This window comes from Schistocerca gregaria, chromosome 8 (assembly GCF_023897955.1).
Source record: "Schistocerca gregaria isolate iqSchGreg1 chromosome 8, iqSchGreg1.2, whole genome shotgun sequence".
Taxonomy (NCBI): Eukaryota; Metazoa; Arthropoda; class Insecta; order Orthoptera; family Acrididae; genus Schistocerca; species Schistocerca gregaria.
The window spans coordinates 330,400,094-330,688,451 of NC_064927.1; the positions used below are offsets into that span (position 1 = coordinate 330,400,094).

General features: G+C 40.0%; 1 protein-coding gene and 1 pseudogene across 2 annotated transcripts; both read left to right on the forward strand.

Annotated features, from left to right (window-relative positions):
• Positions 1–25,110: 25,110 nt before the first annotated feature.
• LOC126285604 (5S ribosomal RNA) lies at positions 25,111–25,228 on the forward strand (annotated as a pseudogene).
• Positions 25,229–60,333: 35,105 nt separating this feature from the next.
• Positions 60,334–219,059, forward strand: LOC126284181 (uncharacterized). Of its 2 annotated transcripts, none has more exons than XM_049982924.1 (12): positions 60,334–62,868; positions 92,289–92,603; positions 111,881–112,061; positions 122,362–122,594; positions 139,796–140,026; positions 153,436–153,568; positions 169,103–169,274; positions 169,538–169,715; positions 169,852–170,091; positions 174,813–174,936; positions 189,084–189,188; positions 215,236–219,059. In XM_049982924.1, exons 1-12 carry the CDS (start codon positions 61,144–61,146, stop codon positions 215,391–215,393), a joined length of 3,795 nt encoding a protein of 1,264 aa, XP_049838881.1. In that variant the 5' UTR covers positions 60,334–61,143; the 3' UTR covers positions 215,394–219,059. The 2 variants fall into 2 exon arrangements, with proteins under 2 accessions (XP_049838881.1, XP_049838882.1); XM_049982925.1 differs by having other exon boundaries at positions 60,350–62,868; positions 211,713–219,059.
• Positions 219,060–288,358: the final 69,299 nt, after the last annotated feature.

A 288,358-nucleotide genomic window follows, 5' to 3' on the forward strand; every position in this document is an offset into this window, starting at 1 on the left:
CTAGGTTTCTCGGTTGAGAATTCATGGCGCGAACAGCCCGATCGATGTGGTTCCACGAATTATCGATGGATTTTAATCTGGGGATATTGGTGGCCAGGGGAGTACGAATGGTTCAAATGGCTCTGAGCACTGTGGGACTTAACTTCTAAGGTCATCAGTCCCCTAGAACGTAGAACTACCTAAACCTAACTAAACTAAGGACATCACACACATCCATGCCCGAGGCAGGATTCGAAACTGCGACCGTAGCGGTCGCGCGGTTCCGGCAGGTGAGTACGGTAAAATCATCCTACAACTCTTCGAACCACGGGCTTACACTGCGAGCTGCGTGTCATGTTGCGTTATCCTACTGGTAGATGCAACAGTACCGAAGCAAACAAGCTGCATGTAGGAATGAACATAGTTACGAAGTATAAATACATACTCGTGTTGATATATTGTGCGTTCGAGACTAGTAAGATCACCCAGAGAATGCCACGAAAACATTCCCCAGAACATAGCGCTCGCTCATTCGGTCTCTATTCTTCCGGCTGGATTCTTACATCATGTTTGCATTCGGTCGTTTCAAGCGGTAGACACCAACGGCCGTCTATCATCTGAAAAGGCCACGTGTCGCCACTCAGTGGACGTCGGGTTGTGATACCGGCGCGCAGATTTCAGCCTTCGTCACCGATGAACAGCAGTCAGCTTCTGTGCAATGAACCAGGCGTCTACTGTGGAGGCCCGTAAGCCGAATGATCGTTGAGGAGATACCGTTGGTACCCCTTGGTTCACCTGGCCGGTCAGTCACTAAACGTTGCACGTCTGCTCGCTGGTACAAATCTCCGACTTCGTTGTTCATGCCTATCATCTATGACCCATGGTGCACCACAGTTGCGACGGTGCCGGCTTTAGGTATTGCAATTTTGCATGCACGGTGTACTCAAACCACGACTGCATGTGAATAGTTTAGAAACTTAGCAGTTTCGGAAATGTCTCCATCCTTCAATGATCACTCCTTTTTGACGTCAGACAGATCGCTCGTTTCCGCCTTACGACAACGACTGCACTGTTTCCCGCCTCCTGCCCCCCCCCCCCCCCCCCCCCCGCTCCCCCCACCACACCCTTCATATACCCTCCATCGCTAGTGCTGCCACCAGCGGTCTTTGGGTGGTTATTGCACGTTGACGTCATACGTAGGCGGTGGCCACGCTAATGTGACTGGATCATGTAATATCTTAATATTAACTTGGAACAGTCTGTTAAGGCAGATTCCCAGTGCTGCGCCGAATGTAAGTGGCACATCATGTACAGAAATACTTTGTGTTCTGTCTTACGGCAAGTCTGATAATGGAGGAAGCCTCGTCAGAGAGGTCCACCCGATGAGCGTCTAGGGAAGTGAGTCCAGTGATGGTTTCCCGTTGCCTTCCACTGATGATGATGAAATGATAATGAGGACAACACAACACCCATTCCCTGAGCGGAGAAAACCTCCGACCCAGCCGGGAATCGAACCTGGGCCCCTTGGTGTGACAGACCGCATCGCTGACCACTCGGCTATCGGGGCGGACATCAAGTACAGAAATCCAGAAAAATTTGCTGTTGTCAAACACAGCTTTACGAACAGACACACGATTTTGTTTCAGTAGAGAGAGATTTCAACCCACACTTCAAACTACTGGAGCTCATTAACTTTAGAGGCTGTGGAAATTTGGATATGTTGGACAGAGATGCGGGCTAATCACTAAGCAACGCGTGGAAGCGAGAACTTGACAAAGAAAGACTGCGTAGGAGTATATTCCGTCCTATTCATTGCGATGTAAGAAAAGACGCTGAGAGTGATGTTTCGTGGTTGGCACCAATGTGGTCTCTGGTCGCAGTGGGGAGTGGTACATCGGTACAAAAGCCTACGCAACTGCCTAGCAGCTGCGCTTTGTTCTCCCACTAACGGCCTCCTTATGGAAGCAACGTTAATGACTCTACACATTCACAAAATCATGCGTTGTGATCCTTCTATTTTACAAAGAATGGCAGATATTACCCATCCACTGATAAAAAACGCACAAAACACTCTCTCACACCAGGAATTACAGAGACGCGGAGAAACCGCGGTTTAATGTGTAGAGCCGGTTCTAACTCTGGAAATACCTTCAAAATAAAATACGCCGAACTGAAGTCCTTCCAATGTTCCTAAATGACTACCACAGCTTTTATCACAGTATTCCTGTAACGTATGACGATTTTTCCATCAAGGAAAATGGATACGGAATGTTTTCACCTACATCTTATTTGGAACGCATTCAGATATATCCAGATTGCTCAAAAATGGATACGGAAAATGGTACAGGATACGCTTCTTTCTGTCCACAAGCTGCAGAAGAAACGAAATTTCTACGACCGTGTTATGTTTCCCTATTTCTAGCTGAAACATCTGACCGATGCAGGCAATAAAATACGCAAGATCTCTCAAAATACCTAAGGCAGTAATAATAAAGGATTCTAAAAAAAATCACATGTGTGTGAAATCTTATGGGACTTAACTGCTAAGGTCATCAGTCCCTAAGCTTACACACTACTTAACCTAAATTATCCTAAGGACAAACACACACACCCATGCCCGAGGGGGGACTCGAACCTCCGCCGGGACCAGCCGCACAGTCAATGACTGCAGCGTCTGAGACCGCTTGGCTAATCCCGCGTGGCGACTGATTCTAACTTAGTTACAGCAACTGTAACAAAATAACTAGTAAATGTACTCTCGATCTAATCTCTATCGTCAACCAAAGAAGACTGGTCAAACTATAGAATCTGAATGAATTAAATGTCAGTCCGTCATCAAATACAGTGACAATTCAGATCGATTAGCGAGAGATACAGTTTGTAGTGAAAGAATTAGGCATAAAACTCCTGTACACGGATTACCTCCTGAACTTAACACAACAAGCAATTCTTTCGTGGCAGGAAAAATGGAACAAAAATAAAAAAAAATATGCAAGTATACAGCCATTCGTACAAGAACAGTCGTGCTTTATAAATTCCAGACATTCAAGGAAAATAATAGCACCCATTGTGAGAACGTATCTTATTTATTAATCCTTCCCAGCCAACTTACACACAGTCGGCGTGTTGAAGACATCCTACTGTTAATATGATGAAGCAACAATTTCTGATGTAAACTACGTCCTAATTCAAAGCAAGGGAAAGGCAGAGTCAATTTTTTGAAGAAGCTCTCGAGACTCAGCCACTACCAACCACTTTCCATCACCCCAATTCTTGGAGATCCAACCAGGAGTGCATATTAAGGCAAGTTCATAGCACAAGAAGACAAAAAAATCTAAAAGGAATGATGGTCATTTAACTTAATTCCCCAACAAGTGAATACATATAACATTTTGAAATCGAAGACAAATTTACGAATATATGTTCTAAAACGTATCTAAGATGAAGACGTAGTGTTATCTTGCTGTATTTGTCAATACTTTCAATTCTTGATGGCTAAAAAGTATGTGCTAGAAGCTAATATGAGATGTGTTCTGAAAGTAAGGTCCGCTCGGTCGCGAAATGGAAACCACAGTGAAAATCCGACTAAGCTTTGCATAGATGCGTTCGACAGTGTCTCTAGTACGCCCGTTGATCGCGTCACGTTCGTCGTTTCAGTTCTGAGCACATAGTAAGCACGTAAAGATGCCTAGAAAGCAGTGTCTCCCGCCACGCATGAGTGCCTGTAAGAGATTTCGCCTGATTTGATGCAGCTCGCATGACATAACTGTCAAGTATTTCCTTCTTCATGACAGTTCTAGGCCGCATTCTCCAGGGGCAATGAGAACACCCCTGCAGCGTTTTCGATGGGAAGTGTTTGATCGCTCTCCATACAGCCCGGACTATGCTTTCTCGGATTTTCATCCCTGCTGACACGAACCGCTGGCTATGAAGTCAACGTTTTGACACAGACAACGAACCGCAGATCAGCGTATAGAATCGGCAAAAAGTTACCTTCTATGACGAAGGTATCGGAAAGTTGGTACAACGCTAAGACAAATGTCTCAGATGAAGCGGCGACTATGTGGAGATGTTGCTGGAAGCTGTGGCGAACTACAGCAAATAAAACACTTCCGATTTTCACTGTTGTTTCCATTTAGCTACCAATCGGACCTTACTTTCGGAATACGCCTCGTAATAAATAAATATAATCAGTTACATTTGTGTGAGTCCTTTACCTTCTCGACAGCCAGTCGTTTTCCTGGCGAAGAGAATAGTGAATATTGTCGAAACCACGGATTTTTATAAAGATTTTCTCGTCAAGAGCACCGAGGACAACTAGCATATAAATGAAATTTGTCAACTCATGACTTGGGCTACACAAAACGTGCCACCTAGTAAAGTATCTGGTCCTTTTTCTCATCTCCCATGTACATTTCCTATGAGATGAGACGTGACTTCCAATGTCGCCCACCTGTGTGGACAATGAGGTATCTACACGAAAAATATCAGAAAGAGCACTGGAGTGTGCCTTAGCATTTAATTCTTAAAGTGTACGAAGTAAAGCCTTTCTTTACTCCTCCCTATGTTGCTGGTGAAAGTTTTGTTGTATTCTTTCTACAGTGATTAGAAACGTTATCAGGTTGAGAATCGAATCATCCTGTTCTGCAAGACGATCTCTCAGACTGTACTCAATTACTAACCTCTTACGGCCAAAAGTGGATTCAGCGATTTCCATGTCAGTGTTAACGTGCAGCTGCAACAGCGGCATCTTTTCTAAATCTACAGTCTCCATCGCAGGGGGTAATATTGTTACGAATAACGAATTTGCATTGAGCCTCCTTAATTGAAGAGCGCTGCTGTTGTCTTCCATGATGCATCAACAGCTTTTCGTAGGCAGACACAGTACTTCTACAACATAAAAATAGTACATCAGTGATATATTTGAATAGTAGATTCAAGAAAGTTTTGCAGTTAGTGTGGAGATATTTGAGGGGACTATTAGCGAGTTTTGCACACTATCACTTTCGTTAAAGAGTTTCGCCGTGGGGCATCAAATATTCGCGAGAATTTTCGCGCATGCGATCACGCCTAGTGTCGCACCAACTCCATAATACAACTTCATTCCTTCTTGGTATCCTGAAGTTTATCTGAATTTTGCGTGAAAAATTGAAAGAAAAAGACACAATATTATGGCATTATGATAAACATGAAAAACGACGGACGTTCAATAAGTAATACAAAACATTTTCTTTCTGAAAGCAAGTTGGTTTTATTCGTGATTCCTATACATTATATTATTCCCCACTCTTTCGGCTACAAAATTCTATTTTGCAACATTTGTATTGTATTGTAAGGTATGTTAAGCGGGGTCTAGAAACGACGGAGAGGCTCTGTCCCCGCCGCAGCCGCTGTGGTCCACAACACCAGAACGACTACCGCTGTCCACTTCACCCCTCCGCCGCCCCACACCGAACCCAGGGTTATTGTGCGGTTCGGACCCCAGTGGACCCCCAGGGAACGTCTCACACCAGACGAGTGTAACCCCTATGTTTGCTTGGTAGAGTAATGGTGATGTACGCGTACGTGGAGAACTTGTTTTGCACAGCAATCGTCGACATAATGTAGCTGAGGCGGAATAAGGGGAACCAGCCCGCATTCGCCGAGGCAGATGGAAAACCGCCTAAAAACCATCCACAGACTGGCCGGCTTCCTAAGACACAGACCACCCTCTGAAAATAGAAGACAACCTCGAAATTTTACACAAAATAGGAAAAAGTAAAAGAATGGATATCATGGAAGAAATGGAAATTTTCATACATAACACAAAGCATGGAGATAACATTCTTAATGAAATAACCGTATTCAAAAAATCAAAATTCTTCAACAGTCTTAAGCCAGTTCTAACTCAATATATTCATGAAATGTCGATGTAAATAATCTACCAGAACCAAGAATATCTATACAAACCCTTGATAATCGATACAGACTCACATGCTACAGTCCGCCATCTTGTGTTGTGCGTACAACATCGAAGCAATTTGTGCAGTGACATTCAGTGACAAAATAATGTGCAATAGTGTGATGTCTATCAACAGCTCCGCCATTACACCAGTGATACAAGTGAAGCAGCAAGAGGATGTAACTGTAAGTGATCAACTGCCATATAAAACCCTTTCACACTATTTTCGTAACACATAACTGATGTAAATCTATCTGCATCCGATAGAGGCTGTGAGATACATAACCAACAACAGAGAAGAAAACCAGCAGAAGACATCACTGACTTCGATCTCTATATATACATTGCCCCCCTACTTCGCCCCAAATGCCACACCAGCAGCTACAGTAAAAAACAAAGTGTTCTACATTAATCTAATTTGAAATTGTTTATTTTAAGTAACATTTCTCAATGTATATATGTATGTACAAACGCTTGAAAATGAACAAAATATGTTCGAAACGCGTCGCGTTATGTTAGATTAAACATAAAATAAAAAGTGACTGGTAGCAGAAACTTGAAATAAATAATTTTACCTATGAATATCTGCGATGCTCTGGTTTTAATCCAAAATCAACTGAATGACAGCTCTCTGCTTGAAATACAGTTCCGTTACAGGTGCTATTTGGTAGGCTACGTGTAGTGCGCCACATATCGGAACTTCGTGAAACTATAGGGACTGAAGCAGGAATGTTCCATGATGTCCCACAACAAACTAAGCATTTTTTCAATCGAAATCAACCAAGAAAAAATGTGTTGCATTACTTATTGAACGCCCTCATAGAAGAAACAGAAGCTTTGAGAAGTAACTGAAGCTTCAGCCAATTTTGTCTGCCTGTAGCTTGCAGAATGACGGTTAAAATACGACGTAACCTGCAGTACATAGGAGAACGCTCCGTCGCTCTTGAGTTTTTAAACTAAGACGTTTCTCACAGCAAAGAAGAGGAACTCACGGACTTGTTCTAGCAAATGTCTTAAGCGGAGAAAAGCAATTACGCTGCGGAGGGACGTTTTTAAAATATTCACAGCGCAGGCGACTTTCTTTCCTGTTCCGCCAACTGGAGAACTTCTTCCCTGTACTTCGGAAGAATATTAACCGAAGCGGCAGAAAAGTTAACAACTTAATATTTAGTTAGCGTCCGTGCCCTGCAGTCAACTTTTGGAGCTACTTTATGAAGAAAAAATCACAGGTAGGTCAATTTTATTTGAAAAAAATTTAATAATGGCTGAAAAATATTATAAACTGAAATATCAAATATCGACAAAAATGGCAGTAAATGTTCACCGTGAGTGAAACAGATTGGATAGCTGTCTGCGAATTCAAATATTCATTGCGTATTTTACTTCTAAGTCCGCCTCCATAGTTCAGTGGTCAGAATGTTTGGCTACTAAGCAGTGGGCCGTTGTTCGATCCCCAGGGGTTCCCCTGTTCCTGGGAGGATCGGAACAGGCTGCATTCGGCCTCATGATGCCAATCAGGGAAGTACATGAGAGAGAAGTAGCGGTTCCAAGGTCGATAAAACAGACAACGTCCGGAAGAACGGTGTGCTGACCCTCTGACCCATCATACCGCATCTAACGACGCCATTGGCAGAGGTTGACACGGCAGTCGGTCGGTCATGAGAGCCAGAAAGCGAAGCTTTGCGTAGTTTTATTTTCTTTCTAAGGAAAAAATAGGGTTAAGGGACAGTATGGCCTTGGAACAAGGAGTGATAGAGGAGAAAGGCTAATTTAGTTCTGTAATAAATTTCAGCTAGTAACAGCGAATACTCTATTCAAGAATCACAAGAGGAAGAAGTAAACTTGGAAAAGGCCGGGTGATACAGGAAGGTTGCAGTTAGATTACATCATGGTGAGACAGAGATTCCGAAATCAGATACTGTATTGTAATATGTACCCAGGAGCAGATATAGATACATACCACAATGTAATAATGATGAAGAGTAGGCTAAAGTTTAAGGCGTTAGTCAGGAAGAATGAATACGCAAATAAGTGAGATACAGAAGTACAAAGGAATGAGGAGATTCGCTTGAAGTTCTCTGAGGCAATACGGCAATACAGCAATGAGGAATAGCTCAGTAGGCAGTACAGTTGAAGAGGAATGGACAACTCCAAATAGGGCAATCACAGAAGTTGGAAAGAAAAACATAGATACAAAGAAGGTAACTGCGAAGAAAGCACGGGTAACAGAAGAAATATTGCAGTTGATCGATGAAAGAAGGAAGTACAAAAATGTTCAGTTAAGTTACGGCCTACAGAAACACAAGTCACTGAGGAATGAAATATATAGGAAGTGCATGGAAGTTAAGACGAAAAGACTGCATGAAAAATGTGAAGAAAACGAAAAGGAAATGATTGCCGGAAGAACTGACTGAGCATATAGCTAAATCAAAACTACCTTCGTTGAAATTGAAAGCAATGGTGGTAACATTAAAAGTGCAATTGGAATTCCACTGTTAAATGCTGAAGAGAGAGCGGCTAGATGGAATGAGTACATTGAAGGCTTCTATAAGGGGGAATATTTGTCTGATGTGATAGAAGAAGAAACAGGAGTCGATTTAGAAGGGAGAGGCGATCCAGTATTAGAATCAGAATTTAAAAGCAGGAGGATAGATAACATTCCATCAGAATTTCTAAAATCATGGAGGAAGTGGCAACAAGACGACTATTCACGTTGTTCTGTAGAATGTATAAATATGGCGACTTGCCATCTGACTTACGGAAAAATTTCATCCACACAATTCCGAAGACTACAAGAGAGGTGCGAGAATTATGGCACAATCAACTTAACAGCTCATGCAACCAAGCTGCTGACAAGGTAAAATACAGAAGATCTGAAAAGAAAACTGAGGATGTGTTAGATGAGGATGTTTCGCTTTAGGAAAGATAAAGGCACCAGAGAGGCAATTCTGACGTTGCGGTTGATAATTGAAGCAAGACTAAAGAAAAATCAAGGCACGATCACAGGACATGTCGACCTAGAAAAAGCGTTCGATAATGTAAAATGGTGCAAGATGTTCGAAATTCTGAGAAAAATAGGGATACGCTATAGGAAGAGACGAGTAATATACAATATGTACAAGAGCCAAGAGGGAATAATAAGACTGGACAACCAAGAAGGAAGTGCTTGGATTAAAAAGCGTGTGAGACAAGGATCTAGATTTTCGCCCTTACTGTTCCATCTGTACATCGAGGAAGCCATGGTGGAAATAAAAGAAGGGTTCAGTAATGGAATTAAAAATTAAGGTGAAAAGGTATCAACGATACGATTCCCTGATGACATTGCTATCCTGAGTGGAAGAGGAGAACAATTAGATGATCTGCTGAATGGAATGAACAATCTAATGAGTACAGAATATAGATTGAGGGTAAATCGAAGAAAGACCAAAGTAATGAGAAGTAGCAGAAATGAGAACAGCGAGAAATTTAACATCGGTACTGTTGGTCACAAAATAGATGAAGTTAAGGAATTCTCCTACCTAGGCAGTAAAATAACTAATGACTGACGGAGCAAGGAGGACATCAAAAGCAGACTAGCAATGGCAAAAAGGGCATTCCTGGCCAAGAGTACTATAACAGTATAAAATATCGGCTTTAATTTGAAAACGAAAGTTCTCAGAATGTACGTCTGGTGTACAGCATTGTGTGGTAGTGAAATATGGACTGTGGGAAAACCGGAACAGAAGAGAATCGAAGAATTTGACATGTGATGTTACCGACGAATGTTGATAATTAGGTGAACTGATAAGGTAAGGAATGAGGAGGTTCTGCGCATAATTGGAGAGGAAAGGAATATGTGAAGAACACTGATAAGGAGAAGGGACAGGATGATAGGACTTCTGCTAAGACATGAGGGAATGACTTCCGTGGTACTAGAGGGAGCTGTAGAGGGCATACACTTGAGAGGAGTTTGCAACACATCCAGCAAATAATCGAGGACGTAGGTTGCAAGTGCTACTCTGAGATGAAGAGGTTGGTACAGGAGAGGAATTCGTGGAGGGCCGCATCAAACCAGTCAGAAGATTGATGACCCCCCCCCCCCCCCCTTCAAAAAAAAAAAAAAAAAGAATCAACGTGACTTTCAGCTTCGTCAGTCAGTGCTGTGCTTTTGTGAAGGACGCCAAATTGCGTTGTGGTTCTCGTTCCACGTTAAACTTTTAAGTTTACTCATAACTGAATTAACTGGTTATCGGATGAGTAATGACAACAATGTGTTGTTGTGGTATTCAAACCAACCACCTATTTAATGCATATTTTACTTTAACAACAATGTCAAATTAGCTATACGTAGGTGCTGGTGACAGCTAACAAAACAGTGTGTGAAAATTTCCAAAGCTTACAAATTACAGTGCAAAATAGTTTCAGATATGCATGACGAATTTTTGCTGAAGAAAAAAAAAGTTATTTCATTTTCATAGAGAGAAACACAACACACAGTGAATCCGTCATGTGTATCATATACGTATTTCTACTACATTTTTTTTTAATTTGGAACCAGTTGGTTGTACCCGTGTGAGTTGCTGAGTTATCTCTAAGTTCGACGTGCCACCCAGTAAAATGTATCGCTATTGTCGTAAATGGGAGAATGAGTTTATGAATACGAGTTATCTTGTCCGATGTTAAAATCAAAATACAAGAGCCATATTCATCAAATCACCTGGACAATAAATAAATTAAGTTTCAAATGGCTCGCAGGTTGGTGCAAGTCTTTCGGTTGGATCCTACGTCAGCTGCCCGAGTGCCGATTTTGATGCCTATTTGTTAAATTAGCTCTTCATTTGTCCTCACGAAGCCCCGTGTATCCTACTCGAGGCCATTTCTCGACGGAAATATCCTTTGCTGTTACCAGAAATCGAACCCAGGATATGCACGTTGGTAGCCAGCAGCGCTAGTCACTAGATCACCGAGATGGAATACTTGGACTAATTCGCATCATTCAGTGAAAGCAACATCTTTTTTAATGCAACCATCCTCTGTCTATCCTCATACTTTCCGTTCGTCTGTAAGTGTGCATACTTCGTGTTATGTACGAGTATGTGCTGAGGCCCTTCTCTTGCTTTTTTTCACAGTATTTCTTTCTTAGATGAACATTACGTATTTCTTATCCTGGGTTAAGGATTATGAGTAATGGCAGAGGCACAGAAATCTCAGTGCATCTTTTGCACAACAACGAACCAATTGAGAAGACATAGTGAAGTGAATTGCCGCGTGAAGCCAAACAGCTGATAATTCATGTGATCAGTGTTGTCCTGCAGGAGAGTTCATTTGTAAAAAGAAAGCGCCTTATCAGAGTTCTGGATATGTTGGCAGGAATTTGAATTCTCCTTTCGAAATGAATTCCGTGCCGTAATAACTGTGCCAGCTCGCTGCCTAGTGTGGTAACGGTTATTCGCTCTTTATCTACATACACACATACCCTTGATAAGCTGCCTCCCAATATCAGAGGTAATCTTACATTGCATTGCCAACGAAATTCGGCGGAAATTAGTCCTACTGGTAACCATGTCACCATACCCAAATTCTTGTCAAGGATAAGTGGAACTACGTACAACATCTGCTCAATGTAGAACAGTGTGCAGACTCCGAAACATCAAGAGCAGTTCACATATTAATCATATGACCAGTGAAGCCACACATATTCTGAAATATTCGCTTCTTTCTTAAGGAAGTCCACTCTGTAAATGAATCGCAAAGTGCATTAGCGCTATTCCGTTCACTACCTTTAAGGTCAACGATCATTAATTGTCAATGCTTTCTTCACGACAACTCAGCCACGTTGTAACATACTTGAATAATCTTCCATTCATCACTCTTGTATGCAATACAATTTCGCACTTCTTTAGAGTCTATACAGATAAGTGCGTTTCGAGGTATACATCCCCAAAAGTTTTCTAAAATAGTGTCGAAAATAATAATCTTAACAATACTCATTTTTAAATAATTTTACATGCAGAAACAGATTCGGCGCCGTCGTGAATCCGCAAACTAACAATAAACACTGTGAAGAGAGGCGATTTGCATCACGATGTGGTTTACCCAGGTATTGTTAAAATTCCAAGAGCGCACGCCGTAGAAGAGTCACTCAGTACATTGCTACTTTATATATATATATATATATATATATATATATATATATATATATATATATATATATATATATAGAGAGAGAGAGAGAGAGAGAGAGAGAGAGAGAGAGAGAGAGAGAGAGAGTATGAGTGTGTCTCGAAACATGCTCACAAAATGGTTCAAATGGTTCTGAGCACTATGGGACTTAGCTTCTGAGGTCATCAGTCCCCTAGAACTTAGAACTACTTAAACCTAACTAACCTAAGGACATCACACACATCCATGCCCGAGGCAGGATTCGAACCTGCAACGGTAGCAGCAGCGCGGTTCCGGACTGAAGCGCCTAGAACCGCTCGGCCAGTCCGGCCGGCCATGCTCACATGCGCCTTTGCAGTTTACTAATATTGTAGTGCTTGTGGCGTAAAGTGGAACTATTTTTCAATGAAATGCGTAGTAGATTAATGAAAACCTGCAGAAATATTCAGTGGGATCTTGATAAGATTTCAAAGTCATACAAAGATTGGCAATTTGCTTTAAATGTTCACAAACGTAAATCTGTACGCTTCACACAGCGAAGGACATAGTATTCTATGACTACAGTAATAATGTAGCTGTAACCGTTTGTAGAGATATGAAATGAAACGATGACGTACGCTCAGTTGTGGCTAAAGCAAGTTTCAGACTTGGGTTTATTGGTAAAGCACTAGAAGAAAGCAATCAGTCTGAAAAGGATATTGCTAACAGGATATCCTGAACGTATACGCAGAAGAACCGCACTAATAGTCACAGGTTTGTCTGACCCGTGGAAGAGTCTCACAGAGATTCCGAACAAACTTAACTGGCAGGCAGCTGACGGTAGATGCAAGCTACGCAGAGAAAGCCTACTCATAAAGTTTCAACAACCAACTTCAAATGATGAATCCAGGCATATACTACAACCGCTTTTGTATCGCCTGCGTAGGGAGCGTGAAATGAAAGTTAGATTAATTACTGCATGCACGGAGACATTTAAACAATCATTCATCCCGCGTACCATACGTAAATAGAACGGGAAGAAACCCTAATAACCGGTACAATTGGACGTACCCTTTGCCATGCTCTTCACAGTGATTTGCAGAGTATGGATGGGTGAAGCTAACAAAAAGTAATAAAAAATATAGCCAAACGCTTTGAGGATATTGAAATACCCATCTCATCTCTATAGGGAGTAGACAGGATAGTTCACAAAATTTTATAAGTGCTACACTTGTCCTATTGCCATCTAAAACAGAAGACAGGTTCGCAGAAAAACTGCGCTATCCAATGTTTTAAGGTGCGTCTCCTCAGTTATTATGTTGCGAATTTTGTGATTTAATTTGCTGTAGTGAAACGAACTATGTTCTTTCTTTATTCCTATCACTGGCGCTAAAGAGGGTCGAATGTGACCACGCGGTTGAATTACCGCGTTCCACTTTAGCGGCAAAGTTACAGATTCGAAATTGGACATTCATTTGGGAAAGGATTATTGCCGGGCTAAAAGATTCAAACCTTTTTCTAAAGGTGTAAACGAATCGAGAACGTATTTGCACTAAAGATGCACACAAATAATTCTTAACGAGATTTCAGCAAAATACTCAAAACCTAATGCAGGTGTGGACATACGCCTTAGATTTTCCCTGCCAGATCGGAGGAAGCAGGTTCTGCAGAAGACTGACTTTGTTAATTCCAATAATTCTTCCTCACTCTCGCAACTCTTTCGCACCAATATTTAGCCGGAAGTGTCATTCATAACTCTAGCGAAAGCCGCCAGCCGCACTTGGCATTCCCGCAGCTACAGAGTTCTGGGCAGTGTTCCCACAGCGAGAGAGGAAACAGAAGGAGCGACCGTGAATGGGCGCTCGAGAGCTCGATTATAACAGATTGTGAGGCGGGGGTCCGGGTAATGGACCGTCACGCGGGCATTTATTGCCGCTGTAGAACGCGGAATGCAAATTAATTCTGACGGAGCGCCGTTCATAATAGGAGAGACACGAGGCAATATCAAGCAATATATCTCGCATCAAACGCGTGAGGGGAGACGCCGACCCTAGCCTTTGTCCGTGTGTGGCTGAGTCTGGGTGTATGTGTGTGTGTCCTACAGGGAACGAAGCACGCGCGCAGTACCCGTGCTGCCATCTAAGCGCCGGCGGCCAAAACTCTAGAAAGAGAGCCGCCTGCCAGCATTCCCAAGCGTCTTCTGTATTTGCGTACTAGTGTTTCAGCAAGTACTTCGCGGCATTAAAAACAAGTCAAACGCATACGGAGTCGTTTTAAATAAAAACAAAGTACGTTTCGCCGTTACAGCTGACTTGTTCCAACATCTCTGCTCACTGCGCTTTGGAGGTAAGGACCAAACGCACCCTGTTTGTTGTGAGGATGTTCGAAAAGAAAAATAATGGTCGAATGCAAATGCACCCCATCTCACTTTCCATATCCTTTTACCCTCCCACTCCTGTACCCTACACAAAAGCGCCAGCAGGATATGTCAGTAGGGGCAAAACCTTGAGGGCACTGTTGTCTTCTCTTCATTTTGTCTGATTAGTTTCTACAGTGCACTTTTATTTCGTGGACAGTGTAATAAACATAAACAAGCTAACATGTAATTATAATTAACCTATTTTTACATTCTCAGTTTTTATGTTTGCCCGTCATTTACGCTTTTTTTAGATTGGTGCAGTCGTAATCTCTATTCTCTCAATTAATTGTTTTATTGCCATTAAAATTTTCGGGTGGATAATATTTTCCGTATTTTTGCGCTTTTGAAGCGCCTCCACATTCTTTAACATCGATTTTAAAATCTACGTATTTATGTGGAAGCTACATGTGTTCCTCCCCTTACTCGACCTGTGAGACGATACATAGCGCGGCAAGACGTACAGTTTGTGAAAGAAAGGAATTTTACAGCCATCAGCTATACGCTATTAACTTTATTCTTTATTGGTTTCGATTTTTACAATCACCATCATGGGTAAACTAAACAGCAAAAACTAAAAAACATATGCAGTATACGCAGACGAAAAGAACGAAATATTAACTGTTCTCAACTACATCAAAATCATTGGCAGTAGTTACAAAGCAGTAGATCAGATGGATCAAAAGTGCACACTACTCATACATGACTCTTTAACATACCAAATGCAAAGATGTATCGTAGTGTTATGTAAAATACACGTAATGCAGCCAGTGACACAAACCATACAAATGCGTAAAGATTACTGACACTGAGAGTTAACAGGGGAATATCGTCAAAGGCGCATGTAATGTAAGATCATCAAAGAATGTCGTAAAAGGCGCATGTAATGTAAGATCATCAAACAGTATAATATCAAACAGTAAAAACATATGAAGATCTGTAAAGATGCGTCCACACGATGCCATTTTTCTGTTCGACTTTGCGCATGCGCTTACATTTTCAACAGTGCAATTACGCATGCGAATTTGTGCATGCGTAACTTCCGCGAAATGGAGGCTGTACGTAATTGCGCGTTGTTTCCCTAGTTAGGTGTAGCAGAGGACAGGCAACTGGGGCCCTTGTGTGTTTTGTTATGTAGTATGTTGAGGTTATTGCTTTATGGTGGTTTATGTGCAATAATGTTTGTTGGCTCCAAAGAAAGTAGGCTGAAATTTTTGGATGATTACAGCCAAAGAGAAGTCACAAAAAACGCCGCTCCTGATTATTTGAATAAAAATTTGGTATGTGATACTCTAGCATCAAGTGTTAAATAAAAAATCTCCGATCATAGTACTGTAAAGAATAAGATAATGTCGAAGAAGGAAAACAGAGCAGAAGAAGTCAACCAAATTATGTAAAGTATATATGAAGACTGGACGAATATTCGTGCTTGTTGTTGTGGTCTTCAGTTCAAAGACTGGTTTGATGCAGCTCCTCATGCTACTCCATCCTGTGCAAACCTCTTCATCTGCGAGTAATTACTGCGACCTAGATCCTTCTGAATCTGCTCAGCGAATTCATCTCTTGGTCCTCCTCTACGATTTTTACCCTCCACTCGTCACTCTAATACTAAATTCATGATCCCTTGATGCCTCAGAACTTGTCCTACCAACAGATTCCTTGTTCTAGTCAAGTTGTGCTACAGATTTCTCTTCTTCCCAATTCTACTGAGTATCTCCTCATTAGTTACGTGAACTATCCATCTAATCTTCAGCATTCTTCTGTAGCATCACATTTCAAATGCTTCTATTCTTTATATTCATGCTAAGGTGACTTAATTGATTGACTGATTGCTTTTATTTGGTCCCATATGGTTACATTATGTACAGAGTGTGTATGTGTAATATAAGTCAGGTAAACTAACGTAATATCTTAAAATATTTAACCGGCATATTACAACATAAAACAATTTACTTACTTCAAACTACAGTATTTTCATCTACGCTATAAAATTCTTTCTCCATTACGTAATCCTCTAGAAGTTTCTGGAATGTCTTTTTACTTCTGCTGTCCTGTAGACTTTTGGGAGAATGGTTTACCATTTATACACCTGAGCATCGATAACATTTTCCAGCAGCTCTCAGTCTGTGTGGAATACTTTTCAGATGATATTTATTTCTTGTGTCATATGAATGAACGTCTATATTTTTTTCTATTTGTGTATGGATGGAAAAGTCAAGTCATGGGCTGTGTGACTGGTCCCGATGGAGGTTCGAGCCGTCCCTCGGGCATGGGTGTGTGTGTGTTTGTGCTAAGGATAATTAAGTTAAGTAGTGTGTAAGCTTAGGGACTGATGACCTTAGCAGTTAAGTCCCATAAGATTTCACACACATTTGAACATGGAAAAGTAAATATTTTTAGATTACGGAAAGGTTCTAGGCGCGCAGTCCGAAACCGTGGGACTGCTACGGTCGCAGGTTCGAATCCTGCCTCGGGCATAGATGTGTGTGATGTCCTTAGGTTAGTTAGGTTTAAGTAGTTCTAAGTTCCAGGGGACTAATGACCCCAGCAGTGGAGTCCCATAATGCTCAGAGCCATTTTTTAGATTACGGAAAGCACGTCAACGGAAGTGCAGGACATCTGAACAAAGAAGAGATGGTTAAGTAGAACTGCTCAACAAACTATTAGTAACTGAAATGGATAACACTGACGATGCAAAAAAATTACAAAACTGCTAAATACAACTTCCGTTCTAGAGCATTTTTGGCTATGTAATATTCCTGATTTTGCCGAGACCGAGGATGTTAATCTGTAATGTAATCATTTACGGTTAAACCTGGTTAAAAATCTTTTTTATAAAATAAATTACAAATAACGCCAATTAACTTTCGCATAACAAGTAAGAAACTCCGTTAAGTGTTTTCCAGTTTGAGGAATACTGTAAAACGGGGTGAAATGATATAGTTTGCAAATAAAAAAACTTGTTAACAGGTATAAATTTTTAATACGTTTATACCAATGGTCGATTAGATTTGTCTTATGAGTACCTATCCACATAATCATTTTTCATTTTTTATTTTCTTCACCTATTATTTTTTTTAAAACCCCTTGTGTCATTTGTGTAAGTGTATGAAGTGATACAACATATAAAATGGCTGCTGTATAATGATTTAACAACGTAGCGTTGAACTGAAACACAAATTTAGAAAACATGTTTTAGAAATTGAAGGAAATCGTTGCGAAGAGTCGTTGGCTGCAGAAGACATGTGATGACCTCATGAGAGTATACAATGCCTAACTCCTTGATTTCCAGCCGTAAAAAAGTGTCTCTGTGGCATCTGAACTGTTTTAGAAAACTTCCCTAAAAAATAAAAAAAGTGTGTGAATTTATAAGGGACCAAACTGCTCAGGCCATCGGTCCCTAGACTTACACACTACTTAATCTAACTTACGCTAAGAACAACACACACACTCATGCCCGAGGGAGGACTCGAACCTCCGGCGGGAGTGGCTGTGGTGTCATCGCCAGACACCACACTTGCTAGGTGGTAGCCTTTAAATCGGCCGCGGTCCGTTAGTATACGTCGGACCCGCGTGTGGCCACTATCAATGATTGCAGACCGAGCGCCGCCACACGGCAGGTCTAGAGAGACTTCCTAGCACTCGCCCCAGTTGTTCAGCCGACTTTGCTAGCTATGGTTCACTGACTTCTACGCTCTCATTTGCCGAGACGATAGTTAGCATAGCCTTCAGCTACGTTATTTGCTACGACCTAGCAATGCGCCATTATCAGTACTATTTATATTGTAAACCATGTATCGTCAAGAGCGACATTCGTCATTAATGGATTAAAGTTAAGTATTCCACCAGCTACGTCCGTTGTTCTCAATTCTAATTCCCTTGTCATGTTCGAGACCTCACGCCAGCCTGCGTGAGCTAAAACGCGTGCATTTCGGCCTCCTTTAGTAACCCTGTGTTGGCTCTCCTGCCAACCACAACAGTGGCCGTGCAATTAATGACAAGGCGCCTCTAACCGCCCGGCCACTCCGCGCGGCAAAACTTCCTTCCATGATCCTATTACAAGCACTGCTAGTTTCTAACACGCGAACCAAACTACTTGTTCTTTTTTGTTATTTGCTCTTTTAGTTTTACAGCCAAAAAGTTTCCTACATTAAGGGTCACATAATCAACTTCTGGTGTTGGCTCAACTAGTACTTTCTCACTTCTGAGGCATCCATTTAGTATTCTTGAGCTTCTTCATTGCTGCCATGAGACACTTCCAAATCTTCTACAGATTCTCGTTCCAGGAAAGACATAATGTAGACATTCCTTCAATTTAGTCCGTAGAAGAAGTCAGAGAGTTAGTGTGTTCAAATGTGTGTGAAATCTTATGGGACTTAACTGCTAAGGTCATCAGTCCCTCAGCTTACACACTACTTAACCTAAATTATCCTAAAGACAAACACACACACCCATGCCCGAGGGAGGACTCGAACCTCCGCCGGGACCAGCCGCGCAGCCCATGACTGCAGCGCCGTAGACCGCGCGGCTAATCCTGCGCGGCAGAGAGTTTGTGATAAGAGACTAATTCAGTATTACCAACATGCTGTGGTTAATATAAACAAACGGCATACATTGGGTATAGCATAAGGAGAATAAGCGTAGATGATGCTCCGTGGTAAAACATGGCAACCAAATTAAACGTAAATCGTAAAAATGATGTCTTGCAAGAGACAAATTTTTTGGCATAGCAATAACAGTATGTAAAAGACATTCGTTGATAGTAGTTACAATGAAAGAGCTTGTCTTCCAAGTAAGGCAATGACATAATCCCGTATTTATAAAGAATGACGTTGAATGTGTACAGCTGATGGCTATAAAAATCCTTTTCTTCAAATGTTTAATAACTGTAGCATGTTGCCTACGCAAAGTAATAATGTACAGTTTGTTTCAGAATATAAATCATTTTGGCTTCTATGAGAAATACACTGACGGAAAAAAATCGTAACTCCAAGAAGGTGTTGTGCGATGTAAACGAAAGTTGACAGGCGTGTTTCTACATCTGAATAATGATGTCTGTTCAAATTTTGAATCAGTAGCATAAGAGTGACGCTAGTAGCGCCGCTACGAGGATTCAAATCTGGTTTGTTTTGAATACGTCTTGTAACGGTCGTGAGCGTTAACTAGCTTTGGGAGTAGTGAGTTCATTTCGTCCAGGGTCCCTTTAAGGAGACAAAGACGCTATCATCAGCACCTTACTGAGTTTGAATGAGGCCGTGTAACAGGGCTACGAGATGGCGGGTGTTCCTTCTGCGATACTGCAGAAAGACTTGGCAGGAATGTTGCCATTGTACTAGACTGCCGGCAGCGGTAGCCACGAGACTGTGCGATAGCAAGAAGACAAGGCCCCGAACGCTCACTTGGTACTACCGAGAGGGAGGGCCATCGCGTTCGGCGTGTGGCTCAGACGCATCGTACTGCATCTGCAGCAGCAATTTGAGCAGCAGTTTGCACCACAGTGACGTAGCGAACTATTGCAAATCGGTTACTTCAAGGACAGCTCCGAGCCAGACGCCCTGTAGAGTTAATTCCACATACACCAAGCCACCGCCATTTGACACTTTGCTACACCAAGAAGAAATGCAGATGATAAACGGATATTCATTGGACAAATATATTATACTAGAACTGACATTTGATTATATTTTCAGGCAAAAAAATGGTTCAAATGGCTCTGAGCACTATGGGACTTAGCTACTGTGGTCATCAGTCCCCTAGAACTTAGAATTACTTAAACCTAACTAACCTAAGGACATGACACACATCCATGCCCGAGGCAGGATTCGAACCTGCGACCGTAGCAGTCGCGCGGTTCCGGACTGAAGCGCCTAGAACCGCGAGACCACCGCGGCCGGCCATTTTCACGCAATTTGGGTGCATAGATCCTGAGAAATCAGTACCCAGAACAACCACCTCTGGCCATAATAACGGACTTGATACGCCTGGGCATTGAGTCAAACAGAGCTTGGATGGCGTGTACAGGTACAGCTGCCCATGCAGTTCCAACACGATACCACAGTTCATCAAGAGTAGTGACTGGCGTATTGTGACGAGCCAGTTGTTCGGCCACCATTGACCAGACGTTTTCAGTTGGTGAGAGATCTGGAGAATATGCTGGCCAGGGCAGCAGTCGAACATTTTCTGTATCCAGAAAGGCCAGTACAGAACCTGCAACATGCGGTCGTGGATCATCCTGTTGAAATGTAGGGTTTCGCAGGGACTGAATGAAGGTTAGAGCCACGGGTCGTAACACATCTGAAATGTAACGTCCACTGTTCAAAGTGCCGTCAATGCGAACAAGGGGTGACCGAGACGTGTAACCAATGCTACTCCATACCATCACGCAGGGTGATACGCCAGTATTGCGATGACGAATACACGCTTCCAATGTGCGTTCACTGCGATGTCTATAAAAACGGATGCGACCATCATGATGCTGTAAACAGAACCTGGATACATCCGAAGAAATGACGTTTTGCCATTCGTTCACCCAGGTTCGTGGTTGAGTACACAATCGCAGGCGCAAATGGCTGTGATGCAGCGTCAAGGGTAACCGCAGCCATGGTCTCCGAACTGATAGTCCATGCTGCTGCAAACGTCGTCGAACTGTTCGTGCAGATGGTTGTTATCTTGCAAACGTCCCCATCTGTTGACTCAGGGATCGAGAAGTGGCTGCACGATCCGTTATAGCCATGCGGATAAGATGCCTGTCATCTCGACTCCTAGTGATACGAGGCCGTTGGGATCCAGCACGGCGTTCCGTATTACCCTCCTGAACCCACCGATTCCATATTCTGCTAACAGTCATTAGATATCGACCAACGCGAGGAGCAATGTCGCGATACGATAAACCGCAATCGCGATAGGCTACAATCCGACCTTTATCAAAGTCGGAAACGTGATGGTACGCATTTCTCCTCCTTACACGAGGCATCACAACAACGTTTCACCAGGCAACGCCCGAACGCCGGTCAACTACTGTTTGGATATGAGAAATCGGTTGGAAAATTTCCTCATTTCAGCAGCATCTTCTTCCTGTCGGTTAAATTTCGCGTCTGTAGCACGTCATCTTCGTGGTGTAGCAATTTTAATGGCCAGTAGTGTAACTTTTTCAAACGTGAATTTGAAAGCAGATCTCCTACTGTTGACGTTTGAAGACACAAGAACGGACTCCAGAATCACATGGTGTTGTCAAGAGAACTGTAAACAGAATCATAAAGGAAAGTGCATGGATGGTTTTAACAAAGATGTTGTAAAGTGCTCCATATGAATTATGAATACCCGACATCACAAAAACGTGTTACAGCTATGCAAGAGAAAAGATGCTTCAATGGTAAGCACTTCATCAATGTAAAAAGTTTAAAAGACGTTGTTTCCAGATATGTTAACAAGAGTTTTTAGTTCAAAGAAGTGACATAGGTGCAGTATTAACTACATCCCATATAAAAATTCACGATACAAGAGAAGGAGGTAGTTCAACAGTGTATTACCATGATGAAACATGGATCAATTAGAATCATTCCAGGAAGATCTGCTGGTAAATGAGTGACGATATTGGCGGTTTTAAAGTTTCCTAGGAATAGGTGGTGGTGGGTGGTAGTGGGTAGTGTTTAACGTCCCGTCGACAACAAGGTCATTAGAGACGGAGCGCAAGCTCGGGTTAGGGAAGGATTGGGAAGGAAATCGGCCTTGCCATTTCAAAGTAACCATCCCGGCATTTGCCTGAAACGATTTAGGGAAATCACGGAAAACCTAAATCAGGATGGCCGGAGACGGGATTGAACCGTCGTCATCCCGAATGCGAGTCCAGTGTGCTAACCACTGCGCCACCTCGCTCGGTTTTCCTAGGAATAGGTTCTCGGATAATTATTCTGCATGCGAACTCTTGGTCTAGTTTTGTTTCTGAGAATAAACTTGTGTTTACGTGTAAGGAAAACAGCAGTGATTACCATTCGGAAATGAACGCTGTCAGTTTTGTGACGTGATTCACAGTTCTTGTCATACCTAGCTTAAAAGTCATTAGCCGTTATAATTCAACTGTTACACCAAGTTTAAACATCAGAAAACCGGATATTTTTCCCTGGCTTAAAAGTAAAAATATTAAGCACGGTATAAACCAGGCTCGTGCAGATCTCCTCGTTAATTTATGCAAGTCACTTGACAGAACGTACAAACTTGACTTCCTTGCACGTAATGGGGTCACACAGTTTCGCGTTTATCCACGTGTCTCTGTCAATGCAGCCCTATGGCGTTAATTTGGGCAAAGGATAAGGCAATGTGAGAGAAAAAAAATCATTCAAGATAACATTCACTGAATCGCTTGTGCATGAGGCAAGACAACATCCCACCAGTAGCGTGGACACAGGCTGTTCGGCATGCTAAAAAGCTTCAGAAACAATAATTTGATAGGGAAGTGCATATAAGCCTTGAACCTGTCATCTTGACTGCTAGTATACGAGGCCGTTGGGATCCAGCACGGCGTTCCGTATTACCCTCCTGAATCCACCGATTTCATATTCTGCCAACAGTCATTGGATTTCGACCAACGCGAGCAGCAATGTCGCGATACGATAAATCGCAATCGCCATAGGTTACAAGCCGACCTTTATCAAAGTCGGAAACGTGATGGTACGCATTTCTCCTCCTTACACGAGGCATCACAACAACGTTTCATCATGCAACGCCGGTCAACTGCTGTTTGTATAAGAGAAATCGGTTGGAAACTTTCCTCATGTCAGCACGTTGTAGGTGTCGCCACCGGCACCAACCTTGTGTGAATGTTCTGAAAAGCTAATCGTTTGCATACCACAGCATCTTCTTCCTGTCCGTTAAATTTCGCATCTGTAGCACGTCATCTTCGTGGTGTAGCAATTGTAATGGCCAGTAGTGTAATAGAGTCAAGCGAAAGCTCACTGTAGGGCAGGGTGGGGGTCTGTTGTGTTTTCTGATGAGAGCTGGCTCTGCCTCGGTACCAGTAATGGCGGTGTGTTAGTTAGGAGCTTGTGGGCTTGAAACCAAACTGTCTGCATGCTAGACGCTCTGAACCTAAACATGGAGTTTTTGTCTCGGGTACGATTTCGTGTGACAGCAGGAGCACTCTCGTGGTTATCCCACGCAACCTGACTGTAAATATGTACGTTAATCTGTTGATTGGACCTGTTGTGTTGCCATTCATGAACAGCATTCCGGGGGGTCCAAATGGTTCAAATGGCTCTGAGCACTATGGGACTTAACTCCTGAGGTCATCAGTCCCCTAGAACTTAAAAATACTTAAACCTAGCTAACCTAAGGACATCACACAAACCATGACTGAGGCAGCATTCGAACCTGCGAAGGTAGTGGTCGCGCGGATCCAGACTGTAGCGCCTAGAACCTCTCGGCCACCCCGGCCGGCTTCCGGGGAGTGTTTTCCAAAAGGATAACGCTCTCCTATTTACCGCTCTTGTAACTCAGCATGCTCTACAGATTGTCGACATATTGCCTTGTCCTGCCCGATCACCAGATCTGTTTCTAATCTTGCACACACGGAACATTATCGGACAACGCCAGCATCATTAACAACCTCCATTAACCGACCCTGCATTTACCGAGCAAGTGCAACACGCGTGAAACTCCATCCCACACATTGACATGGGGCACCTGTCCAACACAGTTCCTGCACGTCTGCAAGCCTGCTTTCAACATTCTGATGGTTACACCGGTTATTAATGTACCAGCATTTCATGTTTTGCGATGTCTTATTTCGCGCTTACAGTAACCTGTGACCTTGCAATGTTAATCAGTTAAATATGTTACCTAGACAAATGTATTGCCGGAATTTCATTAATCTACATTAATTATTTTTGGATGTTGCCATTTTTTTTCGTCAGTGTATAAGTAGCATTTTAGAGGCACTTTCAAAATGTTTCCGCAACGCTTCATCAGCTGGGTATTGTCAAAGTCGAAAAATTTCCAAATATTTAAGAGTTGTAGCAAGCTATCTACACAGAGTAATTACGTACAGTTTGTTTCAGCATCTAAATCACTTTGGGTTCTATGAGAAATATAAGGGGAATTGTAGGGGCACTTTCAAAATGTTCTGGCAATATTTCTGCACCTGACCACTCTGAACTGCAATAAATAATCAAAAACAGCAGTTGAATTTGTTTCTCCTCTTAAAGGAAGTCATGCAATGCACAAAACAATACAGCAGAAACAAACCCTGTTAGACGCGCGACTTAATGCTCTCGCTTCCTGGACGGGGAGGTATGATTACCCGAGATCGAATCCGCCCGCCGATTTAACGACGAGGCCGGCCTGCTGTGTGTGTCTTTTAGGCAGTTTTGCGCATCCCATCAGGTGAATTCCGGGCTGGTTCCCATGTTCCTCCTTAGATACATGCTACACAAACGTTTAGAACACTTTCTCGCACTTGCACACAGAATTTACTGTGTACGCAGACAGAATGGGTATACTGTTTCAGTCCGACAGGAGGAGGTGATCTTAGTTTTTTTCTCTCCTTGAACACTTACTCAGGAGCACCAAGAAGAAGTCTGCTCTCTTAGCTGAGTAGTGCAGTCTGTCTTTGGCATGGCAACAGAGCGGATCTGCCATTTTCCTCCGTCATTGCTTACGTGCCAACGGCCTCGCCGCAGTGGTAACAACGGTTCCCGTCAGATCACCGATGTTAAGCGCTGTCGGGCTGGGCTAGCATTTGGATGGGTGACCATCCGGTCTGCCAAGCGCTGTTGACGAGCAGGGTGAACTCACCTCTTGTGAGGCAAACCGAGGAGCTACTTGACTGAGAAGTAGCGGCTATGGTCTCGGAAACTGGCAAACGGCTGGGGGAGCGGTGTGCTGACCACATGCCCCTCCTTATCCGCATCCAGTGACGCCTGTGGGGTGAGGGTGACACGGCGGTCGGTCGGTACCGTTGGGCCTTCATGGCCTGTTCGGGAGGAGAGAGCTGCTTACGTGCTGGCTTACTAGGATACTTGGCGGAACGTTACCGTAAATGTACACTCTGATTTACTTTCTGCAGCGGCTATGCCCGACCCAGAGCACTCGAGGTGGAGCGTTTTTTTTTTTTTTTTTTTTTCGAGAGGAAGTGAAGATCCGGGCGACAGGCATTTTAGGAATACATTTGCCGATGGTGAGCAGCACGGTCTATCTGTGTGCGAACGCATCCTACGCGAGGCTAAACAGGGTCTCCGCTTCTGTCATGCTGACGGCAATGTCGAAGCGGTAACTGTCGATCACACAGGCTTAGATATGCTTACGACACACATTTTCGAATTGCCATTCGAAATTCTTGCAGAAGAACTCGCTACACTCCGACCATACGGCACAATCCACGGGCCACTGCGGAGAAGTGGATGCAGTTTCGCACATATTCTGACGTAAACGGCGTCCAACAGGTCGCCATTGATCTCTGAAGCTATGTCCTGTCCTACTTACAGATTGGCAGATACCGTGCAATAATTACGTATGGTGGCCAGCCTTTAATCTGTTCCGGGTCCATCACTCATCACACATGCGGCGCTAGTGCCAGGGTGGGGCGACTTCCTGCCGGCGTCGGACACGCTTGGTCGGGTAAGGAAACAACCTTCTCCAAAACGTCGAAAGAGAAGACACCGAACCGTCTCCGGCTAAGAAGAGACGGTGCAGGTCGGGGACGAGGCCGCCGTCGACCGGGACGATGCACACGAATCCACCATTGCCACCGCCGAAGGAAACGATATGTGCCACCACACCATGAGGACATCTGAAACGGTACAGTAGTTTTCTCTCTATAAGCAGCAAGTTTCGCTGCTCGCTCGCACCGCGAAATAGAAACAGAGGCAGCTTCGCAGCCAATTTTATTACACGACGCGGCCGGCCGCGGGTGCAACAGAACCCATGGGGACGGGTGGAAAGAAATGTGTCAGGCTTCATAATACGTATTTATATGTGTCGTGTATTATGTATTTCTTGTGCGTGAATGTGAATCTGCACATGAACTTTCCTAATCATCTTCAACCCTTCCGTAAAGCATGGCCAAATCTTTGTTGGGAAGTAGTTCTGTAGTATAGTAGTGCCAACCTTACTCCTGGGTAGTGGATCAGAGAGACAGCACAGGCAGATAAAAGCCAAAGACTTTCCAGTGTCACAAGATTTGGGGTGGAGAGGTTGGTCATAGCCAAGTGGTTCGACCACCCCCTCCACCGGGGCCCAGGAAGACCTCCAGGTGCCAGACATATTCGAGGAGTGTTACAGAAGACGGGTAAGCGAGCAGACGTGCCCTCAGTGCGACTGGCTCAATGTTCAAGCATGGAAGAGAGGTATTTGAATATTTGTACTAATTCTTTTATTTCCAGCTTCGGATTGTGTAAGGAAATGAATGATCTCGTTAATTTAGGAAATTTGATCCCCTGTGTTAATGTATCTGGTCCTTAGTTTGCCCGTTATCCTCCTCACATAGTGGATGTCCTATGTAAAATATTGGGAGACTTTGGTGGTACACATTTGGCCAACGCGATTCCGTCTTGCCCGTAGAAATGTGCGTGTAGATTAGTATATAATACACCCGAGCTTTAAGTTGTAAAATTGTAATATCTGTAAACTAGAACAATTGCTGCAATCGCTGTAAAATCGAGTGATAATATTTAAAATAAATACTTAATAAATTGTCGTAAATCTTTAACATACCTTAAAAATCACAAAGAAGTCAAGTTAAAGGAATTCACTTAAAATAAAAGATATAGAATGCAGGGACCCACACATCAGCGTGTGAGCCCTCCAGCCCCTTGCCTAGCATCGTACAGAAAGGGCACGCTCTCTAGTTATCGCTCTCAAGCTCCCCTCCCCAGTTATCCGTTGCGCAATTTTGATTCAGGGCTTGACGACATCAACTTTCATCTGGCGTCCCTAGGCAAGGAGGTTAGACAGTAAACTTTCACATCTTCTGAGGTCAAAATGGAAGATAGGCCAGTGCCTGCTTCCATGGCGTGGCACGAAGAGGAGTGCGAGGAACAGGACCCATTACAAACCCTGAGTGGACGGCGCCGTTCCACTAATCATACTCTCCCCAGAACCACCACTGAGGCGAGCGGAGTGACGTTCCACCGCGACACCCACGCCCTTCCGCTGACGCCAGAATGGACCAGCCTCCGAGGATCCGCCACCAGGCCTGTCGGACAGCAACCATCAACACCAGCAAACATCTGATCAAAGCTGAAAATCCACCTTATGCAGGAGATGTTCTAGGCTTCTGATATTTATTTTGCCCCCCTGCAGGACATTCACTTGGCCAGTCTCCCAGATATCAAAGGATACACCGCCCACATCTCCACGAGTGATTCCGTGATCCATCGTCTGGCCATCTATGTCCGCGAAGAGATTCCTGTCACCGATGTCACCTTCCTTCCATCAGCTTGGGGCATCCACTCACTGCCATGGTACACAATCCATTAATGTCTGCACTCCTTCGTTTATTGACCAACGATATGAATGGGCCCAGTTTTAATATGAGAACATTGCCTCTGTTTTTCGAGCGGTATGTACACTGCCTGCTACGAAGCGATTTTAACTCCGTTGTGCACCCAAAAGATCAGGTTCCACACTATACTACATGCCAGGAACTATGTGTCATGGTGTGAAACCTCCTACTCCATGAAACCTGGGAAGTCCAACAAGGCGACTGTTCTGGCCATACCTTGCTTACCAGTCATTCTGTAAGCAGTCTAGACAGGATATACGTCTCAAGGGATCTTAGATCTGCAACATGGGACGTCGAACACTGACCACTGGCCTTTCCCGACCATTGCACTTACATCTGCATCTGCATCGCCCTCCTTCTGTCCCAATCTGGACGGCGCAGCCGTGTGCTGTGGAAACTGAATACTTCCCATCTGCATGACCTGCCTTGCTTCCAGCAAGTCAATAAGACTTGGGCAACTTGTGAGCGACGCTCGACATTGATGTAGTGGATGGACTGCACCAAACCGGCAATCCGATGGACACTGATGAGATATGGGAAGGACTTGGCTAAATGGCATCGCAACACCGTCAGTTTCTACTACGCGATCCTCAGGTCTGAACGCTCAGCCACCAATCCCTACCACCAGTTGGACTGGCAAAGAACTAGGCTTGGATAACTGTGTTGGCACACCGCAAAATGCAGGGAATGGTGATATGGACGCAGCGCAACGATCAGGCGGGATTGGAAATTCCATCCATGCATCATACAGTGTTCGACGAATGACGGCGTCGTCGGCATCTCATCGCCACTCTGGTCAAGCCTCATGGCCTGCAGGTGACGAGTCAGAATGACATTGCTGACGCGTTTATCGAACACTACTGACGTACTTACAGGGAAGAAGATGCCACTGCTGAAGCAGACGACTGCACTTTGCATTACGTCACACGCAACCTCCCCCAGACAGAGGTGGATACTTTAACAGTGGCGGTCACACAAGATGAAGTCGACGATTGATGGCGGACCGATTGAGTTTTACCGAACCTTCTGGGGTTCATGACAACGTAGCCGACGACTATGTTTTAAGAACTGATGACATCTTCAAGCGATCCCACACGCCTTTCCTGAGGACATCATCATTTCAGTTCACAGTGCACCCCGTGGTTCGACGATCACGAACTATAGGCTACTCACCCTACTCAATACTAAGTACAAGATCTTCGCGCACGTACTGGCGATGCGTCTCCGGACAATACCCTGCCATGTCCTCTTAGTGCAAACGACGCCTGAGGGACAGGTTAACATACAGACTCCAACGAGGAAATACTGTGACCTCATTGCCTGCAGACACCGTGCAGCAATCACCGCTATAGAATTTGATAGTACATTCGATAAATTGCGGCACCGTTTCTAGCCTCCCAGATACCCTTATCTGTGAGGCTGGGATGTGCGTTACTGTAGACGACGAAAAAGGTCGAAATGTGAGACAAATAGTTCACGATGTGGCCGAATGACACCGGCGGTGAGGTGGTCACAGGCAGAAGGAACCCCAGAAAGCTGCGTGTTAGGGACGTGCCCATCCAGTCCATTGTGTGCACATAGCACTCACATACAAGGCAGCAGATCGCATACGAACGTTGACGAGTCCGAGGACGCCATCTCGTGGGAGCAATGCAAGTGTCTCATAACGGCGTTTAAACACAGAACCAGCCATAAGATTGTAGTTGAGGGCCGCCTGAAGGTTGCACCCAATCGCCGTCGGCAGAGGGAGCATCTGCATGAAGTGTACCAGTTTTGATGCCACATAAATGTTAAGGGGAGTAGGTATGGCGGAATTGGTCAAAAAGTGACATTTTCGGATTATTGTCTCTTATTAATATTTTATCTATCCTGAATAATTTTATGCATTATTTGTCGAAAAATTCCAATTGAAAGTGTAGTTTTTATCGTTTCAAAGTTAATAGTGCGTGTGTAAAATTATCCGGTCGTTCTGCACTGACTTGCCTAAATATCTCTATCTCTTGAACTATTCAATCTAGAAGGCTGTGGTTTTCAGCTATTTATTCCTTGAAATCATGTTAATGTTCTTGTTAAGAGGTTGGATGCACTGTGTAAACAGAAATGGCGGTATAGCACATGCATACTCGATACTGGATACTGAAAATTGATGTTCCGGAGGCTTTTTGGTATGTTCTGCCTCCGATCTCGGAGGGAGTCAGAGCATGACTTCTACGGAGGTCTGATAGACGCCGATTTAGTTGGAAAACCTGAGAGGATGAGCTCCGAGCGTTGGCGGCTGCGCTCAGACGCGGACGAGTTGGTGCTGCTGGCAGCGAAGGTGGAGAAGTCCCAGCCGCAACCTGCTGCAGTTGAGGGGGTCTGCGGCAAAGTCGCCGAGAAGGTGAATGATGGCTAGATGATTGTGACGACTGCCGAGGTCCATCAGCCATCAGTGACGGAGTGACGAGGACATCCCACAGACCCCTCGCCGCTGGGCGGGAAAAGTCGGGGCGGAGACTGTTGTGCGCCCACACGGTGGCCGGACGCACCACCTCACCGGCCACTGAACTTGTTCGTGACCAGGACATCGTGTCAGTGCCTCTTAGTGGGTGATGGTGTTGGGGCGCTGCGTGAAGAAAATCAATGCTGAGACTGTTGTGCTCACTACCCAATAAGCCTGATAATAAATACTGGGGACAGTTGATAAGAAGAACATCCCATGAATGCCTCAACTTTGGAGGGGGTGTCAGAGGTGCTGACCAGAGAAACTCACGGCTAAGACTCGTGTGTCTGCAAAGTGGGAGGGGCCACCAGCTAACTAGTCAATAAATATAATCGCATGGATCCAAGAACAGGGGACGAGGAGGACATTCCGCCAATGCCTCGTGGTTGTAGAGGGAGCTGCTACCTGAGAAAGTCAGGGCTAAGACAGTTGTGTGTGTGTGTGTGTGTGTGTGTGTGTGTGTGTGTGTGTGTGTGTGTGTGTGTGTGTCTGTGCAGATTGGACCAGGACACTGACTCAATAAACAATAAACACATTCATGAGGAGCTAAGACTGTTGATTGTCTTCTAAGTTGATATGGACGACGGTTTACTAGCCAATATACATATTCATGATAAACTGAATAAAGTGGATGAGGAGTACGTACTATCGATGCCTCATTGTTGGAGAGGGTTTTGGATGTGGCGGTGGAGAAATTCAGTGCTGGGACTGCTTTGTCCCTCCGCCACACACCGTTTGGTGGCTTGCGGAGTATAAATGTAGATGTTGATACATTTTGTTTGTTTACTTTGTGGTTGTCGTGTTTCATAAGTTTTGAACTGGAAACATAGTGGTTTGGTGTGTTATTATACGCTCTTATACCTCTTTTCAACATGACGAAAAGAAAGGGTTGTTTTAAGAAGCGACGTTTCGATGGAAATCAGCATATCACAAAATCTGAATCCAGTGTTGATCCTGAAATAGATTTTTCACAGACCCGTGATAAGGACACACCTACTAGCGCTTCGAAGAGGAAACTTGGAGACCATGAGGATTTATGGCTCTGAGCACTATGGGACTTAACTGCTGATTCATGGCAAAGATGAGAGTAGTGTGGGTTATGTTCTTTTAGATTTGAGTGTGTTAGGACAAGTTTTGCAAGATGCTGTGTCATGTAAGGTTTGTGGTGGGCAAATTAGCATATCTGAGGACTCATCTGCAAGGACTGTACTGGCTAACAAACTTGATATTCAGTGCGAAGTTTTCAGGCTCTCGATATCATTTTGGTCTTCTGAAAAGTGCAAGAATGACTTGTTTGAGAGCAATGTTACATTATTGTAGGGAATGAGGTTCACTGGGAAAGGATTGACTGCAGCTGAAGTATTATGTGCAACGCTGAACTTGCCAAACCCACCAATCAGATCAAGTAAGTACACAGAAGTAATTGGTGAATGTGTCAAATCTGTTGCTGTTGCTTCTATGAAAGCTGCTTCTAAAGAAGCAGTAGAATTAAATAACACAACAGACTTATCTGTGGAAGTTGATGGCACATGGCAGAAGAGAAGTCACACATCAAAAAATGCAGTTGCAACTGTCACTGGTGTTGAAACAGGTAAAGTTTAGACATTGAAGTGCTAACTAAATACTGTCATCAGTGTAAATCAGGTGATGAAAGAAGTGAAAGCCATAAAACAAATCGTGCTAAGAATTACATGTTTGTACTTCCTCCTTTCATCAAACAACTGAAGTATTTCTTCTGTTACCCATGGTTTCTTCGCAGCTACCTTCTTTGTACCTATGTTTTCCTTCCCAACTTCTGTGATGGCCCTTTTTAGAGACGTCCATCCCTCTTCAACTGTGTTGCCTGCTGCGCTATACCTTATTGCTGTATCTATAGCGTTAGAGAACTTCAAACATATCTCGTCATTTCTTAGAACTTCCGTATCCCACTTCTTAGCGTATTGATTCTTCCTCACTAATGTCTTGAACTTCAGCCTACTCTTCATCACTACTATATTGTGATCTGAATCTATATCTGCTCCTGGGTACGCCTTACAATCCAGTATCTGATTTCGGAATCTCTGTCTGACCATGATGTAATCTAATTGAAACCTTCCCGTATCTCCCGGACTTTTCCAAGTATACCTCCTCCTCTTGTGATTCTTGAACAGGGTATTCGCTATTACTAGCTGAAACTTGTTACAGAACTCAATTAGTCTTTCTCCTCTTTCATTCCTTGTCCCAAGCCCATATTCTCCTGTAACCTTTTCTTCTACTCCTTCCCCTACAACTGCATTACCCTTTCAATATCCTCATACACTTTCTCTATCTGTTCATCTTCAGCTCGCAACGTCGGCATGTATACCTGAACTATCGTTGTCGTTGTTGGTCTGCTGTCGATTCTGATTAGAACAACCCGGTCACTGAACTGTTCACAGTAACAGACCCTCTGCCCGACCTTCCTATTCATAACGAATCCTACACCTGTTATACCATTTTCTGCTGCTGTTGATATTACCCGATACTCATCTGACCAGAAATCCTTGTCTTCCTTTCACTTCACTTCACTGACCCCTACTATATCTAGATTGAGCCTTTGCATTTCCCTTTCCAGATTTTCAAGTTTCCCTACCACGTTCAAGCTTCTGACATTCCACGCCCCGACTCGTAGAACATTATCCTTTCGTTGATTATTCAATCTTTTTCTCATGACCTGCAAGGGATGAAAGGAGCAGTGTGAGCTACATTATTCCACAAATCTTCCATTGATGATACACCTATACATGGTCTTTGTCCACCTGGTGCTGATTCATGGTGCAAGTACCGCAAAACTCAGGCAGCAGGCAGCGAGGAACAATTTAGGCACAAAAATAGCATAAATAGCATACCATCTGCAGTGATGGGAGCTATTAAACCAATATATAGAGAATTAGTTCATCCTGACCTTGTTTCCAAATGTCTCCATGGTCGAACACAAAACCCTTGGACCCGCAAACCAAAAAATGTCTTTGTAGGAATAAAAACTCTATGCTTGGGTGTTTGTGATGCTGCGATAACGTTTAATGATGGTATAATGGGAAGAATTGGGGTACTGGAGGAATTTGGTATCACTCCAGGTGCCAACACACTGCAAGACTTTCAGCGAATGGATCGACTTCGGATCATGAAAGCCCAGCGTGCAGCAGAGGAAATGACTAAAGAAGCAAGAGGCAGGTAAAGAAGGAAGCTTCTAGGTTTGCAGGATAGTCAAGAACAGGATCAAGATAATGCTGATTGTGGGCCTGGCTGTTTCTAGAAGCTAGCATGCCTCCATGTGTGAGTTAATATCAAATAAAATGTTTGAAGTTGATTTGCCGGAAATGACATTTTTAAAATTATTTGACTCATTATATCAGGAATTATTACAGATACATATCTATAATTTTACACTATGTTACCACTTAGTATACTGCAGCTACTGAACCTCCCAAAACACCTATACCTCTAACGGTTTTTACTTGCGGAAAAAAGTGGACTTTTAAAAGAAAATATTGAACAACATTTTAAAAAATCATAACTAGCTAATTATTTCTCTGTACATTTTGATTCTGGTTCAGTAATCAGAAAAGGAATGATACTATACATCCCAAAAATTTCATATCTCTATCTGTCGCAGGTTCTGAGATAATGGGTTATCAATATTGAAAATTTAACACTGTGGGTATAGGACGTACGTACTCACCTTAAGGAATTCAATACGTTGAAGTGTGTCCTGGCATCGCAGGAGGTTCTGGCGGACGTCGTTACGGATGAAGTGCGACAGGCGACGGAAATTCGTTGCGGCTGTGCGTGTGACGTTTGGGGTACAGGTAAAGCTCAGGTACCGTAGCGTCTGCACTAATGGCAGGGGTCTCTCTTCCCCTTCCTTGAGGCCTTGTCCAATGTATTTCACAGAAGATTTGGCCACGTTCGTGGCACTGTCTGAGACAGCCCCATAACGAGCTACTAATTCGAGGACTTCTCAAATCTCGGGGCCGGCCCCCATAACGAGCTATTAATTCGAGGACTTCTCAAATCTCGGAGCCGGAGTGGAAGAGGATGAGGTCATCACCATATATATGACAGCGAAAAGTGTGTCGGCGTAGGGTGAGGCTGTAACGACACTAGTATACGTCACACACTGTAGGAATTGTTCCATTACATTTCGTAGAAGTTATTTCGTTATTCTCTGTAATAACTGAAAAATAAGAACAGTAGCAGGACGGTTGTAAAAACCTGTATAAAGCTTGCGGTGAGATGATAGAGCACTGAGGGCGCACGTGCTATCTAACGGCAGCAGGGTAAAGTAAGGCAGCTCGCTTATCTAAGCTGCTGCCACCAGCCAGCGAAATACGCAATCAATTATCTGTAGCCGGCCGGGGTGGCCGAGCGGTTCTAGGCCCTACAGTCTGGAACCGCGCGACCACTACGGTGGCAGGTTCGAATCCTGCCTCGGGCATGGATGTGTGTAATGTCCTTAGGTTAGTTAGGTTTACGTAGTTCAAGGGGATTCATGACCTCAGCAGTTAAGTCCCATAGTGCTCAGAGCCATAAATCCTCATGGTCTCATGGCTTTAATCTTAAGTTAAAATCTAAAGAGACATCCCCGCGGAAGGGCAAGGCCGGAGAAACGTTGCGACTCTTTGTGAGTCCGAAGGGTTGTAAATTAGCGTGTGGTGCGATGCCCATGTAGTGTATTGTGTAGTGATTACAATGAGCATTACCATTGTTAAATGGCCTCCATCAAACGCCACCTGAATCTCCTGGTCAAGTAGTACAGTATGTGAAAACTTCAAGTAAATCCATGGGAAAGGCAAGCCACCATCCTTGGCCCACCATTCGGCGTTTCCGTCGTCCAAATTTCCATCTCTCCATCTTCAACTAACTCTTCCCTCAAATTAACATAGTAAAGTATTTAGAACTAACTCTAAATGGAAAAGTAACATGGAATGCACATCTCATTACCAGCCAACACAGAGCCCGAAATCGACTAAAACTATTAAAACTACTTAGAGGCCACACCTGAGCCTCTGAGCCGTTATCCTCACCTATAAATCCCTCATCCGCCCCATTATCACCTAAGCAAACGTCTGGATCTCACATCCCTTAAATTCTATTTCCCCTGAAATTCTGCAAAGACACGCACTCCACCTCGCCTTCTGCATCCTCCTACCCTCCCCAAATCACGCCCTATACCAACTCATCCGCTTCCCAACTCTTGTTCTCTTCCTAGAGCATCTTCGGATCCAATACTTTAATCAAAAACCCAGTCCTGGCACACAATTTCCGACCTACTAATCACCAATCCATGTACCTGGCTGTGCCATTACTTCTATACTCCACCTTCCATGCACCCTCATGCATCATTCATTCTCTTCCACCTGAATTTCAACCAACTCCCACTCCCCAAGGATGAAATCTATTCCGAAATATACCCCTTTTTCCAATCCTAGTTTTCTTTTTTTCTCCCTCTCACTTCTTCCACTTTGCGGATTTTCAGTCGCTTCGTATGATGCCACAGGGCACCATAGTCTTACTCATCATTCTACCTTCCTCACAACTGCGCCCATTTTCATACATCACCAGCATAACAAGTACACCTGATCATCATTCACATTATCACTAGTGATTTTATTTTAAATGTAATAAGAAATCATCTACAAATATTTTTAAAAATTTTATGTATTGCCCAGCAGTGTGGTTTTTTTAATCTTAATTCTGTCACCTGCTTTCCTGTTAAAAAAACGTAAATATTATCCACTACTGAGTTTTAAAAAAATCATCATTATTGTCCTCCATTTTTGTGTATTTTACAGAACTTTTAGTATGTATATGAATGGTTTTTATTCGCTACCAACCCGTCCCATTTGTGGGGAATTGAAATAACAAAAAAGAGAAACAAAACAATTTTCACGACGGACAGAGAAAATCCCTGATAACTATCACAGAGGTAGTCATCAAAAGCTCGGGATTTTAACCAAATTTGACACGGCAAGTTTACCGATAACTTTTTAATCCAAGGACTCTATCGCTAAAGACTTCGTATCCAGAATAAAGGTTTGACTGGATATGAGTATAAATTGTTTTTACCGTAATACGAGAAGAAGCTTCTCATGTGCTGGAATACAAGGTCAGATAAAAGTGCCGGTACTTGTTCCCTGCGTAGTAGACTGAACCATGGACAAAAGTACACTGAAGGGCCTCCGCGACTTTCGGAAATATTGAAAAAATTCCTCATTCTCCTACTGGAGAGCTTCATTTAACGTACAAAATGGTTCAAATGGCTCTCAGAACTATGAGACTTAACTTCTGAGGTCATCAGTCCCCTAGAACTTAGAACTACTTAAACCTAACTAACCTAAGGACATCACACACACCCATGCCCGAGGCAGGATTTGAACCTGCGACCGTAGCGGTCGCGCGGTTTCAGACTGTAGCGCCTAGAACCGCACGGCCACTCCGACCGGCTAACGTACAAAAGAATCAGTTAATTATTCTTCATTCTGAAAATGGATGTGACCAGAATTGAGGAGTTAAGAGTACAAGTGATTTAAGCTTTATTTCAGAAGCAAATGACCTAAATGCACCTTTGGATATTTAAAGTGTGAGCTAATTCCTGCAGAGTGCCGCACTGTATGACGATAAAGTTTAAGCTCTAAGCCAGTGCCTGGACTACATTTAGAATACAACTAGTATAACTGAAATGACGGGCGGAAGGAGAATTGCTGCTATCTTTAATGAAGATTCAGGTATGCATTTTTTTGTAAGTACAGCAGTAGCATAGTTGTACACTTTTAAGAGTATTTATAGTAATATTTCGTGCATGTTTAATTACTCTACATTTTAAAATACCGATTTTACATATTGAGGTAAATCAGCGTTTTAGGGCAATAGATCATTTGGTCCTTGAACCTGGCCGTACATACATGGAATGCAATAACGATTTTGGTCCCGCTAAAAAGGCAAAGTAACGCTTCAAACGGGGTGGTTTGGTAAGTCTGGTAAACTTCCACGAAAGAACATAATATTTTTGTTGCGCCTTCATGGTTAGTAAGCCTGATTATTCCAAGGATCGTGCAAAGAATTTCAACAGACCAGAACGTACAGTTCGTTGTTAACAGACGTCTGAATTGGTCAGTGCGTCGACTGTAGCTGAAAATGGAGACAACCAAGTTTCGTGCCATTATTAAACATTTTCATTTAGAGGGTTGGACTGAATCGCAAATTAAAACAGAATAAGCTGAAGTTCATGTGTCCTCTCTTCTATCATTGAAGACCATGTACTATTAGATTACTGAAGTTAAACGTGGTCGAACGAACACCAAACACGAAGCGCACTTAAGCCATCCAGTTGAGATCACCACAAAGAAAACCATTGTCAAAATCCGTGATATGGCAATACAAGACCATACAAATATATTTTCGTTTTGGTCCTATGCTCCACAAATTTACGCCGCGTGACACTGGGAGGTGAGAGCAGCTGACACAGCGTTGTGACGGCGTGAAGTACAATTTTTCTCAACATGACAATTGTCTAACGACAAGAGCATTGAAACTGCTTGAAATAATTATTATTTATTGCGATTTGAACTGTATTATAAGTAAAAATTTAATACATAACTAAATTAACTTCAAGCACAAACCGAAATCATTATATCTGCTTGATAACTGCTTCTACACAATAGATTCTTTAAAAATGTGTACAAGGTGTGTGCGTTAATGTGTTTAACATAGTCACGTGTAATCTATGTGCATAAAAATGAATTAGTGGAAGAAAAGACTAAAGATAAGACTGTCGTAAAAATGGTCGGTAAGTTTCAAATTTTTGCAATTAACGATCATTATGAATGTAAACTAACTCGTTCGACATAACAATGAGAGTCCGCATTTATAATCCATTGAACAAGCAAACAATTGACCATCATCTGATGGAATGATGACCGATAACATCGAAAACGACCGATATCTCGACAAGTAACACTTACTGTTGTTAAAGGGTCTTGCCCAATTCGTGCCTTTAAAATTACAGGGAAATATCGGACTTTTGACGATTTTATCCAGCTTCGTTCTCGCGTATTGTTAGGGCGTGTTATTAGAACACGGTGGAGAAGCTTAACTTCTCCTTGGGCAATATGCAGAACATTATAGTCTGCATAATTCAAATGATACAAAGTCCTAACAAAAAGTCTAAGAACACATTTTTTAAGCCACAAGTCTAAAACTAAGAAACATTATTACTTTGTTCCAAAGTCTATATCGCAATACCACCGTCGCTTGTATTTGAATCTGTCTTCGAACAATCTGATCGTAAATTTACGATGATAGGTTCTAGCCTAATATCCATCATCACTTCACTGTCAAATTACTGTTTCTGAAGCTTTTCAGCGTGCCGCACAGCCTGCGTCCACGCTACTGGTGGGATGTTGTCTTACCTCATGCACAAGCGATTCAGTGAATGTTTTCTTGAATGCTTTTTTTTCTCCCACATTGCCTTATCCTTTGACCAAATTTACGCCTTAGGGCTACATTGACAGTGACACGTGGATTAAGGCGAAACTGTGTGACCCTATTCACGTGCAAGGAAGTCAAGTTCGTACGATCTGTCAAGTGACTTGTATAAATTAAAGAACTGCAGGAGATCGACACAAGTCTGGTTTATACCGTGCTTAATATTTTTACTTTTAAGCCAGAGAAAAAATCCGCTTTTCTGATATTTAAACTTGGTGTTTTCTCTGTAACATTTTATAAACTGCTAATGACTTCGAAGCTTGGTATGACAAGAATTGTGAATCACGTCACGAAACTGGCAGCGTTCATTTCCGAATGGCAATCACTGCTGTTTTCCTTACACGTAAACACAAGTTTATTCTCAGAAACAAAACTAGACGAAGAGTCCGCATGCAGAATAATTATCCGAGAACCTATTCCTAGGAAACTTTAAAACCGCCAGTACCATCACTCATTTAGCAGCAGATCTTCCTGGAATTATTCTAATTGATCCATGTTTCATCATGGTAATACACTGTTGAACTACCTCCTTCTCTTGTATCGTGAATCTTTATATGGGATGTAGTTAATGCTGGACCTATGTCACTTCTTTGAACTAAAAACTATTGTTAACTCATCTGGAACCAACGTCTTTTAAAATTCTTTACATTGATGAAGTGCTTACCATTGAAGCCTATTTTCTCCTGCATAGCTGTAACACGTTTTTCTGATGTCGGGTATTCATCATTCACAAGGAGCACTTTACAACATCGTTGTTAAAACCATCCATTTGTTTTACATGTTCCTTGCGATTTCGATGCTTTCCAGGCGACACGAAACCAATTTTTTCTATGACTCCTACAGCTCTGACACTTTCGTTCATAATTCTGTTTACAGTTCTCTTGACGACACCTTATGATTTTGGAGTCCGTTCTTGTGTATTCAGACGTCAACAGTAGGAGATCTGCTTTCAAATTCACGTTTGAAAAAGCTGTAAATTCTGTAAATAATCCCCCTCGCCTGCTTGTGAAACACTTCACGTTTATGGCCGTCACCTGACTTTTTTTTAGTCACACTTAAACTTCTACGCGGTACACATTGACAGTTATACTGCTACAAGAAAGAAAATGAAAACAAAAATAGCTGACAGTTGAATGAATTATTCGGTTGTCGCGAAATACGGCAACAGAGCAGCATGTAGGAGTGAGATTCTCGCTGTCTAGCTGTAACTCGCTTCTAGCCGCTGGGCAATAGAATGAAAATTATTGGTTACCAGTGACTAGTGGAGGGGGATGCGCAGAACGGCTGAAAGTTGGACCGCCTTCCAACATGATGCAGGCTTTAGTACAATTCATTTTTCGTTTATTAGTCCTCAATTCTTGTTTCATTCGTGAGTTTTACAGTTTAACTACAAGTATTTACACAGTTTTTTGGACGACCGATGCGTCTATAGAGATGTTGGGAAGAGCGGCACTGCTAATAGCCATATTTCTTATTATAAGTTCTGTAAGGGTCAGTTAGATTATGAAAGTTGGACGTTAATACTTCTTTGCAAAGTAGACCAATAATCTGCTGTGGTGTGCACATACAAACTCCGAGTCTGACATGTTATTACCACAAGTAGTAAAGAGCCAATAGTTGTTGAGAGGAGTCTGAAGTGGTCGGACGCAACCAATGGTGGAGAGAAGCCGTGCGACATGAGAGATCGTAGCCGGCCGGCCCTGATCGTACTAATAGCGCCATAGGACACTTCGGTATTAACTGAGAATTTTTGGTACTTTGCCTTTTTGCTGCACGTAGTTGTTAGTTATTCGCGCACTGGAGGGATTTCGTCAGATTTGTGAATGCTTACATTGAGAGTAATATACGTATCTTTGTTGTGGCTAGAAATGTGACATTGTGGAATAATTAAAAGGCTGTGTAAAGTTCGACAGTGATTAATAATATATATTGCAAATATAGTAGATTATAGTCTAAAATGATTTCCTTCATTTTCTTACACCGTTTAAGACTAGTTGACTATGAACAGCTGGGAACTACATGCAATTCAAGAGATGATACTATCGTGACACAATCCGATTTTCTTGCGAGAGATTCAGGTGTTGCCTCTACTTCCACAGAGCAAAATAATTTTGGCTTTCTCTCTTTCAGCAGTAACGTTACACAATTAATATTGGCTCAACTGGATGAGATTAGAAAATCCAATAATCAAATTAGAGAATTTAATAGCGCGATTAAAAAATCTAATGACGATCGTCGTGGAGAGATCAAAGAAGCTAGGTATGAGTTTAATGACAATTTAAGTCGTAAATTCGTGAAAATGTCAGAACTTTTGCAAATTTAGGCACGTGAGAAACTCAAGTCAGATATTAATAACCTCGAGTCCAGAGTTGACCACGTAGAGTTTGTTGATATTCTTGAGACAACAGACGTCTCAACAAGAATTGCAAATAGGGGCATTAGCACAAAGTTCGAGCCGTTATAGCTGCAAACTATCTGAAGTTTCAAAGACGTAAAATCAGTTGATGACTGATGCAAAACGCGTCGAAGAATTATCCCAGAGAGTGACGAAAAACAATCGATGATTCAAATAAAAGGTAAGACTACACACAGTCGGTTCTGCTCACCGATACCGAAGAATTTCAGTCTCAGCAATGTTTTGAAGAAGGGCAGATGACGATTCATTAGCAAAATAAACCTGACGTGAGAAAGATATAGGAACAGCTTGCCAAACTGGAAGAAAGGATCGGTCGCGATAACGATACCAGTAGTTCCAACAATTATCACACTGGAAATCACAATGAAAGCACTAATTTTGGAAATGCTAATCACTTCACTCGTGAACATGTTATCTTTGCAGGACACAATGAATGGAATGTGAGTTGCGGTATAAGAGAAAATTCATTAGTTCACGATAGTTTCGATTACAAACATTTTCTCATAAGAAGGAAATTTATAATTTTTCGCAATGCCAGCAATGAAATTCACTCAAGGGAGTGTACAACAATTTGACTATCCTTTACCACCCAAATGGTCAATTGGCCACAAACTGGAATTCATTTGTAGTTATCTCTAAGGAGAACATGCGAAAAGAATGAGATCGATTGCTTGTGAATGTCACACGTACGGTGATTTTTATCACTCATTCTTGTCCGCTTACTGGTCCGAAACAAGATCGCTTGAAACGTCACATTATCGGGATTCAAAGTTGTGAACCATCGAATTTTTCAGCTTTGTAGGTTTTGACGATATTAGCGACACATTGTTACAAGAAAATGACGACTGTGAAAATACATTTGTGCATCCAGCTGTAAAAATTTCCATAGAAAACGTTTCACTTTCTGTTGTACTTGATTCTGGTACTGCAGTTAATATGATTAGTGAGACAGTGTTTAGTAAATGTGTTCAATCACCTGTTCGCCCAACTTTGCCTCTATTAAGAACCAAATTGAAGGGAGTGATTCAAGGAAAGAGTGTAGATGTATATAATCAAACTTTGTTAGTTTTCATGTTTCTGGGACACAAGTTTTCTGCGAATTTTCTGGTAGTTGCTCTTTTGTTGACGAAGTAATTTTTGGTGTAGACTGTAGAGTTTCTACTTCAATATAAAGCGATGTTAAACTTTTCCGATGCTGAGGTAATGTTACAAGTAAATCAGGTACTATAACGCTTGCATTTCAAGGTTGGTTGACAAAGGAGATGAAGAGACGAGCTGTTTGCATTTTCTCTTTCCGCTTGAGGCACAACGCTCACTGACTATATCTGACAATTGTACGAAAGACATAACAACATTTCATTGTGAAGAACAGTTAATTAAAAAGAAATTACTTAGATTGAAATAGACTCTGATGACATAAATTATTAGAAATTTTACTGTCATATTCCGAAGTTTTTTCTCACAATACAGAAACTACACGAAAGTTTTTTTACGAATTTAGTGTTGAAGAATATAATAAATCTTTTGTACCATCTTATGATTCTCTGTTGACATACACAGAAACGGTTAAGCAGGAACTACAATTGATGCTAGATCAGGGAATTATTGAGCAGGATGTGAGTTCATACAAAGGCCTCTTACACATTTTTAAAAAGAAAGACTGTTCTGTTAGACTTATTTTTCATTCCAGACAGATCAACACTATAATACAACCAGAAAGAGATCGACCACAAACACTCAATGACTTATTACAGAAATTACATGGTTTAAGGGTAATGTCTTCTTTAGATTTACGATATATTTTTTGGCAAATATGCAACCTTGCTCTGTTTTCGAAACTGCTACCAATTTCGAAAATTACCATTTGGTCTCAATGTTTCATCTGCTGTATTTATCCAAGCTCTGAATACTACCATTCCTAAGCATTTGAAAGTTAGGATCACAACGTTTTAGTTGCGGAAAATTCGTGGACAGAACACAACCAGGTACTGAGCGAACTATTACAGACATTCCAGAATGTGAATTTCACTCTGCAGCGGAGTGTGCGCTGATATGAATCTTCTGGAAAATTAAACCTGTGTGCCAGACCGAGACTCGAAATGCAAAAAGTAGCCTTTGAAAACTTCTTTTCATCCTCGTTATGTGGTATTGCTCATGAATAGGAGAAAGATCCAGACTGGAAAGAGATAAAAGAGAAATAGCAAAACTAATCAAAAACTGCGATAAGACAGTTTTACCTTGTATGTAACAACATTTTATTCGGACGTAGATGTCCTGAGAGTCCTATTTTGACATTGTGCATCCCAGAAAAAGTCGTCAACAAACTCTTTTGGTACAAGCATCCCAGTTACGCACACTTTGGTGCTAAGAAATGTTTTCAGAAATTACGGGATACATGTTACTTCAACAATACGGAAAAGCGAATTCGTAATGTCTTAGCAAAAAGCAAACTCCGCCAAAAGGTATAAACACCTGCCGTTAGCATAGAACACCACTGTTTCCGTTCATTCCTGTGAAACTGAGAGATTAGCCGCCGTTGACATTTTCGGTCCTGTTACGAGATTTAAATATCGTCATTCGTTTCTTTTTGTAGCTTTTGAGCATACCTCTAAATTTGTGTCATTCACACATTTACGGGAATCTACTGCAAAATCCGTTTCTATAGCATTCGTAAAGAATTTTCTGGAAGAAGTAGGGCATGTTGACAAAGTAGTTTCTAATAATGGCCAACAATTTCGTTGTAATATACGGCTAAAAACTCTGAGATGTAGAAGAATTAGACCAACATTCGTATCTCGTTTTATGCCATCTTGTAACCCCTCAGAACGCATTATGAAAGAATTAGGAAAACTTTGCAAATTGTATTCGTATCGTCAACACAGAAATTTGGATTCACTCATATTTGATTTTGAAAATATCAGTAGCGGATTACTGTGAAATAACTAATTTAGCATTGGTATATATCAAGAAAGCCACAGCGAAAAGGAAGAAGCTACAAAATCCATGAGTGAGCATCAAGAGCTTACAGGTAGGTCAGAAAGTGTTGCTCAAATCGCATCGTTGATCTCATAAAGGTAAGTCTTCAAGCAGCACGTTTTTCTTGGTGTGTGAAGGCCCTTTTCGCATACAGTGAATCGCATATCCAAATACTTTGGAACTTGAATCCATATGCACACATAAATCACGAGGTCTTCGTCAGGTAACGAACATCCCAGTGTACAAAGAATAGTACTTTAGAGGCTTTACTGTACTTTGGTAAACGAATGGAGTGGCGAGCATAGGTGTCCCAGCTGTTACAGTGATTTTTTTTAACTGTCAGCACTGCTTCATACTCTTCAAATAATCTGTATATCTGTTGATGTATCTCTTATTGCCAATCCAGTTATTAAGGAATTTTAATGAATAGTGATTATCTATGATTTGTGTTGTATGAAAGAAAGTGCTTTGAAACAGTGGAAACAGACAACCTTCTTTTTACACCTATATTTGCACTGTGACAATATGGAATGGTAAACCATCGGTGAACAATTTTAATTCATCTGGTATTATTCTGAGTTCACTGGTGAAATATCTGATTGAAATGTGATACTGTTTTCTTATTTCATGAGTTTAGAATTTTTCTTTTGAGCTCTTAGTATAGCAGAGTAGGCTTGGTTTTTAGGTTCTAAGATACTCATTTTTTTTCTTCAGGAGGATAGTTTGCACATATAATGAAGTGTCTTGCGTCTTGTGGTACCTCGTGACCTACATTTTGCTTTACCTTTATCGGACAGAATATTATGTTATTTTTTGAGAAAATTTCATGAGATATCTTTTTCTGTAAGTACATATTTTGTGATGTAGGTCATGAATTGCAGAGGTATAGCTGCTGACTTTATTTTGAATGAGAGACTGTGTATGAGCGGTTCTGAATTGAGAAAGGTATTTCTGACAAGCATTACTTTAACTAGGAACATTTCTGACTGGTGCTTGTTCTGCTACTTATGAAGTATTTTAAAGAGTGATAATTTCAGAGTTGTATGCATACATCTGATGAATCTAGGGAATACAGTGCGATAGATATGGAATATAAGGAACTTTATGTTAGGATTACTCATGTGAGGATTATGATGTTATTATGGTCCAACTATTAAGTTATTATGGTGCAACTATTGTATATTATGGTGCCATTATGGTATATTATGTGAAGTGGATTATGATTTACAGGATATTTTACTGAAGGTTAATGAAATACGTTGTTCTGAGGAACACAGTCAAGGCTTTATATACAATTTAGTGAGGAAGCATTTTTGGAGGTATTTATGAAACAAAACAAGGTTAGGAATGTACACTCTTTAAACAAAGCAGCCCACAGCTGTACTAGATACATAGAGGGTCTGTTTGAGCACACTATATTGGAAGGTAGTGTCACAATGATACCTTCAAAGGAGATTTATTTTTTCATGAAGGGATTTCTGAGAGGACATTACTATTGAACTTTTGTTGCTACTGACAAGATGTATTATGACGCTAAGAGTTGTCGATTATGGAAAGAAAATGAATTGCAGTTTGAGATACCAATCAGACCTGCTTTAAACATTTGTATACTCATGAAAACATGAAACTTTTACCTATAGTAAGCACCAGCGCTTGCATCTACATCTACATGACTACTCTGCAATTCACATTTAAGTGCTTGGCAGAGGGTTCATCGAACCACAATCATACTATCTCTCTACTATTCCACTCCCCAACAGCGAGCGGGAAAAACGAACACCTAAACCTTTCTGTTCGAGCTCTGATTTCTCTTATTTTATTTTGATGATCATTCCTACCTATGTAGGTTGGGCTCAACAAAATATTTTCGCATTCGGAAGAGAAAGTTGGTGACTGAAATTTCGTAAAAAGGTCTCGCCGCGACGAAAAACGTCTATGCTGTAATGACTTCCATCCCAACTCGTGTATCATATCTGCCACACTCTCTCCCCTATAACGCGATAATACAAAACGAGCTGCCCTTTTTTGCACCCTTTCGATGTCCTCCGTCAATCCCACCTGGTAAGGATCCCACACCGCGCGGCAATATTCTAACAGAGGACGAACGAGTGTAGTGTAAGCTGTCTCTTTAGTGGACTTGTTGCATCTTCTAAGTGTCCTTCCAATGAAACGCAACCTTTGGCTCGCCTTCCCGACAATATTATCTATGTGGTCCTTCCAACTGAAGTTGTTCGTAATTTTAACACCCAGGTACTTAGTTGAATTGACAGCCTTGAGAATTGTACTATTTATCGAGTAATCGAATTCCAACGGATTTCTTTTGGAACTCATGTGGATCATCTCACACTTTTCGTTATATAGCGTCAACTGCCATCTGCCACACCACACAGCAATCTTTTCTAAATCGATTTGCAACTGATACTGGTCTTCAGATTACCTTACTAGACGGTAAATTACAGCATCATCTGCGAACAGTCTAAGAGAACTGCTCAGATTGTCACCCAGGCCATTTATATAGATCAGGAACAGTAGAGATCCCAGGACGCTTCCCTGGGGAACACCTGATATCACTTCAGTTTTACTCGATGATTTGCCGTCTATTACTACGAACTGCGACCTTCCTGACAGGAAATCACGAATCCAGTCGCACAACTGAGACGATACCCCATAGCTCTGCAGCTTGATTAGAAGTCGCTTGTGAGGAACGGTGTCAAAAGCTTTCCGGAAATCTAGAAATACGGAATCAACTTGAGATCCCCTGTCGATAGCGGCCATTACTTCGTGCGAATAAAGAGCTAGCTGCGTTGCACAAGAGCGAATTTTCTGAAGCCATGCTGATTACGTGTCAATAGATCGTTCCCTTCGAGGTGATTCATAATGTTTGAATACAGTATATGCTCCAAAACCCTACTGCAAACCGACGTCAATGATATAGGTCTGTAGTTAAATGGATTACTCCTACTACCCTTCTTGAACACTGGTGCGACCTGCGCAATTTTCCAATCTGTAGGTACAGATCTATCGGTGAGCGAACGGTTGTATATGAGTGCTAAGTAGGGAGCTATTGTATCAGCCTAATCTGAAAGGAACCTAATCGGTATACAATCTGGACCTGAAGACTTGCCCGTATCAAGCGATTTGAGTTGCTTCGCAACCCCTAAGGTATCTACTTCTAAGAAACTCATGCTAGCAGATGTTCGTGTTTCAAATTCTGGAATATTCCATTCGTCTTCCCTTGTGAAGGAATTTCGGAAAACTGCGTTCAATAACTCCGCTTTAGCGGCACAGTCGTCGATAACAGTACCATCGGCACTGCGCAGCGAAGGTATTGACTGCGTCTTGCCGCTTGTGTACTTTACATACGACCAGAATTTCTTCGGATTTTCTACCAAATTTCGAGACAATGTTTCGTTGTGGAACCTATTAAAGGCATCTCGCATCGAAGTACGTGCCAAATTTTGCGCGTCTGTAAATTTTAGCCCATCTTCGGGATTTCGCGTTCTTCTGAACTTCGCATGCTTTTTCCGTTGCCTCTGCAACAGCGTTCGGACCTTTTTAGTGTACCACAGGGGATCCGTTCCATCTCTTACCAATTTATGAGGTAGGAATATCTCAATTGCTGTTGCTACTATATCTTTGAATTTGAGCCACATCTCGTCTACATTCGCATAGTCAGTTCGGAAGGAATGGAAATTGTCTTTTAGGAAGGCTTCTAGTGGCACTTTATCCGCTTTTTTAAATAAAATTATTTTGCGTTTGTTTTTGATGGATTTGGAAGAAATGGTATTGAGCCTAGCTACAATGACCTTGTGATCACTAATCCCTGTATCAGTCATGATGCTCTCTATCAGCTCTGGATTGTTTGTGGCCAAGAGGTCAAGTGTGTTTTCGCAACCATTTACAATTCGCGTGGGTTCGTGGACTAACTGCTCGAAATAATTTTCGGAGAATGCATTTAGGACAATCTCGGAAGACGTTTTCTGCCTACCACCGGTTTTGAACAAGTATTTTTGCCAACATACCGAGGGTAGGTTGAAGTCCCCACCAACTATAACCGTATGAGTGGGGTATTTATTTGTTACGAGACTCAAAATTTCTCTGAACTGTTCCGCAACTATATCATCGGAGTCTGGGGGTCGGTAGAAGGAGCCAATTATTAACTTAGTTCGGCTGTTAAGTATAACCTCCACCCATACCAATTCACACGGAGTATCTACTTCGACTCGTTACAAGATAAACCACTACTGACAGACACAAACACTCCACCACCAATTCTGCCTAATCTATCTTTCCTGAACACCGTCTGAGACTTCGTAAAAATTTCTGCAGAACTTATTTCAGGCTTTAGCCAGCTTTCTGTACCTATAACGATATCAGCTTCTGTGCTTTCTATTAGCGCTTGAAGCTCAGGGACTTTTCCAGCGCAACTACAACAATTTACAACTATAATTCCGATTGTTCCTTGATCCAAGCACGTCCTGTAATTGCCAAGCACCCTTTGACATTGCAGCCCATCCCGCACTTTCCCGATGCCTTGTAACCTAAAAAACCGCCCAGTCCACGCCACACAGCCTCCGCTACCCGTGTAGCCGCCAGCTGAGTGTAGTGAACTCCTGACCTATTCAGCGGAACCCGAAACCCCACCACCCTATGGCGCAAGTCAAGGAATCTGCAGCCAAATACGGTCGCAAAACCGTCTGAGCCTCTGATTCAGACCCTCCACCCGGCTCTGCACCAAAGGTCCCCAGTCGGTTCTGTCAACGATTCTGCAGATGGTGAGCTCTGCCTTCATCTCGTAAGCAAGACCGGCAGCCTTCACCAAATCAGATAGCCGCTGGAATCCAGAGAGAATTTCCTCAGATCCAAAGCGACACACGTCATTAGTGCCGACATGTGCCACCACCTGCAGCTGGCTGCACCCTGTGCTCTTCATGGCATCCGGAAGGACCCTTTCCACATCAGGAATGACTCCTCCCGCAATGCACACGGAGTGCACACTGGATTTCTTCCCCTCCTTAGCCGCCGTATCCCTAAGGGGCCCCATTACGCGCCTAACATTGGAGCTCCCAACTACCAGTAAGCCCACCCTCTGCGATTGCCCGGACCTTGAAGGCTGAGAATGATCCTCTGAAAGATGCATGTGATACATTTTCTTTTCAACTATTTGGAGTTAAGAGTGCATATGTGGATTGTCTGTCAAGTAACAAACAAGGATAGTTTTACAAAGATTGTTTCTCTACTGCTGAGTTGAGTTTATTTGTTTTGAGAAGTTGTGGAATGAAATTGTCTCATAAAAAAGTAATGTTTTTTTTCTACTTATCACTGTTTGTACTCATTAAGCTTTATTTTTTGTGTTTGACATGATCATAACTGATATTTCCTCCATGGCAGAAGTAATAAAAAGAACACAGAATCTATGGATTTGTAGAAACTAAACAATATTTTTTTCAGATCATAGTATAACTTATATAGCGAGCCAGCTTCATTCCAACAATATGAATGTTTCAGTGGTCTGTTATGGAGAATTAGACATTCCAGAAGTATCCAGTCCTGCTAAAAATATTGCTCGATGACCGTATATAAAAATGCTAGGCATTTTGACAACCTTTTGTTTTCAGTGTGTAGCATTTATACACTTTGATCAGCTACATTTTTATGCATGTTGTAAATAATTACGTAAAATAAGTTACTTTAATACTTTAGTGTCTTTCTATTAAAACATTTTTATTTCCAACTTTCTCTTCTGCCACAGCAGTGATGTAGTGCCAATTCTATCACGCTAAGTTAATGGTTCTAAGATGATGATTCTTTTCTCTTGTCATGAAACATTACTGAAGCTCAAGAGAAGTTATTTGCTTCATTTTCGATGAATAAACCATTTCTGTCAGCTGCTACTGAACAGTTCGATGATAAATCTTTCTTGTGTAGCATCTTCGAATAAGGTACCTCATTATTAGTTGCTTTATAAGATATGTCTTTTGAATGATGTATTTATATTTCTGTTGTCCTTAACGATGTATGGCCATACGATTCTGACTCCACATACAGAAAAGTTGACATTTAACATCTGACGATGTTGACCTTGTGGTGCTACATACTATTTTGTATCTGACGATCATGCAAACATTACTGCAATTTGGTACATGAATAATTTTGTTGTAATAATAAGGAAGCACTTGTGACAATCACAGACCCATTACTCACTGATTTAATATGTAATAAGTTACGAGAACAAAATTGAATAAGCAGCTATAATAAACGACATTCCTTATTAACGTAAGTTGACTGGAGCTCAAGTCACTTACACTGTTTATGAAGGAATTGCATGCATGTATTTTTTCTTAATTATCTACCACAGAAATTTGATTATATAAATTTCATATTGTGATTTTTACCTGTAATTTTATCGTGTATGTAAATGTATCTTCGAGTAATGGCTATTTTCTATTGTAGGATAATTTGAATGACATGTAACTACCATGCATACATATCAACTCTGGGATCTACGATTAATTATAACATTTTTTAAACATGTCACTATTAATGTCTTGTGTATGTTCAGGGTCAAAACATGTACCTTATGGTATGCTCTGTATTGTACCATTAGAAAATGAATTTATATAGTAAACGTTTGCCATTATGTGATTGGCCTAAACTTCATATTTACAGCTGTACTTCCAGGAACTTGTCACACTTAGCTGTACACATTTGAGTCATTTACTGGTCACTGGACTTACGTGCCTATTCACATATATGACCTGTCCCTGTATTGTGTCATATGTGAGACTTTTGATCTCCTATGTCAGTTATGAGAACCTGCTCTCTCAAAGGGATACAACATCAATGCTTTTATGATCTTCATGAATTCCTTGCTCCCAACAAGGTATAGTTGTGCCTTGTACTATTACTACTGTTTCTGTACTATATCTTCATCCACATATGAAAAGTAGTGACACACAAAAACATTTTTGGTGTGGTTGTCAGTGCACATAGTGTATATAATGAGTCCATGAGTCTACTTACACCTCAAACTTGTGTGTTATCAAACGAATGTATTAACATTTTGGTGTGATTGTCAGTGGACATGGTGGGATTCGTTCCTGGGTATGCTGAATCTAAAACATGTGTTTCCTTACCTGGTTTTGTATTGTCAGATGATTTTTACTCACTTGAAAAACTGTAAATAACATTTTTTGGTCTTGTCAAATGAACTACCGCCAATGTCATGTAGAATAGGTGCTCACCTGCAATATGATGCTTGTATATTTATTTTCTCTCTTTTTGTGCTATTTGCAATTCTATGTAATATTTGTATCTACACACCTGAAAGACATTTTTACATTCTTGGAGACCTATGAAAACTATTTTGCTATCCTTTAAAATTAAGCACTATCAATGTCAGCTGGAACTGAGTGCTTACGTGCACAAGATGATACTTGTATGTTATTTTTTCTTGACTATATTGTACAGTTTATCAATTTCCTATTATGTAGATAACTGACGTAATCTTATGCTTATATTTATGTATTCCACCACTTTTGTAAAATATCTTATGCTATTTTTCTCAATTTCGTTATGTCAGAATTTTGCGTTTGCTTCTTGCCAACATGTTATGCAAGAATCGCCTATCAAAATGCTTAAAAGTGAGGGTGGGGGTTATGAAATTTCGACGCTAATACTTCTTTGCAAAGCTGACAAATGATTCTGCAGCAGTGTGAATACATACAGGGCCTATGCAGGTAACATTAAATTAGCCTGCTTTATGTACCATATCGCTGGAACCAATGCACATAACACTAGAAATTTTTTACAAGTGTCTTATCTGTGTTATTTATGTCTACTGAATCTGAATTAAGAGACGAGCTACAAAAGAATTCAATTCTGCTATTTCTGATTACAAATAATTGTACATATAATGCCCTAGATGTCAATCTATTAAAGTTATTGCTATGGTTATGCTTCAGTAGGTGCAGTATGTTATAATGAAATAGATGCCAAAGTTTCGTATAGCTATCACAAGTAGTTTTTGATATAAAGGAACATAAAGCATAAGAAATGTAATTTTGTAAAAACCACATTTAAAGTTCAAAATGATAAAAATTGTTCTGTACTTTTAAATTAAGTCTCAAAACACCCAGCAGCATAATCAGCATCATCATCTTCGCCAGCGTCCTTCTCTGAAAGCTTCTTTCTTCTGATTGACCTTGCCTCTTTGGTGGTGAATTCAGCTGCACTCTGTGTCTTGGCAAGTCTCAACTTGTCCAATAACTTCAAGCCATTTACAGTATGGTAGCCTGGAGCGATGTTAAGATGTTTTAGAACACGTATTCTTCCCATGTTTCCATCGTTAAATGTTAATATAGCATCACTAACTCCACATTTTAGTGCATTGAGATGTTTAAAAACATTTTTTGGAACTCATGTCCAGATAATGTTATTGAATCACTCATTAGAATTCCGTGTTCGCCCATGTAAGCACTTTCAGAGGGGTCTGGGTGAGCTAGGTCCCTATAAATTGATTTGATTGCTTCTATAATAACTTCTGGAATAGAGTTCTTGTGTTCAAAAGACACTCCTGAAACTTCACACTTCTGGAATTTACACCATGATGCAGGTCCAGTTGGGCAGAGTGAATGTGTCAGTTTTCTGTCAGTTGAAAGTTGTGGAAGTATGAGGCCCAGGCTGCTTTCCTTATACTTTCTAAATCATTTTCCTTATATCTGATGACCATTCCATAATACTGCTGAAGCTGAATTATTGTTTTATCAGTCAGTTGACTATAAGTGGCTAGCCATCAGACAGTGCCATGGTGCTAAGAGTCCATAGATGAAAATCACAGCCTTCTATAAAGTGTAGCTTCTGAGAAATTCACATGTAAACCGATGTACGTCCGAAATTTGGTGATTTCAGAGATACACAAGTAAGACCAGAAAATTAAAAATAAAACACTTCTAAATGTCACATGTAGATAATTTATACACTATTTTGAGCAGGAAAGAGTAAAGAATATTTTATGGCATGTTTTGTAAAATGTCAAAATTTTCGAATTTTTGCTTGTAAACTCCCCTTAAATTACAATCTGCTTTTAACATTATGGAACATATGTCACATTGTTCAGAAGTTAAAAACTTTAATAATCCGAGTAACTACATCATAAATAACTGAAATCATCAGATGGAACCCACTGTATTTTGACTATTACTGTGAAGCTCCTATCAGTTCCACTACTACAGCACAAGTTTCAAAATGCTAATCACTGAAAAACTGGAGGGTGTAATTTGTATGAGGGGCTTTCAGTAAGTATCGCAACATTTTTTTCGAGCAGTTTTGGCTGAAAACATGCGGAATTTGTTGTGGGACATCGTGGAATATTCCTGCTACTGCTCTATAGCTTCATGAAGTTCATGGGAGGTGGCAGGGAGCTGTTATTGATTTTCTTTTGTTGAGGGGGGGGGGGGTTGAGGGGACCGGAGCATCACAGATATTCAAAGGCGCTTGCAGAATGTCTATGATGACCTGGCAGTGAATAAAAGCAAGATCAGTTGTTGGGAGATGCGTCGTCATCTTCGTAAGAATGTCACACTTACCCACCTAGTCACCCACATGCCAACCTGCCGCACGTAACTACGACCGCTGCAAAGTTAAACAATGCGGGCAGTTTTATTCGCCGTTATCGACTGATTACAAGCTGTTGCTTTTTAAAGATTTTCTGTTAAAACTGACTACGAGAAACAAAGCAAACATCACATTTCATAATTTTCTGATTATCACTTTAAACAATTTTATTTTTCAAAATCACCATATCATACAGACCCTATGTAATACCGAGTGTTTTTGAGTACACAAAACAATTTAGTTTCTCTATAATTATTTCTGAATTATATAATATAATGAAATAACCACCATGGCCGAAGACGGGCACAGAATGGAAATATTCATGGGACGCTATTGCCAATCAAGGGACAATATCTAATGCCTTAATCTTAAGATGCGATTGGAGTCTCTTACAATCCGTACTGTCTCCTGACGTTCAAGAATATTGAAATAGGTGACAGAATGTTACCTGAAGGAAAATCATCTAGAATCAACCCCCCCCCCCCCCCTGAAGGTTGAGTATCGAAATTCTACACGTATTAAATCTCTTGATGAACTGTATTTAGGAGTAGAAGCTTCGTTGAACATTGATAAAAATACAGGACTGACTAGTGACCAATTAAAGAACTTTAAATATTGGTGCTTCGACGTTTTGATTGAGAGTACTCAACAGATATTCGAATGGTTCCCCTTCAGTGATAAGGTTCTAAAGAGTTTAAATAAAAATAACGTTCAGGAAATAGATACTGGATGGAGGCAGGGGGGCATAGCCCCCCCCCCCTGTCCCAATGGATTATCATATTACACTGGATAAAATGACTTCAGAAATCAGCGAACATATTACTCCAACAGATTCAGTCATTTTTAATAATTATGTAGCAATATAGATTGCAATGTATTTCAAACACATTTTAACAAAAAAAAATACGAGTGGCAAATATCATTTAACTTAAAATGGGCGACTTATTATTTATTAATACACATTTTTTACCACCGGACGCCAAAACAGTTACCAAAAACTATTTTAAGCAAAACCGATTTTTACCAATTTGTCCGCAGAGGACCCCAACTCTCCTTTTGTTGAGAGATATTTCAATCCCCCGAACCCTTCCGCCACCATTAGCGCCCCCCCCCCCCTTTCACCGAGTGAAAATTACTGATTATATAACTTTCTTATAAAAACCTGGCATCACCCCCAAAAACATACGTTTTTCATATTAGGCACATTGTGCTGCCACCTACTGCCTGATACTCCACACCAGCGACCTCAGTAGTCTTTAGACACCGTGAGAGAGCAGAATGGGGCACTCCGCGGAATTCATGGACTTCGAACGTGGCCAAGTGATTGAGTGTCACTTGTGTCATACGTCTGTACGCGAGATTTCCACACTCCTAAACATCCCTAGACCCACTGTTTCCGATGTGATACTGAAGTGGAAACGTCAAGGGACAGCACAAAAGTGACTGCTCATGAGCCAGACATCACGCTGGTAAATGCCAAACAACGCCTCTCTAAGGAGCGTAAACATTGGACGATTGAACAGTGAAAAAACGTTGTGTGGAGTGACGAATCACAGTACACAATGTGGCGATCTGATGGCAGAGTGTGGTTATGGCGAATGCCCGGTGAATGCCATCTGCCAGCGTGTATAGTGCCAACGCTAAAATTTGGAAGTGTTATGGTGTGGTCGTGTTTTTCATGGAGGGGGCTTGCACCCCTAGTTGTTTTGCGTGGCAATTACCACAGCACAGGCCTACATTGTTGCTTCCCAATGTTGAAGAGCAATTCAGGGTGGGTATTGCGTCTTTCAACACGATCGAGTGACTGTTCATAATGCACGGCCTGTGGGTGAGTGGTTACACGACCGTAACATCCCTGTAATTGACTGGCCTGAATCCTATAGAACATCTTTCGGATGATTTGGAACGCCGACTTCGTGTCAGTTCTCACCGACTGACATCGATACCTGTCCTGAGTGCAGCACTCCAAGAAAACTGGGCTGCCATTCCCCAAGAAACCTTCCAGCACCTGATTGAACGTATGCCTGTGAGAGTGGAACCTCTATCATCAAGGCTAAGGGTGGACCATATTGAATTCCACCATTACCGATGAAGGGTACCACGAGCTTGTAAGTCATTTTCAGCCAGGTGTGCGGATGCTTTTGATCACATACTGTACAGCTGTGCCTGTTCTCACGGGGGGAGGACTTGGCTCGAACAGGAATTCGGTGTTCCAGTTGTATTTAGAAGCTTTATTCATAACTGTCATATAGGTGGTGAAAGCATTCACTTGTGTTACTCTTAGTTTGCCTGTTCTCAAACTTTAAAAATGTACATGCAGTTCCTCAACAAAATGTATGAAACAATATGCAGAATCGCAATAGGCACATTTGGTGAAAGCAATTTCTAGACATTCCTCAGAATCACATTCTCGAGCTGCAAAATCAGTTGCCACTGGAATCATTCTTACATTCAGCAACATGTGCAGGAATATTGTATCCAATCGCTTGCCAGGCGTATTGGCTGATACACTGGAGCAGACAACTGGTTATGAAGAATATAATGCATTTTCATCATAATTCTATTTCCTATTTTACTGTCGAAGTCGCCGCAGACATTCCTTATAAAGTCTGTTATCCTTCTCTTATATGCTTTATATTACCGGAAGAAATACACACCCAAAGGCTGTATGTATTTTATTGTTTTGGCGGAATGATCATGGATTCAGTGTCTTTACACGCAAATGAATCATTTACTACTGTGATGTTCTTGTGAGCACTCGAAGAATCACAAAGTGGTAAACACCTCTACATAGTTACCCCGACATAGGCACTAGCACGTTCACGTAAAAGGATTTAAAAATGGTCTTTTGACATTTACCCACTAGTGTTAGCCTCTAAATATATGCATAGTGGAAGATAGTCTTCGATAGCCTTTTTAACTTTCGGGCCAAAAGTTTTTTCCTGGATGCAAATGTACAGTTTTTTGTTAAGTGTCCACTCATTGAAAGTCCAACATCTATTGTATAACTGCGGGTTGTACTGTGTGCTGTGCAGACTGAACGAAGGCAATTGCTGATTTTTCCCTTTTTAGAGTGTCGCACCAGAAGTTAGTTCAGAATTAAATCCACTTTGGTCAGTTTTCCAAATGCAGTGTGACTGTATCAGAAATTGGTTTACGTCTTCGACAAAAACGGACCCAGACGCGAATTCTTGGTCTTCCTGTACATCTCTGGCTGTCATGGGAGCAACGATGTGTCTACGGCACATTCTGCAGTCTTTCTTGAGACGTGCTATGTAAGCTACGGAACATTTAAACTTCGTGTGCCCAATTTCTCTTTGTTTGTACATTGCTCAAAATTTCAGGTACCAGTAATGACACAGTTTCCTTCATACCTTGCTCTGTCAAAATTGAGATGGAATGTATTGTTTTTTCCTCGAGTTCTTCGACTGCCTCGTTTCTGTTAAGTGGATGTTGACTAAGTCTTTTTTTTCTCCACATAATTAAATGTTACTATGACGTTAGATGCTCTTTTTATCGATTGATGTTCCTTCATTAACGAGCTAGAGGGTGTAAGATAATCATCATAAATATGTTCAAGACGTTCTTTTCTGGTAGAAGTTCATAAAACCAGAACTCTTACCTTCTCCTAGAGGAGTACCGTTTACGACACGGCCACTAGCGCTACAATCGTGACCATTATTCCTTGCATTTCTTCTATAAACTCGTTTTCTTCATCCACTATTCTATCCAGTGTAGCTTCAGTTGAGCAGTCAAATGAATATTCATGTTTTTGAATAATCAGCTCCACCAAAAACATTGCGAAAGTGCCGTCATCTGTCCTACACCGCCTCTCGTTGGAAAACGCCTTCGTAACTTGGATGCCACAATATTTAAAACGTTCCAAACATTAATGGTTTCGTTCATTTTTGCTGTATGTGTATGACAATACTGATACAAGTACACTGAACACGTCAGCTACTTGCCGAGGTCACTGATTGACTGGCGTGTTATGTTATAACCCCCGTTCCTCCAAGACTGCAAGCGCCGTTGTGTACTAACCAAGAGAAACACAGTCACATTCCGTCACAGGTGTGATGAGAAATGTAAGATGGATCTGCGTGCAAATGTTTTAATAGCAATTCATGTTCGAGCTGAGAGACGTCGCAGGCGCCGTGCACTGCCGCGCTGTGTGAAGCATGCGTTCGTTGCTGAGATGCACTTCGCGATGGGAGTTGTGTGAAGCCAGCCTAACTGCGCGCGGCAGGTTGCGAGACAGAACTCGCAGGCTACATCTTACGGTGACAGGACTCTAATGGCATTGATTTGTTTAAAATGACCAAGATTATAACAGTAAGAAGAAAAGCCTTGCAATAAAAACTGGATAGTTCTCCTTGCTTTCGAAAAACAAGATGATCGGTGTAAATTCTTCTTTCTGTAGGTTAGTCCTACCCTATTAAATAAATAATAGGGCGCCACGTGTAACGTAAAATTAATACGTACACCTCACGAAATTGTTAAATAATAGTTACGTTAAATATTGCCCATGCCTTATATACAGGTCCTGATTCCATGTCCCAACATTAAGGCTCGATGCACAAGAGCGATTTATTATTGCGAGCAGTCACAGTGTCATTTTTCGCGCGTTTTAGCCGTGCATGCCGCGCACACTACAGCGGTGGTGGCGTTGCGAAATCGCCGCGAGATAAACGTGTTCGCGACGAAGCAGCAATCATTGTAGGTAGGTGGGGCAGTGCGCACGTGTTCGCAACTCCGGCAAAGCTGCCGTTAGCCTAACATGGATGCAGCCGGTTTGAATTTGCATTTGTTAACTCAACGCACGACAAAAATACCTGAAATAAGGGGCACATGCCGCAAAGACTATCGTGATGGGATTAAGAACAGAGCCCGTTGTTCAGTTAGTTTTACGCGGGTTTCGCAGCGAAACCGAATCGGGAGAGAGGAGATATAGGTAAACATTACTGTTAAACTGTTCTGTGTTTGTGTTCTAGAGGTGGCGTTTTCGCTCGGCTGCGGCCATTTATAACTTGGCATAGCGCTAAGAAGCAAATGCTTTGCTCCCTGGCGACAGCCCATTCATCTGACTGAACAAATCTTCAGTTATAAATAACATTTTAAATAAATTCTGTTGCTGCAGCTGGTTCAACGTAATCTGTGCTTTATTGTATTGGATCCACAAAATACATAACTGCACACATTTCAATATTGATATAAATTCAATAATATTTCATGTTCGGTGATAAATTGATTCACTGTTCACTACGATTGTTATCGACCTGAGACAGATACGTTTATTTCGCGGTGGTACTTTGCCAGCGATGTCTATAATCAGCGAAGACATTTCTTCTACTGTTAACTGAACTTCCTCCCCGAGTTCATCAGATTTCATTGTCCGGATCAGATAGCACGCTTTCCAGATCCCTTGGAATTTTTCAGCCAGGTTCCTTCTATTAATTTCGGTACGTGCAATGCTTCCCAAACAGATTTACAAAGACATCTGCAAAAGATCAACCGTTGACGATATAACTGTTATTGTACTTATAATTCTTCAAACGGCTGTACATTCATTAGAAAATAAACAACTTAATTTCATCTCCACTTAAACCCATAAACAGTGTCAAGAGAGCTCCATTCAGCAGTCGTGAAATAATCATTGGGTTAGTCTAAACCTCTTGTTGTGTTTCTTAATGTTTTCGTAAATTAAATAAGCAAACACTGCCTGTCTTTCTTGTATCTCCAAGAGTATACTGGATGGTTCCTAACCTATTACTGCTGGCGCGATCATCGCTACGATGCCGCTGTGTGTGTGGACTAAAAACATTTGCTGACGCCACGAAGTCGCTGCGAGCACGGGCTGCTGATATTATCTGGTGTGCATTGAGCATAACAGGTTCTGTTTGTGGTGCATAACGAACTACAAAACACTTCAAATAAGTATTTAAAGCATTAAACTGGTACTTCAGAACAATAATGGCAACTCGTTCGCTTGCCATTGTCGTGCTGCAGCAGCATTGCCACTCCAGTTTTAGAAATTTTCACATCTCTCTGATTTTTCATTTATTTTCACAATAGATAGCGTATAAAGCGAAAATATCATACTGTTATTGTTTTTTACGTTTCAAACTGGAGCAAGAAAATAATAAGCATACATGTCGACTACAGGAACGCTGCCCTCGACTGTTTCATCCTCCTCCATTTAGTTGAGACGTTAATTAGTCCCTGGGAGTTGACAAGTTATTTGCGCATTTAAAGGCACTCTGTACGTACCTAAGGATTTCTCTTACTTCAAGTTCTTTTTAGTGAATAAGCAAATGTGAGAAAACTCCGAACATAAAGTTGAATCGAGCGCGTTATGCCGCCAAAGTTCTTTAACCCACTGCAAAGAGTGCCGTTTTCAGGTAGTCAACTTTTTCATTCACTTGTAAAATGCCATTGTATTGATTGTCTTTGTCTGTTGCGTATGTACATTGTATTTTTATTTTATTGTAGCAAGGTTTTTTCCATATTTTTGCACTTTATTTACATATGTAAAAAAAATAGTTACCGTTAGAGAGGTTACATTCCAGCCATCAGCTGTCAGCAGTCTGAACTGTAAATCAGGGTGTGTTCTCTTCTGTATAATAACAAACAATAGTTTTAGCAGTTTATGTTGCTGATCGTCCAACGTCATCGTTGAATGTGTGTTTTAATCGTGCAACGTAAACAAAATAACTCGTTAACGTGTTTCGTGAGTGCGTCGTTATTACGTCATGGCAGTGACAGTAAACAGTGCTAACAAGAATGTTTCGAAATACATTAAATAGTGATTGATGTAAGTTTTCATATGACGATTGCCCTTATGTAATAAAAATAGTAGCCAAATATTGAGGCATGTCGTAAATCAGTTCTTTAGGCAATGCGTCGCGTAAAAAGTAAAAGCAGGTTAAAGACCTGTTGTTACCGTCAGCAGTAGATAATATGCCTCTTAAATATCCTGAGACATAATCGTAGAAACAGATGTAGCTGAGTAGAAATTGTGCATCCCACCATCAGCACCTTCAGGATGCTATTTAGTTTACACCGGGAACAGACAATGTAGGAGCCAAGTTGCATTTTAACCGTTTTGGACTTTAGCTTTATAATGTAAATAACATTTTTTACATTTGTGAGCACTTTGGGTGTAAATGATGACAGAAATGATCCCAGTGATTCAAATCTGATGATGGCATATAGGCCACCTCGTGAACTTAGAGGCAGAATTGAAAATATCAGAAAAAAATTTGAAGGTGGAACTGAAATTTCTCTGCCTCCGGTGAAACCTCTTAATCGGCCTGATACCTGCGCCAAGAAACAGCAGAAAACTGCTGGGAAAGAAGCAATTTCAGATCTGCACATAAAAGACAGCGCATTGCGTGTGGGGGTTGCATCTCCTCAAGGTGGTGGAAAAATTAGAGAGAAGTGGGATCAGAGTAATTCGTCCACGAAATCACACATCAGACGAACGCCAGCATTTCGTTGTGACAAGAATATAGTAGCAAAAGACTTCTCAGGTGGCAGTGGTAAGGTAGACAATGCTTTATTCAATACAAAAGTTAAAATATTCGAAGCAGAGCAGAAAGAAAACTTAAATACAAACAAATCAAAGGAAATATCAGTTCCCACTAGAAATACATGTTTTAACCCACCAAGAAATACTTTTCGTAGTAGGGCTAATGCTGTACAATGTGTCATTAAAACAATAGCAGAACTGGAGAACAAAAAGAATGGAGACGTCCTACTCCCAACTTCTAATGGTAGGAATCCAGTGACACAGAGTTCATCACATGCTGTTAAAAATCAGCAGAGAGATCAAAAAAGTGGGACAGTGTCTGTAGCAGAGCTTAAAAGACATGACCCTGATGACAGCATAAAGCAGCAAAAGGTAGACACATGCACACCTAAGCCCAAGCCAAAATCAATTGATATACAGTCAAATTGTAATTTACAGGGTATCAGTAACACTAAGGATACTATTGAGCCTCTATTTAGCCAATATGAGTGTGATGAAGTTACAAAGCAGGTTGGTGATACTGCAAGCGAGACTAGCTGCAAAATAGTGGAAGATAATACTATTAATAACAAATGTTTTAAAGGTGGTGTTCACAAAAGAAATGCGTCAGACTTGAGCAATAATTGTGCACTTGAATTAACAGACAGTTTGAGAGTTGCCTTGAAATCACCACTTCCCCAAGGCCCTCCTCCAAAGAAGCCACCAAGAACTTTTGCCCATTCTCCAGCAACAAAAAGTAAAGTTCAGGAGAAAGTCATTCAGTTTAGTGCAACGAAGGAAAACAATGCATCTCGACCAGTCCCAAGCAAGCCACAGCGTTCTAGGACTGAGCCCCTTCTGATGCTGAAGAAATTAGAAGATGCCCTTATAACACACCAGCAGAAAGGTATTGCTGTAATTACCCCACGTGTGCCATTAGCTAATTTTACAGATCAGGATAGAGGGACCTCAGGTAGCCGTGCATCTGTTGCCCAATCACCAGCTGTCGTCCAACCGCCACCAGTAGTGGCAGAGACATCATCTGTGCTAAGTAACTGTCTCAGTTCCCTAAATTGTGCAACAAACACCAATCTCTTGTACTGTCAGACTCACTTCTATGAGAAACCAGCTGAAAGACTGAGCAAATTCTTTGTTGATGTTGCTACAAACCGAAGAAAATTGGACAGTGAACATGGGTTATATGGTACAATTCAGAAGTCATACAGTGAGGAGCATATTTATGCAGAACCATTTTCATGTAGTGAAGATCAGACCAGGAATGTTCAACAGGTTCAGATGAACAAATGTGCAACCCTTGGAAGGAAGCAGGCAAAACCAGTTAAAACCTTGTCAGCTTCTGCAGAACATCTGAATTCTAGTGACTCCCCAGCTTCCCATGACACTCTACATTACATGGTAAGAACTTCAGCGTAAACATTAGTTTCATAAGCTGAATGTGGAATAATAGTATTTCATCTTTGAAGGCCTTAAGAGGACCAAACATAGCCTGTGGTTAGGTAGCAATTGCTTGTTGAATAGTGCCAGATGTGGTGTTTCTTTGTTGTATTTTGCATGGCAAAGTTTAGTGATTCCTTATTTAACAAAGCATGCGATGTGTGTCTTCATGCTTTTTCTCTTGATCTATGTAGTGTAATATTGCGCACTGATTATATTGACAGTGCTTCATTGGTTCACAGACATTGGCTTGGATAATGTTGTGGAAGCTGCACAATATTTCAATCTGACAGCTGCTTGTCATCTTCAGGTGCTTACTGACTGAAGTGCCTGAAGATGATGTGAAGCTTCCACAACATTATCCGACTTGACTCCTGTGAACCAATAAAGTAGTTTTTACACAAGGAAAGTCTCAAACAGCATATTAACAGTATTAAAAGTAAATCTGCCCTCTTAACCTTGATACTACTTTGATTTAATGAAGAAGAAAAAATTGCATGGTTACTAAATTTTGTTTCTTTTTTCTTTTTATCCATTTCTATAAAAGTTTCGTATGACAACACACTTGCAGCAATAGTTCATTTTTTATATTTTTTAGTGTTTACGTGGTACAATCATTGTCCACATTGGTACTTTCTCTTTGTTGGGCTTCTTTTTCAAAAAAGAAATATGAGGTTTTTGAGTTACGTTGAAGTGGAAATTTTGTTTGTTGCCCCCAAATTAGTTACAGTGCAATTTTTTTGTCACTGGTTTTTTATCCTGAAGATTTTATGTGCCTTTAGAACATGTCACTGAAACTAGTTTGAAGATAACATTTTTGTACCAAGGAAAACATATAAATCCCAGATTTTTTTCTGTAGTAGATAACTTATATAGTTTCTATAAATGAAACTGATGCAGTTTTGATGAGTGTGCCCACAGCTCACATGTAGCTATTTAATTGCACAGTTTCATGGTTCGCACTAGTGAATATTCTTCAGAATATTCCTTGCAGCATGTTCTTTAGCATGTTCCTTGTAGGTAATTGCTATGCCCCAGTGAATAATGTGAATATGTAAACAAGCTGATGCAGTTTGATGAGTGTGCCCACAGCTCACATGTAGCTTTTTTGACGGAGTCCCACCGCTAACTGACAAACAAGGGACTCCTAAGATACGACTTGGCAAACAAATGGTAATGAGATGGGGAGCTATTAATATCAATGGGGGCTACTCTGGGAAGACGGTAGAGCTGGCAGAGGCTGCAACTAAGGTGGGGCTGGACGTTTTAGCTGTTAGTGACATTCGGGTAAGGGGTGAGAACGAAGAGGAAGTGGGAGAATACAAGGTCTACCTGGTAGGAGTCAAAGCAGGAATAGCACAATGGGGTGTAGGGCTTTACATTAGGAAAGAAATGGAACCCAGGGTAATTGCAATAAGGTATGTGAACAAACGACTGATGTAGATAGGTTTGACAGTGTCTAGCAAGAAAATCAGGATTGTGTCAGTATATTCACATTGTGAAGGGACAGATCAAGATAATATGGATAGTTTTTATGAGGCACTCAGTGATGTAGTTGTTAGAGTAAAGGACAAGGACAGTGTTCTGCTCATGGGTGATTTTAACGCCAGGATTGGAAATCGATCAGAAGGGTATGAAAAGGTTATGGGTAAATTTGGAGAGGATATGGAGGCCAACAGGAATGGGAAACAACTCTTGGATTTCTGTGCCAGTATGGGCTTAGTAATCACAAACTCCTTTTTTAAACATGAGAACATTCACCAGTATACTTGGGAAGGCAGGGGAACCCGATCTGTCATTGACTATATAATAACAGATCAGAAATTCAGGAAGGCTGTGAGGGATACACATGTATTCAGGGGATTCTGTGATGACACTGATCATTATTTAATCTGCAGTGAAATTGGGATTGTGAGGCCGAAAGTGCAGGAGGTCAGGTCCATATGTAGGAGTATAAGAGTGGAGAAACTTCAGGATAAGGAAATCAGGCACAAGTACATAACAGCGATCTCAGAAAGGTACCAGTTAGTTGAATGTAGTCAATTACAGTCATTGGAAAAGGAGTGGACAAGGTACAGGGACACAGTACTAGAAGTGGCTAAAGAATGTCTTGGAACAGTAGTGTGTAAAAGTAGGATGAAGCAAACAGCTTGGTGGAATGATACAGTCAAGGCAGACTGTAAAAGGAAAAAGAAGGCGTATCAAAAATGGCTACATACTAGAACTCAGGTAGACAGAGAAAGTTATGTTGAAGAAAGAAACAAAGCCAAACAGATAATTGCAGCATCCAAGAAGAAATCTTGGGAAGACTTTGGAAACAGGTTGTAGACTATGGGTCAAGCTGCTGGAAAACCATTCTGGAGTCTAATTAGCAGTCTTTGAAAGGGTGGTAAGAAGGAAATGACAAGTATTTTGGACAGGTCAGGAAAACTGCTGGTGAATCCTGTGGATGCCTTGGGCAGACGGAGGAATATTTTGAAGAGTTGCTCAATGTAGGTGAAAATACGATCAGCAATGTTTCAGATTTTGAGGTAGAATGGGATAGGAATGATGATGGAAATAGGATCACATTTGAGGAAGTGGAGAAAATGGTCAATAGATTGCAGTGCAATAAAGCAGCTGGGGTGGATGAAATTAAGTCGGAACTCATCAAATACAGTGGAATGTCAGGTCTTAAATGGCTACACAGGATAATTGAAATGGCCTGGGAGTCGGGACAGGTTCCATCAGACTGGACAAAAGCAGTAATTACGCCAATCTTTAAACATGGAAACAGAAAAGATTGTAACAACTACAGAGGTATTGTTGAAAGGAAAGTGTGAGTATTAGTTGAGGACCAATTGGATGAAAATCAGTGTGGGGTTAGGCCTCTTAGAGGTTGTCAGGACCAGATCTTCAGCTTACGGCAAATAATGGAGAAGTGATAGGAGTGGGACCGGAAATTGTAACTATGCTTTATAGATCTTGAAAAGGCATATGACCGGGTTCCTAGGAGGAAGTTATTGCCTGTTCTACGAGATTATGGAATAGGAGGCAAACTTTTCCAAGCAATTAAAGGTCTTTACATGGATAGTCAGGCAGCAGTTAGTTTTGACGGTAAATTGAGTTCATGGTTCAGAGTAGTTTCAGGGGTAAGACAAGGCTGCAACCTGTCTCCGCTGTTGTTCATATTATTTATGGATCATATGTTGAAAACAATAGACTGGCTGGGTCAGATTTAGATATGTGAACACTAAATAAGCAGTCTTGCATATGCGGATGACTTAGTTGTGATGGCAGATTCGATTGAAAGTTTGCAAAGTAATATTTCAGAGCTAGATCAAAAATGTAAGGACTATGGTATGAAGATTAGCATCTCCAAAACGAAAGTAATGTCAGTGGTAAAGAGATATAAACGGATTGAGTGCCAAATAGGAGGAACAAAGTTGGAACAGGTGGACAGTTTCAAGTAGTTAGGATGCATATTCTCACAGGATGGCAACATAGTGAAAGAACTGGAAGCGAGGTGTAGCAAAGCTAATGCAGTGAGTGCTCAGCTACGATCTACTCTCTTCTGCAAGAAGGCAGTCAGTACCAAGACTAACTTATCTGTGCACCGTTCAATCTTTCGACCAACTTTGTTGTATGGGAGCGAAAGCTGGGTGGATTCAGGTTACCTTATCAACAAGGTTGAGGTTATGGATATGAAAGTAGCTAGGATGATTGCAGGTACTAGTAGATGGGAATAATGGCAGGAGGGTGTCCACAATGAGGAAATCAAAGAAAAACTGGGAATGAACTCTATAGATGTAGCAGTCAGGGTGAACAGGCTTAGATGGTGGGGTCATGTTACACGCATGGGAGAAGCAAGGTTACCCAAGAGACTCATGGGTTCAGCAGTAGAGGGTAGGAGGAGTCGGGGCAGACCAAGGAGAAGGTACCTGGATCCGGTTATGAATGATTTTGAAGTAATAGGTTTAACATCACAAGAGGCACCAATGTCGGCACTGAGTAGGGGATCATGGAGGAATTTTATAAGGGGGGGCTATGCTCCAGACTGAACGCTGAAAGGCATAATCAGTCTTAAATGATGATGATGAGGATGATGAAGTAAACAAATGATTTATATACACTTTCATGTCCCACAGATACCATCTTAAATGATAATCAGTGATCCAGAATGAGTCAAGGTATACTTTAAAAAAAAGTGAAGCAACTGTTTGGACTTCATAAGTTTTTTGCTACTATAAAGTAAGTTGCTGCTTCACCAGTACATAGTTGCTGATAATGTCTTATTGATTTTTGTAAGATACTAGTTTTGGATAAAGAGTTATATTTTATACGGGTCCTCAGCAATAATCAGTGACATAGGAAACATGTGACAAACACCATAAACAACATTGTGTCTATAACTTGATATCAGTGGCAATTTTTTCAAGCAACATACAGTACAGATGAGTGTGTCATCACAACAAGGTTTCTTACTTTCACATTTGTTGACTTCGCCAGCTTACAACCGAAATGTTACCATCCAACGCAGTCCAGATCTTGGGATATGCTGCAGATGAGTCTGTCACCACCATCTTTCTTTTCCTCACATTGAATGGCTTCCCCAATTAGCAAAAAAACTGTGAACCTATACACCAAAAGGTGATGTCAGAGTAGCCATTAACTTTGCCATTGGTCAAAAGCCATATGGAATATTTGTCTTGACCCCTAGTATTTAGTATAAAATGGTAAGTATGTATGTTTTTAACTGTCATTTGAATTTATGGGGATTCTCAGTTTCCTGCTTTATACATGATTGGGACTTCTAAAAGACCTGTTGATCCAAAGTGCAGACTCTAACTTTGAATGCTCTATAGGCCCTAAAGAAACATAGTCTGTATGGGGATTATTTTTACTTCTTTTATTAGTTTTGTGTATATCACAATTCAGTTGAAACAGTTTTGTTTATAATTTTAAAAAGTCAACTAGATTGGGTGGGTATGAGAGTACCAAAATCTTTGAGTTCTCTACAGAATGTGTGGTTGAGTACTTTATATTGCACACATCTGGTATCGGTAGGTTCAATTGACCCATTATCTGCCTGAAGTAGGCCTCTGAAGTTGCACGTGATTCAGAGCTATCTAGTTCGAATTCTGGTGGCGAAGCCTCTGTCCCCTCCGTTTATATTAGATTACCTCATACTCCTGTTCATCTCTTCATTAAATGTTAATTTTATTCTTGTCAACATTGCTAATGAGTTTTATTCTTCTGTGAAGCAGACACATTATTTTATCCCCTTTGCAGAATTTTTTTGAAATTTTTGCATTTAAACGTTCATTGATCCCAAAAGGCCTGAGCTGCTGGAGTTGGCAGTCATTTGTGCATGAAGTATGCCTGTGTGTGTGATTGAATGTTGCGTATTTCTCTTTTTCCGATGAAGGCTGTGACTGAAAGCTTTTGTGTCTTTTTAATTGTGCTTGTCTACAACTTAGATTGTTATCCGTACGTTAAGTAGTAATCTATCTTTTCCTACATTGCAGGTAGTTAATGTAGAATACCCAAGCTTCATTTTTTTGTTCAGTGAAATTTCATTGACAAGATGAGATCATTTTTAATTCCTGCTTCTGTTATCAAGTAATCAAATGTTTACAGAGCATAAACCCTGGTACTTTAGCCATTGAATGGTATCATTTTTGCATTGAGTTTGGAACTCTACTACACCACCTGGTGCCTGCAAAGTACATTTTAAAGATAAACAGTTCATTCCAATAGAGTGTTTTTTTACAGCCGTAGAAAGAGTGGGTTCAGTTCTTTATGTCACCATGCTATTTTATGACATCAAAGCCTTACTTAAATATGTTGCATATAAAATATTCTGCGGTGTTATTTATAAGTGCAAACATAATGTTGTCGAACATTACATACATGTTTAATAAACAGTTACTTGCATTCTGGGCACTACATGACAGCAGTGATGTTACTGCTGTGTGACTGCAGCTGTTAATTCCAATGAGGCACACCTGTTCATTAGTGGTATGAATCTATAATGTTAGGAAGTGTGTGTTGTAATATTTTGTTTAGTGGGTGCTAGCTAGATACTGTGCGTTTAGGTAAATTAGTCTTCTGTTGCTTTGCTTTCTTTCTTCTTATTGTTATTAGTAAAAACGTAAAATCAGTATTTCAAATTTCATCCATATTTTCATTTTGAAATGGTGTTGAATGGATCAGCATGAACATAAAACAACCACAGGTCAATGCTTCATCTGATGCTCAGGCATAAGAAATTTATTTCACAGCCACTTCTGCTTAATATTCATGTTTTATTTAATTGTGTCTGTAAATGAAAATGCAAGACAAGTAAAGACGTAATACCTGTAATTAAATTGCCCTATGTGCAGCAGAGCATATTCCATCAGTAATGTAGGCGTGAAAACTCTTCTATCAACTTCATTGTATTACATAACATTAATAAAGAGGTGATGTCGCTTTGTTACAGTGTTTAGCTCTTATCCCATGTACTTGCTGATAGTTCTTTAGCTCAGCTTGTTCTCAGTTTCTCATTTATTACTCTCATGCTATCACAAGTTCAATTTTGACCATTACCTTTTTAAATTTAACTGCAACTGCGATAACCTGCAGTTATTATTTTTGCAGCATAATACTTTTTGTGTGCATGTGTTTAGAGGTGGGGTGTATAGGATATATCACTTCTCACCTTGGAGCAAGCGTGGAGCAATGGTAAGCAAGACTTTGATTGTGAGTGAGGGTTTTATTTTATTGACATTTATCTGACAATTATAAATCAAATGCTTTCATAAGTCTTACAGTTATTGTACCTACACCCCTACGTGCAATCTGTCAGTCCTGTAATTTTTTTTGTATTCTGTTGTGGGATGGTAGCTACCAAACCATTGTATTATGGAAGAGGGCAATTAGCAGTTCTGGAAAAGCAAAGCTAAGAGCATTGTGCAAAAGCAACCTGTGGCACTGACATGAAATTATCTTAGAATTGTGGTAGAACTTTCCCTCTTTTTTGATTTATGGATTCTAAACGTTTGTGAGCAAGTACTGCATATATAAATGTCCTGACATTGTCCATAAACACAATGATTCATATTACAAACAGACAATTTTTCATTTTTTGTCATGAATGTTGCCAGCAGACATACACTGTGTTTATTTTTTATATATTTGTTTAAGTTTTGTTTGGTCTGAAACTTGTATCAGTGTTACATTATGGAATATTGTAGGTTAAATAGAACTTAATAAAAGAAAGCAAAACAGGAAAAAAAATTGAACACCAGAATGATAATAACAACAGCTACTACTACTTCAATAATAATAACAGTACTACAAAATTTTCTTGTTATTACAAATCTTGAAGTGATGGGCAAGGAAAGGATAACATGTGTGCCTATTTGTAGGAGCTATCCTGGCGTTTGCTGGGACACTTTTTCTTACTTACAATATGGTGTATTACTTGACAGTTGTTATAAATATTCAGGCAAATGTGAGGTAATCATACTGAACAGAATTGTTTACTGTTTGGTTTCATTGGATTACATCCCAATAATACAATTACATGGATCATAATTATTCCCTCAGGGATTAGGTATTTCCCTGGAGAGAAACAAATTAACTTGGTGTAGAACACCAGTAGTTTGTCACTGATAGCTTTTGAGTTCTTGTGAAAACTTATTGAAAAGTATATGGCAGAATGCCATGCAATTTTTTGTACAGTTGTTACAGATGTGAGCCTTTTTCCAACACATGTATATCGTTCCTCTCTTTTGGATTCAGTTAATAAATGCTACTCTTACTGTTAAACAAGTTCATGACATTGTCAACAAATGCCATAAATGTACTGTGCTATCAATTGAAGAATTCCCAGCTCATTGAAAACATGTTTATATAAGTCCCATAAGTTAATGCTTCTTATAATGAACCACTTTTTGGCTAAAAAAAACATTCTGCTTTGCTGGGTTTAGTGGCACAAAAATATTATCAAATGTGACAGAAAGTGGAAGTATATCAAATAAACATGTTTAATTGTATTGCTGCTGTCTTGGACAATACTCAGATAGTAAAGATAGGTTGGTTAGATACTTATTTACATTTTCACTGGGTCATTATTATGTTCCCCTACAGAATTTGCTGTTGCAGTGCAATATAAATATGTATGTCACAGAAAAGCTTACTATAAACCCAATATCTGAGAATTATTGTGTGTCACCATTGTGAAGAGTTTAATGACAATGTAAACATAATTGTGTGTAAGAAAGAGCATTTACTGAATTTTGTTGTGATGAAGAATCAACCACTAAATGCTTCTCTCCAAAATCTGGTTTTCTGCATTATACAGCTCCTGAATAGGCTAAATCTGTGAAAATAGCTTTAGAATGTTTATATTTGTTTGCATTTCCATCTTCCACAGCAACTGTTAATATTAGTTATTATTGATTTTTCTGTCTTAAACGTACCCAATTTTACACTTGGCATGTTTCCCTTTTATTTATGCAAATAAGAGGCAGAAACACCGTAAGTGACTTGCACTCCAATTTTATAAACAGAACCCTGTTTTTTATCTGAAACAACCAAAAGTTCAAACATATTCATCCAATTTGCAGAAATCACAGAAGTTGCTTTATAAATGAAAGGGAAATGTGCTGGTGTAAAATTCTCTTTAATTAAGTTGCAACAAGCTGAAGATGGAGAAACCAATAATAACAGCATTAGAATTACCTGCTACTGTTGAAAGCAAGTCATTAAAATACACTGTGTGATCAAAAGTACCCAGACACCCCCAAAAACATACGTTTTCCATATTAGGTGCATTGTGCTGCTACGTTCTGCCAGGATCTACATCATCGACTTCGGTAGTCATTAGACATCGTAAGAGAGCAAAATGGGGCGCTGTGGGGAACTCACGGACATCGAACGTGGACAGGTGATTGGGTGTCACTTGTGTCATGTCTGTACATGAGATTTCCAGGCTACTAAACATCCCTGGGTCCACTGTTACTGATGTGACAGTGAAGTGGAAACAGGAAGGGGACACGTGCAGCACAAAAGCATGCAGGCCGACCTCGTCTGTTGATTGACAGAGATCACCGACAGTTGAAGAGGGTTGTAATATGTAATAGGCAGACATCTATCCAGACCATCACACAGGAAATCCAAACTGCAGCAGGATCCGCTTCACATACTATGACAGTTAGGCATGAGGTGAGAAAACCTGGATTTCATGTTTGAGCGGCCGCTCGTAAGCCACACATCACACCGGTAAATGGCAAATGATGCCTTGCTTGGTGTGAGGGGCGTAAATTGGACGATTGAACAGTGGAATAAAGTTGTGTGGAGTGACGACTCATACTACATAGTGTGGTGATCCGATGGCAGCGTACGAGTATGGTGGATACCCGGTGAATGTCATCTGCGAGTGTTCTGTGGTGCCAGCAGTAAAATTCTGAAGCGGAGGAGTTATGGTGCGGTCGTGTTTTGCATGGAGGGGACTTGTGCCCCTTGTTGTTGTGCGTGGAATTATCACAGCACAAACCTACATTGATGTTTTAAGCACCTTCTTGCTTCCCACTGTTCAAGAGCAATTCAGAGATGGCAAATGCATCTTTCAACACGATCAAGCAACTGTAAATAATGCACAGTCTGTTGCAGAGTGGTTACATGACAGTAACATCACTGTAATGGACTGGCCTGCACAGAGTCCTGACCTGAATTCTATAGAACACCTTTGTAATGTTTTGGAACGCTGACTTTGTGCCAGGCCTCACCGACCAACATTGACAGTTCTCCACAGTGCAGCACTCTGTGCAGAATGGGCTGCCATTCCCCAAGAAACCTTCCAGCTCCTCATTGAATGTATGCCTGGGACAGTGGAAGCTGTCATCAAGGCTAAGGGTGGACCAAAACCATATTGAATTCCAGCACTATTGATGGAGGATGCTACGAACTTGTAAATCATTTTCAGCCAGGTGTCCGAATACTTTTGATCACATAATGTATGTCAGTAAAGGAAGAGGCTGTAGTATACCTAGCATTAAATTAAAAAAAAAATTCTAGTTCGAGGTGAGAAGAAATAAAATAATCCCATAACAAGTTGCTTTCATGCTTTTTGATGGAATAGTGCCTTGATTAATCGAAAAGTGAAAAGCTACGGAATGTATTTTTGCACTTATGCGTGTTCCTCAGTAAATGTTAGGATTCGTCTCTGTCAGAACATAGAATTTTATTTACATTCTTTTGTTTATTGACGAAGCTTTGTGATTGGTATTGGTGTATTTTTTAACTCTTATTTGTTGCTTTATTTGATTTGCTGCAACGAGAGGTGGGCCAGTTTCTGATATATGGGACTCAGATTCAGGGTAAGGGGCTCAAATATCTGTTTGACAATCCAGAATAAGGGTTTCTATTATTTTCTTAACCACTGAAAGCCAGGATGGTTCCTTCAAAAAGGACATAATCTGTTTTCGGTGCTGTCTTTGCCAGTGCAAGCTTGTGGTGTACATCTAATTGTTCCAGTCAAGAAAGGAAAATTAGTGAGGAAAATAATGTGTAAATGCAGATATATAGTGTGTGGTGGGGGAAATGTGACAAAATTTTAAAAATCCTGACTGGTGGGGTGTGAGCAAGAAAATGGTGATAGAGGGTCAAGTAAAGGTTACATTTTTAAGTTTTTTTGATTGTGTTGAAAACTGTAGCTTCTAGCAAAAGTTTCCCAATACAAAATTAAACTACATTAAATTTCCTACAAAAAAAAAGACCCATTTGTTTTTTCTAGGAGTAACTGTTTCACATTGTAGAGGATGGAAAAATCACAAATTACTGAACAGAGTTTTAATGGTTTAAAAGTAATGTACATTGTTAGATGACATGGGTTAAGAACAAATATTAAATGTTTATACCACATCTAAGTGCAGTAGAACCTTATTAAAGGATAAATTGCATTCTGGGTGTCTACCAGGGTGGAGAAGTGGGTTTGGAGATTTGAAGTGTGAGGGAAGATTGGTCACCAGATTGAGGTCATGGAGCTCTATCCTTCATAGGTCTGCAAAAATAAAGAGAGCACAGGTAATTCCCTATTTTCTCTACAACACAAAAAAGCATCTACACATTTACACCAACTCTTCCACAGCTTGCCTTGCCTTACAAATCCCTGGTGACCAGTGTGCAGACATGCCCACAGACGTTTATTTTCCATAAAGTATAGTAATGATATATGCAGTACATACATGAATTAGTATTAGTACTAATGCAGCAAATCCATGTGGACAGAATCTATGTAAATCTCTGCATACTGTTCTACAATGCTAGACGGAAATTTATCTTAGTCATCCCTTACAGCAACTGTAATGTTTTTCTGGAAGGCAACTTTTTCACCATGAGTGCGGCTCGTTTTTTAGTTTAAAGACTATACCTCCCCAGCATTTTGTGTCCACTTCTCTCAGGCAAGTAGACAAAATAACTTCAATAAGCTAGTGAGAGTTAGTTTAAGCTTACAGTGTGATTATGTATTTGTAGTTGTTAAATGAACTATTGTGTAAGCTCAGCAGCTGGAGCTGTAATCTGTCTACACACTGAGCTTGCCCCAAGTGTAATATGCTGTTAGTATATACTCGACAACGTTAATTTCGTTGTCTCCGCTATCGACGACTGGAATATTTCTCGCAGCTTGGAGTGCATGACCCGATCCTCAGCTCTGCCAAAATCTGAAGACACGCAGAGGCTTAAGTTGGCTCCCTGTGTAACAGAAGTAGTTTACTTGGGTGTTGTGCTACTTCAGATATTTCATCAAGTCAGGTAATGCATTACAGCAGATTACTATTCTAGATTAAAACATGATCAGTCGTATTCCATCAGACTTATTGATACCCACCTTTCAAGACAGTCTGTGGATGTGTAGTATGTGGTTTCCCTCAGTGCAGCACACACTACAGCTATTCCTGAGTGGAAGAAGTTTGGGTCATCCCATGTCAAATCATCCATAAATTTTAGGAAGTGACATCCATCACGCAAATCCTTGGAATTTTGGGTAGTGGAAGTTTACAAAGATATATTCACGTTTTCAAAATGTAAATGTTGCAGGTCAATTACTTTTTTACTTATGATAAAAAGAAATTGTATAGATTCAGGCTTTCATAGATAATTTAAAAATGCAATAGTTCCTAGAGTTTTTGCAGTGGAAGGGTTTCTTTTTAATTAAAGTGTAGGTTCTTGTTTTTATAGTCATGCTTCTTGCAGTGAGTATCCATCATCTACATCTCAGAAAGAAATTGCAAATGATTTCTTTTAAAGAAAATTCATGCATGGGCAGTATAATTTTTTTTAAGGTGTTGTCCCTCATAGATATCTTTGAAAAATTTACTATAGTATTATAAATATTCCGTTATGTCACACAAAAGAATCAGTTTGTAGAACTAATGGGAAGTTTGCAAACAATGTTATTGTAAAAGAAATATTAAAGTTGAAAACAAAGATTCCAAGACTTACCAAGCGGGAAAGTGCCGGCAGACAGGCACATGAACAAAACACTCAAACACACACACAGAATTGCTAGCTTTCGCAACCAATGGTTGCTTCTTCAGGAAGGAGAGCAAAAGACGAAAGGATGTGGGTTTTAAGGGAGAGGGTAAGGAGTCATTCCAATCCCGGGAGCGGAAGGACTTCCCTTAGGGGAAAAAAAGGACAGATGTACACTCGCACACACACACACACATATCCATCCGCACATACACCTATGTGCGGATGGATATGTGTGTGTGTGTGTGCGAGTGTACATCTGTCCTTTTTTTCCCCTAAGGGAAGTCCTTCCGCTCCCGGGATTGGAATGACTCCTTACCCTCTCCCTTAAAACCCACATCCTTTCGTCTTTTGCTCTCCTTCCTGAAGAAGCAACCATCGGTTGCGAAAGCTAGCAATTCTGTGTGTGTGTTTGTGTGTTTTGTTCATGTGCCTGTCTGCCGGCGCTTTCCCGCTTGGTAAGTCTTGGAATCTTTGTTTTTAATATATTTTTCCCATGTGGAAGTTTCTTTCTATTTTATTTAAATATTAAAGTTGCTAATTCATGACTACCATGTCACCACTAAATTGCTGAAGTTGGCTACACTGGATTTCCCTGGGAACAAATCATATCTGAGAACACTGTTCTATTGCCACCACATGTATTGCATCATCCAGTTCCGTTATTTTGAGTCGTGTTCACTGAGCATGCAGTTCTAGCTCTTGTACGAAGTTGTACCCAAAGTCAGATATTGGTTAAAAATTCAGTTGTTGCAGTTTTTAACTATTCATTCCAAAACAAAGTAAGTCCCCAAATGTTACAATAATAATGTGAAATACTTTTGTAATGAAACAATGAGATAGAATGATTTTTCATTATTTACTTACTTTTTAGGTTACACCAAACATCTTTTGAATTATTTGCGACAAATATTGGTTTTATGACTGAAGTAGTATGGAAAGTACAAGTGGCCAGTCTTCTTGGGCAGTATACCGCAAAATATATCTGAAAATGCCCTGACTTGTGTGAATGAACTGACTACTGAAGAACAAAAACTTTTATTATGGCGAAGCAACAGTCATTCTTACTGTGATTTAAGTGTTTCATGTGTGTGTGTTAAACACAAAGACAGGTACTTGTGCAAATTCTCTCTACATTAGAAACTTTGGTGTGATCCCTTCAGATGCCATAAACAATCTGTTTCGTCGGGATTGCATGAAATTAGTTTAGAAAAGGTAAAGACCTTCAAAATGAGAGGCTGTAGCATTATTAGGGAGAAAATGTGCTCAGCCTATATCAGACTTATTCATGAAAAACAAGCAAGTGACAACTCATCACCAGCTATATAAATGACAATAATGTGAAGGTGCAGACTCCTGAAAAATCTGTGCCTAACACTAGCTTAACTAGCTTAGGAGTATCTCCTGCAAAGCTGCATTCAGTTGCTCAGCGTAGTCGGTATGCAGCAGCCAAACGAAAATTGGAATCAGTAGCTGGAGCTCTGAAAACTAAAATTTCACATACATATCAAGTTGAAAACATCAAGAACTGATTCAAGAACTTGAACACCATAATATCCTAATTCTGGCATTACAAGAAACTCATTATACTGATGAAAATTCGTTTGAAACGGGCAATTACAAAATTTATAAAGAAAAACCAGCAGAGTATATCTTTGGAAAATGCCCTCTATTAGGTACAGCCTTTATTGTTAGAAGAAATATAATGGAGTCCATAACAAATTTCAGCTCTACATCCAATAGGCCGTCAACACTGAGGATCAAATGTGAAAACAAAATGTATACGCTAGTGAATGCTCATGCTGCAACAAATGTTGAAAATAAGAAACATTCGAACATAGTACAGATTTTCTGGGAAGAACTAGAAGACACGATTCAGAAGATTCCAAATGAAGAAGTAATCATTCTGCTCAGGCCTAAGGAGAAGAAATACAAAATCATCATTGGCGGATACCCAACACGTAAGAGGACAAACAACAACGGAATAAGACTTGTGGAACTCTTCCAAATCTTCAACCTCAAAATTATGACTATACACTTCAAGAAACATCTCAAGAAGACGAAGACTTGGAAAGCACTAAATCAACTCCTTGGAGAGTTCCAAATAGACCACATAGCCATTTATAGAAGGGAATGTACTACAATTCAAAATATTAAGGTACAGAAACGAGCCAAAAGAGATATGGATCATTATCTTGTTAAGTCTAAAATTAAATTCGTCCCAAATTCAGGAGGAAATAATAATAAATCTATGAGGGAGCATTTTGAACCAGGAATATTGAGGCAGATATTCAAAATTATTTCAAATCAAAATTGCAAGGTGAGACATGGGATGAAATGAAATCTCAAACAATGAAAGCTGCAGAAGTATCTCTTCCAACCAAAAATAAACACGAGAATATCTATCTGATGGAATGAAAAGTGTAATGAAGCTTTGGAAAACAGACAAAAGCTATGGCAAAAATTTAAATTGAATCTAACACAAAACGACCTGGAAAAGTTCAGAAAAGGTAGAAAAATAGTCCCTACATAATCAGAAACAAAAAGAGACTGTATGAAAGCCTATCCCTTCAACAAAAACAGGTGTAGTTCACTCAAAACAAATCCAGAGACTATTGACAATATTTCAAAAGACACCTGAAAGGTTACGAACCACCCAGTTTAAATTTTTGTAACAAAACAGGGAAATTAGGTACAAATGACCAAGAAAACTGCAACATTTTATCAGACTATTTCGAAGACCTTCTCAACTGTAAAACGCCTCCAGAGAAACTGGAATTCAAAAGTCCAGAAGAAGTCCTTCCAGAATCATATCTACCAACTCTAAATGAGGTCAGGCAAGCTATAAAATCCCTCAAGAACAACGAATCTTCTGGTGAAGGTGGAATCACAGCTGAACTTTTGAAACTAGTGGGGAAAAAGTAGCACTACACCTCAGTACAATTATTAAGGAAATTTGGAGATCCGAGAAGATCCCAGAAGACTGGAGGACGGCACTTATACATCCACTTCACAAAAAGGGTGACAGATCAGATGTGAACAATTACAAGGGGATTTCCCTTCTATCCATTCCATTCAAGGTCCTTTCCAAGATATTACTATATAGGATTGAACCAGTTCTCGATGTACAGATAGGAGATTACCAAGGTGGATTTAGAAAAGGGAGGAGCTGTTCGGAGCAACTAATTAACCTTAAAAACACAATTAAAACTTGTGCTGGTCAACCATATGTTACAACGTTTCTTGGTATTAGAAAAGCATATGACTCCATAGACAGAGAGAGCCTCATTAGGACTCTGGAGGAATTTGGAATTGACAGAAAAACTAGAGAGATGTAAAGCCAACACTGACAGATACCAAGTGCAAAGTAAAATTTTGAGTCAGGATTTCTGAACTTTTTAAAATCCAAACCGGTTTGAGATAAGGGTATGGACTCTCCCCAGCATCACTTTGGAAAAGATTATGAGGGAGACATTGGAGGAATACACACAACAAAAAGTAAGGGGAATTTCTTTTGGAGGATCAGTTAAAGGCTTTACAATACATGTGCTAACTTTTACAGTTGATATTGCTCTCCTATCCACAAATACAGCAGATGCAATTAATCAAATAGAAATCTTAGCAATGCATGCAGATAAATTTGATTTACAGATATCACAAGGGGGGGAAAACTAACAAATATATAGGGAAATCAAAGAATTGCACACAGTTATTGGATGTATGGAAAGGATCATACACTTTAAATATTTGGGAGAAACAATAACAGATACTGGCATAGAAAAGAAGCTATCAAACTTCGAGTAGCTAAACTTGGGAGGACACACATTTTAACACAGAAACTGTACAACAAAAAAATTACTGTCTCGAAATGTGAAGTCATTATACTACAATACAGGGACGAGAACAGAAGTTGCATATGCAGCAGAAACACTCTCCTTCAAAAACAAAGGATTAACAGATGAGCTTGAGAAGAAGGAAAGAGTAATTCTGAGGAGGGTTCTTAATGGACACAAAAAATTGGTAAAGATGAGCAATGAGAAGATCTACCAATTTATTAAACCAATCACAACAGAAATGAGAAAGAGAAGGCTGATGTTCTTTGGTCATCTGGTGTGAATGGATGAGGGCAGATTAACGAAGAAAATCTACAGTATAATTCAACAGAGGAAAACACCCAACTCTTGGTTGTAAGCAATAAAGAAAGACCTCGCAAACTTGGACTTACAGAAATGGAAGCAACGAATAGAGACAAGTACACCAAGGCAATAAATGAATTTGACGTTTTTTAGGAGGCTCCTAAACCGAAGTCCAACAGGAAAGTAACAGCTGAACATCTGGAAAAAATCGCAGCAGGCAGAAGAGCAGACCCAGTGAAGAGAAACAAAAAAGTGAACATGAAATAGAATTTGTAATGCAGTCTTTAGTTGGCTAATTCATATAAATTAATAATCAAGTTGAGTTGGCTGCTCATGCAAGCACTATCTCTGATAGTGATTTAACAGAACTGGAAGAAAAGGCAAAAATCATGATGAACACATGGAAAAAACCAGTCAGAAAATTGAATATGCAAATAATTGTGAAAAAATTCAGTTACTTACTCTTGTGCCGCCAACTTGAACTCTGCAGAAAGTCAGTTCCAGAGTTCAGGTGTCTGCATATTTGGTATGTCAAGCAAGAGCTCTTGTTAATTTAGAAGGGCATTTTATCAGTGGCTGAGCAGAGAAGTGGAAAGACATTGCAACGTGATACTGTGCACAAAGTAAAGAGTTTTTATTTGGATGACAAAAACACAAGAATAACACCTGGGAAAAAAGACAAGTGAGCACCAGCAAAAATACATATGAACAAAAGCGTCTGGTTTTCAGTAATTTAAGTGAACTGTATTCTCTCATAAAAAAGTATCCTGAAGACAAAGTAGGATTCTCAAAATTTGCTTATCTTTGACCAAAAAAGTGTGTACTTGCAGGATCGTCAGAAACCACATACCTTAGGTGTGTGCATTTACCACTAAAATATTAAATTGCTTCTAAATTCCATTTCTGTTAAAGAAACATACCAAGACCTAATTAAAATAAGAACATGTTATATAAATAACAAAGCCTGTATGCTTTGTCTTTGTGAAAAATGCGTCACCAGTCCATTGCTTCAAATCCTCCTAGAAAATGAAATAAAAGAGAATGATCCTAATGGAGATGGTTCAGTACAGTCAGTGGGTACCAACTGATAGAATTACTTTAAGTGTTCAAATCACTTCAATATCAGAATTCTGTGACACACTAATTAAGACAATTGCAAAACTTACTCCACATTCTTTTGTTTCTCAGTCACAATCTGATTATCTGAAAATGAAGTAGGAAACACTTCATGAAGGGTCAGTGTTAATTTTAATGGATTTCAGTGAAAATCTCAATTTTGTTGTTCAAGATGAAGTACAGGAATACCATTGGAACAACGGCAGCTGCACCCTTCACACTGTCCATATATATTACGAAAAGGACAAACAGTTGCATGCAAAAAGTATTTTTATTGTTTCTAATGATCTAGAACTTGATGTTGCCTTGGTGTACCAGACTCAGAAGACTGTATTGAATTTTTTTAACCATGAATTTCCAGAAATTCATCTTGTGTATATTGAATATTTCACTGGTGGCTGTAATGCACAATATAAAAATTGTAATAATTTCAAAAAAATCTGCTACCATGAACACAACTTCAACGTAAAGTGCAGCTGTTCCCTTTTTTTTGCTACCATTCATGGCAAATCTCCCTGTGATGGTATTGGTGGTACGATTAAAAGGCTTGGCACAAAAACAAGTTTGCAAAGACTTTATAAAGATCAAGTACATACAGCTTCACAGGTATTTGAATTCTGTCACGAGAACTTGCAAGGCATTTCAGTTCTTTGTTTCAAAAGATGAAATGCTACAAGTGAGACGTTATCTTTCTCAGCACTTCATAAGTGCAAAAACAATTTCTGGAACACAATTTATGCATCACATTGTACCAATATCACCAACCAAGATTGGAGCAAAAAGGCTGAGCTGTGATACAGATTATAGTATCGTGCATGATTTCTCAGTTGCACTTCCGCCACTAGTGCCAGAATTCACTGAGCAGTCCAACGGCATGTGCATGTGACTCTTCTTAGTATTTGGGAATTGCTGAGAAGGTGAATTGTGAAGAAGGAGATGTTACAGTAAGGTTCATGCATCCTCATGGAACCTCCCAATCCTTATATTGGCCTTATAAGATGTTTGTGATGTTTCTTTCTCTTATATTCTGTGTGAAGTTGATATCACCACAGCAACAGGCCGTACTTATTCTCTGAGCAAAGGGTCCTCAAAGTTGGTGCAAGAAAGTGGTTCTCATACAAAAAAATATTGTCTAAGCATCAGAGAGTCTTGTCACATGTGTAATTCCAAGTCAACTTGAATGCAAATTGTAGCACCAGCATTTTGTGCAGTGTCGATAATATAGGTTTTTGACAAAATGCTTTGTAGGCCTATTTCTATGTTGGGTTTATTTGGTTATGGCAGAGGTAAGAAAGTGTTCATATGCCATGTAATGTACAAGTTGCCTTGTATTTTATAATGTGAAATTTTGTTTCATCTATTGCAATTTTTGTTCAATTTGGATATTTGGATATTGATCTGTCATTGACTATATAATAACAGATCAGGAATTCAGGAAGGCTGTGAGGGACACACATGTATTCAGGGGATTCTGTGATGACACTGATCATTATTTAATCTGCAGTGAAATTGGGATTGTGAGGCCGAAAGTGCAGGAGGTCAGGTCCATATGTAGGAGTATAAGAGTGGAGAAACTTCAGGATAAGGAAATCAGGCACAAGTACATAACAGCGATCTCAGAAAGGTACCAGTTAGTTGAATGTAGTCAATTACAGTCATTGGAAAAGGAGTGGACAAGGTACAGGGACACAGTACTAGAAGTGGCTAAAGAATGTCTTGGAACAGTAGTGTGTAAAAGTAGGATGAAGCAAACAGCTTGGTGGAATGATACAGTCAAGGCAGACTGTAAAAGGAAAAAGAAGGCGTATCAAAAATGGCTACATACTAGAACTCAGGTAGACAGAGAAAGTTATGTTGAGGAAACAAACAAAGCAAAACAGATAATTGCAGCATCCAAGAAGAAATCTTGGGAAGACTTTGGAAACAGGTTGTAGACTATGGGTCAAGCTGCTGGAAAACCATTCTGGAGTCTAATTAGCAGTCTTCGAAAGGGGGGTAAGAAGGAAATGACAAGTATTTTGGACAGGTCAGGAAAACTGCTGGTGAATCCTGTGGATGCCTTGGGCAGATGGAGGGAATATTTTGAAGAGTTGCTCAATGTAGGTGAAAATACGATCAGCAATGTTTCAGATTTTGAGGTAGAATGGGATAGGAATGATGATGGAAATAGGATCACATTTGAGGAAGTGGAGAAAATGGTCAATAGATTGCAGTGCAATAAAGCAGCTGGGGTGGATGAAATTAAGTCGGAACTCATCAAATACAGTGGAATGTCAGGTCTTAAATGGCTACACAGGATAATTGAAATGGCCTGGGAGTCGGGACAGGTTCCATCAGACTGGACAAAAGCAGTAATTACGCCAATCTTTAAACATGGAAACAGAAAAGATTGTAACAACTACAGAGGTATTGTTGAAAGGAAAGTGTGAGTATTAGTTGAGGACCAATTGGATGAAAATCAGTGTGGGGTTAGGCCTCTTAGAGGTTGTCAGGACCAGATCTTCAGCTTACGGCAAATAATGGAGAAGTGATAGGAGTGGGACCGGAAATTGTAACTATGCTTTATAGATCTTGAAAAGGCATATGACCGGGTTCCTAGGAGGAAGTTATTGCCTGTTCTACGAGATTATGGAATAGGAGGCAAACTTTTCCAAGCAATTAAAGGTCTTTACATGGATAGTCAGGCAGCAGTTAGTTTTGACGGTAAATTGAGTTCATGGTTCAGAGTAGTTTCAGGGGTAAGACAAGGCTGCAACCTGTCTCCGCTGTTGTTCATATTATTTATGGATCATATGTTGAAAACAATAGACTGGCTGGGTCAGATTTAGATATGTGAACACTAAATAAGCAGTCTTGCATATGCGGATGACTTAGTTGTGATGGCAGATTCGATTGAAAGTTTGCAAAGTAATATTTCAGAGCTAGATCAAAAATGTAAGGACTATGGTATGAAGATTAGCATCTCCAAAACGAAAGTAATGTCAGTGGTAAAGAGATATAAACGGATTGAGTGCCAAATAGGAGGAACAAAGTTGGAACAGGTGGACAGTTTCAAGTAGTTAGGATGCATATTCTCACAGGATGGCAACATAGTGAAAGAACTGGAAGCGAGGTGTAGCAAAGCTAATGCAGTGAGTGCTCAGCTACGATCTACTCTCTTCTGCAAGAAGGCAGTCAGTACCAAGACTAACTTATCTGTGCACCGTTCAATCTTTCGACCAACTTTGTTGTATGGGAGCGAAAGCTGGGTGGATTCAGGTTACCTTATCAACAAGGTTGAGGTTATGGATATGAAAGTAGCTAGGATGATTGCAGGTACTAGTAGATGGGAATAATGGCAGGAGGGTGTCCACAATGAGGAAATCAAAGAAAAACTGGGAATGAACTCTATAGATGTAGCAGTCAGGGTGAACAGGCTTAGATGGTGGGGTCATGTTACACGCATGGGAGAAGCAAGGTTACCCAAGAGACTCATGGGTTCAGCAGTAGAGGGTAGGAGGAGTCGGGGCAGACCAAGGAGAAGGTACCTGGATCCGGTTATGAATGATTTTGAAGTAATAGGTTTAACATCACAAGAGGCACCAATGTCGGCACTGAGTAGGGGATCATGGAGGAATTTTATAAGGGGGGGCTATGCTCCAGACTGAACGCTGAAAGGCATAATCAGTCTTAAATGATGATGATGAGGATGATGAAGTAAACAAATGATTTATATACACTTTCATGTCCCACAGATACCATCTTAAATGATAATCAGTGATCCAGAATGAGTCAAGGTATACTTTAAAAAAAAGTGAAGCAACTGTTTGGACTTCATAAGTTTTTTGCTACTATAAAGTAAGTTGCTGCTTCACCAGTACATAGTTGCTGATAATGTCTTATTGATTTTTGTAAGATACTAGTTTTGGATAAAGAGTTATATTTTATACGGGTCCTCAGCAATAATCAGTGACATAGGAAACATGTGACAAACACCATAAACAACATTGTGTCTATAACTTGATATCAGTGGCAATTTTTTCAAGCAACATACAGTACAGATGAGTGTGTCATTACAACAAGGTTTCTTACTTTCACATTTGTTGACTTCGCCAGCTTACAGCCGAAATGTTACCATCCAACGCAGTCAGATCTTGGGATATGCTGCAGATGAGTCTGTCACCACCATCTTTCTTTTCCTCACATTGAATGGCTCCCCCAATTAGCAAAAAACTGAACCTATACACCAAAAGGTGATGTCAGAGTAGCCATTAACATTGACAGTCAGGGCAAACTGGCTTAGGTGGTGGGATCATGTTACACGCATGGGAGAAGCAATGTTACCCAAGAGACTCATGGGTTCAGCAGTAGAGGGTAGGATTCGGGGCAGACCAAGGAGAAGGTACCTGGATTCGTTTAAGAATGATTTTGAAGTAATAGGTTTAACATCAGAAGAGGCACCAATGTTAGCACTGAATAGGGGATCGTGGAGGAATTTTGTAAGGGGGCTATGCTCCAGACTGAACGCTGAAAGGCATAATCAGTCTTAATTGATGATGACGATGATGATGATGATGATGATGGATATTGTGTGTACTTATGTTGTTAATGTCTCTTGGGTAGTAATTGTATTTCTCTCCAGGATATAACGTGTTAGAATCATCCAATTAATCATTTTTTAAAAATTAATGGCACTAATGCCACTTTTTGTTTATAAACTGCAGCCAATTTTCAAATTTTTACTGTTTGCTTTGAAATAATACATTGCATCAAACTTTCAGCAATTGCTACCAGCAGAATGTATATAAAGCAATAAAAAATTGCCAAAAGTTCATGATATTAGATACAAAAGCAATACACAAAATCTCAGTTCACAACTAGATTATTGGTGTCATGGCCTAGATGACTTGACATGGAATGACACATTTGTGCAGTCTACCAGTAACCATTTAATGGTGAGAGAAACGCAGTAACTTTCTGGTCATTCTTTGATTCACCACCAAGTGACAATAACACACTTAAACGGCTTAACAACATGGTCCCCCCACCAAGAACCATGGACCTTGCCGTTGGTGGGGAGGCTTGCATGACTCAGCGATACAGATAGCCATACCGTAGGTGCAACAACAACGGAGGGGTATCTGTGGAGAAGCCACACAAACGTGTGGTTCCTGAAGAGGGGCAGCAGCCTTTTCAGTAGTTGCAGGGGCAACAGTCTGGATGATTGACTGATCTGGCCTTGTAACACTAACCAAAACGGCCTTCTGTGCTGGTACTGTGAACGGCTGAAAGCAAGGGGAAACTACAGCCGTAATTTTTTCCGAGGGCATGCAGCTTTACTGTATGGTTAAATGATGACGGCGTTCTCTTGGGTAAAATATTTTGGAGGTAAATTAGTCCCCCATTCGGATCTCCGGGCTGGAACTACTCAGGAGGACGTCGTTATCAGGAGAATGAAAACTGGTGTTCTACGGATCGGAGCATGAAATGTCAGATCCCTTAATCGAGTGGGTAGGTTAGAAAATTTAAAAAGGGAAGTGGATAGGTTAAAGTTAGATATAGCAGGAATTAGTGAAGTTCAGTGGCAGGAGGAACAAGACTTTTGGTCAGGCAAATACAGGATTATAAATACAAAATCAAATAGGGGTAATGCAGGAGTCGGTTTAATAATTAATAAAAAAATAGGAGTGCAGGTAAGCTATTACAAACAGCACAGTGAACGCATTATTGTGGCCAAGATAGACATGAAGCCCAAGCCTACTACAGTAGTACAAGCCAATTAGCTCTGCAGATGATGAAGAAATTGAAGAAATGTATGATGAAATAAAAGAAATTATTCAGATAGTGAAGGGAAACGAAAATTTAATAGTCATGGGTGACTGGAATTTGATAGTAGGAAAAGGGAGAGAATTGAATGTAGTAAGTGAATATGGATTGGGGCTAAGAAATGAAAGAGGAAGCCGTCTGGTAGAATTTTGCACAGAGCACAACTTAATCATAGCTAACACTTGGTTTAAGAATCATAAAAGAAGGTTGTATACATGGAAGAAGCCTGGAGATACTGACAGGTTTCAGATAGATTATATAATGGTAAGACAGAGATTTAGGAATCAGGTTTTAAATTGTAAGACATTTCCAGGGCCAGATGTGGACTCTGACCACAATCTGTTGGTTATGAACTGTAGATGAAAACTGAAGAAACAGCAGAAAGGTGGGAATTTAAGGAGATGGTACCTTGATAAACTGACTAAACTAGAGGTTGTACAGAGTTTCAGGGAGAGTATAAGGGAACAATTGACAGGAATGGGGGAAAGAAATACAGTAGAAGAAGAATGGGTAGCTTTGAGAGATGTAGTAGTGAAGGCAGCAGAGGATCAAGTAGGTATAAAGACGAGGGCTAATAGAAATCCTTGGGTAACAGAAGAAATATTGAATTTAATAGACGAAAGGAGAAAATATAAAAATTCAGTAAATGAAGCAGGCAAAAAGGAATACAAACGTTTCAAAAATGAGATCGACAGGGAGTGCAAAGTGGCCAAGCAGGCATGGCTAGAGGACAAATGTAAGGATGTAGTGGTTTATCTCACTAGGGGTAAGATAGATATTGCCTACAGAAAAATTAAAGAGACCTTCTGAGAAAAGAGAGCCACTTGTATGAATATCAAGAGCTCAGATGGAAACCCAGTTCTAAGCAAAGAAGGGAAAGCAGAAAGGTGGAAGGAGTATATCGAGGGTCTATACAGGGGCGATGTACTTGAGTACAATATTATGGAAATGGAAGAGGATGTAGATGAAGATGAAATGGGAGATACGATACTGCGTGAAGAGATTGACAAAGCACTGAAAGACCTGAGTTGAAACAAGGCCCTGGGAGTAGACAACATTCCATTAGAACCACTGACTGCCTTGGGAAAGCCAGTCCTGACAAAACTCTGTCATCTGGTGAGCAAGATGTATGAGACAGGTAAAATACCCTCAGACTTCAAGAAGAATTTAATAATTCCAATCCTAAAGAAAGCAGGTGCTGAAAGATCTGAAAATTACCGAACAATCAGTTTAATAAGTCACGGATGCAAAATACTGACACGAATTCTTTACAGACGAATGGAAAAACTGGTAGAAGCCGACCTCGGGGAAGATCAGTTTCGATCCCTACGACTTATCTTAGAAGCTATATTAAGGAAAGGCAAACCTATGTTTCTAGCATTTGTAGACTTAGAGAAAGCTTTTGACAATGTTGACTGGAATACTATCTTTCAAATTCTGAGGGTGACAGGGGTAAAATACAGGGAGTGAAGGGCTATTTACAATTTGTACAGAAACAAGATGGCAGTTATAAGAGTTGAGGGGCATGAAAGGGAAGCAGTGGTTGGGAAGGGAATGAGACAGGGTTGTAGCCTCTCCCTGATGTTATTCAATCTGTATATTGAGCAAGCAGTGAAAGAAACAAAAGAAAAATTCGGAGTAGGTATTAAAATCCAAGGAGAAGAAATAAAAACTTTGAGGTTTGCCGATGACATTGTTATTCTGTCAGAGACAGCAAAGGACTTGGAAGAGCAGTTGAACGGAATGGATAGTGTCTTGAAAGAAAAATATAACATCAAGACAAGCAAAACGAGGATAATGGAATGTAGTCGAATTGAGTCAGGTGATGCTGAGGGAATTAGATTAGGAAATGAGACACTTAAAGTAGTAAAGGAATTTTGCTATTTGGGGAGCAATGTAACTGATGATGGTCGAAGTAGAGAGGATATAAAATGTATATTGGCAATGGCAAGGAAAGCGTTTCTGAAGAAGAGAAATTTGTTAACAACGAATGTAGATTTAAGTGTCAGGAAGTTGTTGCTGAAAGTATTTGTATGGATCATAACCATGTATGGAAGTGAAACATGGACAATAACTAGTTTGATCAAGAAGCGAATAGAAGCTTTCGAAATGTGGTGCTACAGAAGAATGTTGAAGATTAGATGGGTAGATCATTTAACTAATGAGGAGATATTGAATACGGATTGGGGAGAAGTTTGTGCAGAACTTGACTAGAAGAAGGGATCGGTTGGTAGGACATGTTCTAAGGCATCAAGGGATCATCAATTTAGTATTGGAGGGCAGCGTGGAGGGTAAAAATCGTAGAGGGAGACCAAGAGATGAATACATTAAGCAGATTCAGAAGGATGTAGGTTGCAGTAGGTACTGGGAGATGAAGAAGCTTGCACAGGATAGAGTAGCATGGAGAGCTGCATCAAACCAGTCTCAGGACTGAAGACCACAATAACAACTACATGGTGTCCAACATTACATAGGATACTGACAACATCACACTTTTTACAAGTTACGCAAATGTCAGCCACTGTTTATGTTACATAAAAGCTCACTTAACAGCAACAAATAATTACTCACTTAACAAACTGAAGGAAAAAAAGTGAGTGCAGCGATGTTATTTTGTCTTCTTACACAAGAGAAGTGGACAAGAAATGTTAGTTAAATACAGGGTGTACATAAAGTCCAGGTACACTTTCAGTTGTTTATTCCACAAGAACCAAACATTGTACAGATATCAGACATGTCATTTTGAAGAGAAACCTTGAGGTTTTTTTTCCTCCAGGCATTACCACCACAGCGTAGTTTGGTAATTTGCCAATAGTCAGCACTAGTCACAAACATGCCTAGTTTAGGTGCGAGCTTTCTGTGTGTTGGAGTTCAACAAAAACAAGTGTGCTACAGCTGTCCAACGAATGTTTAGAACGAAGTACGGTAAGAAGCCACCAACAAGGAAGGCCATTTACCACTGGCACAACAAATTTGTTACAAAGGGTTGCTTGTGCCTGGCAAAGAGAAGCAAACATACCAGTGTGACTGAAGTGAATGTGGAGCGCATACGAGAGACATTCATGCATAAGGAGTGCAAAGAACTCGAATGTTATTAAAAAAAAAAAAAAAAAAACTTTCAGGAGTTTCTCTATAAAATGCAATATGTATGACATCTGTACAGTGTTTAGTTCTTGTGCAATAAATAATTGAAAGTGTTCCCAGACTTAACGTACACCCTGTATCGTCTGTCTTAAACTGAAAAATGAACAGTACTTGTGAAGGATGTCACCTCTCCCAGAAGAATGCTACAACCATCATATGGGATGACCAGGAATCAATTTTCCCTGTAGCAGCTTAGAGCAGTGTGCAGAGATTTACATAGAAGCTGTCCATATACTTTTCTTGTGTGTTATTAGTAACTCACATCTGTATTCAGTGTAGTGTTAACATGTCTTGTGGAAAATAAACACCCTTTCAGGGAGTTTCTGCTCACTGCATCACCAGTGATCCATGAGGCAAGCTGCAAAAGAGTTGATGTAACTTTGTGAAATATCTGTAGCTCTTTTTTTTTTTTTTTTTTTTTTTTTTTTTTTTTTTTTTTTTTTTTTAGTGCAGTTGAGAGAATGAGGAATTGGCTGGGTGATTTCTATTTTGAAGACGTAAGGACGAGGCAAGTGCATGACCACTGTCCAGTGACCTACCTTCCCTCACACTTCTAACCTCCACCCCCACCTTTCCATCCTGTTACACCCCAAAAATAGTATTTACCCTTAATACAGCTCTACTGCACTTAGGTGTGGTACACACATTTGGTATTGTTTTTAACCCACATCATTTAACAATAAACATCAGTTTTATGTGATTGAAACACTGATCGTAATACTCTGTGATTCCCCCCCTGCCCCCCTTTCAGTGGGGAAAGTAGAAAAAATGAACCAATTTTTGTAGGAAATTTAATGTAGCTTAATTTTTTGCTGGGAAACATTTTTCCTGGATGCCATAGTTTTCAAGATGTTTAAGAAATACCTAAAAAGTGACCTTTATACACTGCTACCAACCACCCCCCCTCCCCCTCCCCCTTCCACACACAACACCGAGTAAGATGGCTCAGTGGTTAGCACACGGCATTTGCATTCTGGAGGATGGTTCAAACTCATGTCCAGCCATCGTGATTTAGGTTTTCCGTTATTTCCCTAAATCAGTTCAGGCAAATGCTGTGATGATTCGTTTGAGAGGGCATGGCCGATTTCTTTCCCTCATCTAATGGGACTGATGACTTTTCTGTTTGGTCCCCACCCCCCAAATCAAACAACCAACTGACCCCTAGGGTTTGGATGAGCATCTCCACGATACTCCCACACTTATACAAGTACATGATGCACTGCAGTACTCTTCTTTGGATTTTTTGTATGAATCCTACTAGGAAGGATTCCCAAGCAGATCAGAATTCAAGAATTGGTCAAGCAGTAGATTTGCAGATAAATTTTCTCCCATAATTCTCCAATAGCTGTCAGTCTGGAATCTGCCTTTCCTCCAAATAGTTTTATCTGGCAGTTTAATTTGCTTTCCTTTGCTATGCTATCTCATTCCATTCACTCGTGATTATCTTATTGTCATCTACTTGTGTATGATACCAACTATTCAGTTTCCCTATATATTATCTCTGTCATCATGCAGCCTGTGAAGCTACAATTTTATCATTTAAGTTGTTCATGTTGATTTTTGGGCATGTTTACCCTGTCACTGTACCATTCATTAGTAATTTGTTCTGTGCCTCTCTTTCCTATTCATAACAATTTCAAAATATGTTGCACTCACTAGTGTTCACTGTTGACAACTCATCAGCTAGATCAAAATTATATCCTTGACTGGAACTTGTGTTGATTTTTGAGCTTCAAAAACAAAGGTATGTTCATATCCTGACAGCTACAAATTCTGCACTGATTGTTCCAAAATTTCAGTTGTCTAACACCTTTGGTGTAAAGTACAGATTATCTTAGGATAAATTGTAGGGAACCATAGATCTAGACCAAACTTGATTTCATCTTATTCTTTCTCCCCAGACAGGATCATCATTGGAAGTTACAGCACACAGCGCATGAGATTTATTTAAAGTTTTAGCATTGGCTAAGAATAAACATAGGATCTTTGGATTAATAATTGTTTATGCCGTCTTATAAACAATAGTGATTCTGCATTGTTCTAGTGTGGAAGGGGGCAGAGGCAAAGCAATCGTCATTAAGATATCAGTTGGAAAATGAGTTTTGAATGTAAGTGCCATCTAAATAAACAAACAAAAAATGAAATATCAATGCAACATGTTTTATCTGTTGATTCTGGTCATTGTTAGATCAGGCATCCAAGCTCAAATGATTCCTAAATGTCAAAAATCTACAGACTGGTAGTTACATGTTTGCTTTCATCTTGGTTTAGAATTCCCTACATCACTTCAATGAATGTTTGGCCAGTAGATTCAGCAATACATGTAAGATTTCCTACCCTGCTCTTGCCCAGTTGATATAGTGCTGCATCACTGAATTACCTGATGTCAGAATAAACTATTCCAGCCATCCCTTAGTCTTTCGTTCTTTTTCTTACCTACTGCACCAGAATTACTGAAATTTGTATGTAATACAATCATTATAAGTTTTCATTGCAATCTATGTTGGTTTGGTGGACAGCAAAGTCTGCACTTTTTTGGTGTCTGCAACAAATTTCAAGTATAGAGCACTCTGTATTTGTATAACTAATGGATGTTAAAATATCAGACACACCTAGTGTTTGACGAAATTACTTGCTAAGTATAATGAAGTAATGGAGACTTGGATTTTTCTGTTCCAGTGTACACCTATTGCCACAGATGTGCCACCTCCAGCAGTATTTGAAGCCATTAACAAAGACTTGCTGTCCCAGACCATTAAGACTGGTGCTGGATCACTATCAAAACGGAACCGTGTTCTTATTCAAGAGCATAACACTGAAGACCTTCTTGTTAAATTGGAGGATACAGAGAGGGATACAGTAGCGGGGAAAGGAGAAGCTGGTACTTTCAGCCGAAAGCAACCCCTGCTTCGCCTAGCAACTATTGTCAGAAACACTGCTAGTCCGACGCCTGCCAGCGTCAGCAACATCCTACGGCCACCTGACAGATTTAAGGTGTGTTGATGACATTATTTAAGAACCAGGATATGTTTGTGTAAATACAACTGTAGAGTGTGTACAACAGGGAGAGGAATCTGTAAAATAACAGTTTACAATTTTCAATAAAAGTTTAACAGTGCAATGTGTGTTCTGAGCTAGCAGTAAACAATATTATATTGCTTCAAATTTTTGTGAGCTCATTAGACACAGGGCACAAGCTAAAATTAAGTTCAGAAGTGGGAATAATTCAGCTACCTCCTTTTCAGTGAAATGTTTCTGACATTTACCTTAAGCAGTTTATGGAAACAACACAAAACTGAATGAGGAATTGATTACTAGTCCTGAATGAGTGTCCAGTGCCTTACCACTGACGCCTCTTGTTCAATTTGGACATTGAAACAGCTGTTGAAATCGTTGCTGTTGTGATGTGCACTATTTTCTTAAATATAGTTCGCAGTTTATCACGCTTGTTGGTTGCAGTCTATGTTAGCAAACAGATGGTTAGTTGATATACTCACATGGAACACTGCACAGTAATTGCAATATAACACAAATGTGGCTGCTGAGATAAGATTAGGGAATGCCTGTGACTGAATTGTAATAGTAGGAAGTGATGGAGAGCAGTGTGGAGAGCAATGGACAAGTGGTCATCCATAGAGGAGGGCCCCATGGGTTGGATGGTTTGGAGCAGGGGTGGCATCCAAAGAAGTCATATGGTGTTTAGCTTGGATATGTGATAGAATACTACTATGTTAGTCAGAGTCAGATTTTAAGTTTGTTGTTCCTCTAGTTGGCCTCAATAAACTAGATAGATACAAAATGATAAAATTCAAGTATCCATGGCAGTTCTATCAATTTATTTGTATCTTTGACCTTCAAAAGAGAAATTATTATGGATCAGAATGTTGTTGGTCAAATGTATTGAAAAGAGATGCTGTTTTGATGTTACAATGACAATTGGTTCCTTGACAGCATGGTCATAGTTTTGGGGGAAGGTGTGCTGATACAGTAACCACAGTGATAAGCAGCGAGTCTGTTGGTAATTGGACAAGTCTGAGGAAAGATGGTAGAGGGAATAATTAGTATCGTTAATATAGGGAGGTGGACTACTGACAGTCTACTTTTAAAAAAGCAGCTAAAAATTCCCTTGACATCTTCCTAATACACAATCTCCACTCTTCCCAAACTAACTACGTAAGTGTACACCAGATTCAGCTTAAATTCAAAGAAATAATTTTGAACCAATTGAGGTATTTATACTAGGTAAATTAATGAGATGGAACTGATCCCCCCATGGTACACAAAACAGATCAGAACACTGGTGCAGATGCAACGAAAAAGTGTCCAAAGTTTAAAAGAAAACAAAGTCTCCAAGATTGGCAATATTTTACGGAAGCTCAAAATTTAGTGCAGGCTTTGATGTGACATACTTTAACAGTGAAATTGTATCTTGAAATGTGACAGAAAACTCAAAAAGACCAGTGGCAAGACACGATGAATACCTTCATTGCATTATAGCAATGACATTACCATCCCTGTGGTAATGTTCGTTCATGCTTAGCAATCATATCCAACCACTATCTTGATAAAAGATCCTTACCCAAAGACTGGAAAGTTGCACATGTCATGCCAATATTCAAGGGAGGAAATAGGAGTAAGGAGTACTCTGATGAATTACAGGCTCCCATCATTGTCTTCAGTTTGCAGCAGGATTTTGAAACATGTACTGTGTTTGATACAGGACAGAATTTAACAATATTATGAATAGGAAAGTTGCTACTCACGATATAGTGGAGATGCTGAGTCACAGATAGACACAACAGAAAGACTGTCACAATATAAGCTTTTGGCCGACAAGGCCTTTGTTGAAATTAGACGACAGATGCTCACATGTGCGTGTACACACACACACACACACACACACAGACACAGACACAGACACAGACACAGACTGCAGCCTCTGGCAACTGAAGCCACACTTTGCTCTTCATAGATTAGGAATAATGCGTAAATAATTCATTAGAAGTAGCAGAAAAGGGCTATAATTGACTATTGAGAAAATATCTCTTTCCATAATTGTGTTTGTTTTGATTATAATTTTACTTTGCACATCCATGCCCTGAACAAAGCAGACTTTCTTATTTCATCAGTGTAGTCACATTTAACAGTTGTCATACTTCACCATCAAAATAGTAAATGAACACCGGAAATACTGTGATTTGGAACAGTGAATGATAAAGTAAGAAAAAATTATTTGCTTTAGTCTGTGGATGCAATTTTTATTGTGCCTACTGGTCCCAAGTTCCACCAAGAGGCCATCCTTTGGTAAGTAATAATAATAATAATAATAATAATAATAATAATAATAATAATAATAATGCAATACATAGTTAAAAATACTTCAGTAATAATAAACTCACACTAAATATTTTTCCCAAATGTTTGATATAGTGTGCTACTTTAAATTACAGGGTGATTGTTATTAAAATTTAAAAAAAAGAAACAAGTGATGTAGATGATGCTAGGCAAGTAATTTAATATGAGGCACGTGGAGCTGCAAATGTCTGTAAATGTTCCAGAAGGTGATAACAAATGTCGAAAGTATGATTTCACCAGATGATGTACCTCGCCACACGTGCAGTGATCGGGCTTGATGATCTAATCCTCGCTAGTAGGGGACAGTTCTAAACATCGTTCTGATAGGCTATTCTGTTTTTGAACAGCTTTTGTAAATATGATCTGTTGTAAATATAGAAGTTACAGTTATTCTCCTCTCTGTAAACTAACAAAACCTGTTCTTATTTTGTGTTTCTTTGCTTCTTTTTGTGTCTATGGGCATTATTTAATAAAGAACACGTAGATCATTTATTGGTAACGATGCAGTTGGGAAGCTTGTACTTATTTGCCTGTGATGCAGTACGGCAGATTTTTGTTGTACTATACTTTTCAGTCAACCAGTAGAGACTGTGAGACTGGTAAATAAAATAATAAATCTTAGTTCACTGTAAACACACAACTGTTTAAGACAATCAAATAAAGCACTGCCTGCCAGATGAAGAATCAAACCCACATGCTAAAGACATGCACTGAGGCCCAGAGCCACACTGATGTGAATACTTGACTTGAGACCGGTCAGGTGCGACAGACAGATGGCTCCAATGTTGCATGTGTGGCGAGATACCTCATCTGGAGACATCACATGTTTAAAATTTGTTATTCACTTGTGGGGTATTTCCTCACATTGATGGTTCCACGTCTCCTACATTAAATTACTTGTCTCGGTATCGTCTATGTCACTTCGAGGGTTTTTAAACATCAATACGTATCAACCCGTATAGGCAGTTCGTTACCCTTGCTGTGCAATCATGTTTTCCTCCCAAGTGTTTCATATACTAAAAGTAAATGTCAGTACTATTCTTTCAATGGATGCTTGTCGTGGCCAGCAGCAATAGATGATACCCCTATGACCAGAATTTTTGTTTCTTCTTAAATAAGAGCCACAATGTAAAAAATCTAAAAAATAAAACAGCACACAATATTAAATGTAAGAAAATACAGAATAAAATAGTCCCCAGTGCAATAAAATATTAAAAGCAAAATAACACTAATTTATACCACAATGTCATGATATGGATGTTACCCTGTTGTGAAATTTAAATCCAGTACTTATGTCCTAATCTTGCTGGTGCTGTATGACTATAATTGATGAGAACAGTTCACATCCATAGTTTCCTGTGGATAAGTGGATGTGGTTCCCAAGAGCAGATGAACATTTGTATTGATCCATTGTGCCTTCCAGTAAGAAGAGATCACCCATGGAATGCCTCCGGCCTGGACTCTTCCAACAATATTTGCAGAGTGTTTGCTTTCAGATGTTTCACATTGCTTGTGCCAACGGCCATCTGGCCGATGGAGCATAAAACACGATTCATCTGAAAAGGCCACCTGTCACCACTCAGTGGACGTCCAGTTGCAGTATTGGTGTGCAAATTCCAGCCTTTGTTGCTGATGAACAACATCAGCATGGATCCATGAACCAGGTGCCTGCTGCATAGGCCCATGTGAAGCAACTTTCGCAGAACAGTCATTGAGAAGACACTGTTGGTAGCCCTGTGGCTCATGTGGAAAGTCAGCTGCTCAGCATTTGCACGTCTATTCACTTGTACACATATCTGCAGCTGTCTTTGACTGCTGTCATCTATGGCCTGTGGTGTACCGCAGTTGCCCCTGTGCCGTGTTTGGATAGTGTCATTTCACCATGCAGGCATACTTTAACCATGGCGGCACACAAATAGTTTACATACTTAGCCATTTCAGAAAGGCCTTGACCCTTGGCCTGAAAGCCAATGGTCGTACCCTCTGGGACATCAGATAACTCCCTCTGTTTCCACATTACAGTGAAGACTGGCTGGTTTCCCACACCCCCTTACACACTTTATATACCTTCCACTGACAGTGCTGCTACCTGCTACCACATTTACTTGAATCGAAGCTGCACTTTTTTTCCGGTTTTTGTAATCCAAAAAACTGCCGTTGTAATCCAAAAAACTGCCTGCGGCTTAGAATCAAGTGCAAAGTAAGCGGAAGTTCTGAAAAATGTTGGTAGGTGTCGCCACAACGAACTTCTGCCATCAATTATATGTAGCCCTACACAGGTATGCGTTGCAGGCACAAAGATAAATACTGGCACCAAAACTTATGCGTCAGTATATAAATTAAAAGAAAAGGTAGAAGAATGTAAACATTATGCCATGTATTCTTTCGTGTTTGCTGCTATCTCATTTAAATCCTGTCTGCACAAAAAACTATGAAACTACAGTGAGACAACAGCAAACGAGGAAGAATATACATATCATGTCATGTTTATATTCGTTTTATTCTTATGCTGAATAGTGATACAGTCAGAAATGAAGCACAGCAACTGACTAGATTTTTAAATCTAAGATGCCTCTAATGTCTGTGCAGAATGTAATATACTAAAGAGGTGTCTGCAAAGATTTTCAAATGGAGAAAATTTTTCGCTAAACTCTCATTCAGAACATCATCTATCATACACAGTCTATTATTTGGTTCTTGTTGATCATTATCAAAGAAAGCAGCAGTGTAAGTAACAACAAATAGCAGTCTCTTGCCATTGTTTCGCTTATGAGACAATTCCTCTTTTAAAAAAAAAAAAAAAAAAAAAAAAAAAAAAAAAAAAAAAAAAAAAAAAAAAAAAAAAAAGAAAGAAATTGCGAGCCGCGGTAGCCTGCACAAAATCAAGCCATGCTGCGAGCAGTGACAGGTCGTAAACACTCATTATCAGAATGGGACAAACAATGCATGACACAGTACAATAATGCATTTTCAGCTTAGAGTGACGTAAACCCCTATGACAAAGAGAACGGCACTTATCAGATCAAAGCAAAATAAGCAATCGATTCAAACCAGGTTTGGAGGGGTGTTCTAAAACTTTTCTCTCACCTGGAATTTCGAGTCTCCAATTTCAGGAGCGGCTTAGATTCGGGAAAATTTTTCTCCCTTGATTTCGAGTGTCATTTTTCAGGTGTGGCTTAGATTCGAGTGTGGCTTTGATTCGAGTAAGTACGGTATATGAGAGTGGCTATGTGCATTGACATTGAACTTATGCAGTGGCCACATTAATGTGACTGGACCATGTATTGGTTGGACATATTCAAATCACTGTTCCCTCGAACAGATTTTAACCTCTGCATCTCCATCTAGTAGCATGGAGGTTATTTCCTGATTTCTTAACACATGTCCTATCATTCTGTCCTTTCTTTTTGTCAGTGTTTTCAATATGTTCCTTACTTCGCATACGTTCCTTATTTTGCCAATTCTGTTAAGAACTTTCTCATTTTTTATCTTGTAAGTCCACTTAATTTTCAACATTCGTTTATAGCACCTCATCTCAATTGCTTTGATTCTCTTCTGTTTCAGTTTTCCCACTGTCCGTGATTCACTACCATACAATTCTGTGCTACAAATATATGTTCTCAGAAATTTCTTCTTCAAGTTAAGGCATATGTTTGAAACTAGTAGACTTATCTTGGCCAGGACTGCCTTCTTTGCCAATGCTAGTCTGCTTTCTATGACCTCCTTGCTTCGTCCGTTGTGTAACTGTGCTTCCAAGGTAGCAGAATTCCTTCACTTTGTCTGCTTCATGACCACCAATTTTAATGTTAAGTTTCTCACTGTTCTCATTTCTGCTACTTCTCATCACTTTCGTCTTTCTGCGATTTACTCTCAGTCCATATTCATTAGACTTCATTCCATACTGTAGCTCATGTAGTTCTTCACTTTCACTGAGGATAGCAATGTCATTATTGAATTGTATCATTGATATCCTTTCACTCTGAATTTTAATTCCACTCTTGAATCTTTCTTTTATTTCCATCATTGCTTCTTCAATTAATAGATTGAGCAATAGGGGCGAAAGACTGTGTCCCTACCATACACCCTTTTTAATCCAAGCTCTTTGTTCCGCATCTTCCAACTGTTTTGTTCCCTCTTGGTTGTGGTACATATTGCATAGAATCCATCTTTCATTATAACTTTTTCCTATTTTTCTCAGAATTTCAAACAACTTGCATCATTTTACATTGTGGAACACGTTTTTTGGGTTGACGAATCGTGTAAGTGTTCTTAATTTTTCTTCAGCCTTGCTACCTTTATCAAACACAATTTGAGAACTGCCTTTCTGGTGCCTTTACCTTTCTTAAAGCCAAACTGATCATATAACTGATGCTTAATTTTCTCTTCCATTCTTTTCTGTGTTATTCTCTTCAGCAGCTGGGATGCATGAGCTGTGAAACTGATTGTGCAATAGTTTTCGCACTTATTTCCCCTTGATATCTTTGGAATTGTGTGGATGGTATTTTTCAGAAAGTATTTTTTTTTAAATTGAAAATTGCCAATTTTGTTGCTCATCAGATGGCTTAATATATGCAAATTCCTACAGGAGCTGTAGTAGACTGTACCTGCGCGGCAAGTGCATATCCTTGGTGAACAATGCATCGGTGAACAGATAACATCACTAGGCATGATGGTAATTTGTAAAGCAGATCTGTAGTTTTCAGTTGTAGATTTTCTGAAGCAATGGTCTGCAGTTACCATTAACTCAAATTTACAACTCATTTAATATCCAAAATAATTATCAGTTACTTTTGCGGTAGCGTAAATGTTAACAATGTAGGTGAAACTGAATTAATATTTATCATTTTCTACATTTGCTGTGAAGCTGTGTGCAAATCCACTTCCCCTTCATAAAATCTGATCATAAAGTACATAAATGGAAGAAAGATGTAAATGAAGTAATAAATACATGCCAAAATGAAACTTGGAAAATTGTGAAAGAAAAACTATTCAGAGGAGTTTTATTGAGATATTAATCACATAGAGCTGCTTGCTATATAATCATATATATCGCGAAAGAAAAATCACACAGTACCTGTAAAACAAAGGCTATAACACAGTGGGTGATTACTAACAATAACAAATGTAGTAGAACCAACATTTTTATTGGTGGTTATCTGCAGTGTTGGTTTACACAATTCTTTCTCACCTTTCAAGAGGCCTACTTTTTTTGAGGTTATTTCTGAAATCAGTGAAGGTATTTTTAATCTGTCTTGCGACTCCAAGGAAATGCATACATTTATCACAAAATGTGTTTCGTTTTATTGAAATAAAATAACATCAGTGGTCTTAATGAAACACATATACCACTTTGCTTGCTTTCTCCATATAAAAACAGCTCATTACAAAAGATGTTGATGTTTGTACTTAAGATTTTTGTTCACCTCAGGAAATGTCATCTGATTGCAAGCTTTTTAAATATTTCCTCATTTGCACTATTGTTTCTTGTACTGTAGATGCAAAGACAGATTGTCAACTTATGTCTTAATGTACCCTTGAAATCTCAAAATTTGTCAGGGTTAACTGTTAAAATTGGTCTCGAAATCAGGGAATTTCACTTGGGGAAACTTGGGGTACGATGCACTGCTACAAATGGAGATCTACAAGACTAGGCCCCCTGAAATTCAGGTAAAATGAACATTGCTGATTTTGAGTCTTCTTCGACATGTTTGAGCAGATTAAAAAAATCATATAGTATGGGGAGTCCCAAAACAACAAAGTTTACTTCAAGTAAAAGTGTAGAGGAGATACCATTAAGTCATAGCTGATGTGAAGATGAAGTTTGCTGTGGTCACCATATCTGCTGTGTCTAATGCCGATCAGTCAGGTTTTGTGAAAGAACTGCGAGCAAACAGCAGTTTATCATTTCTAGTCAAAAAAAGGTGGAGTCTGTGTGCAATCTGTTAATGCTATGAAACATTCATGTACAACAATGAAGTGATAAGTGTGAGGGGAATACTGTTTCTGCAGCTTTGTATCTGCCTTCAGGGACCTCGAAACATATTAAGACAAAAAATAAAAAAGGTAATTGTTTAGTAGGAAAAATCTTATAATTGACCTATCAATATCTCAAAAGCAAGGAAAGAATAATTTTTTAACATTTCATTTGAAACTGTTTGCAGCCAGTTGCAGAAATTAATTCATTATTTTTGTTGGACTCTTGGTCTGTAACAAAACCTCCGTCTTTTCAGGAGGACAATGAAAGGACTGTTAATATAATTCAGATTCAACCAAGAACAACCAAAGTGACTGTCTATAAAGAATTTTTTCGACTGTGAAAAATATTTCAAAGGAAATTGTCAGACAGTGTAATATCCTATAGCTCTTTGCCATTTGAGGTTTATCAGGAGAACATTATTCTTAAATTGCAGTCATTTGTGCAAAATCACTGTGCATTGGTATGTTTTAAGAGTTTCTTTAAATTTTCCCGGTATGCAGTATAATAATCAGAGTTACGGCCAATATCATTACATATCTGTCTAAGTAAAACCAGTAATTATTCTGAGGTGCCTGAAAACATTATATTTTCGTTTGTCAGGTGTGCATGGTGCAAGGAAAATGTTTATTTTCGACAATCAAATGACACTCTTCCTTCATTGTGACGACTATGAGGAATAAACAAAGTACCTATTGTCACTGAAATGTATGACATTAAAAATTATTATAAGAATTATGCTGCAGGAATAGTGTAAGAAATATTTCATTTCAATACATGAAAGTAATGATTGATGGAAGTCTTGTGTAATGTAATACCAAACACTGTCTTGATTTTATTTTCCTCTACAAGTCACCTTTGTAAGAATAACATATGAAATAGTTTAGCTATCTGTATTAACTGCTGCTTACTTGAAACATTAATGATACGTGACATTTTTTTTTTGTTCAGGTGCTTCAGTTTCACAGGTGTCACTCCAGATATTTCCACTATACAACGCTCTGCTCTCTTGTCACAGCCAGTTGTGTGCTAGCCAGGAAGGGCTGTACAAACTGCTGTGATAAACTTAGCATTGTGTGACAAAAATGAGTAACTTCAACAATTTTTATAAAATGCTGTGATGCGTCTTAGCATTTCTTTCGTTGTATTCCCCCTGCACAAAAAATTTCAGTGTTGGTTTCAATAAGTCGGATTGGAACATTCCCATGTCAGTCAGTCCTCCAAATGATCATATCTGTTTCAATTTCTTCTGATCTTTCCTGCAGCCATTTGACCTTGGCTGCCCTGCACTTCCTACCTATTTCATTTCTAAGGGATTTATATTTGTGTCTTCCTGTCTCTTTTCCCCGAACAGTTTTGTACTTCCTTCTTTCGTCTTCAGTTGAAATATGTCATCTCTTACACAAGGTTTCTTCATAGTTACTTTCCTTCTACCTAAGTCTACTGTCCAGCATCTCTTAGAGATTTCCACTACTCTTTGACTGAACTATCTACATTGGTGTTACTTATTGCAGTATCTACATCTTTAACAAACTTCAAATGCTTCTCATAATTCCACAGTACTTCAGTAACTGATTCTTTTGGAAGATTCTCTTGAACTTCAATTTACTCTTCTTCATTATTAAATTTTTGCTTGAGTCTATATCTGCACCTGGACCGGGACTGTGATTGCTGTGTTCGGATGAGGGCTATGTTGGCATCCCTTCGCTCACAGCTGCAAGCGGCACCGACTTCGGTCGCACAGCTTGAGGCTGTTGCCAATGGGCACCACTGTGGGGAGCCAGGCTTGGGTATCACGGGGATGTCAACCTCGTCTCGTCTGTCCCCAGATCATTCTGCCACTGTGGTTGCCCCAGTTGCTGCCCGCAGTGGGGCTGAGCCCTGTGGTTGATTGGGAGGTCGCTCCAAGGAATGGCAGGCAGCGAAAGATGTCCCCGGAGGCTGATCAGAAAGCCTCCCCGGTGTGTCTGACAAACAGGTTTCAGGCACTGTCTCTGGCTGAGCCAGATGCAGCTGCCTACCCTGTTTCAGAGGATGATTCTCAGTCTTCAAGGTCCGGGCAATCACAGAGGGTGGGCTTATTGGTAGTTGGGAGCTCCAATGTTAGGCGAGTAATGGTGCCCCTTAGGGATATGGCGGCTAAGGAGGGGAAAAAATCCAGTGTGTGATGTGGAAAGGGTCCTTCCGGATGCCATGAAGAGCACAGGGTGCAGCCAGCTGCAGGTGGTGGCACATGTCGGCAGTAATGACATGTGTCGTTTTGGATCTGAGGGTATTCTCTCTGGATTCCAGCGGCTATCTTATTTGGTGAAGGCTGCCGGTCTTGCTTACAAGATGAAGGCAGAGCTCACCATCTGCAGCATCGTTGACAGAACCGACTGCGGACCTTTGGCGCAGAGCTGGGTGGAGGGTCTGATTCAGAGGCTCAGTCAGTTTTGTGATCGTGTTGGCTGCAGATTCCTTGACTTGCGCCATAGGGTGGTGGGGTTTCAGGTTCCGCTGAATAGGTCAGGAGTTCACTACACTCAGCTGGCGGCTACACGGGTAGCGGGGGCTGTGTGGCATGGACTGGGCGGTTTTTTAGGTTAGAAGGCTTCGGGAAAATATGGGGTGGGCTGCAATTTCAAAGGGTGCATGGCAAATACAGGACGTGCTTGGATCAAGGAACAGTCGGAATGTAGTTGTAAATTGTTGTAGTTGTGCTGGGAAAGTCCCTGAGCTTCAAGCGCTAATAGAAAGCACAGAAGCTGAAATTGTTATAGGTACAGAAAGCTGGCTAAAGCCTGAAATAAGTTCTGCAGAAATTTTTACGAAGTCTCAGACGGTGTTCAGGAAAGATAGATTAGGCAGAATTGGTGGTGGAGTGTTTGTGTCTGTCAGTAGTGGTTTATCTTGTAATGAGTCGAAGTAGATACTCCGTGTGAATTGGTATGGGTGGAGGTCATACTTAACAGCCGAACTAAGTTAATAATTGGCTCCTTCTACCGACCCCCAGACTCCGATGATATAGTTGCGGAACAGTTCAGAGAAAGTTTGAGTATCGTAACAAATAAATACCCCACTCATACTGTTATAGTTGGTGGGGCCGTCAACCTTCCCTCTATATGTTGGCAAAAATACTTGTTCAAAACCGGTGGTAGGCAGAAAACATCTTCCGAGATTGTCCTAAATGCTTTCTCCGGAAATTATTTCGAGTAGTTAGTCCATGAACCCGCATGAATTGTAAGTGGTTGCGAAAACACACTTGACCTCTTAGCCACAAACAATCCAGAGCTGATAGACAGCATCATGACTGATACAGGGATTAGTGATCACAGGGTCGTTGTAGCTAGGCTCAATACCGTTTCTTCCAAATCCACCAGAAACAAACGCAAAATAATTTTATTTAAAAAAGCGGATAAAGTGTCACTAGAAGCCTTCCTAAGAGACAACCTCCATTCCTTCCGAACTGACTATACAAATGTAGACGAGATGTGGCTCAAATTCAAAGATATAGTAGCAACAGCAATTGAGAGATTCATACCTCGTAAATTGGTAAGAGATGGAACTGATCCCCCGTGGTACACAAAACAGGTCCGAACGCTGTTGCAGAGGCAACGGAAAAAGCATGCAAAGTTCAGAAGAACGCGAAATCCCGAAGATTGGCTAAAATTTACAGACGCGCGAAATTTGGCATGGACTTCAATGCGAGATGCTTTCAATAGGTTCCACAACGAAACATTGTCTCGAAATTTGGTAGAAAATCCGAAGAAATTCTGGTCGTATGTAAAGTACACAAGGGGCAAGACACAGTCAATACCTTCGCTGCGCAGTGCCGATGGTACTGTTACTGACGACTGTGCCGCTGAAGCAGAGTTATTGAACGCAGTTTTCTGAAATTTTTTCACCGGGGAAGATGAATGGAATATTCCAGAATTTGAAACACGAACAGCTGCTAGCATGAGTTTCTTAGAAGGAGATACCTTAGGGGTTGCGAAGCAGCTCAAATTGCTTGATACGGGCAAGTCTTCAGGTCCAGATTGTATACCGATTAGGTTCCTTTCAGATTAGGCTGATACAATAGCTCCCTACTTAGCACTCATATACAACCTGTCGCTCATCGATAGATCTGTACCTACAGTTTGGAAAATTGCGCAGGTCGCACCAGTGTTCAAGAAGGGTAGTAGGAGTAATCCATATAACTACAGACCTATATCATTGACGTCGGTTTGCAGTAGGGTTTTGGAGCATATACTGTATTCAAACATTATGAATCACCTCGAAGGGAATGATCTATTGATACGTAATCAGCATGGTTTCAGGAAACATCGTTCTTGTGCAACGCACGAAGTAATGGCCGCTATCGACAGGGGACCTCAAGTTGATTCCGTATTTCTAGATTTCCGGACAGCTTTTGACACCGTTCCTCACAAGCGACTTCTAATCAAGCTGCGGGTCTATGGGGTATCGTCTCAGTTGTGCGACTGGATTTGTGATTTCCTGTCAGGAAGGTCGCAGTTCGTAGTAATAGACGGCAAATCATCGAGTAAAACTGAAGTGATATCAGGTGTTCCCCAGGGAAGCGTCCTGGGACCTCTGCAGTTCCTGATCTATATAAATGACCTGGGTGACAATCTGAGCAGTTCTCTTAGGTTGTTCGCAGATGATGCTGTAATTTACCGTCTAGTAAGGTCATCTGAAGACCAGTATCAGTTGCAAAGCGATTTAGAAAAGATTGCTGTATGGTGTGTCAGGTGGCAGTTGACGCTAAATAACGAAAAGTGTGAGGTGATCCACATGAGTTCCAAAAGAAATCTGTTGGAATTCAATTACTCGATAAATAGTACAATTCTCAAGGTTGTCTATTCAACTAAGTACCTGGGTGTCAAAACTACGAACAACTTCAGTTGGAAAGACCACATAGATAATATTGTGGGGAAGGTGAGCCAAAGGTTGCGTTTCACTGGCAGGACACTTAGAAGATGCAACAAGTCCACTAAAGAGACAGCTTACACTACACTCGTTCGTCCGCTGTTAGAATATTGTTGCGCGGTGTGGGATCCTTACCAGGTGGGATTGACGGACGACCCCGAAAGGGTGCAAAAAAGGGCAGCTCGTTTTGTATTATCACGTAGTAGGGGAGAGAGTGTAGCAGATATGATATGCGAATTGGGATGGAAGCCATTACAGCAAAGATGTTTTTCATCGCGGCGAGATCTATTTACGAAATTTCATTCACCAACTTTCTCTTCCGAATGTGAAAATATTTTGTTGAGCCCAACCTACATAGGTAGGAATGATCATCAAAATAAAGTTAGAGAAATCGGAGCTCGAACAGAAAGGTTTAGGTGTTTGTTTTTCCCGCACGCTGTTCGGGAGGGGAATGGTAGAGAGATAGTATGATTGTGGTTCGATGAACCCTCTGCGAAGCGCTTAAATGTGAATTACAGAGTAGTCATGTAGATGTAGATGTAGATGGGTCGGCCTTACAACCTAATATCTGATTTCAGAATCAGTGTGCAACCATTATGTAATCCAGCTGGAACTTTCCCTTGTCTCTGAGTTTTTTTTCATCCACCCCTCCTTCTCTTGTGATTCTTGAACAAGAGTATTTGCTATTACCATCTGAAATTTATTGTAGAACTCAATTAGTCTTTCTCCTCTTTCATTCCTACTGCCAAGCCCATATTATTCCATAACCCTTTCTTCTGTTCCTTGCCCTACAACCACATTCCAGTCTCGCATGATTATTAGATTTTCATGTACCTTTACATACTGAATTACCCATTCGATATCCTCGTATACTTTATCTCTTCATCTGCTGCTTGCTACATTTGCAGTATACCTGGACTGTTGCTGTTTGCATTGGTTTGCTGTTGAATCTGATGACGAGAAACCTATCACAGAACTGTTCACAGTAATTCATTCTGTACCCTCCTTACCTATTCATAAAAAGTTGTACTCCTGTTATATCATTTTATGCTGCTATTGATACAACCATATATTTGTCTGACCAGAAATCCTTATCTTCTTTCTGTTTCACTCCACTGATCCCTACAACATCTGGATTGAATGTATGCAGTTTCATTTTCAGATTTTCTGGCTTCCCTACTACTTTCAGAATTGTGACATTTCATACTGTGTAACCTGTAAAAAGTTATTCAGTTGTTGGTTATTCCATCATTTTTCTCATGGTCACCTCCCCCTTGGCAGTCCCCTCCCAGAGATCCAAATGTGGGACTAATCCAGAATCTTTTGCCAATGGAGAAATCATCCTGACACTTTTCTGCTACAGGCCACATACCTGATATATAAGTCTTTAGGCATTTATTTAAGGCATGCTTCATACGGTGTCTACCATTTGCACTGACTTCACCATTAGTTTGGTTTCATACTCCATGATTAAGCAAGCTGTGCTCAATTTTTGGTTTTGTATATATCCATCCTATTGTGATAGAGCACATTATCTTCAGCCTCATAGTTATTCATTTATGGGATTGTTCTTTTCTGTGTAATATATCCTGTACCAATGTATAATTATTATTTCCTGACAATTGCATTTATTGTATTGCACTTCACGTGTCTTATCTTAGGTGTGTGCCTTTCTTTTAGTGATGTTGATTTAGCATTATCTGTATCCAATTGCTGTGTGAGATACTGTGGGGATGAGATGTGGATGTTAGCAACTGAATTTACTTGGTTTTCCTCACCTTCCTTTGGCACTGCTTCTTGCTGTGGTCACTCTATGGTTTTGTGTGTGTGTACTGGTGCATCTCCTTGTACTCCGTGCAGCAGTTAGTTTTGTACGTCATACTGTACGTACTAGACATGCTGCTACCTGAGCGCTTTTATTGTAAGTTACCTTTTGCAGTTCAGCAATTGGCATTGTGGTTATTTGTAATGATACTTATGCCCTGATGTTGTCGCTTTCTCAAGTCTATGCCACATCTCTGGCTGTACACTGTAGATCATCAGGTTATTATTTTTCTGTCTCTGAGCACATATTTACGGATACAGCCACACTTTTTGGTCAGGTCCTGTTTGCCTCAATTCTTCTGCTTGACCCAACGTTTTTCATGCCTCACCCACCCAGGCTCACTCATAATACTGGATAAAAAAATTGTTAATTTTTCTATGTGACTTGTACAGTTTTGTTGTATGCAATTAAGGTATGTTCTGCTGATGGTTTACAGTTTTAATGACCCTCCTAATGTTAATTAATTTGTATAGTATTCTACTTAGTTGTCATTAATTATTACAGTAGCTGTTGAGGAGGAGATTAGTATCCTTAAGTCCTGGTAGTGTACATGCCTTTATCCAAACACAGGAACTTTGAAATTACAAATGCAGTGGATTTTATTAAACTTGAACAATAAACACATTGCCTACATACTTTATCAGTGTAGATGCACTTGTTGGGAAGATGTCCTTCCTCTAAGAACTTGTCCCAAAATATTGTGTTATGTAGAAAGACAGTTATTAAGTAACTATTTGTTTGATTTCTAAATGATTCCGTCTTTTCTCTGCTTATTGTTCTCTTTGGTAATTTGTTCTACAAGAATTAACCCAGCATTTCTGGATTCCTCCCAAGTTATTTTAAGCTATTTCATTTAAATGTGGTAATGACATCAATTTTGTCTATAGTCATTATGTATGCTTCATTTTAACAAAGCTAATTAAAAAAGTTACACAGTGGATTTAGGATAATATGATTTGGTGTAAAGGGCTCTAACGAACGTATCCTTAGTAGGAGCTCAAAATCTTCTCTACCTCGTTACTTTGACTTGCGATTTAATAGCTTTCAAATTAAAGCTATCAGTTGCAATACCTAGAATTTATTCCACAAATAATGCTGTAGCTTGCAAAGATTAGTAATTATGGTTCACAATCTCATCTTGATGAATAATCAACAGTTCACATTAACAGTCATAATTGTATGTTGGCAAGATTTTGAAGTGAGTCGAGATCTCAAGCAGTATTGGCTATGATTTTATTTATTTTGAGGCATAGAAAGTTGTACGGTTAGTAAGCAGCGATTGCACAGCAACGAATTGACTTTGTATGAAGATTATACTGCTACTGGGGCAGAACACCTATTCTGGAGGGTATCTCTTCTAGTGAAACGAACAAATCGTCGAGAGCTTGCTACTGCTGCTGTGTATTCTTACAATGAGCTGTGTTGACTTAGTACGTGAGGTGGCCCTCCATCACTGCCCGCCGTGTGTGTGTGTGTGTGTGTGTGTGTGTGTGTGTGTGTGTGTGTGTGTGTGTGTGTGATACTATAAATATGTAAGACTGTTGTCATTTCCTACCCATTACCACTGTTTACTGTTGCACAGCCTCAACAGATTTCTTCTTAATGTAAACACAACATTAACTGCAGATGCTCCAAGTAAGCTGACGTGCATACAAGCACTTGTTACATTAAATTGAGTGAGTAGTGATGCGCACTCACACATCGAGAAAACAATGCCCTGACCTCTAACGTTGAGGTGATAAAACAAAACTTCAGTAGGATATTCTGCATAACCCACTGACCAATTTTAAACTATTTCTCAGAAAAAGTCACATATACCTATGGATCCACCTTTAAGAAAATTCCTCAATCATCATTTAGTTCATGGTGTTGTGTAGCATTGTATTGCTTTTGCTTTCTACGGATCTGGTGAAGTCCCGTTACCTTCTATTATTGGCGTAAGAACTTAACTCTGTGTAACCTGTGTGCCTATACAATGGTATCCAGGGAGAAGCAAGAATTTGGTTTTAAATATTTAGCATAGTTATTGACTAAATTTAAAAATTTTAAATGCTGTCAAAATTGCTCATCTCTAAGAGCCATTTTTTTACGCTAAAAGTTTAACACAATAACATGAGAATTACAGTTAAAAACTGTGTGTTTGTCTTGATGCAGCACAAATGACAGCACCCTAATACCTGGGCTTTAATCACTCAGTATTTGAGAATCCGTTGACTTAGTGATTTCTTCCAACAAACTTAACACCTAATTTCAAACCTTTACAAAACTTTTTCTCACTGACTGATCACCACCACTGCCACCATCACGACGACGACAACAACAACAAAACACACACACACACACACACACACACACACACACACACACACACACACACACAATGAAAGGAAAAATGTTTATCACTTATTAAATTTCCGCTGTTCATATAGCAAAATCTCGCCATCAGACATAAGGTTTTAATTTACAATTTCTTTATGGCCAACTTGTAATGGACCTTCACTTCCGGTTAATATTTTTAAATGATACCTGCTCGCTGTTGTATGGAAAGGCAAGTATTCCAAAGAATAATGAATGTGCAGATAAGAGTCACTACTTTTGCACGATAATGGTCGAAATAAATTTTGACATAAAAAGTAAAATTAAGTAATTTTGAAATTTGGAGTAAGTAAACTGAATTTGATATAATTTTAGATTTCAAATTACTTCAGAACAGTCACCAGTTCACTGTGTGAGCAAAAATTGCTGTAATGATTATTAATTGTTTATAGGCTGTAATTACAAGCTAATCACTGAATTGTAATCATCAAGAAAGTAATTACAAACTTATCACTAAATTGTAATCAGGCAAGAACGGAAACAAAAGCACTGACTCAAGCTCAGATGTAAAAACACAGTGATATCATGACTTCATCAGAAAATCAATTTGTACTGAACACATGCATGTAGTTGTTTGAAAAACTGTTCACTTAACAAATAGCTTTGCGTCACTCACTGTAATGGCTAACTCCTACTGATATTAGAAATGGAAATGTTCATAAACACTTGTTTCCTATTATAGTAAGTTACTTCTGGAAAGTTCATAATGTTTCATTTAGCTAAGAATAAGTGATTTTACATTACAGTATTACATAATTTGCAAATATGGGCAGAGTTTGCAATTCATACGAAAAACATGAAATGTATTATTCTGAAGTAATACTTTGTCAACTTCCTAACCAGGACAGCATTTTTACTACATCCTAATTAATTAATTCATTTGAATTAATTCTTTGACATTTAATTATATGATAACATTAATAAAATAATAAAATGTACATATGACAGAAATTAAATTAGAACTTCATTACGATTACAGAACTAATTACGTGAAAAATTCATTAGACACTGTATTGTTGTGTCAGACTATTCACAGCACAGTGTGCAGACAGTATCTACATATATCACTGAATGTTTCATAAGATTATATCATTGTGTGACTCATAGTTCAGGAGGTATGATATCATGATCATTGAGCTGCTTGAAAAACTGGCTTGTGCTTAAAATGTAGTATAAATTAACCAGACTATGTTCATCCAGTGTTTGATAATGAGAACCTTTAAGCGTAATTTAAAGCCTTTCCAAAACATTTTTTCGGTTACATGAAAAGCAGTTAGGTGTTTGAAGCTGATTTGTACGTGGGAGTTCAGTTTGTTGAAGGTTCAGGAGTTTACTGTACAGCATTCTTTTTTAAATTTGTTAAAGAACAATTCATCTCAGAATTTGATATAGAAAAGCCGTTTGTTCACAGTGTCCTGAACTGGGGTCCCTATTTCTGGACCAGCACAGAAGGCTGTTGAAGTGTGCTGACTTCGGCTCACTAATGTTTTGTGTCCTGCCTTTGCCATCATTGCCGATCTAATAATACAGTACCCTTGTGTACTGCAGCCATTACAATTTTGTTCCTGTAACATGCTGTGCCAAACCAGTAAGAATGTGTGTAGTGCCAGCCGTGCATGATGAAAACAGCTTATTCTCCCTGCACTGCCGCCCTCCTTTTCCCTCAGCTGCCCATGCACTGGGAGTTGGTGGGCTGAGCTTGCTTCCTCTGATCTCCACACCTCCCTGAGAATTCATTTAGGACATTGTGAATAAACGATATTAAACATCATGTTAGTAACTAACATAAATAAATTTATACTGCTATCTTTGTATTCTTCTCTCTGGCAGATACAACTAGTTATGAACCAAGCCTTTGGTTCTCCACTGCAAGGAGTTCCAACAACACCTGTTGAAGATGATGATGGTGACCTATTTGAAAAAGAGATGCCATCCCTTGGCACAGTAAGCAGCAGCTCTGCTGATAATAATGATGAGAAAGGAGAACATAGATTAAAAATTCCAACAGAAGGTAAATTAAATTAAAGACTACTCATATTTGAATCTGAAATTTATTCAGACATTGGAATTAAGCTGCTAGATCTATTTCTATCCTGTCTTAGATGCCTAAAATTTTGTACAGTCTAACAGGTTGTTAGTATCAGTCAACAGATTCAGTTTTTTACAAGGCTGAAGCGTAAAATAATCAAGAAACTGTAGTTGTATATTAGGCTTAATTGGAATGTGAGCAGAAGTAGTACATTACAGAGCCTTAAGTTCAGTTCACTGCAATAATTAAAATTCTGAACCCATCAATTATTATGTCCCTCTATGACTTCCCACCCAGAATAACCTGCTGCACCCTTGCTACCAACTGATCTTCTCCCCAATTCTATTCAATACCTCCTCATTAATTATGTGATCTACCCATTTAATCTTCAGCATTCTTCTGTAACACCACATTTCAAAAGCTTCTATTCTCTTCTTGGCCAAACTGTTTATCGTCCATGCTTCACTTCCATACATGTCTACACTCCATACAAATACTTTCAGAAACGACTTCCTGACACTTAAATGTATACTCGATGTTAACAAATTTCTCTTCTTCAGAAATGCTTTCCTTGCCATTGCCAGTCTACATTTTATATCCTCTCTACTTCGACCATCATCAGTTATTTTGCTCCCCAAATAGCAAAACTCCTTTACTACTTTAAGGGTCTCGTTTCCTAATGTAATTCCTTCAGCATCACCCAACTTAATTAGACTACATCCCATTATCCTCATTTTGCTTTTGTTGATGTTCATCTTTTATCCTTCAAGACACTGTCCATTCCATTCAGCTGCTCTTCCAGGTCCTTTGCTGTCTCTGATTGAATTACAATGTCATCAGTGAAACTCAAAGTTTTCATTTCTTCTCTGTTTCTGACTTCTCTCTTAAATTATTATTAAATGGTGTGTGGCGTCCCCTAGTTTCTTCTACAGCTGGATGGAGCCCCTCCCATTGAACAGGTAACAAGAGGATATATCTGTACTTTAGCTCAGTGGTAATAGAACTGTTTCCCACTCCCACCACCCCCCTCTTAATCTTGGAAATTGAAACAAATAAATCAGAATTAAGTTTATTTTGTGTTTATCGTAAATAAATTTAAACTTGAGCATGGATTTGCCCTTCTTATGCATTACACGTACCTGCAATAAAAACTACATCTTACAAATGGAGTTCCACTCATATTGGTTTACAAATACTATCTTATTAATAAAAAAGTAAAGCTAAACTTGAAATAAATGGAATAATAATTTCAAATACCACTGTCTAGTACAATCAGCCACGGCACAGTTCACGACACTATCTGCTGCAAAAGCTGTTACCGTGTGATAGCTGGAGCAACACTTACACTCCAAGCAGTAATAAGGACAGTATCTGTTTTTCATCCCTTTTCTATGTGATTTAAGAAATAGTTGTTATATTTTTGCATTCCAAGCATTAGTAAATTATCAAAAGACATAATAAGACATAATGTTGTCAAACTAGAAGAAAAATAGCCGAATCTCCCTGATTCAGTGACATAAGCTACAATTTATTCATGAAGAAATACTTTTGAATACGTATAAAATTGCAGCTTACTCTGCTGAAAACAAAAGAATATGAACACACATGATGTATGCATGAGAAGCATCCATCCTGTTGTTATCCTTATACAAATAGAAAGAATCAATTTTTGAAAATGTAATGTAATTGGATAGACAAGAAAAATCTATTCACCAACCGAAAACAGGAGAACATGCACGCAAAAGGTATTAGGCATGCAAGCTTTTAGAGCCAGTGGCTCCTTCTTCTGGCAAAAGGGCTGAAGGGGAAGGAAGTGGGATGAGGGAGAACAACTGGTGAAGTTTAGGAAATGGGGAGTGTTTGGAAAAGTCAGCCAGAAGCCCTGATCAGGCGAGACTTAACAGAGAGGATGAGAAGGAAAGGCTCCTTCTCATTCCATCTGTTAAGTTACCCCTGACCCAGGGTTCTGAGCACTTGGTGAGTAGATTTTTTTTATTATCCAGTTACGTTATGTTGTTGTCCTTATTATGACAGGCATGTCCGTAACATGTAGCAATTTTGATGGAGTCTAACAATGGGCACATTCTTACACTTCATTCAACTTTCTCTTACTACATAAAAAGTTGGGTAATTGTAATGGATCTGGGAGATGTTTTATTTTCAACTGAAGTTATCGATACCGAATTTAGTGGGCGAAGTGGTGAATGTTTTTCTCTTATATTTTTGTTGGAATTTTATAAATTATAATCTACTTATTTTTTATGTTAATTTACTATAATGTTTAAAAATTGCAATATATTGATTGATATTGGTGGATATGACGAACAATATCAAAGAGACTTATTACAAGCGGAAGTTTAGGTGTCGTGTGGAATATCTTTGAAGCTAGAGTCATTCTTTGTCACTTGTAGAGTCGGCTGTGGTTGGTTGAGACGCAGTTGAGGAACAAAGTTGTACTTCCCTGTGAAATAAATCGTAAGTGAATGATGAACTTATGAGTTTTTTTGTATTACTTTTTGAAACAGTTTATTGCTTTGAAATACACTCCTGGAAATGGAAAAAAGAACACATTGACACCGGTGTGTCAGACCCACCATACTTGCTCCGGACACTGCGAGAGGGCTGTACAAGCAATGATCACACGCACGGCACAGCGGATACACCAGGAACCGCGGTGTTGGCCGTCGAATGGCGCTAGCTGCGCAGCATTTGTGCACCGCCGCCGTCAGTGTCAGCCAGTTTGTCGTGGCATACGGAGCTCCATCGCAGTCTTTAACACTGGTAGCATGCCGCGAAAGCGTGGACGTGAACCGTATGTGCAGTTGACGGACTTTGAGCGAGGGCGTATAGTGGGCATGCGGGAGGCCGGGTGGACGTACCACCGAATTGCTCAATACGTGGGGCGTGAGGTCTCCACAGTACATCGATGTTGTCGCCAGTGGTCGGCGGAAGGTGCACGTGCCCATCGACCTGGGACCGGACCGCAGCGACGCACGGATGCACGCCAAGACCGCAGGATCCTACGCAGTGCTGTAGGGGACCGCACCGCCACTTCCCAGCAAATTAGGGACACTGTTGCTCCTGAGGTATCGGCGAGGACCATTCGCAACCGTCTCCATGAAGCTGGGCTACGGTCCCGCACACCATTAGGCCGTCTTCCGCTCACGCCCCAACATCGTGCAGCCCGCCTCCAGTGGTGTCGCGACAGGCGTGAATGGAGGGACGAATGAAGATATGTCATCTTCAGCGATGAGAGTCGCTTCTGCCTTGGTGCCAATGATGGTCGTATGCGTGTTTGGCGCCGTGCAGGTGAGCGCCACAATCAGGACTGCATACGATCGAGGCACACAGGGCCAACACCCGGCATCATGGTGTGGGGAGCGATCTCCTACACTGGCCGTACACCTCTGGTGATCGTCGAGGGGACACTGAATAGTGCACGGCACATCCAAACCGTCATCGAACCCATCGTTCTACCATTCCTAGACCGGCAAGGGAACTTGCTGTTCCAACAGGACAATGCACGTCCGCATGTATCCCGTGCCACCCAACGTGCTCTAGAAGGTGTAAGTCAACTACCCTGGCCAGCAAGATCTCCGGATCTGTCCCCCATTGAGCATGTTTGGGACTGGATGAAGCGTCGTCTCACGCGGTCTGCACGTCCAGCACGAACGTTGGTCCAACTGAGGTGCCAGGTGGAAATGGCATGGCAAGCTGTTCCACAGGACTACATCCAGCATCTCTACGATCGTCTCCATGGGAGAATAGCAGCCTGCATTGCTGCGAAAGGTGGATATACACTGTACTAGTGCCGTCATTGTGCATGCTCTGTTGCCTGTGTCTATGTGCCTGTGGTTCTGTCAGTGTGATCATGTGATGTATCTGACCCCAGGAATGTGTCAATAAAGTTTCCCCTTCCTGGGACAATGAATTCACGGTGTTCTTATTTCAATTTCCAGGAGTGTAGTACAATCACTTCTGCATGGTTTTCTTTCAGCTGCAGTTGTAGTGGTTATTTATTATGTTAAATAATGTAAGTATTGCATTTTATACAAGTTTCCTACATTTCATGTTCACAGATTTGAATGGAAGTGTAGTGAACAAAACTTCACGTTGTTGGGCAGATATACAATGTCTTTCTGCTAAAAGTATTCTGCTGTTTAGTAGCCTTTTTTTGTCCTTAAAAGAAAACAACATTTTTCGGTAGATGTTTATAATAATCAATTCCAGAGGATAATAAATAAACTGCCGTGTAATGTAATGTTTCATACCTGTCATTATGCTTAGGAAACTAAAGAAAGACAAATGTGGTGTTTCCTAGTTGTTGCTGCAGTTTTTGCATTAAAGATGCTTGTGTTTGTAAAAGTCATTCTACAAACCAACATAAGCAATTACAATCCAATTTTGCTTTCACAAGATCCCACTGAACTCAACAGTATCAATTGCTGGCCACTTGGCACAATGCTATCGCAGTGGTTAACAGAAATGAATCAGACTGTCATGATTCTTATGTTAGCCTGTGTCCAATACTATGACTGTATATTTATGTTTGTATTTGAGGAAAGTTAGGAAAATAGTATGAAAAATAAAATAAGAAATAAAAATTAATATAATAGTATATAGCAGATTAGCAGATTAAGATTAAATTTTAAATTTCATTTTATTATATAGATGATTTTTGATTGGTCATTAGCAGAATGTGACTGAAGTTACTGAGGAATTTTTTGTTTTTAAGACATGTTTCCTTAATAAGAAGTGTGTCTCTTAAGTGACAGAAAATTTTGATTTCTTTTAAGATATCCATTTGGTTCCTTTTCTTAACATTATGAAAAAATTTGGAACTTTTTGGTAATGTTTTTAAATGTGTGTTTGTTTTTTAGGAGATGTAGTGCAAAGGCACTTACTGTTATCGTTAGATTTTATGTCCTCTTTAAAATGTGAAAGAGCACATAAAATCTAATTATTTTTGATTTGAAATTATTTACTCTGGCTACATTTTCTGGTATTGCTAATTGTTTGTTGATTTCATTTTCATTTAATTGAAAATTTATTAATCTCCATGCTCTTTAGTGGAAATGTGCCTTTTTATGGGTTTCGGGGTGGCATTATCTGTCACTGATTAATGTCTTTTAGTAATTGCTTTCCAAAAAAATCCAGATTTGGATACTAAATTTTCTTTTGTTATTATTACATTAGACTAGAAAATGCCATCTCCTTTTTATATCTCTAATGTTTATGTGTGCCCAATGGCTCTTGTGTAACTACCACATAACACTTAGGCAGCATAAGAACCACTGAAGATGCCTAAAACTGCTAGATGAAACATGTTTGGTTAGAAGTAATAATCAAAGTTCAGTTGCAAAAGATAAGTAATAGTTAAAGATGTTCTCGTTTATAAATCATCAGGAGTTTATTGTGTTACACATGCTCTCATTTATAAAAATCATTCTACAGACTAATATAACCAACTATGATTCAGTTTTGCTTTCACAAGACCCCCCCCCCCCCACCTCAACAGTATCACTTGCTGGCAAGTAATAGCTACAGCTACAGCCACAGCTGAGGAATCATGACTGCAGATACAGTATTAATTTTATAAAGAAAATGCAGTGCTAGTCTATAATATTCATTACTTAAGAAATATAAACAGTAATTATTTGAATTAGCAATAGTTTGTTTGTGAATAAAACTTTTTGAATTTTTTATTTATTTGAATAATCATCTGGACAGAAACTTATTTGAATAAGCTCCATCTGTACCCTCAAACATGACTGCTGTGAGTCAGAGGATCTCCGATATTAAAGTTAACAAACATATTAAAATGTTACTGCTGTTTACTATCAGATTATGCCATAAAAAATATATGTAAATTATCCTCAGTGAATGTTACACACCATATGTACTGGAGGATAAGATGACCCTGACTATGAGATGACCCCCATTTTCTTCAAGAGGCTCCTTAAGAAAAATTTATTTTAACATACTCTGACTTAATCAGAATTACAAACTGTTTTACCGACATAAAGTACCTGCCTAAAAAGTAAACATTATACCTATTTTTAATTTATGGCATTTATTGATTGTCTACATTTTGATAATACAGGGGGAAATAAAATAAATGAGAGGAATTAGTTTGTATTAATTTGTGGACCATTTCATTTTCTACATTTTCACTTACTAACCCTTTCGTCTGTGGCATCATTATTTTTAATCATTATCATCCTAATAACACAGCTGTGAAATTAATATCTTTGTTGACACAAACATATGGGTAGTTATTCAAAATATGTTGCAATTTTGTGGTTGTGGTTACCATGGGACCAGGAAACACAGCTGATTTTATCCAAATACATATCAGATTCTATATTGATGTAAGAATGTTACACTGATTTTTGCTTCCAAACATGTTGTCTACTCATTACTCTCTGATTTTCTGCATAGAACCAGCGGCTGACACAACCCCTTTTGTTCCTGCCATAGATCATAGTGAATATCGACAACATTGCAGCACAAAACACACAAATACGCCACAAGCCCTATCTAGATTTTTACCATATCCTGCAGAAATGAATACTATTGTTGAGTATATGTCCAATTTTAAAGTCAATTCAGAATTCTGACTACAAATGGATTCAGGCAAATTGAAGTTTAAATGTGGTAGATGTTCCTAAAAAGCCAAAGTACACAGTATAGATTCCCATGGCCGCCAGCGTGACATAATTGGCTGCCTGCTCACTACTTCCCTCCCTGCACTCATCTAGTTCTCAGCCAAGCTGTCATCACTGTCCCCCTCCAACTCTTTGGTAGTGCTGCGATAGAGCAAATCTGAAACACAGACTGCAATATCTTCTAGGATACAGGTCATATGTATCAACAGCAATTAATACATAAATAAAAGATTGCATTCACAATTCATTCCAATTCTCAAAATTTCATTCTTCCTGCGATTTACTGAGTTCTGTTGGTAATCTCTCCACAAACATCTTGCCACTGTAATTCATTCTCTCTGCAACAATTACAGTAACAGTTACCTTCTTTGATGAGAGTGTTCTGCCACTGATTGGTGAGTAGATTTTATCCATCCAGTTAAATTATTTTGTAATCAGTTACTTCAGTTTAATATGATTTATTTCATGTGTTAGACATTTTGCTCTGGATTAATTGTCCTTGTTTCATGTTCTAAAACTGCTTAAAAGCCAGTACCAGTTACACCTTTACCCAGTATCCTAATGCGGGAACAGCAACTGAATCTGTCATTTGCAATCCACTTGGTAAATCATTACAGCCTCTCATAATCAAATAAAGTATTGAGCTTGGTTGAGAAGCAAGTAATGTTTTCTAAAGGACAAAATTTCTGCATTTTAATGTTATCTTTACTTAAGAAACAGCATCAATGTTTGTACAAGAAATTGTATTGCAGACCTGTTAAAATACAACAGGAATTCTTAAGATAATAGAATGTAGTGCTGTTTCCATATGTGCTTAAAAAATTGTCAAATTTTAAGCAGAGCAATAGATTGTTGTAGTGGGTAGTTCATAGTTTCTCTAGTGTGCATGATTAAAAGTCACGTGATTGTCTGAGCAACATCAATACTGCATCAAGCGCTTCAGCGTATCGGGAAATCTCTAGCCTGTGTGAGTGCAAGTATTATTTGCTCAACCCAACTCTTCTGATGAAATCTTCAAAATTTATCTGCATGTGACCTCAGTACCCATAGCTTCATCTGTAAACGTAAGAGGTGTGTTCAAAAAGTAAGGTGATTTTATATTTTTATCAAAAATATTTATTTATTCATCATCATTCATGTCATCCCCTTCAAAGTACTCCCTCTCAGATACAATACACTTGAGCCAATGCTTCTTCCGATCCTTGAAGCTCTCATAAGTACTTTTTGCTACAGCTTTGAGTACTTCCAGCGATGCAGTTTTTATTTCCTTAATCATTGAAAATCTTCATCCTTACACAGGTCTCTTCAGTTTTGGCACCAGGAAAAAGTTGCAGAGGACCAAATCTGGTGGCTTAGGCATGATTGTCATGTTGTTTTTGGCCATAAAATATCTCACAAGCAACGATGAATAAGGAGGTGCATTGTCGTGATGCAAAAGTCATGAATTGTTTTTCCACAATTACAGCTGTTTTTCACATATTGCTTCTCACAAATGGTGTGTAACATCAAGGTAATAATCCTTATTGAGCGTATGACCTTGAGGCAAAAATTCTTGATTCAGTGCGCCACAGTAATTGGAAAAAAAAAAAACAGTGAGGAAAACTTTGAAGTTTGATTGATCTTGACGTACTTTTTTCAGTCTTGGCTCTCCAGGATGCTTCCATTGGAACAATGGGACTTTGGTTTAGACGTCATAACTGTGAACCCATGTTTGATCACCAATTATGACCCTTTTGAGCAAATCAGGATCGCCATTGATGCCATTCAAGAACTCCTGAGTGATGCTCATGGGGCAGTTCTTCCGATCAAAATTGAGAAGTTTTGGAACAAACTTCACTGACACATGCCTCATGCTGAAAACACCTGAAAAAATTTCGTGACATGAACCGACCAATATGCCAACATCCTCAGCAACTTCTTGTACTGTAATTCGACAATTTCCCAAAACAGTTTTCTTCATAGCTTCATCGTTATCATCTGTTGTTGTGCTGGGATGTCCAGAGCGATGTTTGTCATTAGCAACTTCTCGGCCATCTTGAAAGTGCTTATACCACTTGTAAACAATTTTTTTACTTACTCACCATATGCCACTGTCAACATTTCAAGTGTTTTAGAGCATTTGATTCCATTTTTCACATAATATTTGATGCAAATTCCTTGCCCCATTTTTTTATAATAATCAAAAATAGCCGAGTGCACAAATACATGTCTAACCTTTCTATCTGTCACATACAAATGAAGTTTTCTGTGTACTTGAAACCATGAACATATGTTTGGGACATGTGTACAAAAAAAAAAAAAAGAAGAAGAAGAAGAAGACTGATAATCGAATGTACGTGCCCACACAATTTGAAAAGTCACTTTTTGAACAGTCCTTGTATACTCTATTAAACAACCTAAAAATGTTAATTGCAGCAGCAATAGTTTAATCTGTGCCTACAAGGTGACCCTGTATTTTTCGAATGACAAATTTGAAGAGATAACTTTTGTCTTAAAATCAGGTAAACAAGATATTGCTGAAGTCAAGGCCATTATAATCAAATGTTAACTCAGCTGGACAAGGATTGGGAAAGTAATCAACTATGTTATCAAAAGAACTGTCCAGAAAATCATGTGAATTGATTGATTGAAACTGCAGAAAACTTAAACAGGAAAGCAGTTAATCTATTGGAGGAAACTGAGAGCTAACATATCCACTGTGGATCCATACAGTAAAACAGTCAACAGTGACTATGAACCAAACTAAGATTTTGTAATCATAGGACCCCAAGAAAGCAGTTGCTGAGCATCCATATATAGATTAGTGTGACAAGGAGTAGATGCTTAAAGTCCTGTGGATGTATCAGTTGTCCATTTGTAATTTTTACTGTCTAAAGTAATTAATTTTGTTGTGCTTACAAGTGGTGAGATCATTGGGTTGCAGCTAAAATTTCTGAAGTTATCCCATGGCAAACACTCTTAACACCTCCATATTGAATATACACTTTCACTTGTGCGACACTTTATTTTATGGAGAACATATTTTTACCTGTAGGAAAACAAGTGTAAACATTCCTTAGGTTGACACTCTTCACTCCGTTATCACATTTCTGTTTACATGATCAAGCTGTAAGGCAAAAAGAGAGCATTGAGACCATTAGAGTATATTCAAGCAATGAAAGCATACATGTACTATTGTTATACATCTCACAGATGAGTTGTAACTGACTCACACCTTCCCACCCCTTCCACCCTTTCTAGCTCTGCTTCCATACAATAGATTTGCAAGCATTTGATAGGGAACAACTGATGTATTGTTGTGATATCTGCTGTATCAGTGATGTCACTCGTATCCAATAGTTTGAGTGTTGTGATCTTCAGGTAATAATAAATCTTTCATCCCATGGTAACTTTTGTTACTCATTGTCAATAGGGAAATTAGGAATGTTCCTTCTCTTTTCTTCTTTTAACACTGCTAACTAGTCTGAATAATCAAACCCAGGTCTTGGAAAAAAGCACAGGTCACACCCGTCTACAAGAAGGGGTTTAGAAACATTCTTTATTTGTCTGGCCATTAGTAGTAATATTGTTTCATGATAACAGTTTAATTTGTGTGATCCATTTTTATTTTGCAGATTCGGAAGAAACCCCATTGCCAAATACGGATTTATCAAGACTGACAGAGGAACGAAAAGTATATGTGCGGCGAGTATCAAGTCATGTGTCACAATTGACTCGGAGAGCTGCAAATCGCTACAGAGAAAGTCACTACACACATCTCTTTGACTGTGCTCTGCTTATTGGTCTCAACCTTGATTGTGAGAAGAGGGTAAAGGTTCCTTATATCAAGTCCAAATATCCCCCTCAGGTAAGGTTCAAAATGACCTTAATTATATTTATAACACTGGGGAACATTATTAACACAATTTCTGTTGAATTCTATTTTTGATCCGTTTTAGAGTTAAATAGGCTTGTTTATTTCAAAACTGTGGTCAGTTTTCTTCTACCACGTCAAGTTTTTTCTGTACTTCGTATGTGAATGTGACTACCGTGGAACACAACAAGCACTGTTGCTCTCCTATTGACTGATATAAACCTTCTCCAACAGTCGAGGAGAGGGACGAATAGTGCCATAGCAAACTAGCAACAGGTTCATATTATTTATATCAGTTCAGTTATGCTTGCAATACTGTAGTGAGACATTCTGTGTCACTCTGATATAGTGAAACGCATTTTGATGTGGAGTCCGAGCTCTTGTTTATATACCTGGATTAGCAGTGTTTAGTTTTTATTTATGTATGAATAAAAACCTTTCCTTAAATCTGCCTTTAGTGGTTCATATTGTAAGTGCTTAAACAGCTATGATTCATTTTGTTTGTAAGTGGCAGTTTTACCATTCCCAGTCAGAGAACAAACATTGTTACATTTGTGAGGCAAGCCTATTGTGCCTATTTTAAAATGGAATTTGGGCTTAAGATAAATCATGGGTCTCTTACAAAGTTTGCAAGCATAATGTTGGGAGTTTACATATGTCATCCAAAGAAATGTGATAAACTTCCATTTTTGTACACCTATAATTAGGTGAAAGCCTTTAGATCACTCAATTAATTGTTACTTCCCTATAGTGGAAACTCCAGGATACAAAAAGAAGAACAAATGTAAAATAATCCTAGTTTCCCCATCAGCTTTATGCCTGCTGTGTCCATTAACTGAAATCCCAGTGCCAATTTTCAAAGAATTACCCTCTTTGGAAATATAGGAGTATTAGTCTGGTAAAGATCAACATGACCCCAATATTGAAGATTTTGCCTTTGAAGACGATACTGTTTGTGTGAGATTTCAGCAGAACGAGTTGAATTATTCGAAACAGTGTGTGGGACTAGCCAAAAATACTTCATGGAAAAAAAAACCCTTGCTTCAAAAAGAAGCTGAGGTATCCTACATTCAATTAGCAGAAAGTGCATTTCTGCACTATTTTTGAATTGATGATGGATTAGTGTATTGCCATAATGTACGTGGTTCAGTGTAGGAGTTGGGAGTTCCAGCCTATAACACTACTGAATGGTGATAATTAATCGATAGCTCAAAGTGAAGCCTGAAGTGTATTTTCTTCCACACTAGAAATTTAATTGATGCAATCCCAACAGGCCATTCAGTTTGACTGGGTGAAGAATATGAAGACAGAGAGAGATTTCAGTGTGTTGCAGAGGTTGGCAACTTGTTTTAAATTTTCAGAAATGTAAAATTTTGCACTTCACAAAACAAAAAAACGTAATATGCTATGACTATAATATCAATGAGTCACTGTTGGAATCTGCCACCTCATACAAGTACCTGGGTGTAACACTTTGTATGGTTATGAAATGGAATTATCACGTAGGTTCATTTGTGGGTAAAGCTAGTGGTAGACTTTGGTTTATTGGTAGAATCCTGGGGAGGTGCAATCTGTCTACAAAGCAGATTGCTTGCAAATAACTCGTGTGTCCGGTTCTAGAATATTGCTCAAGTGTGTGGGATCCATACCAGATAGGACTAACAGGGGATATTGAATGTGTACAGAGAAGGGCAGCACGAATGGTCACAGGTTTGTTTAATCCGTGGCAGTGTGTCCTAGAGATATTGAAAAGGAACTGAACTGGAAGACTCTTGAATATAGATATAAACCATCCCAAGAAAGTCTATTAACAATGTTTCAAGAACTGGCTGTAAATGATTACTCTAGGAATATACCACAACCCCCTATATATTGCTCACACAGGGATCATGAAGATAAGATTAGAATAATTACTGCATACACAGAGACATTCAAACAGTCATTTTTCCCGTGGTCCATATGTGAATGGAACAGGAAGAAATGCTCATGACTGGTCCAAAGGGTCGTACTCTCTGCCATGTACCTCATGGTTTTTTTAGATGTAGATATACAGTCATTGATTTGTTGCTATATCACATGAACCAGTGGATCATTTGTGTTGACCTTAAAATGGTCTGCATCATCCTTGTACAGCAACATGATATACCTTGTATCCTTGTTATTTATGTATGTGGGACAGCAGGTCTCGTGAGAAGCATTGGGTGAAATCGAATTGAATGCCGAAATCTGACCTGAAACCTGGTGATCCAAACATACAGAAAGAACATTATATTTCCCCCTCTGCTTATAAAACTGGGCCTCATGAAGCAATTTGTTAAAGCTTTTTCAATTGAAGATGACTTTCTAGTATTTCATTTCAGCATTTCCTGGCCTGTCATCGGAAAAGATAAAGGCCGGAGTGTTTGATGGTCTACAGATTCGGCAGCTTGCTAAAGATAAACATTTCATTGGAACAGTTACGGAACATAAGAAGAATGCTTGGTTGGCAGTCAAAAACATTGTCAAAGGCTTTCTTGGAAATACATGAGCACAGTATTACACCAAAATTGTCCAGCAACTCTGGGAGAGCTTCAAAATGCTTGATTGCAAAATGAGCATGAAATTGCATTTTTTTATACAGCCTCCTCACTTACTTCCTGGAAAATCTTAGTGCATTCAGTGATGAGCAATTTCATGGAGGTTTGGTCATGGAGGTGCTATTCAAGGTAGATGGGTGTTCATATGATGGCTGACAACAGTTGGAGCCTAAGTGAGAATGCTGACAGATTAAAAACTATAGAAGCTATAAGTGAGAGTTTTTATCATCATTTGGTAAAAAAAAAAAAAAAAAAAAAAAAAAAAAACTTTACTCTGTGTATGAACACAATTTCACTTGGAATAACTGTATATATCTTTTGTATGAATCAAACTATTCTTTGCTGTTTCAGTTAGATGTTTATCACTGAGGGAAAAAGTCTTATGTGACTTTTAAAATCCAAAATAGGCGGTATCTCTATCTTCTCCTAACACTGTGAGCAGCAACTTGGTCAATTTCTGATTACATCACCTAACAGCTTTGCTTATCCGTGGTTGATAGTGCATCATGCCACTGTAGATACTCAGAAAAGCCACACTGATTACCTCACCTAACACCTTTGCTCATCCATGGTTGATAGTGCATCATGCCACTGTATATCCTCAGAAAAGCCACACTTGTGTTAGAAGTCCTGCACCTAGCTTCTCAGATCACTTCTGATACTGTATTCTCTATTCTTGGTCAGCCTGTTGACTGCTCTTCCAACTATCTATACCTAATATTCTTCAGTTAAATTGTTGGTGCCTTAGTACCCTCTATTATATGGCCAAGGCTGTCTCTAGATATGACAGATCTGGTGACCAGGTACCCAGATCCTAGTTTTTCTGCTTGTGCTGGCTTCCACCATTGCCATGACTGCTATCTTGCATCAAGCCATTTCTTTTTCTTGTCAGCTTAGTTTCTAACCTACCTCTTTAAGTTTTTATTAATGGTTTGTGGTTTTCTCCTTTCTTCTGCTGCTGAATGAGGCTCATCTTGAACAGTTAACAAGCTATATCTGTTCTTTAGCGCAACGGTAACAGAACTATCTGAACTATACCCTCTTTGCCCATTTCCTGTTATCTTTTCCCACATCCCATTTCCTTATTTCCTTCTCAGCTGCTCTAATACAATTTTGTGCTCTCAGTCTCCCCTGGAGGGCACAGATTTTAACCTCTGGTTCGTGATCTTCTGTCTTTCACACGTAACCTGTGTTCCATGGGAGAGGCTCTCTAGGAATCCGTCTTTTGCCCCACTGTATTTGCACCAGTGAAGCCACACTTCACAATCCCCACACACCGATCCTAAACTTTTAACTAACCTGCAGCAGCATGCAGATTTATCACAGACAGCTGTGGTGTTATTAATAACTACACCTGTATATGTATTCATACATATTAGTGACTAGTTACAGTTTTGTTTACACTCCCAAATACGCATAGACAAATTAGGTCTACCAGTTGTGACTTCTAACACTGAATAATTTATGTAATCTATCGTAGATCCTTTGAACAAAGAGCCATGCCCAGGTCTTGGAAAAAAGCACAGGTCACACCCGTCTACAAGAAGGTTATTAGAAGTGATCCACAAAACTATCATCCAATATCCTTGACGTCTATTTGTCGTAGAATCTTAAAACATATTCTGAGCTTAAACATAATAAGGTATCTTAAACAGAAATGCAGTCCGAAAACAAAGAAAGTAGGTTACAGTACACTTGCTCGCCCACTGCTTGAATACTGCTCACCAGTGTGGGATCCTTAACAGGTGGGGTTGATAGAAGAGATAGACAAGATCCAACGGAGAGTAGCGCGCTTTGTTACAGAATCGTTTAGTAATCGCGAAAGCGTTACAGAGATGATAGACAGACTCCACTGGAAGACTCTGCAAGAGAGACGCTTTAGCTCGGTACGGGCTTGTGTTGAAGTTTCGAGAACATACCTTCACCGAGGAGTCTAGCAGTATATTGCTCCCTCCTACGTATATCTCGCAAAGAGACCATGAGGATAAAGTCAGAGAGATTAGAGCTCACACAGAGGCATACCGACAATCCTTCTTTCCACGATCAATATGAGACTGGAATAGAAGGCAGAACCGATAGAGGTACTCAAGGTACCCTACGCCACACACTGTCAGGTGGCTTGCGGAGTGTAGATGTAGATGACCTCCCCAATTCCAACCAGCATGGATTTTGAAAACATTGATAATGTGAAACCCATCTCGCACTTTTTTCACATGACATACTGAAAGCTTTGGATCAGGGCAGTCAGCTAGACGGAGTATTTCTTGATTTTCACAAAAGCATTTGACTCAGTACCATACCTATGTTTACTGTAAAATGTACGATCATATCAAGTGAAATTTCTGATTGGGTTTGAGACTTTTTGGTAGGAAGAATGTATGTTACCTTGAATGGACAGTCATTGTCAGATGTAGTCAGATATTGTCAGTATTTAGTCAGATATTGATAAGATTTCAAGGTGATGCAAAGATTGGCAACATGCTTTAAATGTCCAGACATGTGTAAAATTGTGCACTTCACAAAACTGTGAAGTAGTATCCTGTGACTTTAGTATTAATGAGTCGCTGCCGGAATCGGCCAACTCATACAAATACCTGGGTGTGACACTTTGTAAGGATGTGAAATGGAATGATCCCATAGGCTCAGCCATGCGTAAAGCTGGTGGTGATAGACTTTGGTTTGTTGGTAGAACGCTGGGAAAGGGCAGTCAGTCTACAAAGAAGATGGGTTACAAATAACTCTTGCAACCGGATCTAGAATATTGCTCAAGTGTGTGGGACCTGTATCAGGTAGGACTAACACGGGATATGGAACATATACAGAGAAGGGCAGCACAAATGTTTAGAGGCTTGTTTGATCCATGGGAGAGTGTCACAGGGGTAATGAAGGAACTGAACTGGAAGACTCTTGAAGAGAGGAATCTTGAGGATAAGATTAGCATAATTAATTCGCTCACGGAGGCATTCAAAATATCATTTTTCTGACGCTCCATACGTGAATAGAATGGGAGGAAACACTAATAACTAGTAGAGTGGGACGTACCCTCTGCCTTGCAGCTCACGTGTTTTGTTTAGTGTAGCTGTAGATGTGTATGTAGATATAAACTTCAGCAAAATCCAACCTCTGTTATGTTACATATTTACACAAAAAGTACTCTAGTACTTAACCTTTAACATGAAATAAAAATACAAACAAATAAATTTAGGTGAGGTTTATTTTGTGTTTGTTGTAAGCAGATTTGAAGCTGAGTGCACAATTACCCTTTTACAAACTTTTCACTTCGTAATGTGTAATATAAGAGGAAATGTGAAACTTTAGTCTTATGAACTCGAACAAATGCTAACACACCTTTTTTGCCTAATATAGACAATATTAACTGTTAAAACCCAATCAGTAAAATAACTTTACAACAGTACGAAATGACTGTTTCATTTGCGACCAAAGGTGGCACAAGTCCATAACTTTCCAACCACCATGTTCCATTTGTAATTTACATTCAGGATCAAAGGTAACTGAAATTAAAGAAAGAACTGGTACACCTGCCTAATATCGTGTAGCGTCCCTGCGAGCACACAGAAGTGCCACAACACTATGTGGCATGGACTCTATTAATGTCTGAAGTAGTGCTGGAGGGAACTGACACCATGAATCCTGCAGGGCTGCACTAATTCCATAGGAGTATGAGGGGGTGAAGGTCTCTTCTGAACAGCACATTGCTAGGCATCCCAGATATGCCCATTAATGTTCATGTCTGAGGAGTTTGTTGGCCAGCGGAAGTCATAAAGGGTACACAAGTGGGCCTTTGGCTCTAAAAGCACATATCAATGATGTTTTGTTGAATGGTTCACATGCTGGCACTTGTTGATGGCCCAGCATCGATACTGGCAGCAATTTGCGAAAGGGTTGCACTTCCATCACATTGAACAATTCTCTTCAGTCATTGTTGGTCCCAATCTTCTCCAGCCACAACGATTTCAGAGATTTGATATTCTACCAGATTCCTAATATTCATGGCACACTCGTGAAATGGTCATATGGGAAAACCCACAATTCATCACTACCTCGGTGATGCTATGTCCCATTGCTCGTTCACTGACTATAACACCATGTTGGGCAAACTCACTTAAATCTTGATAACCTGCCATTGTAGCCACAGTAACCGATCTAATAACTGCGCCACATACTTCTTGTCTTATACAGGCGTTGTCGACCGCAGCGCCATATTCTGCCTATTTACGTATCTCTGTATTTGAATATGTGTGCCTATATGAGTTTCTTTGGCGCATCAGTGTATAGAAGGCTATGTTCTGACTGACTGACTCATTTATCATCGCCCAGCCCGAACCTATAAGGATAGAAACTTGAAATTTGAAGAAGGGATGAAATGGGGGATGGAAGTTTTTCTGGAAATATTTAGTTGTGCAATATTTCTTTAAGCTAAATCTTTGAAAATTTGTATTTGGCTTCTCTGTTAGAAATAAAATATGCACAAGTCACTGTTTTTGGAAATTCAATCCCTATGGGGGTGAAATAGAGGTTTTATGAAAATATTTCTTTGTGAAAGCATTTTTAAAGCTAAATCTCTGAAAATTGGTGTTTGCCTTCTCGGTTAGAAATGAAAAAAAATACGTGTTTCACTGTTTTTAGTTCAACCCTAAAGGAGGTGAAATTGGGTCAGATTGATTCACTGACTCATCATTGTCGAACCTAAACCACCTAGGAAAGAAGCATGAGGTTTGTAGATGGTGTGGATCTTCTACTGTTGGCATCATTTAAGGAGTTATCCGAAACTTCACTCCCAAGAGGGTGAAATAGCAGATGAAAGGCTTTTTGAAAGCAAGTCACTATTAAAGGAATTTTGAAATGTTAAAAAGGAAGGCTAGGTCACTCACACCTCAGGGTGAGAGGAAGAGGGAGACAGAAATGAGATATGGAACAATAATTGATACCTCTAATGGCAATAATGAATGAAAGAGAGAGATTGTGTATTTATTTCTACAGGTACCATTTTCTAATCTCTTAACATAAAAAACTCAAGAGTCCCTTCCTGTCTGAACAGAACACAGAAACTGATCCATCATATGTCCACAGTTACACTCGCAAATATTTATTTTTGTTTCTTTCTCTCTTTCTCTCTCTATCTTTTCCCGTGGGGATAAAGGACAGGAGGAGCCAACCAGTTGCAAAAAAAGTGGTTTTCAAATAACTTTGATCATGTTTTCAATGGATCCATACATGTCTTCTTCAGAAGTACAGGCAGCATCACATTAGCAATTAACTCAGTAAAAGCTGCCTCCACATGACATTTATTGGTGGTTGTCTGTATCTCAATATGTAAAAATTACAGTCCATAGAATCAAGGGTTGTCACATCAGTAGTAACAATCACTTGAATAACAGACCATGTTAGTAGTAACTAAATACCTACTCATGAGATGGCATGTGGCTACTAACATGTTCTGTTATTCTAAGTGATTGTTTTTCCTGATGTGACAAGCCCTTGATTCTAGTGGCCTTTGTTTTTACATATGGACATACAGACCATTGCTGATAAATGTATATGGAGACAGCGTTTACTGAATGAATTGCTAATGTGAAACTGTTTGTCCTTCTGAAGAAGACAGGTATAGATCTGCCAAAAACTTGGTCAAGGTCATTTGAAAACCACCATCTTTTGCAACTGGTTGGCAGACCTTTATTCCAGCTATTCTGTAACCATTGCTGTTGTACAGTAGTGTTCAAAATATTGTTCCTCTTTCTCAGCAACGCAAACTCCTGTAACTGATCTCACTACTAGCCTAAATTCATAGAATCAGTTGGTGGTTGCTAGACTTATTGTGTATTTCATGAAAATGAAAATCCCGTGTGAATATCAGCACCATTTCAAAATCTTAAACATGGCTGAGAAACAGCAACTGTGTAATTCAGAATAGATTTAAAAAATCAGCCAACCAGTTGCAAATAAATGTTTATCATCATTTGACCATGGTTTCCATATTTGTAAAAATATCTTCTTCAGAAGTATTGGCCCTAAAAATGTATACACCAGTTACAAATTAATTTTTTTAAACATAATAAAATATCAGTAGAATAAAGTCACTTATTACATCACATGATGCAATAGGTGTCACAAGATAAAATATTTGTGACAGTTACATGTACATTATATCAGAGACTAAGGCCAACTGTTACAAATATACAGACTCAGGAAAAACTGGGCTACAGAGGTCACTAAAATACATGCGCGTAAGAACTGCTCCTTGGTTGTGTTGAACAACAGCATTTTATTGTAATGTAAGTACGGAAATTCCTCTACAAGTCTATTAAAAATATAAAAATTTACAGATGTACATTCCGAATGAAATTATTAATACATTTCCTGACAGAGTTATATTCAGCATGCAGAAGGTAGAGTTCTGTTTACAAAAGATCAATGTTACAAATGCACTGGAGAAAGAACAACAAACATAAGTTAAAACAACCTCACTATAGGAAAAAATGTAATATGTTTATATTTATACATTATGTAATACATTTATATTTTAATATAAACCTCTAAATTGTAGCATTTGTTAGTGGCCTTGTATAAGAAATTGTCATATTGCTTGAATGTAAAATTATGCTACTTAACAGCAGCAAGATGCAGTGCTTACACACATGTATATAGCGCCTACTGTGTCCCATTCTTCTCATAAGTTAAGCTTCTGCAGTGTTAAGCGGAAGTTTTTCTTCCTATAGTGAGGTGGTTTTAGCTTATATTTGCTCTTTCCCCATTGCATTTGTGACAGTGACCTTTTGTAAACAGAACTCTCTGTTCATCAGGCTGAATTTTTGTACAATATTACTCTGTCAGCAAATGTTGTGATAATTTTATATGGAATGTATATCTGTAAATTTTTATATTTTTAATAGCCTTGCAATTTTTTTAATTTTTAATAGCCTTGTAAATTTTTATATTTTTAATAGCCTTGTAGAGGAATTTTCATACTTACTTTATTATAAAATACTGTTGTTCAATACAACCAAGGCATGGTTCTTATTTGCATGTATTTAGCGCCCTCTGCACCCCAATTTTTACATGTCGCCTGAGTTTGTATATTTGTAGCAATTGGCCTTAGTCTCTGACATAAGGTACATGTAACTTACACAAATATTTTACCTTGTGATGCTTGTTGCATTATGTGTTGTAATATGTGAGTACAATAACTGCACAAATATTTTTCTGTTGATATTTTATTATGTTTTTAAAAAAATAATTTGTAACTGGTGTATACATTTTTAGGGCCAATACTTCTGAAGAAGATATTTTTACAAATATCGAAACCGTGGTCAAGGGATAATAAACCTTTATTTGCAACTGGTTGGCCGATTTTTCAATCTACTATTATCAGCACCATGTTCCCAACATTGAAGTGCAAACTAAAATTATAAAATTTATAATTTCAATTACCATTTTTCTTGTGTGATGAATACCTCTACATTGAACACTGTAAAATACAAGGAAGGGAAAAAATAGAAGGTAATCTCAAGTAACTCACTTTATGCGTTGAAGAAAAATGCTGTTGCATATGCTGAGGGTTTTGACATATGAAATCACAGTGGAAACTAATTTTCTGTGCAGAATATGAATTCATGGTTAATTTTTTCCTAACTGGAGATGAGGTGACACTACAATTCCAATGTTCAAGAAAATAATTCCCTAGCAGGCTACAGATTTAAGAGAATTTCAAGTCTACTGAATCTGTCCAATGGGAAAGTATGTGGAGTAATTTAAATAATGTCACTTCCAACCAATATAAAATGGACAGTTGGCCTCTGGAGATCATGGTTAGTTACCTGAAATCACATGAAGTACTGCCATTCAATGAATGTAAAAGTCCCTGTTCTTGTTGATTGAAGGGAATGCAGGCAGGAACAAATTGATTTTCCTCTTGCTACTTGTGCTGTTGTCCGCCTTGGTAGCTGAGTGGTCAGCGCGCCGGAATGTTAATCCTGAGGGCCCGGGTTCGATTCCCAACTGGGTCGGAGATTTTCTCCTCTCGGGGACTGGGTGTTGTGTTGTCCTAATCATCATCCTTTCATCCCCATCGATGCACAAGTTGCCGAAGTGGCGTCAAATCGAAAAAGACTTGCACCCAGTGAACGATCTACCTGATGGGAGGCCCTAGTCACACAGCATTTACATTTACTTTTGCTGTTCTATTATTATGTTAATTGGGTCATCATCTGTAGCTGCCATTTGTTGAGTGTTTCCCAGTTGTTCGTGAACTTCAGCCAATCAGATACATGTTTTATAATATCTCACACACTCAGAAGTCATTATTCTCTTGTTGCCACCCTCCTTTAGAAAATACCAAAAGAAGTCTGTGGGTGAGTACTAGGTCATCACCAACTATGTAGATGTAAAGGTCAAATATGCTTAATGGCAATTTATTCTGGCAGAGACAGAAATCAGCAGAAAAGTGGCCGAGAATCACTATTAGACCCCAGCCTTGGGATTTACCCAGCCAATGCAACTGTCAAGTCACTGTTGATGAGGGAGTGCATTTAGATATGAGAATGTTTCCATCAGTTCTGAGCCACCCTCAGTCTCAGAAGTGTCCGTCCATGACATGCATAGAACTCTGAAAACTAGCTTATATAATTGAAAATATGGGCTCCATTTCCGAAATTCATCATTTGTAGTCTCTCTTGGGTCATTTCATGTCAAATTAACACAGAAAAAGACCATTTTTATAGCTCACTGTCTCGGATTTTCTTGAAAATTTGCACAGGTGTACTGTCGGTATAAACTTAGAAATTGTACTGAGATAAGTCAACTCGTTTCTGAATTATAGAGCTGAAAAGTTACCATAAATGGGCCCAAAGACAGGGAATGGCAGTTTTAGAATTGCTGGAGAAGCTTTCCTAATTGAGTTGCAGACCTGGGATGTGCACCATTTTACAATATTTTTCTCCCCCTTTCCTATGGTATACAATAATATATAGGTTAATGTAAGAAAATCAACAATTTGGAAAAGATAGATTGCTACTTACCTTAAAGAAGACTCGTCAAGTTGCAGACAGGCATGATTAAAAGACACTCTCATATAGTTTTTGGCTACAGCCTTTGTCAGTAAAGAGGACACACACACACACACACACACACACACACACACACACACACACACACACACGACTGCCAACTCCAGCATCTCAGGCCGGAATGTAACATCACGTGAGATGCAAGCAGCAATCTGGAAGGGGAAGGGATATTAGTGGGCAGGTGGAGAGAGATAGAGATAGAGAGAGAGAGAGAGAGAGAGAGAGAGAGAGAGACGAACACTGTCTGGTGGAGTGTACAGGGGCTGGAATGCTGACAGGCGCAGTGTCGGGAGATTGTGGAACAGAGAGGTGGGAAAAAATAACAAAAAAAGGAGAGGAGAAGGGAAAGACGGGCAGATAGTTTGGCAAATGGCTGCAAATAAACATGGCGGGAGACAAGAACGGGTAGGCGATGACAGGGCAGAAGGGGTGGAAACTGTTGGATGGAGTGTGTAGGGACAGTATGTTACTGTAGGTTGAGGCCGGGATAATTATGGGCTGTGGCAAAAAAATGCTTCTCTGCCTATACTTTAAAATCTTCCTCGAGGAATCAGAGTTGTGTTATTTTTGCTTTTGTATTGGGTGGCAGACCCATCTGAAAAATATAACAACCTTTTTGGAAGGGTTTTGAAATTCGGGTTTCAGAAAAGTTTTGAGTTTTTTTTTTCTAGTATATACAGTGCTGTAGTGAATAAGAAACTTAACTAAAATGTTCACCTATGTTCTCCTCTTTGAAATATATAACAAAGGGATGGAGTGTGACCTGTTGGCTTGTCCAGTGGTAACTCTTGAGCTTCATCTTGGAGAACTATGCTGTAATTTTCAGAAAAATCACATGTGACAATGAATTCTGATTCTTTCAGATTTTCTTTTGTGCAATTAAGAAAATATCCTTGCTTCTTGTCAGTGAAGTGATGCTGAACACAGAGGACAACTTGCAGCAGAATAAATCAATAAACTTATGTGAACTTTCTCCAAAGTCTGTAGATTACAGTGGTCAACTGAAACCCACTGGTGAAAGTGTACTTTTTCAGCTAAATTTTCAGCGAAGGATTCTTCCAAAAACACATTTCCCAATGTTGAAATCGATAGACAACGTGTTACCAAACACTTTTGTGAGGCATTGCTTGTAATTTTGAATTTTACTTTTTGTTACAGGTCTTAATTTAGTGTTGTCTAGCTTAGTTTTATGCTTTGGTGATTTGTGCACACAAACAGCATTTGTACCACTTCAACTAACATACAATGTTTAGGTCTCAGTTCAGCAAATTTAGAGACAGCTATTTTTATGCTGGAACTCTTGTCTTTAAAATTTTTTATGCTTCTTTAAGATTACACAAAATGAGTCTTCAAAATCTTTGATTTACTTCCATCTGATTAAGTAACTATCACACAGTGTTTAATACCTTGCATTGCCCTACTAACTATACCATCTTCATAAATGAACATATAATTCCCACTGTGTCTATTGGCAAGCTTTTCCATGGTTTTAAATGTATATTGTCCAAAAAGCATTTTTTTCTTCAAGAACTCTTTTTGACTGTCCAGTCATGTAGTTCAGCACATTAACTTCACACATTATCTTTACAATGCTCCAATTACCTGGTAAACATGCTAGAATATAACTTCACATTTCCAACATCACTGTCGCTATTTGATGACAAACTTTCAGCAGACGCAGAAAAAAGTTTTGTGTTTCATAGTTGTGGAAACTTTTCTTACTTTTAATGTGCAATACTTTTGTATTTCATTTATCTCTTAGCAACGGGAGATTTGCCCATTCAAGCAATGTATTAAGTGACTGAACAACCTCTGAATTAGTAATAAATTCTGTGTCACTGTGCAATAATGTTTCTGGGTGAACATTTTTGTCTCATAGGGACTGTGCATTTTTTAATATAATAATTTCCTCCCTACATTTATCATAGATTTTAAGATACAGTTCAGGTATCCATGGTGTGACATTTCTGACCTTTCTGCTGTTTCTTCACTACATTTTCTGTAACAGATTGCAACAGTGTATTCTTAATGTTTCTGTTTCCATCTTGCGGGACAATGTGTCAGTTTGCACAAAAAAAAAAAAAAAAAAAAAAAAAAAAAAAAAAAAAAAACACTTAAATGCAATGTTAAAGTAGGAAATCACATGTTAAAAATTAGCCAGTAAGTTTTACATTTTTATGATTGATTTTGAGTCAGTTTATAGCTTCCAATAACATCTTGTTTTATTAAAGCAATAAGTATTTGGTCTTAACAGTAAGTAATCTTTAATACCAGTTCACAAGTATTTAAATTACACTGATCAGACAGAACATTATTGATATAAACCCAATCAGGTGATAGCAGCATCACCTGGTGTGGAAAGACTGTTAGACACACACACGGTGCATCTAGTACAGGGTGCGGCATGGGAACTTCCCTATTTAAATAAATCATAAATCAGCAAGTATTAGAGACATCAATTTTATTCTTTTTTCTTTATAAAGAATAACACCTAAATTTTTATTCCATTAAGTTTTGAAAATGTTATCTTAAACGTGGCCTCCGTTCTGGTCAGCACATTTGGAGAGTCGAAATCAAAAGCTTCGGTCCACTTTTTCCTATATGTCTCTGCTGACGTTTGCAATAGCAACACAAGTATTGTTCCATAGCTCAGCCTGGGTCTGCAGATGATTGGTATACACGAAGGATTTGAGATAGTCTCGTCAGAAAAAGTCACATTGTGCTAAATCTGGCGAGTGTACTGGCCACTGGAGACAGCTCCTCAAACAGCTGAGACAATCTCGCGCTACCTGGCCATCGATGTTCGTACCGTGTGAGTTGTGGCAACATCTTGTTTGGACCAGACATCATCCACATCCATTTCTTGAAGTCATGGAAGAAAAAGCTGTTCAGTCATCTGAACATAACACTCAGAAGTGAGCATGACTGCCTTACCGTTCTCTTCGAAAAACAAGGGCCAATAATGCCGACTTAAGTTAGTGCACACCATACAGTCACACATTCTGTATGCAGGGGCTACTCATGAAGTTCTCAGGGATTCGTGCCACCCCAATACCATATATTTTGTTTATTCACGCAGCCAGACAAATGAAAATGTGCCTCGTCACTGAAGAACACCAACGTGTCATGAGGCAGTTCATCGATCAAGACTTCACACACATTTTTTTCGTGAAACACAATCACATGGATGAATTGTGTGCACCACTGACAGTTTATACGGATGAAATTTCAACTCTTCATGAAGAATTCGTCTCACTGTGCGTTCAGAAATTGCAAGGGCAGCTGCATGTTTGCATGCAGATCGCTTGGAGGAATTCAAAATCTACATCCTTACCCTCTCGATGCTTTCAGGCGTTCTGGTGTTTCTTGAAGGTCCTGGTTTCTTTTTCTGCATACTTCCAGTATCCATAAAGGTGTCTAGACACATAAAAATTGATTTCCCATCATGAACACGACCTGCAGGTGCGATGTTGAACTGTTTCCTGAGTGCACGCTGAGTTCTGATGACCTAATGTCCATTCGAAAAGCAGATCGAAGCGGCAAATGTGCACTCCCCTCTTGTTTACTGCTTGATCGCTACTAAATTAACCTTTAAAAAAAGGTTAAGTCTCGCTCTTTTGATTGCACTGAAACCCGCGCAACAATAAGTAACAGCCGCCGTGTGCTGTGCATTTCAAATAAGGAAGTTCCTGTGCCGCCACTGTATCAGTGAGCACGCTGTCTGTGTGTAGAATTGGAAAGAGACACGATCTATCTTAGTTTGACTGAGGGCAGATTGTGATGGCTCCGAGGCTTGGAATGAGCATTTCACAAACTACACGACTTGTCAGATGTTTGAGGAGTGCTGTGATGAGTGTCTTCAATACGTGGTGAAATCAGGGTGAAACCACATCCAGACATCGTGGGGGTAGGGTGGCCACCCTTTATTACAGATGTTTGACATTGTTGGCTGTGCAGACTGGTAAAACAGTACAGGCAGCAAACTCTGGTGGAACTGACATCAGACGTTAATGCTGGGCAGAGTACAAGTGTGTGAACACACAATGCACTGAACCCTCATAGCAGTGGGCCCCCGCAGCCAACAACCCCTCCATGTGCCAGTGTTAACACCACGACATCAGCAACTGTGACTGAAATGGTCACGTGACCATTGGTACTGGACATTGATGCAGTGACAGAGCATTGCGTGGTCTGATGAATCCTGACATCTTTTTCATCATGCCAATGGGATGTCGCTAATCCACTGACTTGACACCTATACTGTGGGAGGGAGACAGCTGGCACTGGCTCCTTTATGCTCAGACAGCTGGTGTCAGCTCCTTTATGCTCTGGGGAACTTTCACTTGAGCGTCCATGGGTCCAGTAGAGTTCATGTAAGGCACCAAGATGGCTAAGGAGTATCAAACACTGGTTGCAGACCTCGTACACCCCTTCATCACAATTCTGATTCCCAATGGCAGCGGCATTTTTCAACAAGATACTGCGCCATATTACAAGGCCAGGAGTATTATTGTGGTTCAAGGAACACAGTGGTGATTCCCAATTGATGTGATGCCTCCCCACCCCCACCCCCCACCCCCCCACCCCCCACTCGCCAGATCTGAACCTGTTTGAACATATCTGGGATGTGATTGAACATGGCGTCAGTGCTCATCGCCCCCTTCCCTGGAATTTATGGGAACTAGGCAAATTGTGTGTGAAGGATGGTGCCAACTTCCTCCAGTGACCTACCAAGGCCTCATTGCTTCCATGCCATGACGCATCACTGCTATTACCCATGCCAAAGGTGGACATTCTGGCTGTTAGATAGATGGTCATAATATTCTGGCTGATCAGTGTGTTACATGCATCCAACTCAGAATACATACACTCAGGAACATGGGTACACAGATGAATTGTTGGAAGTAGAGCTTCACTCTTCTTCTTCCTTCCTCTTTTTTTTATGAAGAAATTGTCATCCTATATATATGTATTTTGGCCTGAGATTTACAACAATATTAGCTACACATAGAATAAATTTTGTAATTTTAAAATAAGTATTTTTTGAAATTAACCTATGTATCATTGTGTACCATAGGAAAGGCTGAGAGACATAATGTTAAATGGTATTTGTTCAAGGTCTGTAGCTCAACTAGGAAAGCTTCTACAGCAATTCTAAAAACTGCTGTTCCCTGTTTTTAGGCCCATTTATGATAACTTTACAGCTCTGTAATTCAGAAACAAATTTGACATATCTCGGTAAAATTTCATATTTTCTAAGCCTATATCAATAGTACAACTGTGCCAAGTTTCAGGAAAATCTGAGATCGTGAGGTTTAGACCCTGTGTTGATTTGACAGGAAACAATCCTCTTACAGATTACAGCAATTACGTTTGTGTTTACATTGGTAGTTGTTACAAAATCCCAACAATAAGTGTTTTTTGTTTTGTATCAGATTGCTCTTTGTTTCCTTGTAATCCTGTACGTGCTCTCCTAGACCTATTTTACAGTATAAGAAGTCATGAATATAATGGCAAATCAACTTTTTCTGTGCAGGTTGAAGTACCACCTATGCTGGAGCATTTATGTTTCCCTGATGCTCTTGAGTGGCCCCCAGCACCAGCCTCTCAGAATGAGGATCAGATGTACTCTTTGGTTATTACAGCAGAGGATGGATCAAGAACTTTTGGCTACTGTCGACGTGTCATGCCAGAGGGAGCACCAATCTGTCTTCCACTTGCATACTGCCTCCTCAGCACACACAGAGCACGTGGCTTCTTCTCTAAGGTGATTAATACGATAGTAAATTATTACGAATTTTACTGTAGCACTATGTGGTATCTTTGTCACTGTTTCTGTCTTTAACATTTTTACTATGTAACAGATATTATTTATTACTAACAAAGAGAGGTCCCAAGGAGTGGGATCACATTTGTGAAACCACCTATGTGATGATGTGGGTTAAGATCTCAGGTATCACAACCTGTGGCAAATTTAACTTGGTGGGCCCCTGTAACTGACGAAAAAAAAAAATTCGGAATTTCATGTGATATTCTAGTGCCCTACAACGATGAAAGTACACAGAGCAGTGTTGTGGCATAGTGATTTAAGTTAGGTACCAGCTGTACAGAATGTTTTGAGTTCGAATTTTGTCAGGTGCTTTAAAATTTATTGTCCTCCAAGCTTTATTGAAATGCCTTTGATCATTATTTTTATTCAGTTAACTGGTTAAAATGTAATTTTGACTGTGAAATTGTGTTAGAAATGTATTTATCATTACAAGATGTATATTTTTTTGGATGTTAAACATTGTACAAACATTTATAGACAAAGACTTAATCATTATACTAACATTTAAAACATGAATTCTTGTTACGCTATGGACAAAATAACACAGATGAAGATTTAAATGAAAGGAGGGATTATAAATAAATAGAAAATCAAGCGACAGGAGGAATAGAAATAATGAATCCTGTGACATGGATTGTCAGACAATTGGCAGAGGCCTTCCGCCAGATAGTCGCTGCAATTCATAACGACACCGGTGAAACCTTTGTCTGCAGGTTGGTTGATTTCATGGAGGATCTGTTTTGAGGCAGTGTATAGTTGTCCTTTCTTAAGACGTAATGACGAAAAAATTTTTAATCTCTTGAGTGTCAAACTGCTAAGAAAAGGAGTTCCCTGGAAAAATTCCATTTCATGTGCACGTGATAATGCAGATACAACAGTGGGACATAAAAAAGGAGTTTCTGCTTTTTTGAAGAAAGTTCAACCACACATAAGAATTCAGTCTTGTTCCTGCTACCTGCTTCATTTAGCTGCACAAAAAGTGGAAAAATCCTACAATATTTTGATGTTGAAGAATTTGTAATGGACTTTCTCCAAAGGAGTTTGAAAAGAGAGTCTACTTTTAAACATTGTCAATATATATATGAAACTAAACCCCATAAAGTACCAAAGTGTATTTGTACAAGATGGCTCTCTCTGCTTCTATCAATAGAAATGATAATTGAACAGTGGCTCTTGTAAAATTTTTCAACAGGAAGCTTCAAAAAGTGTGAACAATTCCCACTTATCTAGAGTGCTTCATATTATAGATGATCCTGTAACTAAGCTGCATCTTCTTTTCTAGAGTAAATCCTTTTGGTTGTTTATCAAAGCAAATTTATTCCTTTGGAAGGAAGGTCCAGTAATTCACAGACTTCATAGTATCCTAAATAACTTATTTACAGATTTGAGAGATTTATTAACCCTTCTGCAGTACCTACTTCTGGTACTCTGCTGGAATTGAACTTTAAAAAAAATAAAAATAAAATTAATGGATTAATTAAATATCACAAAGGGGATGAAGATATTGCAATTGCTGCAAGCACTAGAAGCTACATTCTTCACACCAAGCTTGAAAAATCTGTTGTTACAAAATTTTATGATGTCAGAAGATTTTTCACCAACTCATATGTGTACATCAAAGGAAAATTTCGTCTGCGCAATGACTTCTTAGTAATCTTAGAAGTTATGGGTATTGGACCTAAAAAAAGAAAAATCTTTATCATAGTTGTAAATCTGAATGAGCTATTTCTGATGTGCTAAGTAACTGCAAAAATACATATTAGAATTGGAATTTTCAAGATACCTGTTTGATGAGTTTGGGATGGGGGAAGAAGAGAGCTGATACTGCTTGGTACAAGGTATCTGCTACGTGTGATGCATCAGGCATTAAAAAGTATCCATCACTGAGCAAGCTTATGCTTGCATTACTGCTTATTCATCATAGTAGTGCTGCTTGTGAGAGAGTTTTTAGTGTTGTTAGGAAACTGTTCAGTACTAAATCTCTATCTAGTATCAATACAGGAACCTTGAGTGCTTTGATTATCAGTAAAATGAACCATTTATCTTCAGAAAGAGCGTGCTACCAAATTAATTTTTCAAAGAATCAGGTTTAGGCTGTGAAGAGTGCAACAAGATTATCATTCAAGAGAAAGTTATCGTGTCACCTGTGAAGACTCTGTATTATACGAGTAGAGGTAGATCCAGGAAGAAGAAGCTGTGGATAGAAAAACTTGTGAATATTTTTGTATAAAACACAAAAGATAGGCTTCTCATTTCATGATGTAAGTGGATTTTGTTTACATGTTTTACTTTCCTTTTAATTAATAATTTGAAAGATGTGTTTGTGATGATTATGTAGTATTTTTAAATTACAGAAATGTTTCTGAAACACCCTTATGCTCTAACTTTTTCTGTTTAACCTGAATTTTTGCATTTACAGTAGTTTTAATTGCTGGAAAATCTTCTTCATTTAGGGCCAGTAAGTGTCTGAAATTCAGAGATTAAAGGCTTACAACACAATAATAATTTTAAAATTTTCGTACTAATTCACTCCTGACAAATGCCGGGATGGTTTCTTCAAAAGAGTACGGCTGTTTCATGATCTCCTTCCCCATCCTGGATACAATCCAAGCTTTGGCTCTGTCTCTAAATGACCTTTATTTTGATGGGACTTTTAAAACCTAAGCGCCCCTCCCCCAACTAAAATTTTACGAGCGAGTTCCCACAAGCCTGCTTGCCATTTGATTACTGACAGCCACTTCTCAAGGTTGGCAGCTGTGTGCTCCCAGTAAAAGAATTTCGGCCCTCATTGACCAACACCTCCAACCATTTGCCCAATGTGTGGCATCCCACATCAAAGATACTAACCATTTCCTTCAAAGACTCACCTCCATCCCCACCCCTTTACCTCCTATATCCCTGCTTGACACAACTTCCTTATACACAAAAATTCCTCGTGCTCATATTCTTCCCGCTATTGAACTCTTATCTTTCACAGCATCCTTCAGACTCCAAACCTATGTCCTCATTCCTCACACACCTTGTTAATTTTACTGTAATACACAGTTACTCCCCCTTTGAAGGGATGGTATAGAAACAAATCCACAGCACAGCCATGGCCACCCAAAAGGCACCCTCTTATGCCAACCTCTTAATGGGTTCTCTGGGGGAAGCCTTCACAGCCTCTCACAACCCCAAATCCCTGGTCTGGTTTAGCTTCATTGATGATACCTTTATGACCTGGACTCAGGGGCAAGACACTACCTCAGTCCTTCACAACTTCAGTACCTTCTCTCCTATCTGCTTCACCTGGTCCTTTTGAACCTAGGATTTCAGTTTCCTGGATGCTGACCTCCTCCTCTCTGATGGTTCCATCCAGACGTCTGTCCACATTAAATGCAGCAGCCACCAACATTACCTGTATCTTGACAACTGCCATCCCTTCCACACCAAAAAATCCATCCCTTACAGCCTGGTCACCTGGGGATGGCATATCTACAGTGACAAGAACACCATTGCCCAGTATGCTGAAGGTCTCTCAGAGGCCATCACAGAAATGTGCCATCTTCCAGACCTAGTCCACAAAAAGATTTTTCATGCCACATTTCCACACACCCCCAATCCTCCCACCATCACCCCAAGAATCAGCTATAAAGGAGTGTCCCATTCATTACCCAGTACCACCTGGGTGGAACAAATGAACCACATCCTTCGTCAAGGCTTTGATTATCTTTCATTGTGATCTGAAATGAGAGATATTGTATCCAAGATTCTTTCCAGCTCTCCTAAAGTGGTGTCCGTCATCCACCCAACATCCACAGCATCCTAGTCATGCCAGTCCCAGTCCATTCCCACAGGACTCATTTCCCTGTGGAAGAACTAGGTGAAAAACCTGCCTAATCCACCCACCTCGCATTTCCTATTCCATTCATGTTGCAGGATAATCTTACCCCCTCCCCCTTCTGAGGCTGGACCACTTGTGAAAGCAGTTGTATCAAAAATACTAGCTTTCCTGCAATCATTGCACAACTTCTTATATTGATGTGACTACCAGCCAGCTGTCCAACATGATTAAGTGACTGCTAAACTGTGACTGATAACGAAGTGGGATGCCCTTCGGTGCAACATGCGGCTGAACATAATGTACTTGACTTCAGTGGCTTCTGTGCAACCTAGGCCATCTGGATCCTCCCCTCTGCTACCAGATTTTTTGAACTGTGTAGATACGAGTTATCCATACAACACATTCTTCGCTCCCAAAATTATCCCGGTCTCAGCCCACACCGGAGCACCCAACAGTTTCCGTCCTATCAAGTCCTAATTCATGGCCCATCACCCTCATTGTGTTCTAGTCTCTGCCAAGCACCCATCAGTCTTTTCCCCTGTGCGTGTGCCCACACACACACACACACACACACACACACACACACACACACACACACACACACACACACACACACACAGCCTCCCAACACTGCACCTGGCAGCTTTGTCCTGTCACTTTCTAGACCCTGCTTGCTACGCTAATCAGCACTCATCTCTTCCCCCACCCATACCCTGTGGTCATGTGTGTGTGATGTGTGCCTGCCTTCTTGTGTGTGTGAGCCTTTCTTTTCTGAGGATTGCTTTCTCCAAAAGCTCACTACGTAGTAGTCTTTTTGTTGTGCCTGTCTGCAACTCAAAGTGTCACCTTCACGGTGAGTAGCAATCTGTACTTTCTATAATTGTTTATTTACATTCCATTCCTTATGCCCAGAAATGTAGGCAAGTTGTTTGAAAATGTCTTCAGGTGTATAACAAACTACTACACTATCAAAAAAAATCATTGTAAAGTATTAAAATAAGTGTTTGGGCAAAAACAATTTTCACTTTTTGTCTTTGCATTCAACATTCAACCATCATCTGCTCAAATATATCATACCACAGCAATTCATTTATTAGCATTATTTACTGTGTCAACAAGCTGTCTATATGTCAAGTAATTTACAAAGTATTATAAATGTAGTCTGTCCCTGACAGGACACCAACAGTTTGAAATGAATTTCCTGTTTACCTTAATTTAAACTTTCTCAGAATTTTGCTTCTTATTATGGTTGATGGTGTTTATCATTAAATTGTCCCCCTTCATTTAAGGACACAGCATCCTTTTTCAGCCTCATAGTTTCTTCTTTTGTATATGTTTTACAGTTTTGTACTGTATCACAGCTTGTGCAGACTACTTTCTAAGCAGTATTTTGAACAATATAACACCTTTGATAATTATGAAAAATGATACTTAAAACTGATTATTTAAAATGCTTTTTCCAAATTAAGGTCCCATTTAATCCAATAATATACACGTGAAGGATACCAAATTTTTACTGTGTATGTGTACCATATTGGCTGAGATTGTAGACCTATTAATTCTGCACATTAAGTATATTTAACAAAATAAAAATAATTACATTGTATCATTTAATTTTTAGAATATTTTTGCTAATTAAAATTTTTATTTCTCTGTAATAAATTCAAACCTGCTTAAATGTTTAGGGCTACTAGATACAGGGCTATTACAAATGATTGAAGCGATTTCATAAATTCACTGTAGCTCCATTCATTGACATATGGTCACGACACAATACAGATACGTAGAAAAACTCATAAAGTTTTGTTCGGCTGAAGCCGCACTTCAGGTTTCTGTCGCCAGAGCACTCGAGAGCGCAGTGAGACAAAATGGCGTCAGGAGCCGAGAAACCGTATGTTGTGCTTGAAATGCACTCACATCAGTCAGTCATAACAGTGCAACGACACTTCAGGACGAAGTTCAACAAAGATCCACCAACTGCTAACTCCATTCGGCGATGGTATTCGCATTTTAAAGCTTCTGGATGCCTCTGTAAGGGGAAATCAATGGGCCAGTCTGCAGTGAGCGAAGAAACGGTTGAACACGTGCGGGCATGTTTCACGCGTAGCCCCCGGAAGTCGACGAATAAAGCAAGCAGGTACTAAACGTACCACAGCCGACGGTTTGGAAAATCTTACAGAAAAGGCTAAAGCAGAAGCCTTACCGTTTACAATTGCTACAAGGCCTGACACCCGATGACAAAGTCAAACGCTTTGAATTTTCGGCGCGGTTGCAACAGCTCATGGAAGAGGATGCGTTCAGTGCGAAACTTGTTTTCAGTGATGAAGCAACATTTTTTCTTAATGGTGAAGTGAACAGACACAATGTGCGAATCTGGGCAATAGAGAATCCTCACACATTTGTGCAGCAAATTCGTAATTCACCAAAAGTTAACGTGTTTTGTGCAATCTCACGGTTTAAAGTTTACAGCCCCTTTTTCTTCTGCGAAAAAAAAATTTACAGGACACACATCGAACATTTGTGAATGCCTAAAAAAACTTATTGAGTTTTTGTATGTGTGTGCAAAGTATTGTGAAAATATCTCACTCAAATAATAGAGTTATTGTAGAGCTGTGAAATCGCTTCAATCATTTGTAATAACCCTGTAGATATAGGCAATTGCAAGTTACAGAAAAATGTAGTGCAGTGCTCTATAAACTTAAGGAAATGTATGTACCTAATTTCTGAAAAGTACAACTTGCAAGAAGTTGTGAATTAAGATTTGAGTCATATTAAAATGTGTCTCGGAATATTTCTGAAGTGTTCAGCTTCAAGCTGCTTCTTGTCATATTTTTAGTACTTATTACTTCATTGGTAACTGAATATACAATTGCTTAAAATAAATTATATCTGTCTAGTAGTAGAATTCTGCATTTAATCCATCTAATGGGCTAAATTTAGGGGAGGGGGGTGGTGGTATTGTGATGTAATTTCATAATCAGTTGTTGATCATCTAAGCAACTTCTTTCATAAAGGAACTGGCGGAATGTAAACATTGTGATGGTGTAGATTGCCTGAAAGTAACGGAATGAGGAACTCTTACAGGAAGGGTTTAGGATCCACTAGAAACAGTATCACTGATAACTCAGAGATCTGAATCATCTCTGAAGACCTGATAAACAGATTTTCTAAAAAGTGTGGACTGCTTTGTTTGTAAACTTAGTACCCCCTGTCTTTTTTTCAGTAATGAACACATAAAATTACAAATAGCTGTAGCACTCGGGCAACAAACTTCAGTAGGACATAAGCAATACACTTCAAACAAGCGGCAATAAACAGGAGCAAAGATAATCATTTACAGATTCTGGAAACTGTCACTGTTACCAAAGAGTTTACAGTTCTTTAGTGAAATACTAATGGTTTTCTGTAATTTAAGTAATGGGAGCATAGCAGCATACACAACCATGACTTTAAAATTTAGTGTATAGTGATCATTTTTCATCCTATGCATTATAAAGTACATATCAGTGTAATCAGAGAAGACTATACAATTTAATAAGATAATTAAAAAATTAAGAATTAAGGAAAGATACACTGCTACTTGCAAATAAGCAAAATTAAAAGATCAGTTTTTCTAACGTCCCTGCCCCACAAATTCCTGACGCTGCACCTGTTGGCAGTCTAGTCCCTGCACACCCCACTCGACAGCACTCCTTTTTCTCCCACCCGTACATTGCTATCCCTTCCCTACCACCTCCAGATTGCTTCTTCCATCCCACATAATAGTTGCTTTCTGGCCCTAGCTGCCAGCGTAGCCATCATGTGTGCATATGGTGTGCTTGCTTACGTGAATGAATGGTGTGTGTTTCTCTTTCTCTGACAAAAGTTGTGATCAAAAGCTGATGTGTAAGTGTCTTTAATTGTGCCTGTCTACAGCTTAATGTGTCATCTTTATGGTAAGTAGCAGTCTGTCTTTTCGTACATTGTTGACATTCATACCTGAAGTTTCCATTATTTAATTTAAAAAGTTCATTTTTTCCAAGATTGCAAAGTACTCTGTGCCCTTAACAGAACGTATGTTCACATATTATGAATTAAATTCCGAGCAAACAGTGTCTGTATCTGTCTTATAAGCTAGGAAATTATTTGTAAGTTTTATAAATATTAACTTTGCAGTTATGCAAATGAGGTGTTGGAAGGGTGGGGGGATAAACCTTGTCGGAAGAACAATTGAGATAGGGCTGATGTTAGTAAACTTCTGTTCAAACTACTCATGTTGAGAACCGTCTTGTTTGAATCTCACAAAAGAATTAGATACACCTGAAAATCTAGAACGGGTAATACGAAGGTGAATTAAATATAAATGGGATTTTTGTTCCTGAGCATCAAAAGTTGGTAGGACTAGACCCACACTTCTAGTACTGTTGGATGGGTCGATTAGGAGTGGGGGACGCTGGCAGTTACATACTTCCAACACCTTTGACAGTAACACTTATTATGTTGGAGCAACAGGTCCACCCCTGCACTGTGCAACACGTAGTTAAAATGTTTATTGCTTGTGAAAGAGTTCAAGTGATGGAAAGTTTGTAGAGATTGACTGCACAGTTTGGTGATAAAACATTGTCAAGGATGCATGTGTTTGCCTGGCATTAAGAATTCAAGGAATGACAAGAATGTGTTGAAAATCAGCAACATGATCACTGTCCTCAGACCAGCATTATAGATGAAAACATTTGTGTAGTTCGAGCCATTCTTGAAAACGGTCGACAGATGAGAGTATCAGAAATTGCAGAACAGATCAGAATAAGCTATGAGAACTGTGAGAACTGTCAAGTAATCATCACAAATGACCTGCAGTTCTTTAAAGCGTATTCCAGATGCATTCCATACCTTATGAAAGAAAATCAGAAACTGGGACAGCTGGAGACTTGTCAGAGGCTTACAGCAAGGTTTGCGAAAGAAGGTGTTGTATTTTTGAGTTGGGATCATCACCTGCAACAAAACGTGGGTACACTATTACATTGCCTCATCCAAACAAGCCAGTGAGGAGTGGTGAAAAAAGGGCAAGGGAGCCCCAGCAAAAGTCAAGATGACTTGTCAGCTGGCTGGCAAGGCATTTTTTTTAATTTTTTAATCAGCAAGGCATTTTGATCATTGATTTTTGTGCATAAGCAATGCACAATCAGTGCTGCTTACTAGTGCCAGCTGTATGGGAGGGATGCATATTGCCGCAAAAGGTGAGACCAGTCCATTCAAATGTCATTCTCCTCTATGACGATGCCAAGCCCCATATTGCACCTCTAATTGTCTCCAAACTACAGGAAATGCACTAGACTCAACTTGGTCATCCTGGTTACTGCCTGGACTTGCCACCCTGCAATTTCCATTTGTTTGGACCACTTTAAGAAGCTCTAGTACGGCACCGATTTGGAGATGATGAGGCCATCGGGGGAATTCGTGCTCCATTGGCTCCTGATGCTACCAGCTTCAGTCTACAATACTGCAATAAAAAAAGCTCCTCACTGGACAAAACTTATTTTTTAAGCAGAACCTTTGTAGAAAAATAAACTATAACTACCTTTTTTCATCAAATAATTTTTTAAAAAATAAAATCCCATTTATATTTGATTCACTTTTGTATGTGTTACCTATTTATTCATCCACCAAAGAGATAAAAGCATGTAGCTTGAGAAATACAAGAAGTTAGCCAAGAGCAGATGTCTGCTTGGATCACAATCTAGGTATTCGAGAGTTGTGTGTGAGACTAAAGAAGGCTTGGGGGGTGTGGGGATTTTCAATGTAGAAACATTAGGGACAAAGGGGAAAATCTAATGAAGCAGAAAACCATTTATAGGAGAAATTAGAGGTGGTAAACAAGGTAACATCAATGAAAGATTAAAAAGTGTGGATGGAAAAGGGAAGGAAGAGCTATTAGGAACATACAGGAAAATATATTCAAAGGGAGAATGATGCAAAACTTTAAATAATACATGCTACATTTAATTACTGTAAAAGGGGCAGTGAAACAAGTGATAGGACTAAAGATTGGAGAGACAGAGAATAAGGAATTTTTTGAATAACGAAGAATTTTTGAATGACGAATGAAATAATAAGCAAAATTGAAGAAAGAAGGAATTGGAAAAATATAAACACGAAAGAGAATGCACAAAAATTTAAATAATGAATTATGATAAGAGATTCATTCAGCCAGACAGAAGTGAGTTGAGGAGAAATGTAAGAACATCAGGAGAGTGTCAAGGAGAAAGAAACTTCAGATAGTAGGATGGTGAACAAAGTAAAGGAGAAGTGGAGAGAATAACTGAGCGATTATGCAAGGGAAGAAGTAGATAGAAGGCAAAATGTTTGTCGAGAAAGACAGGCCATGTCATGAATGTAAGAAAATGGGAGAGGTCACAAGTGCCTCCATTGCTGAATCAGTTGAGCAGTCTCCAATAGAATCAGTTTGTGAAGGAGCAGCTGTGCTTCAAGTGCAGCAGTCAACAGTGCCTGTACACATTAAAAAAGAGTGGGAAATTTAAGAATGTAGACCGATGTTTGTGACTGAATTATCTTCTGTAGACACAAACTAGCACATTAACAGTCTCTCATGTTGTTTGCCCAATTTACAAACAGTGTGTCTTGCTCAAGAGTGTTATTTCATGATGAATGTAAAATATGTCACAGTTTACACAGAAATAATGGTTTTCTTGACTAAGGAAAATCTTCTTTCTGTGCAAGAGTTGGAAAGGAATCCATTTCATGTTGTGATATGAGCCAAGATATTATGATAATTTTTGTACAGACTGTAGTCTTTTGAAGAGAACCTGAGTGGAAGTTCTTATTTTGACACATGGAAAATGTGATTAAACCTCACCTAGAAGACAAGGGAAACATCCATGATGTGCGATTTACGCAGGTGGTGACCTCTGGCACACTTCGCTGTTCAGGTGCACAAATTACATGACAAACAATTTGGAAGTCACTGTATTGAGTATGGTTCAACATCATCTCCAGCCCTAATGAAGTAGCTACCTTGGAGCCTGGACATTATCATACCAGATTACTCATTATAGGGAATAATTAAGTCCCGCATGGCTCAACATCAGTACAAGACCAATGAAGAAACGTGCAAAAGTTTTGAAGAAACCTTTCAAAGCACAATTCCTAATGTGCTCTGCAAAATGTTAAGGAGGACATGGGGACACACAGGTATATGTGCAAAGTATGATGGTGTATATACATATCCTCAGAATACATTGTAATTGCTCCAGTATACTGTTTTGATCTCCAGACTTTGGGACTTCTCAGACACACTGTATATCAAGCTGAACAGCATCATAGGAGAAGAACTGTATGTTTCAGAAGAGGTTTAAGCATGAGAAATGCTAAAGGTGTACTAAGACTCCTATGTGAGTTGTAAATTGAAAAGAATAGGAAGATTTATACTCTTTTTTATTAATTTGGAAAACTCATGGGACAGATGCTTATTAGCATCAGCTGGAGATAAAGCAAAAATCCAGAGTCAGAATTGATGGAGAATAGCAGACGGAATAGGATGAGGAGTCGGGCAAGAATGCCATATGTCACCTGCACTGTTTAACATCTATCTGGAAAAGATCTAGGAGACTGTTTGGATAGAATAAGAGCAGTATGTGTTGCAGACAATAGAGTGGGGTTAATACAGTTTGCTGTCAGCTGGTGTTGTTGGTGAAATACAAGAAAGTGCTTAATGAAATGATGGAAGCAGCAAATGCGAAGCACTTGGAGTGAAAGTAAATGAGAAAAATACTAAAAGCATGATACGTCGCGAGGTCACAGAAGATTACTGCAGCATTATTGCTCTTAGCTAATAATTTGCCTAATTCTCAATTAAACAGTTTACCATAACTGTGGTGTTTCTCTTGGGCTGAAAACCAAACCAATTTGCTTAGGTTAATGATATATTTTGCAGTATAAGTATGTATGAGGATAAATCAAATATAAACAAGAATTATTTTATAAGTTTGTTGAAGCTTCAGAAAAATTCATACATGTGAACTTAATTTTCTCTATAGTCTTTTAAATGGGAAGCATGTTTTTGGCAGCAAATGAGCATTTTCTTAGTCTTATTTTTGTAAAATGAACAGGGCTGTTACAGCAGCCAGTTGTACACAAACACTTTGACAGTGCCATTGCCATCAAATTTGTGTCCTCCAGCTTCTTCTGTTGGTGCTTCACACAAATGAAAATCGCAAGGTGATAAGTCTGGACTTTAGGGAGAATGTTCTAGTATGGTACAGAACAATTCTTGAACTTTCTCTTGAGTTCAGGCAGCTGTGTGGTGTCGGACATTGTAATGAAGCATTATCACATCCTAGATTGAAAATGTACGTCTTTTCGTATGATATGCACATTTTGTTTGGTCCACAATTTGGCAGTAGTATACAGCATTCCCAGTATGATATTTCCTGGAGAAGATCAATTACAAGACCTCCTTTAAAATTAAAATAAATAAAAAAAACTGTTGTGAGAACCTTACCTGTGGAGAGACTGCTTTTGGCTTTGGCGGGTGCAGATTCGGCATTTTTGTGCCATTTCATACTGCTTTTTTTATTCCAGGATTTAATGGTGCAATCATGTTTCATTGCAGATCACAGTCCGGTGCAAAAAATGTTCCCTGCAGTTAATTGGGTTTCAGTAGCCGTTTGCACTCTTCGAGGTGATGAAATTTGTGCTCTGTGGTGAGAAGATGAGGCACCTATATTGTGGACACTTTCAGAAATCCGAGGTTGTCTGTAATGATCATTGAGCACTACTGCGGCTTATACCAACCTCAGTAGCAATTACAGCAACTGTTACTCAGTGATCGTCTTCAACAAACTGGCTAATAGTGTGAATATTCTTCTCAGTCATGCTGGTCCTTGGGTGTTGGTGAGCTAAATTCTCAAATGCTTCTTGTCCTCGAAAAACTGTTTGTGCCAGAGTCTTTCTCAGCGTATTGATCTTGAACTGTACCACAAGTCTTTCAAAATTTCAGGTGGTTTTACACCCTCTGTTTTGAGAAACTTGATTACAGTGTGTTGCGCGACGGGAGATGGTACCTATTGCTCTGAAATTGTGATTCTGATTAATGAAAAAATGTTCTAACTGTGGAGAACAATCACTGGAAATGAAAGCAACAAAGTGCAGAGATCATGCTGCTCTCTGTTATCAAAAAGGCACATAAAACATAAATTTGTGTGTTAGTTAGCTCTGAACCACAGTATTTTTCTGAAACTATTAGCACACAATGACTGCGACACTCTGGAAATTTATTAGAGTTTTGTTAATTACTTTTTGTTGCATGTGTTATAAGAGGGAAAATATCATTTCTTTACTACACTACAATAATATACTTGTCCTATGAAATACTTTCATATTTTGGTATATTAAATTATGATATGGTTTCATAGACAGTGAAAAACTAATTGTATTTCATTGTTCCCTGCAATGGAAGAAATATTCTGTTTTCATGATTCCACTGTTTACTCTATGTCAGTATTTTTTAATCATCTTGTATGAACAGGTGTTGCAGGAACTTGAGTCTCGTCATGGCCAGCCAGAATGGCTCCAAACGGCTTTTATAAAGGAACTATTTACCTGTGAGTTCCCTTTACCTGGACAGGGTTTGCGTTGCCATAGTACCGGTAAAGCAACAGGTAAGTTAATTTCCAGTTAAACAAAGGTTTACTGCTGCAAAAAAAAATTATTCTAGGATTTGCAAAGTTTTAAATTTTAGTTTGGTAAAACACTTTAAAAATAAGCCACATATTTCTATCATTTGATCTTTAGTGAGGATGAGGACACCCTATCCACATTCCTCTAGACCCTTCTCCCCCATCCGCTTCACTGCTGTTCCTCAATCCAACAAGCCACCTTCCTCGATGTTAACCTCCATCTCAAGAATAGGTACCTACCAACCATCAATAATGCCACAGTTGCCACCCATTCCATACCAAGAAGCCCCTGCCATAGAGCACAGCTACATGTGATCATCACATCTGTAGTGACGAGAAGTCCCTCTACAAATATATCAAGGGTCTCACTGAAGTCTTCATGGATTGAAATTGCTCTTCCAACCTTGTACAGAAACAGATCTTCCATGCCTTGTCTCTCCAGTCACCTACCACTTCCTACATATGAACCATACAACCACTCCTCTCGTGACTCAGTACCACCCAGGACTAGAGCAACTGAATCACATTCTCTGCCAGGGTTTCGACTATCTCTCGTTGTGCCCTGAAATGAGGAATATCCTTCTCATTTTCCTTCCCACCCTTTCCACAGCGGTATATTCTGCTGTTCATTGAACGTACACTGTATCGTTGTCCATCCTTACCCCTCCTCTGCTCCTATCTCCTTGCCCCGGGGCATAGACCTTGATGCAAGACCAGTCCATCATCCTTCCACCACCAACTACTTCATTCCAGTTACAGGTGTGTGCTGTCCCATCAAAGGCAGGGCTACAAAAGCAGCAATGTGATTCGTGAGCTATCTGTCTGCATGAATGGCAGACAAGAAACTGTGATCCATAGACAGCTGTACCAGCTAGTTTCTGAACATGCTTGTCCAACACATTTTCACTTCAGTGATTGCTTCACATCCTGCACCATCTGGATCCTTTCTACCAACAAGAGCCTTTTTTGAATTGCACAGATGAGAACTCTCTCTCCAATTTATCCTACAATCCTGTATCCCCCCCTGGCCTCAACCTTCAAGAGTCCGTGTCTTTCACTTACATATCCCCTTCCCTGCTCCCACTGTAACATGACACAACATTTTATTCCTCTAATGTATTCCCCTTATTTATTCTCTCCTTTTCCATTCCCCTCCCCCAACCTTTTCCAACTGCATCTAGCAACCCTGCCCTGTTGCCACCATACGCCTGCATGCTCCCACAAGCGGCACTATACTTTCCTCACCCTCGCCCTGCTTCCTCTCCCCGTCCCATGCCTTCTCTTACACCCACCACCCATGCCTAATTGCTATTCCCACCAGGCACAGTTTCTGTCTGCAGTCCAGCCAGAGACAGAGTCGTGTGTGTGTGGGTTGTGCTTGTGTGAATGTCTGCATTTTCAAATTTGGAAGAAGGTGTTTTGGCCGAAAGCTTAAAAGTACAGTAGTCTTTTCATTATGCCAGTTCCTCTGTATGGTGGGCAGCAATCCATTCTTTTCATTATATTGCTGTTATTCCAGCCAAGACTTTCCATTGTTTAATTATCATGTGAAACTACAGCGTATTCCATAGAAGTAATATTCTGCTTATTTATTGCCAGAAGTGGAATAATAAAGACATAGTTCCTTCATTACCTAAGGATGAGGAAAAGTGCTAAGGAAAGCATCTTAATTTTTGGTGCATGTCAAGGGTCACTTGGACCTTGAATAGTGGCAAGAAAAAGGAGAGAGGGGGGGGGGGGGCATAATATGTAATATGTAATGGGAACTGATTAATAATTGCTGCTTGAACAATAAAAAAAAATGAAAAGAATAATTTAAAGAAATTGAAAGGTACACATAATGTGAGTGAACTTTGACTGCCACTAATATCAACAGACCTCTGAAGTCAATACATTTTTTGATTAACATTACTAAATTTATGTACTTCTTATTCCTGCTACCACTGTCATACATAGAGCTTAGAATGACAATACTGGTTTCGGATCATCTCTCCTCTGCTCACACAACTTCTACTTTTCTGCTTCAATCCTCATGCTGCAAGATTCTCGGCACGGGCAAAATGATGAACAGATGTGGTTATTAATAAACTTCGTCTCCCTAATAACTTTTATAATGCTTCTTTAATGTGCAGTTAGAATACACATTTTTGAACAATATTAATGTCTGCCCGCTACCACTTATAAAGACAAACAGGTGATGACAGAGAAATTAATCAATTGAAGAGTGTATCTCTACTTGTTTTATTTGTATCACAAGATTATCGCTGGTACATAATTTCTTCTTCTTTCTTTCTTTCTTTCTTTCTTTTTTTTTAAAAAAAAGAACAAGTGAAAAAATAATGATAATATGATTCATTACAATCCCCCCCAACCGTGGCTGGTACGGGCATAGCCTTTATTTTTCAGCCATTTCAGTTATCCTATATAGTTAAAAACAAAGATTCCAAGACTTACCAAGCGGGAAAGCGCCGGCAGACAGGCACAATGAACAAAACACACACACACACACACACACACACACACACACACACAGAGAGAGAGAGAGAGAGAGAGAGAGAGAGAGAGAGAGAGAGAGAGAATTACTAGCTTTCGCAACCGATGGTTGCTTCTTCAGGAAAGAGGGAAAGACGAAAGGATGTGGGTTTTAAGGGAGAGGGTAAGGAGTCATTTCAATCCCGGGAGCGGAAATACTCTTTGCCTTTAAATATGTCTGCTTGTGTCTGTGTATGTGCGGATGGATATGTGTGTGTGTGTGTGTGCGCGAGTGTACACCTGTCCTTTTTCCCCCTAAGGGAAGTCTTTCCGCTTCCGGGATTGGAATGACTCCTTACCCTCTCTCTTAAAACCCACATCCTTTCGTCTTTCCCTCTCCTTCCCTCTTTCCTGAAGAAGCAACCATCGGTTGCGAAAGCTAGTAATTCTCTCTCTCTCTCTCTCTCTCTCTCTCTCTCTCTCTCTCTCTCTCTCTCTGTGTGTGTGTGTGTGTGTGTGTGTGTGTGTGTGTGTGTGTTTTGTTCATTGTGCCTGTCTGCCGGCGCTTTCCCGCTTGGTAAGTCTTGGAATCTTTGTTTTTAATATATTTTTCCCATGTGGAAGTTTCTTTCTATTTTATTTACATCCTATATAGTTATCAATTCATATGGGCATGTCAGCTTCCCTTAACACATACATACATAAGTTTTATTTCACGACAAAGTGCTTACTGTGGAAAGTTAATCTTGTTATTGTCAGTTAGTATCTACCCAGTGTTCAGCTTGCAAAGCATGCGCTCACAGCTCGATGCCCGTTACCGTCCCAGCTCACACTCACATGTTTAATACAAAGTCAGAGTGTCCATGTCGTGCATTCAAAGTAGCCTTCACTGCACAAAAACGTGAAGCTCGTGTTCAGCGGTGTGATCCTTTGTTCTGTCAACAAGGTATGTTTCTTGCTGCTTTTACGACATTGTCGAGCACGGAAAATTCAAGTTACATGAAATATTGTCATCTTCAGTTTATCATGCGCACAACTATGTATCTCATACACACACTTAACATGTTGCAGGCAAGTTTTGTATGTTTTTTCCCTCTGTTTTTAAATGTCTTACGTACCGTTGCATTACACAAAGTTTCTGAAGTGCTTTTCCACATACTATACACATAAAAAAATAAAAAATAAAGAAAAATACGAATACAACTACAAAAATAAACTTGTCCTATTCATTTGCTGACATGCCATTATCGTTGCTTATATAAGTTACTGACTGGAGTATTCTATTTCAAATTCTGAAAGTGGTAGGTGTCAAATACAGGGAACAAAAGGCTATTTACAATTTGTACAGAAACCAGAGGGCAGTTATAAGAGTCAAGGGGCATGAAAGGGAGTAGTGGTTGGGAAGGGAGTGAGACAGGGTTGTAGGCTGTCCCTGATGTTATTCAATCTGTATATTGAGCAAGCAGTAAAGGAAACAAAAGAAAAATTTGGAGTAGAAATTAAAATCCATGGAGAAGAAATAAAAAAAAAAATTGAGGTTTACTAATGGCATTGTAATTCTGTCAGAGACAGCAAAGGACCTGGAAGAGTAGTTGAATGGAATAGCCAGTGTCTTGAAAGAAGGATATAAGATGAACATCAACAAAAACAAAACGAGTATAATGGAATGCAGTCTAATTAAATAAGGTGATGCTGAGGGAATTAGATTAGGAAACGAGACTCTTAAAGTAATAGATTAGTTTTGCTGTTTGGGAAGCAAAATAATTGATGGTTGTCAAAATAGAGAGGATATAAAATGTAGACTGGTAATGGCAGGGAAGCGTTTCTGAAGAAAAGAAATTTGTAAACATCAAGTATAGATTTAAGTGTCTGGAAGTCTTTTCTCAAAGTATTTGTATGGAGCATAACCATGTATGGAAGTGAAACATTGTCAATAAACAGTTTAGACGAGAAGAGAATACATGCTTTTAAAATGTCGTGCTACAGAAGAATGCTGAAGATTAGGTGCATAGATCACATAACTAATGAGGAGGTACTAATAGAATTGGGGAGAAGAGGAATTTTTGGCACAACTTGACTAGAAAAAGGGAACAGTTGATAGGACATGTTCTTCTGAGGCATCAAGAGATCACCAATTTAGTATTGGAGGGCAGTGTGGAGGGTAAAAATCATAGAGGGAGACCAAGAGATGAATACACTAAGCAGATTCAGAAGGATGTAGGTTGCAGTAGGTACTTGGAGATGAAGCAGCTTGCACAGAATAGTGTAGCATGGAGAACTGCATTAAACCAGTCTCTGGACTGAAGACCACAACAACGTATACCTTATAGTCTAATTGTCATTCTGTTTTAATACATTTTCTTAAATTATAATTTCATTACATTGTTCCATTCCAATTATATGAGTACATTTCTTGCTCTCGTTTGGCTTTACATTCTTTACATAACATTCATATAATAATAGATTCTGTTTTCCTTTATGGCATAAATTGACATACATTTCATTTCAAATGACAGTGACTTCTTGTTGGAGCATACATATCAGTTTCAAAGAATTAAGAAAATAAACAATAGTTGCTACAACAGAGACCACGTGCTGCTCAAATAATTGTGTGGGGCCTCACCCCTCTAGCATTCTCCAGGAAGGATATACACACTACATGGTTGAGGAAATTTCACAGAAAGGCATTTATGGCATTTATATGCTCAGTTACATCTCGTTACTGGTCTTAACTGTGATCCCAAGAACAAAATAGTTTGCTGTTTATAAACACAACTTAAATCTGACGATACCAGTTGTATTGAATACTTATTCAGTGTTTAAAGTGCAGCTCAGTATTTACTTGGTATGTTCATTGTATAAAGGATAATCTTTTCATATGCTGAGGTATAAGATTTGTATCATCAATACTGTATGTCATGTGCAAAGAGCATAAAACAGTGGTTACATAAGTAGCAAAAAAAAAAAAAAAAACCAATATAAATCAGGACACTTTCAAGGGTAGTCAACACTCTCAGTAGTTTGAGTCGACCCCTTGATTATTTGGTAGAGTTGAACCTTCATTCAGCATCGTGATATGTGACGTGCTGCAACTGTTTTCTTCTACACATACTTTCACACTATCATATTCATACATATCATAAACTTATTACTATATTTGTCCTGCTGTGCAGTCCTTCTTATTTTTATATGGTACCTAACAGTGTACAAGAATTTATCTTTCTTCACTTTAGGACATGTCACTGCATCTTTCCCTGGAAGAGAATCTTAATACTAACTTAAACTAAATCTTCATAAATAACTGTACAGTGGCTTGATGGCTATTAATACCTCTTCCATATATTCCACCCTGTATTCATTTACTTCAATGTGCAGTCGTGCTATCACCAACTCATTTAACGTCATGTGTGCCTCTCTACTTACCTTATAAATCTGAAAGATAAAGTGTATTATAGGCGTGCTGCGACCTCTTATTCAGTTTGCCGCTTATATTGTACTCACTTATTTACCTGCAGCAAGAGTTTTCTGGTCTCTCAATATAATTAGTGTGTCTACTTTCAGTACTTAAATTTGTAAATATGTAGATATGATATATATAGTGGGCTAACTTCAGAAAATATTTTGTAGTTTAGGATCCCTTTCCGTGTGTATAATCCCTTAGCTTATCTTTGTTTGTGTGTATTGTAGATAGTCGTAGTTGTGGTATAGACTCCCCTTTAATTTTCTGTGTCCCTGTTTATGCAATATGCTTTACTAATGTTAGTACAGTCTGTAGCCCATAGGATTTGTTAGTTTTGGGTGCTCCAACACTTTCAGCTGTGTCTGTCTGGTGCACACGCGCTCCGGCTTGCTGACTAGCTTTCCCCCAATGCACATGTGCTGTGTCGCTCTGATACCACTAACGTCGCCGCTAGTTGTGTATTGTATTGCATGCTACCGTGCATTTCACAAGTTTGTTTATTCATTTACGCGTGGGCTATCGACAAGGCGAAGCATTGTATTTAAAGTATCGTCATCTCTAGACATATAAAAGTAAAATTCTTCATTGTTACACCCAGTTACCTTATCATTTACACGTCTGACATATAAGAAAATAACACAAACAGAATTTTCCTTATCAACTAACAACATAAATTCTGGAAAGTGAATTTTCCAGGCTACCAAATCTAATATTATTATACATATATACAACTTACAGGGTGTAGAGCCCTTCTTCAGTATATAAACATTCACAAGTCTTTGTGTGGGTAAAGGCCCTTGTCTTCGTGTGTCCAGTCAGTATGCTCCTGGGTAGGGGATTTTTAGTAATTATGTCCGGTCTATAGTAATTGCCACTTACAGTTCAGTTTTCCCATTTTTGTGGATTTGGGATGTGTTCTAAGTAACATCTTTTGTCCTATATAAAAGTGTGTTGTATGTTTCAACTTTCTGTCGTAAATTCCTTTCCTGTATTTAGTCCAGGTTTCAAGATTGATCACTGCTTGTCATATTTTATCGTCCAATGATAATTCTGGTATCGGTATCTTGGGCAAAGGTTTCTCACATTCAACTACCTTTTTGCATTGAACATCAGCTCATTTGGTGCAAATCCAGGTGATGTATGGGAAGGTTGTTAACAACTTGTAAGAAAGGAGTGACATATTCAATCCACTTGATATGTTTGCGAGGTATATAGGTCCACACACTTTCTTAACACCTTTAGCTCTCCTCATCTAAGGTTGGGGAAGTAACAATATTTACCTATTTTGTTAGTGCATTTTGCAGTGCCATACTGGCCCCAAATATTTTGTGTGTAAAGATAAAATCATCCACATAATGGTCTGGCAAATACGTGTGCCATTCTTCTAGTTCAGGAGGGTTCCTATGGAACAGAACATCTTTGTGAATAGTGAAATATCTTTTTAACTTTTCATCACTGTTATGTGTAAGTTTTGATCTTACCTTGCTCCAACATGTGTCTTCCTGATGTAATTGCTCCATGTGTTCGCACATGTGGACATAGTGTGGTCAGAGTGTTTTGTCTACCATCAACAAGGCTCTTATTTCACCTTCCTGCTCTAAAAGATTGTTGAATTCCTCTGAGCCTTGTGGTAGTTGAAAAAGAGCATCAGCTATTAAGTTTGGTTTCCTTTTATATACACTATTTCAAAATCAAATTCTTGAAGATACATACACCACTTGGCTATCCATCAGTGTAGCAATTTACAAGTTAACAGAAACGATAGGGACTGTTGATCACAGTATACTTTTGTGTGTTTACCCCCAAAGGAAATATTAAAACATTTTAAAGGGCCAAATTACAGCCAAACCCTCCAACTCCCTGACTGAATATGAACATTCAGCTTCGGATAAGGAGCGACTGGTGAAGCTAATTACTTTAGGCATGAGATTTCCCTCTTCTTCTACCATTTGAAAAAGGCACACACCCAAACTGTGAGAAGACTCATTGGTGCATAAACAAAAATCTTTCTTCATGTCAGATTCAAATAAAATATTAGCATTTAATAAGGCTTGCTTGATGTTCTTGAAATCAATTTGACATTGCTTGGCGCATAACCAAAGTCTGTTTTTCCAGAGAAGATTAAGTAAAGCATCACTGTTCGTAAGCTATTTAGGGATGAATTTCCTGAAAAATGACACTAGTACTGAGTATGCCTTTAATTGTCTCCTGTTTTGAAGAACAGGGCAGTTCCTAATGGCATCAAGTTTTTTAGGATATGGCAATGTGCCTTCCGAAGAAATTATGTGTTCCAAGAATTTTACCTTTTCTTGTCTGAACTTAGATTTCTTGAGTTTTGGTGTTACTCCATATTTGGAAAAGTGGGTCAATATTTGTTTAATTAATCTTAAATGTTCTACCCAAGAGGGCGTAGTGACTAAAAGGTCACCTATGTATACTGTTACCTTACTCAAAAGTTCAGGCCCTTGCAATCTGTCAAGTGCAGAGAGAAATACGCCAGCACTTACATTCAATCCAAACGGTAATACTTGAAATTCAAAGCTCCTGTCCCCACTTATTAAGGCGGTATAATTCCGAATTTCTTCATGTAGTTTTATTTGCCAGTCTGAAGACTGGAAGTCTATTATAGTAAGAAATTTAGCATCATGTAATTTCATAAGCTGTTCCTCTAAATTGTCTGGACCTGTTTGAACCAGTACATTAATCTTATTAACGTTACGTGCGTAGAGGACCAAGCCCACCTTGCGATGTGGCTTACTTACGACCAAAATAGGACTACAATAAGGTGAAAATAATGGTTGTATTATTCCCTATTCAAGCATCCTGTTAATCTCTATTCATACTGCTTCCCTCTTTGTCCTTGGTATAGGGTATGAGATAGAACAAAAAGTTTCATGAGGATACACTTCCATTTTGTACACAAAATCCTTAATAATACCTGGTATTTTTTCAAATACATGTATAAAAGCAAGTATCAGTTCCCTATGTTCTGCTTGCTGTTCTTGAGACAAGCTCTTTGATTCACCTACCTTTGTGCTTATTGTGTCGACGTTTACTTCTTCTGCTGCCGACTGTTCGTTATTGTATGTGTTGACAAACATAACTATGGGATTTACCAACTCAACTTCACAGTCATGAGTAACTTCAGTTTTACACCTAGTTATACTTCTCTGATTAGGTCTATTACAAATAATTGGTTATTTACAGTGAAATGACAATCAACTATTCATTTCTCTATTATCAAAAAATCGCATGGTACAGAAAATTGTCCTACTTGTACAGGAATTAAGGCTTGTATCTTAACTCATTTTGATTTCTGACCAGAGGCATTTTGTACCTTGCAATTTTGCACTGGCAATGTGGGTATACACCCACATTTCTTCGAGTTTTGAAAGAATCCCTGAGACATCAAATTAGTCGTAGCACCTGTGTCAAGCACAATGGGTACGTCAAGGTCAAATATTTCAGCTTTAATAGTAGTTTGTACCTTGCTCTCTTTCAGGTTTTTCTGTGTACCCTCATTACCTTGATGCAGATCATCTCTCACATCATTACCATGATTGTATCTGATAAAGCAAGTCTTGATCAAGCTCGTGTCCCCACTCTCCTCCAAGGTTACAGAATGGTGGGATACCATGACTTATGACAGTTAGTATCCTGTGAGGCTCATGACTGAAATTCTCTTTCCCTCTGCTCATTATTTAGCATATGTGTGTTACTTTGCTGGCCGAATTCCGCTGTCTGTGGGTTATTTGGTTGTCTGTTGTCGTTTTGCATTTGCCAAGCCATCAGCTGGTTATTGCCAGTAGCTTGTGTCTATACATATTGCACAGACTGGCCATACGCTACTCGCCTGTTGTAGTTGTTTTTCCTAAATTTTTGCCCATTTATTTTTATATCCACCTTTGAATTTATGGCTTTCTCCATTGCTGTTATGATAACCGTTACCATTACCATAGGTCTGTGTGCGGTAAGGTTTCCATCCGTGTTGTACTACGAATCCATTGCTTACTTATTGGTCCATAAAACTCTGTGGCGCTTATGGCGTATTAAATTAACAGGCCTGGGTTTTACTGGTCTATCTTCGCATATCAAATTTATTGTGTCCAGTACAGATAAAAGGTATTCACTGTTGTGTTCCGGAATAGTAATGACTTTTTCCTCAATGTGGGCAGGAAGACAGCTCTTTAAAAATTTTCAGCAAGTCTACTTGCAATACCGAGTTCGTCCAGTGTGCGCTTTTATTCAAATTAAGCTTCCATACCTGCTATTGAATGGTTCTGGGTTGAATACTTCATGTCTGAGCCTCTCATGCACAGCCTCAGGCCAATACTTATCCAGAAATGCTCTCTCAAACTGTTCGCAATAGTGGAAACGTTCCGCCATGTCCGTAGCCCATAGCAGAACGTCACCCTGTGTGTATATCCAACAACATATGTAATTTTCTGTGCTTGAGTCCAGGTATAAAGTAAAACATTTCGAAATGCTCTAATGAAGACCATAGGGTTATTTTCCCTTCATAGATAGATATCGGAAATTGCCAATGCCTACGTAATCTCTCATCTGCAAGTAATGTTGACAAACACGCTGCGCTGTCAGTAACAGGTGTGTTTATGTTCGCTTGTGGTGTAGTGCATGGCAACTGTGCATGCTCGACAGATGCAACTGCCAGCAGGTGTTATTGCATTGTGCAACCTTCGCTATTTTCCTTCGATGGGCCAGCCCCGTATTGTGGGTAACCAGTGAAACCATCTAACTTCTTTAAAGCATGGGTTTGTTATCTGTCATATGTTGTTTTGGAATGTCAGTAGTTTAAGCAACACTGACTCGTAACCTTTCCTCTGCTTCCTTCAAACCTGAATCTATTTTAGCTAAAAGTTCACTTTCTTTCTCTTTTAGATCTTCTTCTACAGTATCTACATAAATTTTGCACTCTGACATTACCTTTTCAGCAATGGTGCTGTCCTTATCCATCATCCCAGCTTCAGCTTTTTCAGTTATATCCTTACATCTGCATATAACTTATCTTTCTGTGTTTTTTAAATTTTTTTATTTTATTTTATTTTTAATTTCTTAACTTAACTGATACATTCTTAGACACAACTTGTGTGTATTTCTTTACGTAGGTTTTTACATATGTTTTGCAGCTTGCTGACTGCGTTCATCACATTTTTTACCGATGCATCCACTTGGGATTGCATCTCCTGAATTTGAGAATATGCTTCACTTAGGTTTTGTAACTCACCTGCAAGTTGTTTGTTTTAGTTGTTTACCAAGCTCTGTGAACTTCTCGGATAATTCGTCAGATAATTCAGTATGTATAGTTTAGCTGACCTCACTGAACTGTTGACTAATACTATTCTCGAAATCATTAAATGCCTGGTTTTGTTGTGTAAACTGTTGTGTTATTAGTTGCAAGAGTTGTGTCAAATGGTGTGTGTCACTAGTATTTGCATTGCTTTTATGGAGTGTTTCCCGTTCTTGCATTTGCTACGTCATGAGCAAATAATCAAAGGAATATATTCGCTGTCACACGCTTCAGTTTCACATTTTTGAAAAAATGTTTCCCGGTGAGAACTGAGATTTTGTGTCATCGATTGTCATAAAAGAGACGTCAGGATTAGTTGTATTACCCATGTTATCAAGTTTTAATAGTGGGACGCCAACCTGGTTGTTTTGATAGCCATCGGCCAGTTAACGAGTTGGCACTTAACTTTAAACTGTTGCCAAGCTCAGATTTTCCACAACAGGGCACACACCACTGCAAAGTGAAAAATTCATTCAGGAGCTATTCTTTTTGGACCTGCCCATGACCACACCATTAATGAAGTTGTTGATTTGTTAGTGCATCAGAGCAGACTGTCCAATTTGTCTACAAGTAGTGGTAAACCACTCACTGCCTTGTAACATGACGTAAGAACGGTGTTTGTTAAAAGGCCCTAACTCACAGGAAACAGAGATGAATGTTGTGCCATGTCGATGACAGTCTCTTTCAAACCTGACATTAATTGCTGTCATCAATGTCTTCAGGTCTATCTTGACCAGTTTTTCAATAAACATTGTGACGGGAAGGAGCTGCATACAGTGGAAATTGTGTCTTATCTTTCTCAGAATGGCACTTGAAGCTGCATTTCTTCAGCAGGTCAAACATGCAGGAAATGACTTGGAGGTACGAGGGTCTAGTTCAGTCCAAAAGTGAGTCTGGAATTTTGCCCATAACTTGGGCCCACTCATTCAAGTTACCTTGAATATAAACCAGGACAATTATTTCCACATCCTTGGTGCTCAAGTATTGCTCTTCCTTGTACATCTTCTCGATGAGTATGCTGTGGGCACTCTCATCTTCCAAGAAGACAGCAGCTGTGTTCACAGGGCTGCACACACGAGTTCCTGGTATGATAAGCACCAGACATCCTATCATACCTCGACTGGCCTTGTGTTTTAGATTTATTCTGGTTAAGTGGCATCTTATTCCCTATCAATATCTGAATAAAGTTTTCTCTAGAAGATTGACAGATCACTCAGACCTCAGGTTAAGAGGGATCTCAAATCCTGTGGTCTACCAGGATGAGACTGCTTGTATTTTATGTATTTTTTGTTGTAGTCTGAGCTTTATTTGTGCCTTGACTATTCAGAAAACATTTCAGTAATGTTCTTATTTTATTGTAAGAACAGATATCAGTAACTTTCAGTTTTGATCATTTTTAATAATTTATGAGATGAGATGTAAACAAAACAAGATGAATGAGTTCTTTACGAACTTTTGCTAGTCTTGGTTCTTAAAAATTCATTGAAGTGGAGCTGAAACTGAGCCAATAGAGCAGTTTCTACCCCACAAAACATTGATTAACCAGTCTACTAACTACAATAACAACATCAGTTTAATGGAACACTGTACTAAACAAATTAATCATTTACCAGAAGTCGAAGGGTGGAAAACCATTTAGAATCTCTATATTTGAACGGAAATGCCATGACTGACTGACTCATCAGCACCCAGCCGGAACTGCAAAGGATAGAAACATGAAATTTGGATAGGGTGTTGATCTTATCCTGTAGGCATCACTGAAGGAGGGATTTTTTTTGAGATTTCAGCCCTAAGGTGATGAAATAGGGTATGAAAGGTTTTTTTTTTTTTTTTTTTTTTTTTTTTTTTTTTTTTTTTTTTTTTTTTAAATATGTTACTGATACGGTAATTTGGATGTTTAACCCCTCTGAGGGCGAAGAAGTGAAGGGAAGGTTTTCTTTTTCAGTGTTTTTGGAAATTCAGCCTCTAAGGGGATGAAATGAGGGATAAATATATTTCATTATGAAAGCATTTTTAAAGCTGATTCTAAGATAATTTGAATTTTGTTTCTCAGTTAGAATTTTTTTCCATCCCCTAAGGGGGTGAGATAGGGGATGAAAAATTTTGTTATTTTAAAACATTTTTAAATTCAAATCTATGAAAATTGGTATGTGTCTTCTAAAGAAATGTGTGTTCATGGAAGAAAATTTCTATGGAAGTACCACCACAAGAACTCAAAAGATGGGTTGAACATAGATCTCAGACACCAACTATCAGTATCACTTTTTATGCAGAAGTACATTTGGAAAAAAATCATGCTTTTATGCACTTAATTAGCATGAAAAGTTTGGATAATGTTGCAATTTGTAAACAATAAAAATTCAGTTGAAGAAAAACAAAAAATAATCTGTGCAAACCATACAGGCTATGCGAGCTGTATGTGATAAGCTAGTTTTTTTATAAATAAAATAAAATTCACAACCAAAAAGCCTTTGCTTTGAGGAATCCTAGAACAAAATTACGAAAAAAGCTTTCCTACTTAGTTATACTACTGGGAGTGCACCATACGGAGTTGATAACTCTTCCATTTCAGGCATAATTTGAGGACTTTCTTCTACTCATCCTGTCTAACAGATTTAGCCAATTTATCATATTGCCACACAAGATACCCATATGTAAGCTGAGATGAGAAACTGCTACTTGCTGCCGTGTGTGTCCACATCAATATATCTCGTGGCTTTTTCATGGATGTATGTAATGAGGACTAATGATTCATTGCAATTGCTGATTAGACAACTTTCTGTCTTCCACTAATACTCTGTATTATCATACAGTTATGGCTTTTGTAAGTTAAAGTCTAGTTTTGAGTTGAATGATATCGTGAAGCGTCTTGCTAAAGTGTATGCTTGTTCCTAACTTGTTCCACACTCATTTGTTCACGGTTGAATCAGTTCTTGATAGATGTAATTCTGCTTGTATTATTTGGCCTACAAAATGTGTACCCTCCCATCAGTAAACTAGCAGAACCAAAAGCATAAACTCACCGGTTATCTTCTAAAGATGTCATCCCTATTTCTGCATTCCAGTGATCTTAAGTTAATGGAGTGCATGTAAAGCAAGCTATTACAGTGATTAAATAACATAGTACATGGAATGTCACATTCTTTTATTGCATCCAAGAAGCACAAAAGTTTATTGCTGATCACTCAATTATTTATCTCACTGAGTAAAAATATTCACAAAGATCATGGTTAATATATGCCACGTGACACATCTTTAGAAGCATCTTTAAATGTTCAAATTCGTTACTGTTAAAATTGCAACACACTGCATATAACACATTACTAAAGCAGTTTTTCTTAATCATCCTCTTATATCGCAGCTTCTAGAGTTGAGCAGTAACACATGTAGATTCATGGCGATGTGTCGTCACTCATTTGGAGAGTTTCTCATAGACTGTCTACCTGCTCGAAGCATAGTTGCATTAAGATGCCAATAATGGTCATAAATGCACTGCTACACAAGTGTATTGCCTGAATTACATAAATGTAAATATGAAAACATCCAGGACATATCAAGTGACAGCACCTTATCTCTCAGTGACGTAATAATAATGAAGCCCACAAAAATTAATACATCTTCCACGAACACTCTACTTACCCTTATTTTCAAGAATACATAGTGAATGTGTTCTCACATGTGGCCAAGGCAGTGGCTGACTATCTTTTCATTAAACCACTAATCAGCCCAGATCTAAATAAATCCTAGCTGTCATGCATGACATGGCTAGTGAAGCCAGTCATGGTACAGTGTGAATCATACAAACTTTTTCAATGTTTCATTGGCACTTTTTGCACTGTTTTTGTGTGATTTGGAATACACACACATTTTTCAGTAGTGAAACTTTTCCATTTGTAAATAAAGATAAATGTTTGAAACAATAAAAGTAATATTAAATTAATCTAACACATGCCTTTCTTCTAAAACAAATCTATTATCTGTTGATAGGTTTCATTTCATATGAAGCCATTTCATCAGTTCAGAGCCAGCCAGCCCCCCCTTTCCCCCTTCCAACTTCCAGATCCTGCATTCGGTCTTCACCTGCTCCTGTGCATATTTTCTTTACCTCCTAAAAACAGCTATTACACATTAAACTGTATTACACCTTAAACTCTGCGTCTGTAAAATCAATTTAAACTTTAAAACTACCTATACGTATATGTGGTTAGAAAGATAATTAAAAATGTTGTTAATTCTGGTCTACATATCTATAAGTAATGTTTCAATCTTTCTGTAGATACTGGATTGGTCAGCACCGTAGCATCAAATCTTCGTCGGCCAGCAGATACTCGCATGGAAGATCATGATCTTTGTCATCTTTTCTCAGCCCTGCCCATTCATATTGTACTACAAGTGTTTGGAACTGCATTGCTGGAGAGGAAGATCATTTTTCTCAGCAGCTCACTCAGGTTTGATACTGCTTCAAACACTATTTTTCTTAAGGTCAATAATATGCTGTAAGTAAGTGATAGCTATTCAGGGGAAGATGTGCTCATAGGAAAATAGCAGCACAATTTTTTGTAAGTTGAAAGGGCACTTATTTTCTTAATTGTTGTTTTTCTAGAACGTAATACGATGACATAGTAATGAAAAGTGATTGCTTGCTTGTGAGTATTATTTCATTGTATTCGCTTAATTAGTGTTTAGCCTGACAAATAAATATCTTTTGTAGTAAATTATCAGCCTGCATTGAAGCACTGGAAGCAATGTTGTATCCCTTCTCATGGCAGTACACTTTCATAACAATACTGCCATCCTCAAAACTGGAAGTTTGTGAAGCTCCAACACCTTATATAATAGGTGTTTTAAAAGGAAAAGAAGGGTCTAAACCAGATATAAAAATGGATGAGGTATATTTTATTTTAAAATATTTTATGAATTAATTAGAAAACAGATGTGCTTTTTCTACTATGCGGTACTAATATTATATGTTCTGACACGACATGTATCACCATAGACTGTTATATTTTTTCTCCCCTTGTGAAGGGTGTCATTGTGGATTTGGATGAAGGGCGATTGTGCTGCAGTGTTGGAGATGAAAGCACTATTCTACCAACCCGACTGCGCCGCTGCTTAAAAGTGGCACTTCAGCTTGTAACAGCACAAGAAAGTGATGCCTCACGCAATGTACTTATCTCTGAAGCATTTCTTCGCATGTTTGTTGAAGTCTGTGGACACTACCAAACATATATTGTTACACAACAGGACGGCAGACGAATGTTTGAGGTTTGCATTTCATATTTTGATGGATGTCTTCTGAAGCTTCAGATTTAAATGAACTAGATTGCTTTATACAGGGTGTATCAAAAAGAATCATCTGATACAATGAACTTTGTTTTTTGATGAATGGGAAACCCAAAAAGTCACCCCCCCCCCCCCCCAAATAGGTGTTCAATATGCTCCCCTTGTGGTCCATGGCATGTGTCAGTGCAGTATTCAAATTGTCCCCACACTGCAGCGAGCATGTCTTGAGTTACAGCTTCCACCACTGTCGTTATGTGATGTCTCAGTTCATTCATCGTTGTTGGTAACGGAGGCACATAAACAGAGTATTTTATAAACCCCAACAAGAATTAATCACATAATGTCAGGTCCGGTGACTTCGGAGGCCAGTAATGTAAGGCTGAATCATTTGGTCCTGTGTGACCATCCACCATTCAGTAATCCTTTGATTTAAAAATTCCCACACCTACAGATGCCATTATGGCAGTGCCCCATCCTGTTGGTAATGAAGTTGTTCGAATCAGCCTTCAACTGTGGGAAACGAAAGTTCTGAAGTGTGTCCACCTATGTGCTTCCTGTAACAGTGTTCTCGGCAAAGAAAAATGTACAGTACACCTTTTCCTGTAAAACTGCACAAAATACATTAAATTTTGGAGTGTCCCTCTCATGTTGTACTACTTCATGTTGTACAACTTCATGTTGTTCCTTACTCCATATTCTCACATTATGACGGTTCACCTTTCCATTTAAATGGAGTGTTGCCTCGTCACTAAACAATAAGCATGGTAGAAAACTGTCATCCTCCAACTGGCCAAGAATGAAATTACGGAACACCACGCATTATTGTTTTTCACCTTCATGAAGAGCTTGGAGTAGCTGAATTTTGTGTGGTTTCATGTGTAAATGTCGATGCAACACACACAATATGGACATCAGGGCATGTTGAGCTGCCAAGCTGCACGACAAAATGGATTTCAGCAGACTCCTAGTGGAACTATGGTGGATGCATTCAACACTTGTCTCGGACACTCAGGGACAACCCGGTCACTTGCCTTTACACATGAAACCTGTTTTTCGTAATTGTTCATGCCATCATCTAATGCTCTGTGCTGTAGAAGGATCCACACCATACCTACTATGAAAGTCACACTGAACAGTTATTACTGACCCGCACTGCAAAAAACGTAGAACACAAAACACTTTCTGTTGTCCCAACACCATTTTTACTAGAACTGATGTGGGGGCACACTGTTGCTACGTAGCAGGAACCATGTAAAACTCGAGGGTTTCCTGTTTCCAACAGTACATTGTCCACACATGTATCCCAAATAACATAATAGTTATTATTTTTTTAAGTCAGATATTCTTTTTGATACACCTTGTATAATGGATGACATTTAGTCGTGAGAGATGCTGCAACTTTTTATTTTAAGCAAAGCTTATGTTCACATCATCAGTTGCTTTAGATTAATGAATGATGATTAGTTTTTGTGTACAATGTGACTTTCTTCTTATCTAAAATAAAAATAAAGTAGTATGTGTGCGTGTGTGTGTGTGTGTGTTACTTTTTTTTACACAACATACAACTAAAGTCAATTCAAACTGGACATACATATGATTCAGGGATGATTAGTTGAAGGGTGGGGGAGGAATGTATAATATGAGGAAGGGCATGGAAGCTGAGGACAGGAGTATGTGGTAGTGAATGGCACAAAGTTATTTTTGGTTCAGAGGAGATAATTTTCATTAACTGTGAAGCATAGCCTAGTTTTGGTAATTAAATAATGACACTGATGCATAAAATACCTTTTGAATAAATTACTAGGTAGCTCTTGAATTTTTTTTAATTTTTTTTTATTTTTTTTTTTTATTTTTTTTTTTTATGTGCTCCTTCACTAGAGGACGTCTGACATGTTTGAAAGCAGTGCCTAGTGTCATCTTGCACTGAGTGGGGCTACTTTTAACTTGGAGAGTTTCTACTGGGTGAGGCATCCAAGCACATCATCAAAATTCATAAAACATACGGAATTCCTGAATTCAACCTCAAGACTTAAGTTGGGAGACAAAGAACTTGTCATTCTCCAAACAGGTTGCCATAAATAATGGTTAGCATGCAGATATCGTCACAAAATTCCGTCAGGAAGTTAAATCACAGCAGGCAGCATAAACACACACTTTTATATTAAATGGCAGACATCAGGTGCAAAAAGTCATTTATACGCTTGTGGAACATTAAGCACAAATGACTGATGTAGTAGCTAAACAATTTCAAAAAAGTGGGTAGAGAGTAACTTTCCAGTTCAGGTGTATTCTTGAAGTTTATCAATCAGGCTCCATGTCACAATAAATCCAGTATAATGAAATCCATCTGTGAAATGGAAAAAGAATTTTATTGTAGCATTACTGTAATACAATAATGTGATCCTTTCAGCTCATGACACTTCTTAAAGGAATTTAGTGTCCTACAAGAACACATGCAAATGTACTTAATGTAGAAGAATTCCTTTTGGGAAGTGCATGTCTCTCAATGGGCCAAGAAATTAAACTTCTGTGATCATCTGCTGTGCACTGCAAATTCAACTGCATATAACTTTTATGGGCCTTTGTCAGAAATGAGATATGACAAGACTAACAAGACTATTAAGATTAAAGATCCTCTACAGCTGTGCCAATTCACTCTACAAAGAATTTCTTAAATTGTCTGGAGGACTTCATTGAGTTATTCATGTACGCAGATATGCACAAAAAAGACACTGACATGGTAACAGAACCATTGCTCATTGAGAGCAATTGAAATAGGTTTCTGACCCAAATTTGCCCTCTCTGTCCTGGAAAATTTATTCCAGCTTATTGCTGTCAATCATAGATTGCATTTTCATTTACTGTTACAAATGTACTGCTCATTTCATCATTTATTTATTGAAAGCTGCTTGTGTATCAAGTATTCGTAAGCAGTGTTCAATTTTACTGCTTCTGAAAAGCCAGATTCTTGTTTTCTACATGTAATTGCCACTTCAAATGGTAATAATGTATTAGAACACGAAAACAAAGTTGTCCCTCATCACTGATGGTATAGCATTACAACAGTGGTAGCACATTGGTATGTAATGTGCTCTACCACAGCCTCGCAAGGGTTGCACAACTGTTTTACACACTGTTTGCTGACAAAATGAGGCTCTTCGTTAGGTAATGATTCATGATGAGACCAACAAAAGTTCATGTTCCACACACGTGCTTTCTCTGCTGCAATAGCTATGACCGCAAACTCAACCACAGCCTTTTGGATTTGACAGTATTGGTAGTAAACAAGTAATGAGAAAACAATGGAAACTGCTTGTAGATAATGAATGGTTTTATCTTTAAATTATCGAATGTGACTGTGATATGACCTTTCCTCTTAAATATTACCCCGTATGTTGTCCCCTTTACAACAAAAATATGTAGTGAACATCATCACTGCTCCAGCAAGGTACAACACACTGATGTTCTCCATGCAGTGTAGCCAGGATAGAAGCTCAAAGTAAGGAGCCAATAGGTGTGAAATGGATAATTGTGAAGAAATGTGTATGTAACAGTTCGAGAACTAGCGTGTGTTAATTTTAAGTTGGCAGACCCCTCCCTAGTCTTGAATCGGTGAAAGTCAGATGGCTTCGGCTGATAGTCATTCATTTTTGACTGCAACCAACACCAGTTAGCTGACAGTACTTTTTAGGTAACTATAGTTGTTGGCTGTGTTACTTTGCTGCAATTCACTGTGTTTAGCACTTTTTCCTTTCCTTGTGATAAGTGTACATCATTGTTGCAGTTAGGATCTTTATTAAACATGTTAGTACATTTCACAATTTCAATTTCATTTACGAACATCATTTAAGCTATTTTTTACTTCTATACGTGACTTCTGCTTTCACAGAAGCATGAAGTGCAGTTTGTGGTGCCAGCACTGCAAGGGCCAGTCCTAGCTTGTTCCACCCACGCTCCCTTTCCCCCCTCGCCACACACACACACACACACACACACACACACACACACACACACACACACACACACACGGCTCCTCATTCCCCATGATGGTCTATGTGAGGAACAGGCTTTCTCCCTCTGCCCCCCGCCCACCCCCTTTCCTTCTGAAATCTGCTAATTTAACAGTTAACACACTGCACCTATTATGTATTTCCAAGATACATGTGTTATTCATCAGTGTCATTGTTTACTGATCAAAGCTAGATCCTTACTTTTAAAGTTAATTTTAATTATCTCCTTTTGAAAAAGATCTACATATCACACGACATTCTCCGGACACCATCTTTCACCTCCTTCCTCCCATTGCATAATTCTAAAGCTTCTGCCTGTTATCCCTGTCTTGTCCATTACAAATTGTCTTCAGTAATGCATTACATACCAATATAATTTTTTATGAAGGATTTGATGCTGTATGCTTTTACCTAAAAAAAATTTGATCAATTACAAATGGGGAATGATTGGGTGACATTAAAATTTCAAAGTTTTATGAGAATTTGCTCTTTTTGTTTATCTATTTAGAAAGATATTTTTATTTTTTTAGCTCTGAAGATCATCATTGTATGTGACCAACATTAGTCATCGATCATTTATGTCATGTAAAAATATTTTCCTTTGAGTGCTTTAATTCATAGTTATTTAGGTGAACTGTTTCATGGCAACACATAGTCTCTTGCCATCTCATAATTTTGTTTTGCACTTTCCAGCGTGAGTCTTTCATAAAAGCTGTCCAGTCACGAAGTGTACAGATGTTTTTAGAATGGTTCACAGAGACAGCGATGTTCTCAGAGTTCATTACTACACGAGTTGAACAACAGTCTGAGGCAAAAGGTAAGATGTTGAAAAATACATATTTCTGGTCAAGATGTTCTTTGTTTGCCTGTAAAACTGAGTATTTTCTTTCAGTACCTGTGTTACCTTTAACAGTAGACCAACAGCATTTTCCAACAAATATTTTGTCTCTGTCATAACAATCTTTATAACACTTTTCTTGAATCCAATATTTTATGTATCTGAATTGTTCATTATACTGTCTTTCCGTTTTTCTTTTTTCTGTTCTTTTGGTATGTCCGTAGAGTCAACCTCAATTTCATTGTGATTTTTTATGGTCTCCATATCTCCTGTTGTTGTATTCTCCTTTTGAACAGCCTTTTGGACACAGAGAGCCATCAGTTAATTAAAACACACACACACATACACACACACACACAGAGAGAGAGAGAGAGAGAGAGAGAGAGAGAGAGAGAGAGAGAGAGAGGAGAGAGACAGAGAGAGAGAGAGAGAGAGAGAGAGAGAGAGAGAGAGAGAGTCAATAACCACAGTTCTTTATTTAGTAATGGTAGAACACTTATCTTTTGTAGCTCTTTTATCTGCTGTCACTGAAGTTAACAAGCATATAACTCCTGTTTGTCACTAGAACACAAAGAAGCACCAAAAACACTGGGCTCTGAGACATAACAAATCTGGAGTTCTTAGCTTATGAATTCTCTGAGTGGAGCTACTTGTAACTCTTGTCTGCAGGACATCCCAATACTTGTTATACTCTAGTCTGATGTAAGCTTGGCAGAGTGACGACTCCATCCACCAGAAGTATAAGTAGCCCTCCCCTGCTTGTCTCATGCAGTCACGTTTCATAACTGACGTGTGGCAGTGGCACTTCATGACTCCAGGAGGCTTGGCTAAAGCCATGTTCAGATTGGTACCGCCAGGGACACTACAGTGACATGCAGCATCTTGCAGTTGTCGATTGCTGGTGTGAAGTTGTCGATGATCAACAACTCTGCACTGTAATGGAGATGTCATCTTTATTCATTCTTGCATCTTCTCATAGTGCACATTCCTGCAAACTTTCACACAAATAAATCAAAAATTCCTTTACTAGTACTTCTGTTGGTGTCAAGATTTTTTTTAAAGTTGACTCATGGACATGTGTTTGGTTGTCATGTGTCAGCCACAGATGAGTTAGTCACAGATGCACATTTTATTTAAATGCACTAAAATAGAATTACTTAAATTTCATGTTTAAGCATTAGACCTTCATGTTATTCAGGAGGAATCTGTGAAACAAGTAAGATGCTGTCCTATGCCGACCTTTTCTAAGCTGCATGGATGAGACATTCTTGAAATCCCAGGAGCAGACCGAGATTGGTGCAGATGCATTGCTGATGTCTATGTAATTTCAACTAAAATTTACCTGCCTTTTCTTCAAATTCCAAGCCATTTTCCTGGATGGAACACTGCATTTCTTAAGCTTCCCACTCAATATTGAAGTTCGTTCTCTTATGATTAAGAGACTGAACATTAATGTGCAAACAGTACTCTTGTTTACCTACTTTGGACTGACTTTACCAGATGTGACATGTTAATGGTCTAAGAACTTTTAGCATTGTACTCAATATCACATAAAATCCAAAATTGAGATAGTACAAAAGACAAGTACAGTAATATACAAATGGCAGTTTATTCTTTAAAAAAATACAGCACCACTGTGGCTCAGCACTATTCTGTTAGTGCAGGGGAATCTTGAAACTTACAAAAACAGAACTATGTGCTTCCTTTAAGGAAGTAAATCTCTGACAGTACTCCACCAAAATATTCAGTGTGTAAAAAACAAAGTGCAACAGCTGGAAGTTGAGTTACCATTCTTAGACAACTCGGTTATCTGCATCACAGAGCACTGGTGCACAGAAAGTGAAATCTTATATATTAATTTACCCTCATATGTCCAAGCATGTTCTTATTGCAGAAACACAATAGAAGGCGGAGGATCTTGTATTTATATTAATAACAGTATTGAATTTAAGGTCAGAATTGATATTACCTTGTTTAGTGTAGACAAGGACTTTGAAGTGTCAGCAGTAGAGATAGTTGTTACAGATATGCCCAAGAAACAAAATATATTATGTGGGCATTATTTTTCCATTGGTAATTTAGAGATATTCTTTTCAAAACTTATACAAAGCCTAGAACTGGCATTGACTCTGAAACATAATATCCTTTTGTGTGGGGACTTTAACATAAATACAGCAATAATAGATGACGCCAATAACACATTTACGAATACCCTATGTTGTTTTGCCATATCATCACTAGTCAGCTGTGCAACAAGAATAACCATTCTTTCATCTTCTACCATTCACCATGTAGCTTCAGATGTAGGCAGAGAATATTGTGTCCTACTTGTCAAAAATCTGGGACTGGCAGACCATATATGTCCGATTACAAAAGTAAAAGCTTGTGTACAGCATTTTCAAAAATCTTCGAGAAAGTAATGTACTCGAGTGGTTAGCCATCTCAACAGTAATGGGATACTTAGTAGATCGCAATTCAGATTTCAGAAATTCTGTTCCACTGAGACAGCAATGTACAATTTTACTGTCCATATAATATAGTCTTTAAATAGTAAAATGTCACCAATAGGAATTTTCCGTGACTTGTCCAAAGCATTTGATTGTGTGAACCATGTCATGTTACAGAAATTACAATTCGATGGTATAAATGGAACAGCATATGGGTAGTTTAAGTCATACCTACAGAACAGGAAACAAAAAGTTTCTTTATATGGATCAAGTGATTTAAATAAGTTTGCCACTTCATCTAACTAGGATGAAATTACATTAGGTGTTCCACAGGATTCAGTCATGGGTCCCCTTGTGTTCTTCATAAATGTGAACGGCCTCCCTTCTTATCTGAAACAAGAAGCTGAACTGATACTGCTGATGATACAAACATCATTATTAATCCAGAAAAAGAAACTCCAATTGAAAATGATACAGAACAGAGCTATGTCCTTTTTCAAGGGAGTAAATCTCTGACAGTACTCCACCAAAATATTCAGTGTGTAAAAAACAAAGTACAACAGCTGGAAGTCGAGTTACAATTCTTAGACAACTTGGTTATCTGCATCACAGAGCACTGGTGCAAAGAAAATGAAATCTTATATATTAATTTACCCTCATTTGTCCAAGCATGTTTTCTTACTGCAGAAACACAATGAAAGGTGGAGGATCATGTGTTTATATTAACAACAGTATTGAATTTAAAGTCAGAAATGATATTACCCTGTTTGGTGTAGACAAGGACTTTGAAGTGTCAGCAATAGAGATAGTTGATACAAATTGGTTTTGTGCAAATGGGCTTGCTTTAAACTTTGAAAAAACACAGTACATCCAATTTTCTGCTGCAAAAACTACAGTTGCTTCAATAAATATAACACATCAAAAAAAGGTCAATAGACAGGGTATAGCATACTAAGTTTTTGGGTGTACATATAGATGAGAATCTTAATTCAGGGTGTATACGACCCAGGACAACTGGTAAAAACCTGGGAATTGTTTCATATTTAGAATTCCGGGAATTTTTCATTGTTTAAGTTTTCAATTAAATTTTTGTGATTTTGACTGGTAAGTACCAATATTCTATTAAAGGATATCACTGTATCACACTATTGCAGAATAATACTTCAGCAATAAAAGATGAACATTGGGGGGGGGGGGGGGGGGGGGCCCGAAAATAAAACTTAAGTTGCAAAGGAAATGCGCCGTATACAAATACAACAACATAACACAGTGCTCATACAAGCTTCTGCCGACAGCAAAGTGTGTCAAAGGCTTTAGGAAGACTATGCAATGCTTCATAACAACAAATTGCCTCCGATGAGCGTGACGTGACAACTGTTTAAATTAGATTCATTTGAGCAGTTGTGGTCGGGCTCTTGCGCATGTGCAGTTGAATCGCGTATGAGTAGTACCTTCTTTCGCTTCTGGTTACAGGAAGTATGACTGGGCGCCACTACTTAATATTGCTCCGGTTCGGAAATATAGTAAATCTGGGGCTGATGCCCAGAGCAGTCTGGGTTGTGGTGGGAAGATGGGTCATCACCACGTGACGTGTTTATGTTCAGTGATTTTTTTGCTTCCTCTTCGTTTATTGCTCTCATGTTAAATGTCAACAAACGGATTTTTGCATCCGGGAGTTATCAGATGAATTATGGAAGGCTAAAATATGTTATTAGTTTTAGATTTTATTTCCCTGTTCCTGACAGTCAAGCATTAATCACCGTGCAGAACAATGAAGTTATTTTTGTCAGTTTTCTAAAGAGATTTGGCTTTCATTAATCTCTTCTGCTGAGGCAATCAATTTATTTGAAACAAAGTGTTTAATTTCACACTATTGGCTAGTTTCAAATGTTCGCTGCATTTCAAGTGCACGTATGGCATTATACCATAATAAAGAACCAAACATGAGATAATACAATACTGGTACTCCAAGAAAATTTACATACGAATCTGGACATAAAAATGTTTATTTTAAGCCGAATTATGCATTTTAGTATGGTTCACGAAATTCTGATGCTCTTGAAGTATCCTCTGATGTCTTGTTTGTTTATGACATTATGTAACATCTTTTAATGTTTTACACGTACGAACATATGGGCATCCTATGTCGTTGTAGCTATGTAATCGCAGTGACGCCTGTTACCTGACGCTATCTTCCAACTGCTGAAACAAACCTATTTCTAAAAGGTCGCAGGAAAATATTGCGAATGGTAGTTTGAAAAGTGTTACATTCAAACCAAATTTCCTTTTACGCAAGATGAACTGTGTGCGAGAATGTACGATGAATTTCTTAAATCACAAAGAGTGTTTGACTCTCATTTAAAAATCAACTGTTTGAGGACAACCATTTAGAAGAATTTTGAACCCAGAAGATCAGACATTTACGTCATTATTAAAAATTTTATTGGCACGTTTGTGTGATGTATCTTAAAAAAAAGAAAAAGTGTACTCATGCAAAAAATATCAACATTATATGTGGAAGCTTAGCTTCTCTTCCAGCTTATTAATCTTAGAGACCAATATTATACGTGAACACTATGTATATTAATTTAAACCATTAATTTTTCTTGTTTGTGTGTTCGCGGTACTTAACAGTTATCTTGCTGCTATTGGCTGGCTACATAACGTGTCCTACACTGTCATCAGCTGGCGAGATCACGTGACATGAGCTATGACTGGTTTACAAAAGCACATCGCAATCTCGATTTCAGTGTTTTCAGAAAGTGACATGCGCTGTGTGGTGGAATTCAAATTTATATCTTTGTAATATGGAAATATGCAGCGTACATGTTGCTGCACATCAAAGGTCTTTCAAAACGTGTTTTTACCTCCTGAGTTTCATTTTCTAAAGTGCCGGGAAATTCTGCGTCCGTATATAAAACCATAAACATTCAAAGGATTGGGTTTTATGGTGCCAAGGAAGAGTATACTGTCACTTAGCACGGAAAAAGTGTATTTTCAACCGGGAGAAAGAGTATTTTTAAGCGGGAAAAATAAGGGATTTTTTTTTTTCTTCTCCACGTATACACCCTATAATTGTAAAATTCATATTTGGATCTTCTAAAGCAACTAGGTTCAGCAACTTTTGCAATCAGAAAAATTGCCAATTTTGAGGATATAGAAATTAGTAAGCTAACGTACTTTGCATATTTTCATTCTATAATGTCATATGGAATAATATTTTGGGGAACTCAACACTCAGACAAAAGGTATTCGCTGCTCAAAAGAAAGTGGTTTCATAGTTGCACATCTTGTAGGCATCTTTTTAAAAAATTAGGAATTCTTACAACAGCCTCACAGTAAATTTACCCACTAATGAAATTTGTTCTCAACAACATGAACCTGTTTATAAACAAGAGTGACATTCATATTTATCATACCAGAAAAAAGAAAGACTTACACTAGCCTTTACTCAACCTATCTTTGGCACAGAAAGGGGTAAAATGTGCTGCTATAAAAATATTTGACAAATTACCATATGAAATAAAATGTCTGACAGACAGCAGTAATAGCTTCAAAAATAAATTGAAAAATTAAAAAATCTTGTTTCATATGTGCATTTCTTGTGCACTTGACACGTTCCACATCATAACGGCTACCACACCATGCGATTGATCAATGGAACACACAAACAACTAACTAAATCCAAACTGCATGTATATAAAAAGAGTCTACTCTCCATTAGCTTTGCAAGAATTTTCCTTACAGTTAACACACAAAAGTTTGGAGGTAGTTTATACAGAAGAAGAATTTCTACATCTACATCTACATCCATACTCCGCAAGCCACCTGACGGTGTGTGGCGGAGGGTACCCTGAGTACCTCTATCGGTTCTCCCTTCTATTCCAGTCTCGTATTGTACGTGGAAAGAAGGATTGTCGGTATGCTTCTGTGTGGGCTCTAATCTCTCTGATTTTATCCTCATGGTCTCTTCGCGAGATATACGTAGGAGGGAGCAATATACTGCTTGACTCTTCGGTGAAGGTATGTTCTCGAAACTTTTAACAAAAGCCCGTACCGGGCTACTGAGCGTCTCTCCTGCAGAGTCTTCCACTGGAGTTTATCTATTATCTCCGTAACGCTTTCGCGATTACTAAATGATCCTGTAACGAAGCGCGCTGCTCTCCGTTGGATCTTCTCTATCTCTTCTATCAACCCTATCTGGTGGGGATCCCACACTGCTGAGCAGTATTCAAGCAGTGGGCGAACAAGCGTACTGTAACCTACTTCCTTTGTTGTCGGATTGCATTTCCTTAGGATTCTTCCAATGAATCTCAGTCTGGCATCTGATTTACGGACGATCAACTTTATATGATCATTCCATTTTAAATCACTCCTAATGCGTACTCCCAGATAATTTATGGAATTAACTGCTTCCAGTTGCTGACCTGCTATTTTGTAGCTAAATGATAAGGGACCTATCTTTCTATGTATTCGCATCACATTACACTTGTCTACATTGAGATTCAATTCCCATTCCGTGCACCACGCGTCAATTCGCTGCAGATCCTCCTGAATTTCAGTACAATTTTCCATTGTTGCAACCTCTCGATACACCACAGCATCATCTGCAAAAAGCCTCAGTGAACTTCCGATGTCATCCACCAGGTCATTTATGTATACTGTGAATAGCAACGGTCCTATGACACTCCCCTGCAGCACACCTGAAATCACTCTTACTTCGGAAGACTTCTCTCCATTGAGAATGACATGTTGCGTTCTGTTATCTAGGAACTCCTCAATCCAATCACACAATTGATCTGATAGTCCGTATGCTCTTACTTTGTTCATTAAACGACTGTGGGGAACTGTGTCAAACGCCTTGCGGAAGTCAAGAAACACGGCATCTACCTGTGAACCCGTGTCTAAGGCCCTCTGAGTCTTGTGGACGAATAGCGCAAGCTGGGTTTCACACGACCGTCTTTTTCGAAACCCATGCTGATTCCTACAGAGTAGATTTCTAGTCTCCAGAAAAGACATTATACTCGAACAGAATACGTGTTCCAAAATTCTACAACTGATCGACGTTAGAGATATAGGTCTATAGTTCTGCACATCTGTTCGACGTCCCTTCTTGAAAACGGGGATGACCTGTGCCCTTTTCCAATCCTTTGGAACGCTTCGCTCTTCTAGAGACCTACGGTACACCGCTGCAAGAAGGGGGGCCAGTTCCTTCGCGTACTCTGTGTAAAATCGAACTGGTATCCCATCAGGACCAGCGACCTTTCCTCTTTTGAGTGATTTTAATTGTTTCTCTAGCCCTCTGTCATCTATTTCGATATCTACCATTTTGTCAACTGTGCTACAATCTAGAGAAGGAAGCACAGTGCAGTCGTCCTCTGTGAAACAGCTTTGGAAGAAGACATTTAGTATTTCGGCCTTTAGTCTGTCATCCTCTGTTTCAATACCATTTTGGTCACAGAGTGTCTGGACATTTTGTTTTGATCTGCTTACCGCTTTGACATAGGACCAAAATTTCTTAGGATTTTCTGCCAAGTCAGTACATAGAACTTTACTTTCGAATTCATTGAAAGCCTCTCGCATAGCCCTCCTCACACTACATTTCGCTTCACATAATTTTTGTTTGTCTTCAAGGCTTTGGCTATGTTTATGTTTGCTGTGAAGTTCCCTTTGCTTCCGCAGCAGTTTACTAACTCGGTTGTTGTACCACGGTGGCTCTTTCCCATCTCTTACGATCTTGCTTGGCACATACTCATCTAACACATATTGTACGATGGTTTTGAACTTTGTCCACTGATCCTCAACACTATCTGTACTTGAGACAAAACTTTTGTGTTGAGCCATCAGGTACTCTGTATTCTGCTTTTTGTCACTTTTGTTAAACAGAAAAATCTTCCTACCTTTTTTAATATTTCTATTTACGGCTGAAATCATCGATGCAGTAACCGCTTTATGATCGCTGATTCCCTGTTCTGCATTAACTGATTCAAATAGTTCGGGTCTGTTTGTCACCAGAAGGTCTAATATGTTTCGCCACGAGTCGGTTCTCTGTTTAACTGCTCAAGGTAGTTTTCAGATAAAGCACTTAAAAATATTTCACTGGATTCTTTGTCCCTGCCACCCGTTATGAACGTTTGAGTCTCCCAGTCTATATCCGGCAAATTAAAATCTCCAACCAGAACTATAACATGGTGGGGAAATCTACGCAAAATATTTTCCAAATTATTCTTCAGGTCCTGAGCTACAACAGCTGCTGAGCTCGGGGGCCTATAGAGACATCCAATTACCATGTCTCAGCCTGCTTTAACCGTGACCTTCACCCAAATCATTTCACAATTCGAACCTCCGTCAATTTCCTTCGATACTATTGCACTTCTTATCGCTATAAACACGCCTCCCCTTTCACTGTCCAGCCTGTCTCTGCGGTATACATTCCAATCTGAGTTTAGGATTTCATTACTGTTTACATGTGGTTTCAGCCAACTTTCTGTCCCTAGTACTATATGGGCGTTGTGACCGTTTATTAATGAGAGCAGTTCTGGGACCTTTCTATAGACGCTCCTGCAGTTTACTATTAGCACATTAATATTGTTATTCCCTGTTGCATTATGCCTACTCCTGCCTTGCCGCGTCTCAGAAGGCGTCTTGTCGGGCCTAGGGAGGGAATTCTCTAACCTAAAAAAAACCCATGTGCACTTCACACGTACTCCGCTACCCTCGTAGCCGCTTCCGGCGTGTAGTGCACGCCTGACCTATTCAGGGGGACCCTACATTTCTCCACCCGATAGCGGAGGTCGAGAAATTTGCACCCCAGCTCTCCGCAGAATCGTCTGAGCCTCTGGTTTAAGCCTTCCACTCGACTCCAAACCAGAGGATCGCGATCGGTTCTGCGAACGATACTACAAATAGTTAGCTCTGATTCCACCCTGCGAGCGAGGCTTTCCGCCTTCACCAACTCCGCCAACCGCCTGTACGAACTGAGGATGATCTCTGAACCCAGACGGCAGGAGTCATTGGTGCCGACATGAGCAACAATTTGCAGTCGGGTGCACCCAGTGCTCTCTATCGCCGCCGGTAGAGCATCCTCCACATCTCGGATGAGACCCCCCCCCGGCAAGCAGACAGAGTGAACACTGGCCTTCTTCCCCGACCGTTCCGCTATTTCCCTAAGGGGCTCCATCACCCGCCTAACGTTAGAGCTCCCAATAACTAATAAACCCCTCCCCCCGCGTGCCTGCTTGGACCTTGCTGAAGGAGCAGCCACATGTCCACTCACAGGCAGAGCGGGCGATGCCACACGGCCAGCCTCCACATTGACCCTCCGCCTCGTGCGCCGCGAACGCCGCTGAACCCGCCGCTCCCCTTCGGGAGAGGGTGGCCCAACCGCGCCCAGTACCCGCGAAGATGCCTCGACAGCAGGGACAGTGGATGAAGCATGTAGCACCTGGGGTGTACCTTGCGACGCACCAGACTCCCCACTGCCGCTACACTCCGAGGCAGCAGCCTGAAGACGGCTGACCGCGGCCATCAACACGCTCAGCTGTTCGCGAAGAGTGGCCAGCTCCTCCTGCGTCTGTACACAGCACTCACACATCCTATCCATCCTAAGGAATCAATTTACTGAAGAGACTTAATCAACTTTTAACTAGACTGCTAATTCACTAAAGGCGGCTGATTATTGACTAAACTGTGATTGCTAACCACTTCTTGTAGAAAACAATGAAAATAGCACTACCTGTCGCTGGACTGTATTCAAAACAAACACTAGCACTACTGGCACTACAGCTGACTAAAGGGACTCCCTCTGACTGTATTCAAAACAAACACGAAATCTATGGAACACTATTACTAGCACTCGACAATTAAAGCTTCCTAAAAGCAAAAACACACCGAAGAAGAAGTGACAAGTAAAAAAAATACAGTTAATACTTAAATTAAGGTAGCTCGCTGCACAGCAGACGTGAAGCAGACGGCGGTTAGGGAGAAACATTCTCCAAAGCATTAATTCCTGTTGGAACACAACGCCAAAAATAAATGGACTACTAAAGAAATTAGAAAATCTGCTCAAACTTGGAAATACCTAAACTCCATTAAAAACCACAATAGTGATCCCGAAGTTTTGCACTACTACAAAAACTGCATAAGGATCTACAGGAAGGTACTCAGTTCTGAAAAAAGAATGAGCCAATGATAGGTTGATAAATTTAGTCAGTAATAAAAGTAAAGCTACATGGGCTGTAGTGAAACAAGAAACAAGGAACTGTGAAGCAGAGGTGTACAAACACACAAGTCAAGAACAAGGAAAACTTAGCAAGTAACCGAAAAGAATTAGCAAATTATGTGAATACCTACTTCAGCAGCATTGCAACAAGGGTGGGGGGGGGGGGGGGGGGGCAAAAAAAAAAAAAAAACTGAAAGTGTTAATCAACCCACAGAGAAGCATTTAGCTAACTCAATGGTATTGCTTCCTACTACTGAGAAGGCAGTATGGAATGCTGTAAGGCAATAAAAGAACAAAAACTCAGCAGGTTTAGATGAAATCCCAGTGTGTATGCTGAAAAAAATGCATAAATGGTAGCAAAGATCCACTGACAGAAATCATACATGAATCCTTCAAAACTGGTTGCTTCCCGGACTATCCAAAGCATGCAAAAATTTCACCAGTTCACAAGAACAGTGATGTAGAAAACATTGAGGACTACAGACCAATAACGCAGTAGTCATTCTTTTCCAAAGTGATAGAGACAATAATGAAAAACAGGCTGACGCAATAATTAAATACAGGCTTACGAGCAATCTAAGCAAATACAACCTCCTCTGCAATGACCAGTATGGTTTCAGGCCTGGCAGAGGCACAGAATCTGCTGTAGCACAATTCACAAAAACAGTGTTAGAAGCACTAGATGAGAACAGCTATGTAACTGGCCTTTTCATTTACCTGCATAGGGCATTTGATACAGTTGACCACCAGAAACTATTGCACAAGTTAGAGACACTAGGTGTAACGGGAGTGATCAACAGATGGTTTCGTTCATGTCTAGAAAACAGATTATAGTCAGTAGGAACCAACGTGTCCAGTGGATCAAAGTACATTGAGAAACATTTATCAGATCCATAATATATCAGTATTGGGGTCCCTCAAGGAAGTATACTGGGCCCAGTATTGTTTCTATATATAAAATAGAAAGAAACTTCCACATGGGAAAAATATATTAAAAACAAAGATTCCAAGACCTAGCAAGCGGGAAAGCGCTGGTAGATAGGCACAATGAATAAAACACACAAACACACACACAAAATTTCGAGCTTTCGCAACCGGCGGCTGCTTCGTCAGGAAAGAGGGAAGGAAAAGGAAAGATGAAAGGATGTGGGTTTTAAGGGAGAGTGTAAGGAGTCATTCCAATCCCGGGAGCGGAAAGACTTACCTTAGGGGGAAAAAAGGATAGGTATATACTCGCGCGCGCGCGCGCGCGCACACACACACACACACACACACACACACACACACACACACACACACACACACACACACACACAAAAGCAGACTCTTCTTTATGTTGAGAGTTACTTCCTTTTCCTGTGACCATTTGTAGACATCCCTCAGCACTTCACTTCAGTAGAATTTTCCAGCATTTGTACTCGTGTATTACTGGAGATTAATATCTTGATGTCATCAGTAAACAATATCTTCTCTCCATGGCTGATATGTTATGGGAACTCATATATATTAAAAACAAAGATTCCATTCTGCTTGTGTCTGTGTGTGTATGGATGGATGGATGTGTGTGTGTGTGTGTGTGTGTGTGTGTGTGTGTGTGTGTGTGTGTGTGTGTGTGTGTGTGTGTGTGTGTGCACGCGAGTATATACCTATCCTTTTTTCCCCCCTAAGGTAAGTCTTTCCGCTCCCGGGATTGGAATGACTCCTTACCCTCTCCCTTAAAACCCACATCCTTTCATCTTTCCTTTTCCTTCTCTCTTTCCTGACGAAGCAGCCGCTGGTTGGGAAAGCTCAAAATTCTGTGTGTGTGTGTTTTATTCATTGTGCCTATCTACCGGCGCTTTCCCGCTTGGTAAGTCTTGGAATCTTTGTAAAGAAACTTCCACATATGGAAAAATATATTAAAAACAAAGATTCCAAGACTTAGCAAGCGGGAAAGTGCCGGTAGACAGGCACAGTAAAATAACACACAAACACGCACACAAAATTACGAGCTTTCGCAACCGGCTGTTGCTTCGTCAGGAAAGAGGGAAGGAGAAGGAAAGATGAAAGGATGTGGGTTTTAAGGGAGAGGGTAAGGAGCCATTCCAATCCCGGGAGCGGAAAGACTTACCTTAGGGGGGGAAAAGGATAGGTATATACTCGCGGGTGCCCCCCCCCCCCCCCCCCACACACACACACACAGCCATCCATACATAAACAGACACAAGCAGAATGGAATCTTTGTTTTTAATATATATGAGTTCCCATAACATTTCAGCCATGGAGAGAAGATATTGTTTACTGATGACATCAAGATATTAATCTCCAGTAATACACGAGTACAAATGCTGGAAAATTTTACTGATGTGAAGTGCTGAGGGATGTCTACAAATGGTCACAGGAAAAGGAAGTAACTCTCAACATAAAGAAAACAAATACAGTATGCTTGAGAATGACTAAGAAACAGAGTCCCTTAAATTTAAAACTAGATAACATCTCCGTAGATGATGTACATACAACAAAATTCTTGGGATTCCACATTGTCAGTCAAATGAAGTGGAAAGGCACTTGCGAAAAAGAAATATCCACAACATGTTATGCACTTATAGAGTCCTTGTATCTGCATGCAGTGATGAATGTTTGAGAACTGTATACTTAAGTTATTCATTCAGTAATCAGGTATGGTATAATTTTCTGGGGAAACAGTGCTCAGAATTTAAAATGCAAAAGAGAGCAGTAAGAGCTGTAATGAAAAGCAGTAAGTGGGACCACTACAAAGAACTTTCAAAGTGCTAGAAATTCTAATTGTTCCTTGTGAATTTCTTTTCCAAATCATACTGTATATCAAGAAAAATACAGAAAATTATAGTACAGATAGCAGTTTTCATAACTATAGTACAAGAACAAGTCACTGTCTTCACCTAGTCAGGAAAAATAAACATATGACTCAAAATAGTTCCTTGTATGAAGGTGTAAAATAGTATAATAAACCACTGCAGAAAATAAAAGCAACAGATAACATGTACTGCTTTAGGAAAAATCTTAACTTGCATTTGCAGGAACAGTGTTTTTACACTATAAGTGAATTCCTTAGTAAAAATGATTGTAAATAACTTATGTCTCACAATGTTTAACTGCAAGTAACAAAAAACTGTATGAATATGTGGATGTACACAAACTAACATCCATGTGGTTTAAAAGTCTACGAATGGCCTTTATTATTTATTTTTTAAGAACTACTCTGTGCATGTTGCCTGTAAAATGCTTATTTTTAAGAGAATTTTTAGTGACTCAAATGTGATCAGGACCCACAAAAAATCCTCATGCTGGACTGAGTGTGCTGTCCTCTTATTTGTGGTGCCTCCTCTTGACCTGCTTTGATTTCATAGCTCAATTCCATTTTTACGTATTTCGTAAAGACTGAACGAATTTTTGCCAGATTCCTCCATTTTAATGAAGGAAAACTTTCAATGCTGCAGGTATGTTTGAACAGCGAGTTGCTGAACACATTGAGGAAATGGAAAAAAACACTGTATTGTTCCTTCGAAATTACAAAGGAATCAACAAGAAAGTAAAAACATTTGGTGAGTAGTTTTTTTCTCCTATTGAGTTTCAGTTGACTGCAGTTATTTCACTCTCCATTTTGTATTCCCAGGATTTTAGTGATAATTAATAGTAGAATAACACCACTTAAAGACACACAGTGGGTAAGGCACTGTATTTTTATTTAAGACAAAAGAACTCAAATACCTTTTCAACCATCCAGGAGTAGGTTTTCTATGATTTTCCAAAACTGACTATGGGAAGTGCTGGGATGGTTCCGTTAAGAAAGGCACATCCAATTTATTGAAAGATTTTTGAGAAATATCTTAAAAATGAAGGTTATAGTATACTAAAAATGTTTATCTCCTGTGAAAAAGTTTGGTTATGAAGCACAGAACAAAAGAGGACTCATGCTGATACCAGTAGCTTCTTTCTGTTGGGGAGGGGAATAATGTTAAGAACATTGTTTGCAAGCATATACAACTGAACTAAATAATGTGAAAACACCGATTTAGAGCAGCCGATGTGAACATTTCACTTAAATGCTATGCATTGTGCTGTGACAATTATGTACAAAACTAGAAGTATTGTACCTGATGGCCATCATATAGACATTTCAGGTAAAGTAACACAAAAGACTGTGATACTTGGGAACAAAGGAAATGACTAACCAAAAGGCAGAAACCCTCTGTTGTCAATAGGTACATAGATAAAAGGTACAGGTTTTCACTGGCTTTTGGAATGAGCTTCCTTTTTCAAGCTTGTAGGAGAAACATGCACATGAATACACACACACACACGCGCACACACACACACACAAACACACACACACACACACACACACACAGAGAGAGAGAGAGAGAGAGAGAGAGAGAGAGAGAGAGAGAGAGAGAGAGAGAGAGAGAGAGAGATACACTACAAGATAAGAAGTGGAGAACAGCGAGTTGCCTTATGTTTAGGCCAGGGGTTACGGTAGTGATGGTGGTGGGGAGGATCCAGACAGCAAGGGTTGTTAAGCAGCCATTGAAATCTCATGTGTTGCGCTCTGCTGCATATTGTGCCACTGGGTGGTCCACCTTGTTTTTGGCAACAGTTTGACAGTGGACATTGGTGGTTGCAGCAGAGCTGGTGCATGACATGGCTGCTTTCACAAGTGGCCTGGCCTCTGATGGAGTAGGATAAGCCTGTGACAAGACTGAAGTAGGTGGTGCTGGGTGGGTGGATTGGGCAAGTCTTGCATCTGGGTCTTCTACAAGAGTATGACCCCTGTGGCAAGGGATCAGGGTGCTCCCTGTGGCAAGGGATTGGGGTGCGAGTGATGTAGGAATGAACTAGGATGTTGCGGAGATTGGGTGGGTGACTGAACACCTCTTAAGGAGGGGATGGAAGTATCTTGGGTAGGATGTCCCTCATTTCAGGGCATGATGATAGATAATCAAAGCCCTGGAGAAGGAAGTAGTTGGAGATCTGTTTGTGAATTATCTCTTGGGGGTGGGGGTATATTACCTGTCTGTGAAGGCCTTTGTGAGGAGCAAGGGAGTTCTCATCACTGCAGATGTATCTACAATGGGTAGCCAGGCTCTATGGGAGGGATGTTTTGGTGTGGAAGGGGTGGCAGCTGTCAAAGGGCAGGTATTGTTGCTGATTGGTGGGTTTGATGTGGACCGAGGTGTGGATGGATTGAAGGAGAGTGATGTCTAGGCATGGTGGGTGGAGGAGGACCAGGTGAAGTGGATGGGAGAGAAGGTGTTCAGGTTATGGAGGAATGAGGATAAGATGTCCTGGCCATGGGTCCAGATTATAAAGATGTCATCAATAAACCTGAACCAGACCAGGGGTGTTGCAAATTTGTTTGTATACCTTCTCTTCAAAGAGAAGATAAGCACCGGCCAGCCATTCTGCCTCCAGATAATAAAGATTTCATCAATAAACCTGCACCAGACCAAAGGTTTGGGGTTTTGAGAAGCTAGGAATGTTTCCTTTAGGTGCCCATGAAGAGTTTGGCATAAGAGAATGCCATGCAGGTGCTCATGGATGTGCCACGAATTTGTTTGTATACCTTCCCTTCAAAGGTGAAGTAGTTATGGTGTAGTATGTAGTTGGTTAGGTGTATGAGAAATGAAGTGGTGGGTTTGGAACCTGCACAGCAACAATCCTAAGTGCCTCATTGTGGCTACTTACAGTGGCCCCATCAATAGAATCTGTGGCTCTTGTTGACTAACATCTGCAACCAATATTCCAAAACCTAGCCTCCCACATTAAAGACACCAACCACTTCCAGCACCGACTCTCCGCTATCCCCACAGCCTTACCTCCCTGGTCCCTACTCATCACTGTTGATGCAACATCCATATACACCAACATCTTTCATGCCCATGGCCTTGCCACAATTGAACACCACCTCTCCCAGCCAACCAACCAACCACAAAAAAAAGAGCCCCTCTTGTCCCCCAATACCACCTGGGACCACGTCGTGTCATCATGCACTGAAATGAGGGATATCGTACCCAAGGTACTTCCATCCCCTCCCAAATTGGTGTTCTGCTGCCCGCCCAATGCCCAACCTCCACAACATCCTAGACTGTCCCTGTGCCACTCCTATCCCCAATCTCCTGTCACAGGGATCAAACCTCAGTAGAAGACCAAATGCAGGACCTGCCCCATCTACCCACCCAGCATCACCTACTCCAGTCCAATCACAGGCTTATCCTACTCGATCAGAGGCCAGGCCACCTGTGGAAGCGACCCTGTTATATACTAGCTCAGCTGCAAACACCAGTGGCCACTGTCAAACTGTTGCCGAAAACAAGGTGGACCACCCAGTGGCACAATATGCAGCGAGGCACAACATTTGAGATTTCAATAGCTGCTGTCCGTACAGCACATCCTTCACTCCCGTAACCTACCTGGCCTAAAACTAAACCTGAGGTAACTTGCTGTCCCCGCTTGACTTAACCTAGTGTGTGTGTGTTTGTGTGTGTGCGTGTGTTTGTGTGTGTGCGTGGGCGTGGGCGTGCGTGCGCGCGTGTGCGTGCGTGTGCGTGCGTGTGTGTGTGCATGTGTGTTCTACAAGCTTGAAAGAGGAAGTTTACTCCAAAAGCTAGCAAAGCTCTGTGCTTTTTATTTATGTACCTATTGATGATGCAGCACTTCTGCCTTTTGGTGAGTCGTCTCCTTTATTCCTAAATAATTTGTAATTGTCAACCAGAACTTTCCACTTATTAAAAGATCATGATAGTTACTTATATTGAGCTAGTAGTGATTCTCATAGGCTAGAGTGTAAAGATATCCCACAAACTATTTATACACATTGCAAACCTGCAACAATTCTACAATTTACTTGTTCATTCTTCTCTACATCTTATCAAGAAGGAAACTTGCAGTGATGTGCAATGAGTCAAGATAGACATTTCAAAAAGAGCAACACGAAACTCTCAGTGTACTGCTTATTAATATTTTCATTTTTGTAACGTAATAAATTAGCAGAAAATCCGCCACATTGAAATCATTTACTGCTTTCTCATTTTTTATAGCTGCTGTGTATTTCAATGGATAGCTTAATATTTACAGTTCTACACTGCTAGTTTTCAAAGAGCCAACATAGGTCTATTTACAATACAGCGTTTTTATAAAAAGTAAGGAGAGTGAGGTTTTGAATCAAAATTTATTGTAGATATCGCTACAACCACTTAGTAATCTTCAGTGTATGACACTTGAGAGTTGGCAACCCGCTGCATGTGAGATTTCCACCCTTCAAATGCTGCCCCGAACGCTGAGTCTGGAATGACCTTCAAAGCCCTTGTCATGGCAGCTTGGACCTCCTCCAGGCTCCCGTGATAGTGTCCTTTCAGGGAAGTTTTTAGTTTGGGGAACAAAACAAAGTCTGGTGTGGGTCACATTGGGACTGTAGGGTGCGGGCGATGGGGGCGGGGGCTCCTTTGCTTTACATAAAAAAGTTCTATTGCATTGGTTGATTTTAGCTGTAACTTCTTTCCTGCCATAACTATAACTATTAAAACCAAAATGTAAAGCTCTCAGATTACAAACTAGGCTAAGTTCATGAAATGGTTTGACATTTTGATGAGAGTCACTGCCATCATTTCCTGGGGAAGTCAGGAATCACCCTGCTGGGAACCCAAGAAATTTATATTAATTGACTTGGTGGGAAAGACAGTGAGATCATATCATTGGAAATTATTTTGGTGGTTAACTTATTCATATGTCAGTGCTGTAATGAAGTGTGTGTTGTGTATTGTCAATCTAATTCAGTTAGTAGATATGAATCATTTGCAGTGAAACCAGCAGATGGTGTAATGCCATGATTTATGTTCTGAATTAACGTGGTAAATAGAGACTTGTTGGAATGATTGCCAATGCAGTCACTTTCTCTTACAGTTCATTAATGGCATGAAAGTGTGTGCACCATTGCCGTATCCCAGAAAGCTATTATGCTAGCGTGTATTTTTGTGTTTAATATGTTGAGGCATGTGCATTATTGCATATTCTATCAGTTTCATTGGCAGTTAAGTCTGCAGTCCTATATTAGGTGGAGCCTTTTTAAAGTTACGCTTTTTATTACCACTTCCAGAGCTTAGTAATTAGTCTTCATTTCATTTGTCATGAGCTGCGCAGTATTAGCCGAGCGGTCTAAGGCGCTGCAGTCGTGGACTGTGCGCCTGGTCCAGGCGGAGGTTCGAGTCGTCCCTCGAGCATGGCTGTTTGTGTTTGTCCTTAGAATAATTTAGGTTAAGTAGTGTGTAAGCTTAGGGACTGATGACCTTAGCAGATACGTCCCATAAGATTTCACACACATTTGTCATGATCATAATACCAATGTGGAAAGAAACAATATTATGAGAAGGAAAGTTGGCACTCACCATATAGCAGAGATGCTGAGTCACAGATAGGCACAACAAGAAGACTGTCACAAAAAGCGTTCCATAATCACATTCCAGTAAAATGAAAAAAGAACACCATGAATTCATCGACCCGACAGAGAGTAATTTTATTGACACACTCTTGGGGTTGTATAGAACATACGATCACAAAACAGAGCCTACCCACATGAGTAAAGTCAACAGTGTGTACACAGTGTCAGCTCATGTACTGTGTATACCCGACTTTTGCAGCAATGCAGGCTGCAATTCTCCCATGAAGACGATCGTAGAGGTGCCTCAGCTGGGCCATATTCCGTGCTGATTATGCAGACTGCGCAAGATGACGTTTCATCCGATCCCAAACATGTTCAATGCGGGACAGATCTGGGGATCATGCCGGCCAGGATACTTGGCGTACACCTTCAAGAGCACATTGGGCGGCATGGGAGACATGTGGATGTGCATTGTCCTGTTGGAAAAGCATGTCCTCTTGTTGGTGCATGAACGGTAGCAAGACCGGTTGAATAATGGTTTCAGTGTACCGTTCACTGTTCAATGTTCCCTCTACTATCACCAGTGGAAAATGGCCATTGTAGGATATGGCACCCACACCATGATTCCGGGTGTTGGTCCTGTGTGCCTCTGTCGTGCATACTCCAGATTTTGGCACTTACCTGCATGATGCCACACATGCATTCGATCGTCATTGGCACCAAGGCAGAAGTGACTCTCATCACTGAAGATAACACATCTCATTCGTCCTTCCATAAACGCCTATCGTGACATCACTGGAGGCAGGCTGAGCGATGTAGGGGTGTGAGGAAGACGCCCTAATGGCACGCAGGATCATAGCCCTGCTTCACGGAGACGGTTGTGAATGGTGCTCAATAATACCCCGAGAGCAACAGTGGCCTTAATTTGTTGTGAAGTGATGGTGCGGTCCTGTACGGCACTTCGTAAGATGCTACGGTTTTGGCGTGCATCTGTGTGTCGCCGCTGTCCAGACCCAGGTCGATGGGCATGTGCACTTCCTGCTGACCACTGGCAACAACATCAATGCACTGTGGACAGATCTCGCCCCACGTGTTGTGCAATTTTGTGTTATACCCATCCGGCCTCCCGCAGGCCCACTATACGCCCTTACTCAAACTCCGTCAGTGGCACAAACAGTTATGCTGACAATGTTGAATACACACAAGGAGCTCCATATACCACGGCAACTGGCTACCACGTGCTCTGGTGGTGAACAACCACTGAGCAGCTTGCAACATTCCACAGCTGATAACGCAGTTCCTGGTGTGTCCGCAATTTGACGCATTTGATCATCGCATGCACTGCTCTCTCATAATGTCCCGTGCAAATATAACAGGTCTTATTCACTTGCGTCAATGCTCTTTTTTTCATTTTCCAGGAATGTATTTGTGACAATCTTTTTGTTGTGCCTATCTGTGCCTCATCATCTCTGATACATGGTGAGCGGCAACTTCCTTTTTCATAATATTGTTACATTCCATTCTTGATTTTCCATTGTTCAATGTGGAAAGAGTTTGTTATGTTTGTATTATTATGAAGATTTAACAACTACGAAAGGATTGCATAAAATTAATTGACTTATAATTGCAACTTTACTTTATTTCAAATCTTCTGAGTAGCTCAACTCTGTTTCGTGATAAATAAATTACTTGTAATAATTCAACTGTTATACCATTAGGACTCCATCCTGTTTGATACCTAAATGGCAGAACTCGAATACTGGTTCTTGATTGTGGTGGATTCTCGTCGTTGAACTGTAACCTGTGTGGTGGAGGTTATTGTGTTGCTAGTTCCATGTACAGCATTGTTACATAATTAAAGACAAGATATCCATAGCCACTGATTGGTTTTAACATAATAAAGGAAGAAAGACACTGTCTGAGTCATTGGACTATTAATTTCAACTGTACATTTTCTTGAGGTCCATATCTGATTACTGTGAATCACAGTTTGGCAGGTATTGATCTCAAGATTATCTGTAACAGTTGTCATAACTGGTATTCCGATTAATCACATGGTGTTTTGCCTTTCTTCATTATACTATTTTGTTGTTATGTGTTTCATGCTGTGTTTTGCTTTGTGTTCTGTCTGTGTATCCCTCCTCTGCACTGTTAAGTTCTATATGTGGGTGATTATGTATGTGACATCTTAGGTTTCCTTTCATTTGTGTTTCGTGGTTGTGTTTGTTGATGGTATCTCTTTTGTATCTCAGTTCCAACTGAGAATGGATACAAAACATTCACCATAAACAAGTTCAACCCCATGACTTGAACATAACTAAACAAACTTGATTGGGGACAAGAAAGGAAGTGTTTGCATCCAAGCAAACCGGCGTTCTCCCCTTCCATCAGTATGTGAAAATGAGACAGAGAGGGAAAAAATATGAAACTGTAGGAAGTAACACTTTGCACTGCCCATACTGAAGAAAATATCTACTCGCCTATTTCAAGAGTTCATAAAAGGGGTATATTTCGATCTTAATATGGAGGAAACCAAAGGAAGGAGTATCCAGGATGAGGACTACGTGAAAGTAGTGCTTCCAGATTGGTTGTCTGTAAAACTGTCAAGACAATGTTTCCCACTGTTGTATTTGGTAAGATTTGTTCCTGTTGCAGTTCTTTGGTGTCAGTGTTCATGATTCCCCAGAAGGTTACAACTTACATACAGTAGTTTAACACCATGTGGAACTCCATATTCATGGCATGCTCTCCAAGTGATTTGGCATTTAACAACTTCTTTACTTGGTATATTCATTGCTTCAACAGGAGTGTGCTGCTACATAGCCTTTTGATAGAGTTAAGTTACCCTTCAAGTCCACCTAAACCTATATGTATCCAGTAAGGTAACAATTTCTCAAATGAACGCTCCCACATTTAATGATAATAAAGACATTATTTAGTGTAGGTTGTGTTCTGTTACTATCAGTCATGTGAGGTCTCTTTGGATTTTGGGTGTTACGACTGCCATCCTCCACAAACCACTGGAAGTGTTTGAATTGGGTGCAGGTTTCATGGACAACTTACAATTAGATATGAAAATAAAGTGTCCATCCAGACAGATCCCCACTTTCCTGCGCATGATTTGTGCAACTGTGTGTTTGTGCTGGTTAAGATTTCCTAATCCACTCACTCTGATAGCATACTTGGTATCCTATCAGTCATCAATATCTGATCTAGTTGCAGTGGCCAGTATTGACCAGGATGTTTCATATCTGTTACACAAAGTGATTGGCCCTACATGGCACTGTAAATTTTTAAAACAAGATTAAATGTGAAATACAGACTAAAATATCATCTAGGATATTTGTCATATGCAACAACAGCAAATAATAAATAAGTTTGTAATCATGTTTCTGTAAATTCTTGAGCTATTGCTCGGCTTGCAATCTAGAACATCTAATGATACTATCTCTAAGATGGGTATTGCCACTTTAATTTATTCTCACAATAAGAATTACATTAAGTTTATCATGATATATTTAGTTTGTTAGGCATTTAATTTTCTTTATTGTTTCATCTGAATTTAGAAATTTGAAGTAAATTGGCCTAGAACTTTGAAATAAATCAATCAAGTACTTCTTGAGATATTTGATAACAAAGTTTCTTCTATATATTTTGTGTACATTGAAAAATATATGGCCTGTGTCCGTCCAAATGTTCATTTGGGGATCATGTAGAAATTTGAAGTAAATCGGTGAAAAACTTCTAAAGATTTTTAGAAACTTCCACATGGGAAAAAGGTATTAAAAACAAAGATTCCAAGACTTACCAAGCGGGGAAGCGCCGGCAGACAGGCACATGAACAAAACACACAAACACACACACAGAATTACTAGCTTTCGCAACCGATGGTTGCTTCTTCAGGAAGGAGAGGGAAAGACGAAAGGATGTGGGTTTTAAGGGAGAGGGTAAGGAGTCATTCCAATCCCGGGAGCGGAAAGACTTCCCTTAGGGGAAAAAAAGGACAGGTGTACACTCGCATACACACAAACACACATATCCATCCGCACATACACAGACACCAATATGTATGTGTATGTGCGGATGGATATGTGTGTGTGTGTGTGTGTGTGTGTGTGTGTATGCGAGTGTACACCTGTCCTTTTTTTCCCCTAAGGGAAGTCTTTCCGCTCGCGGGATTGGAATGACTCCTTACCCTCTCCCTTAAAACCCACATCCTTTCGTCTTTCCCTCTCCTTCCTGAAGAAGCAACCATCAGTTGCGAAAGCTAGTAATTCTGTGTGTGTGTTTGTGTGTTTTGTTCATGTGCCTGTCTGCCGGCGCTTTCCAGCTTGGTAAGTCTTGGAATCTTTGTTTTTAATATATATATATATATATATATATATATATATATATATATATATATATATATATATATATATGTCTGCTTGTGTCTGTGTATGTGCGGATGGATATGTGTGTGTGTGTGTGCGAGTGTACACCTGTCCTTTTTTTCCCCCTAAGGGAAGTCTTTCCGCTCCCGGGATTGGAATGACTCCTTACCCTCTCCCTTAAAACCCACATCCTTTCATTTTTCCCTCTCCTTCCCTCTTTCCTGACGAAGCAACTGCCAGTTGCGAAAGCTCGTAATTCTGTGTGTGTGTTTGTGTGTTTTGTTCATGTGCCTGTCTGCCGGCGCTTTCCCGCTTGGTAAGTCTTGGAATCTTTGTTTTTAATATATATATATATATATATTCCAAGACTTACCAAGCGGGAAAGCGCCGGCAGACAGGCACATGAACAAAACACACAAACACACACACAGAATTACGAGCTTTCGCAACTGGCAGTTGCTTCGTCAGGAAAGAGGGAGGGAGAGGGAAAAATGAAAGGATGTGGGTTTTAAGAGAGAGGGTAAGGAGTCATTCCAATCCCGGGAGCGGAAAGACTTCCCTTAGGGGAAAAAAAGGACAGGTGTACACTCGCACACACACACACATATCCATCCGCACATACACAGACACAAGCAGACATATTTAAAGGCAAAGAGTTTGAACTCTATATATATATATAAAAATAGAAAGAAACTTCGACATGGGAAAAATATATTAAAAACAAAGATTCCAAGACTTACCAAGCGGGAAAGCGCCGGCAGACAGGCACAATGAACAAAACACACACACAGAATTACTAGCTTTCGCAACCGATGGTTGCTTCTTCAGGAAGGAGAGGGAAAGACGAAAGGATGTGGGTTTTAAGGGAGAGGGTAAGGAGTCATTCCAATCCCGGGAGCAGAAAGACTTCCCTTAGGGGGGAAAAAAGGACAGGTTTACACTCGCGCGCGCGCCCCCCCCCCCCCCCCCCCCCCCCCCCACACACACACACACACACATCCATCCGCACATACACAGACACAAGCAGACATGTTCCATTTATATATTATATAACGGCTGAAAGCAAGGGGAAACTACAGCCGTAATTTTTGCCGAGGGCATGCAGCTTTACTGTATGGTTAAATGATGATGGCATCCTCTTGGGTAAAATATTCCGGAGGTAAAATAGTCCCCCATTCGGATCTCCGGGCGGGGACTACTCAGGAGGATGTCGTTATCAGGAGAAAGAAAACTAGTGTTCTACTGATTGGAGCATGGAATGTCAGATCCCTTAATCAGGCAGGTACGTTAAAAAATTTAGAAAGGGAAATGGATAGGTTAAAGTTAGATATAGTGGGAATTAGTGAATTTCGGTGGCAGGAGGAACAAGACTTTTGGTCAGGTGAATACAGGGTTATAAATACAAAATCAAATAGGGGTAATGCAGGATTAGGTTTAATAATGAATAAAAAATAGGAGTGAGGGTAAGCTATTACAAACAGCATAGTGAACACATTATTGTGGTCAAGATAGATATGAAGCCCATGCCTGCTACAGTAGTACAAGTTTGTATGCCAACTAGCTCTGCAGATGATGAATTGTGCAACTTCTTACTTTTTCTCATGTCTGTAATGTGCAACCTTGTTTGCACATTACATAGTTTTGCTCATAATAATTTCATGTTACTACTCCGTTACTATACAACATAAATATTACAGAAAATGTCGTTGAAACTTTAAACTTCAGGCACAGCTCATAGAGGGTGTCATACGCAAAACCGATGTGTACTGTGAAACCAACATATAATTTTACGACAGTAATGGTTGAACTGTGTAAGCAGTCACTTGAGCACGAACAACTGCTACAATTCCGCACTGGTATTTAATGTTAACATTAAAAAACAGCGATGTGATGGACTTAAAACTTTTGTAAATCATATTGTAATATATACTCATGTATTTGTTTTTGCATTGATAATGACCTGACACAGGTCGAAATCTGATCTGTGTTGTGACTATAAATGTCATATGAAAACAACTTAATTCTACGACTGATTGCTGTTCTATCTAACCCAATATAACCACAGTCGTTGCGTGCACCCACCCTATGGAGGGCAACCTGGTTGAAATTAGGTTTGGGGCTAAAGGTGAGGCCTTTAGAAAGTACTGAGACTTCTACAGTGGTCAGAGTTTATTGACAACAGTGTTACAGGATGGGTGTTCAGGAGTAAAATGTTTCATTGAGAACAGATGAGGTTTTTGGGTGTGGAATACAGAGTAAGCCAACAAGGCATAGTCAGGGAGCTGTGTGGGGTTGTCCAGGGTGAGGGGGGGGGGGGATTGGAGCACAGTGGTGAGCCTTTTCATCGCAGTAAGTAGTCCCATGCAGGTGTAAGACAAGAGTAGCTGAGAATGCTGTTGTATGGCAAGTGCTTCTATTGCAATGATGATATTCAGAAAGTTGGGGTCACAGGGTTAAATGATTTTTCGAAAGGGTGCAGGTTGTCAAGTATGGTTTGAACTTGTATTGTATGATTTTGAAGGACCAGAATGGTGAGGATGAGGGACTGATTGATTGGCAAAAGGTGAAGTTTCTTGCAGTAGGTTTGATGACAGCCTGAGATGCCAGTTTTAATGGTCAAACCCATAAGGTGGGATACTGTGTGCCAGACAGGATTTTAGAAAGAGGATGTGTGATTGAAGTTTTGCAAGGGAAAAGATGAGTTTTCGGAATTAGTGACAGTAGAATGAGCAGTGATATGATTGGATGGTCAGGGGGCTAAAGGAGTAAATGGAAATTTGTTAAAAAAGATGGAAAATAGTAATGTGAAAATTCATGGTCAAAGTGTTGTGAGAGAAATAAATGATAGGTGCTACATAGAGAGCTATGTAGGAATTTCATGAAATGCTTTAAAGAAGTAGGAAATAGGAGGGCACTCATAAATAAATAAGTGCAATTGCAAATTGATGCAGGTGACAAGAAAATACGACATCATAAACAAACTCACACGATCTATTAACATTTAAGTTGAGCAGCACAAGTTGATAGAGGAGAAGATGTTAAACATCAAACTAGAATTAAATGTTTGAACAAGGGGTGTCATGGCAAGAGCAACATTATTTAGTGTGTCGAGCAGCGACAACAGTGGGTGCTAAAATTGCACAGCATAGGGTGGCCGGGTTGTGTATTGAAGGCAGGTGCTTTAGAGGACGAAGAAGCATAGAATTGTTAAGGAATAAAGAATGGACAGCGAGTGGTAGATAAGCAAAGAGAGAAGTAACAAAAGGAAAAGGGTATGGGAAGGAGCTGAATCAACAATGTTTAACAGTAATGGAAAATGCAATATGTGAAGTAAGCAAAGGCAACTAACCACCTGTAGCAGATTGATGTGTGGAGCACAGTAATACAGGGCGTACTTAAAGTCTGGGAACACTTTCAATTATTTTTCACACTAATGGGAAAGTTAACAGGCATAATTGTCGAATCTGGGGTACAAAGCATCCACAAGAATGCATTAAATTTGAGGGCGATTCCTCAAAGAAAAATGTTTTTTGTGCATTGTCACGTCTAAAACTGTACGGGCCATTCTTCTTCACCGAGAGCACTGTCAGTGGATATTCCTACTTGGACATGTTGCAGCAATTGGTGATACCTCAAGTGCAATCGGACTCTCCGTTCATCTTTCAGCAGGATGGGGCTCCACCCCTTTTTCATCAAGAATTTCGTGGGTACCTGAACACGGAGCTGACGCATTGATGGATCGGCCGTGCTACAGAAGGGGACAGGTGCTTCGTGAAATGGCCTCCTCTAGAGACTTGTGGTACACGGCTGTTAGAAGGAGGGCAAGTTCTTTCACGTGCTCTGTGTAGAATCAAATTGGTATCCCATCAGGTCCAGTGGACTTTTCTCTGTTGAGTGATTCCAGTTGCTTTTTTATTCCTTGGACACTTATTTCGATGTCAGCCATTTTTTCATCTGTGCCAGGATTTAGAGAAGGAACTGCAGTGCAGTCTTCCTCTGTGAAACAGCTTTGGAAAAAAGTGTTTAGTACTTCAGCTTTACGCGTGTCATCCGCTGTTTCAACGCCTTCATCATCCTGGAGTGTCTGGATATGCTGTTTCGAGCCACTTACTGATTTAACGTAAGACCAGAACTTCCTAGGATTTTCTGTCAAGTCGGTACATAGAATTTTACTTTCGAATTCACTGAATGCTTCACGCATAGCCCTCCTTACGTTAACTTTGACATCGTTTAGCTTCTGTTTGTCTGAGAGGTTTCGGCTGCATTTAAACTTGGAGTGAAGCTCTCTTTGCTTTCGCAGTAGTTTCCTAACTTTGTTGTTGTACCACGGTGGGTTTTGCCTGTCCCTCACAGTTTTATTCGGCACGTACCTGTCTAAAATGCGTTTTACGATTGCCTTGAACTTTTTCCATAAACACTCAACATTGGCAGTGTCAGAACAGAAATTTTCGTTTTGATCTGTTAGGTAATCTGAAATCTGCCTTCTATTACTCTTGCTAAACAGATAAACCTTCCTCCCTTTTTTTATATTCCTATTAACTTCCTTAGTCAGGGATGCTGCAACGGCCTTATGATCACTGGTTCCCTGTGCTGCACATACAGAGTCGAAAAGTTCGGGTCTGTTTGTTATCAGTAGGTCCAAGATGTTATCTCCATGACTCGGTTCTCTTTTTAATTGCTCGAGGTAATTTTCAGATAGTGCACTCAGTATAATATCACTCGATGCTCTGTCCCTACCACCCATCCTAAACATCTGAGTGTCCCAGTCTATATCTGGTAAATTGAAATCTCCACCTAAGACTATAACATGCAGAGAAAATTTATGTGAAATGTATTCCAAATATTCTCTCAGTTGTTCTGCCACTAATTCTGCTGAGTCGGGAGGTCGGTAAACGGAGCCAATTATTAACCTAGCTCGGCTGTTGAGTGTAACCTCCACCCATAATAATTCACAGGAACTATCCACTCCTACTTCACTACAGGATAAACTACTACTAACAGCGACGAACACTCCACCACCGGTTGCATGCAATCTATCCTTTCTAAACACCGTCTGTACCTTTATAAAAATTTCGGCACAATTTATGTCTGACTTCAGCCAGCTTTCTGTACCTATAACAATTTCAGCTTCGGTGCTTTCTATCAGCGCTTGAAGTCCCGGTACTTTACCAACGCAGCTTCGACAGTTAACAATTGCATTACCGATTGCTTCTTGGTCCCCGCATGTCCTGACTTTGCCCCGAATCCGTTGAGGCTGTTGCCCTTTCTGTACTTGCCCGAGGCCATCTGACCTAAAAAACCACTCAGCCCATGCCACACAACCCCTGCTACCCGTGTAGCCGCTTGTTGCGTGTAGTGGACTCCTGACCTATCCAGCGGAACCCAAAACCCCACCACCCTATGGCGCAAGTCGAGGAATCTGCAGCCCACACAGTCGCAGAACCGTCTCAGCCTCTGATTCAGACTCTCCACTCGGCTCTGTATCAAAGGTCCGCAGTCAGTCCTGTCGACGATGCTGCAGATGGTGAGCTCTGCTTTCATCCCACTAGCGAGACTGGCAGTCTTCAGCAAATCAGATAGCCGCTGGAAGCCAGAGAGGATTTCCTCTGATCCATAGTGACACACATCATTGGTGCCGACATGAGCGACCACCTGCAGATGGGTGCACCCTGTACCCTTCATGGCATCCGGAAAGACCCTTTCCACACCTAGAATGACTCCCCCCGGTATGGATGTAGTGCACATTGGTTTTCTTCCCCTCTCTTCCTGCCATATCCCTAAGGGGCCCCATTACGCGCCTGACGTTGGAGCTCCCAACTACCAGTAAGCCCACCCTCTGCCACCGCCCGGATCTTGCAGACTGAAGGGCAACCTCTGGAACAGGACAAGCAGCCATGTCAGGCCGAAGATCAATATCAGCCTGAGACAGAGCCTGAAACTGGTTTGTCAGACAAACTGGAGAGGCCTTCCCTTCAGCCCTCATGAATGTCTTTCGCCCCCTGCCACACCTTGAGACGACCTCCCACTCTACCACAGGTGAGGGATCAGCCTCAGTGTGGGCAGTATCCCGGGCAGCCACAGTCGTAGTCTGATTGGGGGATGCTTGGGACGAGCTGGCCGTCCCTGACAAACCCCATCCGGACTCCCACAGTGATGCCCATTGGCAACAGCCTCAAGCTGTGTGACCGAAGCCAACACTGCCTGAAGCTGGGAGCGAAGGGATGCCAACTTAGCCTCCATCGGAACACATCAGTTTCAGTCCCTATCCATGCTAAAAACTGTTGTGCAAAGAACGTCTGAACTAATCTACAGAGAGCGCAAACAAATCAACACAAAATTTAAACGGTTATTAAAATACAAGATTGCCTAGTAAATGCAGTAATGCTGCTACTTGCACTTTGCTGACAGACTGCTCGGCGGCGGAAGGAGACTACGCGGGGGGAAGGAGACTACGCGATTTTACACTATTCAGGTACTAAAACACGATGCTACAACTCTCAAATACTATAATACGCCTGAAATTTGTGAATTAAACAATGCAAGTACCAAAAACACGCAAAGAAATTAAGAATTAAACTATGTAACAAATGAGTGAGCTAGGAGTATACGACTTGCTGCTGCAGCTGCTTATCCAATGGCGGCAGGGAGCTCACTGACTGTGACCAACCGACACTGGCCGTTCATAACAAAAACAGAAGACAAACCACTACACAAATTTACACTATTAAGGTACTAAAACGCGATGCTACAACTCTCAAATACTATAATACGCCCAAAATTTATGAATTAAACAAAGCAAGTACCAAAAACACGCAAAGAAATTAAGTATTAAAGTATGTAACAAATGAGTGAGCTAGGAGTATATGACTTGTTGCTGCAGCTGCTTTTCCAACGGCGGCAAAGAGCACACTCATATCAAATGTTGTTAAAAAAAAACTTTCAGAGTTTCTCTTCAAAATGCAATATGTATGACATCTGTGCAGTGTTTAGTTCTTGTGCAATAAATAATTGAAAGTGTTCCTGGACTTTAAGTACACCCTGTACATAACAGGAAACAGCATTTATCCGAGCTTTCGAGCACCAGCTCCATTTGTAGCAATAATACATACATTCGCGCGCGCGCGCGCCCACACACACACACACACACACACACACACACACACACACACACACACACACACAAACAAACAAACAAACACACAAACAAAATTCCACTCTCCTGTGGCCATTGCAACACTGGTGATGATGATGATGATGATGATGATGATGATGATGATGATGTTGCAGTTGCCTGAGGTGGTGGAGGAGGGAGGGGGAAGGGAAGGACCAAGGAGGGGATGAAGGGAAAGAGGCAGGTCTTTGGACAGATGGCGTTGCAGCCACACAGCAAGACAAAGAAAAGCGCAGAGGCTACAAATGTGCTGGCGTACGCCTCCCCCAGCACACCATTCGGCACTATGAAACTGTCCAGCAGGAGTTGAACGAGGTGCACCTATGACAAGAAAAGATGAAGACGTACCACCAGGCTAGCACTGATAATACCCCCGTGGGCAGCATGCATATAAGCCATCACTGCTGACTGAGCTGTCTCAATTTCTCTGTACCTCAGTACGTTGCTTCGGGACTCAGTTTGCATTGCACCTCAATACGTTGCACTGTGCTCTAATCTTCCCACTGTGCTCTAATCTTCCCACAGTGATAGTTGTTGCCTCCCACCTTAGCTAGCTGTAAGGGAATGTTTGTTGTTTTATATAGTTGTGATACGGACACGAACAGGATTGTCCTTGAAGTTAAGTACTCAATTGGTTCCTGTAATAAAGCGTATTTTAACTATGTATGCATTTTGTGTTGTAGTGAGAGGGAACCGGCCACCCACCTATAATATCACCCTCTCCTCATCCATCCAGGAACCACATCTACATCTACGTATATACTCTGCCAGCCACCAAGCAGTATGTGGTGGAGGGCACAATTCGTGCCAAAGTCATATTTCCCCCTCTCTGCCACTCACGGATTCGGCGAGGAAAAAATGATTGTCTGAACACCTCAGTACAAGCTCTAATTTCCCTTATCTTTGAATGGTAATGATTGCGCGATTTGAAAGTTGGTGGTAATAATACGTGCTCTACATCCTCGGTGAAGATCAGATTTCGGAATTTAATGAGCAGCCCCTTCCGTTTAGTGCGCCGTCTGTCTGCAAGCGTGTCTCGCTTCAAACTTTCTATGAGAGTTGTAACGCTCTCGCGATGGCTAAATGTACCAGCCACAAATCTTGCCGTTCTTCTTGGGACCTTCTCAGTCTCTTGAATCAGACCCAACTGGTAAGGATCTCATATAGATGAACAATACTCTAAGACTGGACGAACTAACATATAGTAAGCTATTTCGTTTGTTGAAGGACTACATCGTTTCAGGATTCTACAATAAACCGCAATCTAGAGTTCGCCTTACCCGTTACTTGTGTAATCTGACCATTCCATTTGAGATCATTTTGAATAGTGACACCCAGATACTTGACGCTTACAAAGACTGGGAATTTACTTTGTACTCGTACATTAATGGGGATTTTCGCCTTGTTATATGCAGTAGGTTACACTTACTAATATTGAGAGATAACTGCCAGTCATTAAACCACGCATTTATTTTCTGCAAATCCTCATTGATTTGTTCACAACTTTCGTGTGATACTACTTTCCTGTAGACTACAGCATCATCAGCAAACAGTCTAATGCCGCTGTCAGTACCATCAACCAGATCGTATCGTAAACAGCAGCAGACCTATTACGCTGCCCTGGGGCACACCTGAAGTTACGCTTGCTCCTGTTGAAGTCACCCTGTTCAGGAGGACATACTGCTCCATGTCTGTTACAACACTTTCTATCCAACTGCATATGTCATTGTATAGACTGTAAGCATGCACTTTTTGGAGCAAGCGACAGTGCGGAACTGAGACGAATGCCTTTCAAAAGTCAAGAAATATGGCATCAACCTGGGAGCTGGTATCTACAGCCTGTTGTATATCATGCACAAAGAGGGCCACCTGTGTCTCGCATGACCGCTATTTCCTGAATCAGTGTTGGTTTCTGCAGATAAGCTTCTCAGCATCTAGAAAGGTCATTATGTCTGAACACAAAATATGTTCCATGATTCTACAACAAATCGATATCACAGAAATTGGCCGGTATTTATGTGCCGATTTTCTACCCTTTATATAGGTAGCTATGACCTGGGCCTTCTTCCAGTCCCGTGGAACTTTCCGCTGTTCCAATGATCTCTGATAGATTATGGATAAGAATGGTGCTATATTTATAGCCATAGTCAACATACAATCTTACGGGGATACCGTCTGGGCCAGATGCCTTCCTGGCATCTTAAGGATCTTAACTGTTTCACAATCTCAGATACACGAAACACTATGTCAGCTATCCTTGTGTTTGTTCGATAATTGAAAGGGGGAATGGTGCTGCAGTCCTGTACTGTAAACGAGTTTTTCAAAGCTAGGTTTAGAATTTCGGCCTTCTGTCTATCATCATGTTACATTACCCATACTGTCAACAAGAGAAGGTATTGAATTATTTGTAGAGTTCATAGATTTTGCGTACGACCAAAATTTTTTGGGGCTACTTTCAGAATCTGCAGATAAAATATTGCTTTCAAATTTGTTAAAAGAATCTCTCATTGTCCTTCTCACAGCTGCTTTCATTTCGCATAATTTCTGTTTATCAGTGGGCCAGTGACTACGTTTAAAATAACTGTGCAAAATTCTCTGCTTTCTCAGTAACTTCCTAATATGTTTGTTGTACCGAGGTGAATCCATTCCCTTCCATATATTTTTGCTAGGAACATACTTCTCTAGAGATACCTTTAAATTCTGACCAAAGATGCTCAATATCTTTGTGTCCTGCGGTGAATGCTTGGAGCTGACTATGAAGATATTCCTTAATGACACTTTTATTTGCTTTCCCAAACAAGAAAACTCTATGCTGTTTCTTTGGTTGTTTTGCAACTTCTACAGACATAGAAACAACAACAACATTATGGTCGCTAATATCTTCTTCTAGAGTAACTTCCTCAAGAAGACCAGGTCTGTTTGTCGCCAGGATATCTAATATGTTCCCATCTCAAGTTGTTTTTCTAACCAATTGCTCAAGGTTGTATGTTGAGAGCACTCTAGAATAACTTCACACAAATCTTTGCTTCTGGCCCCTGTGATAAATGTGTAATTTTCCCAGCCAGTGGATGCCAGATTAAAGTCTCCTCCTACAACTAATGGATAATTTGGATATTAACTTACAATGTACTCGAGACTTTCCCTGAAACATCCTGTGACGTTTGTTGCGGATGCTGGTGGTCTATAAAAACATCCTAATACAATGGTCAGTCCTTGTCTGGTTGACAGTTTTATCCAGACAATTCCACAGTCCAACCCAGCATCGATTTCAACTGTGTTTAAACAGCATTTAACTGCAATGAACACACCACCTCCCATAGCATCAATCGTATCCTTCCTAAACATTGTCCAATCCAAGTTCAAAATTTCACTGCTTTTTATGTCTGGTTTCAACCAGCTTTCGGTACCTAATACAATGTTGGTAGTGCTACTGATTATTTTGGAGAGTAACTCGGGGATCTTGCTATAGACACTTCAACAATTTACTAACATGAGATTAAGCATATTTAAATCCTTTGGAATGACCTGTTTAGGTGAATTAACAATTTTTACAGTTGGCACACCCACATCTGTGACATAAACTGGTAATTGTTCAGTCAAACAGTTTGTTTCCTGTGGGGAGGAACCTAATCTAAAAAAAACCCACATGCACGCCAAAAGTACTGTGCTACCCATGTAGTTGCTTCCTATGTGTAGTGCACTCCTGATCTATCGAGGGGCGTCCTACAACCTTCCACCCCATAGCGTAGGTTAAGGAATCTACAACCATTTTCATCACAGAGTTGACGTAGGCTCTGGTTTAGATTCTCCACTCAACTCCAAACTACAAAACATTACGGCTGGGCGCAGCCACAACTACAACAACAACAACAGAAAGAGTTGTAGAAAGAGGGTGGGCGAAATGGTGGGTGGGGGGGTTAGAAAGTTGAAGATGAAGAGGGAGAGAGTGAGGAGAGAGAGAACAGAGATTGCATACTTGCTTCCAGCATAAGTTTCTCTGAACCATGCAGATGGGAGTCTCTCCAACACATCCTGCACTCTCGAAATCCCCCCAGCCTAAACCTCAGCTGACCTGTTCCAAAAGCCTCACAATACCTGTTCCCTTCTTTCTTCTCTCCGTTCTACTACTTATCTGTCCAGATCATGCACTGCCCTCTTCAATACCCCCCCCCCCCCCTCCCTCCCCCTCTCTAATCTTTACCGGCCATCCTGATTTAGGTTTTCCGTGATTTCCCTAAATCACTGCAGGCAAATGCCGGGATGGTTCCTCTGAAAGGGCACGGCCGACTTCCTTCCCCATCCTTCCCTAATCCGATGAGACCGATGACCACGCTGTCTGGTCTCCTTCCCCAAACAACCAACCAATCTAATCTTTACCTTTCTCTCCTTTTCCAGCTCAGTTTCCCCCTCTCCCTCTTCCTACATCACTTTTTGTTGTACACTCTGTACTTTTTTCACGTTGTTGTGCGACCATAAAGTCATGTGTGCAAAGACCTGTCTCTTTCCCGATACTTTCTCCTTGCATCCTTCTCTCCCCTTGCATCCTCTCACCAACACTCCCTCCAACAGCTCAGGCAACTGCCTTCAATAATTGAGTATCACACAGTGTGTGTGTGTGTGTGTGTGTGTGTGTGTGTGTGTGTGTGTCTACTATTGCTCAAGAAGGAATTAGTGCTCAAAAACTAGTGTGGATGCTATTTTCTGTTATGTACTACTGTGCCTCACACATCGATCCTTCTGAGGTGAGTGGTTTCCTTTCCCTTATTTTACACACTGTCCACATATAAAATAGGCAATCCACTGTTTCGAGAATGCCAGTTGTAACTACTTTTCTTTTACCAATTTCCTCCTTTTCTGTTAATGATTTATGGTAATTTGCTTTTGTTGTTTATCTAACTCCTTAAACTTTGTAGAGTGTCTAGAGATGATGGAAAAGTGTAGCTTCACTTTTAAAATGGGGAACATTGTTCTCACCAAGAGGCATTCATCATTTGTCTTAAGGAATACATTTATTCTATCTTGTTTCCTACATTTATCAGAATTATCAGATCAACCTTTCTTGTCAACCCTAAAACAGTAAATCACAGTGAGTTTTAAGTTTCTTGTGGATACACTCGCGGGGTCTGCAACATACAATTGGACTCTCTATCACACTAGTTTGCCAGTTTATATTAGCTTCATTATTTGAGAATATATGTACCTCATATACTCTTTCAGATCTCTGTCTACAGGATTTTCTTATGCCTTACTTTCTTCATCACTGAGTCAAACAGAAAATGTGGCCTCGGCAGCCAGAGATTGTGGTCGTGTAAGTTGTGTGTGTGTGTGTGTGTGTGTGTGTGTGTGTGTGTTTTGTTTGATTCCAATGAAGGCCTTTTGGCCAAAACTTACATGTATGACAGTCTTTTTGTTGGGCATATCTGCGGCTTGCCATCTCCGTTATATGGTGAGTAACAGTCTATCCATTTAAAATGTATTATCACTATCCCATACTGGATTTTCCATTGTTAGACAATGTGAATGCACAGACAGTCACTAGGCCTTAGCCTAACCCCAGCATACAAAACCAGTACTTACCTACTGTGGTTGTTGACGTAAGCCTGGACACATACACAAATGCTTGTGTCCTCCCTCATTCCCGCCTTCCACTATTCACCAAATTCCCCTTATCCCCATATTATAGCTGTTTTAATTTTATCCACATTCCGCCACTGCAAGTCTTCAATTTCTTTCTTTCCCAGTGGCTAAATAATGTATACTCCTCTTTCCCCAATCCATCTTCCCCCTCCCTGCTGCTTCATCTTTTCCTCTGCCCTTAATTTACAGTTGTCACCATCCTGGCACCGGTTTGCTAATATAAAAGGCAGCAAAAGGGAATCTCTTGCTGTTGTATTGATGGACTTTCTTTCCCCCCTTTTTTTCACTGAAGCTTTTGCTGTCCAACATCATTTTGTGCTGTCCACTGCGTGTTAACAATTGCACTGATATAGTTATTTAATCATCTTCACAAGTTTGCATAGTGTTAGTATAATTTGCATTATTGGTGTTTAGTTAAAAAGAACTAACAGACCAGTTGCTTTACATTAAATACCTCTCATGCAGGAAAGCAAAAGGGTATATAATATGGGGAAGAAAATGTTCTATTTTTCAGGAGATCGCCTCAAAGACTGGACGCCCTTCTCATAAACAGACCAAAGATTTTAGAAGCTGTGCCTGAGTGTTTGGCTGATTGAAGAAAAGTGCCATGTGGCATTCTATTCTGCAAGAAAACTGACTGAATCTCAAAAATTGTTTGAGTTTTATTTTTCCTCTAAAGTGCAGTACAAAATGTAGTTTTGGTTATACCAAAACATTAGTGCCATCTGCCACCACCCCTGCTTACTCATCCTGTAGCTTTATGTGCTCTGTCTCATTTTACATGTAATCTATAATATTACTATGTTTTTTTTCTTTTTGGCATGTTACATTTATCAGACAAAATGTTTTTATCTTATTTGTGTTGATAGGGATGTATGATGTAGCAGATGTATGCCATGAAGTTTATTTATGTGGAGATCTGTCTGGTTTGTGTGTTGTTGACATTGTCATTGACTCAAATATAATGTGGATAAATGGCATTAGTTGTAAACTTGTGTGTATTTTAGTATTTGTTGGAATACTGTAAATGGTTAATGTTTCAATATTTTATAGTGTTTCAGTTCTATTTGATTCTATTATGAAAATCTCAAAGTTTCACATAAAAAGTTGTTGTGCAACTTAGTGCATACTGTTGAGTGTTAATTTAAACCATCACATGTCGGAGGCCTTTCTTATATTTAATTTATTTTGAAATCATGTCTCAAAAGAGTGCACTGCTTAGAATCCAAGTTATTAAAGGTACCTGTTTGTTAGATCAGTAGCATATGTTCCTGTCTGGTGCTGATTTAATATGTTTTACTGATCGATTTGAGTGTTTATAAAATTAACAGAAGACCGAAGGGCAGTCCAGCATTGAACTTTCACCGGTGATGAAATTCAGAATACTTCTGATAGAAAAAAGACTTAGATTTTGAGCCAATTATTGCTTGTCTCTGGGGAAAGGGGGGAGGAAGAGGGATATGATGGTGAAAGTTAGAAAGGAGGGGCAGACCCCTAAGTCCCAGGATAAAAGTGAGCCACCTATCTATTGGCAAAAATAGTAATAATAATTTCACCTCATAATGCTAAATAGTGGCAGGCCATCCTGTCTCCTTGTAATTTTATAATTTTCTCAAGAGAATTTGGGTGTATGTCTTACATTTGTTCAAAATTTACAAACACTTTCCATGTTAATAGTTAACCCCAGTATCTGCACTATTTTGGGATCTTTTTTTCTGATAATGTGTGATGTGGAGTGTGGTGTACACCACATAATTGTTTACTTTGGCTCTCTCTGGTAAATAGTGTTTTGTTGATTACATGTGCTTCACTAGTGAAGTTCCTGTTATATAAATGCTGTATGCTCTCAAAAATTTATTTGCTATTAAAATGAAAAGGGAGACATAGAACTTTATAACCTTTAGATTAATAAAACTTAAGTGCTTACAGAGTGACTTGAGCAATAAACGTAAGTCAGTGCAATGCCAAAATTCTAAAGTGTACTTTAGTTAGCTGCAGCAGGAAACAGTATTACTCCAGTGAATAAAGAATATTTGACAGTATAGAGCTATGTTGAACTAAGAAATTATTATGAAATTTTCACTTCCTTTTCTGTAAAAATCCATTTAACATGACTACAGCCTTATATTAAACTGTTGTGTTCTGTCATTTGATATGTGTTTTTGAGAAAGCCTAAGTGTCATACTTTAGCTATTACTATACATATAAAGACTCAGCAAAGCTTTAAATCAAACATTATTCTTTCATATACTGATTAGGGTTATGGTCTCGGATAAAGATTTTCACAAAAATGCATGTGTTTGAAGAACTCTTGGCAAACCGAAATCTTGCAGTAGTAATTATGAAATTACATCATAACAAAGGTCGGTACTGCACAGCAAGTGTAATGTGTACTTGCACAATAACAATTGGATTATAAATGGTTGGTGTGGAGGGTAACGGACGGGGATTTAATGTGAGAGGCAACTTACTTATACATTTAGTGAGCAGCTCACTCATATGAAAATAGTGGACAGATTTCTTATTTATGAATGGACAACTTACTTGCATATGGAGCGGGCAGCCTTTTTACATACAGAGTGGACAACCTTTTTACAAATGTAGTGTGCAGCTTACTTATTTCTCTGCAGGCAGAGGTAGTATCAGAGGAGACTGCTGTCATTATAAACCAGTTTACTAGTCATAGTAGCCATACTTTGACATTTGGAAGAGATCTTCCAACTGTTATGTACATAGGTAGCAAATGTTATTCCATTCAGATCTGAAGACTCCTTTTTAAGGCATCACATTATACATATCCATCATTGTTATAGTATTCATGTTACAGTTATTAACGAATTTGTACTGATATTAGGTCATCTGCATAAAGGAAGTTTATTTATGTAGTAAAAGTATTGTTGTATCTAGTTATAATTTTAGGTATATGTTACTTGTGTAATATAGTGGAGATTGACTTACTATCTTTATTATGTTTACTGTAAAATATGCTGTTGTGCTTATTGTCGGGGTAAAAAGGTCTTTGTTTGGTGCTCTGGTGGGTTCGTGTAGTACTTAAATGACAATATTCACAGTATGTCAAACATTTATACTTTTTACTAGTATCAATTGTAATATACATTCTTGTTCGTATCTTGCTTCATTTCAAGTGTAAGTGATGTGTTTATACATTTTATGTAGTGAAAGAAGGAAGGAGACACACTCTTTTAAGTGCAAAAAAAATTAGTTATTATAGGATTTCTGTTACAGGTATCCATTCCAGAATCCCAGTCATTTTGGGCCATTTGAATGTAATTGTAATTTAAGAATTATTTAATTTCAATATCCTTAACTTACAGATATCCACAAATGGTCCAAAAGAAAAAAGTCATGCATATACATCATTGTCACAAGTGCACTTTCCTCAAATAGTTGATTAACGTACTAACTCTTATTATCTAAAGATGTATAGGATAAGTACATTTACCATAGTGGCAATTAATTTCCCCCACTTAATGTTTCAGTCTAATATACATTTATTTTCTTCATTACATTTAATATCTTTGATGGGATTTCTCTGATATGTCTATTAAGCAAGCTATTGAGAAGACTTGCACAGTGCCCTATAGATTGGTATGTCCATGCTTTGAATTTGTTACCAACCAAACTGTAAAATGTGCAGAATTTTAACAGTCATAAATAGCTTGAAAGAGTTACTCAGATAAATTTAATTTGCCTCAACTAATCAATTCAAGAACATTGTGCCCCGCACATGACCTGAAAATTGCTCACTATTGAATTACCAGAGGATGTAATAACTTTGCTGTCAGTTACTGATAACTCCATTTACTAAATACCTTTCTGTTACCAGGCATAAACTATTGATTAAAATTTTGGTTCATCATTAGTAATCTCTTTAAAATGTATTTTTTCTTGAACAGATGAACTGTACGCAGTTCAAGCAGTAATTTCTTTAAGCCAACCTTTTATCATGTTTCTTCCTAGTGTGTTTCTTTTTTGTGTTCTGATTTTTATTGTTTTTTCTTTTTATATTTCTGCAGTTGTAGACATTGTGCATGCCATGGAAAAATCAAACCTCACGAAAGAACAGCACATGACTCTTCGCAGGGCAAGAAAATTGAAAAAGTGGGAGACAATGTCGAAGAAAAAGTGGGTGGAAGTTAGGAACACTTTTGAACCACCAACTTTCTCTCAATAGCAACAAAAAGTTATAGATGAGCTTTACTGAATTTCTGTGCAGCATTAAAAAAAGAAAACAAATCTGGCTTGCTGCATAGTTGAAAATCTTAGCTCCTGAATTTTATTTATTTTCACCATCATGAGGACTGATCACTTTTTATAAACTGCATTTCTCTTAGTGGTCCATCATAGCTCCTTTTACAAGGGAATCCATTCATTCTACATTACTCTTTTCCCCTAAGTTGCGGTTCCTGTCAAATACATAATTTTTTGTTCATCTGCTTTACTTATTAGCCACTTCATTTCTTCATGTAGCTTATAAAATACACCACAGCAGTCAGTCACATCTGCCATCAGGGGATAGTCTGTTAGACTTAGCTCCTCTTAAAGACTGCTCATACATTAAATCGAGCAGAAGAGACAAGGAATTATCTTGCATCTCCAAGAGAGAAAGATGTGGTGGTCGTTTTGTCTTATCGAATAAGCGAGACATTTGCTCATGTCTACTACTTGAAAGTAAATTACTCCCACATAAAGTAATATAGAGTGCTAGAAATACTCAACAATTTTTATGTTCATACATAAAATAAGGAAAAGGCAACCACTCACCTATTGCAGATTGGTGCGTGGATCACGGTAATACGTAACAGAAAACAGCATTCACACTAGCTTTTGAGCACTAGTCCTTTTTCCAGCATTAGTACACACACGCACACAGACATCCAAATGCACATTACTGTGACCAAGGCAAATCTTTTCATGGCCACAGGAGTGTGCATTTGGGAGCCTTCATGGTTGTGTGTGAGAATGTGTGTACTATTACTGGAAAAAGAACTAGTGCTTGAAAGCTATAGATGATACTGTTTTCTGTTGTGTGTTGCTGTATTCCATACATCAATCTATTATAGGAAGGTGGTTTCCAGGCCATTATTTTATGTATTGGTCCATCCAGGAATGTCCATTACTGTTAAAATATTTTTATTCGTGTACTGTACCTATTGTACATGCAGAAACCATTAGTAAAGTTCCCTAGCATATCTCTCTTATTTCTGACTGTATTAAAATGCTCAGCATATTTTTACAGCATATATTCTTAAACTGAGGAAGGCATACACGGACTAGAATTTATGCCTATTTTATGTGTGAAGGTTATCACTGAAATGAATATCAAACTGGAAAATTAAGGATGGAATAACGACAGTATTACAAAAGGATAGATTGCTATGCATCATATAGAGAAGATGTTCAGTCACAAACAGGCACAATGAAAAGGAGGAGGACTTTTTTCTCCAAAGGTTTAAATGTATAGCAGTCCTTTTGTTGTGCCAGTATGTGACTCCCTGTCTTATCTACATGGTGAGTAGCAGGCTATGTTTTTCATAATATTACATGAATATCCTGTATTTAAAAAGTATATTGAATATTACATATTTCAATGCTGCAGAAGTACTAAGGAAATAGAATATTTTAATTTTAATTTTATAGTGCCTGAGACAATTCCTATGCATACATCTGTCAGTGATTTTTCTGTATTGTAATTGAGATTGGAGGTTCTCATTTTTATATGATTACTAATTTTTCCCATGTGTGTAAACACAGTTGTGGAAGATTGTCTATTTTTTGTGTACTGTTCAGTCTTCCCTAAAGACTGGTGTCTGATACAATGGCGTATTATGCAACTAATTTGTTAAATTTAGTTTTGATTTTAGTAAATTATTCATTAATGCTCGTGTAACATGTACAATGTCAGCAAAAGTTTATATTTTATAAGAGTATTGTACACCCAATTATGGCAGTTGCAACAGTTTTACAAAATGATGTACAGAATTTAAATTAAGCAAAAAATATTTGTGAGCAAACAAACAAAGTTTGCATGTGTACTGTAGTGAACTGTGGAATTGTCTGTCTACCTTTATTCTTGATCTTCCTATCCCCCCCTTTTTTCATGAAACATTTTTATTAATGGTAGTCCAATGCATATCTCCATTTTTGCTTATCATATTGTAGATTTATTTAAGTTATTTTCATTTAGTAATCTTACTTCCAAATGTGAGTGGCACTTTGAAAATTTTATTCACCTACAAATAAAATCAAGCAAAATTTAAGAACATCCCATCAACTGCAATATATTGGTGAATTAGATAAACCACCATAAGGATTTCATAATTGGGTTACAATTTATAGTGCATAAATGACTGGAGGTAAAATAATCATCATCCCAGGCATCTCTGTTTCATCAAAATTGTGTAGCTGTTGCCTTTAGCATTGCATTATAACACTATCTCTCTCTCTCTATCTCTCTCTTCCTTTCTCTCATCAAGAGTAACACATCAAACATGAAACCACAGAAAAATGTTCAGTTGCATTATAGGGAAAAATTAAATGCCAACTATGTACGAGCAGCAATTTTTTCCCTCACTTCCAAAGAATATAACATCAGGCTAGGAAGAGCCAAGCAGCATGGCATGGCAAAATTTTCGATGTGCTCCCTCACTTTATGCATGTGCGCGCGCGCACACACACACATACACACACACACACACACACACACACACACACACACACACACACACACACACACACACGCACTGAAAATACATTATAGTACTATGAGCTACGTTCTCTGATGTTTGAAGTTATCACTGTAAAAGCTCAGGACTGTATTTTTCAAATATGCATGATTCATTTGAAGTAGTGATTGTAACAGAGCATGCATAGATATCATATAATTTTCATGCATTCAGTTTGGTGCACTGTTGTAATTTCCATTATATTGTCAGTATGATAATGTGGCCTATTGTATTTCTTTTATTGATGCATCACTGTGATTGTTTCCTGGAATATTTACATGTTTGTTTAACACGTTTGTCATCTTAATTAATTACATTGGTTTCATACCAAATGGGAATAAATACAGTGCTCACTTATTGGCATGCAAGGTGATAGCAGGTGTGCAGAGACAAAGAATCTAGAGCTTTTGAAACACGGTTCCTATAGCATAGACAGGAAAAATAACTATAAAACTAATGTGTTATGAGAGACCAGATGGGAAGGTTAAATAGGTCCGTGAAACAAGAGAGGCATCTTTGCATAAAGTGGAGTGGAATTTAATACAGATTCGTTATTTCAGTCCTTTTGTATATGATGAGTTACAATAAGTGTAGGTCTGCTGTCACCTTCTGTACCAGTAAGTAGACATTGTCCTCTCATCATTTAATTTTAAGTTTTATTTTTGACTACCTTTTCCAGAACAGATATTTGTTGTAAATAATATTGTAGAAATACTTAGCAACAAAATTTTCTGTTTAAATACAGGCATTATATGTTGCAATTTTCTCTTTGAAAAGAGGTTGTCTTTGAACAGCTTTCGTAAATGTAAGATCATTTTGCTTTTTACTTCCAACAGTGTCAGAGAGAGACTGAAAACATAGACATGTATTCATACTCACCAGTGCCTTATTTTTTGTGGATTTTAAATCTTATAATAGTAATGTGAATACTGTGATTGAAAGTTCTTAAATGTAGAATATTTTTCTTTAAAAGAGAATTAAAAATAATTCTTTGTACAAATGTAATCAAAGCTTTAAACAGAAAACACAGTATTTTTGTTGCTGCATACAACATTGTATTATTGTAAAGTAACATTGTGATTTATGTTATGGGGCATTAAAGCTACTTTTTTTCTAATGTGTCTTTTTTTTAATATTAGAACCAAAGAGGCAAATAAATAAGAGTTGGTGAGATGTAAATAACATAAAGCCACCTTAACTTTTATGAACTTTCTGTTGTCAGAATGTCCCCCCCCCCCTCCCCCCTCCCCTCAAAACACTGGCAGCTCATCAGTTAAATTTTTTGTGCTGTTCATAAGATTTATTTCATATGTTTGGTTAGTGCTTGCAGTGAATATTTTTCCACTACACAGTATCTGTACACAAGACATAAGACATAAGCTACTATGAATCACACTACAAAACTCAGATGTCATATGAAACACCACGAAAAAATCATCTATAATTAATCAAGATGTTAAGCAATTGAAACAAAACTGAGCTTCAGTCGCTCTTGAGCAAATTTACATAGACACCATTAAGACAAAATGTTATAAATTCTAATTTCTTTTTTGATATTACTTCATTATTTATTCTACGTTATAAATACTTTTTGCTGTGTGGTGTTGGAGAACTAACAGGGAAAAACTGCTAAGGTATTTTTATAGTGTTTGAGGCTTTGAAATTAAAATAATCAGGATGTATACAACCGGGAGATCCGGGAATTTTTTTGTCCAGGAGAAAACCAGGGAATGTTTTAGAATTCTGAGAATTTTTCATTGTTTTAGTTTTTAGTTGAATGTTTGTAATTTTGACTGGTAAGAACCAATATTCTAACAAAGGATATTACTGTATGCCGCTACTGCAGAATAGTACTGCTGCAATAAAACATGAATGAGAGGAAGACATGAAAATAAAATTAAGTCACAAAGGAAATGTGCCATATATAACAACATAATGCAGTGCTCATACAAGCATCTGCCAACATCAAAATGTGTCAAAGGCTTTGGGAAGACTATGCAGTGCTTTGTAACAACAAATTGCCTCAGAAGCGCGTGATGTCACAGTTGTTTACATTAATTCATTTAAGCAGTCGCAAGCAGGCTCATGCGCATGCGCTTGAGTTGCGTATGAGTAGTACCATCTTTCGCTTCTGGCTACAGAAGTGTGGCTGTTAGCTATATAAGCAGTAGCAGGAAGCAGCCAGATCCTACCTGGAAAAATTTTGCTGGTGCATCCAAGCTGCCAGATTTTTGCATGCACAACAGGCCCGGATCTAGGAGGCGGGGAGTGCCAAATTCATATTCTTGAGGGTAAAACCTTGTTTCACAAAGCGCACAGCATGCAACACACGTTGGTCTATCGATTATTCATACGATTTCGAAACTCATCCCTGTTGGTGTTTGAACATTTTTGAACACATTCTAAGTTGATTTCTGGATTAATCATAAATTGATGTTTCAATACGTGCATAGTGTACGTGATCTCTCTGCCAGGGGAATCCCCTTAGCATCTAGAAATAAACTCCCTACAGACAAAAGGGGATGGAGCTATACAAGCAGAAAAGCCACGTGGGTGATTGCCAATCGCTGTTTGTTTATGTGGTTGACTGGGTTTGCGAATGATCAGCATTGTTATAATTACTAGTGAAATCCATAGATTCAGACTACCAGAATGGAAATAAATGACTAACAGGAATAACAGGTAAGAAAGATTATGACTTATCTTCTCCATGTATCCAAGAAAATGAAATCTTGACAGAAAATTTGTGGCAAGTCCGCTACACTACTAATGGCCAATTGTACATTTACTGGCTAGCAGCCACATAAGTTCTATTCTGGGAGCAGCACGGAAAACACATTGTAAGAACTTATAATAATGCCTAACTGGAGAATAAACACGGGATAACTAAACCGGAGATTGTGGCAGGGTTAGTGGAGTTAACCAGAGAATATGTTTTGACACTGGCTGGAATAGTTGCAGAATTAGTGATGACAAGATTGTTTGTTAGAACGAGGAAGGAGAAGAAATGGTGACATCACACAAATTATGGAAGAATATGACAATTCCAGATTCATATTACTACTTTTCGATCTGTTGCTTGAGAAGCTGGAGCGTATTAATGAAATGTGAAACTATTTTCTAAGATAAAGCTTTTTGCTTGTAGTAGGCCTAACAGGCATTTGATATTGGTACTTCGAGAATTATATTCTGTTATAAAAATTACCATTTGTGCCAAAATAGTCTCTTTTATTTTGTGTATGCTACAATTGCTTCGACATTAGACAGGCCTATTTCGTTTTATCTAGCTGACAGTGACAAAATACATGCAATTAGATCGAGAAACCACTCTATTCTTGGGTACTATTTTTCTCTATTAGATGGTGACATTTTGTCTTTTCATGTAGCAAAACGATTGACAAACTTTGGTGAGGTAATAGATTCTTTCACAGAAGAAAAGCACACCATGTAAAGCTGTAGCAATGTTAGGGAGAAAAAAAATGCTAGGGCTTAAGGATTGAAGAAATGTGTATTGTCTTGCTTCTGTCTTGTCTTTACTGCTTTTATGTTTCCTATATTTAATTTTATGTCACACAAAACAACAAGTTATTAGTTAATAGGCAATAAAGAGTGCACATTTTCTGAAGAGTTCTTGTTCTCCCAGTTACAAATAATCCCATCCAGTATTAATTAATTGTGAGGTTGTGTGTGTGTGTGTGTGTGTGTGTGTGTGTGTGTGTGTTTTTTTTGAAGAAAGATGTGCGGGGTGTCAAACCGGCCACCTGGGAGCAGGAGGGGCACCACAGGACATTTAAATTTCCACTGTCCTGAATATATTTTTATGGCACCCATTACAAAATATACGTTTGAATTCTACAGAGCAAAATACAGTGACATACAATAGAAGGATCCTGTATGAAGAGGGGGTGGCACTATGCTTTGGCATACTTCGTACCAAATAGCATGTACATTTCCTCGAACACATGTGGCTTATGCTTATGTATCAGACTCCTCAGAAAGACGTGCGACAAAATGAATGTATTTTTGAAAGGTCAGTTTTTAAAATGTTTCCCCTTCGTTGATTGCTCTCACGTCAAATGAAAACAAAATGGATTTCTGTGGCCGGGAGCTATCAAGTGAATTAAAACACAGTCACGTAATTACAGCAGGCTAAAATATATTATTAGTTTCAGATTTTACTTTATTTCCTACCTTCTGGCTATCAAACATTAATTGCCGTCAAGAACAATGAATTTATTTTTGTCAATTTGCTAAAGAAATTTGGCTTTTATTAATATTTTCCACTGAGGCAGTTAATTTATTTGAAACAATGTGTTTAATTCCACATTATTGGCTAGTTTCAAATGTTCGCTGCATTTGAAGTGCATGTTTTCATCTTCTAGCATGTATGATATTATGCCATAATAAATAACCAAACATGAGATAATACAGTACTGATACTCCTAGAAAGTTTACATCCAAATCTGGGCATATGAATGTGCACTTTAAGCCAAATTATGCATTTTAGTGTGGTTCACGAAATTCCAGTCTCAGTGCACTCATCTCTACAAAATATTACAAACAGCAATTACAACAAAGGAAATTAAATGTACATAACACCAATGCTGTTCTAACTTAAACGTAGCATAAAGTTGGTTCATAGCTAAGTTTGGATCATAAAATATGTTGTGACTCCAACCACCCAATTTGGTAGAGTCGCAGATTTTGGTACATGTTATACTTTGCAATTACTTGGGGCCTCAGGATTGTAACATTCCTCTTTGTTTTCTGAAAAAAACCTTTTAATCGTACCAACAGGTTGGCTGCCATATGAGAAGGAGATAATTGTGACTACCACATTGTCCATCCAACAGATATACAGCAATCCATCATTTCTCTCAATTACTGTTTCACAGTACCCATAACCTTTCTTCGAAATAGTCTTTACTTTGAAGTGGGCAGTTTTTTGGAATTCTGTTTTCTCTTATAGTTCTAATGGCTGAATACCCAGATAATTTGAAAAATGAGAGGGACAGAATCGGAAAAGAGCTTATTTATGAAAAATGTGTAATATTACTCCCTCTTTCATCAAGTAATGCTAGTAAGGGTCTCACTGCCTTGTCAAATACTTTCCCATACTCTGTGTTTGCATTTGGATATTTTTCCTGGTAAAGTTAAAATTCAACTAATTAACCATTCCTAGCGGTGAGACTTCATATTTTGTACCTCTTATGAATTGCTTGCAACCATGGCAGCCACAATATTTAACGACGCATTCGTCATATGCCATATGCTCTTCAGGTACAAAATTATCTACACCACTCTTCTTTAGCATTTCCGTAACTGTACAGATTTTCCAAGCTTTATCATTAGGATCAATTTTGGTGTTTTCACCACAGTGCATAAACTGATAGATTTGTAGAATTCTATCCCACCACGTGTAGCTATACACAACTCGATACTTCATGTCATCATTATTACCCCAGTAATATCTTTCAGATGCCAAAATACTGTACCCACTAACAGACAAAATCCCAACAAAACATTCAATCTCATCAGTTGTTGCATTTGGATCTGGACAGTTAATAAATATTGCGTAACATCTTGTTTCATAAACTAAATGCTCAATTATCTCCTCCTCTATAAACCTTTCAAAAATCTCAAAAGGAGACAAATGTTAATACAGGGTGTTTCTGTAAGAGCATGCAGAAAGTAACAGGACATAGAGAATGCCCCACTGAACAATTTGAGGTAGGGAACGTACGGACAGAGAAGCCAGCTAAAGGAGGTATGGAAGTAAACTTGTTTATTTACAACTAACAGGCCCGCTGCTTACCCCATGGCACCCGCGTGCAAACCTGATTTTGCTGCCCCCTGATAATCTTTCTTTCTTTATTTTTTTTCGACTTTTTTTAATACTAATTTTTACAAAAATATTAAGGAAATTAATGTCTCATCTAGAATTCGGAAAAAAATTCTACTTTGAAATTCATTTTGGGTTCCAACCAAAATTCGTCACAATGTTCATACTGAAACAGAGTTGTTTTTCTTCTTGGGGAAAATATATTTACTGGAGGGAAACCTGCTTCAGCATATAGTTTGTTTGTCGCATTGGTAGCTTCTTTTAAAACTATTTCTAAGTTTCCATCTGTGCGGTATTGTGTGAATGTGTGTATCAAGCTCATTAACAAATTGATGCATATCTGAGTATTAATTGTTAGGTTTTGCATCATTGTATTTAAAGAAGTCATTTCGTTGTATCAGATTATGACGGAATAAATGAATTTATAAGTTAGAAATTTTAAAGCAAGTGACTTCGCTTTGAGAGTGGTGGTGCAATCCAAACTAGAAGAAGCTTCTGATATTTCCCACAGAGCATCAAATATGTCTTCTGTGTAGGACCGTAACGGCTGGATTGCTTCAATTCTGCTAGACCATAGCACTTAAAAGCTTTTAGCTTTAGTTCTGTTATATGTCTGCAAATGACTGACCACCTAATTGCTGATGATGAAAAGAAGATGTAAATTTCTGGAATCACATTGATGAAACTGATGGTCTCTTGAGAAATATCTGCAGCATCCTTTACCACTAAGTTTAAGCTATGAGATGAGTATGGGACGTAAAATCCATTACTGAAATCCAAAATTCTTCTCTTCAGTCTGTTATGTTTTCCACACATGTTAGAGCCATTATCATAAACTTGTCTGCGCAAATTTTGAATATCCAGGTTAAATTCAGAAAATAAATTCAAAACTAAATTTAACAAACCCTTGACAGTTGAATGATAATTTGGCAGAAAACAATGAAAAGTTAATATACCTCCACTTGAAACTTCCTGGCAGAATAAAACTGTGTGCCCGACCAAGACTCGAACTCAGGACCTTTGCCTTTCACGGGCAAATGCTCTACCATCTGAGCTACCGAAGCACGACTCACGCCCGGTCCTCACAGCTTTACTTCTGCCAGTATCTCGTCTCCTACCTTCCAAACTTTACAGAAGCCCTTCTGCGAACCTTTCAGAACTAGGACTCCTGAAAGAAAGGATATTCTATTAATAAATTTATCATATACAAAATGCCTAATCTTGATTGATGTGACCAAGTGCTGTCAAAACTGAAATCTGACAGACACTTTTACGTATCTATTTGTTTTGATCCTCTGAATCATACATTGTACAGATATGCACATCGTGATATAAGACAGGTCATTTGATACATATTAGGCATGTGTAAGAAGAGGTACATGTCTGTGAATCTATGGGAATCAGGTCACTTAGCTGTCGTAATAACCTGAACACCACTTGTATGAAACTCATATTTATTCTAACTGCACAGTTACGCATATACGGACATAAACAAGCCCTGCGAGTGTCGCCGGTCGAAACATAAACACACACTGCACAAAGGCGTTCGCCAAGCCCCATGTTCTAAGAGCATGTCAGTTCGCAGAGATACCACTCTGCTCTATTCCCCACCCTCCACTCCCTTCCAGTGAGGAGCATGGTGAGAGGAGGTGATGTAGGCTGGCGTGGTGATCGGTCCATTGTGATGAAGTCACGGTGCCACGCCAGTGGGCATAGCAGGTAGCCGAAACGTGAAACTGGGATCAAGCGGCCTGGCAATGCAGGGGCGCCGTGTGCCGTGAGTGGCACGCGAATGCAGAGGTGGCCGTCCTCATCAATCGAAGTGGTGATTGCTGCCTCCTCCACATCTGTCGGTACCGCAAACGTGCATAGGAGTGTAACCTGGGCAGCTGAATCATCCTATATGCGGTGGGGGACTTGCAGGACGAACAGTGTCCCATCTCGTAGCTGGAGAGACATGTCCTCAACCGGAAAAGGTGACATGTCAACGTGGAAAACGGCTATGCTGGCGTCGTTGGTCTGCATCGGCTAGTCGACAGAAACACTAAGGTGAGGGGAGGGAGGGGTGAAACCTTTACACGTGACCTTTCCTGCAGCCTCTGAGTTGGGGGAAGAACATGAACTACTGGTGTCACACGCATCATCACACGCCAGGTCACACGCATCATGGGTACCAGGGGGGTGAGGGGGGGGGGGGGGGGGGGTGTTCGGTGTGTTTGAGGTATTAGAGATGGAAGGTGGCACGAGAGTGTGGTCGGGGTGGAAGTTGTATTCTGAAGTTGCCTCATCGTTGATGCACCAAGCTGTTTTAAGGCTCGAAATGGACACTGTTTGTATTCTACCATTGCACAGAGTGTCAAAGGTCTGCTGCGAGCGGCTTATCACTTTGTGTGGGTCTGAGTAGTGCGGGTCGTACCGTATTATCATGCAACATCACATAATCGCAAATGTGTAGGTCTTTGTGCACGAAGACACAAGGGACCGTGTGTGCTCATGGGGGCAGAGGGCGTACATTTGTGGCGAAGTGTTGGAGGCGTTCTATAAGCGTCGGTAGTTCTGACTGCGGGGGAGGATCGGAATCCTCGACGAATTGTGCTGGGAGGACGAGGGGTTCCCCATACAACAATTCCGCTATTGAGGCTTGCAAATCGTCTTTGTAAGCCAAACGGACACCTAGTAGTACCCAGGGGAGGGCTTCAGACCAAAATCTGTTGTGGCACATCAGCGCTGCTTTTAATGTGCGGTGCCAGCACTCGACCAACCCATTGTTTTGCGAGTGGTGGGCGGTTGTAAGTAATTTGTTTGCACCGCATAGATCGTATAATTTTCCAAAGAGCACAGCTTCAAATTGTCATCCTTGGTCCGTCGCAACCAAAGATAGGCAACCAAACCGCACGATCCAGGAGGTGATGAAGTCCCGTGCGACAGAGTCGGCGGTAATGTCTGTTATTGGAATCGCCTCCACCCACCAACTAGCATGGTCGATGATAGATAAAATGTATCGGAAACCCTCGGAAGGAGGGAGCGGTCCGACTAGGTCAAGATGGATGTGACGGAACCTGCTTTTCGGTACCACAAACGAGCCCAAAGATGTGTATGTGTGACGGCCGACCTTAGTGCGTTGGCAAGATATGCATGCCTGTGTCCAGTTTTTGCAGTCTGCTCTAGCCCCAGTACATACAAATCGCTCTGTTATGAGGCGTTTGGTAACCTGAATACTGGGATGTGCTAGGGCAAATAAAGTACGGCACAAGGCGGCCGGTACTAGGGGGCGGGCAGTACCTGTGGAGACGTCACAGAGGACTGGTACGGCTGAAACTGGAATTTGGCAGGGATCAATTGAGAGCGAGGTGGACTCACTATTCAGTAACTGTTGAATGTCACCCGCTTGTTGCTGGGCAGATAGGTCGTTGAAGTCCCAAGAAAACGAGACCGTACCGACCCTTGACAAGTAGTCAGCAATGACGTTGTCCGCATCCTTGATATAACAGATGTCTGTTGTGAATTGACATATTAGGTCCATTGTCTCAAACAGCAGGGGGGAAGGTCAGTTGTGGGATTATGCACAGCATCCGCCAACCGTTTTTGGTCTTTATATATGGTCACTGACCTACCCGTAATGTCCTCTTGGAAATGCTGAACTGCCTCATAAATAGCAAAGAGTTCTCAGTCGAAAGTAGACCACTTACACTGGTAAGCTGACGACTTCCATGAGAAGAAAAGTAGTGGTTGTATGGAGCCTGCCACCTGCTGCAGGAGCACAGAGCCGATAACAGCATCGCTTGCGTCAGCTGTGATTGATATTGGGGCGTCATATACCGGGTGCGTGAACATGACAGTGTTCGCTAGTGCTGTTGATAGTGCTTTGAATGCATGTCGCATGTCATTGTCCCACAGAACCCTGCAGAGCCCTGAAGAATTCTTTCTGATGAGTGCGTCGGTCAACGGAGCCTGTAGGGATGCGGCGTGTGGGATGTGCCGCTGGAAAAAATTTATCATCAATAAAAAACGACGTAGGTTGCAGTAAGTCTCGAGCAGGGGGAGGTCGTGTTTAAAGGCGACTCTGTCTGATGTGGGGCGTGTCTCTTCCACAGAAACAGTATATCCCAAAAATGTCACACTAGGGGACCGCAACTGAGATTTATCATCATTGATTTGGACTCAATTCTCGGCGAGAATAGTAAGAACTGTTGATAGGTGCTGTTCATATTCCTTGAGAGTAGTTGATGAAATGAGGATGTCGTCCAAATACGCGTAACAGTATGGGAGTGAGAAAAGGATGTAGTCGATGAACCGTTGCCAAGTCTGTGCGGCGTTTTTGAGGCCGTATGACATGTAACAGTATTCGTACAGTCCGAAAGGGGTGATAATTGCTGGTTTAGGGATGTCGTACTGGTACATGTGGATCTGTTGGTACGATTTTTGGCAATCAAGTACACTGAAAACGCATGCACCATGGAGTTGTTGGGCGAAATCTTGTATGTTTGGTATAGGGTAGTTGTCTAAAATCGTTCTAGCGTTCAACTGTCTGTAGTTGCCACACAAATGAAATGAACCGTCCTTCTTGGGCACTAGATGGATGGGCGAGGACCAATTTCTATTGGGTGGCTGGACAATGCCTGAACCTAACTGCTCCTGTACAGCGGTTTTTGCATGCTGCAATTTGGTGGCATTAAGTCGTCGATCCTTGTTGCGTACTGGGGAGCCTTCCGTGGTGTTCAAAAGGTGACAGGTACCGTTAGTAATTGCGCCTATCACCTGCGCATCATCCTGGGGAACCGAACTGGGACTAGGTGGGGTAACACGCACTACATTAGAGGTAGGAATGTCACTGACCTGTGGGAAAATGCATCGTTGCGGAGGTATCTGCACCTCGGTGGAGTTCTCGTGGGTGTATCCCCGCAGTGCGGAAGCATCCCCTGCTGCCTCCCGTGCACATGACAGTTCAGCTGACGTGGCGGTGATCAGCTGTTGCAGGCACGCATTTCCGGTGTGAAGGTCGGTGATCTCAAGGTGCTGGGTTGTCAGGCGCGACCGGACGGTGGAGATCTCTGTCATGAGATGGGCATGTTCGGCTGTCACAGTGGGCAAGGTATCACAGTGTGTGGCAGGAGCGGGGGGAAGATGGCTAAAATCCCTGGTATCATGTTGCCGGAAGCATGATGCAGGAGGGCTGCTGCCTTGAAACTGGCGAGAGCCAGAAGTTATGCAGGAAATCCATACCGATAACGGAGCAGTCGACATGCTAGATGCAAAATATCCAGCTGCAGTGTAAATCAGGCGAGAGATTTAGTTGGAGTTTGACTGAACCGTGGATGCGAATTGCGGAATTGTTGGCTGCTCGCAGTGGCATGGCGGGCATCATTGTGGAAGATGGGGCGCTCGACTTAGGATTGACGCTAGCATCGACGCCCGTGTCCACGAGGAAATAGAGTGTGCTGAACCTGTCATGGATGTACAATCTGCTGGTAGGGTGGGCAACGGGGGTGGTCAGTCAATAATGTTTTTGGGGCACAAAACTGACAGTGCGAGCTGTGGTGGTGATTCTGACTTGTGCTTCCCGTTTGGGTAGTTGCAGGGTGCACGACAAGAACGCACAGCATCGCTGAATGTGATATGATACCAGCATAGTGGGTATGCTAGGTGTTGTGCATGAGCCGGCGAGCCGGCAATGAGACGTGGTGTGTTCTGTTGCGCCCGCATGGAGGTGGTCAGGGCAACCGGTCGAGGAACCTTAACAAGTACGGACGTCTGGCCACCAGGGAGCTCCATTGGCTGTTGCTGTGAGCTGCTGCGGTGAAACATAGTAGACGTGACGGCAGTGTCGCCAACATTCGGAGATCGGAAAAACAGGAGGACGCGACCTGGCGATGTTTGATAATGCAATATGCCTGGTACGCCAGTTGTAGTTTTTCCTCCAGAGTGGCATATTGGTAAGCCAACAGGTGTAGTTGGACGTCTGTTGGTAATTTCATAAGCCACAATGCCCTGAGTGTGAGGTCGGGGAGTTGCTCCTTGCCCACCTGGGCCCTTAAATGGCGCCAAAGTTGTGAAGGCGTACGGTCCCCTATTGGCATGTCATGAATTACGTAGTGGATGGCTTCTGCTGGAGGGTGCAATAAGCGCTCGATGATGCGAGCTCTTGCAATGGCATATTTGTGCTGGCTTGGTGGTGAGTGCAATAGGTCACTGATCAAGTCCAGTTCATCGTGGAGGTGGGTAATTAAACAAATGAAGTGTGAGTCGTCTCCCCACACTCCATGAATGCCCAGAATATTGTCCACTAACACAAACCATGATATAACATTGTCCTTCTGTAGTTGTGGCAGCTTCAGAAACCACCCTACAGGTGGCTGCTGTGGCATTGTGGGAAGATGGCGATGGGGTGCCAGTGGAGGCCCGGAAGCTGGTACAGGGTCGAGTGTCTGTACTGTAGCGCAATTAGGCCTCTGACCACACGACACACATGGCGTGGGAGCAAATTCAGTAGTTGTGGGCATCGCGGCTGCTGCAAATGTGGTTGCATGCTGTTGGTATGCTGGGAACGTAGCGGTATGCGCTTCGGGCAGAAGTACCTGATCGTGTGTCGGGCTGGTATGTAATATATTTATACGGGATGCTGCTGAGCACTTGTTTTCTCTGTGGTATGAAGTCCAGAAACTGCCACGCGTTTGGATGCACTGCAATGTGTGTGGGCCATGGTGCGTGGACTGTAGTAGTGGGGTTATGTTGTGCACACGGGTTTAACTCTGTAGTCGGAGCCATTGACTGCTGCATTACCGGCAATTCGTCCATGAATGAAATTTTAGGCAAACTCATGGCGAGCTCTGGGTCACAAATCACATGGTGGTTCATTGGTGCATAATGGTGGCAGGAGGAAACATGAGAAACGCGTGTACTGTGGTCGTATCGAAAAAGTCCGGGGTCACCACTATGGGAATCAGGTTGCTTAGCTGCCATAATAACCTGAACACCACTTGTATGAAACTCGTATTTATTATAACTGCACAATTACACTTATATGCACGTAAACAAGCCTCGCGAGTGTCACTGGTCAAAATGTAAACACACACTGCACAAAGGCGCGGGCCAAGACCCGCGTCCTAAGAGCATGTCAGTGTGCAGAGATACCACTCTGCTCTATTCTGGTGGTCGATGACCACCACAAATCTATAAAATGACTACATATTTATATCACATGTGTAATGTACTTAGGCCTTAAATTTGTTCTGTACCAGAATTTTGCATTTATTCCAATAAAATTCACATTCAGTTATGTTACATAAGGTCAGTAGTTTGCGACCCTTTATCTGATGTTTTTGTTGAGCAGTTCCTTATAGCAGGTTGTTTTTGAGGAATTCTTGTATGCTGTAGAGGCAGTGTTTAATTATGAGTGACGATAGTTTTACTTTAAAATCCTTCATTTGTGTAATATTCTTCACTGCTATTGGTAGATGATTGAAGAGTTTTATTCCCATATATTTGATACCTTTACTGTATAGTTTTGTTGAATGGGGAATTACTCGTAGAGAGCTCTTTGACCTTGTATCATGTTGCTGCCAGTTTGAGTTTATATCTAAGTTGCTAATATTTTTCTTGCTGAAACATAGTAGGTCCAGTACAAACTGACATGGGAGGGGTAATATGTTCAGATTCTGTAACAGTGGTTTACAGTATTCTTTCTGCTGTTTGAATAATATTATTCTAACAACTGTTTTTTGTGTTTAAACAGCCGCACTGCTTCTGCACTGTGGCCCCGAAAGATAATTCTGTAGCTTAATATAGAGTGAAAAAGAGCATAGTACATTGATGTGAGGTTGTCGGTATTAACAATATTCCTTATTTGTGTAATCAGGAAACGTACTTTATTCAGTTTGCTGCAGGTTATATCAAAATAACTTTTCCATGTAAGTGTGTCAGTAATGGTAATCCCCAAAATTTGGTTTCTTTTACATAGTTGATTTTATCATCACTCAGTGATATATTTGCTACTGGAGGGTTTTTATTTTGGACTGTGTGGAAAGTAATACCAGCTGTATTTTTTATATTTAGTAGTAGTCTGTTTGAATTAAGCCATGAGTTTAGTTGTGCTGTGCTCCTGTTTATTGCATCTTGAAGATGTTCATTTTAGTCGGATATCATAATTTTGGTATCATCAGCAAAGAGGAAGGTTATGTTATTATGTAAATATAAGATGAGGTCATTTACATAAAGTAAGAATAATATGGATCCCAACCTTGAGCCTTGGGGAACTTCATGTTCTGTGATTTGGGTAGATGACTGTACAGTATTACCAATTCCTGGTCAATTGGTCACATTCATTTGGACATATTGGTTTCTGTCTTTGAAGTAGCTTTTAAACCAGTCATGACCAGTGCCCCTTATACCATGGGAATAAATTTTTTGGACCAGTATGTTGTGATTTACCATATCAAATGTTAGGTCAAGAAAAATGCCTATGGCTGGAAGCTTCTTGTCTACTAGTGTTAAGGTGTAAGCTAGGAGTTGCTGTATTGCATCAGTTGTGGTTTTTCCTCCTTGGAAACCAAACTGAGCAGGTGATAACGGCATTTTTTTTTTTTTCCCCAGAAATGAATTTAGTCTGTCTGCCATACGGTATTCAAATATTTTGCTGAATACTGGGAGTCCTGCTATTGGCCTGTAATTGCTGGTATCATCTTTACTTCCTTTTTTATGAATGGGTATGATTCTTGCAGTCTTGAGTTTATTAGGAAATATGCCATTGAGGAATGAAGAGTTTATTATGTGGGACAGTGGTTTACTTATGAGGTTGCTTTAGTTATGGAGAAGAAAACAGGGGATCATGTCTTGTCCTGCAGAGGATGTTTTCTTAATTTTTGTATGAATAATTTTTTCTATTTCTGCCTCTCTTGTTGGTAATAAGAACAGCATGTCAGTGCAGGTGTTTTGTTCTAAGTTCGGGAAAAGATTATTTTTAGGGCAGTCTGTGAGACTTTCAACATTTTAAATAAAATATGAGTTAAATTCATCTGCTATTCCTTTTTGTTTGTGATTGATTTCCCAATTATTTTTAGGTTTATATTACTTGTCAGCTGTTGAGTTCTGCCACTGTGTGTATTAATGATTTTCCACATGCATTTTGTTACCTGATAATTTGAGCAGGTTATCATTTTGCAGTTGTTTGTCTTCATTAACTACATTTCTAAACATTTTTTTAATATTTAGTAAAGTGATTCTTAAATTCTTCAGTATTGGCGAAATCAGTTTTGATGAGGTTGAAGAGTTCTCTTTTTCTTTTTGCTAAGTGATAATACCTGGGATTATCCACTTGGGGGATTTACTGCTATTCGAAAAATTTTTTGTTTTTAAGGGGAAGCAGTAGTTGATCTAAAAGCATTTAGAAAAGTCTCAAATTTGTTATGTACATTTTGAGACTGATATATATCCCGCCAGTTTTCTGTTTGCATGTGGGACAGAAAGATGTAGATATTGCTTTGAGAGAAATTTCTAGTTTGTGTTGTAAACGTTTTTTGAGGGGGCTTGCTTAATGGTATCTGTATAATTAGGGCACTGTGGTCAGAGAATCCTAGCTTTACAAAGCATGCTGTGCATTCTGTGTCAATAGCTACTTGATCAAGACAAGATTGACTGTGGTTGGTTATTCTGGTTGAGGATTTAACCTTTAGTTCCAGATTGTAGAGATTCATGAAGTTTTAGAAGTTTACATGATTGCTATCTTCTACTAGGAACTCTATGTTAAAATCGCCACAGATTAGAATTTTGTAGGATTTATGTTTTGTTAGTTTTTCTAATACTAAGGCCAAGTTCTTATAGAAACAGCTTAGATTGCCTCAGGGTGATCTATATACTGATATAAAGTAAATACAATGTTCAGTGAGTTCTATACCCGATATTTCTATGTCTTTTTCAGTGCTGTGGGAGTTTCATATGTCCAGTGGTAGAGCAATAGTATTGTTTTTTACAAATATGCAGCGCCCTCCAACACTGAATTTTTTGCTTGAGAAATGATTTATCAGTTTGAACTGTGGTATCATAACACATTCAATTTCAGAACAGCTCATAAAGTGTTCAGTAATACATAGTATTTGCATATTTGATAATTCACTGTTACTATTTATTAAAATTTCTTTTTCACTTCCTTTGTTTCTGAGTCCTTGTACATTGTGGAAGTAAATTTGCTGATTGTAAGAGTCAGAAAGTACTGAAGATTGTTGAGAAATTTTTGGTTCTACCTTACTTGCTGCAGCTGATTTGGTGGTGGCTTCTTCCTCTTCAGTCCTGTCCATAAAAAATTGTTGAATCTGGGAGGAGGAGGAACAGTGTTGACCACCGTTTTCTCTTCTGTAGGTGTCATCTTGTTTATCGCTGCTGGTGAGACTGATAGTAGGTTGGCTCATTTGGTTGCTGGCTTAACAGTCTCTGTTAAGATATTCATCTATAGAGTAGAAGGAGTTGGCAATATCGGGAAGTCTTTCAAACTCTCTTTAAACTGTACTTTATGTCAAACCAATTTTTTAATGGTTACTGGTAATTTATTTAAATTTGTGCTCCTGAATATTGGACCCCTTTTTGGACTAAGGTAAGTGATTTTAGGTCTTTATATAGATTGTTCGTATTCTTAGTATTGTTACTATGTATTGAGCTGTTGGTCAGAAATAAAGATATATTACTTACAACAAATTTCATCAAGGAATAAATATACTGAGAAGCAGTGGTTAGAAGACAAAGTTCCTTGAACAGGTTTCTACAAGATGTTCATGAATTTACGCCATAAATGATTCTTATCACACGCTTATGCACCCTAAAAACTTTTGCTGTGTTTGATGAGCTGCCCCAGAATATGATCCCATATGACATAATAGAATAATACTAAGCAAAGTATGCAAGGTTTTTTTTTTATCACCTACATCTGATATCATTCTCACTGCAAATACAGGCTTGTTTAAGCCCTTAAGCAAGTCTGAAGTATGCCCTTCCCAACCAAATTTATTAATGAGTTGTAATCCCAGAAATTTAACACTGTCAACTTCTTCAGTCTGCATGTTTTCATATGTTATACAGATGCTGGAAGGAAATCTCTTACAGGTTCTGAACTGCATGTAGTGGGTCTTCTAAAAGTTTAATGACAGTGAATTAGCTTTAAAACACTTATTAATCTCAGTGAAAATTTTATTAGCTGCTATTTCTAAATCTGTGCTTGACATGTTACTTACTGCAATGTTTGTATCATCTGCAAACAAAACAAACTTAGCATCTGGCAATGTAACAGATGAGAAGCCATTAATGTACACAAGAAAATACAAAGGATCCAAGATGGAACCTTGAAGAATACCACCTGTAACTAATACCCAGCCAGATGAAGATTGACTGCTTACTGCTCAGGTATTTCGCAATGACATCCTTTGTTTCCTGTTAGATTGATAAGTCTCAAACCAAACCATTTTCCAGCATTTCTGGGGACACCACAATACTCTAATTTACTTAAGAGAATGCTGTGGTTTACACAGTCAAAAGCTTTTGACAGCTCACAGAAAATGCCAGTAGCCTCTAATTTATTATCTAATGAATTATGTACATTCTCACTGTAAGTGTAAGTAGGTTTCTCTGTATCAAAACTATAAGAAATCCAAACTGTAACTTGGACAATATATTATTTGCACTCAGATGCTTGAGGATGCGCTTGAACACAACTTTATCAAATATTTTTGAGAAAGCCAGCAAAAGTGAAATTGATCAATAGTTTGATGATATATCTTTATCCCTTTTCTTGTAAAGAGGCTTAACTGTAGCATATTTTAGCCAGTCTGGAAATGTTCAGCTGATAAGAGATTGGTTACACAAATAAATTAAGATAGAACTCAACTCGCATGAGCACGCTTTGATTAACTTCATTAAAAAGTTATCATACTCACTTGAATACTTAGATTTTAAGGATTTTATGATGGATGATACTTTTTTGGGAGATGTGTCATTTCCATTTTACTGAAGTTAATTTTAAAGACTGGTCTCAGATACTCCATCATACAGTTCACCGAACCTTATAACTCTAAGCTGCCAGTAACAAAAATGAAGTACTTATTTAAGAAGTTTGCAACACTTCATGCACTTTTTGTCCTGCGTGATATCTTTATTCCTTGTGTAATCCACACTTTATTTTTTGACTTCTGTGTGATTTGAGTTACCTTTATGGAAAAACTATTTTCAGAAGTGAAGGCAACTTATTAGAGTGCTTTGTATTTTCCATTTGAGTCAGGAGTATTGTAAACATCTATCCAGTTCATGTCTTTGAGCAATTTCTCAATGTTTTACTTATTTATTACACTCTTGTACTCAGATTCAATAGATTCTTTTTAGTTTTATTTTAACAAGTTTCAACATTTAACATAAGATGCTTCGTGTCATGATCCCAAATAGCCCATTTACTATTGATTTTGTGATGTGACTTTTTTCCCTAGATTTGTCTACAAAGGTATTATCAATAGCAGTCTCAGAGCATTTACATGTCCTAGTAGCAAAGTTCACAGTAGGAACTAAATTGAATGATAGTGTTACTGACTGTAATAATTGTTCGCTGACAAAGCTTTTCAATAAATCCACATCAAAATTACCAACAACCACTATTTCCTTGTTTTTTACCATTATATGGGCAAGCAGTGCTTCCAAATTTTTATGAAGAGGTTAAAATTTCCTGAAGGTGATCTGTACATACCTACTATATAAAGGACTTATTACGAAATACTACTTCTGTTGGACAAGCTTATAAGTGCTGCTCTGAGCAAAATTTATTAATATCAATATTCTTGAAATCAAAACTGTTTCTGACAAATGTGGCAACTCCTCCTTTCTCCATATATTCTCTCCAGAAGTAAGAAACTAACTTGAATCATGTAACATTTAACATATCTATACCAGTGGTCACATGATGTTCAGAGAGGCAGATTATATCCATTGGTTTGCTCAGCTCTTAATTTTCAACACAAATAAGCAACTCATTAAGCTTACACCTTAGTCCTCAGATGCTCTGATGCAATAACCTCAGATATTCTGATACAATAACAATAACTGATTTTGTGCACTGGCTGAATTACAACAGGATGAACATAATTGTCCTGCCAATTTTTAAGTATCTCTAGTTTTAATCAGAGGCTGTCTGCATGAATTGTGTACATTAAAATTTCTTTCTGGCTGCCTGTTTTATCAATGTGAATGTCATTTTCAGCCTGTCTCTGAACTTCTTTTGTTTCTGCCCTTCCTACTGTAAGAAAACTGATGATCTGTCACTTGTAACCACTGGTACTTTTCCCATTTGTGATAGTGTCCCCCCCCCCCCCTTCCTCTTTAAGTGATTTGCTATTATCCCAGATAGTTTTCCCTTCCCTTTCCAGTTGAGGTGAAGGCCATACTTAGTATAGTCCCACCTGCTGATAGGGTCAACAGGAACCACACTGATATGAGACCCCATATCTGATCGAAGAGCCGTTCCACCTCTAAATTAACTCTCCTAACAGAAGAATTTAAATGAAGCCAGTCATGGCATCTCATTGCTGATTCTATGTTTACCAGGTCACTCTCAATGGAATAATTAGGGTCCCTATCTATGCTGTTGCCCAACCCACCCACTATTACCACAGTGTCTTCCTTTGTGAAGTCTTTGCAAAGTGAACCTACATCTTCCATCACCTGAACCAGACTTGCACTAGGTTTAAAAACACTTGTGACCTGGTAACCTGACCCTAGTTCATCCTGCAGCAGTTGGCCAATACCTCTATCATGTGAATTACCTAACAAACTTTCTTCTTCTTCACAGCTTTTTCTGCCTCCTTACTTTTCAAAGACTTTCTGAAAGTATGTTGTGTCCTGTTTACTCCTACATCTATTTGTGGCTCATCAGTTTCCAACTGTGACAACGGATGAAACCTGTTTCCCACATTCACAACCACACTGTCTGAGTACACCCTATTCCTATTTCTTCTATAACCAATTGTGACTTCCCACCTCTCTTTTCCCTTCTTCCCCCTTAACTTTTCCAGATCTAGTTTCACTTTATCTAGCTGTGCCTAAATGGCAGCAATCTTCTCCTCCTGTTCCACTATCTTCCTATCTCTACAGCAAATCCTACTCAACCAATTAGCCTTGTTTATTTCTCCAGTTCCCACACCGCTATAGTCACCCACATGAAAGAAACTGCAACAACCCTCACACCACACCCTGAAACTAACAATCCTACAGCAAGTCATACACTTCTGTCTCATGGCAAACAAATTTTAGCTTTAGTCTAAAGTAAAACAAGAATAACTTTGTCAACTACTCTATTAATATATTAAATTTCTTAGAAATTTTTGGCCTAAAGTTTGGATACTAATTTAAAACTTCTGGAGAAACAGAAACTATATAACCTGATTGTTTACATGATGAAACAAAAAGTAAACAAATAACTGAGCCTACACTACGAGGGTGGAAACTTTAATAGTGGCAACTATTTATTTACAGATCGTACAAAACAGATAGGTGTTTCAAAGTTTTACTGACTTTCAAATTAGTCACCAGCATTGTGTATAATCCATTGCCAGTGATGTGGAAGTCATAGGATACTCTTAGCAGTGCCACTAGTGTGGACAGTTCGAGCAGCGCAGTATATTGCCTGACGAATTTGGTACAGTTCTGAAGTGAATGCCCTGAAGTGTTTCCTTCAGTTGAACTTACAAGGGCTTAAGTCAGGGGAGTGCAGTAGGTGGTGTAGCACTTACCAGCCCCATCAGTCAAACAAATAAGTAACAGCTTGCACTGTACATGCTTGATCATAGTCCTGCAAAATGATGGTCAGGTCCTGCAGAGAGTGTCATCACTTCTAAGCTGGTTGTAGGACCTGACCATAATTTTGCAGGACAGTGCTCAAGCACGTACAGTGCAAGCTGTTTCAGCAAATTTTCTTCCATCATCGTTAATGGTAAAAGCATGATTATATACTTGAACAGGACCACATTTAGCTAAAACATTAACAAAATCACTATTAATATTAAGAGGTCACAGCCCTGGGTCTTTGATAATTATCAAACTCTCACAAACTGTCACTGTATTGCTTGAATATTCTTCAGGAGCAACATTGCATGTGTCAGTGCTTTCATTGAGACCACCAGAGGCAGTAGTAATGTAACATGTCTTGTCTTCACTTGCTTCCATAGTTTCTGGTCTGGATGGCAGAGGCAAGAGTTTTATGGCCACCGTTTACAGATTTGGTCGAAAATTTAATAACACAACCTACCATATTTTCTTTTCGTCTTTCCTTCTCTCACTTCTGGTTACAAAACTGAGCCCCAGAAAGTTTTTTTGCTTTTTTGTGGTTCCTGAAACAAATTTTGGGTGAAACTAATAAAATTGTTTCATGGTAGGCTACTTTGTTGAACAAATTTACAAATAAATGAAGTGCTTACTCTTCTGTTCTATAATATTTTATTTTGTGTTACTGTAGGCATTTTAGATATTTCCTTCCACATCTGACACTCTCGTTGTTTCCCTGGCATATAAGTGACTGTTGAAATAAGAACGTGGTCATCAATAATGCTACACAATGTCTCTTAATTTTTATGAAGACTTTTATTAACTTAGGTTACAATTGGCAACAGAGCCAGAAAGGTGGAGCGATTTAATCTATCTAAATACGAAACCAATTTTATATGTGTTAATGTAATAATGGAGATGATTATAGCTTAGTCTCATGGGTTCAACAGTCTCTGAGAATTCCTTCATCGTCTTAACTAAAACTGAGAAAAAGTAAAATTTTCTACGAAGATGGATAGATAAACTGAGGTGTCAAAAGTCTTGGTAAAATGATATCCACATATACAGATGGTGATAGTCCTGCATACACAAGGTATAAAAGAGCAGTGCAGCAGCTGGATTGTCTTTTGTACTCAGGTGATTCACCTGATTACGGTCACACAATGGGAATGATCAGACTTTGAACACAGAACGGTAGTTGGAACTAGACTCTATGACATTCCATTTTGGAAATCATTAGAAAATTCAATATACCCAGATCCACAGTGTTAAAAGTGTGCCAAGAATACAAAATTTTAGGCATTACCTCTTGCCACAGACAGGGCAGTGGGTGACAGCTTTAACTTAACAATATAGAGTAGTATAGAGTTATCAGTGCTAACAGACAAGCAACACTGAAATAACCACAGAAATCATGGTGGGATATACAATGAATGTATTCATTAGGACATTGTCATGAAATTTGATGTTAATGGGCTATGGCAGCAGATGATAGTCACAAGTCCATTTGCTAACAGCATGAAATTGCCTGCAGTAATTCTTCTTGGCCCATGACCATATCAGCTGTACTCTAGGCAACTGGGAAACTGTGGGCTGGTCGGACAAGTCCCAATTTCAACTGGAAAGAGCTGATGATAGGGTTCAGGTGCGGTGAAGACCCCCCAAAGCCATCGACCCATCTTGTCTAAAAGGAAATGTGCAAGCTAGTGGTGGCTCCATAATGGTGTAGGTTATCTTTACTTGGAATGGACTGTATCGTCTGGTCCAAGTGAACCAATCATTGACTGGAAATGGTTATGTTCAGCAACTTGGAGACCATTTGCAGCCATTCTTGGACTTCATGTTCTGAAGGAATGGTGGAATTTTTATCGGTGACAGTGTACCATGTCACCAGGACACAATTATTCATGATTGGTTTGAAGAACATTCTGGACAATTAGAGTGAATGATTTGGACACCCAATTTGTCCAATGTAAATCCCATTGAACCTTTATGAGAATTAATCAAGAGGTCAGTTTCTGCACAAAATCTTGCACTGGCAGAGTTTATAATATTTTGCATGAGAGCTACAAATTTTATAAAGGTTACACAATGCAGTCATTACAGGAGAACATTGTGGAACACCAGTGGCATACTCACTTCCTCCAAGCCAGCACATTCACTACCACCAAACGCCATATTTCTACTGGTCATTTGATGTAATGCAATGAGGCAAAAATTGTAGTCCATACTTCAGACTTACAGAGCTTTTAGCAGACCACATGTGCTCAAGTAAAACACACACACACACAATGACAACTGTGAACACCGTGCATGTGCCTGCAGGGTCTTAAATAGGGATGGTAAGTCTACTTTTGCCAGTGCACACATGAAGTTGCCCAAAAAACTCTCTGCTAAAATATAGTGGCAGAAAGTTTGCCCAGAATTTCATGGAAGAGTTGATTGTTTGACAGAGAGAATCATCTTAGTAATGTCTCATTCCCTGTATTTACCTGATATATAGGCCAATGACTTCTTTTTAATCCCTTATGATCAATAGAAATATGTGACAGCAAGTGTCATCACATCAAGAAGCTGCAGAATCTTTTCAAAGCCATGTTTTTGAGGTACCAAAATTGGAGTGGAAAAATTGGAATTGTTTTGAACACATGCAAATGTGTGTAGATTTTAAAGAAAAATATTTTGTGAAACAATAAAATGATTTGTGCAAAAAATGTGTTCTTTAATTGTTTTTGTAAAAACTTACAAAGCAATCCACACAATAGACTTCAGTGAAGGAAATGGTGTAATAGACTTCAGGTAAAGAAAAGGGCAATGACTTGGTGAGCAAATTTTTGAAATATGAGAACCCATTGAGCAGTGCACACACTGTGCAGCAATGGATAAAGAAGAAAAGTTCGTTAGTTAGTTAGTTAGTTATATTACTTGTTCCATGGATCATGAACACGATTCTTTCGTAATGATGTGGAACGTGTCAAAGTACACAAGATTCATTTATCCCAAATAATCATTGTTAGTCTTATATCCTCCCCCCATGAACCATGGACCTTGCCGTTGGTGGGGAGGCTTGCGTGCCTCAGCGATACAGATGGCCGTACCGTAGGTGCAACCACAACGGAGGGGTATCTGTTGAGAGGCCAGACAAACGTGTGGTTCCTGAAGAGGGGCAGCAGCCTTTTCAGTAGTTGCAGGGGCAACAGTCTGGCTGATTGACTGATCTGGCCTTGCAACATTAACCAAAACGGCCTTGCTGTGCTGGTACTGCGAACGGCTGAAAGCAAGGGGAAACTACAGCCGTAATTTTTCCCGAGGACATGCAGCTTTACTGTATGATTAAATGATGATGGCATCCTCTTGGGTAAAATATTCCGGAGGTAAAATAGTCCCCCATTCGGATCTCCGGGCGGGGACTACTCAGGAGGATGTCGTTATCAGGAGAAAGAAAACTGGCGTTCTACGGATCGGAGCGTGGAATGTCAGATCCCTTAATCGGGCAGGTAGGTTAGAAAATTTAAAAAGGGAAATGGATAGGTTAAAGTTAGATATAGTGGGAATTAGTGAAGTTCGGTGGCAGGAGGAACAAGACTTCTGGTCAGGTGACTACAGGGTTATAAACACAAAATCAAATAGGGGTAATGCAGGAGTAGGGTTAATAATGAATAGGAAAATAGGAATGCGGGTAAGCTACTACAAACAGCATAGTGAACGCATTATTGTGGCCAAGATAGATACGAAGCCCACACCTACTACAGTAGTACAAGTTTATATGCCAACTAGCTCTGCAGATGATGAAGAAATTGAAGAAATGTACGATGAAATAAAAGAAATTATTCAGATAGTGAAGGGAGACGAAAATTTAATAGTAATGGGTGACTGGAATTCGAGTGTAGGAAAAGGGAGAGAAGGAAACATAGTAGGTGAGTATGGATTGGGGCTAAGAAATGAAAGAGGAAGCCGCCTAGTAGAATTTTGCACAGAGCACAACTTAATCATAGCTAACACTTGGTTTAAGAATCATGAAAGAAGGTTGTATACGTGGAAGAACCCTGGAGATACTAAAAGGTATCAGATAGATTATATAATGGTAAGACAGAGATTTAGGAACCAGGTTTTAAGTTGTAAGACATTTCCAGGGGCAGATGTGGACTCTGACCACAATCTATTGGTTATGACCTGTAGATTAAAACTGAAGAAACTGCAAAAATGTGGGAAATTAAGGAGATGGGACCTGGATAAACTGAAAGAACCAGAGGTTGTACAGAGTTTCAAAGAGAGCATAAGGGAACAATTGACAGGAATAGGGGAAAGAAATACAGTAGAAGAAGAATGGGTAGCTCTGAGGGATGTAGTAGTGAAGGCAGCAGAGGATAAAGTAGGTACAAAGACGAGGGCTGCTAGAAATCCTTGGGTAACAGAAGAAATATTGAATTTAATTGATGAAAGGAGAAAATATAAAAATGCTGTAAATGAAGCAGGCAAAAAGGAATACAAACGTCTCAAAAATGAGATCGACAGGAAGTGCAAAATGGCTAAACATGGATGGCTAGAGGACAAATGTAAGGATGTAGAAGCTTATCTCACTAGGGGTAAGATAGATACTGCCTACAGGAAAATTAAAGAGACCTTTGGAGAGAAGAGAACCACGTGTATGAATATCAAGAGCTCAGATGGCAGCCCAGTTCTAAGCAAAGAAGGGAAGGCAGAAAGGTGGAAGGAGTATATAGAAGGTTTATACAAGGGCGATGTACTTGAGGACAATATTATGGAAATGGAAGAGGATGTAGATGAAGACGAAATGGGAGATACGATACTGCGTGAAGAGTTTGACAGAGCACTGAAAGACCTGAGTCGAAACAAGGCCCCCGGAGTAGACAACATTCCATTAGAACTACTGACGGCCTTGGGACAACCAGTCCTGACAAAACTCTACCATCTGGTGAGCAAGATGTATGAGACAGGCGAAATACCCTCAGACTTCAAGAAGAATATAATAATTCCAATCCCAAAGAAAGCAGGTGCTGACAGATGTGAAAATTACCGAACTATCAGTTTAATAAGCCATGGCTGCAAAATACTAACGCGAATTCTTTACAGACGAATGGAAAAACTGGTAGATGCGGACCTCGGGGAGGATCAGTTTGGATTCCGTCGAAATGTTGGAACACGTGAGGCAATACTGACCTTACGACTTATCTTAGAAGAAAGATTAAGAAAAGGCAAACCTATGTTTCTAGCATTTGTAGACTTAGAGAAAGCTTTTGACAATGTTGACTGGAATACTCTTTTCCAAATTTTAAAGGTGGCAGGGGTAAAATACAGGGAGCGAAAGGCTATTTATAATTTGTACAGAAACCAGATGGCAGTCATAAGAGTCGAGGGGCATGAAAGGGAAGCAGTGGTTGGGAAAGGAGTGAGACAGGGTTGTAGCCTCTCCCCGATGTTATTCAATCTGTATATTGAGCAAGCAGTAAAGGAAACAAAAGAAAACTTTGGAGTAGGTATTAAAATTCATGGAGACGAAGTAAAAACTTTGAGGTTCGCCGATGACATTGTAATTCTGTCAGAGACAGCAAAGGACTTGCAAGAGCAGTTGAATGGAATGGACAGTGTCTTGAAAGGAGGATATAAGATGAACATTAACAAAAGCAAAACGAGGATAATGGAATGTAGTCAAATTAAATCGGGTGATGCTGAGGGAATTAGATTAGGAAATGAGACACTTAAAGTAGTAAAGGAGTTTTGCTATTTAGGAAGTAAAATAACTGATGATGGTCGAAGTAGAGAGGATATAAAATGTAGACTGGCAATGGCAAGGAAAGCGTTTCTGAAGAAGAGAAATTTGTTAACATCGAATATAGATTTATGTATCAGGAAGTCGTTTCTGAAAGTATTTGTTTGGAGTGTAGCCATGTATGGAAGTGAAACATGGACGATAACTAGTTTGGACAAGAAGAGAATAGAAGCTTTCGAAATGTGGTGCTACAGAAGAATACTGAAGATAAGGTGGATAGATCACGTAACTAATGAGGAGGTATTGAATAGGATTGGGGAGAAGAGAAGTTTGTGGCACAACTTGACTAGAAGAAGGGATCGGTTGGTAGGACATGTTTTGAGGCATCAAGGGATCACAAATTTAGCATTGGAGGGCAGCGTGGAGGGTAAAAATCGTAGAGGGAGACCGAGAGATGATTACACTAAGCAGATTCAGAAGGATGTAGGTTGCAGTAGGTACTGGGAGATGAAGCAGCTTGCACAGGATAGAGTAGCATGGAGAGCTGCATCAAACCAGTCTCAGGACTGAAGACAACAACAACAACAGTCTTATATATGGTACAATTGTTAATGCTTACTGTATTTCTTTGGCCTATGTCTAAAAATTCATCTATGAAGTAGAAGGAGTTGTCATTCAGGAATTCCCTTAACTGTCGATGTCGATTGGTTGTCTGTCAGACTTTTGATATTGTTTGGCAATTGACCAACAATCTTTGTGGCAGTATAATTCACCCCCTTTTGTGCCAATGTCAAATTCAATGAACGGTAGTGAAGGTCACCCTGTCTCCTAGTATTGTAGCTGTGGGCTATGCTATTAATTCTGAAGTGATCTGGGTTACTAACAACAAATTTCATTAGGCTGTATATATATTGTGAAGCTACTGGCAATATCCCTAATTCTTTAAATAATTGTCTACAAGATGATCTTGGATGAGCCCCAGACATTATTCTGATAACACGTTTTTGTGCAATAAATACCTTCTTTCTTAGTGATGAATTGCCCCAAAAGATGATTCCGTAAGAAAGCAACGAATGAAAATATGCATGGTAAGCTAACTTACTGATGCGCTTGTCTCCAAAATTTGCAATGACACTAATAGCATAGGTAGCTGAGCTCAATCGTTTCAGTAGATTGTCAATGTGTGTCTTCCAGTTTAAATTCTGATCAATACAGACACCCAGAAATTTCGAACAGTCTGCTTTAGCTAAAGATTTCCCCCACACTCTATATTTATTTCCGGTGTTATGCCTTTCCCTGTACTGAACTGTATGTACAGTGTTTTTTCAAAGTTCAATGAAAGTCCATTTGCGGAAAACCACCTAATAACTCTTTGAAAAACATTATTTGCATTTTCCTCAGCTGATTCTTGCTTTTTAGGCTTGATTATAATACTTGCGTCATCTGCAAAGAGAACCAAGTTTGCATCTTCATGAATATAATTAGGCAAGTCATTAACATATATTAAAAACAATAAAGGCCCCAATACAGAACCCAGTGGTACTCCATTCATGATACATCCCCAGTCTGAATAATCTGCTGCCCTTTGTGTACTATGTGGGTGTACTGTTTCAACCTTCTGCATTCTACCAGTTAAATATGAAGTGAACCATCTGTGTACTGAACCATTCATTCCATAGTACTTCAGCTTATCTAAGGATTTCATGATCCACACAATCAAAAGCCTTAGAGAGATCACAGAAAATCCCAATTGGTGATGTTCTACTATCCAGAGCATTTAAAATTTGTTCAGTGAAAGCGTGTATACCACTATCTGTTGAAACACTTTTCTGAAAACCGAACTGACATTTTGTTAAAACGTTATTTCCACTAATGTGCAAAGTTACTCTTGAGTACATTACTTTTTCAAACACTTTTGTGAAGGATTTCAGAAGTGAAATAGGATGATAATTGTTGACGTCTGTCTTGTCACCTTTTTTATACAAGGGTTTAACTATGGCATATTTCAATCTGTCAGGAAATATTCCCTGATTCAATGAGCTATTGCATATGTGGCTAAGAACTTGACTTATCAGGTGTGGACAAGATTTTAGTATTCTATTGGAGATACCATCAGTTCCATGTGAGTTTTTATTCTTAAGTGAATTTATTATTTTCTTAATTTCAGATGGTGAGGTGGGTAGGATTTCAATTTCATTTGTTTGCACCGGGAATGCCTCTTTCATATAGAGTTCTGCCCTATCTGGTGAGCAGCTGGTGCCTATATTTTCCACTGCATTTATAAAATGATTATTAAAAATATTTTCAACCTGTGATTTTTCATTTATAAGCTTTTCACTGTGCTTAACAGTAATACTGTTGCCTGTGACCTTGGTTGCCCTGTTTCCCTTTTAACTATATTCCATATTGTTTTAACTTTGTCATCAGAGGTGCTAATCTCAGACTTGATACACATACTTCTGGATTTTTTTATAACTTTCCTTAATATATTACAATATTTCTTATAATGGTTGAGCTTTTCTTCATCTCGACTTATTCTAGTGTCTCGGTATAGTTCCCATTTCCGGCTACAAGAAATTTTAATCCCTTTAGTCAGCCATGGTTTTTTATTAAGTTTATTTGAATTATGATTCACTAATTTCTTAGGAAAACTGTTTTCAAATATACCCACAAGTTTATCATGGAATAAGTTAAATTTAACATTTGCATCAGGTTCCCGATAAACATCCTCCCAGTCTACCCTTTTAAAGCTTTCCTTAAATTGTTGAATTGTTATATGGTTAATTGGGCGTATTATTTTGTTTGTTTTTTTCACATTACTGTATGGAGCAAAGTCATGAATTGAAAGTAGCTGTGCATCGTGATCAGAAAGCCCGTTCTTAATAGGATAGGTGCTTACTTCTTTTAATTTATCTTGGTCTATGAAAATATTATCTATCAGGGTGCTACTGTCTTGTACAATACGAGTAGGAAAATCAATGACTGATGTCAGATTGTAAGAGCAAAGTAATAGTTCAAGGTCGTTCTTCTTGCTTGAGTGTTTAAGAAAATCTACGTTAAAATCTCCACAAATGATAATGTGTTTTCCCTTTTCTGACAGATAACGCAGCAAGAGATCTAGGTTTTTAAGAAACATTTGAAAATTTCCAAGTGGAGACCTATACACAGTCACAATCTCCTCCTTTCTCCATATTGTCTCTACAAAAATAAGTTGCTAGTTTATACCCATTAATATTTACATTTTACATTTGTGTAGTTATATGATGTTCAGGCAGGCACAGTACATCAACTTCTGTTGTATTTTTTATATTCTCAAAACAAATTATTAGTTCGTCTATTTTGTTCTTTAATCCCCTAATATTTTGGTGAAATATATTAACACAACTGTTTCCTCTACCTTTATTCGAACCATTTATTTTTTTACCTTTAAGAGCTGCCTGTCTGGACATCTTGTTCAACCTAAAAAAGGTGCCCCTATGCCCTTTCGGGTCACAGGGGTTTTGCCTCGAGTGCTAGTGGCCCCCTTTAGATGACCTACAATTAAATCAGCTAATCTATCCTTCCCTAGACTATTTAGGTGCAGGCCATGTCGAGTGTATCCCCATCTCCCAATGCTACCAACAGGCACCGTATAAATGTGTGTTTTTGCACCGTTCAGCAGCTGCTCACTCAACTCTCTGTTAACTCGCCACACAGAAGGGTTAACCAAGGGCTGATCGTAACGCTGCAATACCTCAACAAAACCCACATTCGTACATCCTGTTACAGCTCCTATTTTATCCAGGTCACTCTTTATATCATAATTCCTATCCTTAGCCAGGCTGTTTCCTGCCCCACTTATTACTATCACCTCATCATTCTTGTCAAAGTCCGTACAGAGTGGTCCTATGTCTATTAGGAAGTAAACATAGTGTCTGAGGAATGAAAAGGAAAGGAGCTGCTTATTCCTTCGTTGGGCTCAATGCCTGACAGTTATTTCAGAGTATGCTGACTTTAGTGATTTAGCAATAAGGAAAACTATACACAATAGTTCAAAAATGACTTTTCAGTACAATAGTGCAAATATATGATGGTAGAATTTATAGTTGTTCCATATAGAACTAAGCTACTTCCTGAGAAAGTAAAGCAGCAGAAATTTTTTATGTGTTACCATGAGCTTGAGGAGTCGTTGTTATGATGGTACTGGTCAAAGAACCTTCAACAGGCAATGAACTCAATGCTGTGCATCGTGTTCAAGAAGCAACTGAATTTCATCTTGGGAAATAGAATGAATCGCATGAAATGATCCAGTAAAAAGCAAGAAATTATTGAAATTTTAATTCTGATACTGCTGATGAGAGGGTGTCCGCAATTAGTACTATTTTCACATGGTGATACTAAACACAACTATCTGTTAGTGAACACAGCTGAAGCACTTGAAGGTGTAAAAAGAAATACACACATGGATTTTAACTCAGAACAGCCTGGCAGAGATTGCAACAGACTTTGCAATTATAACTTTGCTCATTTGAAGATATTGAGATCAAGGTGCAAGTTATGGAGATAATCAGAGAAGACCACCATAAAAATGTGAGAGGTATGTAAAGAACTTATTGTCACTGAAAAGAAAGAGCTCTGATTACCCTATGCCTTGTGTACTTTTTACATACTTACTCTAACGTATTAACAAAAGATAGTTCATCGTACCACTTCAAGCTGTTATTAAATGTTTTCTATGTAACTTATATTTATTTTGTTTGTGTATTATATCAGTTTGTATAAAATTGTACATTTCATTAATAGTTACTCATAAATAAAATACACTCTTTGTTTCAGTACCATTTGAACAAACTTTCTGTGGTGCACTGTGATACCACACAATAAGAGTTTGTGATAGTTGGTACCAGAAGTACCATGGATGTCTCACCCCAGCAGGAACATCACTGTTCGCAAACCAATCATGTTACCCAGGAGAATCATGCCCCCTGGAGTGGCAGCACCACCAGGAAGAGAGATGCGCACTTAAGTAACTGTGCACGAGCAGAAGTTGTCACTTGCAAGTTGTCAGTCAGTCCAAATCTTGCTAGGAAATTCTTGCAGATGTTCATCATGTACTTGAGTCTTCTAACCAATGTGTGAGATAGAAACAATGGCTAATGGATATTCAGTGGGTTAGTCTTCGATATAAGCAGAACAATGAATAGAATTATTGTGTATGGGCAGAGACTGCCTGCCTAGAGATTTAGCTGAGTAGTGTTAGAAACTGTGTGCCGGACTGAGACTCGATTTGAGACCAGTGCCTTTTGCAGGCAAGTCCTCTACCATCTGAGCTACCGAAGCATGATTCATGAGCCACCTTCACCACTTTAATTCTACCAGTACCTCGTCTCCTAACTTCCAAACTTCACAGAAGCTTCTGTGACGTTTGGAAGAGTAGGAGACAAGGTACTGGTGGAATTAAAGCTGTGAGGGCAGGTTGTGAGTCATTCCTGGGTAACTCAGATGGTGGAGCACTTGCTGACAAAAGGAAAAGGTCCCAAGATCAAGTCTCAGTCTAGCACACAGTTTTAATCTGCCAGGAAGTTTCATATCAGTGCTCACTCTGCTGCAGAGTATGATAATTTCATTCTGAGTAGTGTTAGTTTGGAACTATTCTTCAAATAGTACATCAAGACAGAAGATTAGTTTTCTTATGACCTTAGAACATTATTTAGTTTGTGCTCGTGGAACTGTAATCAATGCAGGAAAAATCTGCCTTCTACATTTTCTGTAACAAGAATTACCAAACTTGAATAATATGTTTTACTATTCACTCTTCTGTATTGCTTTTATTACATGTGTGCTACCCTAGAACTCATGCATCCATCCTACCAGGGCACCTGTATTAGTCTTGTTCAGCAGCAGCGAGATTTACATGAAAGTAGACATGTTGTTATTGCTGTTGTTGTTGTTATTGTGGTCTTCAGTTCTGAGACTGGTTTGATGCATCTCTCCATGCTACTCTATCCTGGCCAAGCTTCTTCATCTCCCAGTACCTACTGCAACCTACATCCTTCTGAATCTGCTTAGTGTATTCATCTCTTGCTCTCCCTCTACAATTTTTACCCTCCACACTGCCCTCCAATACTAAATTGGTGATCCCTTGATCCCTCAGAACATATCCTACCAACCGATCCTTTCTTCTAGTCAAGTTGTGCCACAAACTCCTCTTCTCCCCAATTCTATTCAATACCTCCTCATTAGTTATGTGATCTACCCATCTAATCTTCAGCATTCTTCTGTAGCACCACATTTTGAAACCTTCTATTCTCTTCTTGTCCAAACTATTTATTGTCCATGTTTCACTTCCATACATGGCCACTCTCCATGCAAATACTTTCAGAAACGACTTCCTGACACTTAACTCTATACTTGATGTTAACAAATTCCTGTTCTTCAGAAGCGCTTTCCTTGCCATTGCCAGTCTACATTTTATATCCTCTCTGCTTTGACCGTCATCAGTTATTTTGCTCCCCAAATAGCAAAACTCCTTTACTACTGTAAGTGTCTCACTTCCTAATCTAATTCCCTCAGCATCACCTGAGTTAACTTGATTACATTCCGTTATCCTCGTTTTGCTTTTGTTGATGTTCATCTTATTTCCTCCTTTCAAGACACTGTCCATTCTGTTCAACTGCTCTTCCAAGTCCTTTGCTGTCTCCGACAGAATTACAATGTCATCGGCAAACCTCAGAGTTTTTATTTCTTGTCCATGGATTTTAATACCTACTCTGAATTTTTCTTTTGTTTACTTTACTGCTTGCTCATTATACAGATTGAATAACATAAGTGAGAGGCTACAACCCTGTGTCACTCCCTTCCCAACCACTGCTTCCCTTTCATGTCCCTCCACTCTTATAACTGCCATCTGGTTTCTGTACAAATTGTAAATAGCCTTTTGCTCCCAATATTTTACCCCTGCCACCTTCATAATTTGAAAGAGAGTATTCCAGTCAACATTGTCAAAAGCTTTCTCTAAGTCTACAAATGCTAGAAACGTAGGTTTGCCTTTCCTTAATCTATCTTCTATGGTAAGTCATAGGGTCAGTATTGCCTCACATGTTCCAATATTTCTACGGAATCCAAACTGATTTTCCCCGAGGTCGGCTTCTACCAGTTTTTTGATTTGTCTGTAAAGAATTCATGTTACTATTTTGCAGCTGTGACTTATTAAGGTGATAGTCCAGTAATCTTCACATCTGTCAACACTTGCTTTCTTTGGGATTTGAATTATTATATTCTTCTTGAAGTCTGGGGGTATTTCGCCAGTCTCATACATCTTGCTCACCAGATGGTAGAGTTTTGTCAGGACTGGCTCTCCCAAGGCTGTCAGTAGTTTTAATGGAATGTTGCCTACTCCTGGGGCCTTGTTTCGACTTAGGTCTTCAGTGATCTATCAAATTCTTCATGCAGTATCATATCTCCCATTTCATCTTCATCTACATCCTCTTCCATTTCCATAATATTGTCCTCAAGTATATCGCCCTTGTATAGCCTCCCCATATACTCCTTCCACCTTTCTGCTTTCCCTTCTTTGCTTAGAATTGGGTTTCCATCTGAGCTCTTGATATGCATACAAGTGGTTCTCTTTTCTCCAAAGGTCTCTAATTTTCCTGTAGGCAGTATCTATCGTACCCCTAGTGAGATAAGCCTCTACATCCTTGTATTTGTCCTCTAGCCATCCCTGCTTACCCATTTTGCACTCCTGTTGGTATCATTTTTGAGACATTTGTATTCCCTTTTGTCTGTTTCAGTTACTACATTTTTATATTTTCTCCTTTCATCAGTTAAATTCAATATTTCTTCTGTTACCCAATGATTTCTACTGGCCCTCATCTTTTTACCTGCTTGATCCTCTGCTGCCTTCACTATTTCATCCCTCAAAGCTATCCATTCTTCTTCTCGTGTATTTCTTTCCTCCATTCCTGTCAATTGTTCCCTTATGCTCTCCATGAAACTCTGTACAGCCTCTGGTTTAGTCAGTTTATCAAGGTACCATCTCCTTAAATTCCCACCTGTTTGCAGTTTCTTCAATTTCAATCTACAGTTCATGTCCAATAGATTGTGGTCAGAGTCACATCTGCCCCCGGAAATGTCTTACAATTTAAAACCTGGTTCCTAAATCTCTGTGTTACCATTATATAATCTATCTGATACCTTCTAGTATCTCCAGGATTCTTCCATGTATACAACGTTCTCCCATGATTCTTGAACCAAGTGTTAGCTATGGTTAAGTTATGTGCAGGATTCTACCAGGTGGCATCCTCTTTCATTTCTTACCCCCAATTCATATTCACCTACTACATTTTCTTCTCTTCCTTTTCCTACTATCAAATTCCAGTCACCCATGACTATTAAACTTTCATTTCCCTTCACAATCTGAATAGTATCTTTTATCTCACCACACAGTTCATCAATTTCTTTGTCATCTGCAGAGCTAGTTGGCATATAAACTTGTACCACTGTAGTAGGCATAGGCTTCGTGTCTATCTTGCCACAATAATGCGTTCCCTACGCTGTTTGTAGTAGCTTACCTGCACTCCTATTTTTTTTATTCATTATTAAACCTACTCCTGCATTACCTCTCTTCGATTTTGTATTTATAACCCTGTATTCACCTGACCAAAAGTCTTGTTCCTCCTGCCACCGAACGTTACTAATTCCCATTGTATCTAACTTTAACCTATCCATTTTCCTTTTTAAATTTTCTAACCTACCTGCCCGATTAAGGTATCTGACATTTGATGCTCCGATCCGTGGAGTGCCAGTTTTCTTTCTCCTGATAATGATGTCCTCTGGAATAGTCCCCGCCCGGAGATCTGAATGTGGGACTATTTTACTTACGGAATATTTTACCCAAGAGGATGCCATCATCATTTAACCATACAATTAAGTTGCATGCCCTCAGGAAAAATTACAGCTGTGGTTTCCCCTTGCTTTCAGCCATCCGCAGTGCGAGCACAGCAAGGCAGTTTTGGTTAGTGTTATAAGGCCAGATCAGTCAATCATCCAGACTGTTGCTCCTGCAACTACTGAAAAGGCTGCTGCCCCTCTTCAGGAACCACATGTTTGCCTGGCCAGTCAATAGATAGCCCTCCGTTGTGGTTGCACCTATGGTATGGCTATCTGTATCGCTGAGTTCCGCAAGCCTCCCCACCAATGGCAAGGTTCTTGGGGGGGGGGGGGGGGGGGTGGACATACCCATTCCATATTACACTGTCAATAATAATAAAAATGTTATGTATTGTAAAGTCTGGCTTCAGTGGCCAGAGACAGTATTTGTGGTTATATGTTTATATGAATTGTACTTGTGTGTATGTGTGTGTGTTTTAGAAGAAGATCTTTGGTGGAAAGCTCACATGTTTAACAGTTTTTTTGCTCCCCTGTCTGTGCCCTAACATCTCCTCTATATGGTGAATAGCAATCTATCCTTTTCAAAATATTGTCAGAAGTTATTAAAGAAATTGTTTATACAGAACTGTAAAGAGAGACATAAAATTCTTGTGAAAAAGTCAATTCTAGGTTTTAAATGAATTTACATGAAAAATTATGAATACAAAAAATGATTTTGTAGTTGACAAACATTTATATATTTCATTAATTATTTTTCAAACAACAGAAAGTACTCCCTCGAATAACAATAATATGGAAAAGATAGATTGCTACTCGCCATATAATGGAGGCATTGAATTGCAGACAGGCCAAGTGGCAAAAAAAAATATTCACATTGCTTCTCACCACAGGGAGGAGACACTGAGTCACAGGCAGGTACTATGAAGAAGATTGCAAAAAACATTCAGACAAAGCCCTTTTTCTGCAGCAGAAAACCCACACACCACCACAACTGACATGCATGGCCATTGGCTAAGGGCACTAGAGCCTGACTTGTTGGCATTTGGGCTCTAGCACCCTGGAGCAGTGAGTAGTGCTTCTGTGAATGTGTTTATATTTTCTGCTGGCAGAAGAAAACTTTATCAAAAAGCTTTCAATATTTTTCCAGTCTATTTCATAGTGCCTGTCTGCGACTCGGCATCTCCTCCCTGTGGTGAATAGCAATATATTGTTTCCTTATTGTCATTAGTAATTTTTGGTATTTACAAATAGTTGTACTTTTAAATACAGAGTGTTTGTAAATGAATATCAGGGTTCTAACACTTTATAATATTTATTATATTAAACTTACAGTTATAAATGATATGCCAAATGAAAGAGCAACTCTAACAGTTTTACCAAGAACCTTATAAATGTTCAATGTGAGCACCATTTGTCACACAGCACACATCAAGTCTATAGCCAAGTTCTTCCCAAAGGTTGATAAGTGTGTCTTTAGTGATTGTAGCAACAGCTGCTTCAATCCAGTTTCTTAATTGAGGGAGGTCTGCTGGTAGCAGAGCCAAGTACACACGACCCTTGATGAAGCCCCAAAGGAAAAAATCACATGGCATTAGGTTGGGTGAACATGGAGGCCATGCAAAGCAAGTCCTGTCATTGGGTGCCTTGTGGCCTATACAGCACTTGGATACAATGAAGTTCATCCAATGTCTAGCGGATTGTGGCGGAAACATTGCCCTGTGCACTGGTGCCAAACACAAGTGTTTGAGTTGCTCTTTCATTTGACATGTCATTTATAACTGTAAGTTTAATGTAATAAATATTATAAAGCATTAAAACCCTGATATTCATTTATAAACACTCTGTATTAATCACACAAAATCCCTACAAGGAGATAATAGTCATTTGTGAATTAACAGGTTTAATTGGATTTGAACTAATTGATGATGGAATATGCTTTTGTATTTGTGGAAAAGATCCAGCTCAGGATGCTCCATGAAAAATGATTGAGACCACAAATGTAGAATAATTACACTTCATTCCTTGGCAGCTGTATATCAAAATGTGTGCACATACTACAAAAGTTCAGAACAAACTGACTCCAAATATCGTCCTGCTGTACAACTGAACTGCTGACCAAGAGGATGCCTAAGCAGGCCAAGGCTGGACTATTCATCAGAACATTGACTGGATGGAGTGAGGCATGACTGTTGCTGATCAGCAGAGATGAGACTGCCTGGGGAGGGGGAATTCAGTGTGTTCGTCCATAACTGGATTCCTGATCAGCATTGGAATGAGATGGAGCCTCAACTAGTGGAAGCAGCAAAATCGTGGGTACCAGTGTATGCTGTTTAATTTCAAATGCTGAGGCTGTGATTGTTTCATAGTGGCCATGACCATGAGGGTTCTGCAGCCAAGAACCAAGAAGAGATGGCGACTGGGTCGATATCCTGTGAAAGTCTGTAATGGTGAGAGAATGCAACCAGTGGTGGCCATTGTTGCTCTGCCTTTCACCGTACTGTCCTTCCACTACCAGAATGTCAGCAATGAGTTTAACCAAGACCACTTCAGGTTGAAATTGTTGCATGCCTACTCACAGTACAACTACATCATCATCTTATCGATCTGGGCATTGTTATCTGTGTTGTCAGTCCCGTTTACAGTCATGTCAGAGGTTTCTTGTAGGATCGACATAAGCTTGAGTCTATTGATGGTAAGAGTTATTGGTTTCACCATCAGTGAGACATCAAAATATTATTCTCCCAACTAATCACACTATTTGGGCCCAAGTACGGCAGTTACAGTGCCAAGTGAACAGTGTCCTCTCTAAGCATTACATAGTTTGCAGTCCTTGAGAGCTGGCTTGAAGATTTTGTGTGAACCATATGGTTGGGGGGCTGTATATTTAGATGAGTTATGTGTTACTGCTTCACTTTGGATATCAACAGAAGTAGTTCTTTCTTAGTTGGTGGTTGAGATGGCTCTGTGAAGTCCACCAATGGAGTTAGTGGTTCACCATAGTAGGTTTCCACTAGGGACATACAGGGGACTTCCTAATATATTGAACACTTATAAAAGCACCCATGGGAGGGCTTCCATCCACTCTCTTCCATAAGACATCAGAGCTGTTGATGTGTGGTTCCAGCTCTCCACTAGTCCATTACTTTGAGGGTGGTAAGTGTGGTTTGGAAGTGCTGAGCACTACACAAATGACAGAGTTCGGTAAAAAGTGCTCATTCCGATTGTCTGCCTTGACCAGTTGTTATTGAGGTGAGACAACTGAAATGGAAAATCCATTTATTAATAAATGAATGGTAAATGGAAATCAGGGCTCATCAACATTTTACAGATTTTTCAGGAGACACATTTTAAACATTTAATTTTCGGTGGAGCCCGTGTTTTACAAAATATTCATGTTCTGTTATGTTACATGTTTTAGCAATTTAATTGTAAACGTGAAGATTCTTCTAAATTTAGCATAACACTGATAGTACAGATAATAATCACCTTTGTATTGATAACTGTGCAATTTTATATTTAAAAAAATGGCTTATTGCACAATGTCATTTCTTGTAATTCTTTCACCTTAACTACAATCTAGATATGTGCATAAGCTTGGCATGGAGAACATTCAGTTCATTTTATTTGAGTAGAAGGTTTAAAAAAACTCCTTGCTTTCCTCTTCACGGTTGGTTCCATGTTAATGTGAAAGAATTTGTGATAACGGTAAATTAGAAAAAATTATTACCTTCATATGCAGATAGTGCGAGATCAAACTGGTCATCACGAAGAGTGGATTGCCGCCTCTGTTTCCTGTTGCTGCTATAGATACAGACTCCAAAGTTCCATTGTAAGTGGACTGGAAGCACAACAGTGATTCTCTCTGAATTTTAATCTCTCATACTGGCCAGGATGGAAATGACTTCTTTGGATACCTCTAATCCAAGAATCCAATAATGGAAACTCCAGGTTGGAATATCAACAGTAATAGTAAAAGGATAGATTGCTGCTCAGCATAAATATGACAAACTGAGTTGCAGACAGGCACAACAGGAAGACTGTTCCATATTTAGTTTTTGACCAAAGTCTTCTTCAGACAAGAAAATGAATACAAATTCCCACAGGCAAGCACCCCTCATGTGCACATGACCACCGTCACCAGCAGATTGGTCCAGAATGCAGATGTCATGATGAGTGGCAATCTGGAGTGGGGCAGGGGAGGGGGAGGGATAGCAGGGTACAAGTAGAGGGAGACAAGACCACTTTCTGATAGAGCATGCATGGACTAGGAGGAGGCATGAAAAGGCCACTAGGCACAGCATCATGAGGCAGTGTGGCAGGGAGGGGAGAGGAGAGAACAGGGAGAGGAAAAGGAGACAAGCAGGGTAAACGAAAGATGGGCAAGTATGTTGGCTGAGGGCAGCACACAATGAGGGTGAGGGGATGTGAATGGGGTGGAGGTGATAGGACAGAGAGAGCAGAAAATGTTAGGTGGAGGGTGTGGGACAGTAGGTTACCATAGGTTTAGGGTGGGATAATTTTGGAGGCAGAGAATATGTTGTGAGGGTAACTCCTCTCTCCACAGTTCAGAAAAGGTGGTGTTAGAGGGGAGGATGCAAATGGCCTGGGATATGAAGCAGCCATTGAAATCAAGTATGTTATGTTCAGCTGTATGTTGTGCTACAGGGTTGCCAACCATGCTCTTGACCACAGTTTGGCAGTGGCTGTTCACTCTGGTGGACAGTTTGTTGGTAATCATTCCAATATACAGAGACATACAGTGATTGCAGGGAACACAACTACTTCTGATTTGATGAAAAAGTATACAAACAGATCTGATGGGCACCTGCATGGCACCCTTCTATGTGAAACTGTTTACAAGCCATCTAAAGGAAACTTTCCTAGCCTTCAAAAACTGCAAACCTCTGGTCAGGTTCAGGTTCAGTGATGATACCTTCATGGTCTGGACTCTGGGCCAAAATTCTCTATCCTCGTTCCTTCATAGCCTCAACACCTTCTCTCCCACTGACTTCTCCAGGTCGTCCTTAACCTAGCATGATACCTTCTTGGGCATTGACCTCTACCTTTCTCATGGCTCTATCTGCACCTCTGTCCACAGTAAACACACCAACCACCAACAGTACCTGCATTTCAACATCTGCCATCGCTTCTACATCCTAAGTCCTTCCCATACAGCCCATCCATCTGGGTACAGCACATCTGTAGTGACAAGAACTCCCTTGCCCGTAATCGAAGGTCTCACCAAGGCTTTCACAGACAGGCACTTATCCCCAGACCTGTTCTGCAGATAGATCTCCCATGTCATTTTCCCACACATCTCCAATCCTTCCACCATCTCCAAGAATGAGCCACAAAGGAGTGTCCCCTTCATCATCCAGACTGGAACAACTGAACCACAACCTTTGCCAGTGCATTGGTTACCTATGATCATGCCCTGAAAGGAAGGACATCCTACCCAAGGTCCTTCCCACCCATCCTCCACAACATCCTAGTTCATGCCCACACCACTCTTGATCCCAATCCCTTGCCACAGGGATCATACCCCTATAGAAGTCCAGCTGCAAGACATGGCTAGTCCACACACCCAGCACTTCCTATTCTAGACATGTCACAGGCTCATCCAGCCCCATTACCCACCAGTTCTGCTGCAATCACTACACGTCTTTTTATATCATTATAATTACCAAGAGCATTGTTGACCACCCTGTGGCACAACATGGAGCTTAACATAACATGCTTGATTTCAGTGGCTGCTGCACAACCCACGCCATCTGGATTCTACTTTTTGACACAAGATTTTCTGAGCTGCACAGATGAGAGCTTTCCTTATAACACATTCCCTGCTCCCAAAATTTTCCCACTCTCGACCCATGATAATCTACTGGCCCCACACACTCCACCCAACAGTGTCCACCCCCCTGTCCTATCTCCTCCTCCCTATTCACATCCCCTCACACTCATCGTGCGATGCCATCTGCCACTGTAACTGCCCATTTTTACCTTTCCCTGCTCCTCACATTTTGTGCTCCCTTGTTCCATTGCTCCCCACCTCCATGCCCTACAGCCTCCCAATGCTGTGCCTGGCAGTTTTGTCATGCCTCCAACTAATCCCTGCATGCTCAGATGGACAACTCTCTTCTCTCTCCCAACCTGTACCCTGCTACCTCTACCCCACTCCAGATTGCTGCCCAGTGTGACATTGGATTCCAGTCTGAGCTGCCCATGGTAGTGGTGTGTGTGTGTGTGTATTGGGTGGGGGGGGGGGAGGGGGGGGGGGAGGGGGGGGGGGAGGGGGGGGGGAGGTGCTTGCTGGTGTGAATGTGTCTGTGTTTTATTTTCTGAAGAAGACTTTAACTTAAAGCTAATTGTGGAACAGTCTTTTAATTGAGCCTGTCTGCAGCTCGACATGTCAACTTTACGGTGATTATCGATTAACTGTTTTCCTAATAATGTTCTTAGCCAGGAATGTTGTATGGCCTTCAAGCATGCTGCAGTCAACTAATAATACATCAAAGTTTGAAGGTTTGATAACAGAGATCCAGTCTTGAGGAACTATCCATTTTTTGTCATCCGCAGGATATGCTGTGCCATGTGGTTAGGGCCTCCCATCGGGCAGACCGTTTGCCTGGTGCAAGTCTTTCGAGTTGACGCCACTTTGGTAACTTTCGTATTGATGGGGATGAAATGATGATAAGGACAACACAACACCTAACTGAGCATAGAAAGTCTCTGACCCAGCCAGGAAACGAACCTGGACCATTAAGCGTGACATTCCGTCATGCTGTGCAGGATATGAATGTCCTAGTATAGGGAAGATTATCTTGACTGACTCCAGTTTTTTCTCAACATTCACCAGATTATAAATGAACTGGAAGAAAGTTAAGTTCTTCTGTTGCCCACTACATGAGCCAAAGAAAATACTCATGTGGGTTACATCGGAACTGAGAAGGTTGTAGATGAAGTGATACAACAGGAAACAAACTTCATCACTTCCTGATTTTCCTTTATGCTTTGGATATATATAAAATACAATCTGGAAACTGCACTGGACATGGACACTGACTGCACCTATAGGTAGCTGCTTTTTATAGTAAATGTCATTAGTAGAGATATTAGGCACCATTAAATTTTTGCCATAATTCAATAAAATTGCTTCAAATTCTCTCAGTTTCTTTGATTTCTTCTTATCAGACTGTTTCCAAGAGTAAAATACAATGGATTTTTTTGTGCCAGGTGTTCAGAAATTTCCATTTATTTATTTCATAACCCAGTTGTTTCCTTTAATCTTAGGTACACTTTAATTTCTTCTCTGCCTCTAAACTTTTCATTTTAGCAATTCTCTCATCACATACACAGCATGCATCCATTCTTTGGTGCCTGAATGTGATGTTGGCTCCTGTAAAATGTGCCCCTATAGGCCTCATAACTCACTCTTAAATCAGGATATTTTTCTTAGAATATCCGAAATAATTTTGTAATATGCAGTTGTTATGAGAATACAGTTTGAAGAATCATGTAAGCTGGAGTGGCTTTGATAGCTTTTAAAGAAATGTATATGCTGCTGTATATTACTTACAGCCTGAACATTAAGTTTGTGGTGGTGGTTGCCATGTTTTCCATGCATGTCCGTTGGTTCCTTGTAGGCTGTTCATGAGATATTCAATTTTCTTCTTTTTTACTTAATGAAAAGCCATAAAAGCTTTGCGACATGCCTAAAATTATTTTACAGATTCCATCCCATCTTCATTTTTAACTGGCCCAAGAACTTTGTACAAATAAGATGCACCAAAAGCTTAGGAACTACTTCTTATGAAGATCTGTTTACTGGCAACACAGAACTCAAACACAATAAGAGTAGTCCCTATTGAGGGACACATTGACAGGAATGTGAAGTGTTCAGATCTGCAGTTCAGGGAAAATGTTGATGGGCCCTTTCTTTCCATGTACCATTCAAATGCTTTCGCCTTGGCTTCTGCAGTAATGTCATATATTGATATAGTATAAATCCACTGAGTTACAGTGTCGTTCACTGAGAGGTTATAATGGAAACCATCTGAGTAAGGGAGTGCCCTGATGAGGTCTGGATGGACATGCTGAAATTGGTCCTTAGAGTCCAAATAACAGTCATGTTGTAGTTGCACATGCCATCCTATTTGAGTTCATTGGCAGGCAGCACATGACTGTGTCCAAGTTTGACAATCCCTCTCTCTCTTTTTTTACATTGACCACGTGAAGTGATCAGTGGCAATTTTCACTGTTGGATGGATACCTGTATAGGGAAGCCCACATATTTTATCAAATATGATACTTCACATGCTGAATGCTACTATTGGTTGAAGACAATTCAGTGAAACATCACACAGTACTTGGTTTGAAGAGGCTGGAACAGTGCAGTGTTCTATGTGCGAACCAGTTGTGGTGGCAGATAGGAGTTGGCATAATTGTGTATTCTTTAGTTGTGCTTCTGCTAGTTTGTCATAATTTGGATCCATTAAGAGTGCATTGATCCTAGTGAGATAATCTGTGATGGCATTGTTTGCACCATGAAGATGTGGGATTTGCAGTGAATTATCTGTTGTGTGTTTGCCTCCTAACACATTCATCAGTTGTGCCTGGATGGCAGCTGCAAGAGGTAGGTGTTTGCAATTAAAATTTAACTTGCCAAAAATTGGGATAATTGTTGGAACTTCAATCCCTGCAGTAGTTGATTAATGAACTCAGTCGCTTATGTAGGAGGAACCGTTGACTGTCAGAGTTGACATTTATCATTACTATGATGCTGAGCTTGTTTAAGGCATCAAAAACTATTTTGAGATGCTCTTTGTGTTTGTGTTGAGAAGTATAGAAGACTAGAATATCATTCATCTAAGTAGGCATAAGAAAAGGAGAATTTGAATCTAGTGTTGTCTATGAAGCTTTTCCAACTCTTTACTGCATTTTGAGCACATGTGTCATTAAAGGAATCCATAAAGTCAAAAAGGTGGTGACAGTAGCCATCTTTTGTATGCCCTCTGTTTTAAAGTAATCTGCAAGTAACCTCTTTTACAGTCCAGCACACTGAACACAGAGACTCCTGCTAGAAGCTCTGAATATTTGAAACTGGGTAACTGTCTGGCATGGAGCAAGTAACCACACAGTCTGTATGTGCCATCCTTCTTAGGTACAAGATGAATGAGCAAGGATTATTGGACTGCCTGATGATTTGGCTTGTAATAACTCCTCTATAGCCAACTTTATCGGGAGTTAATCTCTGTGCATCATGTCTGACTGGAGGGCCCAGTATGGTGTTGATTTTATGAACTGTTCTGCTGCAGATATCACTTGGTTTAAACTGCACATATGAATCTATTGGGGCTGAGGGGACCCAAACATTAGTTGCACGGGCATCTGATAAAAGATATACTGGTCTGGTCTGTATTAGTGCTGGTGAAGATGGTGCTGGCTGTTCCGATGGTGAGTGTGTGAATGTTGCCGGCTGCCCCATGGTCGTTGACTCATTTATTCTGATAATGTCAGGAAATGAGGTCATTCTCTGTCAGCTGTTCCAAGTATGCATGCACAGCTGTGAGCTCATCCATAGACATGCAAATTTTATCACATATGGAGTGGTTCTCCTCATGTCTTAAAATGTCAGCCCCCAGAATGGGTTCTGTGATGTTGGTGATGGAAAACTGGCAGGAAAACATGTCTTTTTAAACCCAAGTCTAAGGTTCAATATGTGATTTTGTACAGTGCACTGCTATTATCATTGCTAGTCAATGCAAAGAACAATTCCTTTGGCTTTTTCCCAGAGCTTATAAATTTCACAGTAAAACACAGATGAATACAATGAAACGTCAAGAGACTTTCACCTAAATTTACACATACAGTGAAGCAATGTCCTTACTTATTAAAAGAAAGCATTTAAATTACAAATATTTACATACAATTCAGAAAAAAAGTTATATATCGGTAGCAGGTGCAATGCATCCTGCATTTTCGGTGTTACAAACTACATAAAAAATTAGTAGTGTGATATCTCAATAAGAAACATGGAACATGGCATGTTTTTCTTTCCCATCATCTTGTACAGGATTTTGGATGTAAATTGCCCTAGTGGGCTGGCGACCATTAATTACTTCCTTTTTGTTCATTAGTGTAACTTTTGGATTCATGATCAGTGGTACACCTTTCTGTCAAGTGTTGTTTGGGAGTGAATCCACAAAATGACTTTCATTTTCCAAATTATAGCCCTGTTCGGTTTAATTACTTTTATTTTTAGTAGACTTTCCATCAGAAGGGTTGGTTGTACACTTTCCTCCTACTTATCGGTATCACTTCTTCAGGAAAGATAGCCTTATACAATTAGAAAAAATCCATTAGGCATACATGCGATCCCCAGTCATATTTTATATCGCAAGCAGGATAGGCCAATTAGTAAGGGGGGGAGGTTACAAGTTGTTGAATCTGGTATGCATGTGGTATCATAGCTGGTCACAGATCAATGATGGATGAGCTCTCATGAGAAGTCTGCAATGTGAAAGGAAATCCATGAAAGTGTTCATGCATGGCCCAACCGGAAAGCATGCATATGGTGGGGCAGATGGGTTCAGCGTAATTGTACACAGCACAGATGGTGTGACAGAATCAAGCAAAATTCTACTGTGTCTGTCTGGGACAGTTTGTTGAACAACATCTTGTTGATATATAAATGAGTTGTATTCAATACCAAAGCCAACAAAAAGATTGGTGTTCAGTGCACATTGTCTGTATAGATGAGGGCTAATGTTGATACCACTGGCACTGCACAATAAAGTATCAGTTTCATGTTTCACAGAAGGTGAAGGTTGTTCCTGTTGATGCGTAGCACTACAATAAACACTATATGGCCGTGCGGGATTAGCCGAGTGGTGCAGTGCTGCAGTCATGGACTGTGCGGCTGGTCCCGGTGGAGGTTCGAGTCCTCCCTCGGGCATGGGTGTGTGTGTTTGTTGTTAGGCTAATTTAGGTTAAATAGTGTGTAAGCTTAGGGACTGATGACCTTAGCAGTTAAGTCCCATAAGATTTCACATACATTTGAACAAACACTATATAAGTCACTGCCTCATAATAGTACTTCTCTGGCATTTGCATTTCGAGGTAGTTCCATTGTTGTCACATAGAAGATGATACAAAGTACGCAGAATAGTAGAGGTGCTGCCATTCATTGCAAGGTCACTAATTGTGGAGGACCCAGTTGATGATGCTCCAGGTAAAATGGTTGAGACCACTAGTGTAGAATAAAGACGCATTATCACTTGGCAACAATACATCAAAACATGTACACATCCTACAAGAGCTCAGTAAGAACTTACTCTAAAGACTGTCCTGCCACAGAGTAAGATTCTGAGTTTTCTACACTGAAGAGCCAAGGAAACTGGTACACCTGCGTAATATCGTGTAGTGCCTCTGCGAGCATGTAGAAGTGCCACAACACAATGTGGCATGGACTTGACTAATGTCTGAAGTAGTGCTGGAGGGATCCAACACCATGAATCCTGCAGGGCTGTCCATTAATCTGTAATAGTATGAGGGGATGGAGATCTCTTCTGAACAGGACGTTGCAAGGCATCCCAGATATGCTCAATAATGTTCATGTTTGGAGAGTTTGGTGGCCAGTGAAAGTGTTTAAACTCAGAAGAGTGTTCCTAGAGCCATTGTGTAGCAATTCTGGATGTGTGGGGTGTCACATTGACATGCTGGAATTGCCCAAGTCCGTCAGAGCGCACAATGGACATGAATGGACGCAGGTGATCAGAGAGGATGCTTACATAAGTGTCACCTGTCAGAGTTGTATCTATATGCATCAGGAGTTCCATATCACTCCAACTGCACATGCCCCACACCATTATAGAGCGTCCACCAGCTTGAAGAGTCCCCTGCTGACATGTAGGGTCCAGGGATTCATAAGGTTATTTCCTACCAACACACATCCACCCACTCAATACCATTTGAAATGAGACTCATCTGAACAGTCAACATGTTTCCAGTCATCAGCATTTTTGTTGTGCAATATTTGACTGGCAAGATATATGTGATACGTGACTATGAAATAGACTATGATATGTGACTATGAAAATATTTGTAAGTAAGTCTTGTGTCTGAATAAAGTATAATAAATGTAGTCAGAAAAGTATGTCTGGTTACTAACATGTGATAATAACTTGGGACCAGTTTGTCCTGCATCGAAGTTACGCAAATACTTGTATATTTATATTATTGTTCTAACAATGTTGAATTGCAAAGATGCACCACAAAAAGCTGTTATGCATTGAGCATTTGGCCAAAGCCTTCTTCAGAAAAGGAAACACACACATTTACACATGTAAGCACACTGGTATCCCTAGCCGAAGTGCAACTGTCACATTGAACAAAACCAGCAATACGGAGTGGGGTGTGCCGGCCGCGGTGGTCTAGCGGTTCTAGGCGCTCAGTCAGGAACCACGTGACTGCTGCGGTCGCAGGTTCGAATCCTGCCTCGGACATGGATGTGTGTGATGTCCTTAGGTTAGTTAGGTTTAAGTAGTTCTAAGTTCTAGGGGTCTTATGACCACAGATGTTGAGTCCCATAGTGCTCAGAGCCATTTGAACAGAGTGGGGTGGGGAAGGTGGAGGAATAGAAGGCTATTAATGGGAGAAGAGAAAAGTGCAAGGACTAGATGGCAGAAGGATAAGGCTGCCAGGCTCAGCATCAGGAGAGTGTTCCTGGAGGCACTCTGTGGAGGCAGGAGGAGGAGAGGATGAAGAGCAGGAGAGAAAAGAAGCAGAGAAGGGGAAAAGACCATTGAGTGTGTTGGCAGAGAGCAGCACACAATGAGGGTGAGGCGATGTGAATTGCGAAGATGTGATAGAACAGCAAGGATGGAAACTGTTAGGTGGAAGGTGTGGGGACAGTAGATTACCATAGGGTGAGCCCAGATAATTTTGGGAGCAAAGAATATGTTGCTAGGATACTCCCCATCTGCACATTTCAGAAAAGCTAATGGTGGAGGGGAGGATCCAGATGGCGTGGATTGTGAACAGCCATTAAAGTTAAGCATGTAATGTTCACCTGGATGTTGTGCCACAGGTTGGTCCACTTTGCTCTTTGCAACAGCTTGGCAGTGGTCATTCCCTCTTATGTCATCTTTATGATGAGTCTCAATCTATCATTTTCATAACACTGTTGATATTCCAACCTGGAGTTTCAATTGTTTGATTCTATTCTAACAATGAGCATTTCATCATTGGCCTGCGATGATTGTATGTAACAAGACTCCATCATTAGAGAATACAATATATGAAAAGACCTGCAAGATGATCAACATTATTGTAAAGAGTGGTAGATGCTCCTGAAGATTAACAAGAAAGAACAAAGATTCATTACTATTTGACTGACCTTTGGTTGTGTCATCATACTGTTACCACGGGTTGAGGGGGACAAGGCCACCTTCCCTGTTCCTCTACTTGTGTAATTTCCATTTGGTGCATCCACACTATGGGTATGGGCATCGTACATTCCAGTACACTGGAGGACAGGCTGCAGTATATCACGAGATCCCTGCCCAGGTTTATGGGTGCAGATCATAATGGCAGCAAAGGCAGGGAAGATGATTTGGTATGTTGGAACTGGCAGAGGATATGATCTATTGCTCTGGGGGTAGTGCAGATGGAACCCACTGCCTTGTCCAATGAGGAGTGACCATAAAAGGCTAACGGTGTAAACCTAGCAAGCCAATAGAGAAAAAGCTGTTATGCTGATTCACTACAAACATAAGCCTCAGATCAAAGATACCAACTGAAGATTTCACTTCCAGCATCAAAGGAATTAATGATGACCCTACAGAGCCTAATGCTATTCCTGAGAATGTAGGAAGATATACCAACTGAAGACCCAACAAGAAGACTGGACCTTAGCAGGAAACTGAACCGAGAGTAAGAACACTCAACATAATTACATTGTTGGGCACATGTGAGATAGTCAACCTGATAGAAACCAGGAAGAGCCATGTATTAGGAGCAAGTGAGACCAAATGAAAATGGATGAAATCAAATTGAGGAATGGTAGCAAGCTGTACTTACATGGTAACAAGAAGGAAGCAAAGAGTGGACTTGGGTTTGTCCCGCATGAAGGTATTGAGGTCATTAAAGATATTGTGTATGTAAATGAATCATCATATCCAGAGTGAAATTAGGGTATAACAGTCTCAATAAAAGACAGTTGAAACCCGCATCCGGCCACCCTGATTTAGTTTTTCCATGATTTTCCTAAATTGCTTCAGGCAAATGCCAGGATGATTCCTTTGAAAAGGATGGCTGACTTCCTTCCCCATCCTTCCCTAATCCAATGGGACTGATGACATTGTTTGGTACCCTCCCCTAAATCAACCAACTGACCAGTTCAAGTATATGCTCCACAAAGAGAATGTACAGTGACAGTGAAAATGAAGATTTCATAGGAAATTTGGAATACCAAGTATATGAGCAAGTATTATGATAATAAGGGATTTAAAGACCCAGACTGGAGCTGACAGATCTGGCTATGAAGAGGTGATAGTACCTTTCGGATACAGGGAAAAGAATTCTGAATGTGAGGATATCCCAGACTTCTGTGCCGAAATAACTTAATAGTGAAGAAGATGTCCTTGAAGAAACAAGACAGCCATAAAAAGAAGATCAGAAAAATTATTGACTATGTGATAATAAATAGAGAATGTGAGAGAGTGAATGTTTACATAGCGACCACAGGCTACTAGTAGCTGACTTGAACTATAAGGTTGCCTGAGCACCAAGTACATACAAAGTGCTGAGAATAAAATAGCTGAAACTAAAAGATGATTCAAATAGGAAAGATTTTGAAGATCTGATAATGCAAAAGTTTCCAAGGAATAAAACACAAAGTGCACAAGAGGAATGCAACTTTTGTTTGAAACAACATTAATGGATTATGAAGTGGGAGTGTGCAGCAAAATGAAAGAAACACTAAACAAGAAAGAAACCAGCTGGTGGAATGAAAAAGTAAAAGCAGCTATTAAAGACTGGAATATAGTAAAGAAAGATAAGAATGTTGAGGAACAAAAACAAATCAAAGGTATTATACCATGAGATGCCCAAAACGTAACCAATGTGAACAAAAATATAGAGACGACAAATAATTTGTAAAGAAAATTATGAAGGGTGAGAAAGATAATAGTTGAGAAACATTCACACAACAATTAGAAGATGACTTTAAAGAAATAAAAAAAATGATGTATGGAATAAGGAAGAGTGGGAGACTGACCAAAAATAGAGAAAATGAGAAACTATTTTGTCATATTGTTAAATGAAATCAATTAACCAAACAAACCAAGATAAGGGAAAGACCAGTTTCATGATCAGAAACAGAAAATGTTTTAAAACTTATGAGGGGGAGAAAGTCACCATAAATAGATGGATTTTCTGAAGATATGACCAAAGGAATAGGCATACAGTGTCTTCAGTGCCTACACCACACACTAGGAGTAATGTGGAATGAAAATAAGTATGAAATGACAGGAAGAAATAATTGATCAGGAAGAAAGAATTGACCATGCCAGTGTTCAAAAAAGGGAGCAGGGGAGAGTGTACAAACTATAGAGAGATTACTCTGCTATCGCTGCCTCAAGATATTAGGAGAGATCATAATGAAAAGACTAAGCATAATCATAAAACATCAGTTTGAAGAGGAACAACGTGGTTTTTTAGAGGCAACAGAGGAACAACTGACCAAGGTTTTGCCATTAGACAGATAGTGGAAAAGTACTGGGAAAAGGGGAAGATGTGATGGCAGTATTTTTAAATACATGAAAAGCCTTTGACAAAGTCCCAAGAAGCAAAATATGGGAATTTCTACATAAACTAGGAGTTCCAAGTTCTCTAATTTGAAAGATCCAGTTGCTGTACAAAGCCCATGAAAAAGTTAACAAGTAAGATATGATATATCAGAATGGTTCTGAACAAAGAGAGGCTTACAACAAAGTACTGCACTTCCACTCTACTTTTCATTGTGCTCATGGATGTAATTATTAACAAAATTATAGCTTGTAGAATTTTGTGATTTGAACCTATTAGTTTTTGCATGTGATATTGCCTTGTGGCAGAGACAGAGAACGAGGTTCAAAACAAATTAGATTGTTAGCTAAACAACTTTAATGAGTACAAGTTAACTGTGAGTAAGAAGAAAACAGAAGCAATGAAACTGAGTAGAAATCTAGCCAATGTAACCTCAAACTTCATAGAGAAAGAACTGAATGTGTATCAAGCTTCAGTTATCTTGAAAGTAGGGTATCAAACAAGAGGATTGCTAATTTAGGAGTCAAAACCATGTTGAAGGATTCCATATTCTTCTACCAAGTATGCAACATAGTGTGGGATAAAGCAGTTCCTGTAAAATCTGGACAGACAATGTTCAAAACATACCTTGTACCAATTATGATATATGGCTTCAAGACCTGGACGTTATTGAAAAGAGACAGAAAGAAACTACAAACATGCAAAACGAATTTTTTATGGAAAGCTATGCAAAAGAAAAGATGTGATCAAGTTAGAAATGAGTGCATTATTATAGATGTCATGCAAGTCACCTGTACAATAGAGGAAAGATTATGCACTGCACGGTTGAAATGGTTTTGGTATGTGCAATGGATGTAGAGACTAGAACTCCTAGACATTACTTGGAAATGACAGTACATGGAATGAAATCTGTTACACATCCCAGAAGATAATATCTGAACCAAATAAATGAAGGCCTTTGAAAGGAGTAACATTACAAGATCTAAAAAGAGAATAAATTTGTAATGATAAGGCCAGATGGAGGCATACAGTCCAGAAAAGTCCAACCTGGCTCACTCTAAGGCTAACCATTGACTACATCAACACTGAACAATATCTTTAATTAGTCACAGATGTCAAATATCAAGGAGTCAAAATGTAAGGAAAGTAGGTTCCAGACTGAGATTCATTGGAAGAATATAAAGCAGTTGAAATTCACTCACTAAACAGGTCATTTTAAAATTGGTTCCTGAGTGTAGACCATCACTCACAACTATTAATCAGTTACATTACCAGAATAAATAGAAAAGCTATGCAGTGTTTTGTGAATGAGTGTAAGAGTGACAATAATGATCAACAATCTTCTGCTGGATGCTCTACAGCAAAGACAATGTACATCATATGAGAGTGTAGTGAGTTTTCACAGTCTAGACAATCCCTAGCAAACTATTACCAACCGTGCTTCATTCTGTACACCATTTTACTTCCACTTAGTACAATACATAGTGCCCATTCGATATGAAAGCACAACGTGTACTAACTATGGTTCCACAAAAGAGCATATACATTGTCCATCAATGATATTTTTGGTCAGAGTCCCCATAGGGCACCCCATGTGGAGTGTGGAGCACCAGTGGAGGTGCTATCATTGTGATGAATGACTGCCACCACTTATGTGAGTTCGTAGTCCCTGAGGTGTCACAGGACGCATCATGGTCAGCTGAACACCAAGTTGGGAAGTGCCATTTTGTCATCCACTGTTGTCAGCCATTGCTTGGGTGACACCAGTCATTCACATTCCATCAATTTGGGTGCCGACAACAAAAGTGATGTGGAGTTGGTAGAGAGATCTTGCAGGATCTATGGTGTCTTCAAATAGTTGACAGCCGCTATTGTCAGTTTGCCATTGGCCACAATTCAGAAGGTGTTGTCATTATGGAGCAATGACTTGTTATGGGTCCTTGTAAGGGGGCTTGTGAGTGCAAGTCAGGCTGTGTCCTCATGCAGCACGACAAATTATTTTATGGTGAGTGCCTTGTGTATGAAAGTAAGTGGTGCTATGTGGGACTGTGGCAATGGGATAGCAATACGCTGAATTAATTCTGTACCACTTGTAGTAGTTCCGGTAATGGTTGTGGGTAGAATGAAATTTTCACTCTGCAGCAGAGTGTGTGCTGATATGAAACTTCCTGGAAGATTAAAACTGTGTACTGAACTGAGGTTCAAACTCAAGAACTTCGCATATTCTTGGGTGGCGTGAAAAGGTCTGCTGGTATCTGCAGTATCTCTCTGCATAGCAATTTGGCAAGCAATTCCTGTAGATCCACTCAAGACATAAGGGAATGCTTCTGCTCATTCACCACCATGATACATGAGTGCTGCTTTCATTGTTCTGTGCTGCCTCTCAACAATACCATTACTCTGTGGGAGGTATGCTGTCGTATGCCAGTGGTTGATGTCGCTCATGTTGCATAATGCTTCAAAGAGCGAGGCCTCAAACTGTTATTTTTGGTCCATCATTATCATGATGAGGTGGTCCATTTGTGCACAAACGCTGTAACTGTGGCTTCCATCATCACTTTGGTCATTGTTGTACCTCAACCCATTGTGTCACATGATCAACCATGGAGAGGACATATTTTTGTCCTGAAAATTCCAGTAAAGGGCCAGGGAAGTCCTAATGAATGTCACAAAATCATCCCCGCAGAACTGTGCAGTGGCCTAGTGATGGTTGCATGTGATGGCTGACTCTGCTTTGTTGACAGGCAGTGCATACACATGTCCATACTTTGCAGTCTCTTTTAACATTTGTCTGTACAAAGTGGTCAGTGACAAGCTTTGTTGTGGGCTGTATTCCTGGATGGAAGAGATTGTGCAATGACCAAAAAATGGCTTTGCGAAAGGGTGCTGGAACCAATGGCTGTCATTTTCCAACCAAAGCATCACACAGTAGAACTTCGTCTGTCTCTGGTAGCTGACATTGTTCAATCTTTTAACTGGTCACTAGATCAGAAGTGAGTGCCATAATCGATGGATACGATGTCTGTTCAGGTGCCATTTGGAGATAGTCCACTTGAAGCGATATAGTACTGACCCATGAAAGGTGGTCCACCACAATATTGTCCACCCTCACAAGTAGCAGACATCCATAGTAAATTGTGGAATATAGCCCAAGTATCTAAATTGTCTTGGGGTAATTTGTATTGGCAGATGTCAAATTGCATCTGTGACTGGTTTATGGTCTATATAAATAACAACCACTTTCCCATCAATACCTTCACTGAAATAGTGGACTGCTTCGTAGATTGCTAAAAGTTCTTGGTCAAAAGCAGAATACTGCTTTTGGGCTTTCGAGAGCTTTTTGGAGAAAAACTAGAGCAGTTGCATTTGCAATTTGATTATTTATTTGTTGGAGTACCACCCCTATCACTGTCTCACTGGCTTTCGTCATGATTTTAAGAGGCATGCCTAACACCAAATGGGCTAAAGAAACTGCTGAAACCAAATTGTCAACTTAATGTGTGAAAGCCAATTGTGTGTCTTCAGTCTGTGTGAGCTGACGATGTCTGTGGGTGTCTGGTCCTTTACTGTGTCAGTGAGGGGAGCCTGGATGTTCGCTACATGTGAGATGCTTCTTCAGTAAAAATTTAAGATCCTGAGATACTGCTGGAATTTGTGGAACATTTGTGGTCATAGAAGATTTTGTACGAGTGCCAACTGAATGTCTGTCAGAAGTATTCCTGAAGCAGCAACAGTGTCTCCTAGAAATGTGACCTGTTTCTGGTGAAGCTGTAGTTTGTCCTTGTTGATTTCGACCCCAACTTTTTCTACAGAATCAAAACTTGTCTTAGGGAGTCTGTTAAGTGCTTCATTGTCTTTGAAGAACACTAATATATCATCTGTATAGCCATAGCAATTGGGGACATTAAAAAGCATACTCTCGATGAAATGCTGCCGTGTCTGGATGGCATTTTTGTGTCTGTATGGCATTACCAAAAACTTGAACAATCTGAAAGGCTTGATGATGGCAGTTTTTCAAATATCGTCCAGGTACATGGGAATCTGGTAGTATGCATTCTTACAATCAGTGATCGAAAACACAGTAGCCCCCACTAGTTTGTGGGTTTAGTCGTGGATGTTTGGTACTGGGTAAGAATTACACACAGTTTGAGCATTCAGTGTACAATAATCATCACACGCGTGGACTGATCTGTCTCTTCAGAACCACTTTTATTTGTGAGGCCCACAGGCTGTCAGATTTTGAAGTACACCATTTGATTGACTGCTTCTTTCACAGCATTGAGTTTTTGAGGATCTAATCTACACACCTTGTGTCGCACCACTTATCCCAGTTAGTGATAATACCATGGACTGTTCCATTCCATATGGCACACGAATACACCATTCTTGGTACACTGGCATGCACCAGGGAGGTAGGTGAGACAGAGCAAGTTCATATCCATGTTGACTTGTCCACCCAGGTTGGCTATAGGCATGGTTCTAACATGGATGAGCTGGGTCTCATAGACTGGCATGTGCACTGCATCAGTTTTAGTGCAGGCCATGTTGAGTTCCTGTATGAGTGATTGAAGTCATAGTACAGCAATGGTTTTCTTCATGTGCATCCAGGAGCTGTAAGTGGTTTTTATTCAGCTTGTCAAATGCAGCAAAAGTTTGCTACATTAGCTGGCATTGATGCGGAGGATGGACTAGTGGACCATTGGCAGTATATCCCGATGTTGTAATATCAGTAGGTGCGATCCCAATGATGGTGTACATGTTGTGTTGGTACAGTTGAGACCACAAGTCACAAGAAAGTGGCGATGTGGTGGTCAGTTGTGGTGCCATTCATCACATGAAATTTTCTATACAGTGAGGGCATTGCATTGATACATATAAGGAGCGCTGATGAAGTGCTGCTGTTGCTGGATCTGTAGCACAACTATTGTTACAAGTCATCATTGTCAACACATAAGATACACTAGTAATTTGAGGTTGTTCAGAATTTTCACTCTATTCATCTACATCTACATCTACATTTATACTCTGCAAGCCACTCAACAGTGTGTGGCGGAGGGCACTTTACGTGCCACTGTCATTACCTCCCTTTCCTGTTCCAGTCGCGTATGGTTTGCGGGAAGAACGACTGTCTGAAAGCCTGTTCTAATCTCTCTAATTTTACATTCGTGATCTCCTTGGGAGGTATAAGTAGGGGGAAGCAATATATTCGATACCTCATCCAGAAATGCACCCTCTCGAAACATGGCAAGCTAGCTACACCGCGATGCAGAGCGCCTCTCTTGCAGAGTCTGCCACTTGAGTTTGTTAAACATCTCCGTAACACTACCACAATTACCACATAACCCTGTGACGAAACGCGCCGTTCATCTTTGGATCTGGTACGGATGCCACACTGATGAGCAATACTCAAGTATAGGTCGAACGAGTGTTTTGTATGCCACCTCCTTTGTTGATGGACTACATTTTCTAAGGACTCTCCCAATGAATCTCAACCTGGTACCTGCCTTACCAACAATTAATTTTATATGATCATTCCACTTCAAATCGTTCTGCACGCATACTCCCAGATATTTTACAGAAGTAACTGCTACCAGTGTCTGTTCCGCTATCATATAATTATACAATAAAGGATCCTTCTTTCTATGTATTCGCAATACATTGCATTTGTCTATGTTAAGGGTCAGTTGCCACTCCCTGCACCAGGTGCCTATCCGCTGCAGATCTTCCTGCATTTCGCTACAATTTTCTAATGCTGCAACTTCTCTGTATACTACAGCATCATCTGCGAAAAGCCGCATGGAACTTCTGACACTATCTACTAGGTCATTTATATATATTGTGAAAAGCAATGGTCCCATAACACTCCCCTGTGGCACGCCAGAGGTTACTTTAATGTCTGTAGACGTCTCTCCATTGATAACAACATGCTGTGTTCTGTTTGCTAAAAACTCTTCAAAACAGCCACACAGCTGGTCTGACATCTGTAGGCTCTTACTTTGTTTATCAGACGACAGCAAAAAACATGTTCTAAAATTCTACATCAGATCGACATCAGAGATATAGGTCTATAGTTTTGTGCATCTGCTCGATGACCCTTCTTGAAGACTGGGACTACCTGTCCTCTTTTCCAATCGTTTGGAACCTTCCGTTCCTCTAGAGACTTGCGGTACACGGCTGTTAGAAGGGGGGCAAGTTCTTTCACGTGCTCTGTGTAGAATCGAATTGGTATCCCATCAGGTCCAGTGGACTTTCCTTTGTTGAGTGATTCCAGTTGCTTTTCTATTCCTTGGACACTTATTTCGATGTCAGCCACTTTTAAGTCTGTGTGAGGATTTAGAGAAGGAACTGCAGTGCGGTCTTCCTCTGTGAAACAGCTTTGGAAAAAGGTGTTTAGTACTTCAGCTTTACGCATGTCATCCTCTGTTTCATTGCCATCATCATCCCGGAGTGTCTGGATATCCTGCTTCGAGCCACTTACTGATTTAACGTAAGACCAGAACTTCCTAGGATTTTCTGTCAAGTCGGTACATATAATTTTACTTTCGAATTCACTGAATGCTTCACGCATAGCCCTCCTTACGGTAACTTTGACATCGTTTAGCTTCTGTTTGTCTGAGGGATTTTGGCTGCGTTTAAACTTGGAGTGAAGCTCTCTTTGCTTTCACAGTAGTTTCCTAACTTTGTTGTTGTACCATGGTGGGTTTTTCCCATCCCTCACAGTTTTACTTGGCACGTACCTGTCTAAAACACATTTTACGATTGCCTTGAACTTTTTCCATAAACACTCAACCTTGACAGTGTCGGAACAGAAATTTTCGTTTTGATCTGTTAGGTAGTTTAATTGCTCGAGGTAATTTTCGGATAGTGCACTCAGTATAATATCACTCGATGCTCTGTCCCTACCACCCATCCTAAACATCTGAGTGTCCCAGTCTATATCTGGTAAATTTAAATCTCCACCTAAGACTATAACATGCAGAGAAAATTTATGTGAAATGTATTCTAAATTTTCTCTCAGTTGTTCTGCCACTAATGCTGCTGAGTCAGGAGGTCGGTAAAAGGAGCCAATTATTAACCTAGCTCAGTTGTTGAGTGGAACCTCCACCCATAATAATTCACAGGAACTATCCACTCCTACTTCACTACAGGATAAACTACTACTAACAGCGACGAACACTCCACCACCGGTTGCATGCAATCTATCCTTTCTAAACACCGTCTGTACCTTTGTAATAATTTCTGCAGAATTTATCTCTGGCTTCAGCCAGCTTTCTGTACCTATAACAATTTCAGTTTCGGTGCTTTCTATCAGCGCTTGAAGTTCCGGTACTTTACCAACGCAGCTTCGACAGTTTACAATTACAATACCGATTGCTGCTCAGTCCCGCATGTCCTGACTTTGCCCCGCACCCATTGAGGCTGTTGCCCTTTCTATACTTTCCTGAGGCCATCTAACCTAAAAAAAAACTGCCCAGCCCGCGCCACACAACCCCTGCTACCCGTGTAGCCGCTTGTTGCATGTAGTGGTCTCCTGACCTATCCAGCGGAACCCAAAACCCCACCACCCTATGGCGCAAGTCGAGGAATCTGCAGCCCACACGGTCGCAGAACCGTCTCAGCCTCTGATTCAGACCCTCCACTCGGCTCTGTATCAAAGGTCCGCAGTCAATCCTGTCGACGATGCTGCAGATGGTGAGCTCTGCTTTCATCCCACTAGTGAGACTGGCAGTCTTCAGCAAATCAGATAGCCGCCGGAAGCCAGAGAGGATTTCCTCTGATCCATAGTGACACACATCATTGGTACTGACATGAGCGACCACCTCCAGAGGGGTTCACCCTGTACCCTTCATGGCATCCGGAAGGACACTTTCCACATCTGGAATTACTCCCCCCGGTATGCACACGGAGTGCACATTGGTTTTCTTCCCCTCTCTTCCTGCCATATCCCTAAGGGGCCTCATTATGCTCCTGACATTGGAGCTCCCAAGTACCAGTAAGCCCACACTCTGCGACCGCCCGGATCTTGCAGACTAAGGGGCAACCTCTGGAACAGGACAAGCAGCCATGTCAGGCCGAAGATCAGTATCAGCCTGAGACAGAGCCTGAAACCGGTTCGTCAGACAAACTGGAGAGGCCTTCCGTTCAGCCCTCCAGAATGTCTTTCGCCCCCTGCCATACCTTGAGACGACCTCCCACTCTACCACAGGTGAGGGATCAGCCTCAATGCGGGCAGTATCCCGGGCAACCACGTGCGTAGTCCAATCAGGGGATGCGTGGGACGAGCTGGCCGTCCCCGACATACCCCCATCCGGACCCCCACAGTGATGCCCATTGGCAACAGCCTCAAGCTGTGTGACCGAAGCCAACACTGCCTGAAGCTGGGAGCGAAGGGATGCCAACTCAGCCTGCGTCCGAACGCAGCATTTGCAGTCCCTATCCATGCTAAAAACTGTTGTGCAAAGAACGTCTGAACTAATCTACAGAGAGCGCAAACAAATCGACACAAAATTTAAACGGTTATGAAAATACAAGACTGCCTAGTAAATGCATTAATGCTGCTACTTGTTTACTGCTGACAGACTGTTCGGCCACGGAAGGAGACTACCCGATTTTACACTATTCAGGTACTAAAACGCGATGCTACAACTCTCAAATACTATAATACACCCGAAATTTATGAATTAAACAATGCAAGTACCAAAAACATGCAAAGAAATTAAGAATAAACTATGTAACAAATGAGTGAGCTAGGAGTATACGACTTGCTGCTGCAGCTGTTTATCCAATGGAGGCAGGGATGGAGTAACTCTTGTTCCCTCACGTGTACCCTACATTCTCCAATAGTTATGATCATTCTTTGAGTAGAAAATAATCTACTTATGGCTGTGCAAAACTTCAGCAACATTGTTTATACTTTCCTTGGTCTTCTGTCCAATGTGATAAGTTTCTTTTCTACAGACAGTTCGAGATCATGTCGTTTCCTCTGCTTTGACATCCCCCATAATTTTCTGTACAGACCCATAGTATCTGCCCACGTAGTGCTCTGCTGAGTCAGTAGTCACTATCACTTCACACATCCATGATGCTTGCACTGGTGTACGCTGAATATTCAGCAAGACGATATTGTAGTAATCACAGCACAGACAATGATGATTACGACCATTAATGCGAATCATGTATTCATGACTCAGGATCACCAGTGTACTGCGTTTTCACAGTTTAGGTGATATGACAGTGAATTATTACTAAATGAACTGAATTCTATACTGAGACATGTGCATCTCCCTCCAATAGTTTAACAAAGCCTAAATCAGTCTTATATCAAACAATTAAATATTATATATTAAAAACAAAGATTCCAAGACTTACCAAGCGGGAAAGCGCCGGCAGACAGGCACATGAACAAAACACACAAACACACACACACAGAATTACGAGCTTTCGCAACTGGCAGTTGCTTCGTCAGGAAAGAGGGAAGGAGAGGGAAAAAAGAAAGGATGTGGGTTTTAAGGGAGAGGGTAAGGAGTCATTCCAATCCCGGGAGCGGAAAGACTTCCCTTAGGGGAAAAAAAGGACAGGTGTACACTCGCACACACACACACATATCCATCCGCACATACACAGACACAAGCACCAGATACCACTTACTGAGGATTCTAAGCCTGTTACTGCCTTTGGAATCTCTTTAAGTCCAATCATGTTTCCTTTGGACTTGCTGCTGGGGCAGCAGCGCTCTCCCATCTTTTGGATAATGTGTTGGGTGATCTAAAATTTACCTGTGTTTATAATTATTTAGACAACATTGTAGTCCATGCTTTGATCAACATTTACAACATCTGGCGTTGATTTTAGATCACTTGAGGGAGGCAGGATTGACTGTCAAACCCAGTAAAATTAAAGTATGTCATGGAGAGATTTCCTTCCTTGGGCACTTGGTTTCAGCTGATTGCATTATATATATATATATATATATATATATATATATATATATATATGAGGGTCGGTCAAAAAGTAATGCCTCCCATTTTTTTTCTACTTAAAAAAATTAAGTTAAGTGAAAAATTTGAATTTGGCGCCATTCCTCAAACCTTCTTCTGCAATCCACTGCAGTAGTAACTTTCTGTGTCAACAGGTGGCAGCACAGCAGAAGTTTGTAAGATGGCCGACATCGATGTTCGTTTGAGACAGCATTGTGTGATTGAATTCTTGAATGCAGAAGGTGAAACGCCCATACGCATTCATGAAAGACTGAAGAAGGTGTATGGTGTTGTGACAGTGGATGTCAGCACTGTTAGACGATGGGTTCGTCGTTGTAAGGAAGCTGAAGGGCAAACACCGTTGACTGACGAAAAGCGGAGCGGCAGGCCGGTGAGTGCAGTGACTCCACACAACATTCAGCAAGTTGATGACATCATTTGTGGTGACCGTCGGGTGACTGCAGATGAAGTGTGTCGCATTATTTCTCTTAGTAAAGGCAGTGTGATCACGATTATTAAACAATTGGGGTACTCAAAAGTTTGTGCACGGTGGGTTCCAAGAATGTTAACCGATCAGAATAAAGAGGCAAGGAAAACAATAGCCTCCCAACACTTGCAGCGCTTCCGTTTGGAGGGAGATGAGTTTCTGAAAAAAATTGTGACCGGGGACGAAACATGGGTGCATTTTTTTGAACCCGAATCAAAGAGGCAGTCAATGGAGTGGCGTCACACAAGCTCACCGAGGAAGAAAAAATTCAAAACTGTGCGATCGGCAGGGAAAGCTATGGCAACAGTTTTCTGGGATACAGAGGGTGTGATTCTGGTTGATTTTTTGGAGCAGGGATGCACAATAAATTCTGTTCAATACGTCACAACCCTCAAAAAACTTAAAGCACGTCTTCAGCGAGTTCGCCCAACAAAATCAATGGCAGATGTTCTTCTTTTGCATGACAATGCAAGACCACACACCAGTCGTCACACCTCTGATGAGATTGTCAAAATTGGATGGGAAGTTTTGCCTCATCCCCCATACAGCCCTGACCTGGCACCATCAGACTTCCATCTGTTCAGGCCACTAAAAGAAGCTCATCGTGGGATTCATTTTGAAGATGAGGAGGCCGTCAAAACATCCGTGCGTTAATGGCTTAGGAAGCAGAGCTGTGATTTTTACCGTGCTGGGATACATGCCATTGTTCAAAGATGGACCAAAACTGTAGAGATGGGCGGAGATTACATTGAAAAATGACAAAATGATCCTCAATGTTGTGATTTTCAACCTATGTAATTGCATTTTAATTTCCTGACAGTTAAATGTAGAAAAAAAACTAGGAGGCATTACTTTTTGACTGACCCTCGTATATATATATATATATATATATATATATATATATATATATATATATATATATATATATATATATAAAGATTCCAAGACTTACCAAGCGGGAAAGCGCCGGCAGACAGGCACATGAACAAAACACACAAACACACACACAAAATTACGAGCTTTCGCAACTGGCAGTTGCTTCGTCAGGAAGGAAGGAAGGAGAGGGAAAAATGAAAGGGTGTGGGTTTTAAGGGAGAGGGTAAGGAGTCATTCCAATCCCGGGAGCGGAAAGACTTCCCTTAGGGGAAAAAAAAGGACAGGTGTACACTCGCACACACACACACATATCCATCCGCACATACACAGACACAAGCAGACATATTTACAGGCAAAGAGTTAAGGGCAGAGATGTCAGTCGAGGCGGAAGTACAGAGGCAAAGAAGTTGTTGAAAGACAGGTGAGGTATGAGCGGCGGCAACTTGAAATTAGCGGAGGTTGAGGCCTGGCGGATATCGAGAAGAGAGGATATACTGAAGGGCGAGTTCCCATCTCCGGAGTTCGGATAGGTTGGTGTTGGTGGGAAGTATCCAGATAACTCGGACGGTGTAACACTGTGCTAAGATGTGCTGGCCGTGCATCAAGGCATGTTTAGCCACAGGGTGATCCTCATTACCAACAAACACTGTCTGCCTGTGTCCATTCATGCGAATGGACAGTTTGTTGCTGGTCATTCCCACATAGAAAGCATCACAGTGCAGGCAGGTCAGTTGGTAAATCACGTGGGTGCTTTCACATGTGGCTCTCCCTTTGATTGTGTACACCTTCCGGGTTACAGGACTGGAGTAGGTGGTGGTGGGAGGGTGCATAGGACAGGTTTTACACCGGGGGCGGTTGCAAGGGTAGGAGCCAGAGCCACATGTGAAAGCACCCACGTGATTTACCAACTGACCTGCCTGCACTGTGATGCTTTCTATGTGGGAATGACCAGCAACAAACTGTCCATTCGCATGAATGGACACAGGCAGACAGTGTTTGTTGGTAATGAGGATCACCCTGTGGCTAAACATGCCTTGATGCACGGCCAGCACATCTTAGCACAGTGTTACACCGTCCGAGTTATCTGGATACTTCCCACCAACACCAACCTATCCGAACTCCGGAGATGGGAACTCGCCCTTCAGTATATCCTCTCTTCTCGATATCCGCCAGGCCTCAACCTCCGCTAATTTCAAGTTGCCGCCGCTCATACCTCACCTGTCTTTCAACAACTTCTTTGCCTCTGTACTTCCGCCTCGACTGACATCTCTGCCCTTAACTCTTTGCCTGTAAATATGTCTGCTTGTGTCTGTGTATGTGCGGATGGATATGTGTGTGTGTGTGCGAGTGTACACCTGTCCTTTTTTTTTCCCCTAAGGGAAGTCTTTCCGCTCCCGGGATTGGAATGACTCCTTACCCTCTCCCTTAAAACCCACACCCTTTCATTTTTCCCTCTCCTTCCTTCCTTCCTGACGAAGCAACTGCCAGTTGCGAAAGCTCATAATTTTGTGTGTGTGTTTGTGTGTTTTGTTCATGTGCCTGTCTGCCGGCGCTTTCCCGCTTGGTAAGTCTTGGAATCTTTATTTTAATATATTTTTCCCATGTGGAAGTTTCTTTCTGTTTTATTTATATATATATATATATATATATATATATATATATATATATATATATATATATATATATATATATTAAAAACAAAGATTCCAAGACTTACCAAGCGGGAAAGCGCCGGCAGACAGGCACATGAACAAAACACACAAACACACACACAGAATTACTAGCTTTCGCAACCGATGGTTGCTTCTTCAGGAAGGAGAGGGAAAGACGAAAGGATGTGGGTTTTAAGAGAGAGGGTAAGGAGTCATTCCAATCCCGGGAGCGGAAAGACTTCCCTTAGGGGAAAAAAAGGACAGGTGTACACTCGTACACACACACACACACACACACACACACACACACACACACACACACACACACACATATCCATCCGCACATACACAGACACAAGCAGACATATTTAAAGACAAAGAGTAAGGGCAGAGATGTCAGTCGAGACGGAAGTACAGAGGCAAAGAAGTTGTTGAAAGACAGGTGAGGTATGAGCGGCGGCAACTTGAAATTAGCGGAGGTTGAGGCCTGGCGGATATCGAGAAGAGAGGGTATACTGAAGGGCAAGTTCCCATCTCCGGAGTTTGGATAGGTTGGTGCTGGTGGGAAGTATCCAGATAACTCGGACGGTGTAACACTGTGCCAAGATGTGCTGGCTGTGCATCAAGGCATGTTTAGCCACAGGGTGATCCTCATTACCAACAAACACTGTCTGCCTGTGTCCATTCATGCGAATGGACAGTTTGTTGCCGGTCATTCCCACATAGAAAGCGTCACAGTGCAGGCAGGTCAGTTGGTAAATCACGTGGGTGCTTTCACTTGTGGCTCTCCCTTTGATCGTGTACACCTTCTGGATTACAGGACTGGAGTAGGTGGTGGTGGGAGGGTGCATAGGACAGGTTTTACACCGGGGGCGGTTGCAAGGGTAGGAGCCAGAGGGTAGGGAAGGTGGTTTGGGGATTTCATAGGGATGAACCAAGAGGTTACGAAGCTTAGGTGGACGGTGGAAAGACACTCTTGGTGGAGTAGGAAGGATTTCATGAAGGATGGATCTCATTTCGGGGCAGGATTTTAGGAAGTCGTATCCCTGCTGGAGAGCCACATTCAAGGTCTGATCCAGTCCCGGGAAGTATTCTGTCACAAGTGGGGCACTTTTGGGGTTCTTCTGTGAGAGGTACTGGGTTTGAGGGGATGAGGAAGTGGCTCTGGTTATCTGCTTCTGTACCAGGTTGGGAGGGTAGTTGCGGGATGCGAAAGCTGTTTTCAGGTTGTTGGTGTAATAGTCGAGGGATTCAGGACTGGAGCAGATAAGTTTGCCACAAAGGCCTAGGCTGTAGGGAAGGGACCTTTTGATATGGAATGTGTGGCAGCTGTCATAATGGAGGTACTGTTGCTTGTTGGTGGGATTTATGTGGACGGATGTGTGAAGCTGGCCATTGGACAGATGGAGGTCAACGTCTAGGAAAGTGGCATGGGATTTGGAGTAGGACCAGGTGAAACTGATGGAACCAAAGGAGTTGAGGTTGGAGAGGAAATTCTGGAGTTGTTCTTCACTGTGAGTCCAGATCATGAAGATGTCATCAATAAATCTGTACCAAACTTTGGGTTGGCAGGCTTGGGTAACCAAGAAGGCTTCCTCTAAGCGACCCATAAATAGGTTGGCATACGAGGGGGCCATCCTGGTACCCATGGCTGTTCCCTTTAATTGTTGGTATGTCTGGCCTTCAAAAGTGAAGAAGTTGTTGGTCAGGATGAAGCTGGCTAAGGTGACGAGGAAAGAGGTTTTAGGTAGGGTGGCAGGTGATCGGCGTGAAAGGAAGTGCTCCATTGCAGCGAGGCCCTGGACGTGCGGGATATTCGTGTATAGGGAAGTGGCATCAATGGTTAGAAGTATGGTTTCCGGGGGTAACAGACTGGGTACGGATTCCAGGCATTCGAGAAAGTGGTTGGTGTCTTTGATGAAGGATGGGAGACTGCATGTAATGGGTTGAAGGTGTTGATCTACGTAGGCAGAGATACGTTCTGTGGGGGCTTGGTAACCAGCTACAATGGGGCGGCCAGGATGTTTGGGTTTGTGAATTTTAGGAAGTAGGTAGAAGGTAGGAGTGCGAGGTGTCGGTGGGGTGAGGAGTTTGATGGAGTCAGGTGAAAGGTTTTGTAGGGGGCCTAAGGTTCTGAGGATTCCTTGAAGCTCCGCCTGGACATCAGGAATGGGATTACCTTGCCAAATGGGATTACCTTGCCACGTAAAAACAAAATTCCAACCTAACAGAATGCTAAAAAGGCCACCCAAAAGTACCAAACCAGATCCAGAATATCTGCAACTCAACAAAGAAAAAATCATCATGCAAATTAATCAGGAAAAATCAACAGGCTGGAAGAAACTAACAGAGAAAATTCTGGAAGCCCTCAAATTAGGACAACCCCCTCGTAACAGGAAACATTGCTGGTGGAATGCAACCTGTGATGAGGCAGTCGACAACCAAATAACTGCATGGAAAAAATTTAGCAGTCACAAAACTGAAGAAAACTGGGAGAACTTTCTCAAAACCCAAAAACAGACCTCAAAAATAATTAGAAAAGAAAAACGGGGATATGATAACAACACACTCTCTGAAATCCAGCAGGATTTCATCAAAAATAATAGAAGAAATTTTGATAAGACTTTCAGAGAAAACTTACAGGGATACCAAGCGCCTAGCTTGTGCTTCAAGAAACCCTATGGCTCTTTGGAAACCAATACGAAAAATAACTGCAAAATCTTAGCCCAATATTTCAGTTCCCTCCTCAACTGGGAACCACCCGAAAAAAACTTGTCTTCTCTCCTCTCAGAAAGCACCGAGCCAAATATTATACACACATCTATAGGATGGAAGACTCCAGAATAACAAAGACATTATTCAATATTATAACAAGGAGTAAATGTGGCACAGAATGGCCGAAATAAGTCCAGAGGGATCTACAGCAGATCAACATAAAAAATCTCGAAGATCGCACCGAGTGCCGGCTTAAAATCACAAGTGTGAAGTTTGGGGAAAGAACATCGCGTCAGCCTGGTAAAAAATGGACAGAGAAATGGAAGAAGGAGCATTCTGAGAGGATGAGGAGGTTTTGGGAAGCAAAGAAGAAAAACATCCGAAGATGAAATTGTGAATTCAAGTTCAATCGTTCTCCTAAAGGGGAACAATCGTTATAATAATATATATAAACAAAGTTGATGTGAATTACCAAACAAAAGCACTGGCAGGTTGATAGATACACAAACAAACACAAACATACACACAAATTTCAACCAGCGGTTGCTTCTTCAGGAAAGAGGGAAGGAGAGGGAAAGATGAAAGGATGTGGGTTTTAAGGGGGAGGGTAAGGACTCATTCCAATTCCGGGAGCAGAAAGACTTACCTTAAGGAAATAAAAGGACATGTATACACTCACACACACACACACACACACACACACACACACACACACACACACACATATCCATCCGCACACACACAGACACAAGCAGACATATTTAAAGGCAAAGAGTAAGGGCAGAGATGTCAGTCGAGGCGGAAGTACAGAGGCAAAGAAGTTGTTGAAAGACAGGTGAGGTATGAACGGCGGCAACTTGAAATTAGCGGAGGTTGAGGCCTGGCAGATAACGAGAAGAGAGGATATACTGAAGGGCAAGTTCCCATCTCTGGAGTTCTGACAGGTTGGTGTTAGTGGGAAGTATCCAGATAACCCGGACAGTGTAACACTGTGCCAAGATGTGCTGGCCGTGCACCAAGGCATGTTTAGCCACAGGGTGATCCTCATTACCAACAAACACTGTCTGCCTGTGTCCATTCATGCAAATGGACAGTTTGTTGCTGGTCATTCCCACATAGAAAGCTTCACAGTGTAGGCAGGTCAGTTGGTAAATCACGTGGATCCTTTCACACGTGGCTCTGCCTTTGATCGTGTACACCTTCGGGGTTACAGGACTCGAGTAGGTGGTGGTGCTAGGGTGCATGGGATAGATTTACACTGGAGGCAGTTACAAGGGTAGGAGCCAGAGGATAGGGAAGTTGGTTTGGGGATTTCATAAGGATGAACTAAGAGGTTACGAAGGTTAGGTGGACGGCGTAAAGACACTCTTGGTGGAGTAGGAAGGATTTCATGAAGGATGGATCTCATTTCAGGGCAGGATTTGAGGAAGTCATATCCCTGCTGCTGAGACACATTCAGAGTCTGATCCAGTTCCGGAAAGTATTCTGTCACAAGTGGGGCACTTTTGTGGTTCTTCTGTGGGAGGTTCTGGGTTTGAGGGGATGAGGAAGTGGCTCTGGTTATCTGCTTCTGTACCAGGCTTGGAGGGTAGTTGCGGGATGCGAAAGCTGTTTTCAGGTTGTTGGTGTAATGGTTCAGGGATTCCTGACTGGAGCAGATAAGTTTGCCATGAAGACCTAGGCTGTAGGGAAGGGACTGTTTGATGTGGAATGGGTGGCAGCTGTCATAATGGATGTACTGTTGCTTGTTGTTGAGTTTGATGTGGATGGACGAGTGAAGCTGGCCATTGAACAGATGGAGGTCAATCTCTAGGAAAGTGGCATGGGATTTGGAGTAGGACCAGGTGAATCTGATGGAACCAAAGGAGTTGAGGTTGGAGAGGAAATTCTGGAGTTCTTCTTCACTGTGAGTCCAGATCATGAAGATGCCATCAATAAATCTGTACCAAACTTTGGGTTGGCACACCTGGGAAACCAAGAAGGCTTCCTCTAAGTGACCCATGAATAGGTTGGCGTATGAGAGGGCCATCCTTGTACCCATGACAGTTCCCTTTAATTGTTGGTGTGTCTGGCCTTCAAAAGCGAATAAGTTGTGGGTCAGGATGAAGCTGGCTAAGGTAATGAGGAAAGAGGGTTTAGGTAGGGTGGCAGGTGATCAGCATGAAAGGAAGTGCTCTATCGCAGCGAAGCCCTGGATGTGCGGAATATTTGTGTATAAGGAAGTGGCATCAATGGTTACAAGGATGGTTTCCTGGGGTAACAGATTGGGTAAGGATTCCAGGCATTCGAGAAAGTGTTTGGTGTCTTTGATGAAGGATGAGAGACTGCGTGTAATGGGTTGAAGGTGTTGATCTACGTAGGCAGAGATACGTTCTGTGGGGCCTTGGTAACCAGCTACAATGGGGCGGCTGGGATGATTGGGTTTGTGAATTTTAGGAAGAAGGTAGAAGATAGGGGTGTTGGGTGTCAGTGGGGTCAGGAGGTTGATGGAGTCAGGTGAAAGGTTTTGTAAGGGCCTAAGGTTCTGAGGATTTCTTGAAGCTCCACCTGGACATCATCAGTGGGATTACCTTGGCAAACTTTGTATGTGGGGTTGTCTGAAAGCTGACGCTATCCCTCAGCCACATACTCCCAATGATCAGGTACCACGATTGTGGAACCCTTGTCCGCTGGAAGAATGACGATGGATCGGTCAGCCTTCAGATCATGGTTAGCTTGGGCTTCATCAGTGGTGATGTTGGGAGTAGGATTAAGGTTTTTTAAGAAGGATTGAGAGGCAAGGTGGGTCCCGCTGTGACGGAGGACGGAACTGTTGCAGGCAGGGTTCAATTTGAATAGCGTCTTGGGTAGTTGGATCATTAGGAGTAGGATTAGGATCATTTTTCTTCATGGCAAAATGATATTTCCTGCAGAGAGTACGAGTGTAGGACAGTAAATCTTTGACAAGGGCTGTTTGGTTGAACCTAGGAGTGGGCTGAAGGTGAGGCCTTTGGAAAGGACAGAGGTTTCGGATTGGGAGAGAGGTTTGGAGGGAAGGTTGACTACTGAATTAGGGTGATGTGGTTCCAGATTGTGTTGATTGGAATTTTGAGGTTTTGGAGGGAGTGGAGTTGGAAGTGGGAGATTGAGTAGATGGGAGAGACTGGGTTTGGTGCAATGAGAGGTTGAGGTTTGCTGGATAGGTTGTGAAGGGTGAGTGAGTTGCCTTTCCGGAGGTGGGAAACCAGGAGATTGGATAGTTTTTTGAGGTGTAGGGTGGCATGCTGTTCTAATTTGCGGCTGACCTGTAGGAGGATGCTCTGAACAGACGGTGTGAATGTGGGGGAGGAAAGGTTGAGGACTTTTATTAAGGATAGGAGTTGACAGGTGTGTTCATTGGCTGAGTTGATGTGTAGGTGAAGGATTAGGTGGTGAGAGCAATGGATAGTTCAGTTTGGAACTGGTATAGGGACTGATGGAAAGAAGGGTTGCAGCCACAGATGCGAACTTTAAGTGTGAGGCCTTTGAGGGTAATGCCAAATGTCAGACAAGCCTGAGAAAATAAAATATGGGAGCGTAATCTGGCTAGGGTGAAGGCATGTTTGCGGAGGGAATGTAAATAAAACTTAATGGCGTCATTGTGGGGGTGTTGTGAGGGTAACATGGTATTAGAAGGTGGAAAGTGTAACATGAGGC

Bases quoted from the DNA above. Each gene is read 5' to 3' on its own strand.
- LOC126284181 (XM_049982924.1), top strand. From the start codon at position 61,144: ATGATGGCATATAGGCCACCTCGTGAACTTAGAGGCAGAATTGAAAAT. The intron at 112,062-122,361 runs GTAAATTAAATT...TTTATTTTGCAG, and splicing joins ATTAAAAATTCCAACAGAAG to ATTCGGAAGAAACCCCATTG. The intron at 189,189-215,235 runs GTGAGTAGTTTT...ATATTTCTGCAG, and splicing joins CAAGAAAGTAAAAACATTTG to TTGTAGACATTGTGCATGCC.